The sequence below is a fragment of the Mustela putorius genome, unplaced genomic scaffold (assembly GCF_011764305.1).
Source record: "Mustela putorius furo isolate JIRA1106 unplaced genomic scaffold, ASM1176430v1.1 tig00537227_pilon_pilon_pilon, whole genome shotgun sequence".
Classification (NCBI taxonomy): domain Eukaryota; kingdom Metazoa; phylum Chordata; class Mammalia; order Carnivora; family Mustelidae; genus Mustela; species Mustela putorius.
This window is the reverse complement of record NW_025422368.1, coordinates 39,465,487-39,719,865: the sequence shown is the minus strand read 5'-3', so window position 1 is coordinate 39,719,865 and position 254,379 is coordinate 39,465,487. Positions and strand designations below refer to the sequence as shown.

Sequence of the window (254,379 nt, the reverse complement as noted above, 5' to 3'; positions counted from 1 at the left end):
TAAATTCCACGCAGTCGGCCGAGGCCAGGAGCTCCCTTCTTGGCATAGTCCGGACACAATACCCAGCCCTTCCCACCTCCTCCCCACCTGATCTGGGCGCCTTCAAGGCGCTCTTAGTTTCTGACAATAACCTTTTGGAAGAGTTGGCATATACTTGAGATTTAATAACGCTGTGAACTTTTATCCTTCAGTGAAAAGTGAAGTACTAGATTAAGATCAACTAATTCCCAGGCATGGGACCTAACAGAATGAGGCTTTTAATAACTGTCCATGAGATGACCAAACCAATAAATTGACATGACTGATTCTGACAGTAAAATCAAAAGTTTTTGTGATATCCTGAAAGATGTATCTTTATATTAGATCTCAACTCTGAGATGCTCCTCCACTGTATTTTTGTGAATTTAATAACAATTTTCAGTTTTGAGCGCTTTTTGTGTGCCAGAAACTCTTCTTCGTTCTTTGCACAATTTATTCTAGTTCTCATGTTAACCCTATAAAGTGGGTAAATAGTATTTTTTTTATTGAGGTATAATTGACGTAACATTAAGTTAGCTTCAGGGGCGCCTGGGTGGCTCAGTCAGTTAAGGGTCTGCCTTCAGCTCAGGTCATGATCCCAGCGTCCTGTTATGGAGCCGTGGATGGGATGCGGCTCCTTCTTCAGTGGGGAGCCTGCTTCTCCATCCTCCTGCCACTCCCCCTGCTTGTGCTCACTCTCCCTCTCTCTAACAAATAAATAATCTTTATCCAAAAAAAAAAAAAAGTTAATTTCAGAACACCTGGATGACTCTCTTGGGCCTTCAGCTCAGGTCAGGATCACAGGACCCTGGAATCGAGTCTGGAGTTGGGCTCCCTGTTTGGTGGGGAGCCTGCTTCTCCCTCTGCCTCTGCCCCTCCCCCCCCAACACCAACCCCGTTCATGCTCTCTCTCTCCTTCACTTACTCTCAAATAAAAACTTTTTTTTTTTTTAAGTTTATTTCAGGTACACAACATAACACTTCAGTATTTCAGTATATTTCCAGATGATCACCAGGACAAACCTAGTTAACATCCCTCACCATACATAGTTACAAAGGTAAGTGCTATTTTATTCTCACTTTTCAGAGAGCTGAGGCACAGAGAGGCTGAATTACTGCCCATCACAAAGAATAAAGTGAACTTCTCTTAAATCTTTAAGTGTCTGGTTTTCATTATGAATAAATACATATTCCTTACGGATGAGTATGTATTTGTCTATCTCCTAGCACTATTAAATATTTGCTGTATTACTAAAAAGATCCACAATGCCCCTAGTGAACAATGGTGGTGCTGTATGTCTGTTCAGCACACTTTTTACTTTTCAAGGCATTTTCATTAATAGAGCCTGACCCTACAGGTAAAAACCTGATGTCTCTTGGCACTACCACCACAATACTTGTAAACAGAGTGAGAACAATAGGACCCTTTTTGAAATTGGAGTTATTATAAGAAAAGCAAACTGTTAGTAACTTTTTCCTTAGGCATCAGAATTTGAAGTTATTTTAGAAATATTATTTTATGGTTTTATAACTATATTAACTACTACTATATTCATTTAATTTAAAATGTATGAAATAGAAAAAATTATTTTGGTTTTTTTTTTAGCTTTTTTTTTTTTTTAATTATTGTTTCCAGCATTGACTAGAGTCCTGGGAGCCTTCCTTCACATGTCAAACTTTGCAACAAGCAGGACTTGCATAAAGGGAAACACTGAAATTGGGTTGCTTCTTATCTGACTTCCCAGCCCGTTCTCTAACTCCATGCAGTAAGAGATGTGATTACTAGTTTTCAGCACCTCATGCTGGGTATCTCTGTTGGGACATATGCATGAAGAAATTAAAAGTGAACTGAAAGGGATGGTGAAAGAGACCAGTAAACACAATAGATCATTGACAATCAGCATTTCAAAATTAACTAGAACTTCAAAAATCATTTCTCATTTCCCATCAGTATCAAATCACATAAAAAGAAACTGTCAAAATAAAATATAACAAGGAAAGCAGATTCAAGATCCTTGGACATGTTGGAATGATCATCCCTCCAGTATGCAAATGACCTTACCTCACCAGGGTCAAGTCTCTGCTTAAACGTCATCTTCTTAGTGGGTCTAACCACCTTATTTGAAACTGTGGCTTCCCACCCTCTCTTATTCCCCCTCATTGTTTTCTTTTTTCCGTAATATACTCCACTCTCCGATATACTATATCATCTACTGATTTATTATCTACCTTCTGCCAGTAAAATGTAAGCTCGGTAAGGCAGGAATTTTTGTCTATTTTGTTCACTGATATGAGCCCATCAAACTAGACAAAAGACCAACCAACTACCTGCTTTCCTATGAAAAGTGATTCTCATTAAAAAGAATCTTAGAAGTACTCTTAGCAAAGAGCAGCCCATATTTGGATCTTACATTACAGCTACTTGGTGACTAGAGGGCCCAAGTGAGTTCCCTGAACGACTGAAGCCAATTAATTGGGTATAGGAGAGAACTACTGGTCTCACAAAATATGATTTCAAACTGATCATGATTAAAGATAATAGTTAAAATTAAATTTACTATGGCCAATTATGCTACTGATAATAATCAGTATTCCAACTTGTTTAGAACCTGAGTTTTAATATTTAAATAATTATACTCATTATTTTACACCAGGTACAAGGTCTAGTGATGCATTATATTTACAAGCAGCTAAGAAGCATCTATCTCTAAGTTGAGTGCAACTTACTAAAACCTACAGGTTGCCATTTATGTGACTCTAGCGCACAAGCTGCAGGCTATGAACATTTAAATTATTTCCAAACAGGTATCAGGGTCTTGTCAATAACCTTCTGATACCCATCATTTAAAACTACCTAACAAGAGATGCCTGGGTGGCTCAGTCCGCTAAACAGCTACCTTAAGCTCAGGTCATGATCCCAGCTTCCTGGGATTGAGTTTCACAATGGGCCCTTTGCTCAGCAGGGAGCCTGCTTCTCCCTCTCCCCCGACGAATAAACACATAAAATCTTTATAAATAAATAAATAAAACTACCTAACAAAAAAATAAATTAAAGCTTGTTAAAAACAAAAACTACCTTGGATGCCTGAGTTACTCAGTCTGTTAAGCATCTGCCTTCCGTTCAGGTCATGATCCTGGAGTCCTGGGATCAAGTCTGGCATTGGGCTCCCCACTCAGCAGGGAGTCTGCTCCTCCCTCTGATCCTGCCCCTTCTCGTGCCCTTTCTCTTCCTCTCTCAAATAAATAAAATCTTAAAAAAAAAAAAAAACTACCTTAACAAGACTCTCAACATTTTTGACAATTTGATAATTTTTTTCAGCATGTTCAGACACACACATAAATACTGAACTGCTATAATGAAAGGCTTGATAATGCTTGGAATGGCTGATTTCTAAAATCTATTTAACCTTTCACTTCAATACTTCAGGAATTACTCATTCCCAAGCATAAGAGAAATTCAAAAGGTCATTTCTATGTTTCAGCTTCTGCTCATGAAAGCTCATTTCTGCTCTTTATTTTTGCTGATTAGAATTTATTTATATGCTTGGACTGCAATACAATCTGTTCTCAGTTTAATAACTATACATGAAGAGGACTCGTATTTTTCAATCCAAAAAGTTGGGATGCCAGGTAAACACAGGATTTTAGTACTTCTAAAAACCAACAAGCCTTAAACAGACCTTGGGAAATACATAGTAATACATAGTAGACAGTCAATAAGCAAAGGCTGTTAATGATGAATGACATTTAAACCATAAAATTTAAGTGCTTAGAGGAACTTTGGAGATCTGACTACACTTTTATTGTGACACTAGATTTCAAAGTGACAGGATATCACCCTTCCTTTGTAATAGTAAAAAATTGTGGTTGCTCAGTTATATCAGCTGGAAGCCAAACTTCTGATATCCCACTTGTACACATTACATTCTTTGAGAGTGAGGTTCCTACCACACCAGCATCCAGGCAGAGTGGCAAACCTAAACCAACTAAGCTATTTTGTCTAATCGGTTTAGTGCCTCTTCCACAGCGAATGCTTTCTGGTGAGCATAAATACGTCACACCATGTTCTTCACACTTTGTGCCTGTTCCTGTATATCCATCCTTTTGCCTCTACCTCAGACCTCCCTATCTCCAATCTTCCAGTCATTTTCCTTCCACTCCCATGACAGGGCCAGCCAAGGCCATTCACCACTACCAATGAACGCATATATATGCCAACCTCAGACCACTTACCTTATCTCACAAACTGGATGGTGAGGTACATCAAACCAAAGCCATGCCCGTTAGGATGGTTTTCCCACACCACTGTCATACAAGGCCAGCCCTAAGTGAAACTGTAATGCAACCCACCATCCATTTCCACCCTGCGCCAATATACTATGCTGTTCTACCCATAAACCAAGCCTGGGTCGTCTCCTCCTCCCTTTGGTACCCGGTAACCATGATGAACAATATGGGAATTTGGGCTACCTTTTCACACACTTACTGATGCCCTCTGATCTTATTTGTGCTTGGTTCCAAATGTAACAGTTCATCACATGTAAAATTACTGCTGATCTTGATGAACTCTGACTTGGTAGGTCCAAGAGGACCCAACTCATGATGCATGGTCACTTGGTGTCTCATGGCCAAGAGTTCTATCTCTATCAGGGCTCGGTACACTTGAAGCCATTTTTCAAAAGATGCATAATTCCTGCTGTAGATAACATGGCCCTGCTCCCAAACCCTAAGGGTTGGCACTGTAATTTTCCCATGGGGACTTGTCCCACATCGCATCTTTTCTCATCAGTGACACCTGAAATATCATTGGGTCTGCCAGAGTATATGGTCCAAGCAAGAGGGTTACTTGTGTCACAGATGGGACCTGGCACCTGGACGGACTTCAAGATGTGGACCCTGTAGTTGTACAGAGCCTCACTCTCAGAAGGTCCCCATGCTTGGCTTATGCTTTGTGGTGACCAACTTGAAATTATTAACAATTTTATCTTTGAACTTGTGTTTTGAAAATAAAGTCCAATGGGACATGTGCAGGAGCAGAAGAGATAAACCAGGACAAAGGAGTACAGTAAGCAGGAGTCATGCCCGAAGCACTTGTCACATGCTCATGCCTCAGGGAAGTCAGGGAGTCTCAAGGCCCCACCGTGGCCAGGAAAAGACCAAAGCCCAGACTGATGGCAGCAACAGCAGAAAGAACACTGGAGAAGCAGCAGCGGTGGCAACAGCAATAGGAAGAGAAAGGGGCTCTACACAAGACCAGTGCTGGGACCTGTTGTGGGGGGTCTCCATCTGCTCCCCAAATCCCAGCTTTGTGATATTTGCACAAATCTTTTGAAAGCTACAGTGGGAACTGCTGGCTTTCAGGTAATACTCTTTGTCAGTAAATTATTACAAGATAAAAGCACACACATGAACACTGAAATAAAGCAAATCAGAGAATTATTTGAATTATTAGAATTTAGAGTTTAGACTTCTCCAAAGACTTCAGAAAACTTCCGCAACATGGGAGATCAAATATCCACAAGCTTATAAATAGAAAATAATACCATTTTCATGTGAAACTCCAGATGAACCAATTATTAATGATGAAAACAACTAAATTAATTTTTCCTTGTAACTGAAGATGCAGTGATAGAATGAATATACAGGCACCTTCAATTACTATATTAAAGTTTGAAGAAGCCACTTGAGGTTTCTTGCACACCCTCCACAAGCTACAGGAAATACCAAAGGAAACGTCACAATGTAACTATTATATCAGTGATAATGTTACAATTATAAAATTACAGTAATTTATGATTTACATTTAAAATTGAATTCATATCTAAATAAAACTGATCCATAGGAAGATTTACATGTATTTATTTTATTTTTTTAAAGATTTTACTTATCTATTTGAGAGAGAGTGAGAGAGATCACAGAGGTAGAAGGAGAAGCAGACTCACTACTGAGCAGGGAGCCCAAAGCAGGGCTCAATCCCAGGACCCTGAGATCATGACCTGAGCTTAGATCAAGAGCCAGATGCTCAACCGACTGAGCCACTCAGGCACCCCAAGATTTACAGATTTTTAGAAAAATTATTCCACAAGAATGATCAGTTCCACAAATCCTAAAATTTCTATTTGGAAATAATCCATCAAAAATTTATCCCTTTGGGGGACACCGGGGTAGCTCAGTTATTAGGTGTCTGCCTTCAGCTCGGGTCATGATTCTGGGGTTCTGGGATGGAGTCCCACATTGGGCTCCCGGCTCAGCGGGAAGCCTGCTTCTCTCTCTCCCACTCTTGTGTTCCCTCTTGTGCTGTCTCTCTATGTGTGGGAGGCCACGTTAAGGCTTGAGACAAGGACCAAGCCAGGCCCTGACTTGTGCCTCCGTTAAAGGCTGAATAGCCGAACAAAAGGCTTAGGTCAGTAAAGTCGAGTAGCACTGAGAAAGGGTCTGTGCTATATGTTGCGCTCTCGCCTATGTGACTTCCCACACGTTTGCTAGTCAGATAGAGACGATTTGGCCGGGGTCAGAAATTCTTGTCTGGTCCTTGCTGTCCTTGCACGGGCTATAGACTACACCACTGTAAGACTGTGCTGTGCTTACACAACTATGTCTTGACTGGTCTTGACTGGCCTTGAAGTCAGTACGTCTGGCGCTGGAAGGTCTGCTATTAGGGCTTGGGAAATAGATAATGGGAAAGCTTGAAAGATTTTCTGTGCATGTTGCAAACTCTTTAGTAATCAGCTAAAAATAGATACTTTTCTTATGGTTGTTTCTGTTAGCTATATAATGCCGCACAACCTTGAATAAACTCGGCACTATTGGACATCCTCCTTGGTGCTCCTCCTGTCCCCATCTCTTTGTCTCTTAATTTCTTTTCACCATTCTCTTACCCTCACATTCCTGGTCGATTTGTTGCACCAGCCACGCGACAGGGGACCTGAGCACATTCAGGAAGTGCGCACTTATAGGTAAGTAGTTACCAAATCCACGTAAGAGGAGCCCGGTTTTTCAGGGCCACAACAGGAGTAAAATAACATGGGGCAAGGTCAATCAGTGGAACAAACTTTCTTTTTGACAGCATTGCAGGCCCTAACGAAAAAGCAGGGGGTCCAAGGTTACTAAACAAACCTTGCAGCAGTTCTTTGACACTGTTTCAGTGTTATGTCCATGGTTCCCAAAGGAAGGAACTATAAGTTTAGATGCATGGCAAAAAGTGGGGCAAAAGATTAAAAATCAATTAAAAATTAGGGGTCCATGTGCTTGCCCTAAAGGAACAATAAAAATTTGGGAGGATATTTGGGAGGCTTTAGATCCGCAACACTCTATAGATTTACTATCTATAGCCTCTCGGGATTCCCCCTGTGATTTGGTAGTAGATGAGCAAGAGGATGTGTATCAGCACTTGGGCACAAATAGTCCTCCTCCCTCTCCTGAGTTAATCGCTGGTCTCACTGGTTCACAATCAGACCCTTTAGACGCCCCTGAGGTTGGAGTGCCTTTGGATGACAAATGTAATTAAATTATGGACATCTAGGTCTTAACCAAATGAAATAAAATACTAAAGCATTAAGTACTTGATATAGGTTTATGCTTTTGACTTCTTGCTACAAAAAAAACTAAGAATAAACATGTTTTATACTTAACTGTTTCAGAATTTGCCTTCTAAAAAATTCTGTTGTAACTGTTCACAATTGGTTTATATTTTGTCTTCACTAGAGATTAAGATATTTCTAAAAGAGCAAAATTCTGCTAACTATGAGGCTGATGGAAATAAGGAAAGCAACCCTATATGTAGGAAAATAGGAAATATGTAAGAAAGATTTAAGGAATGAGACTGCATTTTATTAAAAGTAAAAGAAGGTAATTTTATCCTAAATGAAAGGTTGTTTGGAAGGAAATGACTTGGGACAAAACCTAAATGCAAAAGCAAGTTGTAAAAGGTTTGTGAAGGGATATCTTCAGGAAAGGAACTTTAGGTATGGTCAGGACAACATGTAAAAGATTCCCCTCCCTTTGTCTGCGACATCATTCATGATGGGAGGGAAACCCAGTAAACCCACTATCTTAAGACTACATGCTTAATAATAATAAAAAAGAAAAGACACTGATATTAAAAAGCTGGTTTTCTCTCTGTTTAAAAGGGCAAAGTTTTCTTAGGTTAATTGATCCGTTATGATTTTCTCTTTGCCTGCCCAGAAAACCCAGTTTCTTTGTTTTGTTTCATCAGGTGTTTAACATCCCTAATTATATTTAGCCATGTATTTTAAAACTTTCTAAGGTTTTAGCAATTGCCAACAAGATTTAAATTATAAGTGAAATCTCTTTAACTCATAAGGCTTTTCCTTGATATACTAAAATACTCAATAAGTACTACTAAGCCAATAATAAACCTTGGGTGACATTTGGGTAAGTGCTGTAACTACTCTGAGTTCTATACATTTCTTAAAGTTTTAATATTTTGATAAGGTCATCACCTGGTAATTTAACCATATCTATTCTGAGTTTTGTCATTTGTAATTGTTTTAATTCTCTTGTAAAATATCAAGACAAACACAAATATTTGATATACTTGAAAATCCTAAAACTAAAATGGATAAGAATTTCCAGAACTAACTAAAACTGCATTCACCAGATTTAGTAACATGGAACTATATAAACTAAAAAATTATAATGTTATATCTTTTAATGTTTTGTCTTATTTTAAACATTACTGGTTCTCTAATGTTTACTCTTCCAAACTAAAAATATTTTTTTCTTAAGATGTCTGAGACTTGGGGCTGGGACGCCTGGGTGGCTCAGTTGGTTGGGCAGCTGCCTTCGGCTCAGGTCATGATCCTGGTGTCCTGGGATCGAGTCCCACAGTCCCACATCGGGCTCCTTGCCCCGCAGGGAGCCTGTCTCTCCCTCTGACTCTGCCTGCCACTCTGCCTGTGCTCTCTCTCTCTCTCTGACAAATAAATAAATAAAAATCTTTAAAAAAAAAAAGATGTCTGTGACTTACAAAAATATAAAAATATTTATTTACAAACAAATCAGAACATTCAATGGACATCCCCTATAATTCACAAGGACAAGCCATTGTTGAAAAAGCTAATGATACCCTTAAATCTTACCTCAAAAAATTAAAAGAGGGGGAGATACTACAGGGAACAATGAAATACTCTCCTCATATGCATTTAATTTTAATTCTTTATGTTTTAAATTTTTTGAATGTCGACGATATAGGTCACACAGCAGAGGAACACTTTTGGCATCCAGACTTTTCTCCTCTTCCTTATGCTAGGTGGAAAGACCCCCTGATGGGCACTTGGAAGGGTCCTAACCCTGTCCTCCGCAGAGGACGTGGTTTTGTTTGTGTTTTCCCGCAGGATGAGGACACCCCACGCTGGATGCCAGAAAGACGATGCCAACTCCTTGCCCCTGTGGCAACGAATTGCAACACTGACCCTGAGTCGGAGAAATCAGTGGAGGAGAAGAAGATGTCTCCCCCCTTACAGGAGAGGGATGTTTCATGCAGAACTCTGGAAACTGGTTGCTGCGCTGGGACCAATCGGAGTGCAAATAGCCAGGAGTCGTTACACTGCCACAAAGGACTTCAATCTGACTTTGTGGGCTGTATTCCTAGACCTTTTTTACTGGTAGTGGGCTCAGGATCAATAGTTCTCACCTCTTCCCAAGGGGGACATCTATTGTGTAATATCCATTGTGACCACTGTGTTTTAACAAGTTGTCTACCTGTATCCCTGCCTTTGTCAGGCACAGGTCCCATGATAGTGTTTATAACTATGCAACCCCCCTTATGTACTCTTACCCGTAGATGTAGAAGGACCTTGGTATGCTGATTATGGTTATCAGTTTGCCCTTAAAAGGCAGTTGCAGCTCAAACAAGTCAAAAGTCTTCCGGGTCTATTGATAGCAGGAATAGCAGCACTAGTAACACTCATTCTGGTTGTTTACTGAACTCCTCATTATATTACTTGCTTTTGTTTTAATATGGTGCATTGTACAGATTCATGCAGAACAGCAACGACTACACACTCAAGCACAAATTCATATGCTTAATTTATTTAAAAAGGAAAGGGGAAATGTGGGAGGCCATATTAAGGCTTGAGACAAGGACCAAACCAGGCCCTGACTTGTGCCTCCGTTAAAGGCTGAATAGCTGAACAAAAGGCTTAGGTCAATAAAGTCGAGTAGCACTGAGAAAGGGTCTGTGCTATATGTTGTGCTCTCGCCTACGTGACTTCCCACACGTTTGCTAGTCAGAGACGATTTGGTTGGGGTCAGAAATTCTTGCTGGTCCTTGCTGTCCTTGCACGGGCTATAGACCACACCACTGTAAGACTGTGCTGTGCTTACACAACTATGTCTTGACTGGCCTTGAAGTCAGTACGTCTGGCGCTGGAAGGTCTGCTATTGGTGTTTGGGAAATAGATAATGGGAAAGCTTGAAGGATTTTCTGTGCATATTGCAAATTCTTTAGTAATCAGCTAAAAATAGATACTTTTCTTATGATTGTTTCTGTTAGCTATATAATGCCGCACAACCTTGAATAAACTCGGCACTATTGGACATCCTCCTTGGTGCTCCTCCTGTCCCCATCTCTTTGTCTCTTCATTTCTTTCCACCATCCTCTTACCCTCACGTTCCTGGTCGATTTGTCACGCCGGCCGCGACATCTATGTTAAATAAATCTTTTTTTTTTTTTTAATTCCACTTAATTAACATATTGTGTAATATTTCAAAATAAAATCTTCTTAAAAAATTTATGCTTTTGGGCGCCTGGGTGGCTCAGTGGGTTAAGCCGCTGCCTTCGGCTTGGGTCATGATCTCAGGGTCCTGGGATCGAGTCCCACATCGGGCTCTCTGCTCAGTGGGGAGCCTGCTTCCTCCTCTCTCTCTCTCTGCCTGCCTCTCTGCCTACTTGTGATCTCTCTCTGTCAAATAAATAAATAAAATCTTTTAAAAATAAAATAAAATAAAATCCCTGACCTGTTAATTCCTTTATCTGTGCCATTTAGTATGTTTCCATTGACTGATTTTTCTCTGGTTACTGATCACATTTTCCTATTTGATTTCCTGTGTAATCCTGTGAATTTCATATTGTTGAGCATCCAGATTTTATAGTATGGGTCCTTGTATTTAAACTTTGTCATTGTAGGGGTGCCTGGGTGGCTCAGTTGGTTGTGTCTGACTCTTAATTTCGGTTCAGATCAAGCCCCTCATCAGGCTCTGTGCTCAGTGGGGGGTCTGCTTGAGATTTTCTCTCTCTCTCTCTCTCTGCCCCTCTGTCCCCCACCCCACACTCTCTCTCAAATAATAAATAAATCTTTAAAAAATAAACTTTGTCATTACAGGTATAGAATACTTTTCACTCATGATAATTTAGCCCTACTACTAAGGTATGACCTTCTTGGGTTCTCTATTAAATACCCCTGATGATCAAAGAAGACTTTCTTCTGGCTGGTTGGATCTCAAATATATCCTCTGAGAATTCTTACATCTCCTTGGCTATTCATTGCTTTATGTAATGTATGATGGCTTCACCCTACACATGGACATCTAGGTGTTCCACCAAATCTCAAAAGGATTATCTGCAGATTTATGGAGCTTTTCCTCCTCTTTGGAACTTTGCCTCACCTCTGCCAGCTACCTCAACCTCCTCCAGATATAATCTCTCTCCCCTAAACTCATCTTTGTTCTGCATAGGATCCTCTTCCTGGCTCTCTGGTTCAGAATGTGCCCACAGGCTAAAAGTGGGGGAAATTCTTTCCTTTTTACACACAGATTATAGTCCTACACTGACTGTTGTCCATTGTGTGAAACATATTTTGGCCTGTTTTCTGGTTGTTTCTAATAAAAAAGTTAGTCTGGCCCTATTACTCCATCGTGGCCAAAGATGGAGGTCAAGGTTATTAAATATTTAAGTTGAAGATATTTTTACTTCAGAGTTCATGATAAGAAACAGTGTTGTACCAATAATGGAAATTTCATGGGAATTTTTCAACTAATAGCTGGGTTTAACCCACTTTTGCTTAAGGTGTAGGAAAAAATTATAAAAAATTTTTAAATGACTTATTTTACAAAAACAATTCATGAAAAATTAATGATGGGAAATTTTTTAAAAAAGTATTTAAAAAGGCTTTACTTTTAAGCAATCTGCACACCCAATATGGGGCTCAAATTCACAACCTTAAGACCAAGAGATGCATGCTTTAGCGACTAAGCCAGGCGGACATCCTGATGGGAAAATGTTCTGGGGTTTTTATTTTTTCATTTTTTTTAATCTATATATATTTTTTACATTCTTTTTTAAGATCTTATGTATTCATCTGAGAGAAAGTCTGAAAGCACAACCTGGGGGATGGAGCAGAGGGAGAGGGACAAGCACACTCCCCAGTGAGTGTGGATCCCAATTCATAGCTCCATCCCAGGACCCTGAGACCATAACCTGAGCTGAAATCTGATGCTTAACCAACTGAGTCACCCAGGAACCCCTCATGGAAAAATGTTTTCAAAAGTGGTAAATCATATATATAACCAGACACCAATAACAACACTACACATTCTATTCTGGATGTGACAAACTGATCAGTTGTTGATTACTGTGCACTACTCCTCTAACAGGAACCTCTATAGCAATTTTTAACTTTTTTATCTGACTTTTTTCAACAAGGTGAAGAAATATTTGAGCTATTTTAATCTGCTGTTGAATGACATTTACAGTCATATGTCAGCACAACAGAGCAAAGGGGTACATGCTCTTTAAAAACAACTTTGCAGGGGCACCTGGGTGGTTCAATCAGTTAAGCATTTGACTCTTGGTTTTGGCTCAGGTCATGATCTCAGGGTCGTGAGAGCAAGCCGGGTGCTGGGCTCCACACTCAGCAGGGAGTCTACCTGAAGATTCTCTCCTTCTGCTCCTTCTCCCCACTCTCTCATATAAATAAATAAAATCTTTATAAAATCTTTATAAATAAAAAAAATCTTTATACAAACTTGGGCACCTGGGTGGCTCAGTGGGTTAAAGCCTCTGCCTTCGGCTCAGGTCATGATCCCAGGGTCCTGGGATCGAGCCCCGCATCGGGCTCTCTGCTCAGCAGGGAGCTTGCTTCCCTCTCTCTCTCTCTCTCTGCCTGCCTCTCTGCCTACTTGTGATCTCTCTCTGTCAAATAAATAAATAAAATCTTTTAAAAAAATACAAACTTATTTAACAGTTGATAAAACCCAAACATAACATTTTAATTGTCATTTAGAAAGACACTTAGGAACATTCCAACTGATAAATTTTAGACTCCTGATGTGGACATATATGGCAGGCACCTTCTTATGTTGTCTGTAAATTTATTTTATTAAAGCATTGAGATGGGGCGCCTCGGTGGCTCAGTGGGTTAAGCCTCTGCCTTCGGCTCAGGTCATGATCTCAGGACCCTGGGATAGAGCCCAAATCGGGTTCTCTGCTCAGCAGGGAGCCTGCTTCCCTCTCTCTCTTTCTGCCTGCCTCTCTGCCTGCTTGTGATCTCTGTCTGTCAAATAAATAAATAAAATCTTGGGGGAAAAAAACATCGAGATAAAATTGAGGTAAAAAGTTCATGAATATGGGACACCTGGGTGGCTCAGTTGGTTAAGCAGCTGCCTTTGGCTCAGGTCATGATCCCAGCGTCCTGGGATCGAGTCCCACATTGGGCTCCTTGCTCAGCAGGGAGCCTGCTTCTCCCTCTGCCTCTGCCTGCCATTCTGTCTGCCTGTGCTCACTCTCTCCCCCCCTCTCTCTCTCTGATAAATAAAATCTTTAAAAAAAAAAAGTTCATGAATATGAAAAAGGTGAGAAAATCAAAAGAAATTGTCCTGACATTGAAAAGTAAATAGTAATCACTTTTTTCAGATCGTAATGAAAACAGTAATTGTAGAAGAAATAAACTGAAAATGAAAGTAATATTTAGGCTCTTGAATTGTTTGATAATTTGTGAAGAAAGTGAATCATATAAACTCATTAAAAATATTAAATTTCTTTCGGACTTGACCTCAAGTTGACATCAGTGCAGAGGATATAAACTCATAATACATGATTACAGTAAATATGTGTGTGTGTATAACCAATAACGAACTGAAGATGAAAACAATTTCTTAACTATCGATAATAAAAAATTGATCAACTATGCTAGAGAAAAGGCTAAATGATCTTCTATTCTCTCCATAAAATATATTACAAACCCACTTTCTTATGAAGAGACGATTTAAGTGTACATAGCCGAAAATGTCGGCGGAGCAGTGGGAGGAGCATGGAGAAGCGTGTCTGTAGTTCATTAATAAAAAATACTATATTTTAAAATTTTGCATTCCAATTTGTAATATTTTTTGACTTTAAAAAATCTGTAATATGGTTATTTCTTTTCTTACTCTAAATAAATATTCACTTTCGCACCTAATTTTATATTTATATTGTCACTCTTTTTCTTAAGGAGCCACCCTTGCCAAATTGCATACATATAAGCTTCACACCCCACAAAATCTGATTTGTTCTCTTTTCATCCGTTCTTATCCTCTTCTAATCTGTACAAATTCATGTAATCATGAATTTGTAATCATACAAATTCATGTATGATTTTTTCTCCCCTACTCTTAAAGTGATTCCCCATTAGCCTTATGACGAAGACCAAAATCCTTAACATAATCTGGGCCCTGTTTACCTCTCTATCTCCTTCTCTCCCTCTGCTCCAGCTACACTGGCATCTTTTAGTTCTTTGCACTACCTCAATATCCTCGCAAATGCTGTACCCTGTGCCTAGGAGACATTCTACCACCCCACTATCCCATTAACAAATGATCTTCTATTTAAACTCCTCAGGGCCACAGAAAATTTATTTCCTCAGCGAATCCTTAAATTGCCCCATGCCTGGGTGCTGCAGGTCATGACCTCAGGGTCCTGGGATAGAGCCCTGCATTGGGCTCTCTGCTCAGCAGGGAGCCTGCTCCTCCCTTCCCCGCCCGTCTGCCTCTCTTCCTACTTAAGATCTCTCCCTCTCTGTCAAATAAATAGTCTTTTTTAAAAAATTAGGTCAGCCCCCCACCTCCTTAAAATGTTCATTTCTTTACTTTTCCTTCATAGCATGTCTCCTTATTTGTAATTATACACTTCTGTGATTATTAGATTGTATATTTTTCTGCAACTAGACTGCAAGCTCCATGAAAAAGGAACAGTGTCTCCTCAGCATTAGTCTAGCATCTGGAATAAAGCTGGCTCTTAATTATACAATCTCTGCCATCAGATAGTTCATAAAGTAGCCTTGAACCAAGACCAATGATATAATCTTACAATTTGGGGCATCAATGCAGGTTCTTCTTTGTGCCAGAAGTCTCCTGGAAGTCTTGGTTTCCTAGGGATTATTACACCAGTTTGCAAAATGAGCATAGTTTGAGGCTGTAACCCAGTACCTTGACCATCTGGGAACGACTCTTACCAGATTCCCAGAATAATTTTTCTTACAGTGGAACTTTACTTCATTTTGTAAAGGTTTTCTTGCCTTCTGTAAACCTATTTTTTTTTCAAAAAGTTAACACTTCCTTTTGCATAAGACTTACAGTTGAATATATGATACTTCAAAGTACTCCCACAATTATTTTTAACTCATTATAGTGCTTTCATGAGTTTTAAAACACTTTTCAGGCCAGATGGTCTCGCTTAGAGAAAATACACTTTGTTAGGAGCCAGGAGGTACAGGTTATTACTCTAAGTTGGGAATAAAACTTGACCCTTCACCTTGCCAGGGATAATTCTGTTTGCATAGACTTTAGCAGACGGTTGAGGTAGAGCTGTACCTGTATTTCTGTATCACAGAAATATTTGGAGCCTTAGTACATGGAATTTTTCCCCCTAAACATTACTTAATGTGGTTGGGTAACCATGTTTCAGGGGTTTTGTTTTGCTCAATGTGCATATCCTCCAACATCTTCTAAAAGGGCTTTCAAAAATTCACCAAGTAGTATTAGGCTGTCAGGATATCCCTAAATCGTTAGTTTGAAAACACTTTATCAGCTGAGGCTGGAGTCCAGAAAGCTGAGCCAGAATCCAGCTTCGAGTGTAACAGGTGAGCTGTAGAGAAAATGAGAAATGATTCAACGTAAAGGCTCTCGTAAGTGGCTGTTGACTCGAGAATAAAATACGACAGAGACCAGACTTCGCCCACCAGCTGACCTTACTATCAGGTAAGCACTCTCCTCCCTTCTCTTAACCGCCTACTGTGAGCTGATTCCCTCGTTCATTTCATCTTCTCTCCATTTTTTTTTTAAGATTTTATTTATTTATTTGATAGAGAAATCACAAGTAGGCAGAGAGGCAGGCAGAGAGAGAGGAGGAAGCAGGCTTCCTGCCCAGCAGAGAGCCCGATGCGGGGCTCGATCCCAGGATCCCGGGATCATGACCTGAGCCGAAGGCAGAGGCTTTAACCCACTGAGCCACTCAGACGCCCCATCATCTTCTCTCCCTTTTAACCCTCGCACCAAGCGTTCACATACACAGCGCTCGCGAAGCCAACCCGAGCCTGAGACTAAAGCAAGCGCAAAACCCCCAGCCCGACCGGTTCTTCGCCCCTGGAGCCCACTTCCGGTTTCCGGCCCACGGATCCGCCCCGCCTCCCTTTCCGTTCGCAGTCCTGCCCCGTCTGGCCTCACGTGACCGCAAGGCGTACTCCGCCCCCTGCCTCCGGTTCACGTGATCGTGCTAGGGGAGAAAACGCCTGACCCCAGTCCCCCGGCCTTTCCCGGCAACGCTTTTCCTCCTGCAGTTCGTTCGCCTTTTGGCCTTCAGACACTTGCGCGTCCCTCCATTCGGTCCCGGGGCCACCCCCGGAACCCAGTCTGCCATGTGGCTCCTGCCTCTGGCCCCAAGTGGGCCGCGGCGGAACAGCCCCCGTCACCTGCCTTCCTGCAGCGCGGCGCTGCTGCTGCTGCTGGGCAGCTGCCTGGGGGTCTCTGGGGTGGCGACGGGCTCTCGGAGGCCCAATGTGGTGCTGATCCTCACCGACGACCAGGACGAAGTGCTCGGCGGCATGGTAACGCTTCTATTTCTGCCCCGCCCCTCGATCTCCCCGGCTGACCCCCAGGTTTCTTGTCCTCTTTCCCCATCCCCACCCCCAGTTCCCTGAGCTGGGTGCCTGATCCTGGATGGTTTTGCTTTTGCCACGCCTGACCCCATACGCAAGTTTGAGGGGCCGCAGGACTCTGTTTCCTTTCTCTCCCGCGTCTCTTTTGAGTAGGCACACATGCACGCACTACACAGAGGTTCGAACCTGGACCTTAGTGCTGCGGAGTTCGCGTTTATAGCTCAAAATAAACAGCTGGACGCCAGTTAGGGATGGGCTGAACCAACGAGGAGCAGGTGCTGGCTAAGAGCACGCAAGCCTCGTTTTTCTTTTGGCTTAGAGGATCTGAGGACAAGTCCAGCTCTCTCTTTAAAGGACCTAGGCCACCTCTGTGTTTGTCTCCATGTACAGTGTCTGTGCCCGATATTTAATAAGTGCTGAGATCAACTAATCTGATGGATAGGTTGTCAAACTCTTCAGGCTGCGCTTTGCCTCCCAAGAATCGAGAGAATTCAATTAGCTTAATTGAACACCTGGCCGATACATTTGCTACTATTGTCCGTGTTCCATTTTAAATGTGTTTTTTTATGAGACTTCATTGTTTCCCAGAGTGAATTTTGCTTCTTTATCTTAGAGTTCTGGAATTTATGACCTTCAGGCGCATTACCCAACCCCTTACTCATGGAGGCTCCAGAAAGTGGCTTTCCCAAGGCACTTATGTAGTTGAAACAGGTCAAAATTCTGATGAGTGCTCTGATCCTGGTTATGGCATTTTTCTTATCTTTTAAGAAAATATATATGTCATTTATTTCTTCGTTTCAGTTATCTTTTTGTTTTCAGCTAAGTGCTGAGACTATGAAAACACTTCACGCAAGAGGTTCCTAACTTACACTGTCTGGGAACACCCTACCTCAGTGTCCTTCAAACTGCCGATTTCAACCCATAAGTGAGTTGTGAAATCAGTTTAGTGAGTAGCTCCCAGATTTTTTACTTTCCTGTGAAATAAAGTAGAATAGAAAATGTTGGTGTGATACATGTGGGTATATATGATAAAGGTACGCATATCCATATATATATTTCTGGATAATGAGTGAAAATGTATTTCTTACTCAGGACTGTGTTCACAGTGCTGAGAAACTTTTCTGGTTTATGTTTAAGATGCTTGCATTTACATTTTGTGCCACATATGCCTCACTGCCTTTTAGTTTCTACTCCACCACATTGACATTGAAGAGTCTTGACTTAATTGCTCTCCTGGAATTTACTTTGTTTTTTCCATTCCCACCACTCCACTGACCCTCCTCACAAAATTCCTTCAAAAAAACTTTATGTGCGTCCTTGAAAAGTGCTTTGTCTAGAAAAGGCAAGCCATCCCTATCAAAAATTAGTAATAGCTTAGTGACTAAGACAATTAAAAGGTCAAGCTTTTACATCTCTGGTGAAAACAAAAGTTTATCACTGAAATATAAGGTGTTCAGAATTGAGTTTCTTAATTTTTACAGAACACAGGTGTGGTCTGTATAGCTTTGAGGTATCTTCTCCTTAGCATGTTGTATTTGCTTCTTTAAACCAGTATCAGATTCTTTATTATAGGTGTTTATACTAAAGAGCCAAAATTGAGTGGGGAACAAGTCAAATTTAATGCTCTCAACTCTCTGGGGTATTCTGGCTTCTCTTGTATCCTTTTCCAGGGTATTCTACCACTAGTTGTCAAGCAGGACTTGAAGGGAAATCACTAAGACAGTAACAGCATTTGAAAACCTACTTGGAGCAGTAAGAGTATGAAGTATTTTATACTTGTGTTTCAGTCATAAAAGTTCTCTGCTGTACATATTGTCCTTCCCTTAAATAAGAGGAAACTAAGAGGGTGTTAAGTAACTTGGCCAAAGTTCATGTAGCTAATAAGGAGCAAAGCCTGGTGTCTTATGATCTTGAAGCCCCATTTTTCTCATATTCTAGAATACTGACGTAACAGATGTCATTCCACATAACCACATCAGCTACTCACTTATACTTCAGATCAGAGATTCTTAAGATGATACTTAGGAACACCAGGGGGATCATGGAAGTCCTTAATTTATACGTAATACTCTGTATTTTATCTTCAATTTTGTGGAGAATGAGGTCTCTGGCTCAAAAAGGATTATGAATTGCTGCCATCGTTGGCCAAATAAACCGTAGTCCAGTCCACCAGACCAGCTCAGGTAGAAGGATTCTAGTACTTCTTGTAGTGTTTCATGTAGAATCTTTCAGTCATCTTTGAAATCATCTTTTATGATCATCTTGAACATTTCCCTGTATTTGTTGCAGGTATCATCTGTGGGACTCTGGTTTTTTGCTTAGGGAATAGTTCCTATTTTATTTTACTTGAATGTTATGGTGGGATGGATACACTCTACTTCACTGGTTGCTCTTTCTAAAATCATTCACCCTGGAAGAACTGACATTTGGTCAAAATTTCAAGGAAGTAAGGGAAGGAGCCATGATGTAATGTAGGGGATGAACACATCATGTCTTTGCTGAAAACAATGATTATTAAATATGTTAAAATTTTATTTCAGAGCCACTATACATGGAGCCAAAAAAGTAAATGACTCCTTAGGATTTTTATGGAAGGGATTTGCTTTGGATGAGTCAAGTAATGCATTTACCCAGATCCAGGTATCAGATTGACTGCTCCTTAAGCGGTGTTGTACAATCTTGACCTGACCAACCTTGTAACTCTCTTTGCTGGTATCTTAAGGATCCATTTTAGCATTTAGATTAGCATAGACACAGACATTTTCAGTACAGCGTGGTTCTTGTTAGGATTTGTTTGATTTAGCAGACATGGTTATCACTGTACTGGTGTTAGCAGCATAAAAATTACAGTCATTAAGACAAATTCTTATTGACACTAAAATCTCTGTGCATCATCTGCTGGCTCCTGCCTAACACTTTGACCTTGTCTTACCCCACAGTCTCCTTTACTTGCTGTGCTACTTCCACCACATGTGCCTTCTTTCTGTTCCTCACATGTGCATCTTCTCTGGCAGCTCTTGTCTTTGCTATTCACTTAGCCTGGAAGCACCTTTTCCTAGATCTTAGCATGGCTGGCCTCCTCATCATGTAACTCTGAGTACCCAAGTTACTTCCTGAAAGAGGCCTCTCCTGACCACCCAACTAAAGTAGTTTCCCCCTCTCCCGCCAGTTAAAGGACATCATCCTGGTTTATTGTGTTCATAGCACTTTTCACTGCCTGAAATGATTGTCTACCTGTTATTTAAGTCCCCAAGAATACAGAGGTCATGAGATCAAGGACCTTTTGTCTTCTGTTCATCCTGGCCTCGATCAGTGCCTGACACACGTTAAGTATTTAACAAATGGGTTATAATCACATACTATAGTCTTACTATAAATCAGATATTCTGGGGCACATGGGTGGTACAGCTTCAGCTGAAGGAAGCCTTCAGCCTTCAGCTGAAGATGTCTTCCTTCAGCTCAGGTCATGGTCCCAGGATCCTGGGATCAAGTCCCACATCGGGCTTCCTGTTTCTCCCTCTCCCACTCCCCCTGCTTGTGTTTCTTCTCTCGCTGTGTCTCTCTGTCAAATAAATAAAATCTTCAAAAATAAAAAATAAAAAACAATTAGATATTCTTCAGTACTGTTGCATATTTATCCAACAGTTTGAGGATTGAGTTCCATATAATCAACTCACAATGTCCTTTTTCCCATTTATACTTTGTATTCTCATTTCCCCTCCCTCTGTTGTCATAACTCAGATTTCTTGTCAAACCAGTGTTTAATTCAGCCCAATATTCTTTACCTGAAAGTAGCACCCAGTGATGTTTTCTGGAGGATCTCAGTTGGTGACATTGCTTCTGAAGGTTAACGAAGACTTATAGATCTGTAGCATCTCCTTGGAAACCTATTCTGGAGCTACTCATGCACTTATGAAAGATCTTCTTAAATAAGTTAGAATTCTCATCCTTTTGAGCTTATGGGTTCTTTAGGTTTTTTACTATTTATATAAAACAGTGGGGGAGAGTCGTTTATACAGTATTATAAACAAGAACCTTGTTAACATAATCACATATTTAGGTGATCTTTAAGGAATTACTGCACTATAAGGTATATTTAAAACTATACTGAATATGGTCTCAGATTTCAAAGGTACTTCAAAATCATCATGAACTGATTGATAAAATACAACTAAAATTAGAATCTCTTCAGTGGTCCTTTTTTGTTGTCTGGAATCTAAATAAAGATTGTTAGTGTTCCTTTTATTTGTATTTTAATGACCTTCTTCATACTTTTATCCTCACTCTAGGATTTGAGATTATTGTCTCTACTACTTGCCATCTGGTTCAAGTCCTTACTTGAAGTTGTGATTGGCCTAGTGCATGGGGTTTTGAGCTTGTGATTGAAAAGGAGGCATTTGGACTCCATCACTGATGATATTTGAGTCCTTTTCTGGGCTTCGGGACATTATCTGGCTCTGGGAACCTAAAACCTCTCTGTTTTTAAAGAGGGGAAGGCTCCTTTCATCTCTTAGCCCACATCCTGCTCCTAAAGATGAATTAATGGAGATCTGCCCCATCTATCTTGTGAGAGGGCTGCTGACAAAAGAGAGCACCAAAATTTCATTACATTGAAATCAGCATTGCTAGAATAATGCTATCAGCTGTGAACTTTCCCTTCCTGCAGGCATTGTGACCCCACTGCTCTTTTGCATGGGATATAACTGACTGTAACCAAACCTGTTTGGTTCATCTCCAGAAACAGAACTCTTTTGGCAGTTTCTTAGTGTCAAATGGAGCTGATCATTGCGAGTAAGATGCAAAAAACGTGAGTTTTGGTCTCTGTGTGTTTTTTTTTTATTGGAGGAAATGGCTTAACAGATGATTATTTACTTCACAGACCCCACTAAAGAAAACCAAGGCTCTCATTGGAGAAATGGGGATGACTTTCTCCAGTGCTGTAAGTTTTAAAGTTACCTTAATTTTGTGAGACTTGATGTTGATGTTCTAAGAAGAAGCATGCTCTTTTGGGGAGACCTAGTTAAATGCCTGATCTAAAGGAAGGACTTTATATAATGTGATTTAAATGCTTTTAATTGAAATACTACTTTTTACAATTTGAACCTTAATTGTAGGTATTTTCTAAGCCAGTTTGATTTATAGCTCAGAACTAGAGAATATTTAAAGCTTTACTGTTTGAGGTTTGGAAATGAATTGTAAGAATCAAGTAACATTTATGCAATGTAAATTGCTTTGTGGTCAACTCTTGCCAGCCACTTTACAAAGCCCTATTAACCCTGACAGTCAGCCTGAGAAAAATAATAGCAACCAAACAAAACCAGTATCTTGTGTGTGTATACACATATATGTGATGTATGAGGTATAAATAGCTATGTCTATGTAAACATAGATGCAGGGGTGCCTGGGTGGCTCATTGAATTAAGCATCGGACTCTCAGTCTCAGCTCAGGTCTCAATCTCAGGGTTAGGAGTTCAGGCCTGGTGTGGAGCCCAAATGAGGGAAGGAAGGAGATGCAAAGAGTTGCAAAGATCCATAATAAAATACTAATAAATTCAGGAACCATGCACATAACCAAGTAAGTAGTAGCCTAGCTTATCAGGAAATCCATTAAACAGCAACATAGTGTTGTGCTTAAGAGCACAGATTCTGGAGCTAGATCACCTAGTTTTGAATGCTCTCTCTGCCTCTTTTCTAACTGTTTGATGTTGGGCAAGTTATTAACCTCTCTAGTTTCCCATTTGTAACTGGGTGTCCTAAAATCTGTCTCAGGGTTTTGTGATATTAAATGAATATATACATGTAAAGCAAGCACTTATATCAGCACCTGAGTTGCAGTAAATACTACGTAATAGTGGTTGTTATATTGTCCACCAACAAGATCAGTAGTTGAAAGATGAAAAAAGTAATGTTCATCTTAATAGATGCTTGAAAGCCCTTTGAAATTTTAGCATCCTTTCCTGGTAATTTATTGAACTGTTAGAAGAATGCGTCCTTATTATGATGAGTATTTCAAACAAATAGCACACCTTATAGTTAAGGTGCAAGACTCAGGCCAATGCTGTTAGAGATGAGACAGGGGCCCAATACTTGTCACTTAATGCTGTTCTGAATTGTTGTGATCGGCATGAATCCTGCAGAATTAGCTGGAATATTGGAAAAAGACATAATTATTATTTCCACATCTTTGTATTTTCTACCCAAAAAATGTAGAATTGTTCAAAAACTTTTTAAATTAATAGAGTTTAGTAAAATAGAAATGAAAAAATAAAAATAATCTTCTTCTATATAACCAGTTAGAGAAGTACTGGAGGAGAGAGAGCCCATTCATACAGCAGGAAAATGCAGACTCTAGGTATAGCTGCTGGGCAGTAATGGTTAAGACCTATGTTTATAAATAAGGTTATAGAACTTCATTCGTAATGTAATAAAACTACTTAATAAGAATACTTAATAAGTTTATTCTAATCAAAATCCCAACAAGATTTTTTTTAATAATTTTTTTTAAAGATTTTATTTATTTATTTGACAGAGAGAAATCACAAGTAGATGGAGAGGCAGGCAGAGAGAGAGAGAGAGGGAAGCAGGCTCCCTGCCGAGCAGAGAGCCCGATGCGGGACTCGATCTCAGGACCCTGAGATCATGACCTGAGCCGAAGGCAGCGGCTTAACCCACTGAGCCACCCAGGCGCCCCAACAAGATTTTTTAAAGGCTGAATAAAGTGATTCTAAATTTATCTGTAATGATAAATAGGTTAGAACAATCAAGGTAATTTCTTAAAGGAGGAAATTGACCTTCCAGATAACAAAATGTAAAATGAAGATACAGTAAACAGTGTGATAGCGACCAAAAAAATAGGTCAGCAGACAAGCGAAAGGATTAAAAGTCTTGCCAATGTAAAAATTACAGAAGTCAAATAATCTGACAAAATTGAAAAAGCAAAAGTAAAAAATGGCAAATATTTGTAACATGACAGAATCCTTCCTTAACTCAGATTTTATGTAACAAGAAGCTGATGCCCCAGGAAAAAAATGTACAAAAAAAATGTACAAAGCATATGAACAAGTCATTCACGTAAACAAAGTTGGTCAGTATGCATGTGGAGAATGTTCATCCTCACCAGTATTTAAAAATGCCAAATCCAATTTGAAAGCCCAAAGAAATGCCAAGTATTTAATAAGGGATAATACATAAGTTTGGCAAGGGTGTACTTGAATGAGCATTCCTTCCCTGCTGGTGTGGGTATAAACTAGTATTATTCTCTGTAAAGTGGTTTGGTGATGTGTACTAAGATATACACAAATAATAGGTAAAATAGGTTACGTTTATTGATGATAGTAGCTAATGGAAAAATCATTAGAGTAGAAAAAATAATCTCTGTCCATTAAGTGATATAGGAATTATATAAAGCTACAGATTATCCTGAAAATGAACCTTTGCCTCTCAGCTACATTAGATTCAGGTAGTAGTCATTATTTTTGGTTAAGATCTAGCTCCTGGGGTGCCTGGGTGGCCTAGTTGGTTAAGCATCCAACTTTTGATCTCTGCTCAGGTCTTGATCTCAGGGTCCTGAGTTCAACCTTCACTTTGGGCTCCAGGTTGGGCATGAAGCCTTTTTAACAAAAAAAGACCTAGCTCCTACCATGTAAGTATTTCTTTGGCAGATGAGATTGGAATAACTTATTCTGCAGCAAGAAACCAGCTGAAAAAGAAATCTGTTCTCTTGGTTTGTTTACAGTCTCTACTATGTGACTTAAAGCAGCTCTGAAGTGTTATGTGTTACCAAAAAAAAAAAAAAAAAAAAAAAAAAAACCAAAAAACTATTCCATGGGAAACTAGAAATTCAAAATTAGAGTATTAAGCAGCTTTCTTTACTCTCTTTAGAAATGAGGAGAAATCCATCTTTCTTGTGTAACTGGGTTTTTTGCTTCTGTTCGCTTTGTAGTATGTGCCAAGTGCTCTTTGCTGCCCGAGCAGAGCCAGTATCTTGACAGGAAAGTACCCACATAATCATCACGTTGTTAACAACACTTTGGAGGGAAACTGCAGTAGTAAGTCTTGGCAGAAGATCCAAGAACCAAATACTTTCCCAGCAATTCTCAGATCGATGTGTGGTTATCAAACCTTTTTCGCAGGGAAATACTTAAATGAGGTAGGTTGAATGATCTCATTATTCCTTTTTTTTAAAAAAAAAAAAGCTTTATAAATGTAAATTAATGTAATTCATGTTTTTTTAAATTATTATCCATTTGAGTAATGTAAAATGTTTTTGGTATAGTTTTCTCCTAATCTGCACATTAAACAAGAATTTACTTACATGAACATATTTACATGATTTAAGTACTATAGTTCTTCTTCCTTTAAATAGCTTCATAGCATTTTTTTTTTAATTGTCCTATGACTGCTGCTGTCTGATGCATCTTCCCCTTTTTCTTCAAGGATTTTGCTTGTCATGTTCGTCTCATGGTATCTTTGTCTCCGTTTCCCCTTTATCAGGAAGAGAATGAAGAATTTTTTTCCTTCTGCCACCTTTCCTGCCTTATAACAACTTCAGACTTATCCCTTTTTGTTCCCATTTTCGAAAATGTGGAGTGATCACTGATAGAGGGAAAACACCCCGAGCCTGGGATATTCAGGCCACTACAGCATTTGGCTTAGTGGTGGATGTGCTGGCCTCTTGGGTGCCTGGATGAGGGGATACCCACTATAGCTGTCCAAGTCCAGATTTCATGGCCCCCAGGTTCACCACATTGGTCTTAGCTTTTACTCAGAGTTCAAACTTAGAGGAAACCGTTTATTTGGGAATGTCTGGGTTCTCTCTCATAGTAAAACTGGGGATGCAGGACAAAGAAAAGATGTACATTTTTTTTTACATACTTTATCCATGGTTGCTAAAGATACTAATATTTAATCTGAATTTTCTGTTCATTCTTTCCCTCCCCACAATTGGGAGAATTTTCAACCTTGTGAGTTGGAAGGAAGGTTAAGTCAGTTTGAAAAGAATCATGAGAAATAAGTACAGATACTAGGTTATTGAGGTAAGACGTGGGTCATAAAGAGAATTTATACTACTTTGCCTATCAGAGATCACTTAATGTGTATACAAAAATAGGGGCACCTGGGTGACTCAGTCGGTTAAGTGTCTATGATCCCAGGGTCCTGGGATTGAGTCCCGCTCGGGCCCCCTGCTTAGGGGGAAGCCTACTTCTCTGCCTGCCGCTCTTTCTGTTCCTGTACCTTCTGTCAAGTAAATAAATAATAATCTTTTTTAAAAATTCTGTATACAAAATTAGGAGAAATTCATTAAAATACAAAGATTTCTCATAAATTAAATTCTTTTTTAAATGGGCAATACTGGGGCGCCTGGGTGGCTCAGCGGGTTAAAGCCTCTGCCTTCAGCCCAGGTCATGATCCCAGGGTCCTGGGATCGAGCCCCACATCGGGCTCTCTGCTCAGTGCAGAGCCTGCTTCTCTCTCTCTCTCTGCCTGCCTCTCTGCCTACTTGTGTTCTCTGTCAAATAAATAAATAAAATCTTTAAAAATAAATAAATAAAAATAAATGGGCAATACTAAACCTTGTTGAGATAAATGGGATGAGTCTCTGGTCACTTAATTCATCTCATCAAATAAATTGAGCTCCAAATGTAGGTTTCATCATCAGGACAAGTGAAGTTATAAGCTGAGAGCTCATAGTCTGCTTATTTTGGTTGTCATTAACCACAAGGTCAGTTGGAGTGTTCAGTCTTCGCTTTCAGTAACTCCAGAAATGAACTTCGTGGCCTAAGCTATATGGACTTTTTCTAGAAAGGGCCAGAAGTAAATACTTTGAGCTTTTCTTTTGTGATGATAATACTCCCCCCACCCACCGTCTTATCCACGGGGATGCTTCCCCAGACCCCCAGTAGATGCCTAAAACCACGGATAGTACTGAACTCTATAATATACTGTTTTTATCTATGTATATGTACCCGTGATAAAGTTTAACTTAGAAATTAGGCACAGTAAGAGATTAACAACAACTAATAACCATATAGAACAATTGCAACGATAGAATGCAATAAAAATTATGTGTGTCTTGTGTCTCTCAGAGTGTCTTATTGCACTGTACTCCCCCTTCCTGTGATGGTGTGAGATGATAAAATACCTACATGGTAAGAAGAGCGGTGAAGGACAGGCATTGTGACCTTCTGGCAGGAGGCTTATTTGCTGTTGGACTTCGGTTGACCACTGGTTAACTGAAACCATGGGAAATGAAACTGCAAATAAGGGGGGCTCCTGTATTTGACCTTGCCGTTGTAGCATGAAAGCAGATAGAAAGACACAAACCAAAATGAGTGCATCTGCGTTCCAAAAAAACTTCATGACTGAAATTTCAATTCCCTGTAACTGTCACATGTCACAGAATACTCCTCTATTGATTGCTGTTTGTATTTTTTAATGGAAAAAAAATTCTTAGCTTACTGATCATATAAAACAGTTGGCTGGCTAGATTTGGCCTACGGCCATAGTTTACAAACTCCTCCTTCAGTAGTTCCTAGGTTTTAGTGTTCTTTACTTTTCGACTTGATTCATGTGTTTGGGAAAATTGAACATCTGGTTTCAGGCACTGATCTGAAAGGATTCTAAAAGCTTCCTCTTTCTTATTGATCTGGTCATAGCTAAGCATTTCTGATGTCCTGTTTGTCTTCTCTTTTTTTTTTTTTTTTTTTTTTTAAGATTCTATTTATTTATTTGACAGAGAGAGATCACAAGCAGGTAGAGAGGCACGCAGAGAGAGAGGAGGAGGAAGCAGGCTCCCTACTGAGCAGAGAGCCTGATGCGGGCTCGATCCCAGGACCCTGAGATCATGACCTGAGCCGAAGGCAGCGGCTTAACCACTGAGCCACCCAGGCGCCCCTCTGATGTCCTGTTTGTCTTGCTTTTCAGTATGGAGCCCCAGATGCAGGTGGACTGGAACATGTCCCTCTCGGCTGGAGTTACTGGTACGCCTTGGTGAGTGATTATTGAAGCCAGTGACAGTTAACACACACAGCCCTACAGATATAGAATATGTTTACTCTCTCATTTAGCTCTGATTTTGACATAAGTTGCTCTGCATTTATGATTAGCTATTTTCTTTTTTTTTTTTTAAGATTTTATTTATTTATTTGTCAGAGAGACAGCAAGCGAGAGCGAGCACAGGCAGACAGAGAGGCAGGCAGAGTCAGAGGGAGAAGCAGGCTCCCTGTGGAGCAAGGAGCCCAATGTGGGACTTGATCCTAGGACGCTGGGATCATGACCTGAGCCGAAGGCAGCTGCTTAACCAACTGAGCCACCCAGGCGTCCCTGATTAGCTATTTTCTCCTCTTAAAGTCTGTTGATTTGTGAGTCACTCCTCTGGGAGATGTTTTTCCTGCATCACACCAGGTTTAGTTACATATTTTGCTGTTCTGTCTGATCTACTTGTGGCTTTTTAAACTACGACAGATTATTGAAACTGTGCTAATAGTTAATAAAACTCTAGTCAAAAAATCCGGTTCAGTACTAAATGAGTAATTCCCTTTTTTAAAAAATGCCTTTTTTTTTTTTCTTTAAAGATTTATTTGACTAGGGCTGGGGAAGTGGAGGGCAGAAAGAGAGAGAGTCTCAGCCCAATGCGGAACTCAGTCTCACAACCCTGAGATCACAACCTGAGCCGAAACAGTTAACCAACCATGCTACCCAGGCGACCCAAAATGTCTTATCCCTATTGCAACAGAGTATAGCCCAGCATGATTTCTGACTTTCTAGTGTGCTAACCGCTTAACAAATTTTACTTTCCTGTCTAATAGGAAAAGAATTCTAAATACTATAACTATACCCTGTCTATCAATGGGAAGGCACGGAAGCATGGTGAAAACTACAGCGTGGACTACCTGACAGATGTTCTGGTGAGTTATCAAGGCTCTGTCCTTGCAAGTTTGGCTCACTATTGAAACCTCTGCCTAGGACTTTGGACTTGGTCTTGTTGAGTAATGTGAATGAATAATAACTTCATTTAACTGCCAAAAAGTATTTCCAACTGATTAAAGACTCCTGAGGGACTTTTTCTTTGTATATAAGCCAGGCTCAGAGTTAATGTTCTTGAAATTCCAGCAACAAATCCTTTTCCAAAGGCTAATCTCTTAAGACTATAGAGATTACTTTGAAGAGGTTTTACTTTAGAGGTTCTTACTCTTAACCCCAGATTCACTCACAAGCTAGGAACTGGCAGCTTCACCATGAGGGTGGGGAGCTAGGGACTGGGAGTTCTTAAGGCTTTGTGGGTTTTTATATAAAATTCCTGAAACTGCGTGAATTTAGGACTTTCCTTTCCTGTCTAAGGTGTTTCTAATGACAGACCTTTCACAGAGAATTAATTCACCAAATAGTTCAGCACCCAGCATAGCAGGTGTTAAGTAAATGAAGCAGAGTCACTCTTGGTGATCAGGTAGACAAATAAATCTGGCAAGGTATGGGAGTTACTTAGATAATGCTTAAAGAGGCGAGAGTGAGTTGTGCAGATCAGTGGGAAGGGTGCACAGACAGAGGGAACAAGGGGTTTGCAGGGACTGAGGCAGAAGTGTGCTTGGCATGTTGGAACCACAGGCTTCTGACAGACCTAGAGTAACCAGGTGGGTGGAATTGATGCAGTCAGTATCCTTTGAGTTCAGTGATGGGAGTAAATGACGCTATAAATCAACTAGAACAATAAAAACACATAACGTGTGTGGGATGCTTTCATTTTCATAATGTAGCTCCAGATAAGCAAATGAAAAATGTAAGTCATTATAAGTTAAAATGCTGGTAGAATATGTTTGGATTTAATTTTATTCATTTAGCTTAGCTGCTTGAGCTGGCATAACTTATGATATCTGTGCTCTGTATATTTTTCTAAGATTAAGGTAACTTAATCCACCTGTTCTACTGTGAATTAGATTGACTCTCTTTTTATATATTTTAAGGCAACAGAGACATACTTTAGGCCATATTAGTGCAAAATAATCCTTAAAAAGCCGCATTACTATTTTTACCTTAATGGAAGGCAAAACAACTTTTAGATCATGCGAAATCACTAAGATCTTATTTGCTTTTTTAGGATGGTATGCTTTTCCACTTTTTAAAATAAGTATTGCCTAAAACCCTAATATTTGTTTCAGCAACACACTTGTAATAACTTTGACATAGTTTGTGTTAACATTAAGATTGTTAAAATTCTTAAGATTGATTAAAAGCTAATTATAAATTATACCCCTTGTATACATGCATCTTTCAAGTCCTGAACTGTTGGGTAGGGTAGAAGATGACAGATCTGTGTATATCTCAGGCTAATATCTCCTTGGGCTTCCTGGACTACAAATCCAACTCTGAGCCGTTCTTCATGATGATCTCCACACCAGCACCTCATTCTCCTTGGACAGCTGCACCTCAGTACCAGAAGAGTTTCCAGAACGTCTTTGCACCAAGGAATAAGAACTTCAACATCCATGGAACGGTAGCTTCCCCTAACCTTGAATTAAACCACACTTGATATAAGTAACTATATATTACCTTGTTAGGGAGCTTTTGAGCCATGTAGTTGGTTTTCCTTCGAGATATTTTAAAGGTGATTGTGCCTGTCTTGAGTATAATAGCGTAAACTTGCTTCAGGAGAGATAATCTCGCCACATCTGGTTAGCAGCTGGAGAATCTATAGGAAATGTTAAAGAAGTGCTATCTTTACTGACTACAGGCTCTTCTAATCTCTGTGCCACCTCTCCTCCCATGTGGCAGTGGCTCAGACACATCCCGTGGGGCTGAGCTAGGCCTGCAGTGCCCCCCTGTGGGTGGCCCTCACCTTTCCTGACGCACAGGAAAGAGGGGGTGACATAGTGCAATATGACTGGAAAGGGAAGTTGAATGGAGAAGTGAGCCAGAGCAGGGAATGTAATTAAGGGCCACAACCTAAATATTTGCCTCATATGCTAGTTACTTACACTTCCCTTGGCACAGAGGGTAGGTTGTTCACTGGTTCAAAGGCAGAAGTTCTATACTGCCTCGTGCCTTTTGCCCAGAAATCTTAATTGCTGGGGAGGTGTAGTAGAATGAGTCTTGGATTAGGCTCAGCACTACCATTTCCGAGCCAAGTGACCCAGCTGGGAGCAAGATGCTTAACTTCTGCTTCTCTATCGAAAGTGGGAGAAATAAAGTGGGAGGTCCTGATTCCTCATGCAGCTGCAGTATGGACTGAAGAACATAGAAATTATGCAGCATGTTGCCTGTAGGCAAGTGCTTAGGTAGGATTTTTAAAGCTGAGAGAACTGAGTTTTGAACTAGAGGGCCATTATCCACATTCCAAAAGAAGTTAAAAGTTCTCATGAGCAAGTAAGTTTAGAAATTTTAACTAATCACCTTGTTGCAGAATTTCTCAGAGTTACTCCTGTTCCAACGTGAATTTCCAGCAGGAGGATATGCGGTATAACACTTCTCAAACATATTAAAAAACAAAGAACACTTTGGGGCTGATAGTTTGGGAGGTGGTAACTTAGGGCTTTATAAGTAGAGAGGAGAGAATTAATGATGTGTGGATATGTTTTTGTTTTTTAGAACTGTGAGTGCTTTTTTAAATGAGAAGAACTCTCTAGATTTGAGCTTGAGGTTTTAGGAAATTGCTATGATGAGATTTTCACAAGGTTCTAGGATAATCAGTATCTTGGGTAGGAAAATAGAGGCTGATAGAGTAATGACTAAATTTTTAAGGCAAAAATTATTGGAAGGCAATGTTAATATTTACCATTTTATAGTTTGGTTAGTAGACCCAAAGCATAGACTCAGTGTTACAGATTTAGTCTCCTTTTAGCCAGTAGTTTCCCAATATCTTTCACTAAATATCTTTTTTTTTTTTTTAAGATTTTATTTATTTATTTGACAGACAGAGATCACAAGTAGGCAGAGAGGCAGGCAGAGAGAGAGAGAGAGAGAGGGAAGCAGGCCTCCTGCGGAGCAGGGAGCCCGATGCGGGGCTCGATCCCAGGACCCTGAGATCATGACCCGAGCTGAAGGCAGCAGCCCAAACCACTGAGCCACCCAGGCACCCCCACTAAATATCTTTAAATGCTGATTAATGCTGCTAACAAGGAGCCCAGGCCTCCTTTCATTAGGGAGCACTGGGAAGATAAAGAATGAGTGATAATATATAGAAAGTGTTTTTAGGAACACATGGCGCAGGGAAGAGGAAGTCTGAAGTTCTTTAAATGCTCCAGTAAGTTCCTTTTTGCTGAAGTGTAAAATGTTCCTTTTCATTATGTACTCTAGCAGTTTATTTGATTGTATGATTTCGTGCTAACTTTTTATTTTCATTTAAATCTTAGAACAAGCACTGGTTAATTAGGCAAGCCAAGACCCCAATGACTAATTCTTCAATACAGTTCTTAGATAATGCATTTCGGAAAAGGTAAGCGCTGCTACTCTGGTAGCTGGTACTCTGGTAGCTGGTCTTTGAGGACCTTCCAAATCAGCCCATGAACCAGGGGACTGCACAATGTGGTTATCTTTGACACAAGATCAACAGGTAGCAAGTTGATGGGAGAGACTGTTCAGAGGTCTGCTGCCCCAGAAGGTGTAGGAGATGGTCTTTGGACCATCATGACTTGTTAAAACAGAATTGCAAACTGGAGCATTTTGGTTAAAAAAAATATATATATTCTCTATGTCTGAAGAAAAGGTCACTTTGTGGGACATCAGGCCTAGTATTTGCATAAGACCCAAAGACTTAGACTAGAACAGAATATTTGCCGTTGCTGTTTGGAATTTCAAGGAATTTCTTTTAAGTCAGTTCTTAAAAATTCATTACACTCTCTAAAGATGTATTTAGATTATACCAGGGGCTAGCAAACTTTGTCTGTAAAGGACAAGAGAGTAAATAATCATAGCCTGTCAGGCCAGACAGTGTCTGTTGCAGTTACCCAGCTTTGCCTGTGGAGTAGAACTAGGCATTATGTGACTGAATGAGCACAACTGTGTTCCAGTAAAACTGTATAAAAATGGTAAATTGTTTAATGGGTATAGAGCGCCAGATTTGCAGGAAGGAAAGATCTGGAGATCTGCCTCACTGTGTGAATATACTTCATACTATTGTTAGTACCCTTAAAATTTATTAAGTTGGTAAATTCTATGTTGTGTGGTCTTTTATCACAATTTAAAAAACAAAAACAGTGGGCAAACTGGCCCATCACTATAGCTTGCTGACCCCTAAATAGACCCCTAAACGTTGTTGTGGCGTAGGTTTATCTGAATTAATCTGTGCTAATCAGTACTGAATTGACAGGTTTCCCTTCCATTTTCTGCTGTCACCACCAGTGTTAATAAAACTAACTGCTTTTAAAAGCCTCATTTCTTTGGAAACCGTTAAATTTGGAATGAACTCATTATGTTCTGGGATTTTCTAATCCCCCCCCCCACACACACACCCCAGGGAGGGGTCCGAGGAAAAGAGGTTTGGGGACTTTGGGTGGTTTTGTTTTGGACTTTGCTCCTGCTTTTTTGGCAAGATAGCATTCCTTCAGCTATTGTTCTGAAATTCTGTTGTCACCCTCTATGTACATGCAGGTGGCAAACTTTACTGTCAGTTGATGACCTTGTGGAGAAACTGGTCAAGAGACTGGAGTTCAATGGGGAACTAAACAACACTTACATCTTTTATACCTCAGACAACGGCTACCACACAGGTAAGGGGCAGACTGGCATATTACTGTGGCATTGATTAGGTGCCTTTCTTTTTCACCCAGTCAGTAGCACTAGCAGGGAGTTCTAGGCCTGTTGTAGCAGTGGGTGGGCCAGAGGGGGAGGCTGCTGCCCTCAGGACTCCTCTAGTTAGAAAGTCAACTCATTCAAACGTGGGGAAACGTGTCATTATTTGCTATTTCATGTGCCAAGTTACATGATGTTCTAGGAGTTGGGAGGAAAGAGTGACCTTGTTAGATTAGAGATAGGCTTTAGGAAAAAAGGAAGAAACTGAACTAGATTTTTTTTTTTTTTTAAGATTTTATTTATTAGAATGCACTCATGAGCACACACAAGTAGGGGGAGCAGTAGAAGAAGAGGGAGAAACAGGCTCCCTAGCAGGGAGCCTGTCGCAGGGCTCTATCCCAGCACCCTGAGATTATGACCTGAGCCGAAGGCAAACGCTTAACTGACTGAGCCACCCAGGCCCTCTGAAATTGAACTAGATTTAAAAGGCAAGTAGACTAGGGGTAAGAGATTTTACATAGAAAGAACAAGAGAAGGTTGTCTTGAAATTTCTTGTGAAATTGTGGGGTGTTTTATTGATTTTTTTTGTGTGTGTGTATATGTATCTTTCTGTTTTGTGTTTTGTCTTTTTAAAACTCTGTATTAGTCAGCCCCATATCCTCACTTTCCTTTTTTCCACTTGGATATTCTTAAAAATGAATGTCTTCTTTCCCAGTGTATCAATTTAATAAACTTGAAAACTACTAACATGGGGCTCACTTGCATGGGAGCAGATTGATGAGGCAGTTAATGTTTCGTTGTAAATATTTTTAAGCACTCAAAGTAAAGACTAATAAAATAACTTCCATTCCCGGCTTCGCTTTTCAGCTATGTGTGGCCAGTCTTTTGAATTCTTCCTATCTTCCCCATGTTTGTCTTTATTTTGTTTAGAAGGTTTTGAAGAAACTTCAGACATTGTGATTCTGTACATGAACTCTCCATTGTGCCTCTGACTAATCTATTACGTATCAGGATCTAGACGAAGTTCGCATGCTACCTGTATTTTTTCATGTGCCCTGAGAATGTTACTGCCACTGATTTATTGGGAAAAGGGTTTTGGGGTTTTTTTTTTGTTCAGAATATCTCACATTCTAGATCTGGCTAATTGCATTCTCAGGATTCCTTAACTTCTGTTTCTTTAGTCAGCATTTTCTATAGATGGGTAGTTAGATCTAGAGGCTTAATAGAAATTGCCATTTTCAGGGGTGCCTGAGTGACTCAGAAGCCTCTGCCTTCGGCTCAGGTCATGATCCCAGGATCCTGGGATCAAGCCCCACATTGGGCTCTCTGCTCAGCAGGGAGCCTGCTTCCTCCTCTCTCTCTCTCTGCCTGCCTCTCTGCCTACTTGTGATTTCTGTCAAATAAATAAATATTTTTTTTTGATTGCCATTTTCAGAAAGAATGTTTCCTTGGTGTTACTGATATGTACTTCCTGTTACATCAGTTCATGATGGTGTCTGGTTGGCCCACTTTAGCGATGCTGCTATTAATTGATGGCTCATGTGGTGTCAACCTGAGCCTGACCTATGAACCTTTTGTAGCTGAAGGTTCCATTGATGATTCATTCTTGCTTTAATCTACTATTCTCTTAAAGATGGCAAAATGTTGACTTCATAACTCTGTCCTTTTGCATTTATTAGTTGGAATTCCTTAGAGAAGAACTCAACTGGTTATCTTGAAATGCAGTTTATTCAGGAAAGGTCAGATAAATGCTTTGGCTCTTTATTGACAGTTTTTAGAGTAACCTCATTCAATTGTGGTCAGGTTGAGTATCCTACATAAATTATGTATTTGTATTTCAGTACTTTCCAGTCATTGTTTTTGCTGAATTTGTCTTATCTTAGACCAAGGAGTCCCCCTACGCATTAGTTTAAAGATGAACTCATTTCCTGCCTTGTAGTAATAAGAGACCTAAGCGATTATAAACTTTCTATTTAAGTCCCATAAATAGAACAGAGTTGTTTGCATTCTTACTGTCCATTGATTGAATATGTGTGTGATACTTCTTTCCTAGCTCCTTCTTTACCCCCTGTATTTTGTTTTCAGGACAGTTTTCTTTGCCGATAGACAAAAGACAGCTGTATGAGTTTGATATCAAAGTTCCACTGCTGGTTCGGGGACCTGGGATCAAACCAAATCAGACAAGCAAGGTAGGTGCCTGAGAAGCTGATGCTGTTTACAGGTAGCACTTGCCTGAGAAAAGAAGGCTGTTCTCTGAAGAGGAGGCTGATTAGACTTCTCCTACGAGGATGATTTGTGTTCGGCTTAAGATCTTGTGAGTGTATTTATAAGTCTTGGAGTCGGTGATTCCCTTATTCATTGATTTATTTATTTATTTACTTATTTTTTAAGCTCCTGGCCACCTTCTTTTAATTGTATTCTCCCCCCCCCATCCTCCCATATATATATATATATATATATATATATATATATCACTAGGAGTAGCTTTGATTTGTCCTTCGAGACTAAATCTTTACTTTGTCCTGGAGCAGTGACTTGCTACCACTGTCCTCAACATCATGTTCTGAAATTGTGAAAGGTTAAACATCCAGAATGGTTCTAGTGGACTCACTTGAACTATAATAGGGACCCAGCCTCTGCTTTTTTTAAGTCCACAGGTAATACAAAGAAGCAGCCCAGTTTGGGGCCTACTACCCTGTAGATTAAGAGCTCAGGCAAATGCCCCTGGGGACCTTGTTAAAATGCAGATTCTGATTCTGCATATCTGACCTCCCTGCTGATAGCTGCTGCCAGTCTGACCTCACTGAATATAAGGCTATAGAAAGCATGTCTTCAGAGGATTTATTTCCCTCTCTCTGTGGAACTGCTTGTCCCACATGCATTTGTTTTACTGATTCTCTCTCCTAGAACTGTCATAATGTACCACTTTCTTTTGTTGCCATTTCCATTTGGTTTCAGTGTCTTTTTCCAAACTTGGTACCAAATACTGAGGCACGTTTTTCCTAGAGATTCTAGACACTCTTATCCAAAACGCTTTGGTCTAATGCTTGGAAGATAAGAATTGATAAGTTCTACTAGTTATGTCTTCTCTTCTCTAATAACACAATTTCAGTCCCAGCTCTGTGAGACAAAAGAAAATGAGCAAATACATCACTTAAGCTAGAATTGGAAAACTGGCCAGACTTTATGGGTATACTAGGTACTTTAGTCTAATTTTGGAGGTTAATGTTTAAGTGTAATACCCTTATTTCTTTTTATAATGCTCATGATGGAATTCTGTTGAAATTCTTCAGAAAGGTAAAATGGCCTTTGTAATTTCTTTTGAGTTTTCTTTTTTTCTTAACACCTGCATTCCTAAAGCCAGTCATTTCCTGCTACAAATCCAGTACGATGTGAATGGGTCTCCTTTCAAAGGAGATAGGCGAGTTTAGAGGACCATTAAGTCTGTTTTTTTTTTTTTTAGCCCTTTATTTATTTATTAGAATTTTTAAAATTTAAATTCAGTTAATTAACATATAATGTATTATTTGTTTCACGAGTACAGGTTTGTGATTCATCACTCTTTTTTTAAAAATTAATATATAATGTATTATTTGCCCCTAAGGGTACAGGTCTCTTTGTGATTCATCACTTTTATGTAACACCAGTGCTTATAACATCATGTGCCCTCCTTAATGTCTATCACCCAATTAACCCATTCCCCCACCCAGCTCCCCTCCAGCAACCCTCAGTTTATTTCCTGACATTAAGAGTCTCTTATGGTTTGTTTCCCTCTCTGGTTTTGTCCTGTTGCATTTTTTTCTCTTTTCCCCTATGATCCTCTGTCTTGTTTCTTAAATACCACATGTCAGTGGGATCATATGATAATTGTCTTTCTCTGATTGACTTACTTTGCTTAGTCTTAAAAGTGTTTTCTTGATCTTGGTGTTGGAGTGGACTCAAAACATGTTGGCAGCTGTGTGCATTTCCAAGGAGCAGGGCTGTTAGGGCCATTTCTAACCAGCGTGGCGAAGGAAGTGAAATGAGAACGGAATGGAATGTGTCAGCCAGCTGCCCATCAACCAAACAGTTCCCTTTATCTTCAAGTTAACAGCGGCATCTAAATATTAAAATCAGAAAAGTTGACCTTCTCCAAGCAGTCTGAATGAAACCTGGTTCCTAGGAAACCATTTCAACAGTAATATCTATCACTTTTTGAATGCTTAGTGTGTGACAGGTGCTATTCTAAGTGTATTAGCTATAGGAACCCACTTAGAGATACTGTTACACCCATTTCACAGGTGAGTAAACTGAGGTGTAGAAGTTAAATGGCATGCCCAAGATAAAATATCAGAGTCTGCTATCAAATATTGGAGTCTGGCTCCAGAGTCTGTACCTAACCATTACAGTATAGCTCAGAAAATATTTAAATATCTTATGCCTGCAGGCTTGGCTACACAGCACTGAGCAGTCAGGAAAGACTAGTTCTTAACTCTCAGTGCCTGGAGAGCCAGATGCTTCCACTACAGTTGTCAGTGAAAGCTTCTGAGGCACTTGAGCAGAGACCTGGGTGTTGGAAAGGGTTTAGTCCTGCAGAGATCTGTGGGAGGGCATTCTGAGAAGAACAATAAATGGGAAGTCACACATCGAAGAATGAGCTTGGCTTGCCCAGGGGACAGAATGGCAGCTGTACCGAACCACTGTCACTTCTAAGTGAAGTGGTTCTCTCTGTCTCATCTCTCTCACCTCCTTGTCTTTGTCTGCTGATTGCTCCTTCTGTTTGGGAATGCCCCTCAAATGCCCCTTCCACGTCACTAATTGTCCTTGAGAGCTTTGGTTTGGGGTTTCTGCCTGGAGAGTCACTACACCCCCCACCCCCACTTGGGGTAGGTGCCCTTGCCCTGTCCTGGCTGCCCTCACACTTACCACACCCTGCTGAGTTTGTGTTTTTTTACTTGGGGGAGTTCCTAGAAGAGAGGCACTGTCTAAACTTAGAATACCCTGCCCTTAACACACATTGGGGGACATCCATGTTGCCTGAATGGTTATTACCAAGGTCACATAGTAAGTGTCAGAACCGGGATTGAAAATTAACTGTGTCTCTTCTCAAAATCCATGGTAGGGTGGGGTTTGGTGGGTGGTGCTGTGCTGACAGATGTAGTTTGAGAAGTATGAAATGCTCAGCCTCCACCTAGCACAAAGAGTGTCAGAGATGGTGGGTCATTCATCCTGTGTTGACAGGGTACTTGTCTCGGTGCCAGTCGTCCTGCATGAGAGGCGCAGGGTTATGAGTTGGGCATATTAAGCAGCTCCAAAGCACGATATCCTTTGATTTCATGCCCCAGAATTTTCTAAGGGTTTTTATTTGATCATAATATCTATATACATAAATCCTAAGAACATTCCCAAGCTGTGAGGCTGCGATTATGAAATAATTTACTTTTGGTCTTGTCAGTGCTTTTTAATTCCAATCCATAAATGAATCTTTAAGGTTATACTTAGTGATAAAAGCAGTACCATTTTAGGAACTTGAATTGCTAGTGTTTCTAGAAGTCATTATAATCATGGGCCTATAGTATCCATTCTGATTCTTGTTTGTAAAAACCAGAGACAGAAGTCTCTGTTGGATTCTTCACTCATGCTCAGTATCCTCTAGAAGTCTTCCATCTTCTGATGTAGTTTGCTGGTTTTGAGATTCTTTCCCTCTTAGTCAAACTAAAGCCTGAAAGGGAAGAGAATTTATTCCTTTTTAGGGAAAATGTGATTATTGCAGATAGCTGGGAACAGAGTCCTGGGATGATGTCTGTGGTACTTGGGACAAATCTTAGTGACTCTTGATTTGTACTGAAACAGACCTTTCTCCCCACAAAGACGACTGCCATTTGAGAGAGCCTCCCATCATGTAATTGATGGCTTTTTAAGTGTTTCCTGATGAAACAGGCAGTCACCATTTTAAATCTCTGTAGGTTTTACAATTTTGGTGTTTACTTTTTTTTTTCTTCTTTATAAAACTGCCTTGGACATGTTAGTAATACCTGTGGATTTGACTTCACTTCATTCATGTCCTAGACATAACTGAAGGTCTTTTGAGTCACACATCAGAGTCTTGTTGCTTTGATCTGATTCTTGAGGTTATATCTGTGCTTGTCTCTTCTCTCCTGCCATGATCTCTTCTGTATTCATACCCACTCTTGTTGACTGTATTCAGAGCAGCTCGGTCTTCCTGAGAGACCTGGAATTAGGGAAGATATCTCTTACCCTGGGTCTTGGATAATCCCTGGGGACATTTTTGTGAGTTTTTTCCCGAGTAGCTTTTATACTTAGTGATAGAAGCAGTACTGTTTTAGGACTTGAATTGCTAGTGTTTCTAGAAGTCATTACACTCATGGTCCCATAGTATCCATTCTAATTCTTGAATCTAGAATTTCCTAACTTGTTTCACTTAAGTATAAAAGTAAAGAAAGGATTGCCTTTCCCGTGAGTGGCTTACCACCGAATGGTGATTTCTGGAAGCTTAGTGTTAAACTTACTGATTCAGAGCCAAGATAAGTATATTACTCGGCCCTGTATGAGCCCTTCATAGCTGCCAGGAAACCTGGCCCCTGATTAACAGTGCTCTGAAGACGTTTTCTTGCCTTTTATTTCTGTACTTTCGGTTTTGTTTTTAAATGAAAAGTTCCTGAGTTAGGTTTCACTTTTTTAATCCCCCCCACCTTGACCTTTTTACGATGCTCTGCATTGTCTCAACAATCCTGAAGACTTTTATTTCCTTTCAGTACATGGTAGCTTTTCAATTTACAAGCTTTTGATTTTGCTTCAGTTACTTCTCTTTCACTTCCTCATCTGTAAAGCAGGGGAAATAGTGCATCCTGGGGTGGCAGCGAGGATTAAGAGAGGATAAACCGTAAGGACTGGCACAGAATAGGTGCTCGGTAAACTTTGACTCCCCTGGTATCCCTGGTGGATTGTCTTCACCACTCTGAGTTTTCCCTAGCCTGTGATTTAAGTGACTTTAAGCCTGCATGTCCACCACAGTGGCCACCAGCCACTGCGCCTGGTGAGCCAAAACATATGTGATAGTCCAAACTGAGATGTGTTACAAGTACAGCATTCCAGATTTCAAAGACTTAGCTCAAAAAAAAAGATAAAATCTTATTAAATGTCTCACATTGCTTACATTTGAAATAGTACTATTTTTGACATACCAAGTTAAATAAAATATATACAATGAATTTCTTCCCCTTTTTACTTTAATGTGATTAGTAGATAATCTTAAATTACATATGTGGTCCCGTTATATTTCTGTGGGAGTATGCTGGTTTAGGTCCTAAAGAGGATTTGTATACAGAAGTAAAATAGTCTAATAAACCAAAGGAATAAAGCAAGGTGTAAATGCAGGACAGTGACTTTAATGCCTAATGTGTTTATTTAGCACATCTTAGTTTTGTGCTCTTTAAGGAAACTCCTGTTGGAATGAGTTTTCTGCAGTCTCCAAAGTCTATTACAAACATCTTTTTTTAAACCCCTCTCCTCTACCTTCCTGTTGCAAACATTTTTTAGTAGTGTTACCACTTTGAGAAACTACAAAAAGGGTTAATATCTTCCTTGATAAGAAGCATTCAACCTGGGGTGTCTGGGTGGCTCAGTTGTCAAGCATCTGCCTTTGGCTCAGGTATGATCCCAGGGTCCTGGAATCAAGTCTCTCATCAGGCTTCCCACTCAGCAGGAAGCCTGCTTCTCCCTCTGCCACTCCCCCTGCTTGTGTTCCCTCCCTTGCTGTGTCTCTCTCTGTCAAATAAATAAAATCTTTTTTAAAAAATGGAAAGGATAAAAAGAAGCATTCACCCTTTGAGGATTTCAAAAATGTCAGGAGTCTGTTTGAAATCAAATGTAGTGAACTGTAGAAATACATGTTGTAAACACTTGGTATAAAATAGCGCAACATCTTCTCATGATTCATCAGACTTTGGGCAGTCCCAAAGAAGTTACGAAAAATGTTTTGAAAAATGTTTTTTGCTCTATAGCGGTGTGGGTTGAGTAGATACATAACTTCCCAGGGGCATGTATTACAAGTCTTAGAAATCTTTATGTTTTATTTTTTGAATTCTTATATGATTCAATGAGTAAGATCTCAGTAAGTCTGGGCTGTACAAAAGATAATAGCAAATGCTGTTTGTCTCATGGGTGGGGTGGGGGAAGAGCTGTATGATAGAAAAGGAAAACCAGACCAACTGTGTTCTAGATTGCTTGTTTTTCTTCCCTCATTCTCATAGATGCTCGTTGCCAACATTGACTTGGGTCCTACTATTTTGGATATTGCTGGCTATAACCCGAATAAGACACAGATGGATGGGATGTCTTTATTGCCCATTTTGGTGAGTATGAAGCCCTCAATCGGGCCTGAGCCAAGACTCTGAAATAAATTCCAGGTTGTACAGATTTAGAATTAAAAATTTAAATCTTAAATCAAATTGTGAAAATTGGAGAATGGAGAATAGAATTTTTCTCTTCTCTCTGGTGGGAAGGAGCTTCTAAAAGACCAGTTGGGCCATTTATAAACAGATCTCTATCCTCCCTTCTTCCCCTTCCCCCTCCCAAAAACCCATCATAAACAAAGTGAGGACAGATGAGAAATTGCAACATATGTGAAAAAGGGTTTGTGGTCCCAACCGATGAGTTCTTCACCATAGTAGATGGGTTTTTAGAAAGATTAATATCCCAGTAGAAAAATGGGCAAAGGAAGGAACTAATCAACTCATTGAGGAATTAGAAATGTCTACAGTAAGTGCAAAAAGGATTGCTCCAGTGCTGATCAAAGAAATGCATAACTGTAGGAGGTCTTTATTATCTACAGAACTGGCAGAGATTAAAAAGACTTATAACTGAGTATTTGCAGAAGTCTGAGAAAATGAAAACTACTTAGACTTGGTTCATAAACATGTAGTCAGTATGAGCGGTCGGTCAGGAAGCTAATTTGACAAGACCTTTCACTTCAGAATATATACCTTAAGGGACACCTTGCTGGCTCAGTCAGAGAATATGACTCGATTCTGAGGTTGTGAGTTCAAGCTCCACGCTGGGGGTAGCTTACTTAAAAATAACATCTTAGGGGCACTTGGGTGTCTCAGTTCATTAAGCAGCCAGCTCTTGATTTTGGCTCAGATTATGATCTCAGGGTCCTGGGATTGAGCCCCACGTCAGCCTCCCTGCTCAGTGGGGAGTTTGCTTCACTCTCTCCCTCTGCCCCTCATTCTGCTCTTTCTCTAAAATAAATCTTTTCAAAAAACAAAATCTTTTTAAAAATAGAATCTTTTAAAAAATAGAATACACAGGAAGTATTTGTGTGTATGGTACTGCACAGAGCTAAGGATCTGTGGAACGATCAATATTAAATCGGCAGAATCAGTGTTAAAATATGTTAGTCATTTATGGTAACTCATTATAGGTGACTGTTAATCATTGATTTGTCTGAGTCTGTTACAGTTTATTACTAGGTAATATGTGCTTCATTCAAGAGAATACATGTCACTCACATAAGCCTTGAAACCTGAGAAATACCCAGGAACTCATCATCCCATTTAAGAACTCACATATTTCCACTACTGGTGCATCTACCTATATGCTCCTCCCCATCCTACCTATCTGTCCCTTGCCTGTCCTTAGGAGTGATCATATTCCTGAATGTCATGGTTGTCATTCTCTGGATTTTATTTTTTTAGTAATTATCATGTAAATATCCTTAAACAAGATACCTTAGTTTTGATACATTTTTGGCACTAAAACAAAACAAAACAAAAACACCTGAATGTAATCTGGGACTTTTACCAATTCAGCATTGTTTCCAAACTGATACATGTTGTTCACATATGCCTAATACTCCATTGTATGAACACATCAAAACTTCGTTTTTTTATTAGTCAGTAGATTGTTCTCTTGTGCTAGTTTTGTTTTAGGAACAATGATGTTGGGTTGAGCCTGGGTGGCTCAGTGTTTAAGCATCTGCTTATTATAGATCCCAGGGTCCTGGGATCGAGTCCCACATGAGGCTGCCTGCTCAGCAGGAGTCTGCTTCTCCCTGACCCCCACCTCCCTCCTTGCGCCCTCTCTCTCCTGCTCTGCTTTCTCTTAAATTTTAAAAATCTTAAAAAAAAAACAAAAACAAAAAGACAGTGCCGTTAGTTGATATTTATACCTGTCTTCCAGTGAACATGTGTATATACCAATACAGGAACTGCACATTGTTCATTTCTATAAATATTGCCAAGTTATTTTTATAAAATGTTATCACCTCACGTTCCCACCGGCAATGTATGAGAATTCCCTTTGTTCTATAAGAAACAACTTATAGACAACTTAATTTTTGCCAATCTGGTGGATAGAAAAGACCAAAATTGTATTTGGTCCTGCTTTGCATTTCCTCGTTTATTAGTGAAATGAATCATTTGTAGCAGTTTTAATTCCCTTATTCACTAATTTAAAGTTGATAGTAAGTTCAGTAGTTTTGGTGTATGCAGAGTTGTGCCTCCATACCGTGATCTAAACCTTTTCATCACCCCAAAAAGATCCATTAGCAGTCTTTCCCCCATTGCTCCCTCTCTCAGCACCAGGCAAGCACTGATCTACTTTCTAGTGCTATAGATTTGTCTGTGTGGACATTCTGTATAAATAAAATCATGTATATATGGGCTCTTGTGACTGGCTTCTTACACTGAGTATAAAGTTTTCAGAAATCATCCCCTTTGTAACAGGTATCAGTATTTCATACCTTTTCATTACCAAATAATATTCCACTGTATGGATATTCCACATTTGTTTATCCATTCCTCAGTTGATAGGTTGTTTTCCCTTTTGGTTATTACGAATAATGCAGCTGTGGACATCCTGTGTACAAGTGTTTGTGCAGACGAATGTTTTCAGTTCTCTTGGGTACATACCTATTTTCCTAGGAATAGAATTACTGGCTTGTGTGGTGACTTATGTTTAATCTCTAGAGGAACTACGAGACTGTTTCTAAAGCAACTGTACCATTTTATATATTCCCATCAGCAGTGTACGAGGGTTTGAAGTTTTCCACATCCTTGCCTGCACTTGCTGTTAACGGTCTTTTTATTACATTGTAGTGGTATGAAGTGGTATCTTACTGTGGTTTTGATCTATGCATTCCCCCAATGACTGATGATGTTGAACATCTTGTGTGTTTATTGGACATTTGTGTATCTTCTTTGGAGATACGTTTAGATCCTTTGCCCATTTTTTAATGTTTCTCGGGGTTTTTTTTTAAGATTTTATTTATTTGAGGGGCACCTGGGTAACTCAGTTAAGCATCTTCCTTTGGCTCAGGCCATGATCCTGGGTCCTAAAATCGAGCCCCACATCAGGCCCCCTGCTCAGCAGGGAATCTGTTTCTCCCTCTCCCCCATCCCTGCTCACTCCCTTGCTCACTCGCTCTCTCTGTCTCAATCTCTTGAATGCTCTGTGTCTCTTTAATACATAAAGAAAATCCTTTTTCTTTTCTTTATTTTTTTTTAAAACACAAGCACTCTGTAACTTTTCATTGGGACAGGACCCTCCCCACTTTCAAAACCGCATGCACCAATAACTGCACGGCGGCCACATAAATAAAATCTTTAAAAAAGAGAGAGATTTTGAGAAAACACATACCTCGGGGAGAGAGCGAGCCAGCACACATGCTCATGGATGGGGCAGGGCAGGGAGGGAGCCCTATGTGGGGCTTTAGTGACCTAAACTGAAGACAGACAGACTGAGCCACCCAGGTGCCCCTTAATTGAGTTTTTTTGTTTTTGTTTTTGTTTTTAAAGATTTTTATTTATTTATTTATTTGTCAGAGAGAGAGAGAGCGAGCGCGAGCGAGCACAGGCAGAGTCAGAGGGAGAAGCAGGCTCCCTGCGGAGCAAGGAGCCAGATGTGGGACTTGATCCCATGATGCTGGGATCATGACCTGAGCTGAAGGCAGCTGCTTAACCAACTGAGCCACCCAGGCGTCCCTTAATTGAGTTTTTGATGAGTGAATCAGTTTTTCATGCCTTTTGTGTCGCTTCCCTTGTGAAATACCTTTTTGCCCGTCATGTTCTTCCTCTTTGTGACTTGTCTTTCCTCTACATTATGATTTGAGAACACAGGAGTTAAATGTATAAATCGTCTCTTTTATGGTTAGTATTCTTTGTGTCTTGCTTATAAAATTGCTTGGAACCTTGGATCAAAAAACAGTTCTCCTGGGTTTTCTTAGAATAGTTTTGTACTTCTGCCTCTTACATAAAAGTCCTTGATATACGTAGATTTGATTTTCTGGTATGGTATGAGTCAGGGATCCAATTTCATTTTTTTCTCTATATATACTCAGTTGTCTCTTTTGTTCCACAGATCTCTCTATCCTTGTAACAGTATTATTTTGTTTTTGTTATAAAGCTGTGTAATTAAATCTTTGTAAAGGCAGACCTCTCTGCCCTTGTGGGGACCATAGCTACCACTCTTTATGTAAACTTTAGAACAGCTTTGAAGATTAACTGAAAATTCACGTTGGATTTTTGGTTGGAATTGCATTGAATCTATAGATCCAGTAAGAGGAAATTTTACATCTTTTAATGTTCTTGCACAAATTTTATACCATTTCACCATGGGGGTGAAATTATTTGCAGCATACACAGTTGATCCTTTAACAACATGGGTGTGAATTGTGTGGGTCCACTTACACACAGATTTTTTTTTTTTATGAACATTGGAAAATTTTTTGGAGATTTGCAACAATTTTTAAAAACTAGCAGATGAACCATGTAGACTATAAGTATTGAAGAAAATAAGAAAAACTAGGTATGTCATGAATGCATAAAATATACATAGATACTATTTTATTACTTATGATCATAAAATGTATACAAATCTGTTCTAAAAAGTTGAAGTTCATCAAAAGTTACTCAGAATATACATAGCACCATTTAGTTGAGAGAAATACAATGATGTAGTATTAAATTATAACTGCATAAAATCGTCGACTGTGGTCCATACTCTATTACTGTATCACTTCCTAGCCACCTCCAGTTGCTGGAGGTGAGCGTAAGTGTTGCGAGTATCTGCTTAAAATGCCATGTGATGCTAATCATCTGTGCATGAACAGCTTCTCTCCAGTAAATTTGTATTGTCGTAAAAAGTTATCTCATCCAGTTCTCATGTATTTTTCACTATGTTTCATGCAATACCATAAGCCTTGAATAACACCATGGGACCCATGCAAAGTGCCACTAGGGATGCTAGAAATGCTCCTGAGAAGCTGAGAAAAGTTACGACATTATAAGAAAAAGGAATTGCTTGATATGTACCGTAGATTGAGGTCTGCAGCTTTGGTTGCCCACCATTTCAAGACAAATTTATCCAGCATAAAGGCCACCGTGGGGAAAAAAAAAGAAAAAAGGAAATTCATGAAGCCGTCATGGCAGGTATGCCAACAGGCATGAAAAAAATCCTTTTTGCAAAATACTTTATCTTGTATTGAAAATGTAGCTTTGTGTAGGTGCAGGATTGCTCTAAGAAAGGTACACCTAGGGGCGCCTGGGTGGCTCAGTGGGTTAAAGCCTCTGCCTTCGGCTTGGGTCATGATCCCAGGGTCCTGGGATCGAGCCCCGCATCGGGCTCTCTGCTCAATGGGGAGCCTGCTTCCTCCTCTCTGCCTGCCTCTCTGCCTCCTTGTGATTTCTGTCTGTCAAATAAATAAATCTTAAAAAAAAAAAAAAAAGAAAGGTACACCTATAGAACTAATAATGATTAAGTAAAAGCAAAGTCATTATATGACAACTGAAAACAAAAGGAAGATAAAGAATATAAAGCTGGAGAATTTAATGCCAACAAAGGATGGTTTGGTAATTTTAGAAAGATTTAGCTTAAAAAATGTCAGTGTAACAGAAGAAGTAGCTTCTGTTGACCAAGAGGCGACAGACCAGTTCCCAGATGCCATTAAGAAAATCATTGAGGGGCACCTGGGTGGCTCAGTGGGTTAAGCGCCTGCCTTCAACTCAGGTCATGATCTCAGGTTCCTGGGATCAAGCCCACATCAGGTTCCCTGCTCAGCAGGGAGCCTGTTTCTCCCTTTCCCCTCTGCCCTTCCCCACCCACACTCCCACACCCCCTGCTCGTGTTCTCTCTCTCAAATAAATAAGATCTTCATCGTTGAGAATATCTATTTGAACAGGTTTTTAGTCCAGATAGAAATTCTCTGTTATGGAGAAAAATGCCATAAAAGACATTTATTAGTAAGAAAGAGAAGAAAACACCACGATTTAAGGCAGGAAGCTGTATCTAAGTCCTACTGTTTTGTGCAAAAGCAGTTGGATGAGGACTCCTGAGCCAGTCTTTTGGTTGCATAAGAAGACCTGGACAGTGAGGACCATTTTTCTGGATTGGTTCCATCAATGTTTTGTTCCATAAGTCAGGAGAAAGTACCTTGCCAATAAGGGACTGCGTTTAAAGTTCTTTTGATACTGGACAAAGAGGATGGCCACCCAGAACCCCAGGAGTTAAACACTGAAGGCATCAAAGTGGTCTCCTTGCCCCCAAACACAGTGTCCCCAATTTATTTGCTAGATGAGGGGTCATAAAGATCCTTAAGGTTTATTACACACAGTTACTCTCTGGAAAGGATCAACTATGGAGGAGAACCCCGAGAGAATATCATGAAAGTCTGGAAAGATTATACCACTGAAGAAATTGTTACAGAAAAAGCCTTCATGGCCAAAATAGTAAATTCCTCCTGGAGAAAACTCTGTCCAGATGTGCCTAACTTCACAAGATTTACAATAGAGGAAATTGTGAAAGAGATTATAGATGTGGCAGAAAGTTGGGAGGGGTGTTGAAGGGTTTCAAGATCTTGGAGAGTTGACATCAGACAGTCTGGCAGAAGCATTTTGATTATTCAAGACTGCTTTTGACTTTGATGACATGGACCCTTCTATGATACAAGCAATGAAGCTAAAATCACACAGTGGAAGAAGGATTGGTACCATATGGAAACATTTTTAGGGAAATGAAAAGACAAAAATTGTGTATTTTGTAAAGTTACACTGAGTGTGCCTGCCTCCCCTTCCACCTCTGAAATCACTGAAGCAGCAAGACCAGCCCCTCCTCCACCTCCTCCTCAGCCTATTCAAGAAGAAGATGACCAAGATAAGACATTTATGATGGTCCACTGAAGAGTGAACGGCCACCACGCCGTACAGTTAATAAATTTACATTGTGTAGGTTTGTGTCTTTGTGCAAAAATCTAGTAACTGTACAGCAAGAACTGTAGCAGCAGCCGCATCACCTAAGTATTCACCATTTAGAGCACTGTGTATGAGACTTGTATGGAAGCGGATAGTCTGTCCTTACATAGGCATACGGTGAGTGGTATTTAGTATAAAATTAATAATGTAGTTTGTTTACTGTTTTTTGCTTTTAAAGAATTATGTTACAAAAAAAAAAAATTACGTTACCATGCCCTATGGCTCCCTCCCTCATAACTGGAGAAACAGGAGTATCAGCCTGTCATCACCAGTAAGTTTTTTTTAATGTAACAGTGTCCCCAGTGCTGTGTTATTTATATGACATATCAGTCTGCTATAGTTTTTGTGGGTTTTTTGCCCTAGAAATTTTACGACGACGCATTCATTGAGCTAGGCTACCATAGCTGTGTCAGCTACCCTACGTCACCATAAAGCAATCATAGTGCTGCTGCTTTGTTACCGGTGTGTGATTCATTATACCTGTAAACAAACATGAATTACTTTTTCATGCTTTTTTATTTTTGATGTCTAGTATTAGTAATATGTATAAGGTGTTCAGTGTGCGTATCATGTAAGGTGTTATTAATGTAGGAACAACAGATCATCTTGTAAACAGATAACAAACTTACAGTGTGAGAAATACAGTGCTGTAAATATATTTTCTCTCCCTCATGATTTTTTTTGGTATTTTCTTTTCTCTGGCTTACTTTGTAGGGATATGGTATATACTACTTAACGCAAAACGTGTGTTAGTCAGCCATGTTGTCAGTAAGGCTTTCAGTCAGCGGGAGGCTGGCAGTAATTAAGCTTTTGGAGAGTCAAAAGTTCACCTTGAATTTTCATCCAGTTAGGGTGTCAGTGCCCTTAACCTCTGTGTTGTTCAAGGGTCAGTGATACTTAATTTCTTTGCATGGTTGTGGAAGTGCCATCAGGACTCGGCTCTTTTCCTTCTTCCTGTTTTGTTTTGGAAGATACTCGAGTGAAATTACTGGTGTGTTGTGCTTGCAGAGAGTTATAGCTCTAGCTCAGCCTTGACTGACAAGCTGCTAGCCACGTGCAGCTAGTTATGTAAACTGGAATAAAATGGGAAAGTTAGTTCCTCCGTGTCACTAGCGACCTATCCAGTGCTCAGATGCTGTTGTATTTTTATTTTATTTTATTGAGAGAAGCGCACCCAAGTGAGGTGAAGGGGAGAGGGAGAGGAGACACCTCGATGAGCTGGGAGCCTGATGAGGGGCTTGATTCCGAGATTCTGGGGTCAGCCAAAGGCAGACGCTGAACTGCCTGAGCCACCCAGGTGCCCCCAGAGCCATTGTATTGGATAGCACACATACAGAACATTTCTGTCAGAAAGTTCTGGATAGTGCTGCTAGAGACCAGAGGCTGGCAAACCGCTGTGGACCAAATTTAGCCCACCTGCTTTTCTGTAAACAGTGTTCTATTCGAATACAGTCATACTCTTTCATGTATATATTGTCAGGCCTACTTTCCTGGCACAAAAGCAAAGTTGAGTAGTTGTGGCAGAGACTGCATAACCACAGACCCTAAATATTTACTGTCTGGCTTTTGACTGTTTAATGAGCCTTCCTGACCATATTGATTGACCCAGAATATAACCTGGCCCTCAGGATTTTTAAAGCTCCCCTAGTGATTTTATTATGTAGCAAAGCTTGGGACCACTGATCAGATAAACTGTTCCCCTGAATCCCTGCTTCCGTGGCTCAGAGCTGGCAGAGTGGGTACTCCTGTGACTTAGATTTCTGAGCCCTTGACCTGCAAGGGATTGTTCAGGATTCATTCATTATAGATTAGTTGGTTAGGAAATCCGTCCTGTCTCCGCATCCCCCTTTGCAGGCGGCTATGGCGTTCCAAGGCCTTACACAAGCTGTCCCTCATTCCAACTGTGTGCATCCGGTTATGTGGGTCCACTTACGTCCTTAGTGCAGAGTTCTCAGACTAGCTAGCATCCATGAGGGGTTTAGAACGACCCTATTTCAAGCTAGAAGGTTCCCCACCCTTTGCAATAAGTACTCCCATGATGGTAATGCTGCTGGGGGAGCAGCTCGAGCACCACTGTTTCAGAGGTGCTTCTCACATTTTACTGTGCATATGAATCACTGGTGGATCTTATTAAAATGCAGCTCCTGGCTCATTAAGGGTAAGGGTAGAGCCCGAGACTGCATTTCTAACAAGCTCCCAAGTATTGCTGGTAGACTACTGTGAAAAACCCAACTGAGGGGGTACCTGTGTGGTTCAGTGGGTTAAGCCTCTGCCTTCGGCTCAGGTCCTGATCTCAGGGTCTTGGGATTGAGCCTCACATCAGGGCCCCTACTCCCCTGCCCCCCCCCCGCCCTCTGCCTGCTGCTCTGCCTACTTGTGATTTCTGTTTGTCAAATAAATAAATAAAATCTTTAAAATTTTCCAACTGAGTAAAGTAAAAGATCAAATTGGCTTCATTCAGTGATTATTTGGGCAGCATCTCATCTGGTAATAGAAGAGAGCTCTACCAAACCCAAAAATGAAAGGTTTTAAAGGCAGGAAGGGGGGCACCTGGGTGGCTCAGTTGGTAAAGCGACTGCCTTCGGCTCAGGTTATGATCCCAGAGTCCCAGGATCCAGTCCTGCGTCAGGCTCCCAGCTCCACGGGGAGTCTGCTTCTCCCTCTTGCCTTCTCCCCTCTATGTTCTCTCTCACTTTCTCTCTCAAATTAAAGAAAAATCTTAAAGGCAGAAAGGGGACAGAAAAAAATTATTAGCAAAGAATGCATTGTTTCAAGCAAGATCACCCTCCTAAGTGGAATGGAAGGGCCCAATGGGCAGATTACCTCACTAATACTAACCAGATAATCCAAATTGACTGATTAAAGTTAAGCTGATGGGAGGCAGCTTTTGTCCATCCTTTTTTTGGTATTCATAGATTGTGACGTCTTTTGCTTAATTTCTGTGATATTCACAAGCCATGACTTCAGGTTCAAAATCTTTTAAGTCTGTCACTCCTTTTCTGACATTCCTGTCTTGGGGGGAGGTCATTTGCTTGACGGTTAGTGGCTGTGAACACACACTTAAAAGCAGGAAGTTTATTATTATTGTGAACAGGATAATCCCTGTGTTTGTAGTCCCCAAGACCTAGACCAATCAAAATCAGTCACAGAAAGACCCCACGGAAGGAGTCACCTTTTTGAGCCAAGAGGGTTGTTCAGTGATCTTACACAGCTGAGTTTCAGTTCCCCCGAAGTGTTACTCCAGCAGCAGCAGTGGTTGATGTTGGCCATAGCTCAGACACCTCCATGCTCAGCCAAAATATATTCGGGGGCCATTCTGTTAACAAGAACAACTTAGACGAGAGAATCTAAGGATCTTTGTTGGAAAGTTCTTGTCTTAGCAGTGGCTTCTGCAGTATTTTTGAGTTAAGGTTTCTAATCATACTCTAATTTGCATTTCCTGAGAACCAGAGAAGTATGCCCCTGCAAAAGGAGGTTATTCCTGAGTCATGAGTGTCTCCTAATAATTTCTTTGTGACTTGATATAGAAATCCAAGAGTCAACCAGTTGAGGTATCATTGTTCATGGTGGAAAGTTAGGGGCACAGCTAACCTAAGGCATTGCCCAGCCATTGCCAGCTAGCTAGGTATTCATAGGCCCAAGGGGAGTGGTAACCACAGACAAAGACAAACTCTGTCAGGGTGCAGATCATCTCCATTAAAGTGGTCATACTAATGAATTCATTCACAGAGTTTGCTGCATTTACCTATTCAAGCCAGGGGTCAGTTAGGTTTTCAGCACAGATGGGAAGAAAATCTCCTAACTTGAAATAGGGTCATTCTAAATGACTTGTGAAGATGTGTGCTGCTGGTGAGATCTTTTGAGTGAAAAGGAACAGGTCTGACTTACACAATCATGAGAGCTTGTGGGTGCAGGTGTACCAAGATTTACTTAGATACTTGGGTCTGATTAGGCACCTAGCAGTTATAAATGGAGAAAGGTAAAAGGCACAGGATGTTCTAGCCCTAAGAGTTGAGCTTGGTATACAAGGTTTTTTAAGGAGGAGGGGGTAGTAACATTGTAGTGATTGGGAAGAGAAGAGAAATTGGTCACAGGGAAGACCAGGGGATCTCTAGCCTTTTGGATAGATCAGAATTTTGATGACAAATCCAGCAGTCTGAAAGGTTACCTTCCTTAGTACTGGCTGGGAGATAATAGATAGAGGGTGTTACCTTTCCAGGCCAAGACCAGAGTGAAGGAAAGAAGAAGGAAAAAAGTTTTCATGTTAGTTAAAGTATGAAGTCTTGATCCAGGGGGAAGCAGTCTATGTAGAAGTCACCTGCTTCTTGGCCTCATCACTTTGATTTGGAGATTTCTGATGCTGGACAGGACCAGATGTCAGGAGGAGCCTTCTTCAGCTGTAAGGTATTTACCCAGGGCTCATTGCCTTCTAGTTTGGCAGCAGAATCAGTAGTCAGGAGCCACTTGGTAAGGTCTTTTCAATAGGTTTGAAGGCTACTTTCTTACGATGTTTCCAGAATACTCAATCACCAGGCTCTAGACCATGACTAGCAGGATCCTTTGAATTGGAAACCAGGAAAGCTTCACTAACCTATTGATGATAGGCTTTAGCATAAAACATTAAAAGACTTAGAGTAGCTAGTCAGACCAAGTTGAAACAACAAGGGACCAGCAGAAAGCTGTATACCAATAGGCCTTGCTCTACCAGTGACTATCTCATGTGGAGTGTTTGTTTCCCTGAGAGGGCTGCTGTGAATAGTCAGCAAAGCCAGAGGCAACATTAATTAACAACTTAGGTCAAAGGAGTACAGCCGTTTCAGCAAGTTTAGAATTTGAGGATCCTATTAGTTCTCTCAACCTTGTCTGATAGGATCAAGGGTGATTGGCTCAGTGATCATTTCAAGAGGTTTGCAAGGCTTTCATTAAGCCACGGGAGGTGGGTGCCTCAATCACTGGAAATTATAGAAGGTATACCACAAGTGGAAAACATGTTTTCTGTCTCTTTGCTACTGAAAGGCCATCAGCCTTGCAGCAGGGAAGGGCTTCAGCCTATCTGGAAGGCATGAATTCAAGAACATATGGGTAGTAACCCCTACCGCTGCAGTTGTTCAGAGGGGCCAGGAGGAGGAGGTTTGAGGCCTCTGGGAACAAATCTCATTTTCCCAAGATTGCAGACCTGACCGGTCAGACATTTAGATGCAAATGAGGCAGCAGGAGCCGAAAGAGCTCCCAGGAGGTTTGTCTCCTTGCAGAAGTGTTGGGTCAATTCTGAATTGAGATTTTAAGCTGTGTTCGGAGTTTACAGAAAAATGTCTTTTCCTAAAGTTAAATTCACGGAGGCTTCTCCTAAACCTGCGGCCTTATAGTGGCTGGAATAGGCTGTAGCAGCGGAACCAAAGTTGTATGCTGTAACAGGCAGTGACTTGGTTATCTCTTTCGTGCACAGATGAGGTGAAAGGGTTGGGTTTGGTAACTCTAGGGCACGTGAATCTTCTAGTGCTTATTTTTGTCTTAAAAAGGACTGCTTGTGTTTATCTTCCCATGCAAGGGGTTCAGGTACTGAAATTTTAGTAAATTCATAGAGTGGGGAACCAATAGAAAAATTAGAAACCCATTGTATATAACAGCCAGCTAGGTTAAGAAATCCACAAAGCTGTGCTCAACTTAATCCTTTTTCGAAATAACTGAATTCCTTTAGTGCTTAATTATGACCTGGGTAATCAACAGTGTCTAGAAATAATTGTGATTTTTTTCCCTCAGAGACTTTATGTCCCTTTTCAGTGAACTACTGCAACAAGTAAATCAAATCTTTTGTGGACACCTCTTTGGTAACTGAGCATAGAAAGAGCTGGTCTGCATATCACAGGATGGATTTCCTAGGGAACTGGAAGATAATGAAATCTTGGTGGAGTACATGGGGATGATAAGGGACCTTGATGAATCCTTGAGGCCGGACTGTCCAGATATATTATTGATTGTTCCAAGTAAAAGAAATTAATATTGGCTGTTGAAGTCCACAGAGATGCTGGAAAATGCTGAACAAGTCTACAACAGAAAACCATTTGAATTTGGTAGAACTTGTGACAAAAGGGTGCCTGCGTTCGGAACAATGGAGAATAACTTGTTAATAGCTCTCAGGTCCTGGACAAGTTGCTTTCCCATCCAATTATGTTTCCAAACTGGCAAATTCTGCATGTTGGAGGGCTGGAACAGGAAATGATTAACCTCTGGGCAAGGTGTAAGGCCTTATATGGCCTCATGCCTTAATAGATATTAGAGCAATACAGACGTAGGTTTAGTTCTGTCTGTCGGAATTTCTGTAGGCTCTGTACTTGCTGTTCCCCCAATGTCCGAATTGGAAGTGGCCCACAAATTTTTCAGGCATCTCAGTTAAATTAGGGAATTTCTGTTGGAATTTTCTCTCATCTCTATCAAAGACCAATCATAAAGAGTATAAGATCAGGGGTGCCTGGGTGGCTCAGTTGGCTAAGCATCTTAACTTCGGCTCAAGTCATGATTTTGGGGTCCTGGGATCGAGCCCCGTGTTGGGCTCTCTGTTAGGCAGGGCGGGAAACCTGTTTCCCTTCTCTCTCCACCTGCTTCTCTGCCTACTTGTGATTTCTTTCTCTCTGTGTGTGTCAAATAAATAAAATCTTTAAAACAAAATGTAAGTTCAGGTTGGTCAGGAAATTCTAAGGTGAAGTGACATTAGAAGCAAAATATATTAGCTATTTTAATTTAGAAAGGAGATCTCTACCTAATAAATTGGGGCTGTAACGCAGAGTAAAAAAGGCGGCTTTAGTAAAATGCCCCGTAGTCATTTGTATTGGTCGAGCTAGAAATTCTGTCAGAGCTTTACTAGATACCCCTGGTATATAAACCTTCTTTCCATTCGGAGGGATCTGTTGTCCTGTGAGAGTGGGTTAAAGATGGTATGTATTGCAGAGCATGCATGCAAGCAAGGGGAGGGGCAGAGGGAGAGAGAGAGAATCTGAAGCAGACTTTGTGCTGAGCACAGTTTGATGGGGGTGCTCAGTCCCATGACCCGGAGATCATAACCTGAGCCAAAATTAAGAGTGGGGCATGCTTAACCAACTAAGCCACCCAGGTGCCCCAGAGTGCAGTTTAAAGTAGAAAGTGTAGTTCTGGTATCTACTAGAATTTAGCAAAATTCTTGATAATTTTACTTTCCCCTTGGATGTTTAGGGTACTACTGATAGCAGTTTTACTGGAAGGTGCCTTGGAAACCTGTTAGTTTTGGAGATGGCCCATATGGGAGCTCTTCCTTGGGGGCATCGAGGAATTTGTGTAGGACCTTTGAGGACAGTTTCCCTGAGGTGCCCCAGTTGATTACAAATGAGAAAATGAACCCTGGGCCAGCCATTTGATGACGGACTTCAAGGAGGGTATGATGTGGGAGACCCAGTAAGGCCATTAGTGTGGCGGACCTTTGTTTATGATTTTGGTTCAAATCCTCTCAGAGTGTTTGGCTGTGGTCACAAGTTCAGTCAAGCCAGTGGCCTCTCATCCTAAGTTCTGCCTTTTTATTAACCCACTAATCTCAGGAAATAATCCATTTGCAAATAGGGCAGCTTGAACAGGTCGTATGGAATCTGGAGTGCCATAGGAAGAACACTTCCAAACAGCCTTGAGATTCTGCCACAGATTCATCTTTTATTTCCATGTTTGGATAATAGAGCAATCTGTGCAGGCAGGGAAGAATCAGTATTGCTTTTTAAAATATCACTTGATTTATTTCTAGATTTTCATGGTCTGTAAGAGGACTATGTTGGTAATTGAAGATCTTGACTCTCATCCTTGGAATTATGCCATTCTGCTTCCCAAATCCATTTTTGGCCTTCACGAGGTTCTACCAACATGTGTACAAGCTGGTAAAGATCTGGCATCCTGGGGTCATAGGCACTCATAAGGATTCTAAACTCTTCAGAAAACTCAAGGCTCTTCCGTAGGTTTAGGAAATTCTTTAGCTATGGCCCTTAGTTTGGTCTTTAACCAAGGAGTGAAAGAAATCTGAGAAGGATCACTTGCAGCATCAGGTGATTTTATTATTAAAGATAACAGTTTAATAGCCTCTTCAGAGTGGCAAGGCAATTTTGACAGAATGAATAAAACATGGGGCACCTGGGTGGCTCAGTCGGTTAAGCGTCTGCCTTCGGCTCAGGTCATGATCCAGGGACCTGGGATCAAGCCCCACCAGGGAGTCTGCTTCTCCCTGTTTAGCTCCCCATTCTTGTGTTCTCTCTGTGTCAAATAAATAAAACCCTTTTAAAAATTAGTAAAACATGAGTACTCACATAAAGGAGGACAGAGGGGAGTGAGGAGTCAATTCAGTCCTATCGTCTGTTACTTTAGGTGCCTCTGTGTCTTCAATTTCTCCTTGGTCTTTTTGAAGTGAATCTTCTAGTGAGGCTATTTTGGAATATTGAAGTCTTTTGGAAACCTCTGCATACCAATTAAAATGGGTATCCCATTCTTTCCATTTTAATTCAGGAACCCTTACTTTCAAATATGATTCTTTTTTTTAATTGAAGTATGGTTGATGTACAATATTATATTAGTTTCATGTGTACAACATAGTGTTCAACATTTATATACAATACAAAGTGATCACCATAGTTCATCTGGCTACCCTCTATCACCGTACAAAGTTACTGCATTATTAACTGTATTCCCTGTGTTGCACATTGCATCTGTGTGTCTTATTTATTTAATAACTGGTAGTTTGTACCTTTTTATCGCCTTCCCCTATTTTGCCCACCCCCTCATGATCCTCCCCTCTGACAGCCACCAGATTGTTCTCTGTATCTGAGTCTGCTTCTGTTTTGTTCCTTTGGTTTTTCTAGATTCTACATGTAAGTGAAATCATGGTATATGTCCTTCACTGATTTATTTCATTTAGGATAATATCCTCTAAGTCCATCCATGTTGTCTCAAATGGCAAGATTTCATTCTTCTTGATGGCTGAATAGTAGTCCATTGTATATATACACCACAGGTTCTTTATCCATTTATCAGTGAACACTTAGGTTGCTTTCATATCGTGGTGTTTGTAAATACTGCAGTGCACATAGGGGCGCATACATCTTTCTAAATGGTCTTTTAATTTTCTTCACATAAATACCCTGTAGTGGGATTACTGGATCGTAGGGTAGTTCTGTCTTTAACTTTTGAGAACCTCCATACTGTTCAGCATAGAGGCTGCACCATTTTGCATTCCCACCAAAAGTGCACGGAAATTCCGCTTTCTATACATCCTTACCAACACTTGTTATTTCTTGTCTTTTGAACATTAGCCATTCTGGTAAGTGTGTGGTGATCTCATTGTGGTTTTCACTTGAATTTCCTGATGAGTGATGTGAGCATCTTTCATGTGCCTTGGCCATCTATATGTCATCTTTGCAGAAATGTCTGCTTAGGTCCTTACCCACTTTCTAATTGGGCTTTTTTTTTTTTTTTTTTTTGAGAGACACACAGTGAGAGAGGGAACACCAGCAGGGAGAGTGGGAGAGGGAGAAACAGGCTTCCCGCCTAGCAGGGAGCCTGATGAGGGGCCCAATCCCAGGACCCTGGGATCATGACCTGAGTCGAAGGCAAGCGCTTAATGACTGAGCCACCCAGGCATCCCTTTAATTGGACTTTTTAAAATACTGAGTTGTGTGAGGTCTGTTTTGGACATTAACCCTTTATCAGTATATCGTTTGCAAACATCTCTCATTTAGTAGGTTGCCTTTTCATTTTGTTGCTTCCTTCACTTTGCAAAAGCTTTTTAGTTTCACGTGGTCCCACTTGTTTATTTTTGCCTTGCTGCCCTTGCCTGAGGGGACAGGTCCAAAAATATATTCCTGTTTTCTTGTAAGAGTTTTATGCTCCTGGTTTAAGTCTTTGATCAATTTTGAGCTTATTTTTGTGTATGGTATAAAAAACGTACTCCAGTTTGATTCTTTGGCATGTAGCCATCTACTTCTCCTAGACCATTTATTAAAGAGACTATCTTGGGGCACCTGGATGGCATTGTTGGTTGAGTGTCTGACTCTTGGTTTTGGCTCAGGTGGTGGTCTCAGGATTGTGGGATTGGGCCCCACATCAGGCTCTGAGCTCAGTGTGGCATCTGCTTGAGAATTTTCTCTTTCCCTCTCCCTCTGTCCCTCCCCTGCTCTCTTTCTAAAGTAAGTCTTTAAAAAAGACCCATCTTCGGGTGCCTGGGTGGCTAATGGGTTAAAGCCTCTGCCTTCGACTCAGGTCATGATCCCAGGGTCCTGGGATTGAGCCCCATGTCGGGCTCTCTGCTCAGCGGGGACCCTGCTTCCTCCTCTCTCTGCCTGCTTCTCTGCCTACTTGTGATCCCTGTCTATCAAATAAATAAAATCTTTAAAAAAAAAAAAAAAAGACCATCTTTTCCCAATTGTATGTTCTTGCCTCCTTTGTCAAATATTAATTGACCATATAAGCATGGGTTTGTTTCTGGACTCAATTCTGTGCCATTGACCTGTGTGTCTGTTTTTGTGTCAGTAGGGACTGCATTGAATAGTGGATTCCTTTGAGTAGTATGGACATTTAACAATATTAAGTATTCCGGTTTCTTGAGTGTGGTGTATCTTTCCATTTATTTGTGTCATCTTTTATTTCTTTCATTCTTGTCTTAACGGTTTTCAGAGTACAGTTCTTTTGCCTGCTTGGTTAAATCACTCTTTTTGCTCAACTGTACATGCAATTGCTTTCTTGCTCTCTCTTTCTCATGGTAGATTATTAGTATATTAAAAGACAACCAGTTAATGTATATTAATTTTGTATCTGGCAACTTTATTGAATTCTTATCCTAATAGTTTCTTGGTGGAATCTTTATAGAGTTTTCTATATATAGTTCTCTTGTTGCCTACAAATAGTGTTTTACTTCTCTTCTAATTTGGACACCTTTTATTTCTTGTGCTTGTCTGATGTGACTAGGACTTCCAATCCTATGTTGAATAAAGTGACAAAAGTAGGCATCCTAGTTTTGTTCCTAGTCTTAGGAGAAAAGCTTTCAGCTTATCACCATTGACTATGATGTTAGCTGTGATTTTGTCATATGTGGCCTTTATTATGTTGAAGAATGTTCCCTAAATACCCACTTTAAGTTTTTATTATAAATGAATGTTGAATCTCATCAAATGCTTTTTCCACATCTGCTGAGCTGACCATCTGATTTTTTTTTTTTTTTTTTTAAGATTTTATTTAGGGAGAGAGGATAAGTAGTGGCGGGGAGGGGCAGAGGGAAGAGGAGACCAGACTCCCTGCTGAGCAAGGAGCCCGATGCAGGACTTGATCCTAGGACACCAAGATCATGACCTGAGCCCGAAGCAGACACTTAACCAACTGAGCCACCCAGGTGCCCCTGATTTTTCTATTAATGTGGTATATATTGATTGACTTGTATCCTTGCATCCATGGAATAAATCTTACTTGATCATGGCATATGATCTTTTTTAATGTATTGCTTAGTTCAGTGTACTGACATTTTGTTGAGGATTTTTGCATCTGGGTTGATTAAGGATATTGGCCTACAACTTGTGTGTGTGGTATCTTTGTCTGATTTTGGCATCCAGGTAGTGCCAGCCTTCTAGAATGAGAAATCTGGAAGCATTCCTTCCTCTTTGATTTTTGGAATAGTTTAAGAGGGATACATATTAATTCTTCTTTGTTAGAATTCATCTGTGAAACCTGGTCTTGCACTTTTGTTTGGTGGGAGTTTTTTGATTACTGATTCAGTTTTGTTACTGGTAATAGGTCTATTTAGATTTCCTGCTTCTTGATTCAGTCTTGGAAAATTGTATGTTCCTAGGGATTTACCCGTTTCTTGTAAGTTGTCCCTTTCCATGTAACTTCTCTTTCACTTCTGATTTTATTTGGTCCCTGTTTTTTTCTTGGTAAGTCGGACTAAACATTTATCAATTTTATCTTTCCGAAGAACCAGGTTTTCTTTAAAGATTTTATTTACTTGATAGAGAGCAAGCAAGAACAAGTGGGCAGAGCAGCAAGCACAGGGAGAGGGGAAGCCGACTCCCTGCTCAGCAGGGAGCCCAGCTCAGGGATTCAGTCGCAGGACCCCAAGCTGGAAGGCAGATGCTTAACCAGTTGAGCCATCAGGTACCCCAAAGAACCAGCTTTTAGTTTCGCTGACCTTTTCTATTGTTTTTTAGTCTCAGTTTCATTTATTTGTGCTCTGATCTTTTTATTTCCTTTAGTCTACTAACTTTGGGCTTTGTTCGTTTTTTAGTTTCCTTATAAAGGTGTAAGGTTGAGATTTTTCTAGATTCTTGAGGTGGACTTGTATCACTATAAACTTCCCTCTTTTTTCCTTTTTTAAAGATTTTATTTATTTGAGAGAGCAAGCAGTGGGTTGGGGAGGTAGACTCCCTGCTGAACAAGGAGCCTGATGCAGGGCTCCATCCCATGACCCGGGGACCATGACCTGAGCCAAAGACAGACACATAACTGACTGAACCACCTAAGCACCCCTAAACTTCCCTTAAAATTGTTTTTGCTGTGTCTTCTACATTTTGAACTGTTGTGCTCCCATTTGCATTTGTTTCGGGGTATTTTTTTTCTCTTATTTCTTTGTTGACCCGTTGGTTGTTTAATAGCATGTTGCTCTTAGCCTGCATGTGCGTTTCTTCCAGTTTTTGTTTTGTTTAGTTTTTTTTTTTTTTTTAAGGTTTTTGTCTTGGCTTTTTTTTTTTTTTTTTTTTTAAGATTTTATTTATTTTACAGGGAGAGAGAGATCACAAGTAAGGAGAGAGAGAGGGGGTTGGAAGCAGGCTCCCTGTGGAGCAGAGAGCCCAATGCAGGGCTCAAGCCAGGACCCTGGGATCATGATCTGAGCTGAAGGCAGAGGCCTTAACCCACTGAGCCACCCAGGCGCCCTGCCTTGGCTCTTTTCTTTGGAACATATTCTCATTTTTCCTCTCAGTTTAAATATATTTGTTTCTACATACTAAGTAGATTGATTACATCTCCTGTATTAAAGAAGTGGCTTTATGCCAAAGGCATCCTAGGAGACCCAGTAGTGCCAACTCCCCAGGTCACCCAAGCCATGTGTCTCAGGGATGTCCATGTGGGGTGTGCACACCCTCCTGTCCTCGCTGGGTTGTGGTTGGTGTGGACTCCCTGGTGTGCAGGGCAGTTCTCTGGTGCGGCGGCTGCAGTAGCTATGGGCACGGCAGCCTTCCGGTGCTGCTTGCTGCGGAAGTCCAGCTGCAGCTGTTGCAGGAAAGCTCATGTGCAGAGCTGCTCCCCCCACCCCGTCGCAGGTGCATTCATGGCTGGGGGGGGGGGTTGTGCAGTGCCAGGCAAAGCCTCCCACTGTGTGTGGCACAGCAAGAGGTCACTTGGGAAGGTTCTGGTGCTATCTGAGCTGTATGCCAGGTGTGCCAGGGTCAAGTGTGTTTCCTAACTCAGGGATCTGGTCTACTTGTCCCCATTAAGGCCCATTTTAACTCTGGACTGTTTTTAGTAAGATTTCGCCACTTTCGTAGATACTTCTAACTTTAGTTCCTTTAGTTTTTAGATACAAACAATACAAGTGTGCCAATACACTAGACTTAATTAGCTAAGACTGTGGATTTCTCAGTGCCAATCTAAGTATCTAAAAGGGATGTGCCACTGGGTTGGGGGTTGGTGTTTTACAGTGTACCTTTGTTGCACAGAAATTTTCTTGAAGTTGGTGGGTGCCCAAATGTCCGTGCAACCAATCCCATGACCAGTTTCCTATCATAAGAGTTGTCTTGGGGATGACAGGCACTGTAAGATACTCATGTCCAATACTCAAGCCAATTTTTGTGGCTTTTTGGCTTCCAAAATCCTCATTAGCAATAGCTTTTTTTTTTTTTTTTAAAGGATTTTATTTATTTGCTTGACAGAGATCACAAGTAGGCAGAGAGAGGAGGAAGCAGGCTCCCGGCAGAGCAGAGAGCCCAATGCGGGACTCGATGCTAGGACGCCGGGACCATGACCCGAGCCAAAGGCAGAGGCTTCAACCCACTGAGCCAGCCACCCAGGCGTCCCAGCAATAGCTTTTATGTACACAAAAGATGACAAATAAATATGTGCCTTTCTCTGCTCGGCAGGAAGCCTGCTTCCTCCTCTCTCTCTGCCTGCCTCTCTGCCTACTTGTGATCTCTGTCAAATTAAAAAAAAAAAAGTATGTGCCTTAACATACTAGTAGTAACTAAGAAAGGTTTACTGGGGACTGGCCAAGAAAAGGCTGTGTGTACCACCAGCAATTCCCAGCATGGACTAAACCAGCAAATTCCAGCAAATAGGGACTGTGGACTGGAAAGAGGTTCCAAATAACTGGGAAATGCAAATTGAACCAAGGGCTGGGGAACTGGGTTCTGAATGGAATATTCTGCCAGCTGGAAGTGACTAAGTCCTGGACTGGAAAGCCAATTAGACTAGGATCACAACTTGGAATCTCAGAAATGGTGAAAGGACCGTGAACTCAAAAATGCGTTTGTGAGGGGGTAAGGGGTGCACCTTGGTTGAGCATCTGATTCTTGATCTCAGCTTGGGTCTTTTTTTTTTTTTAAGATTTTATTTATTTATTTGACAGACAAAGATCACAAGTAGGCAGGGGGTGGGGGAGTTGGCTCCCTGTTGAGCAGAGAGCCCGATGCGGGGCTCGATTCCAGGACCCTGGGATCATGACCCGAACCAAAGGCAGAGGCTTTAATCCACTGAGCCACCCAGGTGCCCCTCAGCTTGGGTCTTGATCTAGGGTTGTGAGTTCAAGCCTCAAGTCCATGCCCAGCATGGAGCCTACTTTAAAAAAAAAAAAAAGGTTTGCAAGTATCATTCCCAGGGTTCTCATTGTCCCAGAGTGCTGTAAGAGGTTTGATTCAGCTCCTGGCACTGCCATCTGATCTGTTAAAAATCTATTCAGTGATTCATGAATCAGGCAGCAGCTCATCTGCGATAGAAGGTAGTAAGTAGCCTCTGTAGAGCTGTAGAAAAGGGAAATTTATTAACGTGGAAAGGGGGTGGATATGGAAATTATTAACAAAGAATGCATTGTTTCAGCTAAGGTCACCCTCCCGAGGGGAACAGGAAGGTCTGTGGGGCAGAGTACCTCATTAGTGCTAACCAGGTAATTCCAAGTTGACTGGTGAAGTTATGTTCCTGGAGGATTCCAACTGCAACTAGCTTAGGAGTTAAGTCTTGGTTTGTTGATGTGGAGTTTAGTACAAGTGACTCCATTTTGGGCCTGCTATCTCCTTTTTAACACCACAAGCCAGACTCGACTCTGATTAGTAAGCCTATAGACTATTTTAGGAGCGCATTCTAACCTGATCTCCCTGTCCTGCATCTCTTGACTCCATCTCTAGGTTCTGCTACTAGGATGATTTTTCTAAAGCAGAGCCTTGATTTTATTCTAATGACTACCCTTCCTCTCCATTCCTTGTCTAAAAGCTGGATTTCGGGAAACTGCTCATACTGTCATTTTGATCCAAAACTTCCTTTCACTACTTTAGCCTTATTCCTTTCACCACTTGTGTTCCTGTCTTAGACCCTCCCGTTTCATATGCTGTTGCTTCTTTGCTTTCACTCCACTAATGCGCAGTGAAGAATAAGTGAGTTCCAGTATGTATGGTATCTTCATTCCAACCAAGAACTTAGAACCCGTTATAGTCCTTAGCACACTAGCCGTTTTTAATATTTAATTTTTAGCCTTGTGTGCATTTGGCTATAAATTTCTTCATCAGAAAGGTTTAGAAGAATTTTTTAGAAGAAATTTTTAGAAGAATTTTTTTAATGTTTTATTTATTTTACAGGGAACACATGTTGGGGGGCGGGTAGAGCAACGGAGAGGAACCCAAGTGGACTCCACACTGAACTCGAACCAATACAGGGCTTGATCCCATGACCCCACTATCAGACCTGAGTTGGACATTTGGCCAACTGCCCCAGCCAGGTGTCCCTAGAAGAATTCTTAAGAGTTTATAGTTTCCATTCCCATCCTGCTTCACAGAGGTATTAATGCTCGAAGCATTTTCTGTCATCTGTTAGTGCTCTGAAATACCAAACATGATAGAAGCCTTCATCTGCATCAGGTTTTCCCATTCTCTGCAGCTACTGAATGAATAGTCCAATTTGTTTTGACCCGCCACTCCCCTTTAGCATAATAGAACTCTGTGATCCTAATCACAGTCTATACGCCTCACAGAAACCACTTTTGCTCTTCTTTCCAGAAAGGTGCCAGCAGTCTGACTTGGCGATCAGATGTCTTGGTGGAATATCAAGGAGAAGGCCGTAATGTCACCGACCCAACCTGTCCTTTGCTGAGTCCTGGAGTATCGGTGAGTAATAGCTTGAGTTGGCTTAGACAGTTTTCTTACCAGTAGCACAGCAAGGCATTGGCTTAGATGTGTCAAGTATTAAAACCCTAAATCTGAGTCTTGGTCCTCTTTCACTTGACTTTGTCACTTGACTAGAAATTAGTAGACCAGACAAATTTAGTAATCCTGAAAATGATGTTTCTGACCTATTGTCAGAATGTGCACCTTGAATTCTTCCTTTTTCCTAACCAGCACATGTACCTACCCATATTCTTTTTCATTCCCCTTCTTGTTTTCCTCTCCTTCCCAAGTGGTGGTACCATTGTTTATGGGGGAGGTTAGCAGCAGCCCTTGGAAGAGATACGGGGTCACCACAGTTATATGTAACTGCCATTATAAGTGTCTTGCTTGGTGACAGTCAGGCTGGTCATGAAGGTGGTGGGAGCAATGTTGGCCTCACTTTGGATGATGCAAAATAGGAAAGTCAACTCCAGAGAGAAGCCCAATACCAAAGTACAAGGAAGTCGGTAAGGACAACATGAAAACATTAAGTTACCTGCAGCTGATTCCACAAAGCTCACTTGAGCCTTTTTCTCCAACCTGTTAAGATGACAGTTCCTAACAGACCTTAGACGTGACTCCTAGGAGATTCATTTCGTCTCCTTAGCATCTATGCCATCCACTTTCCAGTTGCTCACTGCAACACATTCTTGTCATGAGATTAGCACACGGTGGTGGCAAGAGTCTATAAGCAGAACTACCACAAACATCCTTAATCAAGTGAGCCACAAGTAAAGAACAAAGCCCCACATCTACCTTTGATTTACTTCTCTGTGGAAAGTTCCCTAATTTCTATCCAGTGGTAGGTCTGGCTTGAGCCAACTTGATTGCCCCTGTAGACAGGTGGTATTTGTTCCTATAGAACTCTCCTGATCTAACTTTCTGAATATCCCTACAGCAATGTTTCCCAGACTGTGTCTGTGAAGATGCTTACAATAACACCTACGCCTGTGTGAGGACCCTGTCGGCGCAGTGGAATTTACAGTATTGTGAGTTCGATGACCAGGAGGTAAGAAGGCCCTCTGTCTCCCCCACCCCCTTGCGTGCTAGTGCCCATGCTCTGCTGGCTGGTCGAGGTAGCAGAAGAATAACAATTCCAAGGCCGTTTCCTAAGGAAGATAGGTTTCTTATCTGTACTTAATACTGAGGCTTCCTTCGGTTCAGAAAATAGAGGGGCGCCTGGGAGGCTCGGTCAGTTAAGTGTCTGACTCTTGTTTGGCCCAGGTTGCGATCTCAGGGTCCTGAGACTGAGCCCCACACTCAGCACAGAGTCTGCTTGGAACTTTCTCTCCCTCCTCCTCTGCCCTCCTCCAACTCACATGTGCTTGCTCTCTCTCTCTAATCTTTTTTTAATTTTTTTTTTAATTTTTTATGAACATATTTTTATCCCCAGGGGTACAGGTCTATGAATCGCCAGGTTTACACACTTCACAGCACTCACCATAGCACATACCCTCCCCAATGTCCATAACCCCACCCCCGTTCTCCCAACACTCCTCCCCCCAGCAACCCTCAGTTTGTTTTGTGTCTCTCTCTAATTTTATAAAACAAAAACAAAAAACAGAATTCCACAAAGCCATACTGCATTTCTCTAACTGTGCCCTTTCTGAATGGGCTCTTCTGCACCCCTAGCACCACTCACACATTTAAAGGCACCGTCCACTTGTTCAGATTGCTGTATGCCTCCTCTGTTTGCTTCCCTGCTAGTTTGGGGCCACAGTAAGACACCTCAACTTCTGTGGAGGTAAAAGGAGTTGGGACATTTGCCAGAAGGCTAACAACCAGCTTGTTCAGAAACTCTGGTCCCCACAACAGCCTAGCCCAGAGCTGCTCAAATAGATGAGCAGTGGGCAATCAAAAGCCAAACCAGAGGCGCCATGCTTGTGAGAAGGTGGCTTTCAGCACCCGGAGACCAGTATGGACGGAGACCTCCCGCCCTGCAGTCCTTCGTGCTTTCACACTGTTCATCAGCACGTGCCCAGCTGGCATCCCACATCTTGCCCTGTGGAGCCGACACGCACTGTGTTTCTTGGAAATGGACTTGCTCACCACTCGTTTGTGGGTCAGAAGCACTTTGGACAGCAGGCAGAAGAGCATCGTTCAGAATCGGTTCTTGTTCCTCCTTCCCTGTAATGTTTAACTGTCATTTTCCTAGCCTGTCCCTTGGACAATAAAGTACAGAGCTGGGGGGAGAGGAGATAATAGTGGTATTAGATCTGTCTAGTGTCAGAAATAATGGGATTGTGTCCTTTCCCAGTTGGTGTTGGACATCCAGAACTGCTTTTTATTTTATTTGTTTTTTAAAGATTTTATTTATTTATTTGAGAGAGAGAGAGTATGAGAAGGGGGAAGGTCAGAGGGAGAAGCAGACCCCCTGCCAAGCAGGTAGCCCGATGCGGAACTCGATCCCGGAACTCCAGGATCAGGACCTGAGCCAGTCGCTCAACCAGCTGAGCCACTCAGGCGCCCCAAAACTGCTTTTTATATTTATTTATTTATGTATTTATGTATTTATTTATTTATTTATTTAAAAGATTTTATTTATTTATCAGAGAGAGAGAGGGAGAGCGAGCGAGCACAGGCAGACAGAATGGCAGGCAGAGGCAGAGGGAGAAGCAGGCTCCCTGCTGAGCAAGGAGCCCGATGTGGGACTCGATCCCAGGACGCTGGGATCATGACCTGAGCCGAAGGCAGCTGCTTAACCAACTGAGCCACCCAGGCGTCCCTTTATTTATTTTTTTAAATGATTTTATTTATTTATTTGAGAGAGAGAGCGAGCAAGCACGAGAGGAGAGAGATCAGCAGGAGAAGCAGACTCCCTGCTGAGCAGGGAGTCCGATGTGGGACTTGATCCCAGGACTCCAGGATCATGACCTGAGCCGAAGGCAGTCGCTTAACCAACTGAACCACCCAGGCGCCCCCAAAACTGCTTTTTAAAACACGAAAGTATAGCATCTGTACAACACAGGCTAGAGTACTTTCATATTTATTCTCATTTGAGTCTTAACAATTCTAACACAAAAATAAACCTTCAAATGTCAAATCTCACTTCTGTAACAATATTAGCACTGAGTCTACTTTCCGAGACCTTGCTGTTTGAGGGTCCTGCATTCTCTTCTCTGCTTTTATTATGAAAGATAGTAAATCTGTCCTCCTGTCACTGCTGAAAAGCACAGGGTGTCCTGGAGGCCTGTTTCCAGCATGTGGGCCTTGAACCTGAAGTCCCTTAACCCAAGAACATGCTCTGTGGTCTTGCGTTTACCCTCGGGCTCTCTGAGGACATGAAGACCAGATGGTGTTCTCCTGGGGACTGCACTGTCCACCTCGTCCCTTCCCGTTTAGAAATCACGCACACGGGGAGTACTTCAACTATAACGCTTGCTCTTAACCTTCCCCCATCTTTTCATTCTTGTAGGTATTTGTAGAAGTGTATAACCTGACTGCAGATCCAGACCAAATCACAAACATTGCTAAAAGTATAGACCCAGAGCTTTTAGGAAAAATGAACTACCGGCTAATGATGTTACAGTCCTGTTCTGGACCAAACTGTCGCACTCCAGGAGTGTTTGACCCTGGGTAAGTTTCCACTGTCTTCGATGGCTTTGACAAGTTATCTATAGCAATCATGCCATTCTTGAAGCCAGAGGCAGCCTGAGGAAACCTTTTGGCTCTGAGCTGTTTCTCTCATTATTCTCCTTTGTAGTAGGAATACTACATCTTCGTGCATTCACCTCCTGTACTGAGAAAATAAGCTCTTTCAAACTTCTGCTCTCCGGTGCCAGTTGCTGCTTTAGCTGGAGGCCTAGCCCTGCTCGCTGCCACATGGGACTCTCCTCCCTCCCCTTCCTCGTGTGATCCTTGTCATGGTACCAACTTGATTACACTGGTGACAGGTGGAGTTTCTTTAAAGTAAGCGGACTGAGTGCTGCCCTGTTCCCTAGCACTTCCAAGAGGATAAGCCTTCATTTCACTTCTCAGAAACCTCAACTGGAGAAACTTAAAATGCTTGCCAGTAAATTTAATATGCTAAACACACAAAATGAGTTAGAAGGTATAGACTCTGAAATGTTGAAATGCATAAGACCACATCGTATATGGAGGGAGAAAAGATTTTGATCACCTACTAAGCCAGCCCTCATCCTCCCACTCAGTACTCTGAAATAACTTCTCTCCGGTGACACTGGGTCTTAGTCTTAGCACACCATGAATCTGAACTGCCTACAGCAAGAAACTTGACATTTTACGCTCGAAGACCATGAACTCTAAAGTTGAATTTTCACTAGAAAAGGATTTAGTTATTCTGATTGATGTCCTGAGCTGATGGAAAATAGTAACTTAAGTAGTAACTCAATTATTTAGCTTTGTGTGAGCGGTCTTCAGTAATATATAAGCATATATTACTAAGTTGTATATTGTAATATACAACAGTATGTTGTATGTTGTATATTGTAATATAATATACAACTTAGTAATACATGTGATGAGCAGAGAAAATGGATTATAGATGGTTTATTAAAGAAATGTAGGGGCACCTGGGTGGCTCTCTTCAGCATCCAACTCTTCATTTCAGCTTAGGTCATGATCTCAGGCTCATGGAATTGAGCCCTGCATCAGGCTCTGAACTCAGCTAACAAGAATCTGCTTAAGATTCTCTCCCCTCCATTTCTCCCTGCTCCTGTTCTCTAAAAAGAATCTTTAAAAAACCCAAAAAACCCCACTTTTCCTAAATGCTGCATATAAAGCCAGAGAGAGACATGGAGGCCAGCAAACAAAATTAGGTAACAATATAAAAAGACAATTTTATCATAATTTTATATCACTTGAGCCTTCTTTTATATGGGTAGCTTTGCGCAGTGGCAGTATCGTAGCCAGTGAGATTTATCCGAGGCGCAATTATTGCTAATTAAACTTTTACATGGGTAACCCTGTTAACGCAGTCATCAGTCAAGCATTCTGACTGCCCAGCTTGGAGCTTTTCTCCAGGTGAGTGAAATGGAGCCTCACTCAGGCCCATTCCTTGAGGTAGGAAATTCATTCTCTAAAGTACAAGACACAAGACTTCTGGTTGACACATGATGATTTTGTGGTTTCCAGCAGCTGCTTCGCTTAGAATGTTTTATCAACTATAATGAGATGTCTAGAGCAGTCTCTGGATGACTCTTGGAACTTAAATCCATCCTCTGATTAATCTCAAATGGAGGCTGAGCATCAGGCCTGAAGTGTTAGGACTGGAGATAGAACGTCCAAGCAGCCACGCTGAGCCCTCCGCTAAATTTGCCGAAGCGTCACCATTAGAGCTGACAGAGTAAGACCTCCTGACTCCCAGGCAAGCTTTGTTTGTTGAAACTGTAATTTAATTGTCTTGCTACGAAGCTTATAACCGAGACTGTAGATGCCGGCTTTCCTCATGTTAGCCTCAGCTATTTCAGCCACCTGGTTGCTTTTAAATTCCTTAGCAGTAGCTTATTCTTTCCCACCACACACCTAGGCCTATGGAATCCTCTGAAAATGGAAGTCAGCCGACTAGATCCTATAGGCCCAGTCCAACCACCACCCTTTGAAAATAGCCGCATTCATTCATTTACATACAGCAACAACATTGAGTCGTTGGGACAGAGAGTGTATGGCTCACCCTTGTTCTCAAGTAATGCTGGTTAAGTTTATCCCAAAAAATTGCAGATAAAAGTAAAATACAGTGTTATGTCTAGACTACACATGTAAATTGCCTTTCCAGCTAATCTACTTTAATTTTACCAGCGAAGGAAAAGAGTAAACGCTGAATGGTAGGTATTTCACAGGAATTGAACTGCCTTACTATTTTAGTGGTAGCCATAGGTTAATGACCTAGCTCAGTTCATGATGAGCCAACTACTCATCAGTAGGAAACTACTGGTAGGAAAACTACTCCTCAGTAGGAAACTACTGGAGTCTGAGGTGCACACCTGTGCTGTTACCTGTCGTTCTATCTGAACGGTGAATGGAAGGGCTTTGAAGCAGCTGCTAGGGTTCCAGCAAGGGCTAGACTGCCATTAGGCTGCTTTCAACCCTCAGGATGCCTCCAAACGCCCCTAAAAAGAGGGGGGGTACCTACCTCAAATCTTGCCGCCTCCTAATGCCTCTCAAGAATAACCTTGTTTTTCTCCTCTTTGCTTTTCACTACATTGTTCTGTGCTTGCTTCCTTGTGCTGGAAATGCTCTTAATTATCCAGCGCTTCTGTTCTGTACTACAGACTTTGCCACTGGATTCCTTTCTCGTGATTTAATGGGTCCTTTGATCTTCCTTCCTGCCGTCCTTTCCACTGAACATTCTGACTGAAGTGCTCAGTGGCTGACTCGGGTTAACGTGACATCCTTTTTCTCTCCTCCCCAGATACAGGTTTGACCCTCGTCTCATGTTCAACAATCAGGGCAGTGTCAGGACTCGAAGGTTTTCAAAATCTCCTCTGTAGCAACCTCTGCACTGGGTTCCTGCACGCCTCTGTCTGAAGAAGTGATTGTAGTAGGTATCTGTAGCTAGTCCGCAAGACCGCGCCTGGAAGACTTTCTGGACTGGCTCTAGGTCCCGTCTGAAAAGGCAACCCAGTCAGCTGACCACCTTGTGCAATGTGTTAAACTGTGAACTCTGCCCCTCCGTCAGGGATGGCTGGCCCTGATGCCTCGTTCAGCTAATCACAATGCTCCCTTCCCTGGGGTTCCAGTTCCTGATGATTCCCTGTGTGATCAGAGTCTGAATTTGTAAGTCCATTCAGATAAACGGCGGTACTTTGGGGGGGGGGGTGTATTTTACAGCTCAACCACTTCACTCTCACAAATACCAACATCACACGCCTTGAATAACCATCAGAGCAAGAAGTACCACCGTTGTCAGATTAGTGGAAGTACATTGTTTATAATATCCACATCACAATGTGATAAGGTCACAGATTCCAAACCTGTCAACCAAGCACTGTTTTCTGTTGTTGGGTTTTTTCTTGTTTTCGTTTCTTTTGCATTCTGGGCTGGTGCTACGCTGAAAGAGAACAGTTAAGTTTTCGGTAAAGGCTAATTCCAGGTAGTTCTTAAAAGGGGACAGCCATTTCCTTCCATCTCCTTCCAGGCTGCTCACCACATGCTAACCACAAGAGGGAACGTCTCTTCTCTTGATTATTACCCCTCTGAGATCTGAACAACAAAGTAGCTTAGGGATCTCAGCAGAGAGGAAGAACGTCTAAGGGCTGGTGAAGGTTGCACTTTGAGGGCCTCTGCGGCCCGGCTCACAGCTTGACGGGTGGAAGGGCTGCAGCTGGGACGGCGTAGGTGCCTGTGTGGCAGGAGCCTGGGTTTGGTTTTGCCTCCGCATTTTGTGGACATTCCTCCAGCACAGGTGACGCGGAGTTCCAGCTTGCTTCACCCTACTCTCTTCCCTTGTACAGAAGTTTGCCTGAGGGTTTGGAGTCTCCCGTAATTTGGCCTCATTCACTGTTCCCTGTCAAAGCCAGACCTTGGGGAGGTTTCCTGACTGCACATAACACCTACATTAGTAGGTTTCCGGGCTCCAAGACCAATCTGGTTTCTTCCCAAGAAAGCTAATCTGTGGTTGGAACAGCAGGGGGAGGAGGAAGAGAGCTGTGGTTTATAACCTGTTCAACTCAGGCAATAGTGATTTTAGCTTTATTTAAGGTCTTAGGTCGAGCTTTAAGCACTTTGTAAGACATGGCTGTAAGCAACATCTCTATCAGAACTCCAGATCTGGAGCCATGTTGGGTTAATAGCCTTTGGGTTGTTCCTTTACCTCATGCAATCCCAGTAACTGTGGTGGTATTCAGAGGTGAAACTGGCAAGTAAAATGAACACCTCTGCTGTGAATGTTTTAGGGGAAGATATTCTAAATATTTTGTGATTAAAAGCAAACTACAATGTTACATATGGGTATCAGCTTTATTCTACACTTTGATTCTTAACATTAATCAGTCAACTTCTACCTTACTCAAAGTTGACCATAGTTATTCCCGAATAAAAAGAAACCAACTCTTACCAGGTCTTATATTGTGATGTCCTATTATTCAGTTTTCGGATGCTGGTTCCTGAGAACAGGTAAAGTCCTAAGAGTGACCCAAGTCCGCTGCCCACAGGAACCTTGCCACACTGCTCCGAACACTCAGCGGCCCATGTCCGGGTGGGGACGGGATGCCCGCTCTGGTAGCTCCTGCCTCCTGTATTTGGGACATTTCCTACTAACTTGGGAATGGCCTATAATCTGACTTTTTCTTAGACTGGCTTCATTCTGGATCTGTACTAAAATCATCTCTCAAGTTCATAGCCTAGCAGACTACAAAATGCACTGAACTTTACAGAATGTATGTACAAGGAACACATTGCAAGAGGCTTGGCTTCTTTCTCTCCTAACTGTATGAATTTGGGTTTTGATTATTTTCTCTTTTACGAAGGCCAGGTCTGGACTGGTTGGTGCCCTTCAGAGGAGAAAATTGTATAACCATTAGGAGTGACCCAAGGCCACAGGAATGAACAGAGATTTTTGCCTTATAAGATTTCCTATTAAAAGCTACCCTCAAATATCCAGTGGAGAACCCCTTTTGAGCATCTTTGAATTTGACCAACAATACTGTTGTAAAATATGTTTTAATTCACAGTACTAAAGGTTTGTACAAAATACTGACCATAGCCATGAAGTTATACCTTGACGTGTGAGAAATATTCTTTAAAATTTATTTTTGGTGTCTAAGGATTAGTGCTTTAACAAAAGACAGACTGTTCCAGGGTCCTTATTAAGGTAAAGCAAAGGATATTTCCACCATTGATCCACCAATGAATTAGGTGGAGTATTTGGGTTCTTTACTTTGACCACTTAGGTCCCATAACCTCTGTGAATTCCTGTGTTTGTGTCATCTGTTCCTAAAAGTTACTCTGCCCTGGCTTTGTGTCATCTCAGTCACCTGACTTAGAAAGTGCCCTTCAAAAGACCCTGTTCACTGCTGCACTTTTCAACAAATTAAAATTTATTTCTGTTCTAGTGGGAATGTGTCCTTTGTTTTAGTCCACAAGTAGTCATTCTGACAAGATGCCGGTTAATCTTTTTGTCACTCACCTAAGACTGGAGAACAGGCCTTTACTCCTTGGCTGCTGTAGTCTCTACCTGGAAAGCTCTTCTGTAGGTGCTCTCTTGCTGACCGATAGCCTTGAATGAGTACCATGGAGAAAAATGATAAATCTTTATGCATTTACCACTTTGCAGGAAAAGTCTTATCCTGGCAGACTTTAAATTAGGTACAAGTAAGCTTAACTTCCAAGGTGCTTTCCCTTGATGTCCATTCATGTGATGTAGTGCCCTCAACAAAGGACTTTAGATGGGGACTAACAGACTTGTTCTTCAAGGGATGTCTCTGTCACAATTACTTACCTCTGCTGTTGGAACACAGTATTTAGTATGAATAGTTATGTTTGGTAAATTTTACTTACCAAACAGGCCAGGATTTGCCAAACCCTGACCTGAGAGGTTGCCTCATATCTTACAAATTGTGAAAACCAAGTAGAAAAACAAGATGTTTGAGGACAACCAGATCACTGTCAATTTGAGGGGTGCCTGGGTGGCTCAGTGGGTTCAGCCTCGGCCTTCAGCTCAGGGTCCTGGGATCAAGCCCCGCATCGCGTTCTCTGTTCAGCAGGGAGCCTGCTTCCCCCTCTCTCTGCCTGCCTCTCTGCCTACTTGTGATCTCTGTGTGTCAAATAAACAATCTTTAAAAATTAGCGGTGCCTGGGTGGCTTGGCTAGGTGGGTTAAAGCCTCTGCCTTCAGCTCAGGTCATGACCCCAGGCTCACGGGATCAAGCCCGGCATCAGGCTCTCTGCTCAGCAGGGAGCCTGCTTCCTCCTCTCACTGTCTCTGCCTGCCTCTCTGCCTACTTGTGATCTATCAAATAAATAAATCTTTAATTAATTAACTAATTGAGGGGCACCTGGCTGATTCAGTGGGTAGAGCATGTGGCTCTTGATCTTGGGGTCATGTGTTCAAGCCCCACATTGGGTAGAGAGATTACTTAAAATCTTTTTAAAAAGTGTCCAAACAGAAGTGTATTTCTATATATTTCCCCAAAGCTTAGGTAAATCCCAAAAAAGTAACTTGAGAGTATCACAAGGTGAATCCAACAAAAAAGAACATTTCTTTGTATAGACAAAGTAAGGCCAAGTATAGACTCTACCAGATCGATCTTTTTTAAGATTTTTCATTTAAGTAATCTCTCCACCCAACGTGAGACTCGAACGCACAACTCCAAGATCCGGAGTTGGATGCCGTCTACCCACTGAGTAACCCGGTGCTCCGTCCATTTTTCTGCCTTATCCCACCTATTCTCACTGAGACTGTACACTGCCCTCTTGAACCAAATCCCCTATAAAACTTGGTCTTTGTTTCATCTTCCTGTACTAGCAAGGGGCTTGAAAGGCTGGTCGTGTGCTTACCCTGAAGTGTGCTGTGGGAAGAGCAGACAACCAGAGAACTCCAAGTCCCCAGGCTGGAAGCCCTGTGCTGAGACCTCCATGGATGGCCTAGGAATTCCCACAAAAGACAAAATTTAGATGTGGGACATGGGAGCTTGCTCCTGGACTGTCACAGAGGAGATAGTAAACTATTCTAATACTGGGTTTTTCAGAGGAAACTTCCATGACCACCTTGTACCCAGCAGAACTGAGATCCGTAAATACTCACTTAACCTAGGGAGCCTGGGTGGCTCAAGTCAGCTAAGCATCCGACTTTGGATTTCAGCTCAGGTCACGGTCTAAGGGTCGTGAGATCGAGCCCTGCATCAAGCTCCACACTACACAGGGAGTCTGCATGAGATACATTCCCTCTCTGTCAGCCCCTGCCCTACAACAATCTAAAATCTTAAATATACAACAATCTTAAATATATTATCAATCTGCAGGTCTGACTGATGCTGATAGGATGGAGAGATTCAGAGAACACTTATAATTAGTATTTATTGTGATAGAAGACTTCTGCAGAATATTTTTTTCCTTCAGCTGAATTTATCCAAGCTCACAAAGCCCACCTTTCTGTTAAACTCTGTTTGTCTCTGATCTAAGAAGGATTTTTCCCTCCTCCATTATCCATACACACGCCTACACTACCAGGCAGTGAGCTTAGTTAGGAAATGGAATTACTCTGTTTCCGACATCTAGGACAGTATATAGATTGAAAAGAAAAAAGCTTCCAAACAAGAATACTCTTATCTAGCAAAGTTACTCAGATTTGAAGGAGAAAGAGTTTCCCAGACAAGCAAAAGCTAAAGGAGTTCATCACCACTAAACTGCCCTTACAAAAACGTGAAAGGGACCTTTTTAAGCCAAAAAGGGTGCTAATTAGCCACAAGATATTTGAAAATATAAATCTAACCAGTAAAGACGTTTATACTAAAGGTCATGGATTAATCTCAAAGGTAGTATAAGATCAAAAGACAGAAGTAGAATAATTAAGGGCTACACAAGATAAAAGTTGTAAAATGTGACATTAAAGAACATTAAGGGGGGGATAGTAAAAATGTTCAAACTTAAATTATCCATTTAGACTGGTAGAAACAGAAGTTATCTCTAAGCCTCATAGTAACCACCAAACAAAAGCCAGTAGAAGATACAGAAAAGTCCCCAAACAACAAAGGAAACCAAGAAACGGGAGCTATAAAATAGCCAGAAAATAATTAACAAATGGCAGTGAAAATAGTAAATTTAAAAAAATGTCAAAATGGCAGTTAAGTACATATGTATCAATGCTTCAATGTAAACAACCTGGGACACCTGAGTGGCTCACTCGGTTGAGCGTCCAACTCTTGATCTCAGCTCAGGTCTTGATCACAGGGTCATGAGTTGAGCCCAATGTTGAACCCCCACATCCAACGTGGAACCCACTTTTAAAAAAGTAAAAGACCTAAATTCTCCAATCACAAAAAAACACAAGACCCATGCACATGCTGCCGACAAGGGACTCACTTCAGCTGTAAGGATACACACAGCTGAAGTGGATAAAAAATTGCGATATTCCATGGAAAGGAAGAAATCAAGGCAGCAGCTATATAGAGACAAATCGGACTTTAAAACGAAGGCTAATATATAAAACAGGCCAGGGGTGCCTGGGTGGCTCAGTGGGTTAAAGCCTCTGCCTTCAGCTCGGGTCATGATCCCGGGGTCCTGGAATCAAACCCCACATCGGGCTCTCTGCTTAGCAGGGAGCCTGCTTCCCCCTCTCTCTGCCTGCCTCTCTACCTACTTATGATCTCTGTCAAATAAATAAATCTAAACAATAGAACAAGAAAAAGCAGGAAATTACATAATGGTAAAGGGGTCAATCCAACAAGAGGATATGTTTCTGAACATTCCTGTAGTATCTATGCACCCAACATAGGAGCATCTTAAATATATAAAGCAACTACTAACGGACTGCATTTAAAGGGAGGGGGTGGGAGGACTTGTCCCTAGTACCTGGATTCACAGGGAAACTAGTTTCAGACTAAGAAGGGGGGGTGTCCCTACCATGCAGTGGTTTCTTATCCCACTCCAGAGCATGGCTGTTGGAAAAGAAGCCAAAAACAGCTCCTCTCTTCAGATCTCATGTATTTCCAGAACAGCTGTGGTAACCCAGCAGCCAAGATACTGGGATCCGTGTGACTTCCGAAGCTAGATCATGGAAGACCTGATCGCTTCTCTCTTCTCTTTTGGATGACTCCGGAGGAAACCTGCTGCCATGTTACGAAGACAAGCCAGCAGTCCTATGGTTGGGTCTGGCTGAGGATCTGAGCCTTCCTGCAAATGACCAGCCCCACCTTGCCAGCCAGCCAGGAGAGCAAGCCCTCTCAGAAGCAGATCCTCCAGCCCAGCCCGGTCAAGGCTTAGGGTGCTAACCAGGGCTGCCGCCCCCAAACCTCCATCTCCCAAAGAGCCATCCAAGCCAGAACCATCCAGCTAAGCTGCTTTCCCATTTCCAAACCCACAGAAACCATGCAACAGAATCTGTGTTTAAGCTGATTTGGAAGTAATATGCAGCAATACAGGACTGATAGGATGACAAAACTTGTTTACCAAGAAGGAAACAGGCAAGCCTTTTGCCAAAACTTATTCAATTGTAGGTACCCAAGACAGGACAAAGCTGTCTAGTCGCAGAGGCTCACCTTACCTCCAAGGTGGGAAAGAGTTTTACATGTATTATATGCACAAAGAATATAAATAAACAGGCTCCCAGCTACGATTCCAAAACCAAGTAGAAGCTTCTTTGAAATGGTTGCTTAGATGTTATGTTCTCATCACATGTTGGAAAATACTTTCACGGACTCTGGGCTGGCAGGCTCTGGTCACAAATCCACGTTCTCTCCAGCACATCTCTATACCTCCCAGAAGCCGCACAGGGGAGAGAGTGCTGCGTGGGGGGCGACCAGCTCTTTCAGCGGCTACAGCACGTGGACACTTGGACTTGATTTGGGAAGCCAGGCCCCCCGTTGTCCAAAACACGATCACCCTCACCACTTCTTTGCCTCATCCCAGGGATAGCCAAGTAGCTCAGAAACGCAGTGCAGTCTGTCCTGCTTAAGTCTGAGAAATGGCTCCTCTGTATACATGGCTTCCCATGGAAAATGAATCCTGGGGTACCAAGTCTGGTCCTCAGCACAGCGCAGGTCATCCGGCCCTGTGGGGTGCCGTGGGAGGCCCTAGCAACTGCCGGGGTTCACAGTCAGCCTGCAGAGGAGCCCGGGCCTGTCTCGAAAGCTGCCCAACCAGCTGATTCCAGATGGAGTATGAAATGCTGAGCACTGCAGATGTTAAGCCCGGTCCCCAGGGAGAGTCCTGTCGGGTGGGGGGGGGGGGGCTCACATGCATGACCACACCAACTAGAAACAAGGGGGAAGTCCCTGGGCTGCTCCTACGGGTGGCCCTCTGGTCTGGGTCTCTCAGTATCACTCTTGCCTCACCAGGGCGGACAGCACAGGGATCCCCAGTCCCAGTAGCTCTGAGCACAGTGGCTGTGACTTGTCAGAAGACAGGCCACACTCTGGTACCTATTTACAGGCAGTGCAAGGGATGACACTGAGTGCTGATTACTTGGGTCCTGCCAATCGCCCTGGAATCTTGAGTGTTCTCAGATTTGCTTTAACTGTTGCCCTTCCTAAGCCAGAGTTTGAAGAACAAATAAAAAATGTTTTTGCTTCGGAAAATGTCCCTTTTGGAAACTGCGTCCTAGGTAATGCTTCTAGATGAATTTTAGTGTCAACAGGATAGGTGAGCATCTTAGCCCAGTGGTAAAGCAGCCAGTAGTTAACTCCATGTTCGGAACAAGAACCTGGAAAACAGGGGTACCTGGGTGGCTCAGTGGGTAAAAGCCTCTGCCTTCGGCTCAGGTCATTATCTCTGTCCTGTGATGGAGCCCCAAATTGGGTTCTCTGCTCAGCAGGGGGCCTGCTTCCTCCTCCCCCTCTGCCTACTTGTGATCTGTCAAATAAATAAATAAAATCTTTTAAAAAGGGACACCTGGGTGGCTCAGTGGTTTGAAGCCTCTGCCTTTGGCTCAGGTCATGATCCCAGGGTCCTGGGATTGAGCCCCGCATCCGGCTCAATAAATAAATAAAATCTTTCAAAAAAAAAATCTTAAAAAAAGAAGAACCTGGAAAACAATACCAGTAACCTTGCACAATATTGGGCTTTATAGGAGACAAAAATACCTTCACATTCATCATGGTATTTGGTCCTCACATCAGCCCTGGGAGGCAAGCAAACAGCCAAGGCTCTCTCCACTTTACAGGGGGAGAAATGGTTTGCTCCAGGGCAATGGCCACTGTTAGTTTTAACTCTGCCCTTGCTGAAGATGACTCTTAACTCAGAGACCGTGTTTTAGCCCTCAAGTCCTTTTCTCATCACGGAGGAAAACCAGCAAGAGGGACACTGATAGGAAATGCTGCCAAAAGGACTTCAGAAACCAGTCCCCACTGTGTAGAGAACGTTCACGTGAGTTAGGGAATCTGCGAGGCAACCCCTACCGATCCTTAAGCTCGGGGCTCTACATCACCTCTAGAAGGAAGCTTCTCCAACCCTGTAAATGCTCATACCACTCTGTACTTTCCCAACACATACCAGTTCGTACTGCACGTGGACTGGCTTCCACGAAGTGAAGGGCCAGGAGGCTCTTTCCCACCAGAATCCACCCAATACCTACCATCTTCAGGGCGATTTATAGATACACACTGAATGAAAGTAATTAAAATCCTTCGTGTTCTACTCAAGTCTCTTTCTCTGCCAAGAACAGAACCAATATAAAGTGAAAGGTTAAACAGGTGGCTATAAGAATACAGATATCGGGGTGCTTGGGTGGCTCAGTTGGGCCTCTGCCTTCAGCTCAGGTCATGATCCCAGGGGCCTGGGATCGACCCTTGCATCAGGCTCCCTCCTCAGCGGTAAGGCTGCTCCTCCCTCTCCCACTCTCCCTACTTGTGTTCCCTCTCTGTCAAATAAATAAAATCTATTAAAAAAAAAAAAAAGAATATAGACATCATAGAACCCAATGGTAAATCATACTGACTCACTTTTTCTTTTTAGAACTTGTTTTATTTTTTAAGTAAGCTCTACACCCAACATGGGGCTTGAACTCACAACCCCAAGATCAAGAGTCACATGTTCTAGAGCCTGGCAGGTGCCCCAGATTGACTCACTTTTTATATGTAATTAAAATTAATTCCAAGCTGTTGACGGGGAAAGGGAAAAAGGGAGGGAGTGAGGGAGGAAGAAAAAAAGGGCAAGAGAAGTAGAGAAAGGGATGGTGGTGGGAGCAGAGAGGGAGGGAGGGAACCTTAGTTCTCATTTTCATAAGCCTCAACTCTACTGTCCTTCCAGTAATATGAAGGTAAATTTAAGTAGTGTTAGAATACCACTGCTCATACTCACGAAATGTACGCACAGATCGCTGCTGGGAACCGAGATGCTGGAAGCAGTAGCAGCGTCAGCCCTTGGCATGCAACTCCACAGCTAGGCAGAGTCAGGTATGTGCGGAGCTCACTTTTTTGGGGGCACACAGTAACAGCAGTTTGGGACCTAAAATAGGAACCTCCCGAGAATATCTACAATCCGCGGCAACGTCAACCTCTCTTACTCCTGATGTTCCCAGCCTGCACCTTCACTTTCTTTCCCAGCAGCCCCGTCAGAGGATTATTGGTTCTGCTCAGCTTCTCGGAGAACCAGCTTTTGGTGGCCTTGGGTTTCTGTTTTCTATTTCGTTTATTACCGCTCTTCAGTACTTCCTTTCTCCCGCTTACCTTGGGAGAGCTTCCACCCTAAGAACTAGAAGAAGAAAAGCAGAGATCTGACGCCCTTCATCTTTCCTAACAGGAACTTCGTGCTATAAATTTCCCTTTTTCCATCCTTGATCCCACTGTGGAAATGAGCACGTTAGCGCAACGGGCGCGCAGACAGAGGACTCTCCACTGAGGGGAAGAGGGGACCGTGAGCATGTGACAGCTGAAGTAGTGGGTAGGTTCTGAACGCACTCTCCCCCCCACGGAGGCCACAGAGCCCCTCCCCTGCTCCCCTTGGCTCCGTTCTCCTGCTTTCTCTGCGCACTCTCTCCCCACTGACACAAGGCCCTCGAGGTCTGGGAGTGCCCACTGCTGACTAGGACACTGTATGTGACTATGTCACACTATGATACTGCTGACTTCCTGTGCTGATTTTAAAACCTTGAGAGAGTCTAACTGATCAACAGCCTGTATCCGTCGAAGATCCAAGCAGCTGTGGTCAGAGGCACAGGGTGCTACTTTATGTAAAAGTCCTTTCCAGGGCTAAGGGCTGCAGGTCAGGGAGCCCCTCTGCAGACTTGCCGTTACTTCGTTTAAAATGACCTTGTTTAAGCAGATACCTTGTGGTTTCAGATATGGGTGGGATCTAAAAAACAAAATGAGCAAAAAAGCAGAAACCGATCCATAAATAGAGCAGCTGGTTTCCAAAGGGGAGGAAGATGGGGGGTTGGGCAAAATGGGTGAAGGGGAGTGGGAGACGTGGGTTTCCAACTGTGCAATGAATACATCCGGCGAGAACAGAGACAGCGTAGGAATATCGTTACTGGCATTCTAGTAGCGTTCTGTGGTGACAGGGTAGCCTCGCTTGTGGTGAGCACAGCCGCTGTACAAAGATGTTGAATCACTATGTTGTGCACCTGAAACTCGGTAACACTGTGTCAATTACAGTAAAAAATGGCGCATTTTTAAAAGCATTAAGAGGGATGCCTGTGCCCACGGATGTCCTCTGAGGATCTGCAGTTAATACTTGAACCCGTATGGGTCGCTGGGTAAAATGGCAGATTCGCCAAACCCCGTCCTAGACATACAGATTCAGCTTTGGGGTGGGATGCAGAAAAATCTGTCTTTTTGAAATTGCCACCTCTGGGGATCGGAGAAGGGGAGCCCTCCTGCAGTCGTTGGGAATGCAAGCAGGTGCAGGCATTCCGGAAAACAGTGTGGAGTTTCCTCAAAAAGCTGAAGAAGAGCTACCCTAGGACCCAGCAGTTGCGCTACTGAAGATTTACCCCAAAGACACAAATGTAGTGATCCAAAGGGGCACGCGCTCCCCAATGTTTACAGCAGCAAAGTCCACAGTAGCCAACTGCGGAAAGAGCCCAGATGTCCATTAAAGATGAATGGATAAAGAGGATGTGGTCTAAATATACAATGAAATACTACTCATCCATCAAAAAAGAAAGAAAGAAATCTTGCCATTTGCCACGATGTGGATGAACTATAAGGTATTATGCTAAGTGAAATCAGTCAGTCAGAGACAACTATAAGATCTCACTCGTATGTGGAATTTAAGAAACAAAACAGAGAATCATGGGGGAAGGGAGGGAAAAAATAAAACAAAATGAAATCAGAGAGGGAGACAAACCATAAGAGACTCTTAACTATAGGAAACAAACTGAGGGTTGCTGGAGGGGAGGGAGGTGGGGGGATGGGCATCTAGGAGGGCATGTGATGTAATGACACTGGGTATTATATAAGACTGATGAATCACTGACCTCTACCTCTGAAACTAATAATATAGTATATGCTAATTAATTGAATTTAAACTAAAAAACAAAAATTTTAAAAATAAAATTAAGGGGGCGCCTGGGTGGCTCAGTGGGTTAAGCCGCTGGCTTCCGCTCAGGTCATGATCTCAGGGTCCTAGGATCAAGTCCCGCATCAGGCTCTCTGCTCAGCAGGGAGCCTGGTTCCTCCTCTCTCTCTGCCTGCCTCTCTGCCTACTTGTGATCTCTCTCTGTCAAATAAATAAATAAAATCTTTAAAAAAAAAATTAAAATAAATAAATAAGTAAGTAAAATCTTGTAAAAAATAAAAATAATAAAAAAATGAAACGAGCACCTCTGATAGGTCTGGTGCAGTCCATGAATCGCATGGAAACGTCATTCTGCCTTGAAAGCTCTTCCAACAGATTCTAAACCGCCCCCTCCCAAGCACCAGCTTCCTAACAAGTAACTTTCTGTGAGACCCACTGTGCCTCTGCTCCCTTTCCTTAGGTACAAAAGAACAAAACTGTACAAAGCAAGCTGGGGCGGTGGACACAGGGTGACACAGGGAACAGAAACTTTGTTCCTGGCCTCTCCCACACCCCTATACCCTCACTGGTTGTCTTCCTTGAGACACACCCCCCTCCCCAACGCACGTAAACTGCCAATTAGAAAGTTTATCGAGAAGAAAGGCAATGGAACTCGGACTTGCCTTAAGTCCCCAGTTACCGTGGCTGCCCATGTATTCTCTGACAAGGGTCTTTTCTTGAGAAGGCATGATGTATGCCTGACTACCTAAAAGTCACTGAGTCAACATGCTCCTTGAGAGATTACATATGCAAGGAAAAGTCATTTGAAACTGAAAAGAATCTCAAGACCCCATTTATAGCTCAGTATAAAACACTGGAGTTGAAGGGGTTGCTTTCCTACCCGCAAGAGTAACAATTCAAGGATTCTAGTGTGCTGCTCCAGAATTCCTGTAATTTAAACAAATCCTATCGCACTTGACAATCTGAAAGCCCTCAGGATGCCTGGATGGCTCATTCGGTTAAGCTTCCAATCCTTGATTTCAGCTCAGGTCACTGTCCCAGGCCCATGTAAGACTGAGCCTTGCGTCACAGCCCTGGTCACGCTCTGCACTCAGGAATCTGCTTGAGACTCTCTCTCTGTCCTTCTGTCCCCCCAAGCCCTGCCCTCTCGGAGCCCCGCCTTCTCGGAAAGCCCTCACAAGCACAGCCCCTAGCACCCCACTTCAGAGAAAGGAACTGAGCAGGATCTCATTAATCCCTCTTGCCAACAAAGGGTGGCAAAAACAAGGGGAGGCTGCCAGCATCCCCGATCTGTGCCACTGAAGAGCCAGCTGCCTTAAAGGTGAGGCTCATTTAGAAAGGCTGAAAGTAACTATTCCACTTAAAGTAACTCCCTTCCAAAAACAAAGCCAAAACCCCCAGCTTCCTTGGAAGGATACCAAGAGCCCTGGGTGTTCTGCTGTTTGTGTGTAAACATGTAAGAATGTCAGTATTCCCATTTCCAACAGGGGAAGGAGAGGGGCGCTTTGGCAGCTCAGCTGCTGCCAAGTCCTGCCTCAGCCAAGCGTGAGTCACAGCTGTCTCTGGAAACTATTATTTAAGATCAAAAGGGCCTGTCCTCTTCCCTGCCATTCTCACCTTGCAGGATTAGAGGGAAAGTTCTGCCAGAAAAACAGAATGAAACCAAAAAGGGCCAACCAAAAAACCCCCCATGAAAAACCCAAAACACAACCATGCAGATGACATCGCCCTGGAAAGTTATTTACAGCTGCCCACTCCCGTTCCCTCCCCCTTCCCTCCCCGAGTTCTTGTACAAAGCTGCTCTTCTGCGCACCTGGTCAACTGTGCGGGTGTGCACACAGACAAGGGAGGACTTTCAAGACTCCATGCTTGGTTTCCCGTGTTCCTCTGCAGAGGTCCATCCTTGGTGGGGGAGGAAAGCTCTAGCCTTTGCGAATGGGGAACTCTGCAGTCCCGGAGGAGGCGGAGGAGGCTCTTTGGGTGGTGCCGGGAATGATGGTATTAACCGCAGTGGGAACACTGGCCGGGCTAGCTGCCCCAGGAGCCTCCCGCACAACAGAACCTGCGGAATGAAAACACCGGGAGACGGTTAGTGTTAACCCACAACCACCTCAGTGGGACGCTGAATGAACACCACAGAAGGATGACAGAGCACTCAGACATCGAGGCTGCCCTTCCACGTCCCACAAACCCCCACCGCACCCAGAGGCTTGCTTTCTGACAAACCGCTCAGCGCGGGACTGGCAACATCCCGGGCTTCCTGCTGGCAGATGCATTGGAAAACTGGACGGAGCTTCCGGGGGAGCGAAGCGGCAGGGCTGCTCAGGGCCAGGACCTGGCTCGGCCGCTCTCTCAGCGAGGCGGTGGGCAAGCTGCTGGACCTCAGTGCACCACCTCATCTGTGAGATGTGGATGTTGACAATACCTACCTCACAGTAGAGAAAAAGCGTTAATATGTACTGAGGTTTGGAGAATACAGCCTGGCACACTGTGAACACTTCGTGTGAATTTGCCAGTACAGAGACATCCCCCCAACCTTTTTTTTTTTTAAGGATTTTATTTATTTATCAGAGAGAGAGGGGGAGAGAGTGAGCACAGGCAGACAGAATGGCAGGCAGAGTCAGAGGGAGAAGCAGGCTCCCTGCTGAGCAAGGAGCCCGATGTGGGACTTGATCCTAGGATGCTGGGATCATGACCTGAGCCGAAGGCAGCTGCTTAACCAACTGAGCCACCCAGGCGTCCCCCCCCCTTTTTTTTTAAAGATTTACTTATTTGAGAGAAAGGGTGAGAGAGAGCACACATGCAGCGCAAGTGGCAGAAGAGGAGGGAGAAGCAGACTCCCTACTGAGCAGGGAGCCCGACACAGGACTCGATCCCAGGACCCTGACATCATGACCTGAACCCAAGGCAGATGCTTAACCTACTGAGGCACCCTCCCCATTCTTTCTAAGACAAAATGCAAGATACTATTCTTGAGGATTCTGCAAAATAAGAAAATCTAAACAGGTTATCATTTGGTGATAAATTCTGACAAAAAGCTTAGGGCAGGAAACTAACTCCCTTTAAGGGATAAAAATTCAAACAAAAAAACTCCCCGTGCACCTTGGGTAGTAACCCAGGCTGAACTAACAAACCAGATTCCTCTCGATATTTCATCAGAGAGATCTATACAAAGCCATCATTTTCTATCATAATATTTTCACTTCTCAAACAACTATGGTGCTTTTCTGGAAATGTTTCCCTTCACCAACAGGTGCAGCACTGGTCTGATTTCACCACCACCTCTAGGGGGCAGTGCAGCAGTAAAAATGCTTGCCTAGAGCAGGCACAGGAGAAGAGCACACAGAGCCTTTACCCACACACAGATACGGACTCCCCCAAATACTCCCCATCCCACCATCCTGTGTGGGACAGGCATGCTGACCAAAAAATACACACTTTAAACGTTGAAAGTGGTCTGTTTCAAGGACAAGACAACTAAAGGCAGGTAGGGAAGGTGGAGGGAGAGGATTTCTTTTTTTTTTTTGTTTTGTTTTTTTTTTTTTAAAGATTTTATTTATTTATTTGACAGAAATCACAAGTAGATAGAGAGGCAGGCAGAGAGAGAGAGGGAAGCAGGCTCCCCGCCGAGCGGAGAGCCTGATGCGGGACCTGATCCCAGGACCTGAGATCATGACCTGAGCGGAAGGCAGTGGCTTAACCCACTGAGCCACCCAGGCGCCCCGGGAGAGGATTTCTAAGGAACTAATGGGACCCTCCTGTTTTTGGAAGGGGCCACAGGGCATCCACTTTGTATTAATTCTTTGTTCACATGCTTTATACACTTTTGAACGTATGTATATTCCACAATCAGAACAACTGTTTTAGGAATGTGTTGTACAGGTAGACACTCAGCGAGGGTTTCCTTCCCGAGAGAGTAAGACAAAGGAAAAGCAACACTTGAGAGAACAAATGTGCCCCACTCAAACCTACTAAGTCCCTGCGTTCCCACACGTGTTCTCTTGGGTCCGCAAAAGCAGCTCGTCCCGCTCCTGCGACCTCCTTTTACCGGGCATATTATTATCACAAATAAAAACACACAGACACCAGCTAACAACTTCGACTTTTAATAATGGAAACAATTTGCCATTCCAGAAACAACTGCAGGGAAGAAAAATCTTCCCTATTAAAATAAACTCATCAAAATTATAAATATTATAACTTTTTTACTTCTGTGATTTAAAATGCTCCCCTGCAATACTACCCCCTTCATTTTTAACAACATTCTGGTACCATCACATATTGAAGAGAAAACAGTATTACAGCAAAGCTTAGTTTAATTTAACATAAGAATTTGTACAGTGATTTTTAAAAATCTCTGGCCCTAGTGGCCTTTTCTTCTTTTATGCATGAAAAATGCTGCTGCAGGAACCAGTGTTTGGGAGAGAATGTCAGTGTTCCAAGAACTATGTACTGACAATTTCAATACAGCAAGTTTTCCAAACTGCAACTTGTAGTGCACACGACAACGAGCGAGGTTCTGGATACTAGAGAGGAGGATGCCTATTTAAGACAATCTACTTCAAGTAAAAAAAAAAAAAAGAAAGAAAGAAAGAAAAATTCACAGATAACCATCAGCTACTACTTTTGTAGGTTCTAACAGTGTCTTAATCTGAAAAACAAATGCTTCACAAAATATAAGCTTACTGGGTGGGCAATTCAAAGACCAGGTGGTTGATAGCAGTATACTCAAACCCAAGCCACAATCTGAACAGTAAAACCAATATAAAAAATCACAAAGGCATTCCCTGAACAATAAAGGTAAAGTGTTGGATGACAACGTCACTAAAACCTCATTGATGCACTAAAAAGAAGTCACATGCAAAATTAAACAAGATGTGCCCCATACATATTTTACAGCTAGTTCTACTCCCCGCCCCCAACTCTCCTTAAAAAGCTTAGGAAGATCGGATTGTCTCAGTAATGTGTGTGCACAACACAGACCACCGCGGACACCTGCCTCCAACAAGACGGGTGCTCTCTGCAAAGTCGGAAGTGCCACCAAGAAGGGAACAGAAATGCAGTTTTTAAAAGGCACAGTTCACTTAAGAGGCAAAGAAATGAAGCACCTTGGAATTTCAAAAAGAATCCATTAGGTGTCACCAAAGTGTTGACAATTCCTTGGGAATTTATAAACAAAATGTATCTAGACTTTAAAAAAAAAAAAAAAAACAGATTATAAGGCCCCTTTAGAACACAGCACGGCTTTCTTGTTTTCAGATTGCTGCAAAAAACGAGGTTATTTAACCTGCTTTAAGGAAGGCTTCTGTCTTGCACGCCTTTCTTTGGTTGGCAGAACACCTGCTTTCGTTAGAGCATTTCCAGAAAGAGCCCCTCTTGTGTGGTCAGCTGGTGTGTGGCAGGGCAGCAGCAGGGGAGTCCTCCCTTTCTGGCCACCCTCCTCCTCAGTCAAGTACTCCTTTTGGAAGGAGGATCTGATAGCACTGGGTGTATACTCCACAACTAGGATCTACCTTAGAGAAGAACAGACTGCAATTTGTAAGAGAAGGTGGGGAGGAGCGAAGAGCGGAGGAGGAAGAGGGGGAAGGGTTCAGGAAAAAGGGAAACTAGGGAAAGAAGGGGAGTGATTGTCACAAAAGTATGCAGTGAGCTCTCTACTTGACAAATCCCGCAGCTAACCAGAAAATAGCCACCCCCTATCCAGACTCCCTTTCCATTCAGGAAACAGCTGGCTGGGGTAGGAGACCGGACCTGGGGTAGGAGACGGACAGTAACCTGAGCTAGCCCTCAGTCATGGCCCCACCACCCGCAGAAGCGCCCCACCCCCAGAAGAGAGCACCAGGACGGGTCCCCAGAGAGGGCGACCCACACCACAGGACCCCCTCTGGTCCACCTGGCTGGCCGCTCATTCTCTGGGCAGCTGCACACTTCCCAGCTCCTCCCTCCGCTCTAGCTCCTACTTGCTTTGGCTCTGTTGCCGGGTCTTACTCACCAGCCCATCCAGCACTACCACGATGGGCTTAACATCTCAAAACCGAGGCTTTCCCATCTGTAACCAAACACACCTGTCTCCCCGACCACTCGCCCCTCACCCCAACCACGCTCCCGCAGAGCTCCCCACTTCCGCTGGCGCCTTCCTCCAAACTTGCTCTTCACCTTCTCAGTCCAACTCCTAACCAAACCCTTCAAGGCCTCCGAGTTCCCGGCTTCAGGTCGCTTCCTCGGACATTTCAAGACCGAAAACAGAAAACGGACAGGTAGTTTCAACACAGGACAGTCTTCAGAGATTCCTTATTAAGCTTTAAAAAAAAAAAATCATCTGCACGTCCTTCAGCTCCACTTCACCATCACATAATCAACGAAAACAAAGTACGGAAGAAAGATAAACCAAACAAAACCCAGAGTCGTGCTTCCAGGCCGCCTAGATGGCCCCAGAGGGGAGACCACAGATTCACAGCTTGCCGAGAGGTGAGCCCGCGGGGTCGTCGGACGGGCAGCAGCAGCCCCGCCGGGAAAGGCCGGAAGGCGGCGGGGACTAGAGCCGGGGGTCCGAGGGGGCAGGCCCCCAGCGTCACGGGGCGCGAGGACGGCCCCCCCACCCCGCAAGAGAGACCCCGGCTGGGGCTGCGCACGCAGGTCCCGCGCCTCTCGGCCAGGGGCGGCAGGGGAGGGCGCGCCTAGCCAGGCGTCCGCACCTCGCTCAGGGCCGCCTCCAGCTGCTGGCGGTAGGCCGCGTAGCGCCGCTTCAGGCTCTGCAGCTGCTCGTCCTCCTCCTTGTCCAAGATCCGCAAGAAATTCTGTAGCTCTGGAAGGCTGAAGGCTTCCCACTGTGCAAGGACACAAGAAGGAGAAACCCAGGTGCTGAAGTCAGACCGTGGGCCGGCACAGGTGGGGTTGGTGGGGGGAGGCGCTCCCCAGCCTCCCTCCCCCAGCACCCGGGCCCTCCGAGGAAACCCGGGCCCACTCGCACCTCTGCCTGCCTCCACAGCTCTCCACAGCGGATCTCACTGGGGCCAAAGCACTCAGGGCCCCAAGTGCACCAGACATTTTCACGGCTGACCTGGCCCCTCTCTACCTGACCCCAGCAGCATCAGAAACCACTCTCCTCTGCCTCTCCTTGCAGTCACCACCATCACCGCCACATTCTTCCACTTCCCACAATCTTACCAGCTCCTACACAGCTCTCCAATTGGCCTGCTCTTCTCTACTACCTCTGCTGCCCCCCTCTGCATTCACCATCCTCTGCTCCAGCCGAGGGACAAACTCACCCAATAACCTCCTTACACCACTCTTCTGTTCCCCCATCTGTTCCCTCAGGAGCCAAGCTGAATATGAATACTCTTCATAAAATGCAGATCTAGGCATGTCCCTCCCCTATTAGAAACCTTCGGTGGCTTCCCCTGGTCAATCCTGCTAAGTCTGAAAGACCCTGACCCCTCTAGCTCCCTTTTCTCTCTCACACTGTCCCACTCATTACATTAGCTTCACTCACTTTCTCTACTCTGCCTGGCAAACTCCTACTCAACCTTCAAGTCTCAGCTTAAATGCCACTTCCTCAAAGAAGTCTTCCATGATTTCCTTCCTCTGTTCCTTCTGACCCAGAACAACACCTATGAGAAGCTCTCATTGAGCAATGGTAGCCCTGATCACAAAAGATTTAAAAATTATGGGGATCATTTGCTAAGCGTCTCCCTCACCTACTCTTTACCTACTCTTTTCTCACTATCTGGGCTTTGCCACTTGCCCTGGAGACTCTGAGTTGCTTCCCCAACAGCACCCCGCACCTAGCAGGCACTTTTTTTTTTTTAAAGATTTCATCTATTTGACAGACAGAGATCACAAGTAGGCAGAGAGGCAGGCAGAGGGAGAGGAGGAAGCAGGCTCCCCGAGAAGCAGAGAGCCCAATGCGGGGCTCGATCCCAGGACTCTGGGATCATGACCTGAGTTGAAGGCAGAGGCTTTAAACCTCTGAGCCACCCAGGCGCCCCTAGCAGGCACCTTAAGAAAAAAAATTTTTTTAATTCATCAATAAAGGTCAAGAAAGATACTTGGCATCACCAGAAGGGGTTTTTTAAATTTATTTTCCAAACAAAACACCTTCCAAAAGGGGGCCCTGGGTCCTAGGCTGAGAATCATGGCTTTAGGCAGAACAATTTTTCCACTAAAGGTTTATTTATTTATTAATTAGAGAGAGAGAGCACGTGCACACAAGCAGGGGACAGGGCAAAGGGGGAGAATCCCAAGCAGACTCTAGCTGAGTGCGGAGCACTGAGCCCATCCAACGCTCCCAGGCTCAATCTCACTACCAGGAAACCATGATGGGGGCCAAAATCGAGAGTAGGAAGTTCAAGGGACTAAATCACCCAGGGGCCCCAGGAACAATATCTGACAGGAACTCCCAGGGGTGTGGGGAGGGAAAAGGACCAGAGATAACCTAATACAAGTAAAACAGATTGAACAAATGGAATAAAACCACCAAGTAGGCATAATGGTAGAAGGCTGTCTGGAGAATTCTGACCTGGTTATTAAAGAAAGTAAGAAACATGGAGTAGGAGAACAAACTTTCTACAATAGAATATTCTGTTAATTAAAACAGCACTGTCGGGGGGCGCCTGGGTGGCTCAGTTGGTTAAGCAACTGCTTTCGGCTCAGGTCACGGTCCTGGAGTCCCAGGATCGAGTCCCGCATCGGGCTCCCAGCTCCATGGGGAGTCTGCTTCTCCCTCTGACCTTCTCGCCTCTCATGCTCTCTCTCAAATAAATAAATAAAATCTTTAAAAAAAAAAAAAAACAGCACTGTCGGGGTGCCTGGGTGGCTCAGTGGGTTAAAGCCTCTGCCTTCAGCTCAGGTCATGATCTCAGGGTCCTGGGATCAAGCCCCGCATTGGACTCTCTGCTCAGTGGGGAGCCTGCTTCCTCCTCTCTCTCTGCTTGCGTCTCTGCCTACTTGTGATCTCTGTCGAATAAATAAATAAAATCTTAAAAAAAAAAAAAAAAAAGCACTATCTTCCTAAAACTCCCCAGATCAAGCTCCAACTTACAGATACATAATTTACACGGCATGTTTACATGTATTTTTAATTTGTAACTCAAAACCACCTTTAAAAGTCTTTAACCCCATTTCACAGATTTCAAAACTGAGGGCTGAAGACTGGAAGATTCTCCTAACGTCATGCTCCTAAACTCACAAGAGGACCGGTAGGAAGTGGACTCCTGGCTTCCTAACTTTGTTGTTTTTTTGTTGTTTTTTTTTTTAAGATTTTATTTATTTATTTGACAGACAGAGATCACAAGCAGGCAGAGACAGGCAGAGAGAGAGGAGGAAGCAGCAGGCTCCCCGCTGAGCAGAGAGCCCGATTCCGGGCTCCATCCCAGGACCCTGGGATCATGACCTGAGCTGAAGGTAGAGGCTTTAACCGACCAAGCCACCCAGGCACCCCCTGGCTTCCTAACTTTAAACCTGGAAACTATTCTCACTGCATCACACAATGTTCTACATGGACAATTCATGCCATTTCTTGTTCAGGCAGAAGACGGAGACCCATGGCTTGCCCCAAGACCCAGGAATTTACTCAAGTGTCCTTTTAAAGTTGGTGGCTGGACCATATAAAGTGCTTTTTTCAACTAAACTGGCCTAAATTCAATCCTCCCTGGAGACAAAATGACAAATGATGCATATACAAACATAATTTCTAAATCACTGTGGCAAGAAGAAAAAAAAAAGATTCTACAAAGTTTTATGTCTCTCATGGTAGACAAACTCCTGCATTTCCTTTTTTTTTTTTTTTTAATTCCATTTCCTTCTATTTCTCTTTAAACGAATGAGCCTGGAGAGGTTTGTAGCAAACATATGGAGAGTATCAACTTTCACAGTTTAGCTGCATTAGGGTAATTTGGAGGTAGTAGAAGTGAAATGGGATCCTCGGGTGGGAAAAAGATTTCTTACTTGCTCTTTTCCCACCTCTGAGAATTATAAACCAAGAGAACAGATATTGTTTAAAAAAAAAAAAAAATCTATTGTAGGCTAACCTTGGGTTGATTTCTGACAATTCAGAAACACACAGAAAGCTGTCCTCCAGACTCCTCTCCCCATCCCAAGAGACACAGAGAGGCAGCTAGACAGATGCCCGCCTGCGTGCATTCTCTCTCCTCCTGCCCAACCCTCCCCACCCCCGAGGAAATAGAGTCACTAGACTCAAGCAGTAAACCAGGGCCAGCTGCTCTCTACAGTGGAAAGCAAGAATGAACAATCACTTACCTCTCCAATTTCATGTTCACGAAGAACAAAACTCAGCGTGTCTGTTCTGGGCCCAGCCACCAAACGCAGGTAGAGCGGATGCTCCCTGTCCGAAAGCTTACAGGCGTAGACTGCAGAAGCAAACAGGCAGCCCGTTACACAGGATCCCGTCTTTCCCCAGACCATCTGCCTGGCTTTCCAGCCCCTCCTCCCGATCAAGGCAACACAGACCGTGACCCAGCCACCCAGTCACCGCCCTCCCTCTCCTATCGCTGTGAACAGCCGGAGGTGGAATGAAATCTACGCTAGTTCCGTTCTAGCTGCACAATACGCACTGTGCCTCGATTACAAAGGGAATAATCCTCAGGAATGAATTTTAATGGGTATTAGTCCAAGGATGGACCTGTCATTTATTCTGCTCCCCCTTTTAGAAAGCAAGATAATACACTTACAAAAGGATCTGCAGCCCCTTTAAGAAACAGTAAAAATATACCATCGAAGAAAACAAAGTCAGAGTGAATCTCTCTATACATTAATTTAGAATTATGAGCCGCTGCAAACCAACCAAGCCATCAGAACGCGGGCTCTGCTGGCTGCAGGCATGTGTCTCTTGCAACACATGGGGACACACACAGAGACACACACAGGGTACTAGCACTGCCTGCAGTGCTGAAAGACTCTGCCAGCCATGAGGATAATATTTCAACAGGATGCTATTACTGTCTGGCCATGCGGCTTAAGTCCAGCGGGCAGGCAACGAAGCTTGCCGAATAGCCCATCTGAGCTCCTCTATGGTATCCTGGCACTTCTGGATATGGCCACATCACAGGTACTTATTTCCCTGGAGATGTAAATGCCCATGCTTCAAGTTTGGGGCCTCCTGAGAGGCCTAGGGTCCTCTTTGTATTCTGCAGGGCCCAGCCCATGGTTTGGGGTCAAAGAGAAGTATGCACACTCAGCAACTAGCTGCATTTCCTCTCCCAACAAGTGAAGGCTGTGTCTAGCACATCAAGTTAGTCTATTTTCCTCCATTGCTGCTGGAGGCTCTACCCCAAAAAAGCAGAGGTTAAGTAGCCGGACTGCCCACACATCTTAAGCATTTCCAAACAAGCACTTGATGACTCCCAGTATCATGGTTATTCACTGCTGGTGATCAGTTTCTGCTCGAGCACTGAACTACCATGTTCAGTTTCACACAGTTCCTTACTATCCTCTTCCGACTCGCTGCATGTGGGCATGAAGTTTAGACAGGCAGACCCCAGAGGAGAATGTTATTTATCCACTGTATGTGCCTCTGGGGGGCTGGGTGCCACACTGCCCCCAGGTCACGGATAGCGAGGCGAGCTCAGGAAACAGAAGAACCCGGGATGATGCCACGCACATCAGGAAGTCTGCAAATGTGCAGTAACACACGCGCCTGCCCATCCTCCAAGTCTCCAAGGAGGCAAGTCCCCCAGACCACCCCTGTTCAGAGGCACATCAAACGTGGAATGTGCTAATGAAACCTTCAAGCACAAAAGCATTCTTTTTCATCCTGAAAAGCATTAAAATTAAGGCTTACAAAAAAACTCAAAGCCATCCCCTGGTGCACACATCACAAAATCCTCCACAAATGCCCATCACATGTGGATGCCTTGAAACGCCTCAGACCCACAAAGTGTCCAACTGAGGAATATGGAAAGCCAGGAAATGGGAAAAGGGTTAAGCCAGGATCACCATGGCTCCCAGAACCTGTCCCTGGGCTCTGACATACATACACCCAGCAGCTTTCCTGCTGCTCAGGATGACAAAGACATAAAAGCAGACACCATTTTCATCTGAGGCCTGGCAACATACCTTGGTCTTCCCTATGACAACGCTTATAAAGTGCAAACTTGGCAGGGCTCTCGGTCACAAGAAACTTCTTGAGCAGGGCCTCGATCACTTCCCCGACGGTGTTCATGCTGCTGATGTGAAGCGTGTTCATACAGCCATTGCTACCGGGAGCGAGTTTTCCAGAAGTCTGAGGGGGTCTGCAGAGCTCCATCTGGACTTTAATGAAGCCAGTGTAAATCCCATTTGAATTCTGAAGCAGGAAGAAACACACAGTTAGATGAAAGGCAAGATACTCTTTGTCTGGTTCTGTGCTTTTACTGCTCTGTGGCACAGCTTCAGTAAAGATCGCCCCGAAGGGAAGGACCTCAGAGGGAGGTTAACACTACCCTGGCAAAGTGCTTCCAGAGATGGGGTCTGTAGGGCAGATGTGGCAATAGAAGCCTCCTCGTGCTGTGGGGACAGCAGTCTGGGAGGGACACCTCCAAAACCACATGTGAAAGGTCAGGGCCCACTGGAGAGGTTACAGTCCACCGAAGCAGAGGCCAGCCAAATCCCAAGACACACTGGTGTGTGGCAGACGGGTCGGGGCCAACTGGCTGGAAGGAAACTTCTGCAGCTATTACACAGAAAAGGAAGGAAGGTCGTGGGGCGCCTGGGCTGGCTCAGTCCATTAACCGTCTGCTTTTGGCTCAGATTGTGATCTTAGGCACCTGGGATGGAGTCCCTGCATAGGCTCCCCTCCCTGACGCATGCACATGTATGCTCCCTCTCAAATAAATAAAATCAGGGAGGGACGGAGGGAGGGAGGGAAGGGGAGAGGTTCTGTGTGTCACTTGGAAACACCCAAAACCGAGGGAACAGAACCCAAACAAGCTACCTCATTCCTAGTGCCTATCACCCCGTGTCCTAGATGATCAATTTCGCCAAAATGTTTGGACACAGCATACCCCACATCGCACAGGGCATGGGGGCGCGTGATGATGCATCTTGGCGGCCTCAAGCAGCTACAGTGCCAACTACAGATATTATAAGCACTTGTCTTTTTTGTCTTAACATGTCTTAACTTTGTATCTCCTTCTATATACTATTTTTTACCCATTTTATTGAGATACGCTTTTCATGGGGGGTGGGGGAACCTGCACGTATTTAAAATACACAACTTGCTGAGTTCAGCACTTGTCTTCGCTGATGGTAGACTTACTATTTCTTAGTCACCAAAAACAGTAATAATCGTCTGCTCTTCACTTTTTCTTTTTACGTCCAGGAAAAAAACCTATTTTAGTGTTTTAGTAAAATAAAGCCTTAGGTGTTACATAGAAATGAGACAGTTAGGGGCGCTGGGTGGCTCTTAAGCGTCTGCCTTCAGCTCAGGTCATGATCCCGGGGTCCTGGGATCAAGCCCAGCATCCGGCTCCCTGCTCTGCGGGAAGCCTGCTTCTCCCTCTCCCACTCACCCTGCTTGTGTTCCCTCTCTCGATGTGTCTCTATCAAATAAAAATCTTTAAAAATTTTTTTTTAAAAGTGAAGAAATCAGACAGTTAAAACGTTTTTAAAAACCCCCCTTTTTGGTCCACTGCTTTTCTTCGTTTCCACAAGATCAATTTACCATACTAATTCAATTGTTCATTCTTGTAGAAAGTATTCCACAACACTTCAAATTTCTATTTTTGCAACGTCATCTCCAGGGGGGTGGGGGGAAGAGCCGATGGTTGAGTGCAGTATTTCTCCTTTGATGAAAAGCGAGTTTGAAAACAGACAAGCATCACCATTGGGAGTAATGAAGAAGAAAGTCGAGAGCATGTGTCCCGTTTCCTCCTCTTCAAGGCGTCCCACTGGGGAGGAATCCTTTATCACAAGGGTTTACGTTTAGCGCTCCTCCCCCAAAGGTCACAGACATCAGCAGGGCCTGCTCTAAGCCAGTCACTCTGTCCTTGGCTGAACTGTCAGTTCACAGCCAACAGCCCAAGAGGCAGAAGTCCAAGGGTCCTGGAAACGGGCACCACGGGATGGCAGGTGCCTCCAGGAAAGTCACCAAATGTGAGGACAAGCAGAGACACCGGTCCTGTCTGAGGCAAATGAATACTCTGGCTTTGCTTTGGCTCTTCTCCCCTGCCACTACGCCCCATGCCTTCTCCCGCCTCCACCAGCTCCCCACTGAGTTCAGTGTTCAGTTCCGCAGAGCAGGAGCCCCGAACAATGCAGAGCAGGAGACCCAAAGAACGTGCAGGAAGCTGAATACTACATCTGCCCACCTTCTGAGGCAACCAGCCAGAAGGAATCCTGGCTCAATTCTATTCTAACCCACCAGCATGAAATCATTTTCCCGACACTTCCCGACTTATTTGCACAAGAGAAAACAGACGTAAGCCTTATCACAATTTGAGGTACCACCTGTATGTTAAAGAGGTGATGGCAATCCTTGATGCTAAAAATCTTTCCAGGGTCACAAATTTTTTTTTAAAGATTTTATTTATTTGACAGAGAGAGAGATAGAGAGATCACAAGTAGGCAGAGAGGCAGGCAGAAGTGGGGGGGGGGGGCAGACCCCCTGCTGAGCAGAGAGCCTGATGCAGGACTCCATCCCAGGAACCTGGAATCTCGACCTAAGCCGAAGGCAGAGGCTTAACCCACTGAGCCACCCAGGCGCCCCAGGTCACGAAACTTTCAAGTATTAACTGATGGGTGCGATAAAGCTACTTCAAAATAGAACTTTCATCTGAAAGCTGCAGAAGTACTCCACTTCATCGTCTGGTGTTTCTTACCATTTAATGGCTGCAAGTGCTACTAAGAGACTTTAAGACACATGGATGGGAAGACCTACAGTTTGTATCTGTCTTTTGCCAGGTGTAGGTGCTTACCAAGGTCATCTTCAACTTGTCTGTGACAGCCAGGTTGTATTTATGAACTTTCTCTTTGATTTCCTCTTTGCTGAGGTAATTGTGGGTTTCCTTCTCTTTCTCCACATCCTAGAAGGAAAACAAACCATGTTACACATGAACAAGCACAAAGAAAAATGCAGATAAGCCAGGATTCTTTTCGCATTCCACACAAGAACTCTGGAGCACTTCACCTTGAAACATACACACTGGCACGGAGGCATACACACGCCCTCTCACTGTCAAATTCCCGGGTCATCCACCAAACATGGCTTTCATTCCTTCAGACCAAGTCTTCCTGAGGGCTATATGGAATAAAACTAATCTATCAGCAGCTAAAAGGAACACTTAATACTATTTTGTACAGTTGTCCTTTTTAAATTTCCCTTCTGCACAAACACCATTCTCTAGGAGTACGTGCAAGACTGGTCATTTCCATTTTAAACAGTATCCACAGACACACACCAAAAGCTTCCCTTTAACATGTTCTATGAACCTTATGGTCTTTATAGCTTCACCATATTTATAAGCAAAAAGGTAGTGATGTTAGCTGGCACTCACCAATGACCCAATCAGACACAACTACCAGAGGGCAACGTACCTTCTGAACAAATCCTCATGTCAAGATACAAGTAGCCAGATCTCCCCTATCACTCTCACCACTCCCAACCCCTACAGTCTCACCCCAGCTCTGACCTTCCACACTGTGGTTGCGACGACATAGCTGAACCCTCTTACCACTGAAGGATTCCCCAATGGTTTGCTGTCTAAAGAGCTCAACCATCGCAGGATAGTATGTATCGTCCTTCTATAATATGCAGTCACAGGGGGGTGCCTGGGTGGCTCAGTGGGTTAAAGCCTCTGCCTTTGGCTCAGGTCGTGATCCCAGGGTCCTGCAATCAAGCCCCGCATCAGGCTCTCTGCTCAGCAGGGAGCCTGCTTCCCCACCTACTTGTGATCTCTGTCAAATAAATAAAATCTTTTTTTTAAAAATGCAGTCACAGGCGCCCAAACCTCAGTGTACGGGGACCCCGTGAAGTCAACTATCCAAGACGCCTGCCTCGTGTTGCATTTCACTCTCCCAACAACCTAACCAAGTAGACATTATTCCAGTTTCCAAAGGAGATCAAGTTCTGAGCAAATTCACCTGCCAGCAGAAACTCAGCTGTTCCGTGGTGGTGAGACTCCCTCCCCCAAAGCCTATCAACCCTCAGTAACTCTAGTTCCTGAGACCTCTTGGGGTGGGAGTTGTGTGACACACTCATCTGGGGATGACCCAACTAGTTAACAGACCAAACTCAATTTTAATCGGGTCCTCTGTGTTGTTTCCACTAACACAAACAGGTTCCCACTGTCCCTGCCTGAGTCAAAGGCTACATGATCACATTCAACCCTGAGTAGCAACTCAAAAGGATGAAGGGTCCTAACTAGCTTCAAGTCAAAAAGAGAAGAGCAGCTAAATATGGACTGATTTATCCTCCACTACAAAACTTCTGAAGAGGTGTCTACCTTTTTACCAGAGGCTACCCAAGCCGGTCTCTGTTGCCATCTTTTCTTATGGGGAGCTAGTGCTACGAAGCCACAGGGAGTGGCAACCAAAGAACTGGCAGGAACACTTTAATAAAGAACGTAAAAGGGCTCCAGGAGTGCCTGGGTGGCTCCATCAGTCAGTTGTCCAACTCCTGATTTCACCTGAAGTCATGATCTCGGGGCTGTGAATGGAGCTTCTCACCTAGAGCAAGTCTGCGTGTCCCTCTTCCTCTGCCCCTCCCCCTGCATGCACGTGCACATGTTCTCGCACGCATGCACGCGCGCGCGCTCTCTCTCTCTCTCTAATAAATAAACTCTGCAAAAACAAAACAGAACAAAACAAAAAACCAACATAAAATGGCTCTTGATCCATTCAGGTGTCAAGTTTTTTTTAATTCAGAGCCTGAACATAGGGGTACGCTGACTATAAAGTAGGTCAGTAACTTCCCAAGTTTAGCAGCGCCCTGAAGTCAGATGGGTCGGTGTCGGTACTGCTGGAGAAACAGAGAGAGCACCCTATCTGGCCAGGAGGAGGGGGCGTCAAAGTCCCTTGGGGAGCCTTCGGTCTGCCAACATAGAACCCCAAAGCAATCCTTTATTTGGGGTCACTGGTTAGGAAAGGGGAAAGAAAAAAAAGCTGTAGATTAAAGTCACTTTTCAGAAGCTTCGGTGACTATTTCTAAGGAAATTCAAAACATACATTGCACCTGACTACCCGGCTCTTTCCGATCCACAATTCACTGGTCACAGGCCACAGCTGAAAAAGATAATGAGGCTTTGTTCCCACATTCCTTTTTCAGTAGATTGCCCAAGGCTCTCCCCAGCAAATACTAAGAAGTGGCCAGTAAGAGGTCTCCACTTCACAAATGTGAGATGTGGCACCAGCAGGGCATGAGAACACCGTGACAAAGAAGCCCAAACCCAGCATGCCCAGGGCTCTGACCCAGAGTCTGTCGCCCACTAATCCTGTGCCCTCAGCTCAATGGCCCACGTCTACTTCCGAGCAAATAAAAGAGACCAGCAGTGTGAATCATCTTCATCTCAAAAGTGCTTCCTGGCCTAACATGGCAATTTTGCAAAGATCTGCTGCTGCTCTTAACAGTATGACCTAATGGAGCAAGATGGTTCCACTTAGGAATCAAGGCAATCAAAGGCCCACCATTAAAAATGTACCCAGGGGCACCTGGGTGGCTCAGTCGGTTAAGCTGCTGCCTCTGGCTCAGGTCACGATCCCAAGGTCCTGGGGTCGAGTCCCACATTAGGCTCCCTGCTTGGCAGGAAACCTGCCTCTCCCTCTCCCACTCCCCCTGCTTGAAGTCCCTCTGTCACGGTCTCTTTGTCAAATAAGTGTCTTTTTTTTAAAAAAAAAAAAAGTTTTTAAGTACCCCCCCCCCACCATGGGAGGTGGAGGCGCCTGGGTGGCTCAGTCATTAGGCGTCTGCCTTTAGCTCAGGTCATGATCCCAGGGTCTTGGCATCGAGCCCCGGATCGGACTCCCTGCTCAGCCAGAAGCCTGCTTCTTCCTCTCCCACTCCCCCTGCTTGTGTTCCTTCTCTGTCAAAATAAACAAATAAAATCTTGGTGGTGGAAGTACCCCCAAAGTAAAGAGGGGCGCCTGGGTGGCTGAATCAGTTAAGCATCCGACTCCTGATTACAGCTCAGGTCAGGGTCTCAGGGTCTCAGGTCAGGATCTCAGGGTTGTGAGCTCAAGCCCCATGTCACTTAGCATGGAGCCTGCCTGTGATACTCTCTCCCTCTGCTCCTCCCTCGCACCCTACTCTCTCTCTAAAATAAACCAGTTACTTTTTAAAAATGAACAAAATAGCTAACGAACCAATACTGCAGCATATGCCCACCACAGGGGCTTAGTGCCTAAGTTAAGACACAGGAGAAGCCGAAGAACGAAAAGGAGAAGAGACAAAGAGAATGATTAAGAGCAAAGAGGCAGGGTCAAGTCAATTTAGTGAGTTCCCTTTTTTTTTCTTTCTTTCTTTAAGAATTTATTTTTGGGCACCTGGGTGGCTCAGTGGGTTAAAGCCTCTACCTTCGGCTCAGGTCATGATCCCAGAGTCCTGGGATCGAGCCCCGCATTGGGCTCTCTGCTTAGCAGGGAGCCTGCTTCCTCCTCTCTCTCTCTCTCTCTCTCTCTCTCTGCCTGCCTCTCTGCCTACTTGTGATCTCTGTCAAATAAATAAATAAAATCTTTTTTAAAAAAAAATTTTATTTTTAAGCAATTTCTGCACCCAGCCCAGGGCTCCAACTCTCTACAGACTGAGCCAGCCGGGAGCCCCCAGGGAGTTCTTCACTGCAGATGCTTAGCTAAGCACCAATCACCCCTAGGCCTCCTCACGTCAGCATTCCCAGAAGCTTGAGGAAGTCAAAGGAGCTAGCTGGTCTGGAAAGAGAAAGCCCCCCCTGGATCACTTACACAGGCATAACTGAGACATACTTGTGTGACAACCATCCTTCCTTCTCAGAGATTAAAACCCAAGGAAACCATAGGAGCAGTTCAGAAAGGAGGGGGCCCCAAGGACCTCCAAGATCCTTTCAAGGCGGAACACCCTGTTATTAAAGGATCAACTGGAACATAGATCCCACAGAAGGAGCTAATACCTAGAAGGCTGGGACCCTGATTTTTTAATATTGAGATACAAATGACAAACAACACTTTGTTTTAGGTGCACTGCAGAGGGATCTGACACACATATATACAGCACCCACAAGTTAAAAGAGCTCATCAATCACCTTGATGATGGAGCAGGAGGCTGGCGGAAGACAAAGCTCCCCTTGGTAATGTGTGTGGCATTCCTCAGGCACCCCTGACCCGCATAAATAGTTAACTTGCAGAGATCACAATCCTGAAAAACTGGAGTCTCCCCCTGCTTACAAATGTCCTAAATCTCACTAACAAAGACAATTGATAGCAGGATTGTGATATCCCACCAAGAATCTCCCAATTATCTTGATGTTAATGGCTGGCCTAAAGACAACACTGATCCAGCCTCAAGGCCTCCAGTATCCTTGTAGGCCCTCTTTAGTATATGAAAACTCCGTTGAAACCTCCCTTTTCCTCACCTTCCCCCAACCGCAGGGTACATAACCTGCCATCCCTTACAGCCCTGGGCAGCAGCTCTTCCTGCCCACGGGTCCTCCCCGTGCTTTTAATAAACCACCATTTTGCATCAAAGATGTCTCAAGAATTCTTTCTTGGTCATCAGCTCCGGACCTCAGTCCACCGAACCTCACCTAGGTTCTAGAACTTCATCAACCTCACATAATTATAATTTTTTTGGAGGAGGAGAACTTTTAAGATCTCCTCTCTTATGTGAAGTCGACTGACCTAGCACTTGCACACCTCATGGCCACGGACCAAGGGCTGCTCTCTGAGCAAGTATTTGAGCTTCTGCTGTGTGCCAGGCTCTCACGCAAGCATGGGGACAGAGGGTGCCACACCTCCACCACGGCGGGATTTACCTTCCGGCACAGGCTAGGGAGGAGTGAGCAAGGTGGGGAGGGGTAAAGGCCTCTGAAATGACAACTACGCAGCGTCTGAGGGGAGGAGTCCGGAAGCTGGGAGAAAGGCAGAGAAGTCACAAGCTCCGCCCGGAGTGGTTTCTCTTAGCGTCATAACTGGAGAAGTCTCTAGAACTGGAAAGCTTCCAAATTTTTACCCCTTTACAAGAGAACCCCCACCCCGCCTTTCCTCTCCCATAGGGAAGGATCCTCCTGCCCCTCCTCTGAATGCAATGCCTTTGGGAAGACGGCCTTGCAAGAAAGAAAGAGAAAAAAACATGCCACCCACAAAGGACAGAGTAGGTAAAAGAGTGCAACAGGTGAACATAAGGAGGGGTTTTCAAAACCTGCGTGGCAAGCACAGGAGAGAGGAAACAGTAAAGACATTAACCTTGACCTGCGCTGGCGAGGACCGGAAAGGCACCAGGCGCCTGTGTCTGAATGTGTCCTTATTGTTCCTGGGCTCAAAGGCTGCCAGGCCACGCCCAGGTGTGTCTGCGGGGGCAGTCACAGGTCCTCTCTTTTATAAGCCACTTTTCATTCAGTCTTCCAACCTTCCAGAATCTGTTCTGTGAAAATGATGAACCACTAGCCTCTCCTCTAGTGTTTTCATCAGCAAGCCCGGGGCGGGGGAGCCTTTCTCTGGGCCAAGGGACGGAGAACTTCTTTGCCCTTCTTGCTAACCTATCTATTAACAGAAAATTTTATCTCAACTTAACATTTTAAGTTAAAAATAATCACATTTTAAATTAAACAACAACAAGATAAAGTTATGCCCCAATAATGGGTCCGTGATTAAAGGAGTGAGACTGATACAAAGCGAAGGTCAAGCAAAGCTTTATTTCACGCCAAGCATCAAGAACCTAACCAAACGTTCGGGGCCACACCTCTTACAAGAGAGGGCGACCCTTCTCTGTTTTACAGGCTAGCTTTTAAGGGCAAAGGCCATGCGTTCGGACCTGGCCACGCACAGGTGGCCAATGAGATTGTAACACACACAGGAAACTCCACAGTGATGCTAGGTGACCGAGTTACAATTTACCCTAGTAGACATTTGAACCAGCCTATTACGCCTTGATTGGGGGCTCCCAAAGGGCGGGGCCCATACTCCTTGGTAACCAGGGAGACAGTATGCATCCCCCCACTGACGGAGGTCTCCACCTGGCCTGACCCACCTTTGTATCTGGGCTTTGTTACCTGTAAATCGCCTGGGGGAAGGGGAGAAGGGACAGTTTCTAAATAGGTCCTTACAAAAGCACCCAGGAAGACTGTCTCCCAGGTGCGAGTGAGAGGGGGGCTCCCCCTTCACAGCCCAAGGACCAGGTGGCCGCCGCTGCAGGTACACTCAAGGCTCGCTAGGTCTGAATCCCAGCTCTGCCACGTCCTAGCTGTGTGACCAAAGGCAAGCTACTTAACCTCCCGGATCTGTTTTCTCATCTCTGTAAAATGTGCAAACCAGTATGTACTTTAAAGAGCTGCTACGAAAATGTAATACAACTCGTCATTCAACAATTTTATGCAGTACCTGCCGGCGCCTGGCTTGGTGCCAAGCGCTTCAAGCTGGGACAGTCCTCTCCACCCTCTCGTGGAGGATAGCCTAGTCAAGCCTGTCCAACTCCTGGCCCACTCCCTTGTGTGTTTTCTTTAAAAAATGAAAGTACAGACCCTTTTAAAAACACAATTTGGGGACGTCTGGGTGGCTCAGTTGGCTAAGCGGCTGCCTTCAGCTCAGGTCATGATCCCAGGGTCCTGGGATAGGAGTAGCATATATTAGGGCTCCTTGCTCAGCAGGGAACCTGCTTCTCCCTCTGCCTCTGCTTGCCTGTACTCACGCTCTTGACAAATAGATTTTTAAAATCTTAAGAAAAAAAAAAGTGGTCATTTTTTTAAAAACCACACAACTGGCACAGATTCTGAGTGGGGGACAACGGAGGCACAGCATCTGATGACGGTCACTCAGTAAACGGAGTCATTAGCTCTCTGCCATGGGCCCACCGCCCCCACATGGAGCCGCTCCGACTCCTGGCCAGGGGTGGGAGCCAGCCTGTATCTATCGGTGGAAGGGGTAAATTTACCGGGCCAAGAGATGCTTCCTTGAAGTGAGGCGAGATTCCGAACTCATGAATTACAACTTTGAATCACATTGTGCAGTTGTGGAAACAGGCAGTCCCCTAACAGTGTCACCAACAAGACGGGGAGGCCCACGGAGTGACCCAGAGGACACGAGCCTGTCCTGGGTACAGAACAAAACATCAGGTATTGCCCTGTCTCGGAGCCTGGAGCCCCTGCTGCAAACAGAGTGCAGGCAGGGCCAGCTCCAGTGGTAACGAGCCTTGATAATGACCTCTTTAAATGTCCTCCTTCCAGGCTCTGTTCCAACAAAGATAGCATATGAAGTGTTGAGGACCTCACCAGAACAGAAAAATCTCTGAGAGAGCTTTCCCCGACCATCAGGGAAAGACCTATCAGCAGAGCAAAGCAGGTTTGCATGTAAAAGTCCTCTCCAGCAGCTAGGGAGCAAGGAGTTTGGAGGCTCCAAAGAAACTCTCCACGAATCAAGTTAGATGCTCCTGAACTACATTTTAGCAGGAAAAGAACTCTGCTGTGTACACTTGTAAGTGTACACAGTGGAAACCCCATGATGAATGCAGGAAGGGCTCTCACACACAACTAAGTCTTTCAGGCTGGGACTCTGCACTCAAGTCTGTCCCTGTAAGTAAGGTGTTCTCACCCCAGAGATCCAAAAGTAGGTAGAGATGCTGAGGGAGCCCAGAAAGTTCTCAAATTAGGACCAGCCTGCTGATCTGCACCAGCGCCATCCAACAGCATTTTCTACCATGAGGGAAGCGTTCCAGACAGTGCTGTACGGAGAAGAGTCACCAGCCCCATGTGGGCATGGGAGCACTTAAAAGCGAAACTGAATTTTTGTTTTTATTTAATTATAAATAGTTTAAGGGGCACCTGGGTGGCTCAGTGGGTTAAAGCCTCTGCCTTCGGCTCAGGTCACGATCCCAGGGTCCTGGGATCAATCCCCACATAGGGCTCTCTGCTCAGTGGGGAGCCTGCTTTCCCCCCTCTCTCTCTGCCTGTCTACCTACTTGGGATCTCTGTCTGTAAAATAAATAAATAAATAAATATTTTAAATGTAAATGGCTTTGTGTGGCTCATGGGGCTCAACCGGACAACGGGAACCTAGACCGATTTCGTAGGGTGCGCAAGGGTGAATGAACAACAAGCTGGGGAAAGCTGCACAAGAGCAACGTAAAGTAACATGCTGAAGTCAAACGGATTTCCATTCCTGAAGGCACTTGTTTCTGGGGTGCCTCGTGCTGCTGGTCCTGACCTTAAAAGTCCAGGGTGCTGCTTGCTGCCGTGTTCTCACGGCACCAGCGCTGACGGTCGGCTGGGTGCCACGTCTAGAGACTCACGCTTATCTTGGGGGCTGGCCATGGCATGCTGACTCATCCTGGCCAGTCCAGGGCTTTCCCCCCACCCAATGGGAAGATGTTTACAAACAGTGGGACTCAGACAGAGCTGGGGCACTACTTCCCTCCCGGTGGGGGTTCAGGGACTCGTGTGGCCCACCTTCAGCTTGGGCGCTCCTATGCTGCTGTATAAGATGTTTGCTGTTCACGTTTCCAACACCAAAGAAAAAGGAAAGACTGTCATAGCCCTCTACCCCTCCTTGTAGGGAGAGAGGCATAAGTGTGATGTCAGGGTAGGAGAAGCAGCCAGCCAAGGGGGAGGGCAAAGCGCCAGCAAGTCCACAGCGCCCCAGGGAACGCTGCTCCTCCAGGATGCTCTGCGGACAGAAAGGATGCTCACCTCCTCTCCCTCTCCCACCCTCCTTGGGGAGTCCCAAAGCACTTTAGGATCTGAGAAGACACGCAGGTTGAAACACACAGCAGGAAACTAAGAAAACAGACCTGTAATATTGTTGTAAGTGTGAAATTATTAATTAGGAGCAGATGGGTAAATTACATAAGAACAGATATTTCTTTTATTAATTATTCACTTAGTAAGTGGATCCTGTATTCATTCAGGGATATTAGCAGACCCACACCACATCTGTCGAACCTGACAATTTTAAACCACCTCTTTGTCTCCAGGCTACTTGTTAAACAACAAAGAAAAAGCAGAAGGGAGTCTAGGTGGGTGTTTTAGGATGACTTTTTTTTAATAGACTTCAAAAATAGAACCAGGCTGTAACCTTATAAGGATGGAGCCCTGCACTAGGCCTCTTTCACATACACTTGGGAAAGGTCCATGGGAGCCGTCTACTGCCTGTATATTCTCCCAGCCTCACCCCTGCCTCTCAGCCACCCTTAACTCTCCCCCCAAAGAGCTCATGTGCATGCACCACCCTGCCCCTCACCGTGTGCCCCCCCTCCTCGAGCCCACCCCACCCAGAAAGCAGTCCTCCCCACAAGAGCCCTCACTTCCGTGTCTCAGCAGGCCCTGGGCCACCCGGTCCTTGCAGATCCAGCAGCCGCAGCACCTCTTCCGTTGGCTGCTTCCTGTGTTTACTCCTGCCTCCCAATAACCTGACAGCATTTTAAACCGTCCTCTCGGGAACACGGTGCTGGGACCAGCTCGATGCTGGAAGGCGGCCGTCGCACATTCCTTTTCAACGGATTGATTCTCTCTGGTCTCAGAGCCCACATCTACAAGATTGCATTTGCAATCCATCCCCGCTTTCCTACCGCTTATCAATCTGTGTGGGGTTTTTTGGTTTGCTTCTCAAAACTAAATGCATCTGCAAGGGCACACAAAAGGCCTCTGTAACAGCAGAAACAAAGTTTTATACGCTTCTGTTCTCCATCTGCATCATCAAAGGAGCGAGGCCTTCAAAGCTTGCCCCTTAACTACCCTCACACACGCGGGGCAGTGAGAGCAGGCACGGGCCCAGGGTGTTAATAAGATTAATTGCAGTTGTGATCCACATGAAGAGCGTTTCATCTGGGCCTTCCATGACCTCACTTTTTAAAGCCCCTGGTTACCAGTCCAAAATACCCTATATGGCTGTGCTTTCAAAGCCGGGTCGCGTGCCAATCGTCCAACAGCCACTCATTTGTTTGGAGCCAGAAAACAAACTTGGAGGGGGACCAGTCTCCTCAGAGTGCCCCCGCTGGAGAGCCCAACCTCAAGGCATACCAGATTACGCTCAGACTCACAAATCCCTGTTCAACATGTTTTCAAAGGGAATCAATTAAGATGCTGTTCATTTCTGAAAGGGGATACATTTTCACAACTGGTTTAACTTTCTCAAATTCTAGGTGAGCTGGGTAACAAAGAAAGGAAAGATTATTAGAGGCCTCAGAGACAAGCACACCCAAATCCGGCTAATCAGCTTTCATAATTGGAAAAAGAATGTGGCCACAGCCCACCGCTCTGAGGTTTCGGTCAGAATGGGAGAGGTAGTGGGTTCTTGGGTTTGCAGAGGAAGACCAGTCCTTAAGGACAGCTCTGGTTATTAAGAGGGCATTGGGCTATGGTCCCTGTCCTCTTCAGCAGTGAGTTGTCTAATATTCTTTTTAAGTTTATTTAAGTAATCTCTACACACCTAACGTGGGGTTCAAAGTCATGACCCCTCCCATCAAGAGCCACATGCTCTTCCGATTGAGCCATCCAGGCACCCCGGTATACTGATATTCTATCTACGCCACTGCCCTAATCAAGTGCCCACAATGGGAGTCCACAGAGAATTGGGAAAATTAACTGGGAAAAAAAGAAGCTATCACGGAGAAGCCTGGATGGAAGTGAGAAAGACACCACACAGTGGTAAGTAGTGACACAGTGCCCACCCTAAATTCTAGATTAAAACAGCTCACTGCTGAAGACTCTGAGGGTCCTCCAGCAGCCAGCCACTGCCTTCAGCTAAGAGCCATTAAAACCGGAGCTCCTGAGCCACAGTCCTTGTTCAGGTTAGCACACGGGTGCCAGAGGCTCTTACAAAGGTCATAGTTTACAGGTCAGGTCTGGGGCCTCCCCATCCTTGGATTGGTTATGGAACCTTTGAACCTTGCCTGTAACGGGAGGGAGGTTCCAGAGAAAGGAAATGAGCAGGCTCATTTGGAGATGAGCCAGACAGGAAGTATGAGGGAATGCAGCAACAACCAGGAGGAGGCAGGTGGAGCCCATCTGGGAAGCTGAGCAGGCTCTGGGCTTCGCCAGCTCCACCAAGAGCAGGAATCTGAAAATCAAGGGAAGAGGCCTTGCAAGTAGGAGTCATTACCTAATTTGACCAGAAAAACGAAGTATCTCAAGAAAAATTAGAAATGTCTATGGGCCAGCACGCCATGAAAAATTATCAGAAACAAACTTATCTAAAAGATACTTGGTGTTCTTCCTTGCCAATTATAACACAGAGTCAAAGTTAACGCCACACGAAAAAAAAAAAAAAAGATGTGAAAGCAATTTAAGTTCTATGTTTTCAGGCAACACAGAGTTAAAATGTGTGGATGACAGCAATTTGCTGAAGGCAATGTCCAGGAAGTCACATTTAACTTCTTAAGGCCTGGATTTCTAAATCCTCAATTCTTACTCATTGCAGCCTTACTAATGCACTAGTCCAAACACATGTCACGTTCACTCTCATACCATCTGACATACAGAGGTGGCACTATGAGAGAAGGGAAAGAATCATCAGTCCTTTCAGGCCAGATGTCCAGACCAAGAAAGATATTAACTAGACAAACTTGAAATTCCAAAGCGCACCACAGGGTTAAAACTCTTTCCTATCACTCTTGTTTCCATTCATTCACTCAACCCTCTTTCCTGAAGTATCCTCCCCTACACTCCACTCAAGGCTGCTCTTTTGAGTAAGTCTGTTCATAGCCCTTAGAAAGGCCTGACTGGGGGTGCCTGGATGGCTCAGTGAGTTAAGGCCTTTGGCTCAGGTCATGATCCCAGGGTCCTGGGATCGAGCCCCGCATCGGGCTCTCTGCTCAGCAGCCTCTCTGCCTACTTGTGATCTCTGTCTAATAAAAATAAAATCTTTAAAAAAAAAAAAAGGCCTGACTGAAGGACCATGTGCAGAAGGCCTCATTCTTCCACACCACAGGCAACCCATGATGAAGGACAAAGAAAGACTCCCCACTGCTGCCCTCCACTCTCAGTAGACACTTCCACATCTAGCTTCACCTCAGCAGCACCCCTGCCCCCCCCTTTCTTTTTTAAACAAATGCAGCCCCAGATGCTGGTTTTATCTGAGGATTCACCTTCCATCTACCTACCAAGGAGGTGAAGTACTCTGAAGTGAAAGACGTCAGAGCAATTCAAACAGATATCAGGTGCATTGTGACCTTGAAGGGCTTCACATAAGCATAAACATAAAGATAACTTTTCTCTACAAAAATCCTCTCCCGCCCTCCTGCTTAGCCCTCCTGCTTAGTCATCGATGGGGGGAGAAACACAAAAGTCCTAGGAAGCGTGTCAGGGAGAGATGCAAGGCTGGTCCCAGCCAGTGACTTGGGTGAGTTACGGGACACCCAAACTGACCCAAAGGCCGGAAGAAGAGACCAGGGAGAGAGAAGCCCCTGCAAGAAAAGTAGAGTGCACCGGGGTCCCGCCCACCCTCACCCAGGCCAATCCCAGCCCAGACCAACCGCCTTGAGGGTTCTGACAATCCCAGGAACAAACAGTTGAACTTTCCCTGCACTTAGGAAGGGAAAAATAAAGGTCTTCTCAATATACCTCCCCCATTCCGCTTCCCTTTCCTTTCTGGCCACGCTTCCAACACCAGAAAGCAGAAAGCAGAATTCGCCAACCCAAATCTCTGGGAGGCACTGAGGAAGGGAGGAAGGTGACAGCAGCTGCCCTTAATGAATCTTATCACCAAAGTCCAGACACTATGCCACTGCCTTCACAACCTGATTCTGAATTCTTCTAACAGCGCTGTAGTTGGGTACCACTACTATCCCTATTTTGCAAATAAAAGGATATGCAGTTCATCAGCACAGAAGCTAAGCATGGTTCATACCGGATCCATCCAATTCAAAGCCCATTAAGCCAAAAAAGCAGGAGGAGGAAAACCAACCATGGACTGAGACAGTGAAAGCAAGAGGACAACAGATCTATGCACCCCTGGCTTCTGGAGGCTTCCCTGTTTTCAAACGCTGTATTCAACCTAAATTTTGGAGGATGAGGCACTAATACAACTAACAGTTTATCAGAGAATTCGTAATCTGGGAGCACCTGGGTGGCTCAGCCCATTAAGCATCCAACTCTTGACCTCAGCCCTCAGTCTTGATTTCAGGGTCATGAGTTCAAGCCCCCGCACTGGAAACAGAGAGAGAATTAATAATCTATACAGGACCACAGATAATTCGTTTAAAAATCAGAAACTGTATTCCCAGCATTAAGGAAATAGCTCAACAATATTTTCAAATCTCAAAGGAACCCTACAGGGGCTGTTAACATGAACGCTACAGAGAGTTTTTCATGGGAAAAGGAAAAAAAAATTAGAGGAGAAATTGCATCTCCAATAAGATAAATTATGTGCCTAGTTGGACAGCAAGCCCAAAATGGAGTCACCTGTGCTAAACCCAAGTCTCCAGACTAAGATTTAAGACCTAACTTAAGAGTTTCAGCCTCCCCCAGGAGTGGAACCTCAAACAAGTCAATCTGGAAATCACCTGATCAGCACTAGTGAGGTCATCAGCCTGATGGCTCCCTGCTGTGCCTGAGGAAGGTGACCTTGCCACCATCTGCTCTTTGCTTTTTTTAAATTTCTCCGTCATTGTCCCATCCATCCTGTGTGGGCCCTGCTCCCTGAAAATCTTTGATTTTGTACAATTCTTCAGAGTTCCTTACTATTTGCCAGATAAGATGCTGCCCAATTCATGAATCACTGACTAAAGCCAGTAAGATCTTACAAACTTTACTCAGTTGGAGTTTATCTTTTAACGTGCCTAAAGACTAGAAAGAAAAATATTCCAAAATGTTACCAGTGCTTATGCCAGACTGGTGAGATTGGAGATGGTTTTCCTTTCCGCACAAAACTTCCAAAAACAACTCCGGAAGTCTGTTATGAATGGTAGGCAGGGAAAGAAAAGACTTTCACATATGAAAAAATTTAAAATAGCCTTAAAAAAAGTAAACACAAAGCAATCCAGCACTTTGTCAGCATAAAGGGCCACACTTTGATATGCTGCCCACACCCCAGGCAGAGCACAAGCCACCTCCAGAGAGACAACTACAGCTCCTACTGTCCCCAAAGCCGACAGCCCGTTGCCCTCACAGAGACCCTCACAGAGACCGAGGCAGGAAGCCCCTAGGGAGAACCAACCAGAGAGTCCCAGGTAAAAATAGGCCCTTGTGGTCTGGGAAATAAAAAAGCCTCTCTAACCATGTAAAAACAAAAACAAAAACTGCTATTGCCAAAGACTGTCAAAAAAGGAAAGACAGTTTTTACTGTCACCCTCTCACAGCAACCAATTTCTAAATTAAAAATCTACCCTCCCCAAAAACTGCCCTGGAAATTGAGCTGCCAGTAACGGGGGGGGGGGCGGGGGGACAGGGGGCGTGGGGGGTGTTTACAGCATTTTAAACTGTCTTTGTTGAGCAGGAGTGTTTGTGTTGCTGGTATAACCCTGAGGGTTTGCACACCCTCCAGCTCTGTTTCCCTACAGGCTCCGCAGGAAGTCCAAGGCCAGGAGGAAGTGCCCTCCAGCCCCACCTTTCCTCAGTGCTGGGACTCAGCAACCCCCCTCACAGCTCCCCACGGCCAGGAGGCCAGGTCAGTCCAGACTGGCGGGGGGGGGGGGGGGGGGGGGGGGGGGGGGGGGGGGGATGTGCCTCTGGCTGCCTGTGAGGGCTGGGAACACATGAAAAAGCAAAAGTCAGAATTGAAATGGAAAGAAGAGAAATAGACGTTGTTTCAGGAAAGTCTGAGCATTAGGGTCTGAGGCAAACGTGTGCGTATCCGAGGGGTGCAGACCCAGCCGGACAGCTGAGTCTCGCTAGCCTGAGGATCTGGACAGGAAGCAAGCAGCAGCCGCTAAGAGGAGGTTCGCACAAAGCACTGAACACAGGATGTGCACCCGCTCAGAGCTGCAGAATGACCTGGAGGGCCTGGGGAGATTTCACCCAGGACATTGCAAGAAACGTGGAGACTGGGCTCCATCCCATTTTACACTTTCTGGACCAGGTCCCTTGCACAAATATGTGTCTGTTTCCCATTTTCACCATTTCCCCTAGGCCCCAATCACTCTCCACCTCGGGAACTTTTTCAAAGTCCTCTAAATTGTATAACAAAATCTTTTTTAAAGGATTTTATTTATTTGACAGAGAGAAATGACAAGTAGGCAGAGAGGCAGGCAGAGAGGGAGAAGCAGACTCCCCGCTGAGCAGAGAGCCGGATGCGATGTGGGACTCAATCCCAGGCCCCTGAGATCATGACCTGATCGAAAGGCAGAGGCTTAACCCACTGAGCCACCCAGGTGCCCCTAAACAAAATCTTTAAACAGCCACTTAAAGAATGTCCTAGAAAAGAAGTAAGAATATTTGGAATAGAACGGCATCTGTTCCCCAAGGTTAAGCAGGCCACAGTGCTCAACTCTTGGCTACAAAATCAATCCCAGGTGTAACGCAAATCCTGTCTACAGAGTGTAGGACATGTAAAATTCTTTCAATACAGCACGTTACTTCGTGAGGAACAACAGTTTCCCTCCCAAAATATCAAAATTAAAATACTCAATTTCCAAGTCCCAATCTGCTGAGAAACACCTCCCAATCACCAAGTTTCCTGAGGCTCTAAGCCAGGATTAAAAAGAAGGAACATACGGGCTGGTAAATATTACAGACAACCTGGGGTAAGCTCTGCACTGCTCATGAGGAGGCAATGGAGCATGAGCCCAGGTTATTAAACATAGGTTAAATCGACTGAAAACCTCCCCCAAAAGTCCCTGAGAGAGGAAGACTAATCCCACAGTGCAGATGCATAAACGAATGCAAAGGTGACAGAGGAAGCATGTGAAGGGGGGCCTGGCCAGCTCCAAAACCATGCCCTTTCTATGCGTACCAACGGTCTCTAGAGCCCAGGAGAAAAGTCTGTTGCCAGCTAGCTCTGTGACTTTAGGAAAGGACATCACCTCTACAGGTATCATTTTCTTACCTCTTAATAGAAAAAAAGGCCTCCGCTCTCCACCCATGAGCCTACCTCCTGGACAAGGAAGGAGCACAGGATCAGTGGGTCTGGAAGGAAAAATGAGTATGCACCAGAGTCATCACGTGCGGGTCCACACTCTGCTCTGAGCCTGTAGCGGGACTATCCCCAGCCCAGCACTGGAGCTCAGCCTCGGGGAGACCACCTGTCCACGCAGCAGGCCACATTCTCCATGATCAGTTTTGTCTACTGTCAGCAATAAAGGTAACACCCGTCTCCCTCTTCCTTACTCTGGTCTTCCTTCTCAACGAACTGATCCAGAACTCAGGCAGGGAAACGGGATGACAGGTGGTCCTTCTTGAACATCCCAACAGCTGTAAAATGGGAACACTTCTAAGACGGAAAGTCTATGAGTCTAAAAGAGAAGTTAGGACCCCCTTCTTTCAAGGGATTTGGAAGAGAAACACACGCTCCAGATTACTGAAAAACATTTTCAGGAATTGACAAATGCAAACTAATTAAGTATACCTAACTTCCACAAAACCAATGTTGTTCCAATGTTGTTTCCCGCCTGAGGCAGGTAAACCACATTTTCCAAAAGCGCGCAGTATTCTACAAACATAAACAAACCTCGAAGTGCCCAGTGCCATCTAGGGCTCAGGCAGAGGGAAGGTAGGAATGGAGGAGTTCTCATCAGCCTGGCCGCTCTCTACCACCGCACTCTGACCTGGTCAACATTTCCCAGTCACTCCCAACTCAGCTAATATCTCTCCTGCTTTCTCTTCAGCTCCCACTTCCTTAATTTTCCCATGAAGAGATAGGCGTCTGTGAACACCACCGCCAAATAGTATCTCCCTCTCTTCCTGCTCAGTAAACGGACCAGCTCTGACAGGACCAGCTCTGACATTTGACAAATATTTGTTAAGTGCTTAAACATTCAGCAAACGGTCGTGTGAGGCACTGGATAGAACAGGGAGCAGAGCACAGGCCAGGCCCTTCAGGACAGGCAGGGCTGGGACAGGGAGAGCGGTGTTATCAAGGAAGACAGGTGACGGAAAAGAGCACAGGGGTGCCTGGGTGACTCAGTCAGTTGAGCGTTTGCCTTCGGCTCAGGTCATGATCTCAGAGTCCTGATACTGAGCCCCACATCAGGGCTCTGCTCATTCTCCCTCTGCCTTTCACCCCCCCACTCTCCACCCCCCAAGGCCTGTGCAAGCACGGGCTCATGGCGCTCTCTCTCAAATAAATAAAATCTTTTTAAAAAGAAAGAAAAGGAGAGCCCAGGACAGAAACAGCTTGGGAAGGCTTCCTGGAAGAGATGAGACTTAACCTGGAACTAGCCTCAGATATTTGTAAATTCTTCTGTCAAAGATGGAGTCCTTCCTAGTTTGCTTCCCCATCAAACACGTTACCCAGAGCTCATAAAACTAAAGAGAAGCAGCCAAAGCACCTAATGGAAGGATTTAGGAAACCAGACGACTGAGCTCAAATCAGCTAATTTTAGACAAAGAGAAAATACTTTGTGCTGCTAAAGGGTATTTTTAGAAGGCGGTTTCAGTTAACCATTCTGAATGTCTCAGTAGAAGGGCGTCGGGGTGGGGGGACACAAAATTTCAAATGTATATATGAAGTAAATGGTTTCTTTCCTTTGTGCCTCTTTTCTCTCACCCTAAACAGAAAATAAATAATCAGCATTCTGTCACTATTTTCACTCTCTGCCTGAACTCTGTATTTGCTTAGCACTTAGGGAAGAAAGTTGACTATAGTTCTCACTGTACTGCTTGAGAAAACACTGAACATAAAACACATGGGCAACGGGCAATCAATGTGCACAAAATGATAAACTTTCCCTCCTTCCTATACCACCCAAGAATGGCTTAAACAACACTTCATAACCTGAGAGCAACGCCAAACCTACCCACCAGCCTCTTAAAACCTGACTACCAGCCCAGCCTGAGAGTAAACCAAATTCCGACAGTTAGGGTGGGAAGTTCCAGAAAGCCCAGCTTTCCTATGCACAGTGGCACCTGCTTATTTTCTGCAAAACACATTAGTCTTGGAGATCTGGTCTGGACCACCCAATGCCCTGCCACTCCTTTTTCAGATCTGTTAGAACTCAGCCTGATTTCCTGAAAATACTCATGAGAAACCAGACAGGCTGCCCCTCATTCCTGGATTCCTGCCAGTCAGTAAGTCTGCAAGGAAAACACAACAGCTCACTCTGAAATGGTCGCTGCTAAGAGTTTCAAATGGTTGTGCTAGTCACATTCTTCCCCATTCCTTCAACAGAGTACCACGTGCCCAGCCCTGTGCAAGGTGCTTGGAATCTTCCCAGAGACACACCCTTGAGGACCTCAGTGAAGGGGAAACAGCAGGCAGGAACAGCGCAGACTGGTTTCCTGGGAATGGCTTCCCACTCAGCAAATACTTTGTGTGCGGCCATGGGTCAGGCCCTCGGTCCTCAAGGCACTTAATGCCACCCCTCTATAGGGGGTGGGCTTCATTTATTTTTGCAGAACCATTTCTAAACTGCTGACATGAGGACACGCTACTCTTTACATCCTTAAGCATGAATCTCTAAATAAGGACATTCTTTCTCCCACATAATCAAAACACTTTTAAATTATCACACCTAAGAAAATCAGTAAGGCCGTCTCAATATCCATTCCAAATTAAGAGCTCCCCATCTGTTCCAGAAAATGCCTTTTATAGCTCTTCTTGATCCAATCAAGGTGCTCATATGGGTGTGTTAGGTCTCCCGTCTTAAATTAAAAACCCTGTTAAATCAACTTCTCTCTGTACTCACTAAAAGGTCAGCACTGAAAGATGAAAGAAGTCCAAACATGAGAAAAAAATGTTGCATTCTAGAACTTAGAATTTCCGTTTCCAAGTAACTAGGGTATCAGGTGTACTGAAAGTTCTAAATTGCTATGTTGCAGGACGGCCAAATCCTGGTCCACAAGTTCCCAGCTGCCCAGAGAACCCCAACATCAGGTCCCCTGAAGGAGAACACGCTATACATCATGACCGTCTGCCTGGGGCCCAAACTGTCTGCTGTACTGTTCCAGCCTACTTCTTCCCTGCAAAACAGATTTCAGGCTGATCTCTCCACCTGTGGAAACCAGTCAGAAGTCACAACCAGCAGTATTAAGCCAGTTATTTCTCGGCTGGATAGATCGACCGAGAAGAAAGCAAAAGCCGACACTTCCTGGGAACTGTCAGAAAGGCTATGCAACTACACCCAACCTTTGGGATGCCATCCAACGGGCCTTCAAAGAGCTGGACGCCGTAGGCATGAGGCATGGTTAGGGGGTCATAGTCCCAGGCAGAGCTCAGGCCTGGTGGCCGTCCCATCAAACACTGGACTGCTTCCTTAAGAAAGTTCTTACTGCCAACTGTTATCAGCAACCTCCCATGACTTTTTTTTTTTTTAAAGATTTTATTTACTTACTTGACAGAGATCACAAGTAGGCAGAGAGGCAGGCAGAGAGAGAGGAGTAAGCAGACTCCCTGCTGAGCAGAGAGCCAATGCAGGGCTCCATCTTAGGACCCTGGGATTATGACCTGAGCTGAAGGCAGAGGATTTAACCCACTGAGCCACCCAGGCACCTCCTCCCATGACTTTTTAAAACACATGTCCTCTTGACCAACAAAAAGTGATCTCTTAACATCTTTCAGGACTTTCTAAATCTCTTAATCTGCTTTTTGTCAGCAAAAAAAATTATCATAGAAAAACCTACCCTCAGAGGGTCCCTGTTCAGAGTAACCGTAGTACACCACAAACCACTTCACAGTGTGAGGCTGCCTACGGTCATCATCACCACTACTCTACTTCTGATCTCTGTCAAATAAATAAAACCTTTAAAAAAAATTACTATTCCTGAGACAAGTCAAATCCATCGGATTTCATTCTAACATCTACCCTGTGTTAGACATATATGTATCCATTTTATCATCACAACCACCTTTTTTTTTTTAAAGATTTTATTTATTTATTTATTTGACAGAGATCACAAGCAGACAGAGAGGCAGGCAGAGAGGGAGATAGAGGGAAGCAGGCTCCCTGCTGAGCAGAGCCTGATGTGGGACCCCGAGATCATGACCTGAGCCTAAGGCAGCGGCTTAATCCACTGAGCCACCCAGGCGCCCCTCACAACCACCTTTTGAGACAATAATTACTTCATATGTGGGAAAACAGACTACGATCAGTCTCAAATTTTATACAACGGTTGAGAAAGAGGCTGACATCTTAACCCAGAGCCACGCTAAACTGCCCACTATATGTCACTGCTTTCTTAAATTGAGAGGATAATATAGCTCACGAAATACAATAACCAACAAAGAACCCAGTATCTTTTAATTCTAAGCCTTTTTTTTTCTTTTTAAAGCAGAGGAGGGGTAGTCCTAATATTTTCAATGACTTTATTTATTTATTTGACAGAGAGATCACAAGTAGGCAGAGAGGCAGGCAGAGAGGGAGGTGGTAAGCAGGCTCCCTGCTAAGCACAGAGCCTGATGTGGGGCTCAATCCCAGGACTCCGAGATCATGACCTGAGCTGAAGGCAGAGGCTTTAACCCACTGAGCCACCCAGACACCCCTACACCTTTTTTTTTTTTTTTTTTTAAACTATTGAAACTGACTTAGTGGCACAGTCAGTTAAGACTCTAACTCTTGGTTTCAGCTCAGGTCCTGATCTCAGAACTGCCCCAGGTGGGGCTCCCCACTCAGCAGGGAGTCTGCTTGAGATCCTTTCTCCCTCTTCCTCTGCCCTTCCCTCTCATGCTCCCTCTCTTTCTCTTAAATCTTAAAAACAAAACAAAAAAAAACCACTGACTTCATGACCACTATTAAACTGGGGCAGACATAATGTATAAAGATCTGAAATATTAACAGTAGCCCTAAATAAAGTTTTTTAAGTATAAATTTTTCATATCGGGAACAGAATCCATATTGCTTAAACTAAAAAGGCGCTGTTGAGAAATAAGGAGAAACTGAAGGTAGAGATCACACAGAATAAGCTCACATCCCTGGATGGATTTCTGTTATTTTCTAAATCTCGTATTTAGCCAGTCAGTAAGATAGGACTCAAGCTTAGGAAAAGTGCTGTTTCTGTTTTTCCTTCACTGAGCATGCACCACACCTTTACTGATTTCTTATCCCCTTCTCTTTATCCAAATACATTCATTCTTAGAAACCTGACGAGGCTATGAGAATGTGTTTCTTCCTTCTGCCTGATTCAACAGATAGCAACACAAGATGGTCTTTGTTCATACATCAACCATGGTTCCTGCCTTAAAAAATCTGTTCCTTCGGATGGCCGCAGGGGTTCAAGAGGGGGAAAAGAGATAATGAGATCTGAAGAAAGAAGTGACTGGTGTGGGAAACCGGGGGAAGGAGGGTCCACATTATGTCTGTGCTCCAAATCTGACACGTTATTACCGCTTCCTAACACTGGGCAATTTTTCCAGGAAAGCCGCCCCTCTGGTTTCTATTTAAAACTTCTGAGTTTTGTAACAAAGAGACAGAAGAGCTAAACAGCATTAGCATACTAGGGCTAAAATTTACTGAATTCCTGACACTACTGTAAGCACTTTCCACGATATACCCAGAGATGCACAGCACTCCAACCCTTTGTTACCGGAGCCGGCATTCCCAGCCAGGCAAGATGAGAACCCACCTCCTCCCAGAAACATGCCAGGGACAGCAAAGAAGTTCCACTTACACAAAAGGGCAAGTTTTGGCCTCCAATGAGAACATAAAAACCCATTACACGTGGAAACAATATGCAGCTACATTACAGGTTAAATAACTCCGTTATTTCCTCTCCTGCAACACACACACACACCTTCCATGCTTCTTTACGATTTTCTCCTTAGGACCTACCACCACTTAATATAATCACATAAAGTAGGCATTTATCTAGTTTATTACTGCCTTCCCCACAAAAATCTGAGCTCCCTGTGGACAGGGGTTTTTTTTTTCCTCCCTGTTTTGGTGTCTGGTACCTAGAGTAAAGCCTGGCCTCCAGGTGGTGCTCAATAAAGATTTCTGAATGAAAGAAACAAACAGGTTTTGCTGGGCATAACATCAATGGAGAGAGCACTTTCTGAAAGCTGGCCATACATCTAGTAAATCATGTAACTTTACCCAAAAACCTTATTTCCCTTGCACATGAGAAACCAAGCTGAACTTGTCTGTCATGGCTACAATTCCAGAATAGTGGGGCCAGAATCTGAACCCAGTGCCTCCCACAGGGGGCTCTTCCCCTGTAGAGAAAGCCTTCCAATTGCCAAGCCCCCGACTTAGAAACAAACCCAGACGTTTCCAAGTATAAGGTTGTTGCAGTATGTTCTGCTGACTTTAATTTTTGTTTTTCTAAGGTTTTTAAGTAATCTCTACACCCAAATGGGGCTCAAACTCACAACCCTAAGAACAAGAGAACCACGCTCTAGCAACTGAGCCAGCCATGTGCCCTTACTGGCTTTAATGTTTAACAAATGCAAAGTAAAGCTGCTAGTGCGCCCATGAAAACGAGACAGGAAGTTGATGGGGTGAGGCTAGGTGACTACCTCCCAAATCCTCCACATGCCAGAGACCAGAGACAGGAGGCAGGAAAAGGACACTGGGGTCTCTGACAAGTCGTCCACAAATGTGTCACACAAAACAGAAAGGATGGCCCATCTAGATAAAAGCAAACCAGCAGGGACAAAGCTTTCTCAAACCACAACCAAAAACTATCCTAAAAACAGACTGCCTGAAAGGAGGAGATTTTCCAGAAACTTCTCCCGTTTTTTCTAACTTCCAAGTATTGTGCACTGAGTATGTATTATCTTAGTCACTGGGGGAAAATTTATCTTAAAAAGAAATTTCCCTGCATTTAAAAGATAAAACAAATGACAGTATCACCACCTATTTAAAATAAGATTTGTGACCTACTCCTTAAAGGTCAAGAAATCGCAGATTAATGACCTAGTGGTAACCTTACTTATGAAATACAAAGTTGGATTCCTCCCTTATAGCACCTAGCCAGGTTTAGACAATAGTTCTCTTAGGCCAACATAAACGTCTCAGTATTCATACCTTTAAACACAACGATCGTTTTCATGATTTCCTTTTAAATGCCTATTACAGGGGCGCCTGGGTGGCTCAGTCAATTAATCATCTGCCTCTGCCTTTGGCTGGGGCTGTGTAGCCTCCCGCTGAGCAGGAAGCCTGTTTCTCCCTCTCCCACTCCCCCTGCTTGTGTTCCCTCTCTCACCGTCTCTCCGTCAAGAGATAAATAAAAAACCTTAAAAATAAATAAATACCTGTTACAACAGCTTCTTAATGTAACTGGTGAATGATTATGGAATTAGCAAGAAGAAATATCACTTTTGGTGTAATTATTTTCTAGTGTCCCTTTTCAGGGGTAGGGAACAGGATTTGTTTCCAGAAACACTGTTAATAAATATATTTTTTAAGGATTTTATTTATTTGACAGAGCGACAGCAAGAGAGGAACAGGAGCAGGGAGAGTGGGAGGGAGAAGCAAAGCAGGCTTCCCACCAAGTAGGGAGCCCAATGTGGGGCTTGATCCCAGCACCCTGGGATCATGAACTTAGCCCAAGGCAGACACTTAACAACTGAGCCACCCAGGTTCCCCCATTGTTAATAACTCTTATCTTTAGCATTTTTCTATATTTTCTTTCAAAATTTGCTATATTTAAAAAAAATTTTTTTTTTTTTTTTGCTGTATTTCAAATAGGTGCAACAGTGTGCTTCCCCCCATGCAGAAAAGTGACAGGGAAACAGACTGTGATTTACTATAAAATTCAAAAATAAATCAAAATAAAGTACTCCACAAAAACTGATCCCTCTCTTATCCTAAAGTGAACTTTAAGTGGGATTCAAGCGTAAGAGCTAGAGACCCAGTTTTTCTAAACTTGTCCACTCTGACTATTTCATTACTAAGAGACCGACCACAGTTGGGTTTTAACTTAGGAGGAACTAATCTTATCAGGAAATTACTTTGTATTTCAAACTGTTCCAAAAATATCACATCCTTGCCTCACCTCACCTCTCCCCCACCCTCCCTCACCTCCTCCTCCTCCCCAGTAGAGAATCTATCTAACAGATGAAAACGGCCTCCGAGAATGAGCGCTCCCTAAAAACACTAACAACGTCTAAAATGAGTTCTGAAACTAGACTGTCCAAGCTCATGGTCACTGACCCACTGGACTCTCATGCTTCCCTTCCATAACTGGTTCTTACTGATTTTCAATCACTTATACATGGCTGTATTTAAAAAAAAATTTTTTTAATATAAAAATTGTGCTACTGGGGCGCCTGGGTGGCTCAGTGGGTTCAAGTCTCTGCCTTTGACTCAGGTCATGATCCCAGGATCCTGGGATCGAATCCCACATCGGGCTCTCTGCTCAGCAGGAAGCCTGCTTCCTCCTCTCTCTCTGCCTGACTCTTTGCCTACTTGTGATCTCTGTCTGTCCAATAAATAAATAAAATCTTTAAAAATTTTTTAAAAAATGTGCTACTTATGGAATGTTTCCATCTTCCCAAAATTTGTATGTTGAAGTGCTCATCCCCAGGGAGATGGTATTTGGCTTGCAGGCCTGTGGGAGGTGATCCGGTCCTGAAGGATTACAACCCTCATAAAAGGAACTCCAGGGGTGCCTGGGTTGCTCAACCCTTAAGCTCAGGCTCAGGTCAGAGCCCCTCAGTGGGCTCCCACTCCCCCTGCTTGTATTCCCTCTCCTGCTGTGTCTGTCAAATAAATAAATAAAATCTTAAAAAAAAAAAAAAAAAAAGAAAAAGGAAAAAGAACCCCAAAGAGCTCCTTCACAACCTCATACCACATCAGGACACAACAAAAGGCTGCTGTGAACCAGGAATCAGGCCCCCACCAGACCCTGGTCTTGGGCCCCTGGTCTTGGACTTCCAAGACTCTAGAACTGTGAGAAATAAATTCCTGTGGTTGATAGGCCATGTCGTTCATGGTGTTTTGTTACAGGACACTCTGTAGACACGTTTTCTCTCCTGTTTGTGTTCTGGTATCCTCCACTGACCAGACCGTCAGTTCCTGAAGGAACTCGCTAGCTGTGAGTTTGCCTTCTGCTGCCTCAGGAAACAGGGGCCACCGGATAGTCGGCCTCACCCTCATCCTGGTGGCTCCTCACACAAAGTTCCTAGCTCCTCTGGCACCATGAGGATTTCTTTATTTCCGTGAAGAATTTTCAGGGTATAAACGACTCTTCCTCTATAGATAAGGCCTTTTTAAAGAGTGCATCTGTGAGTATCAAATTTCAGCCACGTATTGATTTTACTATTTTAAATGAGGTTTCCAGACATTTCACTGTCATCCCCAACACTACCTAAATAGTGCCACCCACACTTACTACCACAGATGGCCACTATGCAATGTGACACTTCTTTAGAAGCAAATCCATCTCTCCCAACGTCCCTCAGGATTATCAACACCTCGGGGCACACTTTCATCTTTCTCCAGTGCAGAGTTCAATTTCTGGGACACAGGAGATGATGCTCCATGAGTGACAGGTGGAAGGATCAGAAGGAAGGTACAGCAGGTGGTGACCTGAGCATCTGGTTTGCTCCTCACACATACTCAGGACGGTAGCAGAAACTAGGCCATTGAAACCGGTGTGCAGTCTGATAGGAAGCCAGACCTCTGTCCTACCCACTTTACTTCTCAAGTGATTTTATTTTTATTTTTTTAAAGATTTTATTTATTTATCTGACAAAGAGAGAGAGAGAGAAGATAAGCAGGCAGAGCAGCAGGCAGAAGGGAGCAGCACAGGCTCCCCACTGAGCACAGAGCCTGATGTGGGGCTCAATCCCAGGATCCTGGGATCATGACCTGAGCTAAGGCAGATGCTTAACTGACTGAGCCACCCAGGCACCTCCTTTTTTTTTTTTTTTTTTTTTTTAAAGTAGGCTCTATGCCCAGTGTGAAGCCCAACATCGGGCTTGAACTCAGAAACCTGAGATCAAAACTTGAGGGGAGATCAAAACATGGAGGGCTCGGGGCGCCTGGGTGGCTCAGTGGGTTAAAGCCTCTGCCTTCGGCTCAGGTCATGATCCCAGGGTTCTGGGATCGAGCCCCACGTCGGGCTCTCTGCTCAGCGGGGAGCCTGCTTCCTCCTCTCTCTCACTCTGCCTGCCTCTCTGCCTACTTGTGATCTCTGTCTGTCAAATAAATAAATAAAATCTTTAATAAAAAAAAAAAAAAAAAACCATGGAGGGCTCAACCAAATGGGCCACCCAAGTGCCCCTCCAGTGATTCCACTCTTAACTGAGTTCTTCTTTGTGTGTGTTTAAAAATATTTAACATAGAATTTAATAGTTTACCCATTTTTAAATTTTTTTTAAAGATTTATTTAATCGAGAGAGCGCCCAAGCAGGAGAAGCAGACAAAGGAGAGGAGAGAATCTCAAGCAGACTCCACGTGGCATGTGGAGATGTAGGCTCAATCTCATAACCCTGAGATCACAACCTAAGCCGAAACCAAGAGTCGGATGTTGAACCAGCTGTGTCACCCCCATGCCCCTGTTAAGTAAGTTCTATACCCAAAATGGAGCTTGAACTCATGACCCCAAGATCTACTGACTGAGCCAGCCAGGCTCCCCACATGTTAACGACTTTAAGGTGTATAGCTCAACAGCATTAAGTACAATTCACACAGTTGTGTAACCACTCCCAACATCAATCTCCAGAATGTTTTCATCTTCTCTAACTGAAATCTGTACCTGTTCAAAATACCTCCCCATTTGCCTGTCCCTCAGCCTCTGACAACCACACCATCCTACTTTATGAATCAGACTACTTGAGGCAGCTCACATAAGTGGAATCCTACATTTGTCTTTTTGTGACTGAGCTTACAGACTTTAAGGTTCATCCACACTGTAGCGTGTATCACAATTTCACTGGAGACAACTACTTTGTTGACAGCCTAGAATGGTCCATAAATTAAAGGACCAATATCAGGAAATCCCAGATTTTCCATCAGGCATGTCTGCACGATTGTCTGATCACTTTTTGCCTGAATGAGCCTTCAGCCGGATTTCTCTTATCTCTGGGCTTACAGACTCAGGCTTGCGTAAACAACTTTCACCACACAAATTCAGGGCCACTCAGCATTTCCCCAACACCAGAAGATAAGAGTGTTTAATGTTTCTTATCTTTCGTTTCAACTGCTTTGGGAGATCTGGAGAATGGAAAAGGGAAAGCAGGAAATCACGAGCAATTCTGTAATCGTCTTTGCACTAAAATTCATTAATAAGATCTTTTTTTAAACAGTGACTTAGGGGCACCTGGGTGGCTCAGTGGGTTAAGCCTCTGCCTTCGGCTCAGGTCTTGATCCCAGGGTCCTGGGATCGAGCCCCGGGCTCTCTGCTCGGCGGGGAGCCTGCTTTCCTCTCTGTCTCTCTGCCTGCCTCTCTTCCTACTTGTGATCTCTCTCTCTGTCAAATAAATAAATAAAATCTTTAAAAAAAAAAAAAAAAAAAGTGACTTAGAACTCAGACACCCTAAAATTCACCCATGTGAGGCATACAACTCAGTGGTTTCAGTATACTCAAAATGTATACAGACGTTCCCAAGATCTAAGTTCACAATATTCTCAGACCCAGAAAGAAACCCTGTCCCTGTAAGGACTGGGACCCTACGCCTTCCCATTAAGCCACCTCCAAGTTTATATCTAATTAACAGTCTTACATTCCAAGAGCACCTGGCTGGCTCCATCGGTGGAGCATGTGACTCTTGGTCTCAGGGTTGTGGGTTCAAGCCCCACACCGGGCGAGGAGATTACTTTAAAATAAAACCTTGGGGATCCCGGGTAGCGCAGCTAGTTGGGCATCTGACTCAGTTTTGGCTCAGGTTGTAATCTCAGGGTCGTGGGACTGAGCCCCACATCAGGATCCTCACTCAACAGAGTCTGCTTGAGATTCCCTCACCCTTTTCCCTCTGCCTCTCCCCCAGTTCACGTGCACTCTCTAAATAAAATAATTTTAAAATGTGTAATAGACCAGTGGCCAGATTATTGTGCCAAGGTAGATATAACTTTTCCCAGTGCTACTAGATTTCAGGGGGAGTTAGAATGGAGACGACAGAAGGAGAACTGGCAAATCTGACATTAGAGCAATAATACCCTTTTCCAAGATGAATTTGCTCTTGATCCAGAGGAGCCCCACTAACAACGCCCTCTACCAACCCGGAGATCCTTGAGGGTAACCCAGAGATGGGAATCCATCGCCATCATCTTCAGACATCGGTCCACAGATATGCCAACAATTGGTTACTGAAGACTTTATATTTAGAGAATTACACTCAGAATTATATACCAAAACAATCAGTTTTGTAAGGACTAAGCCATTAGGTATTAAGTATGCAATTACTGTGGTAAACCAGACAAAATCCCATCGAATACTCAAAGGAACTCTCCTGAAGTTTAAAGGGAGCAAAAGACAACCCTAAGCCAATGAAAGAAGTCCCCAAGTCTGAGGGCTGTGCAAGCAAATTAATCTGATTCTCCTGCAAAACAAACATAATGCCTGTAAAGTCATGGTCTTACAATGGGTTTTAAAAAAGTGGGGAACAGCTGAGTGGCTCAATCGGTTAAGCGTCGCCTTTGGCTCAGGTCATGATCCCAGGGCCCTGGGATGAGACCCACATGGGGCTCCTTGTTCAGCAGGGAGCCTGCGTCTCCCTCTGTCTGTTCTGCCTGCAGCACTCTGTGCTTCTGCTCTTTCTCTGACAAATAAATAAAGTCTTAAAAAAAAAAAAAATACCTGCCATGAAGCAAGCCCCATGATAGCATGATAGCATATACTGAAAGACACAAAGTTTTAAAACAGCGCCTTTAAAGAAATCACTGACCTGGATCTACAAAGCAAAACAAAAATATATCATCTATTCAGAAAATTACGTTCTTCAAGAAACCTTAGGATTACAGTGTTCATTCCTCAGCACCTCAGCTCTTTAATCTGTAGCTACGATAGCACCCCTCTTCAGCCCATGCAAGATGGCAACTGCTAATACCCTAAAAAGCATGATCATCTAGTATCTAACCATCAACTAGTCTGTTGTAAATTTCAAGCTGCTGCCTTAGCACTTCCAGTAATTCAGAAAGAATGTTTGGGGACGCCTGGCTAGTTCCTTCGGTGGCACATGAGAAAGACCTTTGGTCTCAGGGCTGTAAGTTCAAGCCCCACATTGGGGGTAGAGATTACTTAAAACCAAAATCTTATTTATACAAAACAATCATCAAGTGTACGATCAAAGATTAAATGACACCTTAAAAATAACTTAATATTTTATCTCAAAGTACCAAGGTCATTATTTTTATTGCCTGTCCACATATCTTCAGCCTTAAATTAGGTAAGCTGCCAGTGTTCCTGACATTCAGTCAGCACTTTAAATAAAGGAGGGGGGGGGGTGTCAGGGACTGGGTGGTTCAGTCCAATAAGCGTCTGCCTCTTGGTTTCCACTCAGGTCATGGTCTTGGGATCCAGCCCCAAGTCAAGAAGCTCTGGGCTCAGTGCAAAGTCTGCTTGTCCCTTTCTCTCCCTTCCCCTACCTACCTTCCTTCTCAATCTCTCTCAAATGAAATCCTTTTAAAAAATCTCTTCAATTTAAGTTAAAAAAAAAAAAAAAAAAAGAGGAGGCACCATAGAGATGCATAGCCTGTTAAAGAGATTGCTTTTTCCAGTATTAGATTTACATATTTCAAATACAGTAACATATCCTTACTACATTAGCTTTGTATATGGTTATACAGCAGTTTCAACACCAACTTCAAAACTATTTATATCAAAGGTAACAAAGCACATAAAACAAATTCCTCTTGGAAACTACTTTATAAGCACGTAAGAGATCGGTGTTAGTAGCAGTAGAGGCAAAAGGCAAAAATCCAGGGGCGCCTGGGTTAAGTCAAGTCAGTCAGTTAAGCATCTGCCTTTGGCCAAGGTCATGATCCCGGGGTTCTAGGAGCAAGTCCTGCATCAGGGTCCTTGCTCTGTGGGGCCTGCTTCTCCCTCTATCTTCTATGCTTGCCACTCACCCTGTTTGCACTTTCTCTAACGAATAAAATCTTTAAAAAATAAAAAGTGGGGGTTTGTGCCTGGGTGGCTCAGTTGGTTAAGCAACTGCCTTCATTCAGCTCAGGTCATGATCCTGGAGTCCTGGGATGGAGTCCCACATTGGGCTCCCAGCTCCACAGGGAGACTGCTTCTCTCTCTGACCTTCCCTCTCATGCTCTCTTTCTCTCTAATAAGTAAAATCTTTAAAAATAACTAACTAAGGGGCGCCTGGATGGCTCAGTGGGTTAAAGCCTCTGCCTTCGGCTCAGGTCATGATCTCAGGGTCCTGGGATTGAGCCGCCATCAGGCTCTCTGCTCAGTGGGGAGCCTGCTTCCCTTCCTCTCTCTCTGCCTGCCTGTCTGCCTACTTGTGATCTGTCAAATTAAGTAAATAAAATCTTTTAAAAAAATAACTAAATAAATATGTAAATATGTAAATAGGGGTGCCTGGGTGGCTCAGTCGTTAGGCATCTGCCTTTCGCTCAGGTTCTGATCCCAGGGTCCTCGGATCAAGCCCCATTGAGGGCTCCCTGCTTGGTAAGAGCACTGCTTTTCCCTCTCCCACTCCCCTTACTTGTACTCCCTCTCTTGCTGTCTTTGTCAAATAAATAAAATCTTTTAAAAATAATAATAATAAAAACAAAAGTAAAAAATAAGCAAATAAATTGTTCCTCTTTGTACTACTGCTCCTCAAATAAGACATTCCCCCCAATCAGGCATTTTGACCAGCATTAAATAGAGATCATTTATTCCTCTCTCCTTGTATAGGTAAGATAATTCTGGATTTTTGAGATGGAGTAGAGGCATCACAAGTGTAGACCTAGTGTATATCTTTAATTCATCTTGGATTCATCCTCTTCATTGAGACTATCAATTTTTTTATTTGAGAGACAAAGGTGGGGGGTAGGTTCAGAGAGACAAGCAGACTTCCTGCTGAGCAGGGAGCCCAATGGGGGAGTCAATCCCAAGACTGTGAGGTCATGACCTCAGCCAAAAGCAGTCACCCCCCAACCAAGCCACCCAGGTGCTGAGCCTATGCATCCTAACTTTTATTTGACCCACCCTCTCGCCTGTCATTCTACCAGTGTGATAAGTAAATCTGATCCTCTCCAAGCAGAAGAGAAAGCAGAGCTCAGAGCCCACTGAGGCAGCCTTGCCTCCATGTCCCTACCTCAAGACTCCCCTAAGGTGTTCAGTTCTAATATGACACATAAGACCAAATTCAACTTTTTTTTTTTTTAAAGATTTTATTTATTTGAGAGAACAAGCAAGAGAGAGTGAGAGAACACAAGCAGGGGGGCGGGCAGGCAGATGGAGAGGGAGAAGCAGGCTCCCAGATGAGCAGGGAGCCCGATGTGGGGCTCAATCCCAGAACCCTGGGATCATGTGAGCCAAAGGAAGATGCTTAACTGAGTCACCCAGGTGCTCAAATATTTAATCAATACTTGACTCATGAATTGTCCTCAGTTGCCAAAATAAAATTGCCTTTGCACTCTAGTGAATGTTTACTAGTAAACAAGTTTTAAGGGGTCTTGCCTTTTCCTGGAACTTAAAGAAGCAGTTTTATTAAACTTACACCAAAATGATGGGCCATTTTGTTTTGGATGTTTCTTATTGATTCTTATACATATTTGTTTACAGTAATCACACTCATTGGAAAGTCCCTGCCCTTGACTATTTACTTTAGTCACACTGTCCCATAAACCGTAGGACTTGGGCATGTGAGGTTTTATGGCTGAATTTCTGCCCCCCCCCTTTTTTTTTTAATTTTTTTATTTTACTTATTTGACAGAGAGCACAAGCAGGGGAGCTACAGAAAGGGAGATGGAGAAGCAGGCTCCCCACTGAGGAGGGAGCCAGACACAGGACTCGATCCCAGGACCCCAGAACCATGACCTGAGCCAAAGGTAGATGTTTAACTGACTGCACGACCCAGGTGTCCCAAGAGGAACAATTTAAAGAGGATCGTAACAGAGGCTTTGAAAGCTACACAGGAGTAGTAAGCACTGCAGAGGATCAGGATGGGAAAAGGAAACTGGGCAGTTGTGAAAACCGTCATTATAACCCAGGACTGAGTAACCCATGCAGGGTAGACTAGCTTTGTGCTCCTTTCAAGGCCCACCCTGTGACAGTCTGGCTTATTTCACCAAAAACCTTTTCTGATCTTCAAAATGGTCCCCAAATGACTGCCTAGGAAGCTGGCAAGCTCCCTGTTGTGGCAGTGTTTCAACAGGCACACCACGGCCACTTTGGAAACAAGACCTTTGGGACCCACGGAACACTGCTCTCTTACCCATCCAGACAGCAAGACTGCGGTCTCCGGACGCTCCTGTGGGATGTGTGTCCTAAAGGGGAGCCCAAGCCCCACTTTCCTCACTGACTGCCATCTGCAGCATGAGGAGGGAACGGACATCAGAATAAACGGAAGTGTTTTCAAAAATCCCAGTAGCTGCTGTGACCCCAGAAGCACCGATCGAAGCTCCTAGGTAGGCTTACCCAGTATATTTCCAAGAAGTCTCTTGAGCAATTCTAACACCCACCTTTGGTGAACCACACCAGTCTAGAACTCTAGCCAGGAGCCTAGGTCTACTCCCACAGCTATAACCCATTTTGTGTTCATTTTATCCAGCCCAGATCTTCCTCCTGACCCTGAGCTCGGCACAGCCGACATCCCTGCAATGCCATAACCACTGCCCAATGAATCTTTCCAAAGTGTAAATACCTCAAAGGTTTGACATTCAAGAAAGCACCTCCCTGACCTGGGCCAAGTCTGGAGGCCAAGTTTAGGACTGCCATCCATCTCTCGCACTCATCAAACACAAACACATGCTGGGAGCACCGACTCCACCCCCTATCCAACCTCTAGTGCCCACGTGTCTTCGAAGTACGGGTCTCATTCCTTCTACACAAAGCCTGGTACCTGCGTTATCACCAAGACTTTTCCTCTGCACTTTCTAGGTCATGATCAGCCATATGCATTTACCTTGGGTACCTCATACAGCACTCTTGAAAACTGAACTTATTTCCCACTTACACTGTTTTATACTCCTAAAGGGACCAAAAAACAACCCTGTGAATCAAACCAATACGGGCTTCAGTATACTTCTAATGGTGATAAATCACATGCGGGTGAATCACATGACATTGCTTTGGGCAAAAAATGCCGGGGCAGAAAGAGTACATACTGGATACTTCATTTATATGAAGTTCAAGATGAAGCGAAGTTAATCTACAGTAACAGAATCAGAATAGTGATTCCAGCCAAAAGGTGAAGATTACTGATTAGGAATGGACACAAAAGTGCTCACTTCAGCAGCACATATGCTTTAATCAATCAATAAAAAGAATGGACACAAAAGAACCTTCTGGGTGCCAGAAATGTACTATATTTTAAGCTGTAGCGGGGCAGTTGGGGGGGAGGGAAAGAAAGTGAGGGAAATAAAACCTTATTGAACTGTCCAATTAAGATTTAGACATTTTGGGATGCCTGGGTGGCTCAGTTGGTTGAGCAGCTGCCTTCAACTCAAGTCATGATCCCAGCGTCCTGGGATCGAGTCCCACATCGGGCTCCTTGCTCCACGGGGAGCCTGCTTCTCCCTCTGCCTCTGCCTTCCACTCTGTCTGCCTGTGCTTGCTCTCGCTCGCTCTCTCTCTGACAAATAAATAAATAAAATCTTTAAAAAAAAAAAAAAGATTTAGGCATTTTACTTATTCTAGTTATACCTCAATTTTCAAGATGCAATTATCTATATAAAGACAAAGGTTCTGTATCTGAAGATAAAATATGCTCCATACTTAACCTCAAGAACAAAATATTTTTTCCTTTTTTGTTAAGAGATAGAAGGAAAGCTAGTAATACAGTTTCACTTAATAAAACATATACCTAACATATACCTAAAGCACATAAAAACTTCCAAAATGAAAATCTTTTTTAAAAGATTTTTTTCTTCTTTTTTTTTCTTTTTTTTTTTTTTAAAGATATTTTATTTATTTATTTGACAGACAGAGATCACAAGTAGGCAGAGAGGCAGGCAGAGAGAGAGTAGGAAGCAGGCTCCCCGCTGAGCAGAGAGCCTGATGTGGGGCTCGATCCCAGGACCCTGGGATCATGACCCGAGCCGAAAGCAGAGGCTTTAACCCACTGAGCCACCCAGGTGCCCCATTTTTTAAAAGATTTTATTCATTTATTTGACAGAGAACACAAGTAGGCAGAGAGGCAGAGAGAGAGAGGAAGGGAAGCAGGCTCCCTGCTAAGCAGAGCCTGATGTGGGGCTTGATCCCAGGACCCTGGGATCATGACCTGAGCTGAAGGCAGAGGCTTTAACCCACTGAGCCACCCAGGCACCCCAAAATGAAAAATTTTTTTAAAGAAAGGGTAACTTCAGGGGCACCTGAGTTGCTCAGTGGGTTAAGCCTCTGCCTTTGCCTCAGGTCATGGTCTCAAGGTCCTGGGATGGAGCCCCACATCGGGCTCCCTGCTGAGAGGGGAGCCTGCTTCCCTCCCTCTCTCTGCCTACTTGTGATCTCCATCTGTCAAATAAATAAAATCCTTTTTTTAAAGTATTTTTTTAAAAAGGGTAACTTCATCTGTAATGTACTGTCCTATAAACGAAAGTGAAGGTCTATCTCACAGGGTTGCTGGGACGTAATAAAGCACTTAATACAATACCTATTCAATACAGCACAGAATCATCACTTTATGGATTTTCCATAATAATTCTCTGTCAACTTCCTTCAATCTCTGAGCCCAACCCTTAACAATTCTCAGCCCAGCAGGCATTTGATATTGGTAGCTCTCTCAAAGCATGCCAACTATCAACAATTCCCACCTGATTCCATACAAAAAGTCCCACACTGTCTAGGCCATGCTTCCCATACTAGGACCCATACAAACCTCTGGGCAGGCCCTGGTGCACCGAAGGTTGTTGGGATCCATATGGCATATATACCTGAGGTGGGCTCACTTAAAACTAAGAAGAAAAGAGATCTATATCTAAGCAGACGTTAAGACTATGTTTGCTGGGGCACCTTGGTAGCTCTTGTCAGTTAAGTGTCTGCCTTCGGCTCAGGTCTGGGATTGAGCCTCACACTGGGCTCCCTGCTCAGTGGGGAGCCTGCTTCTCCCTCTCTCTCTCTCTGCTGTTCTCCCTGCTTCTCACCCTGCTTGTGCTCTCTCAAATAAATAATCTTTAAAAAAAAAAAATGACGACGACAACCAGGTTTGCTAAGAGAACACACAACACTGCTGAGAAGTCTTAAGCTCCCAGCAGCGAGCACTGCAAGTGTTTCGCTGGCCCTCGCTCTTCCTGACCCACTCGTGGCCTCTTCTGCTCTCCCCACCTTCACTACAGAACAGTTTTAATACCACAGGCCACGGGAATTTAGAATATTCCTGGCTTTCTACCTTAGAAACCTCTAATCAAGGTACACCTGGCTTTTTATGCAATTTTAATTGATAATGGCTTGGGCCATTTCCTTGAATTATCAACACCACTCTGTCTGGCTTATGTTAACATGCAAAAAATCCTAAGAACAGGAAACTACAGTTAAGAAAAACAAAATACCACAATAAGGTTAACAAACTATATGCAATTTTAAGGCTACCCTTAGGAAGTGGCCATTGTGAGAGTATTTTGGACACAACTGTATACATGCCACAATAATCTTGATGTAAATAATTAGTCAAGCAAAGGGAACAAATGAAACTCTAAGATAAAAGTGAAAAATCAAATTGTCCTTTTTAGGATTAACCGACTAGGAACCTCTCAGTGTTTTTACCCACAGACACCAGAATAAAATCATATGCAAATTTTTTTCTATTACAAAAGAAAAACAAGACAATTACAGGAGGGAAAAAAACACAGAAGTCAAATGAGATTATCTGGGGCACCTGAGGTGCTCAGTCCTTAAGTGTCTGCCTTCAGCTGGGGTCCTGCTCCCAGAGTCCTGGGATGGAGCCCCACATCAGGGAGCCTGCTTCTTCCTCTGCCTGCCATTCCCCTGCTTATTGCTCTCTGTCAGATAGATAAAATCTTTAAAAAAAAAAAAAAAGATTATCCTATCACCCAGAAAGGTAAATCCTTTGGGAGTTGTTTTTTTTTTTCTATTCTTGTATTTAAACTATACATGCCATTTTAAAAATCTCCAGTTAAAAATTTTTGTGAGTGGGGCACCTGGGTGGCTCAGTGGGGTAAGCAGCTGCCTTCGGCTCAGGTCATGATCTCAGGGTCCTGGGATCGAGTCCCGCATCGGGCTCTCTGCTCAGCAGGGAGCCTGCTTCCCTCTCTCTCTCTCTCTCTCTGCCTGCCTCTCCATCTACTTGGGATTTCTCTGTCAAATAAATAAATAAAATCTTTTAAAAAAATTATTTAAAAAAAAAAATTTTGTGAGTAGGGGTGCCTGGGTGGCTCAGTGGGTTAAGCCTCTGCCTTCAGCTCAGGTCACAATCTCAGGATCCTGGGATCAAACCCCGAATCGGGCTCTCTGCTCAGCAGGGAGCCTGCTTCCCCCCCACCCTCTCTCTCTGCCTACTTGTGATCTGTCAAATAAATAAAATCTTTTAAAAAAATTATTTGTGTGAGTATCTGTGTATTGAATATTTTAACAACAGCTAATGTTTGTTGGTCAAAGAGTACAAAGTTTCAGTTCTGCAGGATGAGTTAAGTCTAGAGAGCAAATGTGCAGGCAGGCAGGATAACTATAGTTAATATTGTACTAAACACAGGAAATATGCTACAACAGATTTCAGGTCGTGATCATTACTAAAAAAAAAAAGTCATATAAGGAAATGACATGCTTATTAGCTTGACTATAATAATCAGCCCACTGTGGATATCAAGTCACGCTGTATATCTTACATACACAAAAAAGGTTTTTTTAAATATTTATCTGTCAGACAGAGAGAGAGCACAAAAGCAGGGGGAGCAGCAGACTCCCTTCTGAGCAAGGAGCCCGATGCAGGACTAGATCCCAGGACCCTGAGATCACAACCTGAGCCAAAGGCAGATGAGCTTAACCAACTGAGCCACCCAGGTGTCCCCATAAAATTCGTACTTAAATTAAAATATATATGATAGACAGTGATTGAGTGTTACTAGGACATGGCCCAGTCTATGCTTTTTACATGCATTAACTTCACTGACATTCAGAATGCCCTAAAGAAAGCTGTGATTACAATGAACAATTCCATTAAGAAACTGGGTGGCTCAGTTGGTTAAGCAAGTTAACTCTTGGTTTCAACTCAGGTCATCATCTTGGGATGGGGAGATCAAGTGCCACTTCGGCTTGGTGTGGAATCCGCTTGGGATTCTCTCTTTCCTTCTCCCTTTGCTCCTCCCCACCACCATTTGTGTGCTCTGAAATAAAATCTTTTTTTTTTTTTAACTGTTGAAAAGGTAAAATTTATGTTATGTGTATTTTACCACAATTTTAAAAGGAGAAAAAGAAACTCGCCCAAGGTCACACAGTTCCAAGTAGCAGCAGCAGAAGCAGAATTCAGAGTCTGGATCCAGAACCTGTACCACTGTACTCTACAAATACTTTTTTTTTTAAACAAGGTTATGGTTTTTTAATTTTGCTTATTTAATTATTTAAGTAATCTCTATACTCCACGTGGGGCTCAAACCCACAACCTCAAGATCATGCTCCTCCAACTGAGCCAGCCAGGTGCCCTTCTACAAACATTATTAGATAGGTGAATGTCTATACATACATGACAGGTTTAATGTTGGACCTTTAAATAGTTTCTAAATTTCCCACTATTAAAAATAATACCTTGGGGCGCCTGGGTGGCTCAGTGGGTTAAGCCGCTGCCTTCGGCTCGGGTCGTGATCTCAGAGTCCTGGGATCGAGTCCCGCATCGGGCTCTCTGCTCAGCGGAGAGCCTGCTTCCCTCTCTCTCTGTCTGCCTCTCCATCTACTTGTGATTTCTCTCTGTCAAATAAATAAATAAAATCTTTGAAAAAAAATAAATAAAAAATAATACCTTGGGGCGCCTGGCCGGCTCAGTAAGTAGAGCGAGTAACTCAATCTCACTGTGTGAATTTGAGCCCCACACTGGGTATAGTGATTACTTAAAAAAAAAGTTTAAATCTTTTTTTCCCCCCATGATTATTGAGATTATTTTCCCATGATTATTGGATGGCTTAGTGGGTTAACCCTCTGCCTTCGGCTCAAGTCACGATCTGGGATCATCGATCTGGGATCATCGCATGCCTGGGACCCAGCCCACATCAAGCTCTGCTCGGTGGGGAGCCTGCTTCCTTCTCTCTGCCTGCAGTTCTGCCTGCCTGCACTCTCTCTGTCCAATGAGTAAATAAAATCTTAAAAAAATATATATCTATTTGTCAGAGAGAGAGAGAGAACATACAAGCAGAGGGAGTGGCAGGTAGAGGGAGAACCAGGGTCCCCACTGAGCAAGGAACCCGATGTGGGACTTGATCCCATGACCCAGAGTTCATGACCTGAGCTGAAGGCACTCAACTGACTGACCTACCCCAGGCATCCCCAAAACACTTTTAATCTTAAAAAAATGCTTTAATGAAACTCTTATAACAAACCTTTTCATATATCCTTGGGTTTAGAGGGGCTTGTTGTTTTTTCTTTTTTAATTTAAGGATAAATTTTTAGAAGTAGAATTGCTAGGTCTGAGGAGAAAGCAAACAACTTAAATAAAGCGGGTGAGGGTGCCTGATGGGCGCAATCAGTAGAACACGAGACTCTTGATCTCAGGGTCATCAGTTCAAGCCTCACGCTTATTTTAAATAAAAATGTATCACAGGGGCGACTGGGTGACTCAGCGGGTTAAAGCCTCTGCCTTTGGCTCAGGTCATGATCCCAGGGTCCTGGGATGGAGCCCCGGGCTCTCCACTCAGGAGGGAGCCTGTTTTCTCCTCTCTCTGCTTGCTTCTCTACCTTCTTGTGATCTCTGTCAAATAAATAAAATCTTTTTTTTTTTTTAAAAAAAAAAGATTTTATTTATTTATTCGACAGAGAGAGATCACAAGTAGGCAGAGAGGCAGGCAGAGAGAGAGGAGGAAGCAGGCTCCCCGCCGAGCAGAGAGCCCGATGCGGGGCTCGATCCCAAGACCCTGGGATCATGACCTGAGCCGAAAGCAGAGGCTTTAACCACCCACTGAGCCACCCAGGTGCCCCAAATAAATAAAATCTTGAAAAAAAAAAAAGTATTACATATATGTGTGTGTAAATAAATAAAAACGGGTGAGCTATCAGCCAGAGTTTATTATGATCAGCTTACAAGAAAGCCTAATACAGTAGAAAAGATAATTTGCAACAAATAACTGTGATCGGATAGCTCCGAGTATTGGAATTAGGAGTCACTGAGTGCTTCAGGAAATCAAAAGAGAAGGCCACACAGGACTAAGGAAATGCTGCTGTTCAAGAACAGATGACCTGCCCACTGAATGTCCCTAGCAGTCAGGTCACTTCTCAAACCCAGTCTTGACAACTGTATAGTCATGAGACCCCATGTCCACAGGATTTCCCATTTGCTCTCTATTTCGAGGAGCACCTGCTTTAAAGTTCTTAGTCTAAACCAGCAGCAGGGGCACCTGGGTGGCTCAGTCGGTTAGGTGGCTGCCTTTGGCTCAGGTCCTACTCTCAGGGTCCTGGGATATAATCCCATCGCCACTCAGTGGGGAGCCTGCTTCTCACTCTCCCTCTGCAGCTCCCCCTGCTTGTGCTCACTTGCTTCACCCCCTATCAAATAAATATGTGAAATTTTTAAAAATAAATGAAAAAAAATTTTTTTAAGGTTTTATTTATTTATTTGACAGAGAGAGATCAGAGGCAGAGAGAGAGAGGAGGAAGCAGGCTCCCTGCTGAGCAGAGAGCCCGAAGCGGGGCTCAATCCCAGGACCCTGAGACCATGACCTGAACCGAAGGCAGTGGCCCAACCCACTGAGCCACCCAGGCGCCCCTAAATGAAAATTTTTTAAAAAATAAACTAGGAGAGTGGAGAGTATGTGAGAGGCCCACAAAGCCTCTGATGAAATCAGTAGTGATCAACATTAAATCTGCATAAATAAAAAGCTCACCCCTTGCCTCCTCCTAGGATGCCAAGATCTTTCATGCTTTATTCTTTTTTTTTTTTTTAATTTATTTGACAGACAGAGATCACAAGTAGGCAGAGAGGCAGGCAGAGAGAGAGGAAAGAAAGCAGGCTCCCTGCTGAGCAGAGAGCCCGATGTGGGGCTCGATCCCAGGTCCCCGAGACCAGGACCTGAGCTGAAGGCAGAGGCTTTAACCCTCTGAGCCACCCAGGCGCCCCATTTCATGCTTTATTCTTGCAAGAAGTCCCTATCAATAATGACAGGACACATGGCAGAACTTACAGCCAAGGTCCCTGAGAAGTGGCTCTCTTACGGGATTCCTGCCAGAAGGAAATAAATGTTTGGAGAAATAACTAAGCCACAGTAGCAAATGGTTTTTGGATCTTACTGAAAAAAGAGAGCTACATAGAAGTTCTTAAAAAGTCACTGGGGAAGGTGCCCCTGATGGCTCAGTCGCTTAAGAGTCAAACTCCTGGTTTCAGCTCAGATCATAATCTCAGGGTTGTAAGATCAAGCCCCACGTCTGGCTCCTGCTTGGGACTCCCTGCTTGAAATTCTTTCTCCATCTCCCTCTAACCCTCCCCACCAAACTGTATTTAAAAAAAAAAAAAAAAAAAAGCAGTGGGGGAAATATGAAGGAACTGATTAGTATCAGCCTAAAGCCAGTCCAACGAGTCTCTTGGACACCACAAACTAAACTGAAGCAATCTGAGGAAGACTAAGAAAACAGAACCCTCTTTCATCCCAAGGGAGTATGCCAGGTTACTTCACAAAGATCCCATCAGGATTTATGCCATTTTTTTTTTTTAAAGATTTTATTTGTCAGATAGAGAGAGAGAGAGCACACGTGAGTGCACAAACAGGCAGAGCAGCAGGCAGATGCAGAGAGAGAAGCAGGCTCCCAGCCAAGCAAGGAGCCCAATTCGGGACTCGATCCCAAAAGCCTGGGATCATGACCTGATGCCATTCATCATTCATTCCATTCTGCTTGATCACTGAGATCAGTGAGGGCTGAGAAGAGATTTTCAGTACAGCACTGGGCCAAAATTACAAACACTGTGGCACATACTTAAAAGTAGCTCAGAGAGCAGCAGTTAAGGTAATCAAGCCCTATGCTCTCATGACAAGAAAAAAAATTCTGTAACAAGGTACGGTGACTTAATGATCATTTTGGAACACATACAGATATTGAACCATTAAGTTGTACACCTGAAACTAATATATGTCAATTACACCTCAATAACAATGTTTTTTAATACCCCACCCCCAAGCCACACTCCATGTTAACTTCAGGAGAGCACAAAGAAATAGTTTCATTATTTATTTTCTTACAGCCTTTCATTGTGATCCTAGGTGAAGATATAAAACCATATAAAATTCATTTAAATGGAACTTTACACAAATCACTAAAATCACAGACCATTAATTCACAGTAAATATTATCTGTTGTGTATTCCAAATTTTCCCCAAACCACACATTTCCATAGGTCCATTACAGTTTCAAGAAAATACTAACACAGGGCGCCTGGGTGGCTCAGTAGGTTAGGCCTCTGCCTTTGGCTCAGGTCATGATCTCAGGGTCCTGGGATCAAGTCCCACATCGGGCTCTCTGCATGGCAGGGAGCCTGCTTTCTCCTCTCTCTCTCTGCCTATCTACCTACTTGTGATCTCTCTCTGTCAAATAAATAAATAAAATAAAATAAAATAAAAAAAGAAAATACTAACATAGAAGTTAAAAATAATTAAATCCTCAAGCTGCCCAATTCAAAGATGGAACTGAAGAACCTGTCCAACCAACATGAAGATACACATTCCCTTCTCCACAAACTAAGCAAGTCCACTCCTGGGATTATAACCTACCCGGAGTCTCACACTCGCCCGCAAAAGGAGACAGGTAAATAACTATATGTATCACAATGTCATTTATAACAGAGAAAAATGGAAGGAAATATTAAATGTCCATCAACAGGAAAATGGGACACACTAGAGTGTTCAGCACTTAAAGAATGAACTGGAGTAGCAAGAATCTCAAAAACAAAGTTGAACCAAAGTGAGCTACAGAAGAAAACATGGGAGGCGCCTGGGTGGTTCAGCGGGTTAAAGCCTCTGCTTTCGGCTCAGGTCATGATCCCAGAGTCCTGGGATCAAGCTCCCCGCACCAGGCTCTCTGCTCAGCAGGGAGCCTACTCCTCCCCACCCCCACCTCCAGCCCCACCCCCCGCCTGCCTCTCTGCCTACTTTGTGATCTCTGTCAAATAAATGAATAAAATATTAAAAAAAAAAAAGAAGAAGAAAACATGGAATTACACATCCACAAATTTGTTTGTTTTTTTTTTTTAATTTTATTTCTTTGACAGATCACAAGTAGGCAGAGCAGCAGATAGAGCGAGAAGGGGAAGCAGGCTCCTGCTGAGCAGAGAGCCCAACTTGGGGTTCAATCCTGGGACCCTGGGATCATGACCTAAGACGAAGGCAGAAGCTTAACCCACTAAGTCACCCAGGTGCCCCATCACATCCACAAGTTAAAAAAAAAAGAAAAGAAAATGTGAAGTAACACTAACTATTGCTGATTAATATTTACAGAGACACCAGTAATAAAAGTATTAAATACATGGATAGCATGATTAAAGAAAAGAACTGGAGAGACAGGAACCAGAGAGAAAATGGGGCCAGGAAGACCCAGGGCCTTCAAAGACACCTGCAAGTGTTATCTTTACAGCTGGATGGTCTGTAAACCACCTTGGGGTGGTTCAGTAGGTTTAAGTGTCCGACTCTTGGTTTCAGCTCCGATCATGGCCTTGGTGTGGTGAAACTGACCCAACACCAGCTGGGCTCGCAGTCCAGAGTCTGCTGGGGATTTTCTCCCCACCCTCCCCTTGCCCCTCCCCCTATACACGCACAGGCATGCCCACTCACTCACTCTCAAAATATTTGTTTTAAGATTTTATTTATTTATTTGACAGAGAAAGACACAGCAAGAGAGGAAACATGAGCAGAAGGAGTGGCAGAGGGAGAGAGGCAGGCTTCCGGCTCAGCAGGGATCCCAGGACCCCAGGATCATGACCTGAACCAAAGGCAGATGCTTTGTGACTAATCCACCCAGGTGCCCCTCTCAAAATCTTTTCTTTTTTCTTTTTAAGATCTTATTTATTTATCTGACAGACAGAGATCACAAGCAGGCAGAGAAGCAGGCAGAGGGAGGGAGGAAGCAGTCTCCCTGCGGAGCAGAGAGCCCGATGCAGGGCTTGATCCCAGGACCCTGGGATCATGACCTGAGCCAAAGGCAGAGGCTTTTAACCCACTAAGCCACCCAGGCACCCTCAAAATCTTAAGAATAAAGCTGGGTGGTCAGCTATAAAGGTATTCACACTACTTTTACATAATTACGCATTGTGAACTATCCTATATCTGTCAGGCTCAGCCCTGGGGCTAGTGCTTGGGGTTCTCTCTTCCTCTCCCTTGGCCCTTTCCCCCCTCCCCTCTCACAGGTGCATGCTCCCTCCTCTCAATAAATAAATAAAAATCTTGGGAAAAGTAAATGTTTGTTGATGCCATAAAAGCAGCACTCTTCTACATCATTACATCCAAATGATGCGCAGGCAGTTCAGGAGAGAGAGGCAGGGGCTTTAGGAGAACCTGAGCTACCCACAGCTCCAAATTCTAGAGCACCCACCACACTGCTGCAACTTCCAAAGAATCTAAAGACTTTAGATTCTTTGGGGGGGGGGGGGATGCAGGGGGGGCCCTGGGTGGCTCAGTGGGTTAAGGCCTCTGCCTTCGGCTGGGGTCATGGTCCCAAGGTCCTGATCGAGCCCCGCACCGGCTCTCTGCTCAGCAGTAAGCCTGCTTCCCCTTCTCTCTGTCTGCCTCTCTGCCTACTTGTGATCTGTCAAATAAATAAAATCTTTAAAAAAAAAAGGGGGGGGGGTGCCTGGCTGGCTCAGCTGGAAGAGCTCTTGATTTCCAGGTAATGATTCTGAGCCCCGTGCTGGGTATACAGATTACTTAAATAAAAATAAAATTTAAAGAAAAAAACAATAAGAAGTGCCCGGGTGACTCAACTGATTAAGTGGCTGCCTTCCTCTCAGGTCATGACCCGGGGTCCTGGGATCCAAGCCCTACATCAGGTTCCCCACTCAGCGGGGAGTCTGCTGCTCCCCCTACTTGTGCACGCGCGCTCTCGCGCTCTCTCTCTCTCTGGCAAATAAATTTTAAAAAACAAAGAAAGAAAAGAAAAAGAAAAAAGATTTCAACCTAACAGTTTAAGAAAAAAACCCAAAAAACTATAAAGATAAAAACATTTCTGTCGAGGAGTGCCTGGGTGGCTTAGTCGCTGGGCGTCTGACTTCTGCTCAGGTCCGGATCCGGTCCTGGGATCAAGCCCCACACAGGGCACCCTGCTCAGCAGGAAGCCTGCTTCTCCCTCTCCCACCACCCCCTGCTTGTGTTCCCTCTCTCGCAGTCCCTGTCAAATAAATAAAATCTTTTAAAAACATTTCCTTCAATTTATCTCCTAACATCCTTCTGTCATTTAAATTTTAAGCTACTGGAGGGCAACACATCCGCATTCTGATCAAAGACTTTATTCTAAGAAAGTTAATAATATGCTGAAATGGTCTGAGAAGTTTACTTTTTATAGTCCATATCCACATCAAGATTTTTTTCGTGTTCCTTCAAATAAATTTCACCACTTCCTATTGAAGGATGATGATCTCATGCCTCCAAATATGTCTCTAGCAGAGAGAGACCTCTTTCCCAAGCTTCAGACCCCTCATTCTAGTCGCCAACTGGACGTTACACCAATGTTCAGAAAACGTGCCTTAAATCAAACGGTGCCACCTCGCCAGACCGGCTTACCTTCCTGCCAGTTCCACGGGGGCAGGACCGTCCTCAGCTGCCCCGAACACATACCTGTCTCCTCCCCTCACCCCACCTGGCCAAACAGGTGCCCATCTACCCAGTCAACTTCAGGAATCCTCACCTCTCCCACTGCGGCTGCCCCATTTCAAACCCTAGAACCGACCCTCTCCCCAGGTCACCGCAATAGCCTCCAAACAATACCCCCGTCTCCGCCCAAACTCTGCGTTAAACTGCTCCCCGCTGCAAAATCAGAGGTCTGACCTGTTACTACTCCTTACAGGGTTCCTCCTTACCCAGAAAATAAAATCCAATAATCTCACTCAGCCTGGCAGGCGAGGAAGGCCCTTTCAGGGCCCGCGCCCTCTCCCAGCCTTTCACCACAGCCATAGGTGTGTCCTTCCCCATCCGCTCCACCCACAGCGTCACCTGGTCCTCCAGCCCCGCCACCCTCCTGCTAGTTTGTTTATTTTTCTGTCTCTGGGCCCATGGCTTTCTCGCCACACAGCTGCACCCCCGCCCGCCCAATCAGTCCCCATTTGCCACGACTCGAACTCCTAGTCACCATCACCTATACCAGGAGCGTGTTTTCCAGACTTAACCCCTCCCCTCTTCTCCGAGAGGAGCCATCTTCTTCCTAAGCAGTCCTTCCCCATTTCTGGTCCGAACACCATTCCTTCTGCAGCGAAGCCAGCCATCTCCCTTCAAGGAACCTTTTCCCTCACCTGTATCTTCCAATACCCATGGGCTTTCTTTCTCCTCAAGTGTCTCATCTAAAAATGATGACAACACACCAACGACTCCCTCTACCCCACGGCCTCATTTTAGGGCACAGTGCTTTCCTTCCCAGCCATGCCTTGGAAGAGCAGTCTCCTCCACAACTATTCATTCTTCCTCCTTCTGGAGTCAGACTGCCTCTCGAGTCACTGAAGAGACGCTCCTCAAGGTCTCCAGAGTCTCCTCCTGGCTCAACTTCAGTCCCTGGATCCCTGCCTTTTCTGTATGCTCCACTTGTCCTGACCAAGCCCTTATTCCTGAGGTGGGCTCCACTCCCCTGGCTTTCTTCCTACCTCCCCAGCCACGCACTTCACTTAGGGCTGGGGACACACCCTTGCCCTTTAAATTCCAGCGTGTCCTCCTTGCCTGGGTCCTCCTCCTCCCAGGCCTCAACAAATCCCAAAGCTCTTTCCCCAGATCAGGTCTACCTCCTCTATCTTATGGAAAAGCCTGGGAAACACTGATGCCCTGCAGACAGTTCAAAAAACTACGCCCAGATTCATTCATTCTGTTTTTATTGATGGCCTGCAGTCAATAGGTTGTCTGAACTTACCTTCCCTCCCAAATCTGATTTTTCTTCTACATTCCCTTTCGTGGTGAGTGACATGACCTCCTGAGTCACCCAAGCCAAGAAGGCCACGACTCACCCCTGTCCTTTCTTACCACCCCAATACCCACATCCAGAGTTACCAGATCCCCCCAGCTGACCAGTATCTGTAACCTGGCCCCACTTCCACGCCACCCCATGCTCGCTGCCTTCATTCCACCTCAATCGCTGCCAGCCACTGAACCCTGGCCAGAACGCACTCCTCCAAGTCCTAACAGCCACAAAGAACAGGTCAGTATTTTGAAGAAGCTTTTCAACTTTATGGGTCTACCTTTTTTGATGACATCAATTATACAGCTGAGGGAATCTATTTATAGTTCAGCCCACATTCTCCCATCTGATCATAAAAACTGTTACAATCAATCAGTGCCTAAATGAACGTAATGCCTAGATGTAAAATGAGATACTTCAAATGATATTTAATAACGAACATGAACGGTCTGGAGTCTTGGTACTCCACTTGCCACAAAATGCCAATGCAACATTTTAGTTCACACAAACCACTCTGACACATACTCCTTTTCAGCAGCCAACATTTCAAATTAAAATAAACACAAAACGTGAGCAGCCCCCAAATCTGCCATCCGTACGGTCACATCACATTTTCCAAATCTAAAATGCACCACATAATTTCAGGGACACTAGGATGTACTTAATGAAAATAACAGGAGTCACTAGAAAAATAATTTTTCTGTGATTTCCATGACTAAAAACAAAACTTCCTGTAATTATGCACTTAAGTATGTTCCTTCTAGCTAAATGAAAACCTCAGACTCTTCACATTAAAAGGAACCATTCCACCCAGCCATACCTTTAGAGTTAGTTATGTCTTTCTAAATTTTCAGTAATCCCTCAAATGTTTAGAAGTCCAATTTTAAGGAAGTATCTTTCCCTACAGGGTCTTGCTGAAGTATCTCCTGAAGTCTGTATGAAACTGGAAACAGATTAAAATTTTAAGTAAATTGCTCAGATTAAAAATAATTCTTCTTAGGAAACACAATGTCTCAAAATGAATCAAGTTAATCATCACAGGCACAAATCATTTGATATGGCCTCTATAAAGCAAAGACCCCTGGCCCCTGGCCCTCAGGAGGTTTCATTCTTGTCAGAAAGGCAATGCTTAAAATACCTGTAGCAATCAGAGGACAAGACATTGTAAGAAATGAGCCTTGAGCTGGACATCCATGAATCAGCGAATGGAGAGGCTGAGTAAGGCACTCCACACAGGATGTGGGCAAAAGGGATAGAAGTATCTGGAAGCCTCACATTTGGATATACTGACTTAGACAATAGACTCTGGTGTTTTAAAATAGAGGTTAACTTGCTAGAAGAAATTTATTTGGAACATTTACCGGGCAACAGTAAATGCAACCAACTGGAATAAAAGACTGGAAACAAAGGACAAAATTTAATCTTCCAAAGGAAATGAATATACTTCCTCACTCCCAAATGGAAATGCATACCTGCCCACAAGCACTCATCCTTCAGGAAGCACAATGACTAAACTACCCCCACTGCCTTAGCATTCTCCATAAAAGCAAAGGACTCTCATACATTCATCCTGCCATTTTCAAGGAATGTGGCACTGCTGGTGGGCTTGACCTTAAACAGTTCTTAACACTATGTTTATTAACTCCTGCAGTATAGAAGAAGTTCAGAACAATTAAGTGATCCCTTTGGCTTGTGCAAAACCCGTTTGTGCTAGCAATATACTGGGATGAATTCAGTAAACCACCAGGACCACCTGATTTCTTTCCCAAGACTTCCATCTTTAGGAAAAGAAATAATTCTACAGGGTGCCTGGTGGTTCAGTAGATTAAGCATCTGCCTCTGGTTCAGATTATGATCCCAGGGTCCTGGGGATAGAGCCCTGCTATGTCCCTTGCTCATTGGGGAGCCTACTTCTCCCTCTGCCTGCTGTTCCCTCTGCTTATATGTGTGTTCTGACAAATTAAAATAAATAAATAAATAAATAAATAAATAAAGCAGTTACTACAGAGCGGTTAAAGAAGATAAAGTGTGTGGAAAGTATTCCTAGGTGGGGCACCTGGGTGGCTCAGTGGGTTAAGCCTCTGCCTTCAGCTCAGGTCATGATCTCTCAGGGTCCTGGGATCGAGCCCCGCATCGCACTCTCTGCTTTGCTTCCCCCCTCTCTCTCTGCCTGCCTCTCTGCCTACTTATGATCTCTCTGTGTCAAATAAGTAAATAAAATCTTTTTAAAAAAGAAAAAAATAGTATTCCTAGGTTATAAAATGTTACATAATTGCAAATATGGCTGCATCACCAGTGTGTTTAGAGATGCCTACAAAATTGTTTTCTTAATATAGATTTTCTAAAAAATTGATTTTAGATTTTTCAACCTATGGTAGCATTGGAGGTGACACTTGTTATTAAAAAATGAATTTGCCGGGCGCGGTGGCGCACGCCTGTAGTCCCAGCTACTCGGGAGGCTGAGGCAGGAGGATCGCTTGAGCCCAGGAGTTCTGGGCTGTACGTGCGCTATGCTGATCGGGTGTCCGCACTAAGTTCGGCATCAATATGGTGACCTCCCGGGAGCGGGGGACCACCAGGTTGCCTAAGGAGGGGTGAACCGGCCCAGGTCGGAAACGGAGCAGGTCAAAAAATGAATTTATTTCCCCCATCTCACTCATGTATGTCTATTTTTATCTGCAAGGTAGTGATTCGTTTTGGGTTTGTTTTTTGCTTTAGATTTTATTTATTTGAGAGAGAGCACAAAAACACAAGCAGGGGGAATGGCAGGCAGAGAGAGAAGCAGGTTCCCTGCTGAGCAAGGAGCGCAACGTAGGACTTAATCCCAGGACCCTGGGATCACAACCTGAGCCCAAGGCAGCTGCTTAACGGACTGAGCCACCCAGCCACCCCATAATAACTGTTTTAAAGATTAACAAGTTGAGGGCGCCTGAGTGGCTCAGTAAGTTAAGCATCTGCCTTGATCATGATCTCAGGGTCCGGAATCCAGTCTGAGCTCCTTGCTCAGAGGAGAGTCTGCCTTTCTTTGCCCCCTGCCCCTCCCCGTTCTCCTGCTCCCTCACTTGCTCTCCTCTCAAATAAATAAAAATTTTTAAAAAGGGGGGGTGCTGGGTGACTCACTAAGTTAATTGTCCGCCTACAGCTCAAGTCATGATCCCAGGGTCCCAGGATCAAGCCCCACGTTGGACTTCCTGCTCAGCAGGAAGTCTGCCTCCCCTCAGCTCAAGTTTTCTTTCTCTCCCTCAAATAAATAAATGAAATCTTAAAAAAAAATAATTAACAAGCTAATACTCAAGAAGTTAAGGAACCTGTTCAAAACTCCCAGAGCTGGTACAAGACAGATTCAAACCCAAGATGATTTCCCAATTCTACATCCCTGGATTCTTCCAGCAAATCACACTGGGTAAAGTCTCCTAACAAATTGTTTTTAATACTCATAAACTAATGCTAATACTACTAGAAGTAACAGTTAACCTTTATTGAGCATGTACTCACATGCTAGTTAATGTCTAGGTTTTTTATATGACTAAATTACATTTACGGAAAAGTGTATCAGTAAAATTTACAGTTCAGCTAATTTACAATTCAAGTGATTAAAAATATTCACAACAGCATTAAGAATCTCAAGCCAGTTTTAGACAACCGATTCATTGTAAGAAACACAACCAAAGGAAGGGGAGACTGTGTACGGAGAGGGAAAAGCAAACCCCAAGAGGCTCACGAGGTCCAAAGGAAGAGGTTTCCCACCAGATTCCAACACTCATGCCAGTTTTACAGAGCATAAATGAACTGGGAGGAGTGCGCCGAGCAGACCACGTGACTCACTGGGCAGCTTTAAAGCCTGTGTTCCTGGAGCGCAGGGGCCTTGTTTCTGAACCATGGCTGGGTCCAGCTGACACACTGTGGGTGGGAGACCAGGGGGCTGCGAACTCGGCCACAACGCCACGTGGAGATGGGATTCACATGACAGCTGCAGCACCCCCTTTGCAGTGACTTACACAGTTAAATACATTACCTCAAGCACAAGGTGATTTACACCTTCTGGAGGAAAAAGGAAAGCCCTCAGGAAGAAGCCAAATTCATCAGCAGGTCAAGCCTTGAGGGAAAACTCTGCAGCCAGAGGCAGGTAAGGGAGAACAGAGGAAGTTGAAAGAAAAAAGAACAAAACCTTTGGTTTGTTAACTTATACATGAACTCCTTTTTTTTTTTTTTTTTTTAAAGATAGATTGATTGATTGATTGATTTGACAGAGAATGAGTGTGAGATCACAAGCAGGCGTGGAGGCAGGCAGAGAGAGGGGGGAAGCAGGCTCCCCACTGAGCAGAGAGCCCGATGTGGGGCTCAATCCCAGGACCCCGGAATCATGACCTGAGCGGAAGGCAGAGGCTTAACCTACTTAGCCACCCAGAGGCCCTATACATAATCTCTTAAGAAGAACCCATTTTCACAGGCCTGATCATTCTCTTTCCACGGGAGTGGCTTGCTTTAAGGGAAAAAAGAAGTTGGTGAAGACTTCGCTAGGTGGCTTCAGGCTTGGTCAGGAGACAACAACCCCTTTACCAGAAAACAAAGGAACTACAGTGAGACTGAAAGTGGCTTAACAAGAAAAGCCTCCAGGAATGACTGAATCTTCTTGATCAAGGACAATGAGGATTCCCAGTTCATTTTGGTCAAAAAACCTGAGACACACACCTAATTCATTGCCACCTTTCGTTCTTTGGCTTCAAATCTCCCTTCCATGGTCAGTTCTCTGCTCAGCCCAAAAGTCAGTTGAAGTGCATGACCCTACCCTATACAGAAGAACCTTTCAAGGATAAATAGCTGGTTCTTTAAAATTGCTATTACTCATTATAGCTTATTATGTGCCAGGCATCCTGCTACTTTACAGACTGAAGCTTAAAGAGGTGCAAGGACTTGCCCAAGACACTGGCTGGCAAGCATGGATTTAAAATCCAGGCTGAGGGACGCCTGGGTGGCTCAGTTGGTTGGACAACAGCCTTCCGCCCAGGTCATGATCCCGGAGTCCCAGGATCGAGTCCCACATCGGGCTCCCAGATCCATGGGGAGTCTGCTTCTCCCTCTGACCTTCTCCTCGCTCATGCTCTCTCTCACTGTCTCTCTCTCAAATAAATAAATAAATAAATAATCTTTAAAGCAAAAAACAAACAAACAAAAAAAAAAAACCAGGCTGGGGGTGCCTGGGCAGCTCAGTGGGTTAAAGCCTCTGTCTTTGGCTCGGGTTTTGATCCCAGGGTCCTGGGATCGAGCCCCACATCGGGGTCTCTGCTCGGCAGGGAGCCTGCTTCCTCCTCTCTCTCTCTCTCTGCCTGCCTCTCTGCCTACTTGTGATCTCTGCCTGTCAAATAAATAAAATCTTTAAAAAATAAAAAAAATTTGGGACGCCTGGGTGGCTCAGTTGGTTAAGCAGCTGCCTTCGGCTCAGGTCATGATCCCAGCGTCCTGGGATTGAGTCCCACATCGGGCTCCTTGCTCAGCAGGGAGCCTGCTTCTCCCTCTGCCTCTGCCTGCCATTCTGTCTGCCTGTGCTCGCTCTCCCCCCACCTCTGATAAATAAGTAAAATCTTTAAAAAATAAAATAAAATAAAATAAATTTTAAAAAATTAAAAAAATAAAACCCAGGCTGCCTTACACAGCTGCTTGTCATCCATCAAGAACACACCCCCCCCCCTTTTAGTCCATTACAAAATCCAGCTACTTTTTTTTTTTTTTTTTAAATAGCTCTCTCCTCAAAGGATCAAGAAGATCCAGGGCACCTGGGTGCTCAGTTGGTTAAGCGACTGCCTTCAGCTCAGGTCATGATCCTGGAGTCCCAGAGTCCCACACTGGGCTGCCTGCTCAGCAGGGAGTCTGCTTCTCCCTCTGATCCTCTCCCCCATCTCACATGCTCTCTCTCTCTCAAGTAAATAAATAAAACCTAAAAAAAAAAGATAAAGATCCACTGTTAATTAAAATGCACAGAACAAGATGGGACTGGGGAGGGAGACAAACCGTAAGAGACTCTAAATCTCAGGAAACAAACGGAGCGTTGCTGGGGGTGGGGGAAGAAGGGGTAGAGTGGCTAGGTGATGGACATTGGAAGGGTATGTGCTATGGTGAGTGCTGTGAATTGTGTAAGACTGATGATTCACAGACCTGTACCCTTGAAGCAAATAATACATTATATGCTAAAAGAAAGAAAGAAGAAAGAAAGAGAAAGATAAGATAGATAGATAGATAGATGCACAGAACTACTTCCATCAAAAGTTGATTCTTAGGGCGCCTGCGTGGTTTAGTGGGTTAAAGCCTCTGCCTTGGGCTCAGGTCATGATCCCAGACTCCTGGGATTAAGCCCAGAATCTCTCCCCAGCGAGGGGCCTGCTTCCCCCCTCCCTCTCTATTTGTGATCTCTATCAAATAATTAAATAAAATCTTAAAAAAAAAACAGTTGATTCTCTGATAATGGTGCTATGTTTGCCTTTTTGAGAGGTACTACCTTCCCCTAGAGGACCTACCTCTGACCCTCTGCACCAAATGGCAGGAATAATTGGGCTTTGGGTACAGTCCACAGACCACACTTCCTCTAACGGAGCCCCACAGGACAGCCAAGAATCACACCCCAGCTCAGCACAGCAGCCGCAGCCTAACCAACCATACTCCTTCCAACCGTCCGCACCACGTGGCCAGCGCCAGTCATCAGAGAAAGCAATTTTCAAACTTCAGAGAGATCTGAAAGGGCAGTAACTTCCCCCCAAAGGAAAACTGGCAAGAAAAAGCGATCCACAAGCCTGTTTAAACAAACAGAAACAGACCTTAAATGGACACAAGTAATATTATTGTTTCTTTAAACCACCTACATAATATTTACATTTTCCCATAGCTGGGAAATGACGGGACTCCAGTCAAATATCCCTGAATTCACCTCTGCGATGCCATTAAAACCTGAAATCTGCAGAAAGTCTACAGCGATAAAACTTGTGTTGGTTTAATTTCTTATCTTGAAGTTCCACTGAAATTAGAGTCCAAATAAATCAACTGCATTTTAAGTCCCTTGGAACGCTCCCTAAACTGTAAAACACAGTGGAATGCTAAACTTCATTTTATTAGTATTGGTATTTTTTCTTCATATGTAATGCATACAGCTATTTTTCTATTTTCATGCAAATCTTTCAGTTTTTGGTTTGCTGTTTGAGAATTGTGACCAGATACACATAAATTTCCATGACTTCACTGGCAAAGTACCGAAAAGGAGTCCTCAAAACAAGCATTTATAAGAAATTTTCACAGTAAACTTGAGTTGTCTAAGAATAGGAGGATGAAGGAGGGCTCGTGATCTATCTAAAGTCAGAAATAATTTCTTACATCTCTTTAGAAGATTCACTTATTTAAAATATTCTGAAGAAAAAAATTAAATGAAAGCAAGGAGTAGGAGTTAATCAGATTATAAGAGATTAAGCAAAAATTTTTGACACGGCCAAGACTTAAAAAGTATCGATGCCAAATTCCATCTAATTGCAATGTTTCAACAAAAGACAAGAAGCTTATAAGTAAACACTATAAAAGTCCTTTTTGGTAGGTGGGGTTTTTAGTAGTTTGTCCTACAATCCTTTTTTCAATACCTGGTCTATTTATATAGTACTGAATTCTATCTACCAGGGTGGTTGGAACACTAGCACTAAATTTACTGAAATTCTAAATAAATAAATAAATAAATAAATTGAAATTCAAAGATAAAAAAAGCAAAAAGTGGCTGTTTAAACATGGTTAAAGATGTATCACCCAGCTCCCACCCTCTGTAATTCTAGTGTATTCATAGGACACTGATGCTTTCTTAGTAATGGCTTTCCTGTGTCATAATTATAGAAGTTAAGTGGTTTTGTGTTTAGTTTTGTTTTGGGGGGGTTGGTTTGTTTGGTTTGCTGTTTGTTTTTGCACTCCAAGTTTCAATGATGTCAGCCCGAGACACAAGCTAAAGTATTTCAAAATGCCAGAATATGTAATGTCCCTTTGGAACAAACACAGTAAGTCAAAAATAACCTGAAGTTTAGCTGACCACAAAAAAAGGAGAACCATCTACCCAGCTAAATGTGCACAGGACTCAAGAACAGGCTCTCTGGAGACTTCCTGCCTACCTCGCAAATGGTCAAAGGCCATGAACAATGCTCATACTAAGAGGAAGATCACTTAGAAGTGCAGAAAAATATTAAATTTACTGCTTAAAGGAATGCAATTAACTAACAACGAGGTACCTTTACAAAGCTTTTCCTGTTTTTTAAGTAAACTCTAGGCCCAAAGTGAGGCTTCTTGAACTTACAAACCGAGATCAAGAGTGGCATGTTCTACTCACTGAGGCTGCCAGGGGTCCCAGTTTTCCCTCTGTTTTAATGACTACACCAAAATGGAGCTAAGGGCACAATGAAACTAGTTAAAAATGCAGCCTTCAATTAGTACAAGAGAACAAACAGGTATAAAAATGGCCAAACCATCATTGCTTAAGTAGAATTCCATTCTGTACATCTATCCTGAGGTTAATCCATATTGGTAAAGTCTCTCCCTCAAAACATTCACTACACTGTTATGCATAGCAGCAAAAAAGAAAAAGAAAAAAAAAATCAGGAACATCTCCGTGTTCCAAAATTTAGAAAATAATGCCTATTCAATGAAATCCAAGGCAAACATGAAAATGATAGCTGGGCTAGCTGTAATCAATCACTCAGAAAGAACTCATTAATCCTAAATCTAAATAACAAGATTCAAATTTATCAGGACAGAATTCCTTAAAAAAATTAAAAATATAACTACTGTATGATTCAGCAATGCCATCTGTGGGTATAGATGTACCCGAAAGAATTGAAAGCAGGGTCTCTAAGAGCTATCTGTACACCCATGTTGACTGCAGCATCATTCACAATAGCCAGGAGGTGGAAGCACCCAATTAGCCACCGACTGACAAATGGATAAGCATAATGTGGTATATACATATAGCGGAATATTCCATTGAAGGAAGGGGATTTTAGGAGTGCCTAGGTGGCTCAGTGGGTTAAAGCCTCTACCTTGGGCTCAGGTCATGATCCCAAGGTCCCGGGATGGAGCCCCACATCAGACTCTCTGCTCAGCGGGAAGCCTGCTTCCTCCTCTCTCTCTCTCTCTCTGACGGTCTCTGCCTACTTGTGATCTCTGTCAAATAAATAAATAAAATCTTAAAAAAAAAAAAAAGGAAGGACATTCTAACAAATGGAATAGCACAGATGAACCTTAAGGACATTGTGCTAAGTGAAATAAGGCAGTCACAAAAAGGCAAAAACTACTAGTGTATGATTTCACTTATATGAGCTATCTAGACTAGTCAAATGCTTAGAAACAGAAAATAGAAGGCTGACTGCCAGGAGTATGGGGGTGGGGGTGCAGTTTAATGGAGACAGAATTTCGGTTTCCAAGATGAAAAAGTTCTGGCAACTGGAGACACTAAAATGAAAAGATACTTTATACCACTGAACACTTCAAAATGGTTTACCCGAACAACTGTCTAGATGGCAAATTTTAGGTTAGGTGTATTTTACCGCAACTTTTTTTAATGGGGATTGTGAAAATCAGTAGGATTATAATGCATGTAAAAGCACAAATGAGGGGCACCTGGCTGGTCCATAGCATGCAACTCCTTATCTCGGAGTCAGGAGTTCTAGCCCCACACTGGGGGTATTCATTATTTTTTTAAAAAGGAAGGACAAATGAAAACACTAGGAAACAATTCTAAAAAATTTAATGGAATATTCCATGGGAATGAATTTAGAAAACTACCTTACTATCTTAACACACACATTGTCTAGACCTCATTAATTTCATGAAAAACTCTGTGCTGGCTGCATTCTAAAACCTTTTAAATCCATATCTTCTCAATCAATTCTTCTGGATTCCAATTCCCAAATTCATCCTTCTTCCTCCTCCAATTATCTCACTTTGTTTAGCATCTGGGGAAAAAAAAAACTGAGTGCTGCAGTATATAATTAGTAAATTATTCTTAGCTGACTGAATCATGTAGCAGCAGTTAGCAATTACATTCTATAAAAGGTGTATTACTCTTGCTGTGTTAGTACTCTATGAATTAATGAACCCCATTCTCTGTAAACTTAAGGCAGGGTTGCAATTTGAAATGCCTTTAGGACAGTTTATCTATCAGCTCATTGGTCAGATAAAAGGGAAGTTCCCCACACACGGGTTTCACAACCTCAAAATGCTAGTATACATGACCCAAGAGGGGCTGAAAAACCATTCCCAACAGTAAAGGGCAAGTTCCTCTTTATGAAGAAAAATCTTCCCCGGGTGCCTGGCTGGCAAGCGGTCTGTCCCTCTGCGGCCACCAGAGGATGGAGATCGAAGCCCCTAGCAAACAGCACTGTCCAGCAGAAAACAGAATGTGAACTGCCTATGTAATTTTAAATTTTCCTGTACCCATGTTAAAAAATAAACAGGTAAAACTTAATTTTATTCAGCTCAGCATATCCCAAATATTGTTTCAACATATAAGCAATAGTAAACAAGCACTCTGGTAATAGTTTATGTTTTCTTCCTTTGTCTTGGAAATCCAGTGTGTATTTCATACTTACAGCACCTCTCAATTCAGGCCAGCCACATTTCAAGTGCTCAACAACCACACGTGGCCAGGAACTCCCATACTGGGCAGTCCTGCTTTAGAATGATGGGCTCTTCTAGGGGCGCCTGAGTGGCACAGTAGGTTAAGCATCCGACTTGGTTTCAGTTCAGGTCATGATATCATGAGTCGTGAGATCCAAGTGGCCTCCTCAGCAGGACTTATCTTGAAGATTCTCGCCCTCTGCCCCTCCCCCCACTTGCATGTGGGCTCTCTCACGCATACTAAAATAAATCTAGGGCAGATGATCTCTTCCATTCACAACATTTTTACATGCATGTCACATTTTAATCATTGATCATGGGCTTGGACATCCTACTGCATCTCTGGCCCTATCCATTAAAAAAGAAAAAATTAGGGCGCCTGGGTGGCTCAGTGGGTTAAGCCGCTGGGCTCTCTGCTCAGCAGGGAGCCTGCTTCCCTCTCTCTCTCTCTCTGCCTGCCTCTCCGTCTACTTGTGATATCTCTCTGTCAAATAAATAAATAAAATCTTTAAAAAAAAAAAAAAAGAAAGAAAAAATTTTAAAAAATCATTTTATTAGCCATAGATACCCAAACGAGTGTTAACTATTAAGAAAATCCGGGGGGGGGGGGCGCCTGGGTGGCTCAGGTCATGATCTCAGGGTCCTGGGATCGAGTCCCCCATCGGGCTCTCTCTGCTTAGCAGGGAGCCTGCTTCCCTCTCTCTCTCTCTGCCTGCCTCTCCATCTACTTGTGATTTCTCTCTGTCAAATAAGTAAATAAAATCTTAAAAAAAAAAAAAAAAACTGTTTAAAAAAAAAAAAAGAAAATCCTGGGGGGCACCTGAGTGGCTCAGTCAGTTAAGCGGCTGCCTTTGGCTCAAGTCATGATCCCAGGGTCCTGGGATGGAGCCCTATATAGGGCTCCCTGCGCATCAGAGAGCTTGCTTTCCCCTCTTCCTCTGCTGCAGCTCTGCCTGCTTGTGCTCTCCATCTCTGTCAAATAAATAAATAAAATATAAAAAAAAAAAAAAAAGAAGAAGAAGAAGAAGAAGTAGTAGTAGTAGTGAAGAAAAACCCAGAAAACTAACTTCATTCAAAAGAGTGGTTAAGGTCTGATTAGTGGTATTAACATTAACTCTGTTTAATGCATCTCATATCCTTGAGGATGATGAGGTTTCTGTGGAACACAATCATCTATAGTTTCTGGACAAATGTCAACAGGAAAAATGTGACTTGTTTTACAGGAATACAACTTCTCAGTAAACTTTCCATCCAAACAGATGTATAGCTTTACCACACTCTATCTACACAATAGACGTGGTTCCCTGAAAAACCATGAACACGTACGGGTTTCCTTTGTACTAAAGGAGCAAGTTCTTTAAGAAAAATTAGAGAGCTGTCTAGTTGGTAAGCTTTTAAAAAATATTACTAAATGGGGGCATCTGATGGCCCAGTCGGTGGAGTGTGTGATTCCTGATCTCGGGATTCTTTTTTTTTTAAAGATTTTTATTTATTTATTTGACAGACAGAGATCACAAGTAGGCAGAGAGGCAGGCAGAAAGAGAGGAGGAAGCAGGCTCCCCGGTGAGCAGAGAGCCTGATGCTGGGTTTGATCCCAGGACCCCAGACCATGACCTGAGCTTAACCCACTGAACCACCCAGGCGCCCCTGATCTCAGGATTTTGAGTTCAAGCCCGGAATTGGGTACAGAGATTAAACAAAATCTTTAGGGGCACCTGGGTGGCTCAGTGGGTTAAGCCTTGGTCTTCAGCTCCAATCATGATCTCAGGGGCCTGGGATCGAGCCCCACCCCATCAGGCTCTCTGCTCAACTGGGAGCCTGCTTCCCCCTCTCTCTCTGCCTGCCTCTCTGCCTACTTACCTACTTGTGATCTCTGTCAAATAAATAAATAAAATCTTTAAAATAAATAAATAAAATAAAATCTTTTAAAAAATAAAACTAAGGGGGCCTAGGTGGCTCAGTGGGTTAAAGCCTCTGCCTTTGGCTCAGGCCATGATCCCAGGGTTCTGGGATCGAGCCCCGCACCGGGCTCTCTGATCAGCGGGAAGCCTGCTTGCTTCCTCCTCTCTCTCTGCCTGCCTCTCTGCCTACTTGTGATCTCTGTCTGTCAAATGAATAAATAAAATCTTAAAAAATAAAAATAAAAAATAAAATAAAATAAAACTAAGACAAAACAAAGTAGGCACTCCTCCCCCTCTTAATGCCCTTTGCTCTCCAGGAACCTGGGTGGCTCCATGGGTAAAGTGTCTATCTCTGGTTTAGGTCAAGATCTCAGAGTTTTGGGGCGCCTGGGTGGCTCAGTGAGTTAAAGCCTCTGCCTTCGGCCCGGGTCATGATCTCAGGGTCCTGGGATTGAGTCCCGCATCGGGCTCTCTGCTCAGCAGGGAGCCTGCTTCCTCCTCTCTCTCTCTCTGCCTGCCTCTGCCTACTTGTGATCTCTGTCTGTCAAATAAATAAATAAAATATTTAAAAAAAAAAAAAAAAAAGATCTCAGAGTTTTGCGATCAAGCCCCGCACTGGGCCCCTCCTCAGGCTCCCTGCTCAGCAGGGAGTCTCCTCCCTCTGCCTCTACCCCTCCCCCCTGCACGCATGGGCACTCTCCCACACTCTAATACATAAAAACAAATGCTTTACAAAAATGCTCTGCTCTTTCCTTCATAGCAGAAATAAATTGTTTATAAAATAAATTCAGTAAATTACTGAATAAATGAATGACAGGCTTTCTTAAAATAAGGGGGAAATACATGAAGTGAATTATACATAAACTAGTAATAACACCTATTACCAATATCATCTATTTTTAAATGACACTAATGTGTAAGATACCACGGAGGCTTATGGTCTAGTTGGGAGAGGGGGAAAATTTGTGTTAATTTGTATAGCAACTTCCATCCAAAATTAGTAAGCTTTCATTCCTTCGCACACCAAGCATGGAGCATTTATTTTATGTGCTCCTGGAACACGGGAGTCTCTGCCCTCGTTAAACTAAACAGAACAACATATTATCATCTTTGCTATGAAAGGAAAGAGCAGAGGGCTTTAAGAGGGGAGGGGTACCTACTTCAGACTGGTGGCTCAGAAAGACCTCTCCGAGGGGAGAGGCAGATTAACATGGGAAGGAGAATGGATGGCAGCAATCCCAGGGTAAGGTTCTGCAATGGGGAACCACGTGGATCTTGAAAAAAAGTGAGGCTGGTAGGACTACAGTCCTCATCGCATGTGGTTATTTTGTAAGGTGTATCAGAGAGCGAACAAGCAGCAGCGCCTTGTCACATTGCTAAGGCTTGCTTAGAACTAAACTTCTTGGGGTGCCTGGGTGGCTCAGTCCATTAAGCGTCAGCCTTCAGCTCATGTCTGGCATCGGGCTCCCTGTTCAGCAGGAAGCCTGCTTCCCCCTCTTCCACTCTCCTACTAGTGTTCCCTCTCTCATTGTCTCTCCCTCGGTCAAATGAATAAAACAAACCTTAAAAAAAAAAAAAAAAAAGAAGAAGATGAATTAAACCTCTTCCTAGGCACTATATAGAGCTCTTCAATGAAACAAGGATACAAACAGGCCAGGGGCACCTGGGTAGCTCAGTGGGTTAAAGCCTCTGCCTTCTGCTCAGGTCATGGTCCCGGGGTCCTGGGATGGAGCCCCACATCCCCACACTGGGCGCTCTGCTCAGAAGGGAGCCTGCTTCCTCCTCTCTCTCTGCCTGCCTCTCTGCCTACTTGTGATCTTTGTCTGTCAAATAAATAAATAAATCTTAAAAAAAAAGTAGTGATTTAAAAACCTCAAAGGTATTTTGATTGTACTAACTCTTGCATTCAGTTTTGATCCCGATGTTGTTGAAAGCAAACATTCCTACCAGTCCTTTTGCCTGGTATGCGGTGATTTGCACATTTCATCTTCATGTCTGATAAATTCTGTTTTTACACGGTACCTATTAATCCATTGGAATTTTGTGTTTGTGTGAGCAGAACTCACAAAGACACATTCTTTTAACTCAACTTCAAGAGAAAATTAGTCACCTCTTAAATGAACAATACATCTCTACCCGGTTTCTTCTTCTGGCTAACTTGCAAGATTTAGAATTATTTGGAAAGCAGTGACACAAAACATTTATGAAAAGAGAAGCTAAAAATACCCAATAATGTGCTTATTCTTTTTAGACTTCCTTTGGCAGTCAGTGCATGTCATACTGTAAACAATCATTTTCTGGGAGAAGAAAAATGAGGCAGACCAAATGCTTGGTCCGTAACTCAGCCCTGAGCATCAGTTCTTGTCCCTCAACCCCGTGCCCAGTTGCCCACATAAGTAACTATCTTTTGATGTCCTGTCCTGGTTTGAGGCTTGCTTTTCACTTCTGATTTGGCTGAGCACCATTATCTGGGAAGAGGGGTGCTCTTCAGAAGCAATGGTGAAATGACAGAAGATAGGGGAAAGATGCGTGCGAAAGAGTTGCTGTTGTATAATGTATTTTGGCTAAACTGGCCTGTTTGTATCCCTTAAGTTTTTGTTTTTGTTTTTTAATTTACTTATTTGACAGAGATCACAAACAGGCAGAGAGGGCCAGCAGAGAAAGGAGACACAGGCTCCCCGCTGAGCAGAGAGCCCAATGTGGGGCTTGATCCCAGGACCCTGAGATCATGACCTGAGCCAAAGGCAGAGTTCTTTTCTTTTCTTTTCTTTTAAAGATTTTATTTATTTGTTTGACAGACAGAGATCACAAGTACGCAGAGAAGCAGGCAGAGAGAGAGAGGAAGCAGGCTCCCCACTGAGCAGAGAGCCCAATGTAGGGCTTGATCCCAGGACCCTGAGATCATGACCCAAGCCAAAGACAGAGGCTTTAACCCACTGAGTCACCCAGGCACCCCTAAATCACTGTTCTTTTACTCCCAGTGATTTATTGCCAAAGCATCTAATGGACACACTGAATAAAACAGTGCAACTTCTTACTGTTGATTCTAGCAGCAAGACACAGCACCAAACTGCAAGTCAGAAAAATATTTACATTATAGTAAGGAAAGGGGCACCTCCGTGGCTCCATGCGTTAAAGCCTCTGCCTTGGGCTCAAGTCATGGTCCCAGGGAGCCTGCTTCCTCCTCTCTCTGCCTGCCTCTCTGCCTACTTGTGATCTCTGTCAAATAAAATGTTTAAAAAAAAATTATAGTAAGGAAATTACCCATAGGGTGAACTCGAGACCTGTTATGTGGACTCATATAGGCTTTCCTTATTAAACAAGTCTTCAGTATAACTCTTTCGGAAGTGTGAGTGGTACGAAGACAATTTTAAGACTTCTTGGACTGTTCAGGGCACCTGGGTGGCTCAGTTAAGCGTCTCCTTCAGTTGGAGTCATGATCCCAGGTAAGATCAAGCCTGGCACTGGGCTCCCTGCTCAGCAGGGAGTCTGCTTCTCCCTCTGCCCCTACCAGTCCCCACAACTCATACTCTCTCTCTCACTTGCTCCCTCGCTCAAGTGAATAAATAAAATATTAAAAAAAAAAAAAAAGAATTCTTGGCTATTCTACTGCTAAAGCAAAAAGTGTGCCTCATTTCCTTATTCCTGTTAACTAGCCAAGGCTCAGAAAGAAAAGGGATTACCTTAGCTATGAAGTAAGATAGTTCCAACAGACCATATTAGTAATTTCAGTTCATTCCTACTCTCGGAAGTCTGAATGTGTAGAAAAGGAGAATTATAAATTACAGAGCTGCCCATTCTCCGCTCTACATGAAACAACAGTGGATCCACAAGCAGGAATTAAGAACACTGTAACAAACATATGTGCAGAATAGAGGGTCAACCTTTTAAGAAAATCCTGAATTACAGATGTCCATATTTGCAAAGAGAAAATCAGATTTTTTAAATGGGGGGGGGGGGCACCTGGGTGGCTCTGTTGATAAAGCGTCTGACCCCTGCTTTCAGGTCAGGTCATCTCAGAGTTGTGAGATCAGGTCTGGAGTGCCCTTCCCTCTGAGAGTGGAGTCTGCTTAAGATCTTATTTTTTTTTAATTTATTTTCAGTGTTGCAGAATTCATTGTTTATGCCCTCCTTAATACCTACCAGTAGGCTCACCCAACCTCCCACCCCTGGCCCCTGAAAAACCCTCAGATTGTTTTTCAGAGTCCAGTCTCTCATGGTTCGTCTCCCCCTCCAATTTCCCCCAACTCCCTTCTCCTCTCCATCTCCCCATGTCCTCTGTGTTATTTTCTGCTTAAGATTCTCTCTCCCTCTACCCTACCCCTTCCTGGGACACACAGGTGCATGTGCTCTTTCTCTCAAAAAAAAAAAAAAAAAAAAAAAAAAAAAAAAAAAATTAAAGGAAACAAATAAAGAAGAAATAATTTGGGGGGGTGGGGCTGAGAATTAACCAAAAGCAAAGTACGTGGGCCCTTCAGTGACACACTTAACAAGGCCTTACCTTTCCTTAAGTTAATTTTCCAGGGGGCTCTAGGGAGACTCATTAGATAGGGTACATCTGAAAAACTTGCAATGAGCCAATTATTACCAAACCAGGAAAGCATTCATTCATACAACTAACATTCACTCAGCAATCACTTTGTGTCCAGTACCAATGGACGCCCCAGGGATACAGCAATAAACAGGTCATCAAACTGCCACCAAAAAAGGCCACCTCTCACTGCTGTTTCTACTCTCCAGACAGGTTTTTAAGCCTTTTTTTTTTTTTTTTTAAAAGAGGGTACCAACACAAGGAAGAAAACGGTAACATTTTCTTTATATCCATAGGATTTTCGTTTTTGTTGGGAGACAGAAAGAAGTTGGGCTATGTTCCTTTGCCTGTCAAGAGAAGAAAAATTCCTCATCCCACTCCCCCTTTTTCTCCATCCTGCATTTACCAAAAACATCTTGCTATCTCTGGATATTTTCAGGAGTCCTACAAACTGAATTTTTCCTGGCTTTTTCACCAGGTGGTTCAGCACCAAAAAAAAAAAAAAAAACCTTTACTGTGATCAATAATAGATCCTTATGGCAACATTTCTTTCCACCTTTCTAGAGAAAGGATAAATTTCACTTTTATGCTTTGTTAAAAATACCTATCTTATTCTTAAAATCACCAGCATAAGAAAATGAAAAAGGCAGGGCTGGCTGGCTCTTGATCTCAGAGTCATGACTTCAAGTCCCACTGGGGGTATGTCCCACTATAAAATACAATACAAAGAAATATAAAGTAATAATATAATAATATAAAGAAAATAAATAAAATGAAAAAGGCTTATCTGTTATCCAACCTAAGGTAAAAAAAATGTTCTATGCTTAGGATGCCTTGCTTTATATTTTAAGTTTTACTTCTTTAACTCACAAATCTCATCCGGAATTTAACACACTCATTCAGTCAATTTAACCAAAATGCTCACAAAAATTCAGTTTCGGGGGCACCTGGGTGGCTCAGCGGGTTAAGCCACTGCCTTTGGCTCAGGTTATGATCTCAGGGTCCTGGGATCCAGCCCTGCATAGGCCTCTCTGCTCAGCAGGGAGTCTGTTTGCCCCCCCCCTCCACCTGACCACCTGTAATCTCTGTCACATAAATAAGTAAAATCTTAAAAAAATAAAATTCAGTTTCAAATGCTGTGGCCAACTGGCAAATAAGTCCCATAACTCAGCACCTTGCGTGTATTATATTAGGAGAGGGAATAGACAGGCAATAATGCTTCAGAATATAGAGAACAAGTCCTTCAAGTGAAGAACTAGGTCTTACTGTCCTGACTTTCACCACAATACTCCAAAATACATATTAATGTTAAGCTCATTCTGAAAGTGAAATAAATTACATTATATAATATATATGCTAGATTAATGAACAGAAACACTGTTTATCTCAACCCTGGGGTGGGGGGAGGTTTTATTTTTTTTTTTAAGATTACTTATTTATTTATTTGACACAGAGAGAGAAAGATCACAAGTAGGCAGAGACACAAGCAGAGAGAGAGGAAGGGAAGCAGGCTCCCCGCTGAGCAGAGAGCCCGATGTGGGGCTCCATTCCAGGACCCTGGGATCACCACCCGAGCCGAAGGAAGAGGCTTCAACCCACTAAGCCACCCAGGCAATCCAAGGTTTTATTCTTTTTTAAATGGGAGATTTTTTTTTTTTAAAGATTTTATTTATTTACTTGAGAGAGAGACAGTGAGAGAGAGCATGAACGAGGAGAAGGTCAGAGAGAGAAGCAGACTCCCCATAGAGCTGGGAGTCCGATGCCGGACTTGATCCCAGGACTCCGGGATCATGACCTGAGCCGAAGGCAGTCGTCCAACCAACTGAGCCACCCAGGCGTCCCAAAGGTTTTATTCTTTTAAAGCACTAACACTTTCTCCCGAAATTCTAACCTGGATATTCTGGCCCTCATGAAGGACCGACACACCTGGACAATCTAAGAACCAGCAAGTTTTCTGGAGAAGAGCCACCTCTGGAATCAACTTCAAATGAGTGCAACCCCCTCTGTCATGTTCTAGTCAAATGGTGACAGCAAAAGAAGTGGCAGGAGAAAATACAAAGTAGAGAAAGACAGAAGAGGCCAAAAAAAGAACCAAGTGAGAGAAGCACAAGGAAAAGCAACTCTTCCCTAACCGACAGAGAGGAAGAGTATTTCTGCCTTCCAAACCTTAGAGCAAACTCATGCCATTAAAATACACTCTACTGGGGTGCCTGGGTGGCTCAGTAGGTTAAGCCTGTGCCTTCGGCTCAGGTTATGATCCCAGAGTCCTGGTATCGAGTCCTGCATTGGGCTCTCTGCTCAGCAGGGAGCCTGCTCCGCGCCACCCCCCACGCCTTGCCTCTCTGCCTATTTGTGATCTCTGTCAAATAAATAAAAATCTTTTAAAAATAAAAAAAATAAATACACTCTACGGAAAATAGAGGATCAGTCGCTATGAACTGAATGTTTGTGGACCCCCACTCCAAAACTCGTATGAGGAAGCCCTAAATGCCAAAGGATTTGGAGGTGGGTCCTGTGGGAGGTAAGGAATGAGGCCATGAGGGCGGCCCCCACGATGGGATCAGTGTCCTTGTAAGTGGAAGAAAGCTAGCCCTTTCTCCATGGGAGGTTATTGCAAGGAGTCAGCGGTCTCCAAGCCAAGGGGTCCTTGCCAAAACCGAAGCCACCAGCCAGGCACCGAGATCCACTTCCAGCCTCCGGAACTAAGAGAAATATTTGTGTTTAAATCACGTGTCTACGGTATTTGTTGCAGCAGCCTAAGCTAAGCCACCGCTCAAAGTGACTAGTAAATAGTGCAGCCCTAAACCTTAGAAACAATAAAGAGGGCAGGCTGCCGCCCCGAACTTCACTCAAAATTACCTGCTACTGAATAAGGGCACTTGACTTTCCACTCTCGCCCTTCACTGTCCCCTGTCCCCCCCCTTCCGGTTTGGAAGTTAAGAGGTTGAAAAGATTAGAACTTCCGAATTATAAAAAGAAATTTGACCTCAGAAAGTGGTTAAATAAACTTAAAAGGTCTGGCAAGGAAACCCTGACACATTACTCAGTCCTCACCCCTCCCATAACTCATCATCCGGCCCTGAACGATTTTCCTTGCCTCCAGCCTCCAGGACCAAGTCTAATAGCAACGGTTTGGTGAGCGCCTGTTGTTAAAGAGCAACAAATTTGTTCCATTACAGCCTCGCACTAATCCGAGGCGAGCACCGCGGGGCTGGCGGAGCTTCCTGGTGCAGCTCCCGGGGCCAAGGGGCCGCGGGTTCACGCGCCGGACTCAGAAGTCCACCCCAAGTGGCCCGTTTCAGGAAAGCCTTCCAGGAAAACACGGTCGGTTCGGGTCGGCCAAACCGGCCCAAACTTCCCTTCTCATCTTTTCCCAAGTCATAACTTCCCACAGCAAGCTTCCTCCAAAAAAGGAAGAAAACGGTCTAATGCTCCGCTCCCGCCGGCTGGTATTTACCTAGCACCGGAACTTGTTTGCAAAACACCGAAGGCACTCATAAACTTGACTTCGCTGGAAACGCACCACCTGGACTCCCGCAACCGAGATCTGGGGAGCGCCTGCGGTCGCCCCCACCCCCACCCCCAACGTGCTGGACCCGGAAGGTGGCGGAGTCCAGGTCACCCAAACTACCCCGTAGTCCCCAAGCCCCTCGGGAGTTCCCTGTCCGTGGACCGACTCCCCGTGGAGGCCGGGGCCAGGACCCCGACCATGGACAGCCGGGGAGCAGAGGAAACGCCGGGAGTGGCTGGGGACACCTCCACGTTCTCAGAACTGCTCGCCCGCAGCCCGCAGTCCAAAGCCGGGCGGCAGAGGCCGTCCGGCGCCGAAGGCAGGAGCAGGCCCTCGGCCTCCCGCCCTTCCCACCTCCTTCCCTCGCCCTGGCCGCCCCTAGCGCACGCCCGCACGCCCACGTGCACGACCTCCAGGCACGACCCCGGGATCCCCAAAGTCCGAAGCCCCTTCTTAGGCGCCCCCTTCCTCCTTCCCCTTGGGCATGCCCGGCGCGTCCCACAGATACACGTGGATTCGGGGATCCCGGGGGCTGTTGGTGCCCGCTGCAGCACCCTGCCGCGCCCGCCACTCACTTGCTGGCCGGCGCGGGGCTTGCCCTGGGGCGCTCTCCTGAAAAAGGAGGTTCTGGCGGTGAAGAAGAAGTCCTCGGCGTCCTCCTCCAGGCTGCTGTAGCCGCTGCTCATGCTGCTGGTCCCGTCACGCGTGGGCCGCCTCCCCCCCAGGCGCAGGCCGCCAGGCAGGGGGTGCCGCGCCCGCCCGCCCCGCGAGGTTCCCGGCGCGCGGCCCCGAGCCGCCGGCGGGCCGTCCTGCTGCAGCTGCGGCCGCCGCTCACTCCGGCCCTCCCGGCCCCTCCCGCCGCCTCCTCACCGGCCTCCGGGCGCGGCTTTAGCCTCCGAGCGCCTCGCGACCCCGCCTCCCGGGGCCCCGCCCTGCCCCCTTGCCCCTCCCCGGGAGGCTCGGGGCTGGGCCCACGAGGTCCGGGCACTCCCCGCGCGGCCGCTGGTGGGGGTGGTGCGGCCGGCCCTCCTCGGCGCCTGCTGGTTCCCAGCAGAGTCTGCTGCCCAGAACGCCCACTTCGACCACTGCGTCGGGCCGGGCTGTGCCCCGGGACGCTCCCCCAGCCTGCCGGAAACTGCCTAGTCCTCTGTGATCCGGCTACCCGCCCCCCGCTCCGCTAGCTCGGGTTTTGGGGAGGACCCGAGCAGAACAGGGAACTTTCGCCGCTGTCCCCTCCTTGCTTGCCCCTCCCGGGAGTCCGGCGGGCAGCAGTGGAGATCGCCCCGCCGAGGAGCCCCCAGCCCGTCGGACCTCGGGCGGCCGTTTCCCCTCGTCCTGAACCCCAGCATCTCGCCCCTCCAAAAAGGATAAAAGTTAGGGGAGAAGAGGGGAGAGGTAACAACCGGCTAGAGTTTATTCAAATGAAAACATCCTTTCTGGTAATTCAGTTGAGCTGCGGTCTTCCCTCTCCCCTTCTCTAGCGGAGGTTCTTTCTCAGATAAGGACGGCCAAGGTCGTTATGATCTCAGAGGCCCCTTGGTGAAGGGGGTGAGGGGTGAAATCGTTCTGCGGTTCAAGAACTTATTAATTAAATGTGCGTTTTCCTTGTCCCTTCCTACAGTCCTACAAGGCATGGTTTCTGCGTCGAGGTGATGGGTTCAGGGAATTCTATTCACCCTCTTACCCCCCCCCCAAAATCCATATTTTCTGAAATCCTTCCGGTTAATCCTTTTATAGAATGCAAGTTTTTTTTGCAAGTCGCCTGTGGGTACCAGTCATTTACACCTTGGTGTTACTGAACTGATTTAAATCATACTAGTTTCCTTGCAGAGATCCTGACCGAAAGGTTGTTTCGAAGGTTCACCGCCACTGCTGAGGTGAGCAGGCTTTAGAAGAGGTTTCATTTAAAAGAGGAAGACAGGGTTTAGAAAAGAGAATTTTACCCAAGAAAAAAATTTTTTTCACCCATTATCGCTGAACTTTCTATGCAAGAAAGAGAGATCATACATATTTCCTTTAAACCTCAAAAACGACTCTATAAAGTGGTTAGTACTGATGTATGCTCATTTTACACCCAGAACAGCTGAGGTTTAAAGAGAAAAGAAGCTGTAGGTGGTAGGGCTGGGCCTTTCTGATTTGCTTTCTGATAATCTGAAGGTCTGCAGAGAGCCTTCGAGGTCCTCTGCTTGGTTCCCAGTCAGCTGTGGCTGCGGGTTTGTCCACTAGAGGAGGGGAGAGCTGGCTTTTGAGCCAACCCACCCCCAGGCAGAAGGAAGGCTTGCAAACCTGCTCCACCTTCAGGCTTACCCCACCAGCTTGAAAAGCTGTGCCTTACCCTGAGTGATTCACCACTGCAAGAAGCAGGCCTCAGAGTTAAGCCCATTTTACAGATGCTGCAATATTAAAGCCTTCTTCCCAGCCACACAGCTACTGAATAATTAGAAACCAGGAATTCTAATTCCATAGTGTTTTACCCGGTCTAAACTGATAGCTGCTGCTGGGTACATAACCCAATTTAAGAGAATAAGACAATTTACTTACTTCTTTGATAGACTTGTCCTTTGGTTTCTGTTGTTACATTAACCTAATCTTTATTAAATACCTCCAATTTAAGGATAATGTATAGAAAATAAGGGTAAGGGGCGCCTGGGTGGCTCAGTTGGTTGGATGACTGCCTTCGGCTCAGGTCATGATCCTGGAGTCCCAGGATCGAGTCCCACATCGGGCTCCCAGCTCCACGGGGAGTCTGCTTCTCCCTCTGACCTTCTCCTCGCTCATGTTCTCTCTCACTGTCTCTCTCTCAAATAAATAAAAAAAATATTTAAAAAAAAAAAAAAAAAAAAAGAAAATAAGGGTAATACATACATTAAAGAATTTAAGTAATTTGTTTTATTATGGATGGGAAAAGGGAAGTAACCCAACCTGAGCTCAAGTTTCTCAATACCTGCAAGAAAAATATTAAAATGAAAAATACCTTAAAGTTTTTTATGGGGTGCCTGGATGGCGCAGTTGATTAAGAGTTGGTGGTCACCTCAGGTCACGATCCCAGGGTCCTGGGATAAGCCCTAAACCAGGCTCCCTGCTTAGCAGGAAGTCTGCTTCTCCCTCTACTCCTCCCCCTGCTTGTGCTCTCTCTTGCTCTCAAATAAATAAAAACTTTTAAAAAGTCTTTATAGGGGCGCCTGGGATCAGGCCGCATTGGGCTTCCTGCCTGGCCAGAAGCCTGCTTTTCCCTCTCCCACTCTATCTGCTTGTGTACCCTCTCTCACTGTGTCTCTGTCAAATAAATAAAATCTTTTTTTTAATCTTTTAAAAAATATTTTTATTTATATTTATTGAGAGAGAGACAGTGAGAGAGAGCATGAGCGAAAAGAAGGTCAGAGGGAGAAGCAGACTCCCCATGGAGCTGGGAGCCCGATGTGGGACTCGATCCCGGGAGTCCGGAATCATGACCTGAGCCGAAGGCAGTTGTCCAACCAACTGAGCCACCGAGGCGTCACTTTTTAAATCTTTATAAATAGGGGCGCCTGGGTGGCTCAGTGGGTTAAGCCTCTGCCTTCAGCTCAGGTCATGATCTCAGTCCTGGGATGGAGCCCTGCATTGGGCTCTCTGCTTGGCGGGGAGCCTGCTTCCCCTCTCTGTCTGTCTGCCTACTTGTGATATCTCTCTCTCTCTCTCTGTCAAATAAATAAATAAATAAATATCTAAAAAAAATATATTTATAAATAAATAGTATTTTTTAATGATCCAACATTTTTTATGATCCATCATACCATAAAAAGGATTTTATTCCTGATATTATTTTTAAGCTCCAAAGGACTAGGTGTTTATATTTGTAAGCTCACCATCAGAATCAGTTTTAATAAAAAGGCATAACTGAAAATAAATAAATAAATGAATAAATAAATAAAAAGGCATAAGTGAATAATTAAGTAGAAGTGCTTTTAAGCAACACAAAGTAAAAAAGGAAGGAAGGAAGAATTGGCAGTTTGTTTTTTAAAAGCAACTTAATCTATTTCTAAATTTTTCTGATAGTATTCTTTTTTTTTTAGCTTTTATACTTCTTTTTTTTTCTTCCCAAAGATTTTATTTACCTCTTTGACAGAGACACAGTGAGAGAGAGAACACAAGCAGGGGAAATGAATGACGGAGGAACAGGCTTCCTGCGGAGCTGGGCGCCCATTGAGGGATTTGATCCCAGGACCCTGGGATCATGACCTGAGCTGAAGGTGGACGCTTTTTTTTTTTTTCTTTTTTAAAGATTTTATTTATTTATTTGACAGACAGAAATCACAAGTAGGCAGAGAGGCAGGCAAAGAAAGAGGAAGGGAAGCAGGCTCCCTGTTGATCAGAAAGCCCGAAGCGGGGCTCGATCCCAGGACCCTGGAATCATGACCTGAGCCGAAGGCAGAGGCTTTAACCCACTGAGCCACCCAGGTGCCCCTGAAGGTGGACACTTAACAACTGAGCCACCCAGGAGCCCCTAACTAAATATAGTTAAAGGTAAAATTTTTCTTTTGCAAACTTGTCCTAATAAAGCACAAAATCACAAAGGAAAAGATTTGTAAATTTTCATAAATTTTAAACATTTTTAACACACATAATGGTAAAAATGGGAAAAAAACTAAGGCAAATATTTGCCATACAACTGCTATCTTTACAACATAAAAAATTCATACAAATCAATAAAAACTTTGAACAATAGAAAAATAAGCAAAGGACATGACAATCAGTTTATAAAAGGAAAAATACAAATAACTTATCAGTCTTTTGTACATTAAAATTTTCACTCAGTAGGGGCTCCTGGGTTGCTCAGTCTGTTAAGTGTCTACCTTTGGCTCAGATCATTATCCCAGGGCCTTGGGATCTTGAGATCAAGCCCCCACATCAGCCTTCCTGCTCAGTGGGGAATCTGTTTCTTGCTCTCCCTCTGGCACTCCCTACCCCCTGTCCCCCTTCCCCCCCATCCTGTGCTCTCTCTCACACCGGTCTCTTGATTTTATTGATTTATTTGAGAGAGAGCAATCATGAGAAGGGAAGAAGGGCAGAGGGAGAAACACTCCCCACTGGGCAGGGAGCTGGATGCAGGACTCTATCCTATGACCTTAGGACCATAACCTGAGCCAAAGGCAGATGCTTAACCAACTGAGCCACCCAAGTACCCATATAAATAAATAAAATCTTTAAAATAAAAATAATAAATTGTTCACCTAGACAACAAATATTTAAAGAGCACATACTATCTGGCCAAACACTGACTTCAACACAAAGGCTACATCACTGGACAAAACAAACAAAAATGTTTGTCCTAGTAGAGCATATGTTTTAGTGTAGGTTACAGGGAGAAAGGCAAAACAAAGAGGACAGTTTTACAGTGTATTAGAAGGTAATGAGTACTCTCACATAAATCATGAACAAAGATAAAGAATGTTTTTTGTTTTAACATTTTATTTATTTGCGAGAGAGAGAGAGAGAGAGAGCGAGCGCGAGCGCAAGAAGGGGAGGGTCAGAGGGAGAAACAGACTCCCTGCTGAGCAGAGAGCCTGATGCGGGCTTCCATCCCAGTACCCTGAGATCATGACCTGAGCGAAAGCAGTCACTTAACCAACTGAGCCACCCAGGAACCCAAAAGATAAAGAATGTTTTATATAGACTTGCTATTTAAGCTCTCACTGAGAAAGTCACTTTCAGCAAAGACATGTAGGAAATAAGTGAACTGGCTGTGTAGATATCCTTGGGGAAAGGCAAAGAGAACAGCAAGTGCAAAGTTCCTGAGGTAGGAATGTACTGGCATATTTGAATAAGAGCAAAGAAGCCAGTGTGTCTGAGTAGGCAATTGGAAAAGAAAGTCATAGGAATTTCAGTACAAAGGGTAACAGGGAGAAAGCTTAGAGTTCCTATAATGCCTTAAGAGTACTTATAGGGGCTTTGATTTTGTTTTTTTACTCTGAGATGAATGATGACTGGAGATTTTAAGCAAATGAATGGCATGATTTGACTTACTTTTTTAAAGGACTCCTTTGGTTGCTGGGTAGAGAATAGAGTGTTAAGACTTATGAAAACTCAAGCAAATGAAAACAAGGTACATTTTCCACCCATGAAATTGTCAAGATCTCACAAAATGCCTGGGTGGCTGGGTTAAGCATCTGACTTTGGCTCAGGTCATGATCCCAGAGTCCTGGGATCTAGCCTAGTGTCAGGCTCCCCTCTCAGTAGGGAGTCTGCTTCTCTATCTCCCTCTGCCACTCCTCCTGCTTGTGCTCTCTCTCTCTCTCTCAAATATATAAAATCTTCAAAAAAAAAAAAAAAAAAAAGAAAGAAAGAAATTGTCAAGGTCAGGGAGAAAGGGTTGGTATTTTTCTTTTCTTATTTTAAATAAGCTCTATGCCCCATGTGGTGCTTGAACTCATGATTCAGGACCCTGAAATCGACAATCTCTTGTTCTACCCACTGAACCAGCAGGTGCCCCCTGAAATTTGGCAAGGTGGTTTTTTTTGTTTGTTTTGTTTTTGTTTTTTTAAGATTTTGTGTATTTATTTGAGAGAAAGGGAGAGGAAAAGCAAGCAGGAGCAGGAGGAGGAGCAGAGAGAGAGCGGAAGCAGACTCCCTGCTGAGCAGGGAGCCTGACACTAGGCTTGATCCCAGAACCCTGAATTCATTTTTTTTTTAAGATTTTATTTATTTATTTGACAGAGATCACAGATAGTTAGGCAGGCAGAGAGAGGGGTGGGGGAAGCAGGCTCCCTGCTGAGCAGAGAGCCTAATGCAGAGCTTGATCCCAGGACCCTGAGATTGTGACCCAAGCCAAAGGCAGAGGCTTAACCCACTGAGCCACCCAGGCAACCCCAGGACCCTAAATTCATGATCTGAGCCAAAGTCAGATGTTTAACCCACTGAGCCACCCAGGCACCTCTGCAAGTATCTTTTTTTTTTTTTTTTGGCAGGGAGAGACACGGAGAGAGGGAACACAAGCAGAGGGAGTGGGAGAGAGTGAGCAGGCTCCCCACTGAGCAGAGAGCCCAATGAGGGGCTCGATCCCAGGACTCTGGAATCATGACCTGAGCCAAAGGCAGAGGCTTTAACCCACTGCACCACCCAGGCAACCCTGTAGGTAATATTCTTAACATGTGGTAAGAACTAAGACAATTTATCAGGGAGATTTATCATAAAGATCTCACTGACCAGTAACTTACTTTGATGCCTACATCATATAGAAAAATGTGGACTTGGAAGACAGGCCAACCTGAGTGTGAATGATAACATTGTCACTTAACTCATCTTTGACCTTTAACAATTTAATTACCTTACCTGTGCCTCAGGTTCATCATGAGTAAAATAGGAATAACAGTGTTGCATTTAGGGCTCCTGGGTAGTTCAGTAAGCCTCTGTCTTTGGCTCAGGTCATGACTCTGCTCTCCTGGGATCAAGTTCCACAAAGGGCTCCCTGCTCAGTAGGGAGTCGGCTTCTACCTCTCCCCCTCTACCCTGCTCATTCTCCCTCTCTCACTTGCTCTCTCTCTCTCAAATAAATAAATAAAATCTTAAAACAAACACAACAACAGAAAACAATGTTCCATTTTATTCTCTTAACTTTCTGTGAAGACCAAGCAAGAGAATCCCTGTAAACAGCCCCTTGGCATAGAATAGGGCCAAGCAAATATTAGTCTTTTTTACCCCAAGTATTCAACCCTGTTGCATATTCAACACCCATCACCCACTTCCTTGTTAATCAAACAAGGAAGTTCAGAAATCCTCCCCTCTCAAGGAAGGAGGGCCAATCCCAGGTCAGAAGTAAAGCCTGATTTCCCTTTGCTTTAGGAGTGAGCAGGTCTCACAGCTGTTAAGACATTAAGACCTGTGGTTCCTGAGTGGCTCAGTGGGTTAAGCCTCTGCCTTAGGTTCAGGTCATGGTCTCAGGGTCCTGGGATCGAGCCCCCAATCAGGCTCTCTGCTCATCGGGGAGCCTGATCCCCCACCTCCACCCCGGGCCTGCCTCTCTGCCTACTTGTGATTTCTCTCTCTGTCAAATAAATGAATAAAATCTTTAAAAAGAATGGCCTTGGGTGCCTGGGTGGCTCAGTGGGTTAAGCCGCTGCCTTCAGCTCGGGTCATGATCTCAGGGTCCTGGGATCGAGTCCCGCATCGGGCTCTCTGCTCGGCGGGGAGCCTGCTTCCTCCTCTCTCTCTCTGCCTACTTGTGATCTCTCTCTGTCAAATAAATAAATAAAATCTTAAAAAAAAGAATGGCCTTAAAGAAAATAAATAAATAGAAAATTGCTCTCAAAATTTCTGTGATACAGATGATAGGAATTGGTTACTACAGGTCCAGTACTTAGAAAATATCACTGGGCGGTTAGTGTCTCCTCTGCTTTGTCAGAAACAGTGCCTGTGGCATCAACAACCTCTCTGGTTACTTCCATTTTGTTCATGACAGCAACAGAAATAACCATTGTGATCCCTAGAAGACAGTGTGTTTGCTGGTTAAAGATGGGGGCTTAGACGCTGCTGGGGATGCCTTGCTGGGTCAGAGGGCAGAGCATGTGACTCCTGACCTTGGAGTCCTGAGTTCAACCACCGTATTTAGCATAGAGCTTACTAATCGCTTCTCGGCCTTTTGGCTAAGATCAAGTGTAGCATAGAGCTTACTTTTTTTTTTTTTTTACGAGATTTTATTTATTTATTTGACAGACAGAGATCACAAGGAGGCGGAGAAGCAGGCAGACAGAGGAGGACGCAGGCTTCCTGCCGAGCAGAGAGCCCAATGTGGGGCTTGATTCCAGGACCCTGAGATCATGACCTGAGCAGAAGGCAGAGGCTTAACCCACTGAGCCACCCAGGCACCCCTATTTTTTTTTTTTTAAGATTTTATTTTTCATTGAGAGAGAGGCAGAGAGCACAAGCAGGAGGACAGGCAGGGGGAGAGGGAGAAGCAAACTCCCTGCTGTGCTGGGAGCCTACCATGGGGCTCACACTCAGGACCTGGAGATCATGACCCAAGCTGAAGGCAGAAGCCCAACCACCTGAGCCACCCAGGCGACCCTAGAGCTTACATTAAAAAGAAAATCAGGGGGCGCCTGGGTGGCTCAGTGGTTTAAGCCGCTGCCTTCGGCTCAGGTCATGATCTCGGGGTGCTGGGATCGAGTCCCGCGTCGGGCTCTCTGGTCAGCGGGGAGCCTGCTTCCCTCTGTCTCTCTCTGTCTGCCTCTCCATCGACTTGTGATTTCTCTCTGTCAAATAAATAAATAAATAAAATCTTAAAAAAAAAAGAAAGAAAATCAGACCACTATGTTGAAATGCAGGCGAACACGGTGTGACCCATAGCAGCTTGTCTAACCTGGTTAAGGCTCTGTTCCACATCTGGAAAGTGGGGGTAACCACACGTTTGGTGTCTGTGTCCAAGTAGATTTCATCTTAGGCTTCTGTATCCCCTCATTACTCAGATAAGAACTGGCCAAGGAAAGCACCTATCTGATGAAAAAGTCCTTCATCATTCTGATACTTAATCATGTTACCTAAGATCTCAGACCCTCAAAGCCCTTGCCCTTAACATTCTCATTAAGTGATAATTGCCTGTCTCCATCCAAAGATGAACAAACAAAAGAGAGAGATGGGAGGAGAGAAAATTTGGGAGAGAAAAGGGAAGAAGAATGGGGAGCAATTTCTAACTGGAGCTGTGGCATCTTATTTTATTAAAAAGAAAAAGGATGAAAACAAATATGACAAAATGTTAATGTGTATTTTATGTGTGTATTGGAAACATTTTTTTGTTGCAGTATTGTCCGTATTTTTTATATGCTTCCAGTACTTCTCAATTTTATAATAGTAAAAGAAACCAAAGGACATAGAAAAAGCTAGAGTTTAACAAATAATTACATTCTTTAAAAAATAATTACATTTTGGGATGCGTGGGTGCCTCAGTGGTTTAAGTGACTGAATCTTGAAGTTGGCTCAGGTCATGATCCCAGGGTCCTGGGATCTGCACCCCACAACAGGCCTTGCCCTCAGCATGGAATCACCTTGGATTCTCTCTCTCCCTCTCTCTGCCTCCCTCTCTCTGCCTCTCCCCCCAAAGAAAACACTAACAGTGAATCATTTTGGCAAACATACAGGACTTTCAAAGGGCACTTGAAACTGAAACTTAATTTGGCGGATTGTTCCTCAAATAATTGGGAATTTTACTGAGTAAACACACTTTGTTTGCCTTTAAAGTACTAGTTTATTCATATGCAATGAAAGAAATCCTCTAGGACAAAAACTGAAGCAACTGGGTGTTGTGGTTTTTAATTTCTAAGACCTTATTCCTACAGAAGATCCCTCAATAAGGAAAAAAGTGATAATAAAATTCATTGACCATTTACTGAGTTCCTACGTGCTAAATCCTGAGGACTCGGTCTGAGTTCACTCACTGACTTCTCACAACAGCTTTCATTCTCCCCTCATGAAAGAGAAGCAGGCAGTACCCATTACAGCTACCACATGGTGAAGCAGCCATAGGTCCTAAATTCGCCTGCCTAACCTTAGCCGACACTGCCTTCTGTGCTCAACCAGTCTAGAAGGGGAGTTGAGTCAGACCGTCTCAGAGAAATGTCAGTCAGAAATAATTTGCAGTGAATTAATTTTAATAGAGTATATTGTGGTGAGAGAAATGTGCTATTTGAAGTTCAAAATGAGAGGATTTAGCTCTCTTTGCCTTCTTTTGGATACAAGGAGGGAGAACCTGAATTCATTTGCCATGGAGTAAGTCACCATTATTTTTTTTAAGATTTTTTTTTATTAGAGATTTTATTTATTTATTTGATAGAGAGAGCTCACAAGTAGACGGAGAGGCAGGCAGAGAGAGAGATAGAGGGAAGCAGGCTCCCTGCTGAGCAGAGAGCCCGATGATGATTCGGGACTCGATCCTAGGACCCTGAGATCATGACCTGAGCCGAAGGCAGCGGCTTAACCCACTGAGCCACCCAGGAGCCCTAAGATTTTTTTTTTTTAAGATTTTATTTATTTATTTTACAGAAAGAGACACAGAGAGAGAGGGAACACAAGCAGGGGGAGTGGCACGCAGAAGGAGAAGCAGGCTTCCCACTTGAGCAGGGAGCCTGATGTGGGGCTCCATCCCAGAACCCTGGGATCATGACCTGAGCCTGTAAGGACCGATTTACAAACTGTCCCTGCTCCCATTCCCCCAGGGGATTCACTTAAAAACAAGTCCCGGAAAACCAGCTCCAGGTAACAAAGCCCAGATACAAGGGTGGGTCAGGCCAGGTGGAGACCTCCGATCAGTGGGGGGGATGCATACTGTCTCCCTGGTTACCAAAAAGTATGGGCCCCGCCTTTTGGGAGCCTTTTTGGCGCCAATTCTAATCAAGGTGTAATAGTCTAGTTCAAATGTCTACTAGGGTAAATTGTAATTCAACTGGTCACCTAGCATCACTGTGGAGTTTCCTGTGTGTGTTACAATCTCATTGGTCACCTGTGCATGGCCAGGCCAACCACATGGCCTTTGCCCTTACAAGTTAGTCTGTGAAACAAGGAAGGGTCACCCTCTCTTGTAAGAGGTGTGTCCCAAACCTTCGGTTAGATTCTTGATGCTTGGTGCTAAATAAAGCTTTGCTTGACCTTAGCTTTGTATCAATCTCACTCCTTTATTCACGGACCCATTATTGGGGCAAAACAGAGCCAAATGCAGCTGCTTAACTGACTGAGCTACCCAAGCACCGAGATTTTTTCTCTCTCTTTTTAAAAAATATTTTATTTATTTATTTGACAGAGATCACAAGTAGGCAGAGAGGCAGACAGAGAGAGAGGAGGAAGCAGGCTCCCCATCAGGCAGAGAGCCTGATGTGGGCTTGATCCCAGGACCTTGGGACCATGACCTGAGCCAAAGGCAGTGGCTTTAACCCACTGAGCCATCCAGACACCCAGATTTTCTTTTTTTTAAGTCATCTCTACCCGCAGTGTGGGGCTTGAACTCATGACCCTGAGATTAAGAGTCAATATGCCACCGACTGTACCAGACACCATGATTATGGCAGGTTCCCATGGGCATGACCTGTTGCCAGGGCATCTAAAAACAGAGCCTGTACCTGGGAGATCAATACTGTCCTCAGGAGGAAGAGTCACATTCCCTACTGGGATAGCTCTTGTCACGTGATGTCTCCTCTACAGACATGTTCATTTTGTAACTTATGAAGAATAAAAAGACATTTTTAAAACATATTTTATTTATTTATTTGACAGAGAGAGATCACAAGTAGGCAGAGAGGCAGGCAGAGAGAGAGAGAGGAGGAAGCAGACTCCCTGCTGAGCAGAGAGCCCGATGCGGGACTCGATCCCAGGACCCTGAGATCATGACCTGAGCCGAAGGCAGCGGCTTAACCCACTGAGCCACCCAGGCACCCTAAAAAGACATTTTTTAGCTAATTTTATAAATATTTTATTTATGGGGCCCCTGGGTGGCTCAGTGGGTTGAGCCTCTGCCTTCACTTCGGGTCATGATCTTGGGGTCCTGGGATGGAGCCTGCATCGGGCTCTCTGCTCCTTGGGGAGCCTGCATCTCCTTCTCTCTGTCTGCCTGCCTCTCTGCCTACTTGTGATCTCTGTCAAATAAATGAATAAAATCTTAATGAATAAATAAACAAATAAACAAATAAATAATAAAGATTTTATTTATTCATTTGCGAGAAAGAGACAGAGACAGAGCACAAGCAAGGGGAGAGGGAGAGGGAGAAGCAGACTCCCCACTGAGCTGGGAGCCTGACATGGGCCTGGATCCCAGGACCTGGAGATCATGACCTGAACCAAATGCAGGCACTTAACTGACTGAGCCACCCAGGTGCCCCTTTTTGCCAGTTTTCCTTGAGATTTCATTAATCTCACGAGGCTGGAAGGTTGGAGGAAGGAATGAAGAAATAAAAAGTGTTCTGTGGCTAAATTTGGACAATTTATCAAATACAAGACAGAAATCTGACAACTCCTTTTTAATAAGGAGTACCTATACCCAGAGCCTAAGGTATCTGACTTTGATATCTGTGTCTCATAAGACTGCAGCTTTAGATATACAGAAATGCTTTTTTGTGCAGGAAAGACATTCCAGGGAGATGCTGATCCTTCTTAATATATACAAATAGAAAAAAAAAAATACAAATAGAAACCTAATGGTGGCCTCAGAGTTTCTACGGAGGATGCCTGAGGGGCAGTTGAACTAGGCTCTAAGAATTGTCCACATGGAAGAGGAGGAAAATTGCTGATGGAGAGAGATTTCTGCAGGAGCACTAAGGCTCCCCTGCTCTCTCTTCTCGTGCTCAGCAACCTCCATTTTCTTCATTACATTAAGTATTTCATTCAGGTGTGCCCAGGTGGCTCAATTGGTTATAGCATCTGCCTTCGGCTCAGGTCACCACCCTGGATTCCTGGGACAAAGTCCCACATCAAGGCTCCCTGCTCAGTGGGAAGTTGGCTTCTCCCTCTGCCCCTTACCTTGCTCCTGTGTACGCGTGCGCGCGCGCTCTTTTTCTCTCTCTGTCTCTCAAATGAATAAAATATTTTTTTGAAAAGGGGAGGGCGCTTGGGTGGCTGAGTGGGTTAAAGCCTCTGCCTTTGGCTCAGGTCCTGATCCCAGGGTCCTGGGATCAAGCCCCGCATCATCATCATCATCATCATCATCATCATCATCATCATCATCATCGGGCTCTCTGCTCAGCGGGGAGCCTGCTTCCCCCTCTCTCTCTGCCGGCCTCTCTGCCTACTTATGATCTCTCTCTCTCTCTTTCTCTGTCAAATAAATAAATAAAATCTTAAATGAATAAATAAATAAATGAATAATTAGTGTTTATCCACAGACCTCACTATGTGCCTAGCACCACAGAAGCCGGTAAGGTACAAAGCTAAGTGTCAGGTAGATTTGCTGCCCTCTAAACGCTTGTCATTTCCCTTACATCCAATGGAACAATTACATAAACATGATACACTCAGGCAATCAATAAATTTACGAAGAATGCATCAAAAGACAAACCAAAGATGAAGTGGAAAGAGATTTGGTGAGTCCTAAAGGAGGTAGGTAGAGAGAATCTGAAGTTGATATGAGAGGAAAGGTCTCCTGTAAAAACTCAGTAGGCACAGCCTGTTCTCAGGCTGAATCAAACACCTGAGGTTGAGGAAAGTTGACCAGAGAGGTGAGGGCCAAGGTGTTGAAAAAGAAGCTGAGGAGTTCAAGACTTTATCTGCTAAAAATTGGGGAACTACTAGTGAGGTGACCTGGAGAAGAGAGTGTTGGGGGTGGGGAAAGGGGGCTGTGTTGTAACCCCAACCCGCGAGGAGCTGACAAACAAGCTTGCCCACCTCTTGAGAAACTTCCTGTGGTTTTCTGAGGGACTCGCTGCACAGAGGTTGAGCACTGGCTGAGCATTGGGAAACATAACTCCAAATCCTTGAACTTTGCTGTCACTGACTGTTGTTGAAAACAATGAAGCAAAATTCAATCTTCCACTAAACTCAAAGCATTCAAGGGATATGGGCAGTGGAGAAACCAAGAAACTTTCTCCTCTACCGTCTGGGGTGCAGTATCTGGGGCCCTAGGTTAACAGGAGAAAAGGGTCCACTGCATATGCATACGGAAGCTTCACCGAAGAGGGGTGAGAACCCAGCCAGCCTGATAGACCCAGCACTTCTGTATCTTTAAATCAGGGTGGAGATGGAGGGTGTGGGCTGTAGGGAGGTGACAAGGAAACGTCTGGTAAATCAGGGTTGTTTACAAGGTTTGTTAAGCAGGCTCCAGTCATCCCAGGTGATAAAAGCTGTTATAGGAGCCATTCTCTTTCGAGAAAGGGAGAGGAAGACAACTTTACAAATGAAAATGGCCTTTATAAATGTAAATATCCTTTACAAAAGGGAAATTTATACACTGGTTTTAGAGTTGCCCACCCCACCCCCACAGTTGGCTGGTGCTTAGTTGCCTTTAGCTCAAAAAATTCTTGGCCAAAGGGGCATATTCTGGAGTGGCATAGCTTGATCCCCTTCAGTACCATGCTGGAGGTACCATCAGCTTACTACTTGCCCCAAAATTCCACAAATATAAAAGAGCAATCCTATTCACCTTCGCTAAAGAAACCTGCACCTTTTGGGGGCACCTGAGTGGCTCAGTTGCTTAGCATCTACCTTTTTGGCTCAGGTTATAATCCCGGGGCGAGGGGGGGGGCTCCCCTAACAGCAGGGGAGTCAGCTTCTCCCTCTTCCTCCGTCCCTGCTCTTGTGCATGCTCCATTATTCTATCTTTCTCAAATAAATAAATGAAGTACTTTTTGAAAAAAAAGAAACCTGTAATTTTGAAGTAGAAGCTCCTTTAACAGAAAAAATGCATTTTATTAGTTATATGTGTCCTCACCTCCCCAGGTAGAATATATATTTAGGCTTTATAATGTTTGTTCAAAACCCAGATGGGGGCGCGCCTGGGTGGCCCAGTGGGTTAAAGCCTCTGCCTTCAGCTCAGGTCATGGTCCCAGGGTCCTGGGATCGAGCCCTACATTGGGCTCTCTGCTTGGCGGGGAGCCTGCTTCCTCCTCTCTTTCTCTGCCTGCCTCTCCACCTACTTGTGATTTCTGTCTGTCAAATAAATAAATAAATAAATAATCTTTAAAAAAAAACAAAAAAAAACCCAGATGGGAATTATGAAATATTTGTTGAAAGAAACTGTTTACATTAAGTCATGCTTATAGTAGCTAAGAAAAAGTGCAAAATCAGGACAAAACAGAATACAATAGGCGGAGTCAAAGCAAATGACAGGATCCTTTCTAAATCTTGATTGCGATTGTGGTGGGTTATACAATGGTATTCATTTGTTAAAACTCATTGGACTATGCTCTAAAAAGGGTGAGTTCTACTGTGTATAAATTATGCTCTCATTTTTCTTTAAACATTTTATTTATTTGACAGAGATCACAAGTAGGCAGACAGGCAGGCGGCGGGGTGGTGGGGTGGCGGGGGCAAGCTCCCCGCTGAGCAGAGAGCCCGATGCAGGGCTTCATCTCAGGCCTCTGAGATCACGATCTGAGCCAAAGGCAGAGGCTTAACCCACTGAGCAACCCAGGCGCCCCCTGCTCTAATTTTTAAAAGAGGAGAAATGTAATTAACAAACCAAGAGGGCGCCTGGGTGGCTCAGTGAGTTAAGTCTCTGCCTTTGGCTCAGGTCATGATCCCAGAGGCCTGGGATCCAGTCCCGCATCGGGCTCTCTGCTCAGCAGGGAGCCTGCTTCTCCTCATCTCTCTCTCTCTGCCTACTTGTGATCTCTCTCTCTGTCAAATAAATAAATAAAATATTAAAAAAAAAAAAACAAGAAAAGATCTTTGCGAATTTTGTCACAGACAGCAAATACCCATAGTCCGTAGACTCTTAACTCAAAAACATCAAGAAGAGCAGTAACTCAATTGAAAAATGGGCAAAAGATAAGGTCATAGGGTTCACAGAAAAATGAGGAAAAGAGCCCTAACACAATAACAATAACAACAAGAATTTCAGTCACACTCATAATAAAACTGGAAGTTAAAACTACTGTAAGGGGAGGGCACCTGGGTGGCTCAGTAGCTTAAGCTCTGCCTTTGGCTCAGGTCATGATCTCAGGGTCCTAGGAACGAGCCCCACATTGGGCTCTCTGCTCTGCAGGGAGCCTGCTTCCTCCTTTCTGTCTCTCTGCCTGCCCCTCTGCCTACTTATGATCTCTCTCTGTCAAATAAATAAATAAAAATTCTAAAAAAAAAACAAAACAAAAAAACCTACTGTAAGGCGGGGGCGGGGAGCGCCTGGGAGGTTCAGTGGGTTAAAGCCTCTGCCTTCAACTTAGGTCATGATCTCAGGGTCCTCGAATGAAGCCCCGCATCGGGCTCTCTGTTCAGCAGGGATCCTGCTTCCCCCTTTCTCTCTGCCTGTCTCTCTCCCTACTTGTGATCTCTATCAAATAAATAAATAAATAAAATATTAAAAAAAAAAAGAAGAAGAAATTTACTGTAAGGAGTGCGTGGATGGCTCAGTTGTGGAGAGCCTCCTGCCTTTGGCTCAGGTCATGATCCCAGGGTCCTGGAATAAAGTCCCACATTGGGCTCCCTGCTCAGCAGGAAGCTTGCTTCTCCCTCTGCCTGCCACCCCTTGATCCCCCTGCTTGTGTTCCCTCTCTCTCTGTGTCTCTCTGTGTTAAATAAATAAATTAAAAATCCTATTAAAAAAAAAAGGAACGAATGAAATATATTTTGAAGTATGTATGGATAAAATGACCTTTGTTGGGGAATTGCTTGAGCAAGAGAAAGAAAAAGAATGGATAAAATAAAGATGGCAAAATCTTGACAACTGCTGACTGTTAGTGATGGGGACATGGGGATTCATTATACAATTCATTCTCAGGTTATGTTTCATAATAAATTTTTTTTTAAAGATTTTATTTATTTATTTGATAGAGAGAGATCACAAGTAGGCAGAGAGAGAGAGGAGGAAGCAGGCTCCCCGTGGAGCAGAGAGCCCGATGCGGGGCTCGATCCCAGGAACCTGGGATCATGACCTGAGCCAAAGCAGAAGCTTTAACCCACTGAGCCACCAAGGTGCCCCCAAAATAAAAAATTTTTTAAAGAAGCATAAGATCTCTATTTTTAGTAATCCTACTGAAATACAGTCATCAAACCCTTACACTATTTAAAAACAAATTCAGTTGGGATCTGAGCTCCTATGAAGAAACTTCTCAACATCCTTTCATCTTCAAAGCTATTTAAAAATCTCAAAGATAAAGCTTTGCTATGTCATTGAGTGGTATTTCAGTTAATTGCTGCATTTCTAAATAACAGGAGGATAATAATAATAGCATGGTGTATCTCGGGCTATACTTTTTTAAATGCTTAGGGCACTTTCTCACATAGTTATCTCAGCTTCACCTAAAGGCTCTGTAATTACTGACACTTCACAGATGGGAAACTGAGTCTGGGAGACGTGAAATGATGTGTCTATGATTGCAGTTGAACCAAAACTGGGACTTAGGTTTCCTATCAGCCAGCTCAACTATTTTATACAGACTACAGAAGAAATTAACATCAAAAGATGAGATTAGAATTCATAATATTTTAGCTGTTACTACAGCACTGTGGTTAAATAGTATACATATTAGATCAACTTTTTTTAAAAAGATTTTATTTATTTATTTGACAGAGAGGGAGAACTCACAAGTAGGCAGAGAGGCAGGCAGAGAGAGGGGGAAGTAGGCTCCCTGCTGAGCAGAGACACCCCCCCTCCAATGCAGGGCTCAATCCTAGGACCCTGAGATCATGACCTGAGGCACCCCTCAAACTTTTTTATTTAAAGATTTTGTTTTTTTGGGATGCCTGGGTGTCTCAGTGGTTTAAGCCTCTGCCTTTGGCTCAAGTCATGATCCTAGGGTTCTGGGATCAAGCCCCAAATCGGGCTCCCTGCTGAGTGGAAAGCCTGCTTCCCCCTCTCTCTGTCTCTGCCTGCCTCTCTGCCTACTTGTGATCTCTGTCTGTCAAATAAATAAAATCTGAAAGAAAAAAAAAAAGGCACTATGCATTTAGGCACTCTGTGTGTGTGTGTCCTTCTGTCTTCCTTTTCATTACTAGGAAATCAAGGGTGTCCCTTCTACTTTATTTGCAAGTCAGGCTTATGGGCTATGTCTACAAAATAATCATGATGGGACAGAGTGATTATTTTTTTTAAGATTTTATTTATTTATTTGACAGAGAGAAAGAGAGAGAGAGATCCCAAGTAGGCAGAGAGGCAGGCAGAGAGAGAAGGGAGAAGCACATTCCCCACTGAGCCGAGAGCCCGGTGCGGGGCTTGATCCCAGGACCTTGAGATCATGACCTGAGTTGAAGGCAGAGGCTTAACCCGCTGAGCCACCCAGACACCCCAGGACAGAGTGATTATTGAGAATGTTTTGCTGTCTTGACAATTCCTTCCTATAGAGAAGAATTGAGCTAATAAATTCATGTTCATCAAGTAGTCACAGAATGCATTGTTACAGGGCAAGCCCTGAACAGTTTTTCTTTATGGGAAAAAAAAAGTTAATTTAAAACAGTATCCATAAATGTTTTAAAAGTATGCTCATGTTTGCTGGAGCAATACTGGCATATGGGAAGGCACTAACTATAGGACTACTATCTTTAGACTTTAATTATGGAGTGTCATTTTTAACTATTTGATTACTCTGACATTTTAATGTGAAAAAGAGAATTAACTTTCAACCGAAATTCCCATGTTGCCCTTGTTCTTTGATTTATGGGGGCACATTTGGTATTATTTGAATACTTCGTTTTATTATATTTCAAAAGGCACTGTAATGGTTTCTCATTTTTTTATATATATAAATTATATATATTTTTTATAATTTGGGTTGAAGCAGTTTTTTGCAGATTGAAAACTAAAAAGAAGATGTAACAAATACAGGAAAAAAAAGATACACATTTTGACTCCATTAAATATATTTAACCAGGGCACCTGGGTGGCTCAGTGGGTTGGGCCTCTGCCTTCGGCTTGGGTCATGATACCAGAGTCCTGGGATCGAGCCCAGCGTCGGGGTCTTTGCTCCACGGGGAGCCTGCTTCCCTCTCTCTCTGCCTGCCTCTCTGCATACTTGTGATCTCTGTCTGTCAAATAAATAAAATCTTAAATATATATATATACATATATGTATATATATATATTTAACCACATTGCAAGTTACATTAGAATAGGCTTTGGCGGGGTGCACCTGGGTGGCCCAGTGGGTTAAGCCTCTGTCTTTGGCTCAGGTAATGATCTGAGGGTCCTGGGATCAAGTCCCACATTGGGGGTTTCTGCTTAGCAGGGAGCCTCCTCCCCCTTCCCCCACCTGCCTCTCTGCCTACTTGTGATCTCTCTCTCTGTCAAATAAACAAATAAAATCTTTAAAGAAAAATAGGTTTTGGGGGCACCTTGGTGGCTCAGTCAGTTGAGTGTTAAACTCTTGGTTTCAGCTCAAGCCATGATCTCAGGGGCCTGGTATCAAGCCCTGTGCTAGGCTCCATGCTCAGTGTGGATTCTGTTTCTCTTTCTCTCTCCGTCTCCCTCTGTACCACCCCCCCACCCCACCCCCTGTCACAGGCATGTGGGAGCATGCACTCTCTCTCCGTCTCTAAAAAAAAAATAAATCTTGGGGCGCCTGAGTGGCTCAGTGTGGGTTAAGCGTCTGCCTTCAGCTCTGGTCCTAATCTCAGGGTCCTGGGATAGAGCCCCGTGCAGGGCTCCCTGCTCATGCAAGGGCCTGCTTCTCCCTCTGCAGCTCCCCCTGCTTGTATTCTCTCTCTCTGTGTAAATAAGTAAATAAAATCTTAAATAAATAGATAAACAAATCTTTATTTATTTTTTTAAAGGATTTTATTTATTCATATGACAGAGAGAGAGAGCCCACAAGCAGGGGGAGCAGCAGACAGAGAAAGAAGCTGGGTCCCTGCTGAGCAGGGAGCCTGATGTGGGGCTCAATCCCAGGTCCCTGAGATCATGACCTGAACTGAAGGCAGCCGCTTAGCCAACTGAGCCACCCAGGTGTCCCAACAGATTTTTAAAAAATAAAATAAAATAGGTTTTTAATGTTTCTATTATGTAGATATTAAAATCATCTTATTTGGGGCACCTGGGTGGCTCAGTGGGTTAAACCTTTGCCTTTGGCTCAGGTCATGATCTCAGGGTCCTGGGATTGAGCCCCACATTGGCCTCTCTGCTCTGTACGGAGCCTGCTTCCCCCTCTCTCCCTGCCTCTCTGCCTACTTGTGATCTCACTCTGTCAAATAAATAAAATCTTTTAAAAAATCATCTTATTTGAAATTATGGAAAAATATTCATGAATTAATATCAAGTAAAAAATGTAGGATGTAAAACAATATTCAGCAGGACACCAATTGTCTAAAAATAATTTATGCTTAGAAAGAAAGGCTAGAAGGTAAGATATTCATAAATGTCACCTTATCCTATTGGAATTACAGGTCATTTTTATTTTCTTTTGCATGTTTTTCTACATTTAATTGGTTTTCTTCATATTTACTTATTTATTTATTTATTTTCAGAGAGAGAGAGAGAGCATATACAAGCCAAGGGCTCTGGAGTGGGGGACAGAAGAAGGCAGAGAGAGAGAATCCTACATAGGCTCCATGCCCAGCTTGGACCCCGAGGCAGGACTCCATCTCATGGCCCTGAGAGCATGACCTGAGCCAAAATCAAGAGTTGGACTCTTAACTAACTAAGCCACCCACGTGCCCCTTAGTAGTTATTTATTTAGGGGTGCCTGGGTTGTTCAGATGGTTAAACATCTGCCTTCAGCTCAAGTTGTGATCTCAGAGTCCTGGGATTGAGCCCCATGTCAGGGTCCCAGCTCAGTTGGGGATCTGCTTTTCCTTCTCCCTCTGTCTCTCCCCCTAATTATGCTCTTTCTCAAATGAATAAATAATATCTTTTTAAAAAAATATTTATTTAGGGGCGCCTGGGTGGCTCAGTGGGTTAAAGCCTCTGCTTTCAGCTTAGGTCATGATCTCAGGGTCCTGGGATCGAGCCCCACATCGGGCTCTCTGCTCAGCAGGGAGCCTGCTTCCTCCTCTCTCTCTCTGCCTGCCTCTCTGCCTACTTATGATCTCTGTCAAATAAATAAATAAAATCTTTAAAAATATATATTTATTTAAGTCATTCTCTATAGCCAATGTGTGGCTCAAACTTGTGATCCCAAGATCAAGAGTCTTACTTTCTACTGACTGAGCCATCCAGGCATCCTGTACCAGATTTTAATCTAAAATAATAAAAATTTTAAAAAAGATTTCATTTATTTATTTGACAGAGAGAGAGAGAGCACAAGTAGGGGGAGCAGTAGGCTGAGGGAGAAGGAGAAGCAGACTCCCACTGGGCAGGGAGCCTAATGTGGGGCTCAATCCCAGGACTCTGAGATCACAACCTGCACTAAACCAGACGCTTAACCAACTGAACCACCTAGGCACCCCTAAAAAAATTTAAAAAAAAATTAAAAATTTCATTTGTTTATTTATTCTAAAGATTTTATTTATTTGTTGGGGGGGGTGGAGCACAAAGCAAGGTGATGTGGGACTTTATCCCAGGACCCTGGCATCGTGACCCCAGCTGAAGGCAGGTACCTAACCAACTGAACCACCCTGGCTCCCACTATAATGGAGATTTTTTTTTTTAAAGATTTATTTATTTATTTATTTGACAGACAAAGATCAAAAGTAGGCAGAGAGAGGGGATGGGGAAGCAGGCTTTCTGTGGAGCTGAGACCCTGGGATCATGACGTGAGACGAAGGCAGAGTTTTTAACCCACTGAGCAACCTAGGTGCCCCCATAATGGAGATGTTTAATAATAATTATACACAGCTCCCAGCAACTCTGTGGCAAGCAGAAATAAGTTGCGCAGTTGACTTGGCTGTTCAACAACTCACTCTTCCAATCTTCAATCCATCACAGCAAACAAAAGCCCAAATGCAAAGAAAGATTGCCTTGTGACATTTTCCTTCTCTTCCCTCTCTATATTTTCAGTAGCCATGTGAGCAAAACTTGGAATAACTCGCTCTTTTCCTGATGTACTCCTTTAACAAATGGATTTTGATAAATATAGAAATCTAAAGATGCAGCAAGGGGGTGGTGGTCATTTAGTTAACACCATGAAACAACCAAACACTATAATCTCTACTTGGTGGAGATACCATTGTCTATGCTGAAGTATTTTTAACTGGGACAAAAATAGAACCGTTACAGTTTCCATATTCTTCAAACAGTTACAAGTTTGTAAGTGGCTGGAATGATAAAAACCAACCAGGACCTTGCATCTTAGTATAGAAGCCACAACTATGGAAGTTCAGCCACCCTCCTTGCAAATACCAACAGAATACCTCTCTGCACTAGAAGCATTTGTCCGCCCCCCACAAGTGAAGGGGGGTGGGGGAGTGAGGGTGGGGTGGTGGTGACTGTGATACCACCGGACTTCAGACACATTAATCCTATGGCTAGTGACCCACTAACAAAACCTAGTCCTTTCACTTTTATTTATTTATTTATTTTAGATATTTTATTTATTTATCAGAGAGAAAGAGAGAGCGCACACACAAGCAGGGAGAGGGAGGAACAGGCTCCTTGCTGAGCAGGGAGCCCCAGGTGAGGTTGGATCCCAGGACTCTGGGATCATGACCTGAGCCGAAGGCAGACACTTAACAAACTGAGCCACTCAGGCATCCCAAGACCCTAATGGAACATTAACTTTACCCACCCACCCCCACTTTTTTTGCTTTGTTTTCTTTACTTAGACATTTTTAGTAGAAGGCAACAAGACCTTTGAGGGTATGAGGAGCAGGCAGGAGAAGCCAAAATAGAAATGTAGGAAACAGGGAGAGGTTTGAGCTCTCCCGGACAAACTACCTCATAATTTTGCCTGACTTTGGCTCCATAAACAAAAGGCCCCTCTTCCCCTCTGGGCAAAAGAGTCAGGCAATCAGAATAATTAAATGTACAATGTTTGTTAGATGTCAAGTACCTGCATTTCAGTTGAGAAAAGAGGAGCTATAAAGTGGAGATTTCTCTGCTTAGACCTGCCCTGCAGAAATCAAGTGGGCACCACAGTCTGCTCTGTTTCCTCCTGAGTTTTGCTGCAAACCCTAAGTTATAATCAGAGGAAGGAAACGCCCGAGAGATCTGAAGGTTTCAATCGTGGCTGAGTGCACATGGCTTGGATCACCACACAGCAATGCCGCTCGAGCTCATGGTCAGTGTCTCCCTCCTGTAATCAGTACCTCTATATAAGATTTCAGTTGGACCCCGCCATTTCTGTGCAAGAACTGTGCGGCTCCATGTAAGCCAAGTTAGAGCATGGACAGAGATTAAAATATAAATTCATCAGAAACTGACTGCGCCCATAAATCCACCATATTCTTTATGCAAAATAACACCTTGCCAGGGAGCTTCAGATCAGGAAGGAGACAGGATGGAGGGACAAGAAGTAAAGAAAACGGCAGCAGCAGGAGCCCTGGTTTCTTCTAGCCTAGTCCAGTCAGGGCGGATGGGATGGAAGACCTGGAGGGAGGGGCATGGAGACCAGCCACGTGTGCCTGGAGCCTGCAGAAATCATGTCCATGACTGAAACACAAGTCTGACTTCCCCTACCCGACACGGAACATTTGAGCTTTCATCCCATTCACAGAGAGTAAAAAAACACCGATCCTTTTTAATTTCAGAAAAGGCCCAAACAAATAATCTGAATCAGCCGTGCCAGAGCGTAGAGACTGTTTTGTTCCAACCTGGGGACAAAGACTCATTACTTGGAGGCTGTCCCCAAGCACCTCCCATTTGCCTGGGGGAGAGATTAGGGTGGAGGTGGGGTGAGATGTGGGGAGATAGATCTCTGGGGGCCAGGTCTGTGCGATGTTGCGCAAGCAAGCAGAGGGTGGAAGGTTCCTTTTGACATGGGTACTCAGAGGCCCAAGCTTTCGGCCAGCTGTGTAATACCAGCACTGAGCAGACACTATAGACCTACTAGTGTCCCTTCGAAGCTCCTTCTCTATTCGTTCAGACTCCCCATGGAGAGTTGAAAAAATAAATGCCGGCCCCAATCTTAGGAAAATGAGCAGCAGGGTCCAGTCAGAACTCTGGCTCAACCCTTAGTAGCTTACCTATAGCGTGAAGCCGACAGCACAGCCAGGAGTCGTGAAACACCCCAGGTCTACTCCCCCTCAGAGAAGAAATTTAGGTGGTACTGATGAGGGAACAGGAGGCTGGCTGAGGACACCTTCCCCCAACAGCAGGGTACATAACCAACCACCCCTCACAACCCGGGGCAGCCGCATCTCTGCCTGCCCACGGGCCCTGTCCCCGTGCTCTAATAAATCACCTTTTGCACCAACGACGTCTTAAGAATTCTTTCTTTAGTCGTCGGCTCCGAACCTCCTCACCCCACCGAACCTGACTTAGGTTCTGGGACTTCATCAGTACCGACTGCTTCACAGTTGTGAAGGTGGAAAGCGGAAGGGAGCTTGATTCAGAATTCAGAACTCCATACCGTCTTTCCTGTCATTCTAAGATGTACCCCTCCGGCTCCTCCCAAAATACAAGCACCACCACCCCCATCCCCCACCCAGCCAGGAGTCTCAGCTGGGTAAGGATTGTCATTGGTAGGACTGTTTCCAACCTGAATGTCCTGGAGACACAAAAAGATTCCCTTACTCAAAGTGCCTTTCAAGTTCTAAAAATTAGGTTCAGGGCGCCTGCGTGGCGCAATCAGTTAAGCATCTGGCTTCGGCTCAAGTTGTGATCCCAGAGTCCTAGGATCTAGCCCTGAGTCGGGTTCAGTGAGGACCCTGATTCTCCCTCTCTACACCCCTCCCCCTACTTTTGCGCTCTAGCTTACTCTCTCTCTCTCTCTCAAATAAATGAAAAAAATTTTTTTTTCCTCAAATATTTTATTTATTTATTTGACAGGCAGAGATCACAAGTAGGCTGAGAGGCAGGCAGACAGAGGAGGAAGTAGGCTCCCTGCCAGGACCCTGAGATCATGACCTGAGCCGAAGGCAGAGGCTTTAGCCCACTGAGCCATCCAGGTGCCCCCTCAAATAAATGAAAATCTTTAAAAAAAATTAAAAATAAAAATAAATTAAAAGTAACTTTAAGGGGCACCTGGGTGGCTCAGTGGGTTAAGCCTCTGCCTTCGGCTCAGGTCATGATCTCAGGGTCCTGGGATCGAGTCCTACATCGGACTCTCTGCTCGGCGGAGAGCCTGCTTCCTCCTCTCTCTCTCTCTGCCTGCCTCTCTGCCTGCTTGTGATCTCTCTCTATCAAATAAATAAATAAAATCTTTAAAAAAAAAAGTAACTTAAAAAAAAAAGATTTTATTTATTTGACAAACAGAGATCACAAATAGGCAGAGAAGCAGGCATAGAGAGAGGGGGAAACTGGTTCCCTGCTGAGAAGAGAGCCTGATGTGGGACTCGATCCCAGGACGGTGAAATCATGACCTGAGCTGAAAGCAGAGGCTTAACCCAGTGAGCCACCCAGGTGCCCCTAAAAAGTACCTTCTACCAGTAAAACAGTGAAGCCTTTCAAAATGAAAACAGGCATAATGATTTATTTAGAAATTGCCTAAGGAAGGATAAGTCTAGGTAAGCTTTTTATTTTTTATTTTTTTCACTAGGATGAGCAGGCTGGTGAGGGGCAGAGGAGGTAAATGGGATCAGTTCCGAAGAGCAGAGTGACCTGGCAAGGTAAGGATTCAGTTTTACTTAGACCCTACTATACTGGCTGGGGGCCTTTGCCCTAGCTCATTGTTCCCTCTTTGTTTGTTTAAGATTTTATTTTATTTATTTATTTATTTTATTTTTTAAAGTTTTTATTTATTTATTTGACAGAGATCACAAGTAGGCAGACAGGCAGGCAGAGAGGAGGAAGCAAGCTCCCTGCTGAGCAGAGAGCCCGATGCGGGGCTCGATCCCAGAACCCTGAGATCATGACCTGAGCCGAAGGCAGAGGCTTTAACCCACTGAGCCACCCAGGTGCCCCTTATTTTATTTATTTGACAGAGAAAGACACAGTGAAAGAGGGAACACAAGCAGGGGGAGTGGGAGAGGGAGAAGTAGGCTTTCCACTGAGCAGGGAGCCCGGTGTGGGGCTCCACTCCAGGACCCTGGATCATGACCTGAGCTGAAGGCAGACATTTAACAACGAAGGCACCCAGGCACCCTCCATTGTTCTGTCTTTTACAAAAATGTCTTCTTTTTTTTTTTCTTTCTTTTTTAAAATTAATTTTATTTTTTTTAATTAACATATAATGTATTATTAGCCTGAGGTGTACAGGTCTGTGAATCGCCAGGTTTACACACTTCACAGCACTCACCATAGCACATACCCTCCCCAATGCCCATAACCCCACCACCCTCTCCCCCACTCAACCCTCAGTTTGTTTTGTGAGATTAAGAGTCTCTTATGGTTTGTCTCCCTCCCAATCCCATCTTGTTTCATTTATTCTTTTCCTACCCCCTAACCCCCAACGTTGCATCTCCCCTTCCTCATATCAGGGAGATCATATGATAGTTGTCTTTCTCTGATTGACTTATTTAGCTCAGCATAATACCCTCTAGTTGCATCCATGTCATCCCAAATGGCAAGATTTCATTTCTTTTGATGGCTGCATAGTATTCCACTGTATATATCTATATCTCATCTTCTTTATCCATTCATCTGTTGATGGACATCTAGGTTCTTTGCATAGTTTGGCTATTGTGGACATTGCTGCTATAAACATTGGGGTGCACGTTCCCCTTCGGATCTCTACGTTTGTATCTTTAGGGTAAATACCCAGTAGTGCAATTGCTGGGTCATAGGGTAGTTCTATTTTCAACATTTTGAGGAACCTCCATGCTGTTTTCCAGAATGGTTGCACCAGCTTGCATTCCCACCAACAGTGTAGGAGGGTTCCCCTTTCTCCACATCCTCGCCAGCAGCTGTCATTAATTGACTTGTTAATTTTAGCCATTCTGACTGGTGTGAGGTGGTATCTCATTGTGGTTTTGATTTCTGTCTCCCTGATGCTGAGTGATGTGGAGCACTTTTTCATGTGTCTGTTAGCCATCTGGATATCTTCTTTGCAGAAATATCTGTTCCTGTCCCCTGCCCATTTCTTGATTGGACTATTTGTTCTTTGGGTGTTGAGTTTGATAAGCTCTTTATAGATTTTGGATATTAGCCCTTTATCTGATATGTCGTTTGCAAATATCTTTTCCCATTCTGTCAGTTGTCTTTTGGTTTTGTTAATGTTTCCTTTGCTGTGCAAAAGCTTTTGATCTTGGTGAAATCCCAATAGTTCACTTTTGCCCTTGCTTCCCTTGCATTTGACGATGTTCCTAGGAAGAAGTTGCTGTGGTGAAAGTTGAAGAGATTGTTGCCTCCTCAAGGATTTTGATGGATTCCTGTCTCACATTGAGGTCCTTCATCCATTTTGAGTCTATTTTTGTGTGTGGTGTAAGGAAATGGTCCAGTTTCATTTTTCTGCATGTGGCTGTGCAATTTTCCAAAAATATTTGTTGAAGAGACTGTCTTTTTTCCATTGGACATTCTTTCCTGCTTTGTCGAAGGTTAGTTGACCATAGAGTTAAGGGTCTATTTCTGGGCTCTCTATTCTGTTCCATTGATCTATGTGTCTGTTTTTGTGCCAGTTACCATGCTGTCTTGCTGATGACAGCTTTGTAATAGAGCTTGAAGTCTGGAATTGTGATGCCACCCACTTTGGCTTTCTTTTTCAATATTCCTCTGGCTATACTAGGTCTTTTCTGGCTCCATATAAATTTTAGGATTTTTTGTTCCATTTCTTTAGAAAAAATGGATGGGACTTTGATAGGGATTGCATTAAATGTGTAGGTTGCTTTAGGTAGAATAGACATTTTCAAAATTTTGTTCTTCCAATCCATAAGCATGGAACATTTTTTTCCATTTCTTTTTGTCTTCCTCAATTTCTTTCATGAGTACTTTATAGTTTTCTGAGTATAGATTCTTTCCTCTTTGGTTAGGTTTATTCCTAGGTATCTTATGGTTTTGGGTGCAATTGTAAATAGGATCGACTCCTTCATTTCTCTTTCTTCTGTCTTGTTGCCAAATCTGCTGGAACTTGTACAGGAATTCAGTAAACTGTCAGGATACAAAAATGTCTTCTTGGGGTACCTTGGTGGTGGTGCAGTCAGTTAAGCATCAGTCTATTGCTTTCAGCTCAGGTCATGATCTCAGAGTGCTGATATAGGGCTGAGTTTGGCTGTGAGCTCAATGCAGTCTGCTTAAGGCTCTTTCTCCCTCACACCCTACCCCACCCTCCCCCCGCCCCTGTATGTTCTCTTTCTTTCTCAAATAAATAAATAAAATCTTTAAGAAAATGGGGGGGACACTTAGGTGGCTCAGTCAGTTAAGTGGCTGCCTTCAGCTCAGGTCATGATCTTAGGGTCCTGGGATGGAACCCCACCTAGGGCACTCTGCTCAGCAGGGAGCCTGCTTCTCCCTCTCCCTTTGTCCCTCCCTGTCCACTGTAGATCTCTCTCTCTCTCTCTCAAATGAATAAATAAAATCTATTTTTTTAAAGATTTTATTTATTTATTTGTCAGAGAGAGAGAGTGAGCACAGGCAGAAAGAGTGGCAGAGGGAGAAGCAGGCTCCCTGTGGAGCAAGGAGCCCAATGCGGGACTCCATCCCAGGATGCTGGGATCATGACCTGAGCCAAAGGCAGCCGCTTAACCAACTGAGCCACCCAGGCGTGCCAAATAAAATCTATTTAAAAAAAGAAGAAGAAATATCTTCTTGAACTCTTTTGAAAGGTTTTTAGTTATGAAAAGACTATGCATCCTTCGTCAGGCTTTGGCAATGAGACCTTCCTCAGATGTAATACTTAAGATGTGCCTTTAAAACTAATCATTATGGGACACCTGGGTGGCTTAATCATTAAGCATCTGCCCTGGGCTCGGGTCATGATCCCAGGGTCCTGGGACCAAGCCCCACATTGGGCTCTCTGCTTGGTGGGAAGCCCACTCCTCCCTCTTCCACTCCTCCTGCTTGTGTTCACTCTCTGGATATGTCTCTGTCAAACAAACAAACAAACAAACATAAAATCTTTTAAAAAATCAATCAAACAATAAAACGAATTTTTACAAAATCTGCATCCTCTTCATCACGAGGTATAACTATTTTTTTTTCTTTATGCATTACTACTTTCAAGTCATATAATAATTTGTTCCAAAAGAGCAGTTACTTGCAACAGTTGCAACTAAAAAACCATCCTGTGGTTTCAGGTGCTTGGTTAGGTCTCTTGTGAGCTATGTATGCAGTCCTAATAAATTCTTCCCTCATAAAAGCCCTGCCAACACTCAGAATGAGGTGTCTATGGAGATGGTCGGCCACTTGTTGAGAGGCTCAGGATAGTTAGTCCCAATTACTACTGGCAAGTTATTACAGAAAGGTTAAGAACTGGATGAGTTGGGGTGCCTGGGTGGCTCAGTGGGTTAAGTCTCTGCCTTTGGCTCAGGTCATGATCTCAGGGTCCTGAAATCGAGCCCTGCATCGGGCTCTCTGCTCAGCGTGGAGCCTGCTTCCTTCTCTCTCTACCTGCCTCTCCGTCTACTTGTGATCTCTCTCTGTTAAATAAATAAATAAAATCTTTTAAAAATATTAATTTTTAAAAAGATTTTATTTATATATTTGACAGACAGAGATCACAAGCAGGCAGAGAAGCAGGCAGAGAGAGAGATCACAAGTAGGTGGAGAGAGAGGGAAGCAGGCTCCCCGCTGAGCAGAGAGCCAGATGTGGGGCTCAATCCCAGGACCCTGGGATCATGACCTGAGCCAAAGGCAGAGGCTTTAACCCACTGAGCCACCCAGGTGCCCCTAATATTAATTTTTTAATGTTACACATATGTATTTTTTAAAAGATTTTATTTATTTATTTGACAGAGAGAGATCACAATTAGGCAGAGTGGCAGGCAGAGAGAGAGAGGGAGAAGCACGCTCCCTGCTGAGCAGAGAGCCCAATGCGGGGCTCGATTCCATGACCCTGAGATCATGACCTGAGCCGAAGGCAGAGGCTTAACCCACTGAGCCACCCAGGCACCCCACACACATGTATTTTTTTGACTTACGAACTTAGTTCATGACTTGTTTAACTTATCAACTCAGTTTATAAGTTTTACACATATGTGTGTGTGTGTGTGTATATATATATATATATATACACATATATATAGTTATGGGTTGAATTGTGTCTCCCCACCCCAAAATATGTTGAAGTCCTAACACTTCGTACCTGTGGATATAACTTTATTTGGAAATAAGGTTTTTGCAGATGTAATCAAATTAAGATGAGGTCGTTGGGGTGGGCCCTAATCAAGTTTGATTGGTATCCTTCTGGTGGGGGGACATTTGGACAGAGACACACAACCAGAGGGAGGCTGTATGATGACCAGCAGAGACTGGGGAGATGCAGCTGCAAGCAAAGACAGGCAAGGATGGCTTGCTGCCATCAGAAGCAGAAAGAGAAAAGGAAGGATTCTACCCAGAGGTTCGGAGGGAGCACAGACGTACTGATATCTTGATTGTGGACTGCTAGTTTCTGGAGCTGTGAAAAAATAAAGTTCTGTTACTTTATTTTTCTTTAAGATTTTAATTTTTTATTTGACAGAGAGGGAGAGAGAGTGTGAGAAAGCACAAGCTGGGGGAGCAGCAGGCAGGGGGAGAGGGAGAGGGAGAAGTAGACTCCCCATGGAGCAGGGAGCCCTAGGAGGAGCTCAGTCCCAGGACCCTTAGATCATGGTCTGGGCCAGAGGCAGACTGAGCCACCCAGGCACCCTTTCATTACTTTATTTTTTATTTTATTTTTTAAAGATTTTATTTATTTACTTGACAGAGAGAGAGAGAGAGAAAACAGGAGGGAGAGTGAGCAGTGGGGAGGAGCAGAAGCAGAGAGAGAGAAGCAGGGTCCATGCTGAGCAGGGACTATCTCAGTGTCCTGGGATCATGACCTGAGCTAAAGGCAGATGCCTAACCAACTGAGCCACACTCCTCTGTGGCTTTAAACCAACAGTCTGGGTACTTTTTGTGTGGGAGTCCTATGACGCTAATATGATAATTAAAACAAAAGTTACTTTTTTTTAAACAAAAGTTTTGATAAATGATACTTTTACCATATACATTGAGTTTTACTCTACTCTGTTTAATTTTTTGTAAATGCTTATCATAACTAGTCCATTGATATTACAACCTCTAAGAGGTTGGGATCCATAGTGTGAAAAATATCAGACTACAAATGTTCTTTAAGTTCCATCCATCCTTCCTTCTTCTCTCCCTTCCTTCCTGTCTTCCTTTTTCATATTTTATTTTATTAGAGAGAGAGAGCATGTGTGCACATGAGTGGAGGGAGGGGCAGAGAGAGAATCAGACTTCCTGCTAAGCAGGGAGCCCAATGTGGGGCTCAGTCAGGACCCTGAGATCATGACCTGAGCAGAAGGCAGATGCCCAATGGGCTGAGCCACCCAGCCCATTTTTTTTTTAAATAAATCAGCCCATTTTTTAAAAAATAAATCTTCTTAAAGATTTATTTATTTGAGGGCGCCTGGGTGACTCAGTGGGTTAAGCCGCTGCCTTCGGCTCGGGTCATGATCTCAGGGTCCTGGGATCGAGTCCCGCATCGGGCTCTCTGCTCAGCAGGGAGCCTGCTTCCCTCTCTTTCTCTCTCTCTCTGCTCCAGCCTCTCTACCTACCTGTGATCTCTCTCTCTGTCAAATAAATAAAAAAAAAAAAAAAAAAGAGGAAAGATTTATTTATTTGAGAGAGCGTGGGGGGAGGGGCAGAAAGAGAGAATCTCACGTTGACTTCGCACTGAGTGGGGAGTTAAGGTTCTTTCTAAACTTTCTAAACTTGAGAGTTTGTGATTTTAGGAGACATAAATGGGGTCTAGATCAGGAGAACCAGAACACAAAAAAGACCTAGCTTTGTATCCTATTCTCCTTTTAGCTGATCTTTAACCTATAATCCCTTCTACAGTCTGGAAAGAAGACAAGTATTTTAATAATTGACAACACAGAGGGTAGCTCAGTGGGTTAAGCGGTGGGCTCTTGGTTTCAGCTCAGGTGGTGATCTCAGAGTCCTGGGATTGAGCTCCATGTGGGGCTCTGTGCTCAACGAGGGGTCTTCTTGAGGATTCTCTTTCTCCCTCTGCCCCTCCACTTCCTTGCACACTCTCTTCTCTCTCTCAGACAAATAATTTGTCTCTCTCAGACAAATAAATAAATCTTTACAATGCAAAGTTATAGCATTAAAGAAAAGATTGTTTATTGGGCTGCCTGGGTGGCTCAGTGGGTTAAGCATCTGCCTTTTGCTCAGGTCATGATCCCAGGGTCCTGGGATCAAGCCCCACATCAGGCTCTCTGCTCAGCAGGAAGCCTGCTTCCCTCTCTCTCTCTTGATTGTGATCTCTGTCAAATAAAATAAATAAAATATTTTTAAAAAGATTGTTTATTAATGACTCCTTGTTCATAGTTCCCTTTCCCCCAAATAACAAATATTAAAACAATTATAAACTAAATGCGATGACTTTATCCCACCGTTCTAGATTAACTGACAGTTTCAGAGATGTTGGACAAAGGGTATAAACTTGCAGCCAGAAGGTAAGTTCTCAGGATAAAGCACAGCATTGTGTGGGGTGTCTGGCTGGCTAAGTCAGTGGAATGCACCACTCTTGGTCTGGGGCTGTGGGTTCAAGCCTTGGTGTTGGGAATAGAAGTTACTTATAAAAAAAATAAAATCTTAAAAATCCTAGGAATAATAATAATACAAATAAATGAATAAAATGCCTCTGAAACTGAGTCTGGGTAAAAAAAAGTACTGACTTTCCAGTCTGGCTATTTGGCTAACAGATTTGACTAGTCTTCTATCAAAAGGCATCATGGGGCACCTGACTTAGTGGGAAAAGCCTGCCACTCTTGATCCTGGAGTTGTAAGTTCAAGCCCCACGTTGGATGTAGAGATTATGAACAAAAAATGAATAAACTTTTTTAAAAAAGGTATCATTCTGTAGATCAGAACCTATGTACAGGTTAATTGATGGGTTGAAAGCTAGTCAAGGAAGACAGTTATGCTAATGCATGGGCAGCAGTATATGAGAGTGATAAAGAACTTGCACTTTTCTTTTTAAGTTTGTTTATTTATTTGTGTATGTATGTATATAATCTCTACACCCAGCATGAAGCCTGAATTCATGACCCTGAGATCAAGATTGCATACTCTACCAACTGAGTCAGTCAGGCACCCCATAATTTGCTTCTTTCTTTCTTTTTTTTTAAGGTTTTATTTACTTGAGAGAGAGAGTATGTGTGAGTGAGAGAGAGAGAGAGCATGAGAGGGGTGAGGGTCAGAGGGAGAAGTAAACTCCCTGCTGAGCAGGAAGCCTGATGTGGGACTTGATCCCAGGACTCCAGGATCATGACCTGAGCCGAAGGCAGTTGCTTAACCAACTGAGCCACCCAGGCGCCCAACTTATTTCTTAAAATGATGCTAATAGGGGCTCCTTGCTGGCTCACTTGGTTGAGCATGGGACTCTTTTTTTATTTTTATTTTATTTTATTTTTTTATTTATTTATCAGAGAGAGAGGGGGAGAGAGTGAGCACAGGCAGACAGAATGGCAGGCAGAGGCAGAGGGAGAAGCAGGCTCCCCGCTGAGCAAGGAGCCCGATGTGGGACTCGATCCCAGGACGCTGGGATCATGACCTGAGCCGAAGGCAGCTGCTTAACCAACTGAGCCACCCAGGCGTCCCGGGACTCTTTTTTTAAATTTTTTTTTAAAGATTTATTTATTTATTTGACAGAGATCACAAGTAGGCAGAAAGGCAGGCAGACAGAGAGGAGGAAATGGGCTCCCTGTTGAGCAGAGAGCCCGATGCGGGGCTCCATCCCAGGATCCTGGCATCCTGGCATCCAGGATCCAGGACCTGAGCCGAAGGCAGGGGCTTTAACCCACTGAGCCACCCAGGTGCCCCGAGTATGGGACTCTTGATCTCAGGGTCGTGAGTTCAGGCCCCACACTGGCTGTAGAGCTTACTTAAAAATAAAATGATACTAATAATCCTCACCTCCATAAAATGTTGGGATTAAATAAGTTCATTACATATTAATTAATACGTAGTAATGATAAATAATACATAATTACTTTGCACAGAATGAAGGTACATAAAACACTGTCACATTGTAAACCGTTAATAAATATTAGATATATCTTTAAATTTTTATTTATTTATTTATATTATTTTATTTTTTTTTAAATTTTATTTATTTATTTGACAGACAGAGATCACAAGTAAGCAGAGAGGCAGGCTGAAAGAGAGAGAGGAAGAAGCAGGCTCCCTGCCGAAAAGAGAGCCCGATGTGGGACTCGATCCCAGGACCCTGAGATCATGACCTGAGCTGAAGGCAGAGGCTTAACCCACTGAGCCACCCAGGCGCCCCAAAATTTTATTTATTTTTAAAAAATTTCTTTTCAATGTTCCAGAATTCATTGTTTATGCACCACACCCAGAGCTCCATATAATACATGCCCTCCTTAATACCCACCACCAGGCTCACCCAACCTTCTACCCCCTCCCCTCCAAAACCCTCAGTTTGTTTCTCAGAGTCCACAGTCTCTCATGGTTCGTCTCCCCCTCCAATTTCCCCCAACTCACTCCCCCTCATTCTATTTTCTTTTCTTTTCTTTTTAATTAACATATATTATTAGCCCCAGGGGTACAGGTCTGTGAATTGTCAGGCTTACACACAAATATTAGATATTTTTATCACTGTAAGATTGTAAGCTCCTTGAAGGCAGAAACCCTAATTTAAACATCTTTGTGTATACTTCATAAGTCCAAATACTGTCCCTTGCTTATGGAAGCCATGCAATAAAGTTGGCTGAAGGAATTCACTTCTAACAACCCACCAGTGCTCCTACCATTTTTTCATCCTTTATAAACATTTCTCAAAGACTATAATATGAAATACCAGAGTGCGCTTCATGGGCATCAAATGCATCTCACTGAGTTAAATGGCAGCAGCAGGTAGAAAGGCTCTAAGCTTCAGACATGGGAAAAGTTTTAAGGGCGTGCGTGAGGTCTATCATTGGCCTGTCAGCAGGGTTAGATCTAGAAGCCAGAATTCCCAACAGCACAGCCCAGATGAGGTGGGCTATTCTTTTATAAAAAACTTCATCAGAGTTCAGCTTAAACCATGGTACTTTTTTTTTTTTTAAGATTTTATTTATTTATCAAAGAGAGAAGGGGAGAGAGCGAGCACAGGCAGACAGAATGGCAGGCAGAGGCAGAGGGAGAAGCAGGCTCCCCGCTGAGCAAGGAGCCCGATGTGGGACTCGATCCCAGGACGCTGGGATCATGACCTGAGCCGAAGGCAGCTGCTTAACCAACTGAACCACCCAGGCGTCCCTAAACCATGGTACTTTTGAGAAGCCTGGATAGCTCAGTGGGTTAAGTGTCTGCCCCGCTGCTGGGATCATGGTCCCAGGGTCCTGGGATCAAGTCACATGCTTCTCCCCCTGCTTGTGCTCTCTCTCTCTATCTGATAAATAAATAAGGAAAATCTTCAAAACTATGGTACTTCCTAGGGAAAACGGGATATTTTCCAAGGGAAGGAAGGCTTTCCTTTCTTTTTTAGTTCGTCATTTATAGAAGGTCATGCAAGTTTTAGGGATCATTTTGAGAAAAGAGAAAATGATCACGACTCTTTGTTTTTGCAAAACATCTTTCCATCCTTGGTCAGAGGCACTCATGGTTTGCATATTTGCCAGCATACCAGGCATGTCTCTGTGCATCCCGCCTCCTTTACTTTGCATAATAGCAGCGATCTTTTTCCTGTTTCCACATTTCATCAAAAAGGTCATTTTTAAAAAGATATATTTATTCATTTGAGACAGAGAGAGTATGCACATGTGCAAGTTGGGGGGGGGGTGGCCCAGGAGAGGGACAAAGAGAATCCCCAAGCAGACTCCCCACTGAGCGCAGAACCCGACATGGGGCTCAATCCCAGGACCCTGAGATCACAACCTGGGCCCAAATCAAAAACTGGATGCTGAACTGACTGAGCCATCCAGGTGCCCCAGAAAGATTTTTTTTTTTAATTAAAAAAAAAACATAAAATAAAAACAAATTTTAATAAAAATATTTTTTTAAGGGGCGCCTGGGTGGCTCAGTGGGTTAAGCCTCTGCCTTCTGCTCAGGTCATGATCCCAGGGTCTTGGGATCGAGTCCCGCATTGGGCTCTCTGCTCAGCAGGAAGCCTGATTCCTCCCTCTCTCTCTGCCTGTCTCTCTGTCTACTTGTGATCTGTCTGTCAAATAAATAAATAAAATCTTAAAAAAAAAAAAAGGCAGACACTAAAAATATTTTTTTTAAATAAAATTAAAAAAATTTTTTTTTTTTTAAAGTAGGCTTTATGCCCAGTGTGGGGTTTAAATTCACTACCCCCAAGATCAAGAGTCACATGCTGTACTGGACTGACTTAGCCAACCAGGTGCCCCTATTTTTTGTGTTTTAAATTGGTTTTCAGAGGCTACGTATACATTCACAATGGCATATATCCAATTAACTCCTTTCTGAGCCGAAGCAAGCTTATGTACATTTAAGATATTAGACTAACTTGTAAATAAAGAAAAGTCGTCCGGATCACCAGTTATTTTCATTTACCTGTTTCTCACAATCAAAGCAATTAAGTAAGTATTTTCACTAACTGAACACACTACTTCCCCCAGAAGATTGAATTTCCCCCTTAAAGAAATGAAAGATGACGGAGCAGACAGAAGGGGGTGGTGATTAATGTTTTTTCAGTCCCCATTTTTCATCAGTATGTAGTGACCTTTGTGGTTTTCTCCCCAAAGCCACTGCACCTTTCTTTACTATGTACCAGCCTTTTGGCTTTGGTGGGATGTGCTTCAGCTCCAAAAGTTTTTCCCGATAAGTGTAAAGGGATTGTTTTCAAACAAAGCAGAATGGGCTCCCCACCACTCCAAACTGGGAAATGGTATGTGTGTGGGTGAAGTGTTTAGTGGCATTTAGTGTTTGGGGAGCCAGGGTGCTGTGGGACAGTCTTACACCGTGAAGACCTATCTTCCCAAAATGCCAACAATACCCCCGTTGAAAAATACTTGTGTACAGTCAGTCAAGAGGTCTTGTCACCCTTGCCACAGTGATTGGTTGAGGTGTCCGGTCTTCAGCCAATCAGAACTTGGCATTCGCCTGCGCTCAGCCCAACAACTCATCAGTGAAGACTTATGATTGCAGTATAATTTACATGCATAAAAGCACATCATTATTAGGAATAGAGATCAATGAATCATCACAAAATAATTACACTCACTCAACCACCACTTAGATTAAAAAATACAACACTGGCAGCATCAAGCTTCTTAGGCTCCCTCACAATCACAGCCCTTTTCCCTTCTTCAAAGGGAACCACTTTATGGACTTTTGACAACATGGATTCATTTTACCCGACTTTCAATTCATATTATATATGATATATTATATATATCACATATATACACCATTTATATTCAATTTAAAAATATATAAAATATAAAATAAAAATATATGGTTGTATAATATTCCATTGTATGACTATGACAGTGTTTGATTACTGATGGACATTAGGATTGTTGCAAATTTGGGCTATTATAAACAATGTTACCAATATCTTGTATGTGAATTTTAATGAACACATGCTTATTCATTTAGGATATACGTAGGAGTGGAGATAACGGGTTATAGTACATATATATGTTCACCTTTAATAGATACTACTAAACAGTTTTCACAGTAGTTGTGGTAATTTACACTCCCACCAGCAACTTAGGGGAGTTCTTGTTGTTCCATAGTCTTATCATCATTTGATATTTTCAGTCTGTGTAATTTTAGTCATTCTTGGGAGTGTGTACTTTTATCTCTTTATTTATTTATTTTTAAAGTAAACTCTCTGCTCATCGTGAGGGCTTGAACTCAAGAGACCAAGATCAAGAGTCAGATATTCCACCCACTGAGCCAGCCAGGTGCCCCTATTTATCTTAAGATTTTATTTATTTGAGAGAGAGAGAGAGAGAGAATGCAAGCACAGGAACCAGAAGAGAGGGGCAGGAGGAGAGACAGAGGGAGAAGCAGACTCCTGCTGATCAGGGCGCCTGATGTGGGGCTTGATCCAAAGACCCTGGGATCATGACCTGAGCTGAAGGCAGATGCTTAACTGAGCCACCCAGGTGCTCCCTTCTTTATAGTTTTAATTAGCAATTTCTTGATCTGCATTTCTTCACTCATGCTATTCAGCACACTTTATTATTATTATTATTTTTTAAGATTTTATTTATTGGAGAGAGTGAGAGTGAGCACACAAGTTGGGGGCATGGAGGGAGGAGCAGCAGACTCCCTGCTGAGCAGGGAGCCAGATATAGGGCTGGGTCCCAGGACCCTGGGATCACAACCTGAGCCAAAGGCAGAAGCTTAATCGCTTGAGCCACGCTGGTGCCTGTATTCAGCACATTTTAATGTATTTATTGGTTACTCTTTTTTTGATGCATATATATCTATTTATCTCTTTTCGCCATTTTTCTAGTTTTTTTTTTTCCTTGTGAATTTATAGGGCTTCATAATATGTTCTGGACAGATCTTTGTTAGTTACATATATTTTTCCCACTCAGGGACTTGCCTTTTCTTTTTTTCTCCTTTTTGCCTTTTCACTTTTGAGATTTTATTTTTAATTAATTAATTAATTTGACAGAGAGATAGCTGGAGTATGCAGCTGAGTGGGACAGGGCCAAGTTGGGAGGGGCAGAGTGAGAGGGAGAGACAGAATTTTAAGCAAGCTTCACGCCTAGGGCAGAGCTCAGTCTCACAACCTTGAGATCATGACCTGAGTCAAAATCAAGAGTTGGAAGCTTGGAATGCGTGGGTGGGTGGCTCCGTTGTTCAAGCATCCCACTCTTGACTTCAGTTCAGGTCATGATTTCTGGGTTGTGAGAGCAAGTCCTGAATTAGGCTTCATACTCCCCGTGGAGTCTGCTTTGGATTCTCTCGCCGCTGCATGCTTTCTCTCTCTCTGAAACAAACAAATAAATAAATAAATAAAATCTTAAAAAAAAAGTCAGATACTTAACAAACTGAGGCACCCACACACCCCTCTTAAAATTTTATTTTTAAATAACTGCTATACTGGGGCAGCTGGGTAGCTTAGTCCTTAAGTGTCTCCCTTCGGCTCAAGTCATGATCCCAGCGTCCTGGGATCAAGCCTTGCTTGGGTTCTCCACTGGGCTGTGTAAGGGCCTATTTAGCCAGAGGATTCCATCTGGTTAAACAGTGATTTCGTTGTTTATTTATTTATTTTTTTATTATTATTATTTTTAAAGATTTTATTTATTTATTTGACAGAGAGAGAGATCACAAGTAGGCAGAGAGGCAGGCAGAGAGAGAGAGGGGAGGAAGCAGGCTCCCTGCTGAGCAGAGAGCCCGATGCGGGACTCGATCCCAGGACCCTGAGATCATGACCTGAGCCAAAGGCAGCGGCTTAACCCACTGAGCCACCCAGGCGCCCCGATTTCGTTGTTTATGCCGTAAAACTTAAACTGAACCTGCCCCGCACCCAGGGGACTTACTTAAAAGCAAGTCTGGGAAACCAGTCCCAAACCAGTCCCAGGTAACAAAGCCGGACTACCAGGGTGGGTCAGGCCACGTAGAGACATCCAATCAGTGGGGCGTGCATACTGTTTCCCTAGCTACCAAGGATTGTCGGTCTGGCCTTTTGGGAGCCAATTCTGACCAAGGAGATAGGCTAGTTCAAATATCTACTAGGGTAAATTTTAATTCAATTGGTCACTCGTGTGTGACCTAGCATGACTATGCAACTTTCTCTGTGTGTTGCAATCTCATTGGCCACCTGTATGTGGCCAGGCCCAACCACCCGCGGCCTTTGTTCTATAAAAGCTAGTCTGTAAGGCAGAGAGGAGTCGGCTCTTTGTAAGAGACATCCCTGGTTGGTTGGTTTGATTCTGGATGCTTGGCTCGAAATAAAGCTTTGCTTGACCTTCACTTTGTATCAGTCTCGCTCCTTTGATCATGGACCCATTATTGGGGGATCTTTCAGACTGCTTCTTCCTCTCTCTCCCACTCCCGGTGCTTGTGTTCCCTCTCTAGCTCGCTTGCTCTCTCTCTCTGTCAAATAAATAAATAAATAATTTTAAAAAGAAAAAAAGTAATCTCTATACCCAGCATGGAGCTCTAATCAAGAGTTTCAAGCTCTGGGGCGCCTGGGTGGCTCAGTGGGTTAAGCCTCTGCCTTCGGCTCAGGTCATGATCTCAGGGTCCTGGGATCGAGTCCCGCATCGGGCTCTCTGCTCAGCGGGGAGCCTGCTTCCTCCTTTCTCTCTGCCTGCCTCTCTGCCTACTTGTGATCTCTCTCTGTCAAATAAATAAATAAAATCTTAAAAAAAAAAAAAAAGTTTCAAGCTCCACTGACTGAGCCAGCCAGGTACCCTGGTTTATAATTACTTATATTGATTTAATATAATTATATAACAATTATACTGGTTTTACTTTTTTGAGAAAATTAAATCTCCCCATATTATTTTTTCAAGGTTGACTTAGTTGTTCTTGGCCGTTTTGCACTTCCAAACATATTTTGAAATCAATATGTAAATTTTCACAAAAGACTTTTTGGGAATTTTATTGGACTTGCACTAGGGAGATCAATTTGGGAATAACTGACATATTTAATATATAGAGTCTTGGGGCGCCTGGGTGGCTCAGTTGGTTAAGTGTCTGCCTTCAGCTCAGGTCCTGATCCTGGGGTCCTGGGATCAAGCCCCACATTGGGCTCCCTGCTCGGTGGGAGGCCTGCTTCTCCCTCTCCTTCTGCCTGCTACTCACTCTGCTTATGCTCTCTATCAAATAAATAAATAAAATCTTAAAAAAACAAACAAAAATAAAATAAAATATAGGGTCTTCTAATCCATGAACATGATCTAACCCTCTTTTTTGTGTTTGTTTTAAAATATAGCTTCATTAGGGGCACCTGGGTGGCTCCATGGGTTAAAGCCTCTGCCTTCAGCTCAGGTCATGATCCCAGGGTCCTGGGATCGAGCCCCACATTGGGCTGTCTGCTCAGTGGGAAGCCTGCTTCCTCCTCTCTCTCTGCCTGCTTCTCTGCCTACTTGTGAACTCTGTCTGTCAAATAAATAAATAAAATCTTAAAATATATATATATATAATATAGCTCATTCGTTTCTCTCAATAGTTTTCCATTCAGAGATGTTAAAAATCTTTTGTTTTACTCCTAGATATTTGATTATTTTTCATACCATTGCAAATGTTACCTTTTTAAAAAAAATTTTTTTTAAGTTTTTTTTTTAAGATTTTATTTATTTAATGGACAGGCAGAGATCACAAGTAGGCAGAGAGAGGGTGGGGGGAGCAGGCTCCCTGCTGAGCAGAGAGCCCAATGTGAGGCTCGATCCCAGGACCCTGAGATCATGACCTGAACTGAAGGCAGAGGCTTTAACCCACTGAGCCACCCAGGCGCCCCCCAAATTTTTATTTTTTAATAAGTGCTGGAGCCAGTGGGCTAGTTTGAGTTGATCCTTCTCATAGTAAATGGTAGAACAAAAGGGCAAACTGTAGTAGGCAATGCCACCTCAGAACTTTGCTAGAAGCACATTTGCTAATATCTCAAATACTGTTGCCAAATATGACTCAGTTGAATCAACAGTAACTTTGCCCAGGATGGGAGGATCCTGTAAAGTCACGTGGCAAAGCGTGTGGTACAGAAGGAGTGAGAAAGCGAGACTATTAATGCAATCTATTACGGGTCTTTATCAGAATATGAGCAATCCCAAGAGCACCGGGCCGGCCCAGTCTGGTAAGGGTCGGACTCTTGGCTTCAGCGTGGGTCTTGATCTCAGAGTCCTGAGTTTGGCTCGCATTGGGCTCCATGAAAAGCAAAAGAAAAAGAAGAAGGAGAAAGAGAGAAGGAGGAGGAGAAGGGGAGGGAAGGGCAGGAGAAGGAGAAAAAGAACAATACCTTCCATTTCTAGTTCGTTAAGTTTTTTTGTTTAGTTTCATTTTTAAAGATTTTGTTTATTTATTTGACAGAGAGAGGGAGAGCACAAGCAGGGGGAGCAGCAGGCCAAGGGAGAGGGAGAAGCAGGCCCCTTGCTGAGCAGGGAGCCCAACTCGGGGCTCAATACCAGGGTCCTGGGATCATGACCTGACCTGAAAGACAGATGTTTAATTGACTGAGCCACCCAGGCACCCCGTTTTCATTTTTTAATCATCAATGAATATCACATTTTATTAAATACTTTATCTATTGAAGTGATCATATTTTTCTTCTTTGTACCATTTATATGACAGATTATACTGATCGACTTTAGGTTATTAAATTAACCTTGTTGTGGTAAGCAGCCTCTGGGATGACCGGTCATCTCCACCTCCTTGTATTCAAGCCCTTGTTTAATACCCTCTTACTGGATATGGGCTGGACCTAGTGACTACAATAGAAAATGAACAGAAAATAGCAATAATTAAGTGATGGGAAGTAATTTCTGAAATTACATTACCAAGACTTTCCCTTTGATCTCTGTCTCTCTGCCTCTTTTTCTGCCTCTCTGTCTCTCTCAGCCCTTGCTCTAGGGAAAGCAAGCAGCCGTGCTGTGACTACCACTATAAAGATGCCCATTTAGCCAGGAATTGTCTCTGGCCACCTGTCAGTGAGGACCTGAGTCCTGACCACAGTCACATGAGTGAGTCTGGAAGTGGATCCTTCCCTAGTCAAGACTTGAGGGTTAAATGGGCTTATTAATAGAGGTAAAACATGTAGAACAATTTTGGCAACTAGTAAAAGCTTAATACACTCTACCAGTATTATTTCTGAGCTCATCTTTCCATATCTGTTAAATGGGGGCAATAATATCTATTTCATAGGATTGTTGTAAGTATTAAATGAAGTAATGTCTTGGTAAGCATTTAGGGAATAGTCATTACTGTTATCCTAACAGTTTAACTACTGTTTTTTTTTTTTTTTAAAGATTTTATTTTTAAGTCCTCCCCACACCCAATCTGGGGCTCCAAGCCACAACCCCGAGATCAACAGTCACATGTTTTACCAACTGAGCCCAGCCAGGTGCTCCTAACTGCTGTTTTTTTTAAAAATAGGAATTGAATTTTGTTCACCTTTGGATCCCCTAATACAACAGAATATATAGGTAACTAATACTTTCAAATTAATTGACAAATTTCATGGGTCTTCATATACATCAAAAACAAAAACAAAAACCAAGCTTCATAGACTTAGATAAATCATTTAAATTTTGTGTTTTTATCTACTAAGTGATGGCACTAGACTTATTCTTTCTGATCTTCAAGCTTCATTCATTCATTCATTCATTCATTCACTTGTGCATTTGTTGGATAAATATTTACAGGATCCCAACTGTATGTCATTCTCTGTGCTTGATGTTGAAAGTCAGTTATAAGCAAAACACATGCGGCCTGTCCTCTCATAAAGTTTACAGTCTAATGGGAGGAAGAGGTAAAATAAAGAATTGCACATAAATCTACAATTAAAAACTGTAATACAATCCATGAAAGAAAGGTTCAGGGAGGCATGAGAAATGTTAGAGTGAGAACTGGGCCCAATCTGGGGTAACAGGAAGGTTTTTTTTTTTTAAAGATTTTATTTATTTGACAGATAAAGACCACAAGTAGGCAGAGAGGCAGACAGAGAGAGGAGGAAGCAGGCTCCCTGCTGAGCAGAGAGCCCGATGTGGGGCTCAATCCCAGGACCCTGGGACCATGATCCGAGCCAAAGGCAGAGGCTTTAACTCACTGAGTCACCCAGGTGCCCCCCCCCTTTTTAAAAAAGATTTTATTTATTTATTTGACAGATAGAGGTCACAAATAGGCAGAGAGGCAGGCAGAGAGAGGGGAAAGCAGGCTCTCCGCTGAGGAGAGAGCCCGATTCAGGGCTCGATCCCAGGACCCTGGGACCATGACCTGAGCCAAAGGCAGAGGCTTTAACCCACTGAACCACCCAGGTGCTCCTAATAGGAAGTTTATAAATGTCATAATCTATGAATTCTAAGTGTGGTCAAAGGACTGTTGCCCTCCAGCTATCTGAAAGAATAAAGTGAGCAATTCTAGCACCAGCAGAATCTCAGAAACGACTCTGCTTGGCCCCACTGTGCTCACCAATATGGTTTGCAGCCATTTACCACTGGGCATGGCCAAAGCACTTGGGAACCCTCGGAAAAGAGAACATAGACCATTTGGACAAAATTCATCTTACATTTTAATGTCTGCATGGGAACCACACAAAAAAAGTGTGGTTTATAAATCTCTGGAAGTGACTGGTGTGATGCTGTTAATACCAGATCAGAGGCGGCTGCCAAGAGCTTGGCTTTTTTCCCCCCTCGTGGCAGCCAAAAAGCACAGGTGTCTTAAGAAAGTGTTGAATGATCAGGAAGCTTTTTCATGCAGAAGCCTCAGCCTGGCCTGTGGATCTCCAGAAAGAACTTGCTGCCTCCACTCCATTGCCAGGTAATAGCGAGGCTTCCCAGGGGCCAGTCCAGGATTGAGGGGGCTGATCTCCTCTCCTGATGCCAGGTTGGTCCGCAGTCCTTTGAAGCCTTTGTGTTGAACACCTGTCCACCTCTTTTCTCTGTCCAGGGCTCTCAGGGCCCAGCATCCCCAACGGGCCATTAGAAAGCACAGAGCAGGACAAACTCAAGAGACCCATTGCCATCTGTAAGGATATTTCCAGGGTGCCTCCTCTACAAGCAAGTTCACGTCTCAAAACCTGACTCTCAGGCACTGCCTGGTTCCTACCCACCCCACTTCTCCACTCCTACAGAACTTTCCTGTGATGGATCGTTCCTGTCACTGGAATTCAAAATTCTCTTGACAGGTAGGTGAGACTTTGTTGCCCCAGAGCATGTTCTGTGGGTTCTGCTTTACCTCCACAGAGCACCACTGGGGTCAGCCTTTCTGGAGTCAGAGCATCCTCTAAGGTATAAATATTTACATGTTTCAGGAAAATGCTTTCAGATGAAGTCACTGCCAATTCCTTGAAGCCATCCTGACTGTCTGCCAAGGAGCCAGGAAGCAGACAGAGTGAAAAGGACATAACCTTGAGCCAGTTTCTAGATACTTCTTTTCACCTGGAATCTGGCTTGCCAGATGATGGGAGACACTCTCAAGCTCCTCCTCCCTCGGAACAGTACCCCCCCCCACACACCCAAGATGGCAGAATCCTTACTGTTTCAGTGCTCACAGAACCCCGTGAGAAAGGCCATGACTGACATTAATACAAAAGCAGCTTAGATTCTTGTGAGGGTTGTTCATATAAGTGAGGGGGTGTTGACGGGGGTGGGGGGGTGGAGGGCAATGCAGGCAGCTAAATAGCTCTTTAGACAATTTTTCCCTTTGTTCCTGGCTGCCGGCTAGAAGTATGTTTCAATTTTCTAGTCAGCAAGTTAAGGCAGACACACACACACACATGGTGGCTGACAGAAAAAGAGGCCAGTATGAAAAGATATTAAAATTCAAAACACACTTCAGAGCCTGCCTTCTTCTCCAATTGCATGGTCGCAGGAGAATTCATAAATCAGAAATGAGGTCAAGTGATGGTGTTGAGTTCAGCTTGTTTGTCCCTTGATACTAGGATGGTGCCCAGATGAGGAATATCAAGGAGAAAAGGCCAAGCTGAAACATCTGTCCTCCTCACCCATCAGCCACAAAACATCAGTTTCTGGGAAGACACCAAAATAAGCCCTACAAGAGGAAAATGCATATAATCAATGCCTGCCTACTTTTTAATTAAGTCAGTCATTTACAAAGATACATCCTCTGTGAGGAGATCAAGTTTCAAAGAAAACATTATGTCCAGAAATCTATTTTCCAAAGTTTGTGCAACTTGTAGGGCAAAGTCTGAGAGAGCCAAGATCAAATCTGAGCCAGCCGCGGCCAAAGTTAGAGTGAGCCACAGACATTCAGAAACTTAAGGATGAAAAGGAAGTCCAATGCATTTAAGTCAGGTTCTATGTCTTTTTTTGAGTTGGTTTTTTGAAAAGCCCTAGGAATATATTTCCCCCATAGGAACAATGTTGTTGAGATAGTTGTGTTCTCAGATCAGTGCACAGAATTCTATTTGACACAGTCTAATTCAAGTCACCTCCACCTCCAGCCACCTTAAGATCCCCAAGCCTATGCCTTTCAGCCCCCAGGATAACACTGATGATGTGGAGGAGGGGGGTACTGGTTATAACTCAGGGCAACGCTGGGAGGAAATCTTAGCAGTCAAATGGAAGGGGCCAGCACTGCAGGTGTGCAAGTTGTGCACTGCACAAAGCACCTGACCAGGGTCCAGAGGGAGGCTGAAATCTAGCTTTCTTCACCAAGCAAGCTGTGGCAAGGCTGCAGATGTCAGAGAATTTTCTAATTTGTGCTAAAAACTATGCCCCAGTGGAACTCTGGAGGCTTCAATAGTAATGATGAAAGATGATGGTTTTTCTTTAAGGGGGTATTCAGAGTGGTGAGTAGGGATGCCTGGCTGGCTCAGTCATGGAGCATGCAACTCGTGGTCTCTGGGTTATGAGTTCAAGCCCCACATTGGGTATAGAGATTACGCTAAAAAATGAAAATCTTAAAAAAATAAAAGTGAGGCATAATTGTGGTTGTTAGGGAGAACCAAGAGAGAAGCTGCCATCCACATCTACATTGCTATTACTGGGTCACCGAACTTTGGAGTGGGTATAAAACATTCCTAACCAAAACCTCCTCTGGGGTGCCTGGGTGGCTCAGTGGGTTGGGCTGCTGCCTTCGGCTTGGGTCATGGTCTCGGGGTCCTGGGATCGAGTCCCACATCGGGCTCTCTGCTCGGCAGGGAGCCTGCTTCCCTTCCTCTCTCTCTGCCTGCCTCTCCATCTACTTGTGATTTCTCTCTGTCAAATAAATAAATAAAATCTTTAAAAAAAAAAAAAAAAAAAAAACCTCCTCTGGAAGCAAAACGTAAACCTCACCAACTGGCCTTCTGTTCCTCTTTGAGACTCCCTAATTGATTGGCTACTTCCTGCTAGATAACTTGGTAAAGTAAAGGCTCATTACACCTTAAGGCTTGTGTTAGGTGGTGAATGAAAACAAGACACCTTTGGGAATTTTCTAGAGTGGGAACCCCACACAGATGAGGAAGTGCCTGCCTTAGCTCCTGCACTGGTGGAGTCTGGAAGCTGTTCTGGAAACAGGGAAGGGGGAAAGAAAGATGGCCACCATGTGCCATGTTGGGAGGTGTGAGGAAGAGTAGCTGTCAAAAATGTCTCTGGGGGGCCTGGCTGGCTCAGTTGGTAGAGCATGTGACTCTTGATCTCAGGGTCATGGGTTCAAGCTCCATGTTAGGCAAAGAGCTTACATTTAGCAAGAAAAAAGAAAAGGAAAAAGGGCATCGGGGTGGCTCAGTTGGTTGACCTTTGGGACTCTTAATTTCATCTCAGGTCATGATCTCGGGGTTGTGGGGCTCCACATTTGGCCCCAAGTCTTCTTGTCCCTCTCCCTCTGCTCCTCCCCCCAGTTGTATGCATGCTCTCTCTCCCTCTCTCTCTCTTTTAAATAAATCAGTAAAATCTTTAAAAAAAGAGAGAGAGAGAAGAAATTTGTTTTTGACCTAAGCTGAACGGGGATGTGATCCTTACCAAGGCTTAGGGCCCCGCAATGTAATACAAGGAAGAAAAACAAGCAAAGGGTAAAAATGGCAAATTTTATGTTTTATGTATTTTAACACACACGTCTAAAAAAACAACAAATAAGCAAACACCCACAGAGACACACCCCAGGATATGAAGGGAAAGGCATGGGAATTTATCCAAAGAACTCTCTCCATGCCCCCAGAGAGAGGGAAGCCGCAGCACCATCACCCTGCCTGGTGCGAGAGGCCGCTCCCTGCACCTCCGCCGCCCCCCACCCCTGCCCCGCTGCAGCCCAGGGAGGCAGGCGCACTCAGAAGGGGAGGCCGGGAGGCCCTGCAGCGCAAGCGCCCTGAGGGGCAGCTCCTGCGTGTGGAACCACCTCTGACCAGCCAGCAGCTCCATGAGTGAGGCTCTGCGAGACTCTTTCAGGGAGGGGTTTAGTTGCAGTCCCAGAAGTGTGTTATTCAGGGTACGTTAATTGTAGGAATCCCCAAATCCTACTCTGAGGACTGTAGTCAATCAGGGCCCGGCTCCTCCCACCTCAGCTGCCCAAAGCAGTCTCCATCCAGACAGTGGATGAGAAGAGAGGGCCACCGGGGCGGATGGGAGGTCTGCGGGCCACACCTGGGAGAGGCCCACTTCCGCTCACGTTTCATTGGCAGAAACTCCGTCACGTGGCCAACCTTACTGCAAGGGAGGCTGGGAAATGTATGCCCAGAAGAAGTGGAGACTGCAGATCTATGCATATTGCCAGTCACCCTCTGTCTGCAGAAAGGAAGTTCTAGGTTTCTAGGTCAGAGCGTGTGTGTGTGTGTGTGTGTGTGTGTGTGTGTGTGTGTCTACACATGGGGGCGGAATTCCTTCCATTTCTTTGTACTTTGTACTTGTTCAAGCCAGAGGCTTGCTCCCGCAGCTGTGACTGATAACTTCAGGATCAAGAACCAGGGTGTGACTCTCACTCCCCGGGGTTCAGATAGAGTGTCACCCAGGTTCCTCCCCCTGGGAATCACCGTGGTCACCCACGCCTCTGTCTCTTGGCCCAGCTCCTGCAACGGGCTTCTTCAAACCAGGCCTCCTTTGAAATCGATCGGCCACAACAGTTGCAAACCCCAGCTGCTTCTCTCCTCCTCGACCCAGTAGCAAGAGAATCAATTATCCCTGCCCTCAGTGAATTGCGGCATCTGCTGCTCCGCAGAAGGATAGGATTCAAGATGTCAGCCCTAGCCCATAAAGCTGTTCTTAATCTGGACCTAATCATGGGAACAACTGCTTTTTGCCTTTGGTCCCCACCTGGCAACAACACAAACACCACCTCCAACTTTCAAGAGTCTGTAATCCCTACCCCTCAGGGGAGATCCAGGGACAGACACGCACCATAACCTCCATTTTACAGATACAATGTGTACAGAATGATTAGAAAAGTGAATGTTCTCTTTGACTGCAGGAAACCTGCCCACCATCTTTACATCTAAGTCTCACTATGGGCTTTTGACAGTTTTAGCATGTGGTCTATTCCTCTCTGCCTAGGAAAATTCTTGAGTGGGTACATGTGGAAATTTCAACTCATATTGTTTTAGAGTTCTCAAAACAATGACTGAGCCATTGGGACCTAGGGATCCATCTTATTTCAAGATTTTTTCTGGACTTCTGGATCTGGTTAGTACACTTGTTGAGTTGCCCATTAGGTGCACGGCCCTGCTGGACACTGGATTTTGAAGTCAATGGCTTTACTGCCAGTGAATTCTGCTTTGGAATGTGTTTTTCAAATGCTTTGCAACAGTGCCATGCAAATGGATTAAATGATAGAATAAAAAAATGTAAAACAAGATAGTTCACATTCCTTGGGAGAAGAAAGCAGAAATGTCTAAGATGGTGAGCATTCTTAGAAAAGTTTCCCTCCCCTTTTATTCTGGATAGAGTTCCATCAGTAAGACTCTTGAGTCCTTTGGGGACTGGTGATCAGTACAAAACGATGTCATCCCCCGCACCCCAGCACCCTCCTGACCCACCCGCCAAATTGAAGAAATTTTTGTCTGCTCATGGACCAGCATTTTGTTTCTTGCTCACATGATCATTGTAGTTTACCTTATTTTATTACCTATGGATACTGAATTTAGTTTTAAGGTTGTTAAAAATTTATGTAAAAGTGTTGAGACTTAACACTAATTGTTTTTCAAAGAACATGACTGCTTCTTTGTTAGAGATGTCAGCTTGTATAAATGTGATAAGGGAGGAAGGTATTTACTGAATATAGAAGTTAACAAAAAATTATGAGTCCCCAGTCCAATAAAATTAGGATAGTAGTCATCAGAGGGCAGGGGCTCCTCACATTTTGTTTATAAAACATTCTCTTTTGAAATTACACATACCCCATTGTCAAATAGCAAACATTGTCTATCAGTTGAGAGTTGAAGTCAACAGTAACAACTGACAGTGTTTGAGACAATAACTCCAGCATTGGGATGTTGAATATTGAAAGCCAAGATCATCTAAGTCAATGACCAAAATCTACAGCAACATTGGATGTGCACAGACTGTGTACATGGAAGCCACCATTCATTCATTCAATACGGATTTTTGAGACCCCAGCCTGCACCAGGTTGGGACAGACAGGCATTAGAGATGCAGCCAGGAACTAAACAGACACAGCCCCTTCTCCGATGAAACTGACATTCTGGGGGCACCTGGCTGCCTCACTGGCTAGAGCATATGACTCTTGATCTTGGGGTTGTTAGTTCAAGCCTCACATCGGGTGTAGAGATTACTCAAAAATAAAATCTTTAAAAAAGAGAGAGAGAAACTGACATTCTAGATGGGGGAGATAAGAGATAAATTAGAGTCAGCGGATGGTAAGTGGCATGAAAAAGATAAAACAGGGTAATAGTTAGAGGATAATGGTGGGATGCGGACCACTTTTGTTTGGATGGCCAGGGAAGGCCTCATTGAGAAGGTGAAACCTGAATCCAGGAACCAGTTGAGAGAAGTCCTGGGGAGAAAATTCCAAGCAGTGTGAAAAACAAAGGAGCTCAGGACAGAGGTTGGCATATTTAAGGGAGAGAACAAGAGTCAGCAGAGCTGTTATACAGTGATTGAATAAGGCAGTGGTAGAAGCCAAGATCAGCAAGGTAGGCAGGGCCTAGGTCATAAAGGGCTTTGTAAGGCATGGTAAAGAATGCAGATTTTGGGCGCCTGGGTGGCTCAGTGGTTTAAGCCGCTGCCTTCAGCTCAGGTCATGATCTCAGGGTCCTGGGATCGAGTCCCGCATTGGGCTCTCTGCTCAGCAGGGAGCCTGCTTCCCTCTCTCTATGCCTGCCTCTCCATCTACTTGAGATTTCTCTCTGTCAAATAAATAAATAAAATCTTTAAAAAAAAAAAAAAGAATGCAGATTTTACTTTTTTTTTTTTTTTTGGATTTTACTTATTTATTTGAGGGAGAGAGTGAGCATGAGTTGGGGGAGGGGCAGTGGGAGAAGGAGAAGCAGACACAGGCTGAATAGGGAGCTTGACACAGGGCTCAAACCCAGGACCCCAAGATCATGACCTAAGCCAAAGTCAGACGTTTTACTGACTGAGCCACTCACGTACCCCAAATGCATATTTTGCTTAAAGGGCACTAAGCAAAATGCATATTTTGCTTAAACGAGTGTGTGATGTAATCTGATTGACATTTTACAAATATTCTCTGGCTGCTGCTGCATGTAAGAGAAGCAGGAAAAATGGTAGGAGGTCGCCCTAGTGGTACAAGTGAGAGCCAATGGTGGCTGGGACCCAAGTGGCAGCAGTGGACATGAAGAAAAATGGACAGACATTGTTCGTGTTTTGGAGATAGAGCCAACTGAATCTGCTCATTAGATGTGGGGAGAAAGGGCAAGAAGAATGGAGGAAGGTTCCCATGTTTTTAGTTTGGACAGTTGTTCAACTAAAGAGAGATGTCATTTATTTAGAAGGGAAAGATGGGGGCAAAGGTGGGAAAGGCATTATGGGAAAAAGAGGAGGAGGAGGAGGGGAGAGGAGGAGATGACGCCAAGTTGAACTATCCCCAAAATTGCCTGGAATGGTCCTTCTCTCTGAGATGTCTGAGGAGATTTTTTTTTTAAGATTTTATTTATTTATTTGACAGACAGATCACAAGTAGGCAGAGAGGCAGGCAGAGAGAGGGTGAAGCAGGCTCCTGCTGAGCAGAGAGCCCGATGCGGGCCTCCAGCCCACCATCCTGAGACCATGACCTGAGCCAATGGCAGAGGCTTAACCCCCTGAGCCACCGAGGCGCCTCCCGAGGGGATTCTATAAACAAGATAAATGCTGCCAACGTGCAGACCACTCCCCAAAGCAGGACGGGGAGGTTCCATGGGGTATTTTTCATTATATGGTGTTCTCAGTGTTACACAAGTGCATCATACAGGGGTCATATCTGCATAATCATTCTGACTCTAGAATCAGTGAGCCGTTCGGTTGTACTACCTGCGACTCTCTGCCTCCACGGAGCTCCGAGTAAGGGAAGGCACAGCTTTGCTTGTCCCTGCACAGCGGGTCAGGACCCCTGGCACCTAATCCTGCGGCCAGGAATATGAAATGTGTTACCTTGGGAAAGTTTATTTAAAATTTCTGAGTCTCTCTTTCTTCATCTTTAAAATGAGGGGATTCAATGACGACATCTCTGAAGTTCATTCCAGCCTTGTTAGTCCATGACTCACAAGACATAAACAATAATGATATAAGCAGCCTTCAGGGGACCTGGCGGGAGGCTGTGATGGCCAGGAAAACACGCCAGTCAGATGTCCTGCTGGGGGCGCATGCATGACTGAGGGACAGGGCTGCGGGCATCCCCGACCCACCCCACACTGGACTGGAAACCACTCTTCCTACAGACTACTCCCGGCCAACCACTGAGCAAGGAGGGGACTAATACAAGCCCCTTCTTGCCAGATTTGGCTCCTTTAACGAACAACTTTGTTGTTTGTTTCCAACCTTTTTTTTTTTTTTTAATGGAATTGTGTAGAGAGATGGTGTTTTTTATGTTTTGTTTTGTTTTGTTTTTTGTTTTAAGATTTTATTTATTTATTTGACAGAGAGAAATCACAAGTAGACGGAGAGGCAGGCAGAGAGAGAGAGAGAGGGAGGCAGGCTCCCTGCTGAGCAGAGAGCCAGATGGGGGACTCCATCCTAGGACCCTGAGATCATGACCTGAGCTGAAGGCAGCCACTTAACCCACTGAGCCACGCAGGCGCCCTGTTTCCAACCTTTTGATTTGTTAAAAAACCATTTATTGGGGCGCCTGGGTGGCTCAGTGGGTTAAAGCCTCTGCCTTCGGCTCAGGTCATGATCCCAGGGTCATGGGATCGAGCCCCGCATCGGGCTCTCTGCTCAGCGGGTAGCCTGCTTCCTCCTCTCTCTCTGCCTGCTTCTCTGCCTACTTGTGATCTCTGTCTGTCAAATAAATAAATAAAATCTTTAAAAAAAAAAAAAACCATTTATTGAGGTATGACTGGCATATATATATATATATATATATATATATATAACAAAACTGTACCTGTTTAATGCATACAGCCTGATGAGTTTGCAGATATACCCATATACCCCTCATCACAATTTAGGTCATAAATGTATCCACCACCTCCAGAAGTTTCCTCATGCCCTTTTTATCATCGTCATTATTTTGTGATAGGAACACTTAACATAAAATCTACCTTCTTAGCAAATTTTAAAGATTTTATTTACTTATTTGAGAGAGAGGGAGAGCATGAGCAGGGGGAGAAACAAAAGGAGAGGCAGAGGGAGAAACAGATTCCCCGCTGAGCAAGGAGCCCCATGCAGGACTTCATTCCAGGACCCTGGGATCATGACCTGAGCTGGAGGCAGAGGCTTAAACAGCTGAGCCACCCAGGCACCCTCTCTTAGCAAATTTTAAAGTATAAAATATAAAATACAAAAGTTTTCACTACAGACACTGTGCCATACTGCAGATCTCTAGAAGATCTTCATTGTTTTTTATTTTCTCACTTTTTAATTTTTTTTATTTTTAAAGTAAGCTATATGTCCAAGGTGGGGCTTGGACTCACAACCCCAAGATCAAGAGTCCCATGCTCTACTCCTGAGCCAGCCAGGTGCCCGGTACCTATTTATTCATTTTGCCGAACTGAAACTTGATACCCTTTGGCTAATACTTCCCCATATCCCCAGCTGCCCGACCACCATTTTACTCTCTGCTTCCATGAGTTGGACTATTTTTATTCCTCATGTAAGTGGGCGTCTGTGGTGTTTGTCGTTCTGTGTCTAGCTTATTTCACTTAGTGTAATGCCCTCTGGGGTCATCCATGTTGTTGTAAATGGCAAGATTTGATTTTAGTCCATTTTTTAAAAAAATATTTTATTTATCCGACAGACAGAGATCACAAGCAGGCAGAGAGGCAGGCAGAGAGAGGAGGAAGCAGGCTCCCTGCTGAGCAGAGAGCCGGATGCGGAACTCGATCCCAGGACCCTGAGATCACGACCTGAGCTGAAGGCAGAGGCTTTAACCCACTGAGCCACCCAGGTGCCCCGATTTTAGTCCATTTTTTAATTGACTCAAGGATTCTCAACTCAGATTTCTCAGAACTCTGTTGTAGTCTCAGGCTCTTCCTTCCCCTACTCCTTCCTCTTCAGGTGTCTGCATTGCTACTGGAAGTCTCTTTCCACTTCCCCTGGCTTGCTCCCCTTCATAGATGGTCCCACAATAATTTTTTTAAAAGGTTAAATTTAGGGGTGCCTGGGTGACCCAATCAGTTAAGCATCTGCCTTCGGCTCAGGTCATGATCCCAGGGTCCTGGGATGGAGCCCCTGCTCAGTGAGGAACCCACTCCTCTCTCTCCCTCTGTTGCTCCCCCTGCTTGTACTCTCGTCCATGATTTCTCTTTCAAATAAATAAATAAAATCTTTAAGAAAAATTTTAAAAAGAACTTTAATTAATTTTTAAGAGAGAGAAGGAGAGCATGCTCAAGAGCTAGTGGTGGGGCGGGACTGGGGGGAGGGCAAAGGGGGAGGGAGAGAGAGAGAGAGAATCTTAAGCAGGCTCCCTGCCCAGTGTGGAGCCTGACTCAGGGCCCAATCTCACGACTCTGAGATCATCATCTGAGCCAAAATCAACAGCTAGATGCTTAACTAACTGAGCCACCTAGATGCCCCTAAGGATTTTATTTTTTTTTTTGTTAGAGAGAGAGAGTGAGCACAGGCAGAGTGGTTGGCAGAGGCAGAGGGAGAAGCAGGCTCCCTGCCGAGCAAGAAGCCTGATGTGGGACTCAATCCCAGGACGCTGGGATCATGACCCGAGCCAAAGGCAGCCACTTAACCAACTGAGACACCCAGGCATCCCGATTTTTAAGTTATCTCTCTACCCAACATGGGTCTCAAACTTACAACCCTGAGATCAATTCTCCACCAGCTGAGCCAGCCAGGTACTCCCCATAGTACATGTCTTGCTTGTCTAATCCCATTTTAATTTCTTTTCTTTTTTTTTTTTTTTGAAGATCTAAATAAACAAAGAAGTGTATCATGAAGTCTCACTCATCTACTTTATGACGGAGACTTTTTTTTTAAAAGATTTTATGTATTTATTTGAGAGAGACAGAGCAAGCAGGAGCAGGGGGAGGAGTGGAGGGGGAGGGAGAGGTATAAGCAGACTCCTCTCCAAGTGGGGAGCCCGATGCAGGGCTTGATCCCAAGACCCTGAGTTCACGACCTGAGCCAAAGTCAGACACGCAACTGATGGAGCAACCCAGGTGCCCCTACGATGGAGATTAAAAAAAAAAAAGATGAAAAAAATATGTTTTTAAGTAATATCCACACCCAACTAGGGTCAAAATTAACAGCCATGCCATCAAGAGTCACATGCTCCCGACTGAGCCAGCCAGGTGTCCCTATGATGGAGACTTTTGATGGTATAACAAAGGTACAATCTTTTTTGTACCTTTTTTTAAGCAAATTAACCCCCCCCCATGAGGGGCTTGAACTCATGCCCCCAAGATCAAGGGTTGCATGCTCCGCTGACTGAGCCAGCCAGGTGCCCCACCAGTGATCCTTTTAAAAGGAAATTTTGAACATGTCACTCTTTATCCAAAACCATGTGGTGGTTCTCCATTTCACTCAGAATAAAAGCCAAAATCTGTTTAGCGGATTTACTCTTAGAATAAAAGCCAAAATCACCCCACCATTCCCCCTACTCTTTTCCCCTTATTTTTCTCCTCTCCACTCCCTCTCCTCCAGCCACACTGGCTTCCGAAAGGCCAGCCGCACTCCCGCCCCAGCCATCCTCCAGCTGTTCCCTCTGTCTGCAGTGCTCGTCCCAGTCAGCCACAGGGCTCACCCTCACATTCCCGTCTTTCTCAGATGTCACCTCTGCAATGAAACCCATCTAGCCCACACTGAAAACCACCACCCCTGGGCACTCCAGATTCTCTTATCCTTTTTCTACTTCTTTTCTTCAAAGCACTTATCAGTACCTATTGAACTGTTTATTTCCTGTTGATAGTCTGTGTTTCTCCCCCCAAAATATAAGCTCCCCAAAGGCAGGGATTTTTGTCTATTCTGATCACATGGTTGGCAATCAATAAATATTTCTAGAAAGAAGTACCTGAAGACAAGAAGCAGGGTGCCGGGATAGAGAGTGACCTAGCCACTATTTTAGATAAGATTACTTGCTAGGTCATGAACTCCTTGAGGACAGGGCTGTGCCAAAATCACCAGTGTCCTACACAGAATGGAGATGGAATAAATACTTATTGAATCTGATCAGCTGAACTGAGCCTGAAGCCAGACCAGGATCTCCTTAAGGTGGTCCTACAGGAACTGCCAGTTTGTTGACAGCTCTTAAGCTCACTTGGTCATGACACCTCCTGGAAACTCTTCATTCCTGTTTTTATCTTTACTCAAATTCTGCACTTCAGAAAGGCTTTCTAGCAGATTCCTCTGCATTCTGACAGCAGTGACTCTGCATATCTACCTCTATCTATCGATATTTTTTTAAAGATGGTATTTTTAAGTAATCTCTACACCCAACATGGGGCTCAAACTTGCAACCCTGAGATCAAGAGTCTCATGCTCTGCCAACAGAGCCAGCCGTGTGCTCCTGCCTGTTTTCCTTTTTAAAAGTTTATTTATTTATTTATTTATTTATTATCCATCTCTTTATTTGACACAGAGAGAGAGACAGCAAGAGAGGGAACACAAGCAGGAAGAGTGGGAGAGGGAGAAGCAGACTCCCAGCCGATCAGGGAGCCCAATGCCAGGCTGCATCCCAGGAGCTGGGATCATGACTTGAGCCTAAGGCAGATGCTTAACAACTGAGCCACCCAGGCACCCCGCCCCTGTTTTCCTTATATTTTAAGAGGAGCAATGACCCAGAGAAGAAGGAGATGGTCAGGAGTGTGAAAAAGTAGAAGTTCTGTTTTGTTCCTTGGATCAAGCGTTGGGCCATTGGGCTACAACTATAGGGAGACAAAGTTGTGCCCAGCATCAAGAAGTCTATAGCCCTAACTACACTGGAGACTCCTTAAATTAATAAGCTACCCTTTAGGGGAAATGTTGAAGTGGAGACTGGGTGGTCATCTGCTTCAGGTTGCAAGCCTGACTGAGAAGGAGGTCAGGCTGACTGACACCCAAGGTCCTCTCTCTGAGATGTGGTGCTTCTGTGGACTTGATTGAGCATCAGATGTTTCTCTCTCTCTTTTCTTTTTTTTTCCCAGTAAGCTCTACACCCAACTTGGGGCTTGCACTAATTGAGACCCTGAGACCAAGAGTCGCATGCTCTACTGAGCACCTCAAGCTGGGCACCTCAAGCATCAAATGTTTCTTAACCCCAAATAGCATATTTCTACTCATGAAGGACACAGGGTCCCGAAGCATATACTTTACTATAATTCTTAGTAAAAATTCCAAATTTCTTAGCCATACTTCAGGAGCAGCACAATTTCCACAAACGCTGTTGAGTGCCAGGGGCCACGTGACCCCCCCTCAGGGGCCCCCTCTCACTGTGCAGCAGTCCCGCACCCCAGAAGCCCTTAGACACACAGCTGTTTCCTTCCTATTTATTGCTCAGTTTTATTCCACAAAATCACTTGACCTCTTCTCTTTAGTGACTGAACCTAATGTCATTATTGAGCCAGCCTTTTAAGTGTATATTAATAAAGTCCCTGGGAAGAAAAAGCTAACAACTTGCAGATCTCTAAAGCTGGTACTGAGAACATAAAGCACCATGTAATATATATATATTTTTAAAGGTTTTATTTTGGGGGAGAGAGAGCACGTGCATGAGTGAGCACAAGCGGGGAGGGGTAAGGGCAGAGGGAGAGGGAGAAGCAGACTCCCCACTGAGCAGGGAGCCTGCCCAAGGTGTCCTGATCCCAGGACCCTGAGATCATGATCTGAGCGGAAAGCAGAGGCTTAACCCACTGAGCCACCCAGGCACCCAACACTGTGTAATATCTAAGAGAGCATGTAGAAAGATCAGCAGGATAGTGGTAGAAAGAAAATATTCAAATCACAGGACTTTTTTTTTCCTTTCTTAAGATTTATTTCTTTTAGAGAGCTATTGAGGTTGGGTAGGGAGAGGAGGGAGGGAGGAAGGGGGAGGGGGAGGAGGAGGAGGAGGAGAGAGAGAGAGAGAGAGAGAATATGAATCTCTGGGAAACTTCCCACTTAGTGCAAAGTCTAACGCAGGGCTTAGTTCCAGGACCCTGGGATCATGATCGGAGGCAAGGGATACGTTTAACGACTGAGCTACTCAGGTGCCCCTAAATCACAGGACTTTAGAAGTAGAATCCAAGTTGCTCATCTTGGAAAAAAGGACAATGAAGCCCAGGGTTCCAATTTCTTGCCTTAGTTCTTGACCTTCTCACCACACTTTATTTTTTCCTCTCTCCCCCTTCCAACCATGACCCCCAGTCCACAAAATTATATTCTCCTATATATTTATATTGCATATAAATATAAGTATATAAATTACATAAGTATAAATAGATCTAGTTATATGAATACATTATACTAATAATATGGTATATATATTTATATCTGTAAGTATAGTATAAATACATATATTTTATTTTCCCATATTTTAAAAAAATAATCAAAGCCTAACAAAAATGCTAATTGTTCAGAGTCACATTACAATATTTAAATGAGATTAACTTTAAGGATCCCCTAAATCTGGGGTCAGGGTGGGATTGTGTTATTGGAACCTCAGTTAACAAACACCAGGCCTTTTCTGAAGGCTGTTGGAAGACCTCTGGCTTTTCTGTAAGGTGGGGCTCACAGTGCTGCGTGCCTTTTGTAATCTATCTGAAAATAATGTCTCTCAGTCTTGCCTACCAAAAAACTGAAAACAATTTTGAAAATAGGTTGTAGTTAAAATGCTACCTGTTGAGCTTTGGCTGGTCTCTTGGAAACTCAGACTTCTCTTCTGTTAACCACCAACACTCAACACATCTGCTCTACGCCAGGTTCTCTGCTAAAGGCTTACTTTATAGGTTGTTGGGAGAAGTAAGGAAAATGGTAGTATTAGCGAACCTTAATTGAATAGGTTTTCTCCCAGCCCCTGGACTAAGGACTTTCCTATGTGCTGAACAAATCTCCACAAAAATATTAAGAATGAGATAGTACTAGATTTGTTGAATAAATGTGATGGATGAGGTTAAATGACTTAACCAAGGCCACCCAGCTAGTGGAGGGGTTCAGCTTGGATCTGGCCCTCGGTCATAGCGTGTGGGTAGTCTGAGCACATACTGTAAAGTGCTGTAGGAGGAAGGAGAGCCGCCATCTTTGAGGGCTATGGAAGGTCCTAGCATTGTCTCTAGTCTGCCGTCTGCCCCTCAGAATTTGAATAAGGGTGAAACCAAGATCAATCATTTCTGGCAAGGTTGAAGGGGAAAGGAGTCACAGAAGCAGGAGCCTGAGAAATGCGTGGGACCAGGCATGGGGACGGCCAGTTGCCCTATTGCTTTAGCAGCAGGCAGACAGGGCTGGAGAGTCTGCCAGGGTACGAGAGTCTGTCTAGGGAATGAGCTCCAGCTATTTTCCCTTTCTTTCTTTCTTTTTTTTTTTTTAAGTTTTAATTTATTTATTTATTAAGATTTTATTTATTTATTCGACAGAGAGAGATCACAAGTAGGCAGAGAGGCAGACAGAGAGAGAGAGGAAGCAGGCTCCCTGCTGCGCAGAGAGCCCGATGCGGGACTCGATCCCAGGACCCTGAGATCATGACCTGAGCCGAAGGCAGCAGCTTAACCCACTGAGCCAGCCAGGCGCCCTATTTATTTATTTGACAGAGAGAGAGAGAGATCACAAGTAGGCAGAGAGGCAGGCAGAGAGTGGGGGGGGGAGCAGGCTCCCCACTGAGGAGGGAGCCCAAATGTGCGGCTCAAGCCCAGGACCCTGAGATCATGACCCAAGCTGAAGGCAGAGGAAGCTTAACCCACTGAGCCACCCAGGCACCCCAAGCTTTTTTTTTTTTTTAAACAAGGATTTATCTCCTTTGCCTTGTCAGTAGGAACAGAAAAAAAGAGGAAGGGAAGGAAAGAATGCCTTAAGAGGATTGAGCCTGTGGATAAAATCTGTTTTATTTTTTCTCATTTGTAAAACGGTTTGTCCTCTGCTTCAATCTCCTCGTCTGTAAAAATAAAAATAGTATTTTGCTGATAGAATTGCGGCAAGCACGAAAGAAATAACAGGTGGCAAGCACACGGAAGTTTGGTTCATGTTAAAAATACAAATAATAATGATATGCTATGTTTACACCCTAGTTTTGCCCATAAAGGCGCAGTTAAGCACTAGCAATGACTACATATTTACTGTTTTCCCCTGGAAGCGGGCAAACGTCCGGTAACCGGTGCTACAGCACCCTCTGGTGGCGGAGGTGCCACCAACAGCGCCGACTCCGCCGACCTCGCCCTCCAGCCGGGCGGGAAGAGAAGAAGCCTCTGCCCGACTGTTAACCACCGGTCTGCACCTGCCCGGGAAGGGCAGGGCGGAGGCCATGCGACAGGTGCCCCCGTCACAAAATGGTACCATTAACTGAGGATCATGAAGAAGGATTCCCTATTTGAGCCCTGTAAAACCAGCTGGGGGTAGTCGGCCATTTCTGACCCATGAAATGGCAAGTTCACAGGGTTGAAGCTTGTCCTTGCTGCTGTATGGGGAGCAAGTAGAAACGTTGAGAATGTAAAATGCTAAACCCAGGAAACCAAACAGACAAACAGACTTAAGAATGACTTTGTGGCCTGTGGGATCTAGAGGTGAAAGAGGAACAGACAACTTCTCACATTTTGTCAAGCTCCTCAGGGATTTTAATACCTGGGGCTGTTTTTCTAATCACCCTTCATCCTTACAGTTCCCGCCTTGCCTCAACCAGAAACACAAGTGGCGGTCGGCTTCTGTACCTTCCTTTTCTTTTCTTTTCCTTCCTTTTCTCCCCCTCCCTTTTAAAGATTTTATGTATTTATGTGTCAGAGAGAGAGAACGAGAGAGCAAGCACAAGCAAGGAGAACAGCAGGCAGAGGCAGAAGCAGACCCATCGCTGAGCAAGGATGTGGAACTTGATCCCAGGACCCTGGGATCATGACCTGAGCCAAAGGCAGACGCTTAACCCACTGAGCCACCCAGGCGTCCCTGTACTTTGCTTTTCTACTAGCTCATGCAGACCTGCCATCTCCTGCCCTACTTTGGAAGAGATCTGCCCTCAGAAAATCAGGAAGACAAGCAATTGTGAACCTCATATCCTTTGCATAAAAGGTCTTTCTCCTTTCTGAGAAAGACCAGACTGAATCACAAAATCATCAATTTTTCTGGGTCTTAGCTTTACTAATAATCACAATTTTTGAAAAATTAGAATAGACCCAACCTCATCCTCCAAATCTTAAGAGAATAAGCCTTTAAACAATTTTTTTTGACATTTTATTTACTTATTTGTGTGAGAGAGAATGAGCAGGATTTTGGGGTTTGGGGAGGGAGAGAAGAGACAGAGGGGGAAGCAGATTCCCCACTGAGCAGGGAGTCTGACTCTGGCTTGATCATGAGGCTCCATCTCACAACCCTGAGATCACGCCCTGAGCTGAAATCAAAAGTCAGACGCTTAACTGACTGAGCCACCCAGGCGTGCCTAAAAAAAAATTTTTTTTAATGGAATACATTATGCAGGAGAATGCAGGTGAATTTATACGGAGATAAGTCGGCTCAGGAATGGCTGGTAAGGGTGTAAACTGACACAAACTTTCTGTTAAAGAATTTGGCCGTTTGTATCAAGAGCCATGAAGCCATTGACCAAATAATTCTTTTTAGAAAATCTGTATTAAGGAAATAAATGGAAACATGCAAAAAGATTTGCATACAAATATGTTATGGCAGCTTTTTTTTTTCTTTTTTTTATAATAGTAAGACAACATTAAAAGAAACAGTTACTAAATCAAGTGTAAAACATTAATAAGATGAAATATTTTATCTTTGAGATCATGTTTTCAGAGAACACAGGGTGGAAAAATGGTCACAGTATAATGAAGAGTAAAGCTATATGATATCTATTGATCAAATGCTTCCAATTTTATGAGAAATACATATAGGCAATAGACACTTTAAAAACAGGAAAGAAAGGTACTGAAATACTGAGTGATCATTTTTGGGTACATCAGCTCCACACCCAACATGGGGATTGAATTCACAACCCTGAGATCAAGAGTTGCACACTACTGACTAAGCCAGGCGGCACCCCGCTTTCTTTCTTTTCACTTTCTTACGTTTTCCAAAATTTCTATCATTATCATGTATTATTTTCATAATCGCTAAACTATATGGAATATAAAAACAATTTGATTTTGGGGCACCTGGGTGGCTCAGTGGGTTAAAGCCTCTCTGCCTTCAGCTCAGGTCATGATCCCAGGGTCCTGGGATTGAGTCCCCATTGGGCTATCTGCTCAGCAGAAAGCCTAATTCTCCACTCCACCCCACCCCACCCCCTGCCTGCCTTTCTGACTACTTGTGCTCTGTCAAATAAATAAATAAAATCTTAAAAAAATTTTTTTTGATTTGCAAATCAATCAAATCTTCATAGTATTGAATATAGAAACCAGGGACGCCTGGGTGGCTCAGTTGGTTAAGCAGCTGCCTTCGGCTCAGGTCATGATCCCAGCGTCTTGGGATCGAGTCCCACATCGGGCTCCTTGCTCCGCAGGGAGCCTGCTTCTCCCTCTGCCTCTGTCTGCCATTCTGTCTGCCTGTGCTTGCTCTCTCTCTCTCTCTGATAAATAAAATCTTTAAAAAAAAAAAAAAAAAAAAAAAAAAAAAAAAAAAAAAAAAAAAAAAAAAGAATATAGAAACCAAACAGGTTACATCGAAACCTAAAGATAAATAACTAAATATGTTTTAAAATATGGCTTATAGTTGAGGGTGCCTGGGTGGCTCTATTGGTTAAACATCTGCCTTCGGCTAAGGTTATGATCTCAGGGTCCTGGGATCGAGTCCAGCATCAGGCTCTTTGCTCAGCAGAGAGCTTGATTCTCTTCTGCTTTTTCACTCTGCCCGTGGTCTCTCATTTCCTCTCAAATAAATAAAATCTCTAAAAAAATATATACGTGGTTTATAGTTGAAAAGTGCTTTCCAACCATCTTTCAAAGTCCTCACCATAACAGAAAGCAGCAGGAAAACAAGAGGGAGGAATTCATTTCTTGGTTCTTTGGCCAAATTCTATTGTTTCCAGGAGATTCTGTTTGAATTGTTCTTTTCAAGGGTCTTCTACTAATTAAAGCCATTCTGCAGTTTCTTTTACTATCAGTGGCCAAGGCCAACAGCATTGGGGATTATAATTAGACTGAGAGATCTTGTAACACAATCAGCTGATACACACTTTCAAAAGGTTAATTTCCTGAGGCTAGAGAGATTGCCAACACTCAGAATCCTGTTAATGACTTTGGAACAATTACACATCAGCCAGTAAGAGAAAATCAGAGTATTAAATCCCAGTTCACAGGAGTAGATTGATTAGGTAGAATGTTAAAACGATGTTTTATAACACCACATTTTGGGTGTGCCTTATGAGAAGAAATATTCAAGCTCTAATATGCTTCTCATCACCGCAGGACAGGTCCATGTCACTATCCTGGGAAGGTACATACAGAGAATGATCTACTAGAGTGGCATTCCCAGTTGGAGGTTATTCTTACTCTAATACGGAGGAATTTTATCCTCAGCCAGCTGGGAAGACTGTTTTCATAATGTTCTGTGTGATTCCATCTTGCAAACCAAATCTGGGACTCCCCAAAATGTCAACTTCTAAATCTTACATTCTACAATTTGAAATTACAGAACTAAAATAAGTATCAAATTATCATTTTCTAAAACTTTTAGAGAACTCAGTATTAACTTTAAAAAAAATCTATACAAGAAAAAATGATCTATACAAGAAAAGAATGTAAATGATTCAAGCACTTGTAGCTCAGGTAGCTTCTGAGAAACTTCTTAAAGCATTTGTTTAAACCTCGCACTTGAACTCTACAGTTTTTTTTCCTCCAAGCCCAACAAGCCCAACAAGAATATATTTGTTCTCCCTAGAGCTTCTCATAATACGTCTATTATCTTTTCTGCTCGCTCTAAAGACATCCTATTAAATTACAAACTGCATCCCTAATCCAAGCTTTTCTTCTTTGAGATGAAGGCATGTTCTGAAGTTAGTTCTAAGGCTGACACAACTTCGCAGGAACTCCAATAGGCTCCAGTTGTAAAATGCACATCAGTCATTACTTAAAATGAAGCTGTCAGTTTGCCAGAAAAGCTAGTCTCCGTGCCCTTTACAGAATCCCCATTTGCGTCCTGTGCCCGTGCCAAGTGTCATTAAGTCCAATGGGAACTCCGCAGATGTGAGCCACACACACTGAACAAACTCTGCACAACAGCAGAGTTAACTGAACAAGAGTTAACTTTGTTGCAGAAAAAACCAGGGATCCGGTCTTTTGTACTCAGCACTGGTCAGGGAGCAATGAGGAATCACCCCGGGCGTGGGGGGGTGGGTGGGGAGGTGGTGCAAATTGAATAGTAGTGTTATTCACATATGAAAGAAAGCAAATCCTTGCCCACTTTCAGGAATCCTATTCAGATACAGCAGTGAGCTCCCAGAAACTGAGGAGAGAATCAGAGATCATCCAAGGCAAGTGTCAACTCAATCCTCTGACAAAAAAACAAATGAACAAGCAGAACAAACAATCTTGATGGGTCAGGAAAGAAGATGCTAGAAATAGTCGAGCTTCTGGCGCTTCTGGAGGAGCCGGCAACAGGGCCAGTCGCACCCCCTTCCTTTGGAAAATCTCAGCAAGGCAGGGGAGGACAGCAGGGTGAAGGCACTGGTAGGGACCTGGCTGGGGATCTACAGGAGTGGATCTCTACCTCCTATCTAGTGAGTCTTGCTTTGACGGTCCCATGACCGCGCGGGTGGGTTCCCCAGCAGGGCACTCCTGCAAGGTTCCTCATCAGATGCAGACACAACTGACCCACGTGTTCGCAACAAGACCCCACTCAGAGCTGCGACGAGCCCCAGCTCTCACCCCAGATCTGTGGGATGAACCATCAAGCCATTCTATCAGGTTATTTCTAAAATCACAACCCATAGTCCAGCTTCTGATTGGGCAGGCCCTGAGGCCAGGAGAAACGGCAGATACTGGACACGGGCTATGTGGAGCCTGTGGAGACACTCAGGGATGCTACGGGGGTAAAAAGACCATCATCTGGCGTGTGCGAGATGGTACTCCTGAACCCAGAACATCAGCCAACAGCGCCTACCTGAGTGTGCTTTCCGCTTGAGCGTCTCACTTCACAAGCTGGCACGCGGCTTGGTAATTTCCCATTTGGGGGATAATCCAGATGAACCAAGTCTCGGCAGTAAGAATGACATATATATTTACCCTCTGAAAGACAGAGCACATGAGGTTCCTGCTTAGATGCATGTGGCAGAGGGAAATGAAGCCTCCAAAACCAAAAGCCAGCGTCTGACCCGGAGCAATGAACATGTGTTTGTGAGAGGCCTGTTTGTTCACAACAGTATGCAGAGCCCTTTAAACCTGGACTAACAGGCCTTCACTGAAATCTAAATGTAATATATTTCACAAAGACAGGGGATTAGGCTACTCTGTTTTTCTTTTTTCAGTTCTTCGACTGAGATAAAGTTCACATAATGTAAAATTCACCATGTTAAAGAGTAGAGTTGTGCAACCGTGATCTAATTCCAGAACACTCATTTACCCCAAGAACAAAACCCTTACCTGTTGCCTGTGAGCAGTCACAGACTATTTCCTTCTTCCTCTAGCCCCTGGCAACCACAAATCTAATTTCTGTGTACTTGCCTTTTTTGGATGTTTCCCATGAATGGAATCATACAATCTGTGGCCTTTTGTGTCTGTCTTTTTTCACCCAGCAGGTGGTGGTATGTGTCAGAATTTCATTCTTTTTTTTAAAGATTTTATTTATTTATTTGACAGGCAGAGATCGCAAGTAGGCAGAGAGGCGGGGAGGGGAAGGGGAGCAGGCTCCTTGCTGAGCAGAGAGCCCGAGGTGGGGGCTCAATCCCAGGACCCTGAGATTATGACCTGAGCCGAAAGCAGAGGCTTAACCACTGAGCCACCCAGGCGCCCCAGAATTTCATTCTTTTTTATTGTTGAGTAATATTTCTTTCTTTCTTTTTTAAAAATAATGTTTCATTGCCTGCAAGGACCACATTTTATCTACTTATCGGTTAATAGACAATGGGTGGTTTCCATTCCTAAGAATGGAATTGCTGGGTCATATGGTAACTCTGTTTAATTTTTTGAGGAACTGCCAAATGGTTTTCCAATGTAAATGTCTTTAAAAAGAGCTCTTTCAGCCATTTTACAACACATAGATAAGAAATTCTACAACTCTGTTCACCGGCAATTAGAATTCTCACAATACTAGTCTAGTAATGAATCCTTTATATTATGAAGTCTTTAAGGGACCTTATTATGAAATAACTTCACCCATTAAAGTAGTATTATCCGGGTAAGAAAAACCCTGCAGGAAAATGAAGAGTGGGGATCCACTCGTAGTTTTCAATTCTAGCCAAGGATAAAGCAGTCTGTATCATCAAAATATTTTGTGTGCTGATCCCCCGATCAAACCCATAGGAGGGTAACAGGGCCCTGGCTTACAAAATAGCATCCAGAAGTGACCTAGAAACCAGAACCTCTAGAGTCAAACTCAACTAATTTGCAGAGACTTATTCCTCATGCAGGTATACATTCTTAAATACATACCAAAAATACTAGTGCCTACGTCATCCCAGGGCTCATTAGACCGTTACCGGAAGGCTCAGCCTCTGCCCTCGGCGGGAGGAAAGGGTACAGGAAGCAACCCTCATGATACAGTGTGGCAAATGCACTAATATAATGCTGGGGACCCAAAACCAGCATCTGCCCACTTTATGAACCCGAGGCTTTCCCACGCATTCCCAGGCGCGCCCCTCCACCTGAGCACCAACCCCCACCAACCATTCTCCCTCCAGCGCTGCAAGCCTGAACGCATTTTTCCATTGCTCCTCAAGAAAGATTTGGGAGCTGTAGACTAAAGCTTAAAAGTCCTTGAGCCCTTTCAGGAAGAATCTGAACTGCAAAACACATGTCTTTGATATTTATAACTGGTCACAATAATGCTGGCGTTACTGTTCCATCTGTTCTGGAAAGTTTAACTTACTGAGCTGTCCTGTAATAGAAAGACGCACATGGCTCTGGTGTCTCCATCCTTCATCAGACTTGTGTGAAATTCAAAAGCACATTTGCCTCCAAGAAATAAAGCTGGTTTGTGAAGAGGCTGATAAATGAACTCAGATGATGAGGAACTGAAACAGCAGAGCCCCCTGAAGCATTTACCCCAGCCCTGAAGGCCGCCTGGGTCTTTCTAGCACATCAAAGGCAGAGACCATTGAACCCACGTGGAGGCTCCTCGTCCTCCCAACAGCCCAGATGCCATCGGACTCAGAAGCAAAGGTAACCTACCCGGTCTGTGGGTTTTCTTCACCTGCAAGTTGATTTTGCCAGTGAGCTTGTAAATGGCAGTTCCCATCTGTGAGCCCCAGGCTGGCTGTGCAGCATGAGAGACAGACAAGACAGACAGCTGACGGCGACAGGCCGAGCAGGCCAGCCCGGGGTGACCTGTGTGACTCAGAGCCCACCAGGAGGCCGGGCCTCCCTCCACTCCCTGGCTTCATGTATTTTCCAACTGTCCACCAGCATGCCCGACAGCTCACTCACTGGGGGCTGTCAGACTCTCACAACCATAGCTGTGAATCACGTGAGAGAGGTCAAGGGAGGGTCTCCCGACCTCAGCCCTGATTGGAGATGCCAGTAATGTGGTTGTTAAGGCCTCTGGACCCAGTGGAGGGGAGCTGGGAGATCTTGAGCAAGTTCTTGAACCTCTTTGTGCCTTCATTTCTTTGATAAAGTGAAGAAAACCATGGTCCCCCTCTCACTGAATTCTGACAAGTGCCAGAAGTGTTTCCGGTGATGGCGTCATCAGAGTAAATGCTCCACAGGGTTAGCTGCTGATACTGTGTTGTTGGAAGAAACCTCCTACTTTTCTGGTTAGGAGTGTTTGCATTTGGGGGTGCCTGGCTGGCTCAGCCAGAAAAGCATGTGACTCTTGGCTTGGGACCGTGAGTTCGAGCCCTGAGTTGGGTACAGAGATTACTAAAAAAATGAATAAATCAACTTAAAAGAAGAAAATTTGCATTTGGGGCAGGGATCATGACCTGGAGTAGTGTTTTCTAGCTACTTCCAAGAAACCCCACTTCATATGATAGATCACAATTCTCAGTGTTTTGGGGGAGGTTCCACTGTAATAATGGCCTCATGGATGAGAGGAAGCAGGGTGCTCATCTGCATTTTCAGTCGGGTCCATAAACAGGACTCTTTTCTATTTTATCTAAGACTCGTAATCCCCCCCTGAGAGGAGGAAGAGCTGCCTAGTGTCCTCCTCGCCTCTTGTGAGAACTCTTTTCTTTTCCCTTCTTTTCTTTTTTCTTTTTAAGATTTTATTTTATGTATTTATTGGACAGAGAGAGACACAGTGAGAGAGGGAACACAAGCAAGGGGAGTGGGAGACAGAGAAGCAGCTTTCCTGCTGACAGAGAGGCCGATGTGGAGCTCGATCCCAGGACCTCCGGGTCATGACCTGAGCCAAAGGCAGATGCTTAATGACTGAGCCACCCAGGTGCCTCTCAAGAACTCTTTCTGAGCATTCTGTCCTCAGTGGCAGCTTGCTGGTGGTCAGGAATCCCACAGCTATTCTGTTCCTGACAGCCCCTTGCCTTTTGTTGACTTTAGGGTGATTTTTTTTCCCTTGGGTGAACTCTCAAGATGGCCATGTGAGGAGCGTTGTGCGGCGTCACCTCCCTGGTGTCTCGAGAAGAGAAGGGATCTCACCAAAATTGGGTCTCATGGAAGGGAGGCTCCAAGATTTGGTGCAAACCCCCATGGCACCAGAATAGCATTTCTTGTGTTTCAGTTGGCTCTGTCACTCACCAGCATGGGACCCATGTTCTCGGCTTTCAAGTCTGTAAAATGAAGGGGCTTCAAGGTCATCTCTAAGATCTCTGTGAATTCTCGTTTCCTCTGAGGTTCTGAAATGGGGGTTTGAACAATTTAGGGACAGAGGGCTGTCATGGAATCCACATAAGGCTGGAGGCTAAACATGGTCATCTTTCAGGAGCATTGACATTATTTTTTCATATTAAAACAAAACTAAGGGTGTGATGGAATGCTATATCAAATTCTCAGGCTTTTTTTTTTTTTTTAAGAAAAAAGACTAAAAGAACGTTCATTGTGGAAAAAATCGTGGTAATACAGTGTGAATATAATTAATGTCACTGAACTGTATATTTAAGTGTGGTTAAAATCACAAATTTTCAGTTATATATATATTTTTACCACAATAAAACAAATTTAAAAAACAACATTCAGGTAGGGAGAGAGTCCAGACATAACCCACACGTACTTGGTCAATGAATTTTCGACAAAGGTACCAAGGCAATTCAGTGAAGAAAGGATGCTCTTTTTAACAAATGGTGCTAGGATTGGATATTCATATGCTTTTACATGTTTTATTTTATTTAAACATTTTTTTTGCTTTTGCATATTTTAAAATAAACTGCAATTCGTACCCCTTGCCATATATAAGAATTAATTCAAAAATGGATCATAGGAGCGCCTGGGTGGCTCAGTGGTTAAGCCTCTGCCTTTGGCTCAGGTCATGATCCCAGGGTCCTATGATGGAGCCCCGCATCAGGCTCTGCTCAGCAGGGAGCCTGATTCCTCCTCTCGGTCAAATAAATGAATTTTTAAAAAAATGGATCATCGAGGGCACCTGAGTGGCTTAGTCAGTTAAGTGATTTGCAAATCTTCCAGCCTGTTCAGCTGGAAGTCTGCTTCTCCCTACTCCTCTCTGCTGCTCATGCTCTCTCTTTCACTTGCTCTCAAATAAAAAATCTAAAAGAAAAAAAAAAATGGATCGGGGTGCCTGGGTGGCTCAGTGGGTTAAGCCTCTGCCTTCTGCTTAGGTCATGATTTCAGGGTCCTGGGATCAAGCCCCGCAACATTGGGCTCTCTGCTCAGCAGGGAGGCTGCTTCCCCCTCTCTCTCTCTGCCTGCCTCTCTGCCAACTTGTGCTCTCTCTCTCTGTCAAATAAGTAAACAAAATCTTTCAAAAAAATGGACCATAGATTTAAATGCAAAGCTGAAGCAGGGCGCTTGGGTAGCATGGTTGGTTCAACATCTGACTCTTGGTTTTGGCTCACCTTTGGTTGTGATCTCAGGGTCATGAGATCGAGTCCCATGTCAGGCTCCATGTTCAACCTGAAGTTGGCTTGAGTTTCTCTCTCCTTTTCCCTCTGCTCCTTCCTACTTCACTCTCTCTCTCAAACAAATAACTACATCTTTAAAAAAAAAAAAAAAAAAGCAAAACCTAAAGCTATAAAAGTTCTTAGAGGAAATCTTTGTCACTTTGGGTTAGGTAAAAATTTCTTAGAGAATATGTCAAAAGTATAATTAATAAAAGAAAAAATGGATGAGTCAGGACTCATCAAAATTTAGAACTTCTCCAGGGGCGCCTGGGTGGCTCACTGGGTTAAAGCCTCTGCCTTTGGCTCAGGTCATGATCCCAGGGTCCTGAGATGGAGCCCTGCATCGGGCTCTCTGCTCTTCGGGGAGCCTGCTTCCTCTGTCTCTCTGCCTACCTCTCTGCCTACTTGTGATCTCTGTCAAATAAATAAATAAAATCTTTAAAAAAAAATTTAGAACTTCTCCAAAAGACTGTAACAGAGAATGAAAAGACAAATCACAGGCTGGAAGATTTGCAAATCACATATCTTTTTTTTTTTTTTTTAAGATTTTATTTATTTATTTGACAGATCACAAGTAGGCAGAGAGGCAGGTAGAGAGAGAGAAGGGAGGAAGCAGGCTCTCCGCTGAGCCGAAAGCCTGATGTGGGGCTGGATCCCAGGACCCTGATTTCATGACCTGAGCCAAAGGCAGAGGCTTAACCTACTGAGCCACCCAGGCTCCCCACAAATCACATATCTGATACAAGAACAGAGATCAAGCCGGTGCTGGGTGTGGACCCTGTTTAAAATTTTCTCTCTCCCTCTCCCTCTGCACCAATCCCTCTCTCGCCCTCGATAAAAAAAAAAAAAGAAAAGAAAAAAGCCTTCCCTGCTGCTCTAGGCACGTTCTCTGGAGAGGACTTAAGTTCCCAGCAACCCTGCGAGAGTGGTGCAGATGAGGGGACTGAGGTTCAGAAAGGCGAAGTCAAACTTGTGAGTGGTGACCGGCCTTAGAACCCAGCCCCATCCTGACACTGGAGCTTGTGCCCTGAGCTGCTTTTGCTGCAGGCAGACTCCCGTCTGCACCATTACGAGTCACCAGGAGTCACGGTGTCCCACGGCACCTCCAGGGCTCAGCACCTCAGTCTTCCTTGTCCTGTGAGCTCAGCGCCCGCTCAAGAGCAGACGGGTGAAATGAGGTGAACATGTGCTTTCAACTTCCTCTTCTGCTTCATGCCGAATGGAGGTTATCTTTGTAGCCAATTTAATCTATAAAAGTTATTTCCAATTTGTTAACATCAGACTAACAAAAGAATGGTCCCTTTTCAGCACATTTCAGGTTTTTTTTTTTTTTTTTTAATTTCAGTAAGCCCTACACCTGACATGGCGCTTGATCTCACAACCCTGAGATCAAAAGTTGCACGCTCTACTGACTGAGCCAGCCTGGCACCCCTCAGTGTGTCTTTTAAGAACACTGTAAAACCAGCAGTTTTGATGTGGGGTAAAGGGTACTGCCCTAGTTGGGAGACCTGAATTCCTCTACTTCTGGCTTTTCCAACAATTCCCTGTGTGACCCTGGAAAATCCACTTAGCCTCTCTGAGTCTCGGTTTCCTGAAGTTGGATTAGACCAAAGTTTCCCACTGGTGGTAGACATACCTTGGCAGTCCCTAAAACAAATGAGTTAGATTTAATTATGTATTAATTTTAATGTGTAAAGAATATAATAGTGCATCAAATCAATTATTTCCCAGGTATCACTTTTTAGGATGGTGCTAAAGAAGAAGGGCAAGTTATTTAGTAACAAATGTTTTGCAAAGTCTAGTAGAGGATTACATAGGCATAAATCACAAAAATTGTGACAATGGCCTGTGAATGCCTGATGTTTGGGAAGCACTGGACTGGAAAACGAGAGCTGCCATTTATTGAACATTTACTATGTGCCAGGAAACTTGCACTTAATATGCACTCATTTTTTTCTCTTTCTTTTTTAAAAAAAGATTTCATTTATTTATTTGAGAGAGAGAGAGAGAGAACAACAAGCAGGGGGAGCAGCAGGCCTCCCTTAGAGCAAGGGGCCTGATGTGGGACTTCATCATCCAGGAATGACCTGAGCCAAAGGCAGACCCTTAACTGACAGCCACCTAGGTGTCCCAGGTGTCCCTTATTTTTTCTTTTTTAAGTAGCCTCCAGGAGCAACGTGGGGCTTGAACTCTTGACCCTGAGATTAAGAGCTCAAAAAACAAAAAAACAAAAAACAAACCAAACCCCGCCCCGCCCAAAACAGAGAGAGTTGCATGGTCTACAGACCAAACCAGCCAGGCACCCCTGCATTAATTTTTTAATTCTTTTATTTTTTAAGTAATCTCTACATCCAGCGTGGGGCTCAAACTCACAACCCTAAGAAAAAGAGTCACATGTTCCCCTGAATGAGTCAGCCAGCTTCCCCTCCTTGTTTTTAAAAAGTAATCCTGGGCACCTGGGTGGCTCAGTGGGTTAAAGCCTCTGCCTTCTGCTCAGGTCATGATCCCAGGGTCTTGGGATCGAGCCCCACATTGGGCTCTCTTCTCAGCGGGGAGCCCGCTTCCCCCTCTCTCTGCCTGCCTCTCTGCCTACTTGCACAGCTTTCTTACTGTCACTTGCCAGTATGTGGCAGAGCCAGGGTCTCAAGCCATGTTCCTAGTCCTTGTGCTCCACTGGCAGTCTGGATGGACTGCAGAGAACTCACCGAGACACAAAGACGGGAATCAGGGGCTTGACCGGTCTCCACCAAGGCCAGCAAGAGCAGTATCTGGGAAGCATGTTAAAACTGCAGGTTCTCAGCCCTTCCTTCAGAAGTCCTGGACATCAGATTGGTGGGATGTGGGAATGCTGGGCTTTACCGCTCAGCCCAGGTAGTTCTGGAGCAGGTGAACCTACAGTCTCAGGTTGGGAGACGCAGCAGCCCGAGGAATAATTACAAGAATTAGTCACCGTTGGGATGTGAGCTCACTTGGCTCTCTCCTCACACTTGAGGCTTTTCTCAGCCTGAGGGACAAAAGTAATGCCTGGACCTCATGTCTCCTTCAGCTGCTCCTATCACGCCATCACAGCAGTCACGAGGGACCAGCTGATCTTTATTCTGAAGGCTGTTCTGACAGCAGATCTGTTGTCTCTGGTTACCAGTAGTAAAAGAAACTCCAACGCGGAGAACCGGAGGAAAGGTGACTTTGAAAAACTTCAGTGTGGAGCCAGCATATGAAGGAGTAGCAGGATCTCACCCGAGCTCCCTGCCGCCAGCTACCAGCCCCTTCTCCCCGCTTCTGCCCGCCTCCCCAACAACCCCTGCCGCAGCCAGGCTCATTAGTAGCCCAAGTGGGCTAAGGGTAAGGTGCTTACAAAGGCTGAAAATGAAGGGAAAGACTCTGTGTGGGTTTTTTTTCCCAAAGAGGCAATGAGGGAAAGAGTTTCTCATGCTCCAGGCATAGCTTTGCTAGTCAGACGTGCTGAAAGAATGGCCTGGAAGTAGAACAACAGTTGGAACCCAAGCTGTAGGGAATAGGGAACCAGAGAATGGAGTGTAGCTCTGTATTTTAGGAACATCACTCTGGGGGAAGCTTGGCGCCTGAAGGAAGGAAAGAAGGATGATTTAGAGCAAGAAGACCAGCTAGCAAAGGACAGCGTCGTGTCTCTGTCAACATCTGGTGGGACTTGGGAGCTCCTTCCCCACCACCAGCCCTCCAGTCCTCCCTGGACAGGTCCCCTTCAGGAACTGGGGTGTGGTGCGGGACAGAACCCTTGTCCCTGTTGCAGCTGGTTTGGCTTCTCCTTCCTGAAGCCATCCCAGAGTTCAGAGGCTTTGGTCTTAGTCTACAAGTCAAGTCTACAAGTGACTCTGATCATTCGTAAATTTGGGGAGCTGGTCCTCACAGAAAGCTCCTGCCACAGGCTGGTGGGTTTGTGGGGCAAGGAGAGAGGTCTTCGGAACCTTAGGGAACCTCTTTATCCGTGAGGCAATGCCTGTAAAGGAAGCCCTTTCTTTAGAGCAAATAAAAAGAAAATGGAATTTCAGAAAAAGAACAGAGTGGCAGTTTTAAAAATGTGGGCATCCTCCTTTGCCCAGAAATCAATTAGCACTGCACTCCCCTCCCCAATCTCATTACCCTGGATTTGGGGATTGTAGAGTCTACCCTTCTAGGGTCTAGAAGCAACAATCTATTTCTGGATTCCCAGAGATCAGCAGCTGGAGTACTGGGAGGGAGGGAATGGGGGGGATATATCTCCACCCCCTTTACCAGGGAACCAGATTTTTCAGGTGGCACACTTTGTTACATCTTACACCCCTGCCAGGACAGAGAAACTTCTGTATCCTTGGCCTCTTCAGCTGAAACTGAGTAGGTGGATGGCTCTTGAGATCCCAGCCAAGAGTATATAACTTTGAGGGTGGGATGGGGGAGACTTGCAGAATGCCTTGGGTTGGCACTCCTGGGACCCAGTTTGCACTGCCTTCTCGACAGCGAGATCGAAGTTCTCTCGGCACAAAGTCTAAGAGGGCAGTTCAACCAACCATCAGAGGGTGGCCAATCCTAAAAGTGCTTTTGTCAAGAGACTTAATTAAATGCTGTATGTGTGCAAGCTGGGCTCAGTGGGAGGAAGATGAGGTAGGGCAAGGGAAGAAAAAATGTTAACTGCAGGGGTACCTGGGTGGCTCAGTCGGTTAAGCGTCATGATCTCAGGGTCCTGGGATAGGGTCCAGCTTCACACTCCCTGCTCAGTGGGGAGCCTGCTTCTCCCTCTCCTCTGCCCCTACCCCCACTCCTGCTCCCTCTTCCTCCCTCTCTCTCTCAAATAGATAAATAAAAGTTAAAAAGATAAATAGGTAAAATAAATAGATTTATCTATTAAAAAAGAATGCTAACTGCGTATTTCACCTACAGCACTGAGCACATCGTACCGCGGGCCTACACGGGGACTAAAAGAAGCTGAAGACGGGTCACTGCCAGTTTCTCCCTGCGCTCCCCCCTGCAGGGGCTGAGATGAAAATAATAGACTTGACATCTGGAGAACAGAAGTTCTGTTACAATTTCTGTTTTCATTTTATATGCTCTCAAAAAATGAAAAGAAAAGAAAAGAAACAGAGAAAGAAAGAATAGTTTGGGGCCTGGGAAAGCTCCATCCTGTCACTTAGGGTTTTGGTATTTTCAAAGGTGTTCTACTTTGACTGCACCTCCCAGAGGCGTCTGGAAAATCGTGTCACCAGAAACACGGTACATGGCCAAAGGCATTTGCTTTCATGCCTCCTGGTGTTCCAAAAAAGCTTGCTGTTTCCAAAGAACTTCCAAGTGTGAAATTAAAATTTTGAAGCTTCCCAAATTGAACTTTGTATAATTTCACAGACTCCTCTTCTCTCCTGGAGATGAATCAAGCCAGCAAGGAGAAGGGCTGTGTTTCCAATATTTGGGGCAAGGGACTCACGGAAGTGGGGGGAGTGCTCCCAAGTCAGGCGCGGCTGAGACTACCAATCCTTGCCCTGGCCTCTAACTCTTTTCAGCTGTGGGATCTGGGTGAGACTTTTGAGGCTTTGAGCTTCTCTGATTCCTTCTTTGGTCAAAATAAAATGGGGAGGGGAGTCAGGAGACCAGCAGTGTTGCAGCAGAGGCCAAGGGCACAGAGTCATCATTCCAAAAATGGCAATGACCATGATGAAACTTTGGAAAACAGAACCATATAAGGCACATGGAGGGAAGAAAACTATTACCTACCATCCCAATGCCCATGGACACGATCCTTTCTTCCTTTGTGCATGTTCTAGAACCCACATGTAATTTGCCTGCATGACTTTACCAGGTGAGGACTTTCAAAATTAAGACTTCTCTGACTTTAATTTTGGCCTAGGAAGATGTACATAGTTTCAGCGTCTTTGTCTTCTCAGTACAGCCCTCTGACACTGAGGACAGATCAAGGGCAGTTGTGGGCCAGTGGGGAGGTGGGAAAAAGCCAGAAATGTTATCATCTGATCAGGATCCCACTCTTAGCCGCACAGGAGGGATGTTGGTTTCCTGACTCTGTCCAAGCAGTGGGGGACGGATTTCTCTCTCAAAGAGCATTCCTCAACTCCCTGTCTGTCATCTCCTGCCTGTCTGAGTGGCACAGCCGGCACAGGGTGTGGTTGAGCATGACGGCGGAGAATGGAAGGTGGGGGCTGGTCCCGAACATTGGAGACAACAAGGATGTGCTACTGGGTCCAGTTCTTGGGTGAGGTGGGAGGCTAAGTCTCTGCACCATTTCGAGCCATAACTGGGGAGATCCACACACTTCCACTGATGACCCTGAAAGCCATTTCTAGCTGAATGCCATAAATGTGGCTCAGGCCACTCACCTGCTCCCTATTTGTGGATGGACTTCTTTCATCAGCAAGCTACAACTGGGAGCCCTAAATTTAGTCAGTTTACAGCACCTCCACTTATTCTAAAGAATGGCTGACTCTAGCTCCTTTGGGCTCTTAAAACATTAAAAACATTTTTATAGGGTGCCTGGGTGGTATAGTCAGTTGGGCACCAGCTCTTGGTTTCGACTCAGGTCATGATCTGAGGGCCCCTAGTTGGGCTCCCGGCTCAGCATGGACTGTGCTTGAAGATTTACTTTCTTTCTCTCTCCCTCTGCCCCTCCAGAGGGAGCAAGGGAGAGCACCAGTGGGGGGAGAGGCAGAGGAAGAGGGAGAAGCAGGCTCCCCACTGAGCAGGGAGCCTGACCCAGGGCTCTCAATCCCAGGACCCGATCATGACCTGAGCTGAAGGCAGATTCTTAACTGCCACCCAGGCATCCCAGTAAATAAATCTTAAAAACTTTTTTGGAGGGTTCCCGGGTGAATCAGTCAGTTGAGCATCTGACTTTGTGTTTCAGCTCCAGTCATGATCTCCGAGTCCTGGCACTGAGCCCTGTGTCAGGCTCCATGATCCCTGTCGAGGCTGCTTATCCCTCTCCCTCTCTGTCTGTTCCTCCCATTGCCTGTGTGTTCTCTCTTTCTCTCAGATAAATAAATAAAACCTTAAATAATACATTAAAAATTTTTGTTTAGGTGTGCTTGGCTGGCTCAGTCAGGAAAGCATGTGACTCTTGATATTGGGCTTGTGAGTTCAAGCCCCATGTTGGGGTCAATTACTTAATAAGTAAACCTAAAATTTTTTGCTTATTGTGGTAAGTAAAAACATTTAACATGAGACCTATCCTCTTAATAGATTTTAAGTGTACAGGATTATTTTCTATAGGGACAATGTACAGCAGATGTCTAGAATTTATTCATCTTGCATAACTGAAATTTTAGGCTCATCGACTAGCAATTCCTCCTTTTCTCTCTTCCAAGCTCCTGGCAACCATCATTCTGTTCTTTGCTTCTATGAGTTTGACTATTTTAGATACCTCACAGAAATGGAATCATGAATTAGTTATCCTTCTGTGACTGGTTTATTTCACTTAGTACAATATACTTAAGATTCATCCACATTGTTACATATTGCCATTCCTTCTTTTTAAAGGCTAGATAATATTCCATCCTATGTATATACCACATGTGTTTTTTACCCATTCATCTGTCAGTGGACATTTGAGTTGTTTCCATATCTTGGCTGTTGTGAATAGTTCTGGAGTGTCAAAATCTCTTTGAGATCCTGATTTCACTTTTGGAGGGGATAAATACTGAGACTTGGGATGCTACAACATATGTTAGTTCTATTTTAACTTTTTGAGAAACCTCCATACTATTTTCCTATTTTTTGGGGGGGGGTAAGGATTTATTTATTTGAGACAGAAAGAGAGAGAGTGTGTGTGAGTGCAGGGGTGGGGAGGAAGCACAGAAGGAGAGAATCTCCAGCAGACTCCCCACTGACTGTGGAGCCTGATGTGGCACTCGACCCTGAGATCATGACCTGAACCCAAACCAAGAGTCAGATGGAGGCTCAGTTGCCTGAGCCACCCAGGCACCCATTCCTACTGTTTTCTATGTGGTCTTGTTGTGTCCCCAATCGAGTATAAGGATTCCAATTTCTCCACACCCTCACCAACACTTGTTTTTTTTTTTAATTAAAGATTTTATTTATTTGATAGAGAGATCACAGGTAGGCAGAGAGGCAGCCAGAGAAGTGGGGGAAGCAGGCTCCCCGCTGAGCAGAGAGCCCGATGTGGGACTCGATCCCAGGACCCTGAGATCATGACCAGAGCCGAAGGCTTAACAACCCACTGAGCCACTCAGGCGCCCCAACACTTTTTTTTTTTTTAATCTCTTTGATAATGCCTATCCTAACATATGGGAGGTGGTATCTCATTGTGTGTGTTTTTTTAAAATATTTTATTTATTTATTTGACAGATAGAGATCACAAGTAGGCAGAGGCTTTAACCCACTGAGCCACCCAGGCGCCCCTCTCATTGTGGTTTTGATTTGCTTTTCCCTGAGGATGAATGATATCAAGTTCCTTTACATGTACCTGTTGGCCATCTGTATGTCTTCTTTGGAGAAATGTTTATTCAAATCCTTTGGCCATCCCCAAACTAGGTTATTAGGTTTTTTTTGCTATTGTGTTGTAGGAGTTCCTTATATATTTTGGAAATTTTCTACTTATGGAGTATATGGTGTGCAAACGTTTTCTCCCATTCCATAGACTGCCTTTTTACTCTACCGATAGTTTGCTGTGCAGAAACTTTTACTTTGATGTAGTCCCACTTGTCTATTTTGGCGTTTGTTGCTGGGCTCACAGACGTTTGAAATCCATCTATTTTAAGACTTTAATGTAAACTCTCCAGAAACTATATAACACCCCTATTGCAATCAGTTATTTCGTTTCTCTCTCTCTCTCTCTTTTTTTTTTTTTCCAGTGTCCCCTTTTTAGTAATGACCTCAATATTCTTTTAGCTGGCAGGAATAGTAACAGAACACCAGAGAACTGAAACACCACATTCATATTTAACACATGTATCTAGGCTTCCAGTCTGGAAACCTACAACACACTTTCTTTTTTTCTTTAAGGGATCAAAAATTAGCAGCTTTTCTAAATGCACCATATATACTTATAACAGGAAGTAGAAACTAACATCTATTGAGTACTTTTGTGCCAGTTTCTGATATAAATATATTATTTCTATTAACTCACTCAGTCCTCACAAATAATCCTCCAAGGGAGGTACTATGACGCTACCCATTTTAGAGACAGACTGAGGAACTTGACCAAGGTCACATGTGGAAGATGGTGGGGTGGGATTATGAACCCAGCCGGTTTGGTTCTAACACCGGCGCTCTTCATCACAATGCTGCTCTGATCTAAAATCTCTTCTGAGTTAACATTCTTGTGCTGGAGTTTACATACAAGGAAATGCACAGGTGTTCAGTTGGCCACGTTCTGAGGTACACACCTGTGTAACCACTACCCCAGTGAAGATCTAACACATTTCCGTCAACTCTCATGGTCCTTTCCAGTCAATCTTCCTCCCCTCTTGCCGGGTGAATGCTGGTCGGATTACTACTGGCCTAAGAACTAACATATTTTTTTTTAAAGATTTTATTTATTTATTTGACAGATATCACAAGTAGGCAGAGAGGCAGGCAGAGAGAGAGGAGGAAGCAGGCTCCCTGCTGAGCAGAGAGCCCGATGCGGGGCTCGATCCCAGGACCCTTGATCCCAGGACCCTGGGATCATGACCTGAGCCAAAGGCAGAGGCTTTAACCCACTGAGCCACCCAGGTGCCCCAGAACTAACATATTTTTAAAGATAATGTGAAGAACACAGGAGAGAGGTCTTCAAATCATGTACCCACTTAGAATCAATCTTGTGACTTGTAGGAGTTTCAAGCTTCTAGTTACAGAAGAAAAGTCAGAATCTGCAAGCATTTTCCAACATGTGCTCCCTCTAGATGATGTTTGGCGATAGTAGTGTCTGGGTCACACTATGCCATTTCTGTTATCTTTCAGGACCCACACCCTGCACCATATCTCCTTTTAGTCTGACTATGTTCTTGGTGTCTACTGGGTATTCTATTAAGAAAAAGACAATGGGAGGGTGCCTGGGTGGCTCAGTGGGTTAAGCCTCTGCCTTAAGCTCAGGTCATGATCCCAGGGTCCTGGGATCGAGCCCCGCATCGGGCTCTCTGCTCAGCGGGGAGCCTGCTTCCCCCCCTTCTCTCTGCCTGCCTTTCTGCTTGCTTGTGATCTCTCTCTCTCAGTCAGGTAAATAAAATCTTAAAAAAAAAAAAAAAAAGAAAGAAAGAAAAAGACATTAGGGGTACCTGGCTGGTTCAGTCAGAAGAGCATGCAACTCTTCATCCCAGAGTCAACAGTTCAAGTTGGGTGTAGAGATTACTTAAATAAAAATAAAACTGAAGAGGGTGCCTGGGTGGCTCCGTGGGTTAAGCTGCTGCCTTCGGCTCAGGTCATGATCTCAGGGTCCTGGGATCGAGTCCCTCATCGGGCTCTCTGCTCAGCAGGGAGCCTGCTTCCTCCTCTCTCTCTCTGCCTCTCTGCCTACTTGTGATCTCTCTCTCTCTGTCAAATAAATAAATAAATAAAATATTAAAAAAAAATAAAACATAAGAAAGAAGGAAGGGAGGCAGGGAGGGAGGGGAGAGAGAAAGACAAAGTAAATACACTGAAGCCAAAATGAAATGAAAAAGTGTTTTGAAAAAGTGGTTCAATAAAGTTAAGTAGTTTACTGCAGAACTTGAACATGCTAATTTATGTTGGGTGTCCCCAAGGAGATCATGGTATGTAGTGCTTCTAAACTCACTGACCACAGAATCTTTCATGGTGGACTACATCAATGACTAGTGAGTGTGCTGCCAACCATAGAATGTGCTGAATTGAAATCCATCCTGCAAAAGATTTTGACTTCCTAATTAGTTTTTTGTTCTCATTAGCTATGGATAATTAATCTTTTTTAGGGTTGCCTGGGTGACTCAGTTGGTTAAGCATCCAACTCTTGATGTTGGCTCAGGTCATGATTTCGGAGCTGTGGGATGGAGCCCCTAGTAGCCCTCCCCATTCAGGGGGGACTCTGCTTGTCTCTCTCTCCACCCCCACCATCATATGCATGTGCACTCTCTCTCAAATAAATCAATTAATCTTTAAAAAAACTCCCTCCTTATTTAAAAAAAAACCTATAGGGAGTAAAAAGAAAAGTTCCTCATTTTTCCCTGTTTCAACTTCCAATCTCACTCCCCAGGAGCAGCAATATTTAGAAGTCTGATATAAGCTTTCTACCTATAATTATATATGTGTGGATGTGTGTGTGTTCGTATGTATATTCACACTTTTTTTGTGTGCATTATACAAAGTCAGTTTGAATTAATAAGTCTGAATTTCAGATTGTTTAATAAATTTGGTTTCTTAATTTTACATACATTTGTCTACATTCTACAAACAAAATTAAAACTAATTTCCTGGAAAAAAGAGAAAGAAAAGAAAAAAGAACTAATTTTCTGGTGACCAACTTTACAAAATAGGTAAGACTTCAGTTCCTTTTTTTAAAAAAAGATTTATTGATTTTTTTGGAGAGAGAGAAAGTGCGGGGAAGAGGCTGTGGGGTTGAGGGAGAGGAGAGAGAAACTCAAGCAGACTTTGTGCTGAGCAAGGAATCTGACACTGGGCCCGATCTCACGATCCTGAGAGTTCCTTTCTTTCTTTCTTTCTTTCTTTTTTTTTTAAATATTTTATTTTATTTATTTTCTTTTTTATTTTATTTTTTAAAGATTTTATTTATTTATTCGACAGAGAGAGAGAGCACAAGCAGGCAGAGGGGCAGGCAGAGGGTGAGAGAGAAGCTGGCTCCCGCCAAGCAAGGGGCTGGATGCGGGGCTCGATCCCAGGACCCTGGGACCATGACCTGAGCCAAAGGCAGCCACCTAACCAACAGAGCCACCCAGGTGTCCCCTAAAGATTTTATTTTATTTTATTTTATTTATTTTTTTATTTTTTTAAAGATTTTATTTATTAATTTGACAGAAATCACAAGTAGATGGAGAGGCAGCCAGAGAGAGAGAGAGGGGGAAGCAGGCTCTTTGCCAAGCAGAGAGCCCGAAGCGGGACTCGATCCCAGGACTCTGAGATCATGACCTGAGCCGAAGGCAGCGGCTTAACCCACTGAGCCACCCAGGCGCCCTAAAGATTTTATTTTTGATGGCATGCCTGGGAGGCTCAGTTGTTGGGCATCTGCCTTTGGCTCTGGTCATGATCCCAGGATCCTGAAATCAAATCCCGCATCGGGCTCCTTGCTCGGAGGGGAGCCTGCCTCTCCCTCTCCCACTCCCCCTGCTTGTGTTCCCTCTGTTGCTGTGTCTCTCTCTGTCAAATGAATGGATACACTCTTTAAAAAAAAAAATTTTTTTTAAGTAATCTCTACACCCAGTGTGGAGCTTGATTTTATAACCCCCAAGATTAAGAATCACATGCTCCAGGGGCACCTGGGTGGCTCAGTGGGTTAAGCCTCTGCCTTCAGCTCAGGTCATGATCCCAGGGTGCTGGGATCGAGCCCCGCATCTGGTTTCTTACTCAGCAGGGAGCCTTCTTCCTCCTCTCTCTCCGCCTGCCTCTCTGCATACTTGTGATTTCTCTCTCTGTCAAATAATAAAATCTTAAAAAAAAGAAAAAAAAAAGAATCACATGCTCCACTGACTGAGCCAGCCAGATGCCCCTCAGTTCCTTTTAATGAAATTGATGAACACTTAATTTTATAATCAGCAATGGTCTTTGTTAAAAATAATTCAGTAACATACTTACAAAAAAATCTGCTCTCTTAACCAGCTTAACATCCCACTACCTCTCAAATAATGTTTCACTAGGTCTTTCTTCACAGCATGCACAAAAACAAACAGCAGGGATGCCTGGGTGGCTCAGTTGGTTAAGTGTCTGTCTTCGGCTCAGGTGTCGATCTCAGGGTCCTCAGATCGAGTCCTGCATTGGGGTCCCTGCTCAGTAGGGAGCCTGCTTCTCCCTCTCCTTCTGCTACTCCCCCTGCTTGTTTTCTATCTCTTTCAAATAGAAAAGAATAAATAAATAAAAATAAATGAAAAGCAAACAGCAGTCCAACCCAGGTGCTATGAGTCAGAAGAGGCTACAATAAATTGTTCATTACTTTTCAGTCTCTTTATTTCCTGATATTTCTGTTTTTCTTAAGTAATTACATAACTAAGGCTTCCAAAACTGAAAATAAGCAATTTTGGTCCCTCTAAAGTTTCTTAGGTTTATAGGTAATTTCCCAGAACTTGTTTGGTCCTGGGAAAGGGACTGGGGGTAACGAGTAAAACATGTTTCTATCCCCATGGAGCCCACAACCAGCTGCTAGGATAATGAAGGACGAAAAGTCAAAGAGGTGGTCCAGGAAAGAAACTGCTAGAGGATCAATCTAAGAGGCTGATAACCTTAAAGAGAATAGAAAACTCAGAGGGTAGGGAATTCTCAAAGAAATAATGCAAGAAATCTTCCCAGAACTGAAAGACATGTGTTTCCAGTTTGAAAGGGCCCAGTGAGTGTCTAGTTAAATAAATAATCTTAAAGATTTATTTATTTGAGAGAGAGAGAGAGAACACTTGTGTGCACCAGGAGGGGAAGGGGTGAAAGGGAGGGGTGAAGGGTAGCGGGAGTGGGAGAGAGAGTCCCAAGCAGACTGCACTGAGTTCAAGGCCAGGCTTGGGCCTGATCTCACGACCCTGAGACCACAATCCCGGCCAAAATCTGACTGCGCCACACAGGCGCCCCAAATAAATAATACTACTATTATTTTTAAAGATTTTATCTATTTGTGAGAGAGAGAAAGAGAGAGAACAGGGGCAGCAGGCCCCTCGCTAAGCAGGGAGCTTGGGACCATGACATGATCTGAAGGGAGACGCTTAACTCAATGAGCCACCCGGGCACCCCCAAGTCAATAATCTTAAAAAGACCAATTTCAAAGCCCTTCCTGGGGGAATTTCTGAAGATGAAACATGAAATGCCTTTCATGAGCCCTTGTTACAGAAAGCTACTAGATGTTGTCCACTATAGGGAAGGAGTGAACAAAATAAACAATAAATAGGACTCCTGAACTACGGCAAGGGAATTCCCGTGATAAAGGGTCAACCAGAGTTGAGCAACATATCCAAATGGGAACGGGAGTGGCTCTGGGGTTGGGGGAAGTGTGGAAAGTGGAAGTGACAGGTTATCTGAAATGTTCCATTATATGTAAAATTGGATTGGGAGACTACTGAAAAATAGAGGAAGAATTTCTAACGAGATAGTACAAAGTCGCTTGGACTGGGAAAGTTAAACTCTCTCCTATGATTCATCAGTCTGGGAAGATAAACAGATAATTGCTAATGTTTCTCCCACACTGCCATTAATAACGTGTCATAATGCCCCCAGAAAAATCCCTCAAGCTAGGCAGCGTGGGAAATTTTGCTGATAAGAAATAAGACCGGTAAGAACGAAACATCACAATTCTGCCTAGAAGGTCTAAGTCACTTTGACACAACCAGGGAACTTTAACTTCCAGTCCAGGTGCACAACTTGAGATAAGGATGTTCCTGCCATGATATTCCACAGTCACCTTCACTTTGTGGTTTCCAGGGACATAGGAGCCTGGGACCACTTCACATTCCAGACCCAGCGCTGATCCCTCTACACATAGCCCTGCTTTGTGCCTATCAGAATGTTGCTTCATCTCCATTTGCCCTAATCACCAACCTTCTCCTGCTCCAGTCCTGTACGACCTACCATTTCTTTGGGGAGACATCCCACGATCGCTCTGGTGTGAGGAATCCCTTATTGTATGGTCTACAGGTCTGTCTACACGAGGCTGAGGGTGAATGAACAAGGACAATTTGGAGGTCTTTGAAATTTGCCCAAGACCCTGGCTGCGTCTCCTGGGCCCCCTGCCTCAGTAATAACACGCATATCTAAGACACCAGAGCCTTAACCTGCTCAAGGCCTCTCTGTCTCTGACGGCATCAATGTTGTACTCCATCTGGACTCTGATGATCTCAGGCCCTTCAGAGCTGGGTTTATTATTTATCTCTTGAGTCTGAGAATTCTTTTTTTTTTTTTTTTAAAGATTTTATTTATTTATTTGACAGACAGATCAGAATTAGACAGAGAGGCAGGCAGAGAGAGAGAGAGAGGAGGAAGCAGGCTCCCTGCTGAGCAGAGAGCCCGATGTGGGACTCGATCCCAGAACTCTGGGATCATGACCTGAGCTGAAGGCAGCGGCTTAACCCACTGAGCCACCCAGGCGCCCCAAGTCTGAGAATTCTAATCAGACTTTGGTACCGTCAGTGAAATCTGGTTTTTAACACCCTTTCCTGTCTTCTGTCTCCTTGTCCAGTATATGTTTCTTTCTTTTAGATTTTATTTGTCAGAGAGAGAGAGAGAGAGAGCGTGTGCACGCGTGAGCAGAGGGTGTGGCAGGCAGAGGGTAGACCAGCAGCCTTTGAGAGTGATAGTAGTTTCAGACGGGTCCTGAGCTTGCTCCCCTCGCTTAGAATCAGAGAGAGTTTGCTTCTCGTAGATCACCGAGTACAGGATAGGCCTTATAGATTTTGTGATGTCATCTTGTCCGTCAGCCCGCCTGTTCCCTCACTGATGGCAGAAGGTAAATGCTACCTGGAGATCACAGCCTACTCTCTATTCTTCACCTGCGAGCCGGGAGCGGTGTCCTCATTAGGGCTCCTCCTCTAGGGCTGCCCATGAGGACGTTAGGGAACACTGGGCACAAATGGGGTGCTGTCTGGTGAGCAGCTCTCCCCTTTGTCTTCTTTGCCGTGGGAGGCTGGTGGTTTTCTGGGTATTCCAGATGTGCTCACATCTGCCTCCCCATAGGAAGCAAGAGATTTTCATTCAGCCACCAAATTTCACTGAGCTGCCTGCTACAACCTGGGGCAAAAAGGTGAGAGGGAGGACCAGAGGAGATCTTTGGTATGAAAGAGCCCCCTGGTACCCTTCCTTCCCTGAGACTCATCTCAAAACAAGGCCAATTTCAACATGTAGGAGCCTAAAGGCTGAGGCTCATCTTTACGTATGGAGAGTCTAGATCTCATGTTTGTTTCAAAAAAGAGCTTGTATGCATTTGATATGTAAGCTCCTTAGACGGGATTTCACGTAAGTTCTCAGATATATGGACGATTCCTGATGCAGCCCTGTTTCTGTGGATGAGTGACATGGGGACATGCTGTTTGACTTCCAGAAAACTTCTCCTTTTTCTGTTCTCTTCAGCAACTCTGCAGCTGCTTTATCTATATTCCTGTATCTCAGGGTCTTGGCATTTACAAAGCTGGAAGGAATCTTTCAGATCAAGTCCAATCCTTCCACTTTACAGATGAGAAATCCCAGCGGCTTGCTCAGAGCCATGGAGCTCTCAGCCGCAGAAGCAAAGTCTGACACCACAGTTCTGTGCTCTCCCCTTCGGATGCCCAGGCTTCTGAGCTCTGTGTTTTTCACACATTGCTTAGGCTTCTCGACTTGATCAGAAAGGGCTCCAGGCCCCTGAATGTGGACTTTCTCATACACATCTCCCCATTCTTTCCCTTCAAGACCAGAGATTAATTAGGTGCTTAAAATTTGTACTGAATTCATATTTGTGACTGTCTTTGTATACAACTTACTTATGCTTTGGTACAACTTACTACTTTCTAAGGTGGGGAAATAGAGAAGAAATAGAGAAGAGCTAAAGTTACACGTACTTACTTAGCATTAAAATATCAACCACAGGTCCTGCCTTGAGACCATTTAAGTTTTCATGTGGGGTTGGTTGGGATAGAGGTATGTAAGGAACCCATGACAAATTTCTGAGGCACCTTTACACCATAAGATATTGATGAGTGACAGAGGGAGTTTAATCCTGAAGAGGTGACCTGATCTTGAGCTTTCTTCTGTAGGTGGCCACAATGCTTTGATCTACATGAAAGGCTGGAGCAAGGGATCAGCTGATTTCTAAAAGTCAATCCATTCTTATTTCATCCAATTCAGTTCCCATATGGCTGTCTTTGTAAGTCAGTTCAGTGAGAAAAATAGCTATTAACTATACAAAATATTGTGTTAAACATTGGAGACAAGATGAGAGAGAGTTTTTGTTTTTGAGGGGATAGGATTCTGTAAGGCACATATTTATTTATTTTAAAGAGAAAGAGAGGGGCGCCTGGGCGGCTCAGTGGGTTGGGGCCTCTGCCTTCGGCTCAGGTTATGGTCCTGGGGTCCTGGAATTGGGCCCTGCGTCAGGCTCTCTGCTTAGCAGGGAGCCTGCTTCCCTTCCTCTCTCTCTGCCTGCCTCTCTGCCTACTTGTGATCTCTCTCTCTGTCAAATAAATAAATGGAATCTTTGAAAAAAAAAAAAAGAGAAAGAGAGAGCCAGCCTGCAAGCAATGAGCAGGGGGAGGGGCTGAGAGAGAGGGAGAGAATCCTCAAGGAGACTTCCCACTGAGTGCAGAGCCTGATATGGGGCTCTATCCGAGAACACTGAGATCATGACCTGAGCCCAAAATCAAGAGTAGACCCTCAACCGACTGAGCCAGCCAGGAGCCCCTGTGAGGCAAATATTTAAATAATCTCCTTAGAATGGGGTAGTATCTTATTAAAAGATTTTATTTTATCATACTGTGAGTAAAAAGATTTCTGGAAACAGGCTATTAATCTCCAAACTAATAATGCTAGCAAGCTCTGCTTTGGAAGAATAAATCACCACACTTTCTAGGGATAGATTCCCCACTGATGAAGCCTCTGTGTGAAATATTCTGTGAG

General features: G+C 44.0%; 2 protein-coding genes, 1 long non-coding RNA gene, 1 other non-coding gene and 2 pseudogenes across 5 annotated transcripts; 4 read left to right on the top strand and 2 right to left on the bottom strand.

The window, feature by feature from the left end:
* Positions 1 to 16,697: 16,697 nt before the first annotated feature.
* GNS (glucosamine (N-acetyl)-6-sulfatase) lies at positions 16,698 to 74,479 on the top strand. Its single transcript, XM_045073337.1, has 14 exons — positions 16,698 to 17,057; positions 21,988 to 22,047; positions 25,051 to 25,257; positions 28,032 to 28,097; positions 28,916 to 29,014; positions 30,430 to 30,597; positions 32,453 to 32,535; positions 33,690 to 33,808; positions 35,916 to 36,019; positions 42,083 to 42,184; positions 65,323 to 65,430; positions 66,368 to 66,478; positions 68,885 to 69,045; positions 71,840 to 74,479. Exons 1-14 carry the CDS (start codon positions 16,869 to 16,871, stop codon positions 71,916 to 71,918), a joined length of 1,656 nt encoding a protein of 551 aa, XP_044929272.1. The 5' UTR covers positions 16,698 to 16,868; the 3' UTR covers positions 71,919 to 74,479.
* On the top strand, positions 70,312 to 70,462 carry LOC123390106 (annotated as a pseudogene).
* Positions 72,334 to 86,143, bottom strand: LOC123390039. Of its 2 annotated transcripts, none has more exons than XR_006604696.1 (2): positions 85,354 to 86,143; positions 72,334 to 74,644 (listed from the first exon to the last, which is right to left on the bottom strand). It is a non-coding gene; the product is annotated as an uncharacterized LOC123390039 (long non-coding RNA). The 2 variants fall into 2 exon arrangements; XR_006604697.1 differs by lacking the exon at positions 85,354 to 86,143 and adding an exon at positions 75,924 to 79,918.
* A 1,487-nt stretch (positions 86,144 to 87,630) lies between these two features.
* RASSF3 (Ras association domain family member 3) lies at positions 87,631 to 166,471 on the bottom strand. Its single transcript, XM_045073386.1, has 5 exons — positions 166,154 to 166,471; positions 98,450 to 98,557; positions 95,613 to 95,841; positions 93,798 to 93,907; positions 87,631 to 90,367 (listed from the first exon to the last, which is right to left on the bottom strand). The coding sequence occupies exons 1-5, from the start codon at positions 166,262 to 166,264 to the stop codon at positions 90,218 to 90,220; spliced, it is 708 nt and encodes a 235-aa protein (XP_044929321.1). The 5' UTR covers positions 166,265 to 166,471; the 3' UTR covers positions 87,631 to 90,217.
* A 7,705-nt stretch (positions 166,472 to 174,176) lies between these two features.
* Positions 174,177 to 174,328, top strand: LOC123390092 (annotated as a pseudogene).
* Positions 174,329 to 213,473: 39,145 nt separating this feature from the next.
* TRNAK-CUU lies at positions 213,474 to 213,546 on the top strand. The gene has a single exon. It is a non-coding gene; the product is annotated as a tRNA-Lys (tRNA).
* Positions 213,547 to 254,379: the final 40,833 nt, after the last annotated feature.

Excerpts from the sequence above, each read along its gene's own strand:
- GNS (XM_045073337.1), top strand. The coding sequence starts at position 16,869 with ATGTGGCTCCTGCCTCTGGCCCCAAGTGGGCCGCGGCGGAACAGCCCC. Across the intron at positions 17,058-21,987 it reads ACGAAGTGCTCGGCGGCATG|ACCCCACTAAAGAAAACCAA; the intron begins GTAACGCTTCTA and ends TTTACTTCACAG. Across the intron at positions 65,431-66,367 it reads TGCTGAGTCCTGGAGTATCG|CAATGTTTCCCAGACTGTGT; the intron begins GTGAGTAATAGC and ends ATATCCCTACAG.
- RASSF3 (XM_045073386.1), bottom strand. The coding sequence starts at position 166,264 with ATGAGCAGCGGCTACAGCAGCCTGGAGGAGGACGCCGAGGACTTCTTC. Across the intron at positions 98,558-166,153 it reads AGCCCCGCGCCGGCCAGCAA|GATGTGGAGAAAGAGAAGGA; the intron begins GTGAGTGGCGGG and ends TTTTCCTTCTAG. Across the intron at positions 95,842-98,449 it reads ACAAGTTGAAGATGACCTTG|AATTCAAATGGGATTTACAC; the intron begins GTAAGCACCTAC and ends TTCCTGCTTCAG.